We start from the raw sequence: 282,640 nt of genomic DNA, 5'->3' as shown, positions 1-282,640 counted from the left end.
GGCAGCATAGGGATCCACAATAAATACAAATAGAAACCTTCATGTTTTATCCCTATCCCAAACCGTAACCCTTACCGTAACCCTTACCGTAACCATTTGGAATGAGTGCCTATGTCACGTTCTGACCATCGTTCGTGTGTGTTTTCCTTGTTTTAGTGTTGGTCAGGACGTGAGCTGGGTGGGCATTCTATGTTGTGTGTCTGGTTTGTCTATTTCTATGTTTGGCCTGATATGGTTCTCAATCAGAGGCAGGTGTTAGTCATTGTCTCTGATTGGGAACCATATTTAGGTAGCCTGTTTGGTGTTCGGTTTTGTGGGTGATTGTTCCTGTCTCTGTGTTTTGTTGTCACCAGATAGGCTGTTAGGTTTGCTCACGTTTATTGTTTTGTTAGTTTGTTCATGTTCAGTTTCTTCATTAAAAAACATGAATAACAACCACGCTGCATTTTGGTCCGACTCTACTTCTACCGAAGAAAGCCGTTACAGCCTAAAACATAACCCTTAAATTTGACATTTCATGTTTGCAGAACTGGAACGATACAGAGCAGCAGAAGTAACAAAAACATTTTGAAATGTCACAGTTGGACCAACTTTGAAATTTGACGTGGAGAACGTGTATGAATGTCTAATACTGCAGTGAGACTGTGAGAGCTTGTTGAGGAGGGAATGATAGAAAGAGGGAAGAAGGGAATTATGGAGGAGGGAAGGATGACCATCTCAGTAATAGAAGTGATGAATTACAGGTGAACAATCCTCTCCCCAGCTGCCTGGGGAGACAGAGCCTGAGCCTTGCCTGCCTGCCTGCTAATCAATTCACAGAAGCACCAGACTGCTAATACATTCTGCAAATTACAACTAATCCTAAACCCAGCTCTCTGGAGCTGGGCTGGGCTGAGGCTGGGTTTTGGGGGCTGGGCTGGCTTTTCTCTGGTTGGTAGCCCATGGCTCCTGTAAAGCCAGGATAGTGGGTTCGATTCCTGGGACCCCCCCCCCAATACAAAAATAACGTATGCATGCATGACTGGAAGGTGCTTTGGATAATAGCATCTGCTAAATGGCGTATACAGTATTATACTCTATGCAATCACTCTGCTGATTTTGTGAGAAAGCCTAAGTGAGCAGCACTGATATTAGACAGTGAAGTGGTGAATTAGCCATGGCCTTGAGAGAACCCATGCCTTTATAAGTGCACTTTGCTACTCCGACATTCTAAGGCAGGGGTATATCTGTATTAATGCCTCAGCTCTCTGAAACAGATAGATGGTAAGCCGAGACACTCCGGCTGAGCATCTTGTTTGCACCTCTGCGTGTCTGAGTACACCACACCACCACATTTCCCTCTAGAAAACCTGTGTCCTTACATTACATTTCTATTTCAGTCATTTAGCACAAGGTTTTCCCAAACCCGGTCCTGCCTCCCCTCCCCAAAGTTATGTTCTCCTTCTCTCCCCTTTCCTGTTGAAGCACCATGACAGCAAGCTTGGTCTCAAGATGAAATTGTAAAGGCCAGGCATAGTCATCTCTCTTGATGACTTTTTTCCTGGTGTTAAAAAGGCTTATAAAGAAGCATAGGCTGTTGAGGGAGGCCTGTAATATCTTTCTCACCAGAGGGGCAATTCCCAATTCCCTTTATAAAACAGATGATTGCTTTTACCACCACCATTTCAGACAGCCCACCTGAGGGTGGTAAAACATCATCATGGGGAGCATCTGTTCCAGTGTACTTCAAACCAACTATTCCTTTATGTCATTATTCTCCATGATGTAATGGTTTGAAGTGTCCGCACAATCAGGATCAATGCACACTTTTAATTTAATTATTCTCCATGTTAAAATAATACAAACGTTTGTTAAATAGTTCAATATTAGAGAGAATCGCTCAAAGGTGAGTCTTCAACTTCAGGTTGATGCAGCTTTTAACTGTGTTGGAAGTGATCAGGGGATTTCAAGGAGAATGTTTCCACCAGGGCTGCAGGTGGCCTAGTGGTTAGAGAGTTTGGCCAGTAACCGGAAGGTTGTTAGATCGAATCCCAGAGCTGACAAGGCAAAAATATGTCATTCTGCCCCTGAACAAGGCAGTTAACCCACTGTTCCTAGCCTGTCATTGTAAATAAGAATGTGTTATTAACTGACTTGCCTAGTTAAATAAAAGATATCAGGTATGGAATCCATATTTGGGAGTCAACAGTTGTCTGACAACTCAGACAGTTGTCAGTTCAACAGGACTACCAGGCTTGGTTTCACTAACTTGGTACTCCATCATTCTAATCCCTTTAGAGAAGGCTGAAAAATCAGCCTTTTCGCTCGCAGTGGGGAGGGCTGTTGCCAGTGCAGTAACATGCCAGCTTAGAAGAAACTAGCTGGAATGTAGAATGCCCGGTAGAATGTTAAAAACTGTAATCTATTTCCTACAACAATTGGAAGTGTGTATTGCTTACAAAGCGAACTGAGACTAGTACACTTGAAAATTACCAAAGTAAACTCACAAAGGAATGACATAATGGCACTCTGAGCTAACTGCTGTATGGAGCTTTGTGCCCATTCAAGTCACTGTTTCAATAAGCTGATGCATGCAGGGGTCTCCAGCCTTTTCTAGCATGAGAGCTACTTTAAAAAAATTAAACCTGTCGCAAGCTAGTCTGTTTTTTTTAATAGGCACATTCTTCTCTTCTCCTCTACCATGCAACTCTTCCCTGGGTCCTTAGTGTACAATGAATTGGCAGATATTGTGATACGTTTGGCTGTTTAAGCCAATAGGGGCTAACCAGGGGTGGGATAATGTCAATGTGGCTTGGATTGGATAGTAGCCGGGAGCAATATGTTTCTGACAGTTTGCAATGGAACACATGAATTCTTTTTTTAGAAATGGTTGGTGATCTGTTTGTTAACTTAGCTTTCGAAGACTTTAGAAAGGCCAGGTAGGATAGATATAGGTCTGTAGCAGTTTGGGTCTAGAGTGACCGCAGAAGCTTTCCAATCTTTGGGGATCTCAGATGATACGAAAGTGAGGTTGAACAGGCTGGTAATAGGGCTTGCAACAATTTTGGCTGATCATTTTAGAAAGAGAGGTTGTCTAGCCCTAGATTGTCTAGCCCTGCTGATTTGTAGGGGTCCAGATTTTGCAGCTCTTTCAGAACATCAGCTATCTGGATTTGGGTGAAGGAAAAACGGGGGAGGCTTGGGCAAGTTGCTGTCGAGGGTGCAGGGCTGTTGACCAGGGTAGGGGTGACCAGTTGGAAAACATGGCCAGCCATAGAAAAATGCTTATTGAAATTCTCAATTATTGTGGATTTATCGATGATGACAGTGTTTCCTAGTCTCAGTGCAGTGGGCAGCTGGGAGGAGGTGCTCTTATTCTCAATGGACTTTACAGTGTCCCATAACTTTTTGGAGTTTGTGCTGCAGGATGCAAATTTCAGTTTGAAAAAGCTAGCCTTTGCTTTCCTAAATGCCAGTGTATATTTGTTCCTAACTTCCCTGAAAAGTTGCATATCGCGGGGGCTATTTGATGCTAATGCCGTACGCCACAGGATGTTTTTGTGCTGGTCAAGGGCAGTCAGATCTGGAGTGAACCAAGGCTATATCTGTTCCTGGTTCTACATTTTTTGAACGGGGCATGCTTATTTAAGATTGTGAGGAAAGCACTTTTAAAGAATAACCAGGGATCTTCAACTGACGGAATGAGGTCAATAGCCTTCCAGGATACCCAGGCCAGGTCGATTAGAAAGGCCTGCTCGCTGAAGTGTTTTAGGGAGCGTTTGACAGTGATGAGGGGTGGTCGTTTGACCACAGACCCATTACGGACTCAAGCAATGAGGCAGTGATCGTTGAGATCCTGGTTGAAGACAGCAGACGTGTATTTGGAGGGCAGGTTGGTTAGGATGATATCTATGAGGGTGCCTGTGTTTACGGATTTGGGGTTGTACCTGGTAGGTTCATTGATCATTTGTATGAGACTGAGGGCATCAAGCTTAGATTATAGGATGGCCGGGGTGTTAAGCATGTCCCAGTTTAGGTTACCTAACAGCACGAGCTCTAAAGATAGATGGGGGCAATCAATTCACATATGGTGTCCAGGAACAAGGCACCACGGCTGGCCCTTAAATGTACATGTAGAGCTAACATTAATAACATGCATGTCAGTCTCTCATGGCTCAAAGTGGAGGAGAGATCAACTTCATCACTACTTGTTTTTGTAAGTATTGACATGTTGAAAGCACTGAGCTGTCTGTTTAAACTACTGGCACACAGCTCGGACACCCATGCTTACCCCACAAGACATGGCACCAGAGGTCTCTTCACAGTCCCCAAGTCCTGAACAGACTATGGGAGGAGCACAGTACTACATAGAGCCATGGCTACATTTCACATCAGGTAACATCAGATTTAAAAAACAGATAAAAATACACCTTATGGAACAGCGAGGGCTGTGAAGAGTCACACACACATGTACAAACACACGCATACAAATAAATACACATAACATGCATACTATACACACACATACATCTGGATTGTGTGTTGTAGCAGAGTATTGGCCAGAGGTCACACACTTAATGTATTGTGAAATCTGTTGTAAAATGTCTGTTCATGTTTAAAAATGTATTATAATGTATATTACTGCCTTAATTTCTGCTGGATCTCAGGAAAAGTAGCTTCTGCCTTGCAGGAACTAATGGGGATCCATAATAAACCCCAGGAAGAGTAGCTGCTGCCTTGGCAGGAACTAATGGTGATCCATAATAAACCCCAGGAAGAGTAGCTCCTGCCTTGGCAGGAACTAACGATGATCCATAATAAACTCCAGGAATAGTAGCCGCTGCCGTGGCAGGAACTAACGGTGATCCATAATAAACCCCAGGAAGAATAGCTGATGCCTTGGCAGGAACTAATGGGGATCCATAATACATCCCAGGAAGGGTAGCTGTTGCCTTGGCAGGAACTAATGGTGATCCATAATAAACCAGAGGAAGAGTAGCCGCTGCCGTGGCAGGAACTAACGGTGATCCATAATAAACCCCAGGAAGAATAGCTGATGCCTTGGCAGGTGTAAGGGCGTTCGTCTGTAGGATGAAGAGAAGCGGACCAAAGCGCAGCGTGGTGGTTATTCATGTTTTAATAAATCACTACACATGAACAAACTAACAAAAACAAGAAATGTGAAAACGCAAAACAGTCCTATCCTGTGACAACAAACACAGTGACAGGAACAATCACCCACAAACAAACAGTGAAACCCAGGCTACCTAAGTATGATTCTCAATCAGAGACAACTAATGACACCTGCCTCTGATTGAGAACCATACTAGGCCGAAAACATAGAACTGCCCAAAAACATAGAAAAACAAACATAGACCGCCCACCCAACTCACGCCCTGACCATACTAAATAAATACAAAAACAAAGGAAATAGAGGTCAGAACGTGACAGTACCCCCCCCCCCCCAAAGGTGCGGACTCCGGCCGCAAAACCTTGACCTATAGGGGAGGGTCTGGGTGGGCGTCTGTCCGCGGTGGCGGCTCTGGCGCGGGACGCGGACCCCACTTCGCCATTGTCTCAGTCCGCCTTATTGTCCGCCTCTGTGGCTTACTCACCATGCCCACCCCTCTCAATGACCCCACTGGACAGAGGGGCTGCTTGGGACAGAGGGGCAGCTCGGGACAGAGGTGAAGCAGCTGCTCGGGACAGAGGGACAGCTGCTCGGGACAGAGGGACAGCTGCTCGGGACAGAGGGACAGCTGCTCGGGACAGAGGGACAGCTGCTCGGGACAGAGGGACAGCTGCTCGGGACAGAGGGGCAGCTGCTCCGGGCGGAGGGGCTCTAGCGGCCCCTGGCTGACTGGCGGCACTGGCGGCCCCTGGCTGACGGGCGGCACTGGCGGCCCCTGGCTGACGGGCGGCACTGGCGGCCCCTGGTTGACTGGCGGCACTGGCGGCCCCTGGCTGACTGGCGGCACTGGCGGCCCCTGGCTGACTGGCGGCACTGGCGGCCCCTGGCTGACGGGCGGCACTGGCGGCCCCTGGCTGACGGGCGGCACTGGCGGCTCCTGGCTGACGGGCGGCACTGGCGGCTCCTGGCAGACGGGCGGCATTGGCGGCTCCTGGCAGACGGGCGGCACTGGCGGCGCTGGGCAGACGGGCGGCGCTGGCGGCGCTGGGCAGACGGGCGGCGCTGGGCAGACGGGAGGCTCCGGCAGAGGCGCCGGACAGGCGGGAGGCTCCGGCAGAGGCGCCGGACAGGCGGGAGGCTCCGGCAGAGGCGCCGGACAGGCGGGAGGCTCCGGCAGAGGCGCCGGACAGGCGGGAGGCTCCGGCAGAGGCGCCGGACAGGCGGGAGGCTCCGGCAGAGGCGCCGGACAGGCGGGAGGCTCCGGCAGCGGCGCCGGACAGGCGGGAGGCTCCGGCAGCGGCGCCGGACAGGCGGGAGGCTCCGGCAGAGGCGCCGGACAGGCGGGAGGCTCCGGCAGCGGCGCCGGACAGACGGGAGACTCCGGCAGAGGCGCCGGACAGGCGGGAGGCTCCGGCAGAGGCGCCGGACAGACGGGAGACTCCGGCAGCGCTGGAGAGGAGGAAGGCTCTGGTAGCGCCGGAGAGGCGGGAGACTCCGGCAGCGCTGGAGAGGAAGGCTCTGGTAGCGCCGGAGAGGCGGGAGACTCCGGCAGCGCTGGAGAGGAGGAAGGCTCTGGACGGATGGGCCGGAGAGACAGCCTGGTACGGGGAGCTGCCACCGGAGGGCTGGGGTGTGGAGGTGGTGACGGATAGACCGGGCCGTGCAGGCGCACTGGAGCTCTTGAGCACCGAGCCTGCCCAACCTTACCCGGTTGAATGGTCCCGGTCGCCCTGCCAGTGCGGCGAGGTGGAATAGCCCGCACTGGGCTATGCAGGCGAACCGGGGACACCGTGCGCAAGGCTGGTGCCATGTAAGCCGGCCCAAGGAGACGCACTGGAGACCAGATGCGTAGAGCCGGCTTCATGGCACTTGGCTCGATGCCCACTCTAGCCCGGCCGATACGCGGAGCTGGAATGTACCGCACCGGGCTGTGCACCCGCACTGGGGACACCGTGCGCTCCACAGCATAACACGGTGCCTGCCCGGTCTCTCTAGCCCCCCGGTAACCACAGGAAGTTGGCTCAGGTCTCCTACCTGGCGTAGCCATACTCCCTGTTAGCCCCCCCCCAATAAATTTTTGGGGCTGACTCCCGGGCTTCCATCCACGACGCCGCGCTGCCTCCTCATACCAGCGCCTCTCCGCTTTCGCCGCCTCCCGTTCTTCCTTGGGGCGGCGATATTCTCCTGGCTGAGCCCAAGGTCCTTTACCGTCTAATTCGTCCTCCCATGTCCATACCTCCTCGCGCTGCTCCTGCTGCTGCTTTCTCCTTTGCCCATTACCACACCGCTTGGTCCTGTTGTGGTGGGTGATTCTGTAAGGGCGTTCGTCTGTAGGATGAAGAGAAGCGGACCAAAGCGCAGCGTGGTGGTTATTCATGTTTTAATAAATCACTACACATGAACAAACTAACAAAAACAAGAAATGTGAAAACGCAAAACAGTCCTATCCTGTGACAACAAACACAGTGACAGGAACAATCACCCACAAACAAACAGTGAAACCCAGGCTACCTAAGTATGATTCTCAATCAGAGACAACTAATGACACCTGCCTCTGATTGAGAACCATACTAGGCCGAAAACATAGAACTGCCCAAAAACATAGAAAAACAAACATAGACTGCCCACCCAACTCACGCCCTGACCATACTAAATAAATACAAAAACAAAGGAAATAGAGGTCAGAACGTGACAGCAGGAACTAATGGGGATCCATAATACATCCCAGGAAGGGTAGCGGTTGCCTTGGCAGGAACTAATGGGGATCCATAATACATCCCAGGAAGAGTAGCTGATGCCTTGGCAGGAACTAACGGTGATCCATAATAAACCCCAGGAAGGGTAGCTGTTGCCTTGGCAGGAACTAATGGGGATCCATAATACATCCCAGGAAGGGTAGCTGTTGCCTTGGCAGGAACTAATGGGGATCCATAATACATCCCAGGAAGAGTAGCTGATGCCTTGGCAGGAACTAACGGTGATCCATAATAAACCCCAGGAAGGGTAGCTGTTGCCTTGGCAGGAACTAATGGGGATCCATAATACATCCCAGGAAGGGTAGCTGTTGCCTTGGCAAGAACTAATGGGGATCCATAATACATCCCAGGAAGAATAGCTGATGCCTTGGCAGGAACTAATGGGGATCCATAATACATCCCACGAAGGGTAGCGGTTGCCTTGGCAGGAACTAATGGGGATGCATAATAAACCCCAGGAAGAGTAGCCGCTGCCTTGGCAGGAACTAATGGGGATGCATAATAAATACACATACAAAATAAAAAGATGAACTAGGTCCACACTCCAGTCCAGTTGGTGATGGTAATGCACCTTAAAGTTGGTTGCCAACCGCCAACAAATGGAGGAAGACGAAGCGTTGTGTGATTCTGTTGGCACAAGTACAGTTGGTGAGAATGAGTGGACGATGGTGACAAAGAGTGGAGTAAACAAAGGCTAAAGTTGGAAAAGAACAGCAGTTTATGGTTGAAATGAGATTCACAAGCAATGATGTTTTTTTGGGTGACCCGTTTGCGATCTCGAAGATGGTGAAAAACGAATTGGGGAAAAGTGGAATCGGTCAGAGTGACTCGGAGCGGTATGATTTAGATGTTGCGTGTCAAAAGCGCAAAAGGAGAAAGCTCTGTGTCTCTACAAGATGATATGGAAAGTATGACACTTGTTAAAGTTGTCATCTCCGGTGTCTTGTTGAATATAGAATCTGTGTGGTTTAGAGTACAGGCGGGAGGCTCCGGCAGAGGCGCCGGACAGGCGGGAGGCTCCGGCAGAGGCGCCGGACAGGCGGGAGGCTCCGGCAGAGGCGCCGGACAGGCGGGAGGCTCCGGCAGAGGCGCCGGACAGGCGGGAGGCTCCGGCAGAGGCGCCGGACAGGCGGGAGGCTCCGGCAGCGGCGCCGGACAGGCGGGAGGCTCCGGCAGCGGCGCCGGACAGGCGGGAGGCTCCGGCAGATATGTACATTAGTTCCTGCCACAAATATGTACAGAAACCGCTGCCGTGTTACAATTGTAAAAAGTTTCCACACGTGGCAAATGTTTGTCAAAGGAATAAATATGTCGTAGTTGAAGAGTCAGATGAAGCATGTTGTTGTGATTAGCGATGGGAATCACATTCATAAATTCCCAGAGTGCCATGTAAGGATGAAGGAGGTTGGAGTAGCTAGGATCAGGGCCATCCAACAGGTGTCCTATGTGGAGGAGGTGAAAATAGCTGAAGGAGTATGTAGGGATGTCCCACAGTCTGTAGTGAATGCCGTTCACGAGAAGGATTCCAACACACTAACAGTGAAGAAGGGGGACTTTGTTGTATTTATAGTGCAAGTGATAAATTGCTGTAGTCAAACTAATAAAAGAATCGAAGAAGCTAGACATCATTGTGAAGGCGGCAAAAGAAGAAGAATGAACAGGGAAAGATTAATCAAAGAAAACTAACTAAAAACAAAATGGCATATACATTACTCTTACAGAATTTCCATGTGGGCGAGGATATTGGAAATTTTATCAAAGCCTATTGGATGATAACTTGTTTTTAACAAGGACAGAAGAATTTATACCTGACTTTTTCAGACATGATATGGGTACAGCCTATCCCCTTATTGTATGGAACACTTAGAGACCTTGCAATGCAATATTCATCTTTAAAACAAGCTCATATTAACAAAGGATATAGAAGGACTAACAGTACAGATAGATATAAATAAAAACTGTACCATAGAGGCACAGAATAAATGGAGGAACTTATTCAAGAAAGATCAAGTGAAATATATTATCACAAATATAGCAAACTGGATGGTTTTTTATCTTCAACATAGAAATACTACCAGGTCACCCATGATTCACCGAACAATATTTTGAAAGAGGAAGTAAAGTACTTTAAGCCTATGTTTTCATTTCAGTCTCCTCCATCTCCACTAACCAAAGTTAATTGTGTGGATTTCATTTTAAATAATAATGTAAAATTAGCAGCTGTACAGAGACTCATGTGAAGGCCAAATTCCAGAGAAGGGACTTCTTGATGCAATTAAATCCTTTAAGTCTGGGGAAACTCCAGGGCTGGATGGCATACCAGTTGAGGTATACCAAACCTTTATTGATGTACTCAGAGGACTGTTCTTAGCATGTTATAACCACTCCCATTTGTATGTATTATGCATCCCCATTAGCTGCTGCCAAGGCATCAGCTACTCTTCCTGGGGTTTATTATGGATCCCCATTAGCTGCTACCAAGGCATCAGCTACTCTTCCTGGGGTTTATTATGGATCCCCATTAGCTGCTGCCAAGGCATCAGCTACTCTTCCTGGGGTTTATTATGGATCCCCATTAGCTGCTACCAAGGCATCAGCTACTCTTCCTGGGGTTTATTATGGATCCCCATTAGCTGCTGCCAAGGCATCAGCTACTCTTCCTGTGGTCCGGCAAAATTAAGGAAGTTATACAATTTTAAAAACGTTACAATACATTCATGACAGATTTCACAACACACTAAGTGTGTACCCTCAGGCCCCTACTCCACTACCACATATCTACAACACAAAATCCATGTGTACGTGTGTGTATGTTATTGTGTGTGTGTATGCATGTGCCTGTGCCTATGTTTATGTTGCTTCACAGTCCCTGCTGTTCCATAAAGTGTATTTGATTCTATTTTTAAAATCTGATTCTACTGCTTGCATCAGTTACCTAATGTGGAATAGAGTTCCATGTAGTCATGGCTCTATGTAGGACTGTGCGCCTCCCATAGTCTCTTCTGGACTTGGGGACTGTGAAGAGACCTCTGGTGGCATGTCTTGTGGGGTATGCATGGGTGTCTGAGCTGTGTACTAGCATTTTAAACGGACAGCTCGATGCTTTCAACATGTCAATAGCTCTCATAAATTCAAGTAGTGATGACGTCAATCTCTCCTCCACTTCGAGCCAGGAGAGATTGACATGCATATCATTAATGCTAGCTCTACATGTACATCCAAGGGCCAATCGGGCGGCCCTACTCTGAGCCAATTGCAATTTTCCTAAATCCCTCTTTGTGGCACCTGACCACATGACTGAACCGTAGTCCAGATGCAACAAAACTAGAGCCTGTAGTACCTGCCTTGTTGATAGTGCTGTTAAGAAGGTAGAGCAGCTCCTTATGATGGACAGACTTCTCCCCATTTTAGCAACTGTTGTATCAATATGTTTTGACCATGACACCATGACTTCACCATGACCTCAACGTGCTCAATTTACACATTCTTTATTACGAGATTAAGTTGAGGTTTAGGGTTTAGTGAATGATTTGTCCCAAATACAATGCCTTTTGAAATATTTAGGACTAACCTATTCCTTGCCACCCATTCTGAAACTAACTGCAGCTTTTTGTTAAGTGTTGCAGTCATTTCAGTCACTGTAGTAGCTGACGTGTATAGTCTTGAGTCATCCGCATACATAGACACACTGGCTTTACTCAAAGCCAGTAAAGATGGCGTTAGTAAAGATTGAAAAGGGTAAGGGGCCTAGACAGCTGCCATGGGGGATTCCTGAATCTACCTGGATTATGTTGGAGAGGCATCCATTAAAGAACACCCTCTGTGTTCTGTTAGACAGGTAACTCTTTATCCACAATATAAACTCAGCAAAAAAACGTCCTCTCACTGTCAACTGCGTTTATTTTCAGCAAACTTAACACCCTTCTCATTTGGGTGAAGAAGAAATCAGGGAGGCTTGGGCGAGTTGCTGTGGGGAGTGCAGGGCAGATGACCGGGGTAGAGGTAGCCAGGTGGAAATCATGGCAAGCCGTAGAAAAATGCTTATCGAAATTCTAAATTATAGTGGATTTATCGGTGGTGACAGTGTTTCCTATCCTCAGTGAAGTGGGCATCTGGGAGGAGGTGCTCTTATTTTCCGTGGACTTTACAGTGTCCCAGAACTTTTTTGAGTGTGTGCTACAGAATGCAAAATTCTGCTTGAAAAAGCTAGCCTTAGCTTTCCTAACTGCCTATGTATATTGGTTCCTAACTTCCCTGAAAAGTTGCATGGATGAGTCAACAGGCGTGGCGGACCTGGCACAACTCCTGCTATATGTCCATTACGTTTATGGGGAGTCAATAAAGAAAGACATCCTCTTCTGCAAACCAATGGAAACCAGGACAACATGAGAGGATATTTTTAAAGTACTGGACAGCTTTGTGACATCAAATGGACTTTGGTGGTCAAGATGTGTTGGTATCTGTACTAATGGTGCAAAATCCATGACAGGGAGACACACTGATGCCCTTTGCAACCACGTAACGCGCGTGCAAGCAGTTGCTCCCAAGCAGTTGCTCCCAAGCAGTTGCTCCCAAGCAGTTGCTCCCAAGCAGTTGCTCCCAAGCAGTTGCTCCCAAGCAGTTCCAGACGCCATTTGGGTACACTGCAGCCTCCACCGAGAGGCCCTTGCTGCCAAGGGAATGCCTGACAGCTTGAAGTACGTTTTGGACACTACAGTGAAAATGGTTAACTTTTTTAAAGCAAGGCCCCTGAATTATCGTGTATTTTCTGCATTATGCAATGATATGGGCAGCGACCATGTAACGCTTTTACAACATACGCTGGTTATCAAGGGGCAAAGTATTGACAAATTTTTTTAAATTGAGAGACGAGCTTAATGTTTCTTTACTGACCATAATTTTCACTTGTCTGACTGCTTGCATGATGACGAGTTTCTCACACGACTGGCCTATCTGGGTGATGTTTTTTCTAGCCTGAATGATCTGAATCTAGGATTACAGGGACTCTCTGCAACTATATTCAATGTGCGGGACAAAATTGAGGCTATGATTAAGAAGTTTCAGCTCTTTTCTGTCTGCATTAACAAGGTCTTTCCATCTTTGTATGATTTTTGTGTGCAAAGGAACTCAAGCTTACAGACAATGTCAAATGTGATATAGCGAAGCACCTGAGTGAGCTGGGTGTGCAATTACGCAGGTACTTTCCTGGACCGGACGACACAAACAACTGGATTCATTATCCCTATCATGCCCTGCCTCCAGTCCACTTACCAATATCTGAACAAGAGAGCCTCATCGAAATTGCAACAAGTGGTTCTATGAAAATTTTATTTAATCAGAAGCCACTGACAGATTTCTGGATAGGGCTGCACTCAGAGTTTCTTGCCTTGGCAAATCACGCTGTTAAGACACTGATGCCCTTTGCAACCATGTACCTATGTGAGAGTGAATTCTCGGTCCTCACTAGTATGAAAACTAAATACAGACACAGACTGTGTGTGGAAAATGATTTAAGACTGAAACTCTCTCCAATACAACCCAACACCGCAGAGTTATGTGCATCCCTTCAAGGACACCCATCTCATTAACCTGTGGTGCATTATTCACAATTTTTGATGATCAACTAAGGTTTTATATGTAAATATAAATAAAGAGCTAAATGATTGATTATTATTATATTATTATTTGTCCCCTGGTTCTATAAGAGCTCTTTGTCAGTTACCACGACCCGGGTTGTGGTAAGGAAACAGCAGAGGGAACACCCCCTATCCACATCGATGGAACAGCAGTGGAGAGGGTAGTAAGTTTTAAGTTCCTCAGCGTACACATCACAGACAAACTGAATTGGTCCACCCACACAGACAGCATCGTGAAGAAGGCGCAGCAGCGCCTCTTCAACCTCAGGAGGCTGAAGAAATTCGGCTTGTCACCAAAAGCACTCACAAACTTCTACAGATGCACAATCGAGAGCATCCTGTCGGGCTGTATCACCGCCTGGTACGGCAACTGCTCCGCCCACAACCGTAAGGCTCTCCAGAGGGTAGTGAGGACCGCACAGCGTATCACCGGGGGCAAACTACCTGCCCTCCAGGACACCTGCACCACCCGATGTCACAGGAAGGCCATAAAGATCATCAAGGACAACAACCACCCGAGCCACTGCCTGTTCACCCCGCTATCATCCAGAAGGCGAGGTCAGTACAGGTGCATCAAAGCTGGGACCGAGAGACTGAAAAACAGCTTCTATCTCAAGGCCATCAGACTGTTAAACAGCCACCACTAACATTGAGTGGTTGCTGCCAACACACTGACTCAACTCCAGCCACTTTAATAATGGGAATTGATGTAAAATATATCACTAGCCGCTTTAAACAATGCTACTTAATATAATGTTTACATACCCTACATTATTCATCTCATATGTCTACGTATATACTGTACTCTATATCATCTACTGCATCTTTATGTAATACATGTATCACTAGCCACTTTAAACTATGCCACTTTGTTTACATACTCATCTCATATGTATATACTGTACTCGATACCATCTACTGTATCTTGCCTATGCCGTTCTGTACCATCACTCATTCACATATCTTTATGTACATATTCTTTATCCCTTTACACTTGTGTGTATAAGGTAGTAGTTTTGGAATTGTTAGTTAGATTACTCGTTGGTTATTACTGCATTGTCGGAACTAGAAGCACAAGCATTTCGCTACACTCGCATTAACATCTGCTAACCATGTGTATGTGACAAATACAAATTTGATTTGATTTGAGACAAAAACTTACACTCATTCTTATGTTTAATACATGTATCGTATAGTGTGTGTGTGGCAGCCTTACAATGATGACAAAAAAACAAATTTGAGAGTGCGCTAACCCTGGTGCTATAGAGGGGGTACACAACTGGAGGTTGAATGTTTGAAGGGGTACGGGACTATAAAAATTTGGGGAACCACTGCTCTAGCAGATTAGTAAGAATGTCTCATCCCATGTTCAAGAATGTCCTTTTTCCCTTTATTACGATTACAAACTCTCACTTTCAGTTATTTGAACATAATATAATCTAAAACATATCGCTATTTTTTATAACAAGCCATAGAAAGTTGGTTTCAATTTCATTTTAATCCACCAGAAAAGACCGAACAAATATTACAACAAATATTATGGTTAAACTCAAATATACAAAAATTGAAATGCTCCTAATTTTTTTTTCTAAAAGGTATAATCTTTGTAAATTATATCATAAATAGGACTGGTGGAGTTATGTCACACATGCAGCTAACAAAAATATATGGAAATGTCTGCTCTACCCAAAATTACATCCAACTAATCCAGTATGGATCGAACAGAATATGCCGGGGCCCCCTCGGTGTCCAGAGGGGGCTGAGGAATCTCCCGCACCTCAGATTCCTGGAGCGGGCCAGCCACCACCGGCCTGAGGAGAGACACATGGAACGAGGGGTTAATACGGTAATCGGGGGGAAGCTGTAACCTGTAACTAACGTCGTTCAGTCTCATCAGGACTTTAAATGGCCCCACAAACCACGGCCCCAGCTTCCGGCAGGGCAGGTGGAGGGGCAGGTGGAGGGTCGAGAGCCAGACCCGGGTTCGGACAGACACCCAGCGGGACACTGGAGGGAGCGGGCTCTGCACGTAATGCCTGCTCAATGCCCACGTCCAGCTCCCACACTACCGGCGCCACCAGGCAGGAGGTTGGGAGTATGGGGGTAGGATCCATGGGCCGCTCCTCTGTGTCATACAGCCTGGGAACCTGGTCTGTAGGAAAGGGTGAAAACAAAACGGGTGAAAAACATGGCCTGATGAGGATTCAGTCTCTTCGCTGCCTGGATGTGAAGTAGAGGACCGAATGTATCCCTGACGCAGGGATTCAGAGATATATGCGCAACTGGTCGATGGAAGTCCGATGCAGGAGAGCAGAGAAGAGTGAACAGGCACACTTTATTCAGGCAGAGGAAAACAGCCTGACGCAACTGCGTCACAACACTCTGGCCCAAGGAAAAAGCGAGCGCACAAATTACACAAACAGGTACAAGTAACAAAACCACGGGTTACAAACAATACCCGGCGCAAAACCAGCCTGTAGCATCACACACGTAATGAAACAAACAATACCACACACAGACATGGGGGGAACAGAGGATAATATTCACGTAGAGTAATGAGGGGATGTAAACCAGGTGTGCGGAAAAACAAGACAAAACAAATGGAAAATGAAAGGTGGAGTGGCGATGGCTAGAAGACCGGTGACGTCGACCGCCGAATGCCGCCCGAACAAGGAGAGGGCCCGACTTCGGCGGGAGTTATGACAGCACGCTGCAAAGCAACTTCCAAAGCAACATAATAAAAAATATTGCATAATGAAATTACACATGGGGAAAAAAACTAGAAGCAGCGTGTAAGTATAAGGCAGAATGATTTGCACGGCTTGGTTATTAGCCAAAGTTCATATTCAACATGCATACTCCCTGAATACTTCATAGCACACTGCCTGCTCTGAGCAAGATTTACTCATTCTAATTCTGCAAATTGTGAATTCCAATAGTGCATTCTAGAATCCCAGCCAGTCTTTTGTTCTGATGCCTTAATCGTTGATCTGCTGTGCAGAGGCTTTAATACCTCAGTATGACCACATACAGTGCCTTGCGAAAGTATTCGGCCCCCTTGAACTTTGCGACCTTTTGCCACATTTCAGGCTTCAAACATAAAGATATAAAACTGTATTTTTTTGTGAAGAATCAACAACAAGTGGGACACAATCATGAAGTGGAACGACATTTATTGGATATTTCAAACTTTTGGCGTGCAAAATTATTCAGCCCCTTTACTTTCAGTGCAGCAAACTCTCTCCAGAAGTTCAGTGAGGATCTCTGAATGATCCAATGTTGACCTAAATGACTAATGATGATAAATACAATCAACCTGTGTGTAATCAAGTCTCCGTATAAATGCACCTGCACTGTGATAGTCTCCGAGTGTCATGTATTGTCATGTTGTGTGTTTCTGTCCTTTCCCTTCACCCTGTCTCCCTCTGCTGGTCGTTGTTAGGTTACCTTTTCTCCCCCTCTTTCCCCCAGCTGTGCCTTGTCTCCTCCTAACTACCCATTCACCCCGTTTCCCACCTGTTCCCTTTTTCCCTCTGATTAGGTCCCTATATCTCTCTCTGTTTCTGTTCCTATCCTTGTCGGATTCTTGTTTGTTGTGTTTCATGCCTGAACCAGACTGTCGTCATGTTTGCTGTAACCTTGTCTTGTCCTGTCGGAATCTGCCGGTCCGTCTGAGCCTACCTATGTTTGGTAATTAAAGAAGCTCTGTTTAAGTTAATTCGCTTTTGGGTCCTCATTCACGCACCGTAACAGAAGAATCCGACCAAGAATGGACCCAGCGACTTCGGATCCTCTCCACTCAGCCGTCGGGATCCAGGGAGCGATGCTAGGCAGACACGAGCAGGAAGTGTCTGCTGCTCGACATGCCGTTGAGACCCTGGCCACCCAAGTCTCCAACCTCACAGAACAGGTTCACCATCTCCGCCTCGATCCACCGGCCACTTCCAGGGCTTTCGAATCTCCGGAGCCCAGAATCAATAACCCGCCGTGTTACTCTGGGGAGCCCACTGAATGCCGCTCGTTCCTCACCCAGTGTGATATTGTGTTTTCTCTCCAGCCCAACACTTACTCCAGGAGCACTGCTCGTGTCGCCTACGTCATATCTCTCCTTATTGGACGGGCTCGTGAGTGGGGCACGGCAATCTGGGAGGCAAGGGCTGAGTGTACTAACCAGTATCAGGACTTTAAGGAGGAGATGATACGGGTTTTTGATCGATCTGTTTTTGGGGAGGAGGCTTCCAGGGCCCTGTCTTCCCTATGTCAAGGCAATCGATCCATAACAGACTACTCTATTGAGTTTCGCACTCTTGCTGTCTCCAGTGGCTGGAACGAGCCGGCCTTGCTCGCTCGTCTTCTGGAGGGTCTCCGCGCAGAGGTAAAGGATGAGATTCTCTCCCGGGAGGTTCCTTCCAGCGTGGATTCCTTGATTGAACTCGCTATTCGCATTGAGCGACGGGTTGATCTTCGTCACCGAGCTCGTGGAAAGGAGCTCGCGCTCTCCGTCGCCCCCCTCTCCGCGTCACTACCATCTTCCTCTGCCGGCTCGGGTGCTGAGCCCATGCAGCTGGGAGGTATCCGCATCTCGACTAAGGAGAGGGAACGGAGAATCACCAACCGCCTCTGTCTCTATTGCGGTTCCGCTGGTCATTTTGTCACTTCATGTCCAGTAAAAGGCCAGAGCTCGTCAGTAAGCGGAGGGCTACTGGTGAGCGCTACTACTCCTGTCTCTCCTTCAAGATCCTGCACTACCTTGTCGGTCCATCTACGCTGGACCGGTTCGTCAGCTTCCTGCAGTGCCTTAATAGACTCTGGGGCGGAGGGCTGTTTTATGGACGAGACCTGGGCTCGGGAACATGACATTCCTCTCAGACAGTTAAAGGAGCCCACGGCCTTGTTCGCCCTGGATGGTAGTCCTCTCCCCAGGATTCAGCGTGAGACGCTACCTTTAACCCTCACTGTTTCTGGTAATCATAGTGAAACCATTTCTTTTTTAATTTTTCGTTCACCTTTTACACCTGTTGTTTTGGGCCATCCCTGGCTAGTTTGTCATAATCCTTCCATTAATTGGTCTAGTAATTCTATCCTCTCCTGGAACGTCTCTTGTCATGTGAAATGTTTAATGTCTGCTATCCCTCCTGTTTCCTCTGTCTCTTCTTCACAGGAGGAGCCTGGTGATTTGACAGGGGTGCCGGAGGAATATCACGATCTGCGCACGGTGTTCAGTCGGTCCAGGGCCACCTCTCTTCCTCCACACCGGTCGTATGATTGTAGTATTGATCTCCTTCCGGGAACCACCCCCCCCCGGGGTAGACTATACTCTCTGTCGGCTCCCGAACGTAAGGCTCTCGAAGATTATTTGTCTGTAGCTCTTGACGCCGGTACCATAGTCCCCTCCTCCTCTCCCGCCGGAGCGGGGGTTTTTTTTGTCAAGAAGAAGGACGGGTCTCTGCGCCCCTGCATAGATTATCGAGGGCTGAATGACATAACAGTGAAGAATCGTTATCCGCTTCCTCTTATGTCTTCAGCCTTCGAGATCCTGCAGGGAGCCAGGTTTTTCACTAAGTTGGACCTTCGTAACGCTTACCATCTCGTGCGCATCAGGGAGGGGGACGAGTGGAAGACGGCGTTTAACACTCCGTTAGGGCACTTTGAATACCGGGTTCTTCCTTTCGGCCTCGCTAACGCTCCAGCTGTCTTTCAGGCATTAGTCAATGATGTCCTGAGAGACATGCTGAACATCTTTGTTTTCGTTTACCTTGACGATATCCTGATTTTTTCACCGTCACTCCAGATTCATGTTCAGCACGTTCGACGTGTCCTCCAGCGCCTTTTAGAGAATTGTCTTTTTGTGAAGGCTGAGAAGTGCACTTTTCATGCCTCCTCCGTCACATTTCTCGGTTCTGTTATTTCCGCTGAAGGCATTAAGATGGATCCCGCTAAGGTCCAAGCTGTCATTGATTGGCCCGTCCCTAAGTCACGCGTCGAGCTGCAGCGCTTTCTCGGCTTCGCGAACTTCTATCGTCGTTTCATCCGTAATTTCGGTCAGGTGGCAGCTCCTCTCACAGCCCTTACTTCTGTCAAGACGTGCTTTAAGTGGTCCGTTTCCGCCCAGGGAGCTTTTGATCTCCTCAAGAATCGTTTTACATCCGCTCCTATCCTTGTTACACCTGACGTCTCTAGACAGTTCGTTGTCGAGGTTGACGCGTCAGAGGTGGGCGTGGGAGCCATTCTTTCTCAGCGCTCCCTCTCTGACGACAAGGTCCACCCATGCGCGTATTTTTCTCATCGCCTGTCGCCGTCGGAACGTAACTATGATGTGGGTAACCGCGAACTGCTCGCCATCCGGTTAGCCCTAGGCGAATGGCGACAGTGGTTGGAGGGGGCGACCGTTCCTTTTGTCGTTTGGACTGACCATAGGAACCTTGAGTACATCCGTTCTGCCAAACGACTTAATGCGCGTCAGGCGCGTTGGGCGCTGTTTTTCGCTCGTTTCGAGTTCGTGATTTCTTATCGTCCGGGCTCTAAGAACACCAAGCCTGATGCTTTGTCTCGTCTCTTCAGTTCTTCAGTAGCCTCCACTGACCCCGAGGGGATTCTCCCTGAGGGGCGTGTTGTCGGGTTGACTGTCTGGGGAATTGAGAGGCAGGTAAAACAAGCGCTCACTCACACTCCGTCGCCGCGCGCTTGTCCTAGGAACCTTCTTTTCGTTCCCGTTCCTACTCGTCTGGCCGTTCTTCAGTGGGCTCACTCTGCCAAGTTAGCCGGCCACCCTGGCGTTCGGGGTACGCTTGCTTCCATTCGCCAGCGTTTTTGGTGGCCCACCCGGGAGCATGACACGCGTCGTTTCGTGGCTGCTTGTTCGGTCTGCGCGCAGACTAAGTCCGGTAACTCTCCTCCTGCCGGCCGTCTCAGGCCGCTTCCTATTCCCTCTCGACCGTGGTCTCACATCGCCTTAGATTTTGTCACCGGACTGCCTTCGTCAGCGGGGAAGACTGTTATTCTTACGGTTGTCGATAGGTTCTCTAAGGCGGCTCATTTCATTCCCCTTGCTAAGCTTCCTTCTGCTAAAGAGACGGCACAAATCATCATCGAGAATGTTTTCAGAATTCATGGCCTTCCGTCAGACGTCGTTTCGGACAGAGGTCCGCAATTCACGTCTCAATTTTGGAGGGAGTTTTGCCGTTTGATTGGGGCTTCCGTCAGTCTCTCTTCCGGCTTTCACCCCCAGTCTAACGGTCAAGCAGAACGGGCCAATCAGACTATTGGTCGCATCTTACGCAGTCTTTCTTTTCGCAACCCTGCGTCTTGGTCAGAACAGCTTCCCTGGGCAGAATACGCCCACAACTCGCTTCCTTCGTCTGCGACCGGGCTATCTCCTTTTCAGAGTAGCCTCGGGTACCAGCCTCCGCTGTTCTCATCTCAGTTCGCCGAGTCCAGCGTCCCCTCCGCTCAGGCTTTTGTCCAACGTTGCGAGCGCACCTGGAAGAGGGTCAGGTCTGCACTTTGCCGTTATAGGACGCAGACTGTGAGGGCTGCTAATAAGCGTAGAACTAAGAGTCCTAGATATTGTCGCGGTCAGAGAGTTTGGCTCTCCACTCAGAACCTTCCCCTTAAGACGGCTTCTCGCAAGTTGACCCCGCGGTTCATTGGTCCGTTCCGTATTTCTCGGGTCATTAATCCTGTCGCAGTTCGACTTCTTCTTCCGCGATACCTTCGTCGCGTCCACCCGGTCTTCCATGTCTCCTGCATCAAGCCCGTCCTTCGCGCCCCCGCTCGTCTTCCCCCCCCCCCCCCCCCCATCCTTGTCGAGGGCGCACCCATCTACAGGGTCCGTAGAATTTTGGACATGCGTCCTCGGGGCCGTGGTCACCAGTACCTCGTAGATTGGGAGGGGTACGGTCCTGAGGAGAGGAGTTGGGTTCCCTCTCGGGACGTGCTGGACCGTGCGCTGATCGAGGATTTCCTCCGTTGCCGCCAGGTTTCCTCCTCGAGTGCGCCAGGAGGCGCTCGGTGAGTGGGGGGGTACTGTCATGTATTGTCATGTTGTGTGTTTCTGTCCTTTCCCTTCACCCTGTCTCCCTCTGCTGGTCGTTGTTAGGTTACCTTTTCTCCCCCTCTTTCCCCCAGCTGTGCCTTGTCTCCTCCTAACTACCCATTCACCCCGTTTCCCACCTGTTCCCTTTTTCCCTCTGATTAGGTCCCTATATCTCTCTCTGTTTCTGTTCCTATCCTTGTCGGATTCTTGTTTGTTGTGTTTCATGCCTGAACCAGACTGTCGTCATGTTTGCTGTAACCTTGTCTTGTCCTGTCGGAATCTGCCGGTCCGTCTGAGCCTACCTATGTTTGGTAATTAAAGAAGCTCTGTTTAAGTTAATTCGCTTTTGGGTCCTCATTCACGCACCGTAACACCGAGGTCCGTTAAAAGCGCAGAGAGCATCATGAAGAACAAGGAACACACCAGGCATGTCCGAGATACTGTTGTGAAGAAGTTGAAAGACGAAGTTGAAAGTCCCTCTAAACTTTCAGCTCATACAAGGAGAAGACTGATCAGAGATGCAGCCAAGAGGCCCATGATCACTCTGGATGAACTGCAGAGATCTACAGCTGAGGTGGGAGACTCTGTCCATAGGACAACAATCAGTTGTATATTGCACAAATCTGGCCTTTATGGAAGAGTGGCAAGAAGAAAGCCATTTCTTAAAGATATCCATAAAAAGTGTTGTTTAAAGTTTGCCACAAGCCACCTGGGAGACACACCAAACATGTGGAAGAAGGTGCTCTGGTCAGATGAAACCAAAATTGAACTTTTTGGCAACAATGCAAGACGTTATGTTTGGCGTAAAAGCAACACAGCTCATCACCTTGAACACACCATCCCCACTGTCAAACATGGTGGTGGCAGCATCATGGTTTGGGCCTGCTTTTCTTCAGCAGGGACAGGGAAGATGGTTAAAATTGATGGGAAGATGGATGGAGCCAAATACAGGACCATTCTGGAAGAAAACCTGATGGAGTCTGCAAAAGACCTGAGACTGGGGCGGAGATTTGTCTTCCAACAAGACAATGATCCAAAACATAAAGCAAAATCTACAATGGAATGGTTCAAAAATAAACATATCCAGGTGTTAGAATGGCCAAGTCAAAGTCCAGACCTGAATCCAATCGAGAATCTGTGGAAAGAACTGAAAACTGCTGTTCACAAATGCTCTCCATCCAACCTCACTGAGCTCGAACTGTTTTGCAAGGAGGAATGGGAAAAAATGTCAGTCTCTCGATGTGCAAAACTGATAGAGACATACCCCAAGCGACTTACAGCTGTAATCGCAGCAAAAGGTGGCGCTACAAAGTATTAACTTAAGGGGGCTGAATAATTTTGCACGCCCAATTGTTCAGTTTTTGATTTGTTAAAAAAGTTTGAAATATCCAATAAATGTCGTTCCACTTCATGATTGTGTCCCACTTGTTGTTGATTCTTCACAAAAAAATACAGTTGTATATCTTTATGTTTGAAGCCTGAAATGTGGCAAAAGGTCGCAAAGTTCAAGGGGGCCGAATACTTTCGCAAGGCACTGTAATATAAAGACTTGGAGAGAAACATCTAATGAACTGGGCCTCCCCAAACACTCATTTCCCTTAAAACATACAGTATAAGTGAGAAGTATTGTAACACGTTCAAAGTCTATTGTTATTTGGCTGGTTTTAAACCTCGGACTGTATTTTATTTGTATTTTTTTATTTCACCTTTATTTAATTAACCAGGTAGACCAGTTGAGAACAAGTTCTTATTTACAACTGTGACCTGGCCAAGATAAAGCAAACCAGTGTGACAAAAACAACACAGCAACACAGCAATAAACAAAGTACAGTCAATAACACAATATAAAATCTGTATACAGTGTGTGCAAATGAAGTAAGGAGGTAAGGTAATAAATAGGACAATAGTGGCAAAGGAATCTCAGGAATCTCAGGATCTCAATCTTAGGAATCTCAGACGATACGAAAGAGGTTGAACAGACTAGTAATAGGGGTTGCAACAATGGCGACAGATAATTTTAGGAAGAGAAGGTCCAGATTGTCTAGCCCAGCTGATTTGTAGGGTTCCAGATTTAGCAGCTCTTTCGGGGGAGGGGGGGTTTGGACCAGTTGCTGCGGGGGGTGTAGAGCTGTTGGCCGGGGTTGGGGTAGCCAGGTGGAAAGCATGGACAGCAGTAGAGAGATGCTTATTGAAATTCTCGATTATCGTGGATTTATCAGTGAGTGCTTCCTAGTCTCAGTGCAGTGAGCAGCTGGGAGGAAGTACTCTTATTCAAAATGGACTTTACAGTGTTGGCGGAGTGTGCTAAAGCAGTGTATACAGCAAACTTAGGGAGGAGGCTTCTGATGTTAACATGCATGAAGCCAAGGTTTTTACGGTTGCAGAAGTCAACAAATGAGAGCGCCTGGGGGGACAGAGGGCCTGGGATAACCTTTACATCACCAGAGGAACAAAGGAGGAGTAGGATAAGGGCATGGCTAAAGGTTAAAATAACTGGTTGTCTAGTGCGTTGGGAACAGAGAATAAAAGGAGCAGATTTCTGGGCGTGGTAGGATAGATTTTTTTTTTTACAAATTCATTTTATTTCACCTTTATTTAACCAGGTAGGCAAGTTGAGAACAAGTTCTCATTTACAATTGCGACCTGGCCAAGATAAAGCAAAGCAGTTCGACACATACAACGACACAGTTACACATGGAGTAAAACAAACATACAGTCAATAATACAGTATAAACAAGTCTATATACGATGTGAGCAAATGAGCTGAGATAAGGGAGGTAAAGGCAAAAAAAAGGCCATGGTGGCAAAGTAAATACAATATAGCAACTAGAACACTGGAATGGTAGATTTGCAGTGGAAGAATGTGCAAAATATAAATAAAAATAATGGGGTGCAAAGGAGCAAAATAAATAAATAAAATAAATAAATACAGTAGGGAAAGAGGTAGTTGTTTGGGCTAAATTATAGGTGGGCTATGTACAGGTGCAGTAATCTGTGAGCTGCTCTGACAGTTGGTGCTTAAAGCTAGTGAGGGAGATAAGTGTTTCTAGTTTCAGAGATTTTTGTAGTTCGTTCCAGTCATTGGCAGCAGAGAACTGGAAGGAGAGGCGGCCAAATAAAGAATTGGTTTTGGGGGTGACTAGAGAGATATACCTGCTGGAGCGCGTGCTACAGGTGGGAGATGCTATGGTGACTAGCGAGCTGAGATAAGGGGGACTTTACCTAGCAGGGTCTTGTAGATGACATGGAGCCAGTGGGCTTGGCGACGAGTATGAAGCGAGGGCCAGCCAACGAGAGCGTACAGGTCGCAATGGTGGGTATATATGGGGAATAGTGTATGGTAGGGTGTGAGTACAGTGGGGTAAACCTAGGCATTGAGTGACAATGAGAGAGGTTGCATCTCTGGAGGCGCCAGTTAAGCTATGTGCGGTCTCCGCATGTGTGGGGGGTGAGACAAGGGGGCTATCTGTGGCATGTTGAGCAGGACTAGGGGCTCCGCAGTAAAATAAAACAATGAGAGCTGCCCTAAACAACAGTAAACAATGCATATTGACATTAGAGAAATGCATAAAGCAATCACAGGTGTTGATTGGGAGAGCTAAGACAACAACAGGTAAACAGCTAGGACAACAACAACGGTTAAATGGCGATGAATGGGCAGAGAGGGTCAGTTAACTACATACAGGGCCTGAGTTTGAGGCTGGGGCCGACAGATAAACAAAAGGAAGAACCGTGTTAATGAACAGTCCAGCAGGCATTGCCTGTGTAGCCGAGTGATCACATAGATAGTGGTCCGGTAGTCGATTACTACGCTAGGCGAGCGGGAGACACAGCGTTCAGGAAGCTAGCAGGCCGGGGATAGCAGATGGATCATCACCAACATCCACGACGCTGAGGCCGGTTGAGAGCACATTGGCCAAATTACGTCAGCAGACCAGTCGTGATGAATCAGCGAGGCTCCGTGTCGACAAAGGGTCCAGGCCAACTTGCAAGAGAGGTATTGTAGTTGGTGTACTTCGTTTGCTAGCCGGGAGATGGGCCTAGCTCGAGGCTAACTGGTGCAAGCTTCTGGACAAGGGCGTTAGCCACAATAGCCACTGGGTAGCAACTAGCTAGCTGGGAAGATCTGGTCCAGAGCTTGCGGCAGGAATCCGAAGATGTAGTGGGAAAAAAAGCAGTCTGATATTCTCAGGGCTGATAGTGCAGACTGGCAGGTATTATCTGGGCTACCCGGGATAAAGGGGCTGGAGTCCGAGCTAAAGGTAAAGACCGCTAGCAGTGGCTAACAATGACTAAATAGCAAGTAGCTAATTATCTGGCTAGCTTCTGATGGAGGTTCCAGTTATAAGGTCTAAAAAATAGCAGATCCGTACCACATTGGGTGAGGCGGGTTGCATGATTTTGGGGATGAATATCTGACTGTCCTGTGCCTCAGGGTGTTAAGCTTTGTTTTCATTGTTCTGGACATAAAATAATTGTCCTCTTCAAAATGCAAACCCTCAACCTCAGCTACTGTATGTGAGAGATGTCTATGCACAGCATCCTTGTCCTCTGTTCACAAGGTGGGTCCTCTTGCTTGCCAGACTCATGGAGACACGGCAGCTATGGGAAGAGACTACAAGGATGGCTAGCAGCCTAAAGCCAGTGAGGGAACAAGGAAAAGAGGGGGAAACCCAGAGGCCTTGAGTTTTTAGAGCAAGTCAACAGAGATAAAGATGGTACAGAGAAATCCAGAGGAAGGAGACCAATACCAGATGGTAGTTTAGCAAGCCCTGGGACCAGGGTAAAACTACATTCAGCCCTGGGACCAGGGTAAAACTACATTCAGCCCTGGGACCAGGGTAAAAGTACATTCAGCCCTGGGACCAGGGTAAAACTACATTCAGCCCTGGGACCAGGGTAAAACTACATTCAGCCCTGGGACCAGTGTAAAAGTACATTCAGCCCTGGGACCAGGGTAAAACTACATTCAGCCCTGGGACCAGTGTAAAAGTACATTCAGCCCTGGGACCAGTGTAAAAGTACATTCAGCCCTGGGACCAGTGTAAAAGTACATTCAGCCCTGGGACCAGGGTAAAACTACATTCAGCCCTGGGACCAGGGTAAAACTACATTCAGCCCTGGGACCAGGGTAAAACTACATTAATCACTAGAACATTTTCTGTGTCATAGTCAGATATGGCCTGTCCACGTGAGCATACACACACACACCAATGCACGAGCACACAAAACCCCATGTATGTGCACACACACAGAGAGAGAGACAGACAGCAGCCAGACAAATCTCCAGAGTCGGCTTTGTACCATCTGCTCCAGAGCTCCAGATTCACACCTGATGCCTCTCTCTCTCTCTCTCTCTCTCTCTCTCTCTCTCTCTCTCTCTCTCTCTCTCTCTCTCTCTCTCTCTCTCTCTCTCTCTCTCTCTCTCTCTCTCTCTCTCTCTCTCTCTCTCTCTCTCTCTCTCTCTCTCTCTCTCTCTCTCTCTCTCTCTCTCTCTCTCTCTCTCTCTCTCTCTCTCTCTCTCTCTCTCTCTCTCTCTCTCTCTCTCCATCCCTCTCTCCCTCCTGGAGAATCTGGGAACAAGAAGAATGATTGGACACAGACGTCTTTCTGGCTCTACATATCAGCCATAACACAAAAGAGTCTAACACGTTTAGGAAAAACAACATAATTGAAAGGCAATGGTCCATTATCCAGCGACAGTGAAATGTTCCTCAGTGTCAGTGAAATGCTCCTCCGTGTCAGTGAAATGCTCCTCAGTGTCAATGAAATGCTCCTCCGTGTCAGTGAAATGCTCCTCAGTGTCAGTGAAATGCTCCTCAGTGTCAGTGAAATGCTCCTCAGTGTCAGTGAAATGTTCCTCAGTGTCAGTGAAATGTTCCTCAGTGTCAGTGAAATGCTCCTCAGTGTCAGTGAAATGTTCCTCAGTGTCAGTGAAATGCTCCTGTGTCAGTGAAATGTTCCTGTGTCAGTGAAATGTTCCTCAGTGTCAGTGAAATGCTCCTCAGTGTCAGTGAAATGTTCCTCAGTGTCAGTGAAATGCTCCTGTGTCAGTGAAATGTTCCTCAGTGTCAGTGAAATGCTCCTGTGTCAGTGAAATGTTCCTCAGTGTCATTGAAATGCTCCTCAGTGTCAGTGAAATGTTCCTCAGTGTCAGTGAAATGTTCCTCAGTGTCAGTGAAATGTTCCTCAGTGTCAGTGAAATGCTCCTCAGTGTCAGTGAAATGCTCCTCAGTGTCAGTGAAATGTTCCTCAGTGTCAGTGAAATACTCCTGTGTCAGTGAAATGTTCCTCAGTGTCAGTGAAATGCTCCTGTGTCAGTGAAATGTTCCTCATTGTCAGTGAAATGCTCCTGTGTCAGTGAAATGGTCCTCAGTGTCAGTGAAATGTTCCTGTGTCAGTGAAATGCTCCTCAGTGTCAGTGAAATGCTCCTCAGTGTCAGTGAAATGTTCCTCAGTGTCTGTGAAATGTTCCTCAGTGTCAGTGAAATGCTCCTCAGTGTCAGTGAAATGCTCCTCAGTGTCAGTGAAATGCTCCTCAGTGTCAGTGAAATGCTCCTCAGTGTCAGTGAAATGCTCCTCAGTGTCAGTGAAATGTTCCCCAGTGTCTGTGAAATGCTCCTCAGTGTCAGTGAAATGCTCCTCAGTGTCAGTGAAATGTTCCTCAGTGTCAGTGAAATGCTCCTGTGTCAGTGAAATGCTCATGTGTCAGTGAAATGTTCCTCAGTGTCAGTGAAATGCTCCTGTGTCAGTGAAATGTTCCTCAGTGTCAGTGAAATACTCCTGTGTCAGTGAAATGCTCCTCAGTGTCAGTGAAATGCTCCTCAGTGTCAGTGAAATGCTCCTCAGTGTCAGTGAAATGCTCCTGTGTCAGTGAAATGGTCCTCAGTGTCAGTGAAATGCTCCTGTGTCAGTGAAATGCTCCTCGGTGTCAGTGAAATGCTCCTCAGTGTCAGTGAAATGCTCCTCAGTGTCAGTGAAATGCTCCTCAGTGTCAGTGAAATGTTCCTCAGTGTCTGTGAAATGCTCCTCAGTGTCAGTGAAATGCTCCTCAGTGTCAGTGAAATGTTCCTCAGTGTCAGTGAAATGCTCCTGTGTCAGTGAAATGTTCCTGTGTCAGTGAAATGTTCCTCAGTGTCAGTGAAATGCTCCTCAGTGTCAGTGAAATGTTCCTCAGTGTCAGTGAAATGCTCCTGTGTCAGTGAAATGTTCCTCAGTGTCAGTGAAATGCTCCTGTGTCAGTGAAATGTTCCTCAGTGTCAGTGAAATGCTCCTCCGTGTCAGTGAAATGCTCCTCAGTGTCAATGAAATGCTCCTCCGTGTCAGTGAAATGCTCCTCAGTGTCAGTGAAATGCTCCTCAGTGTCAGTGAAATGCTCCTCAGTGTCAGTGAAATGTTCCTCAGTGTCAGTGAAATGTTCCTCAGTGTCAGTGAAATGCTCCTCAGTGTCAGTGAAATGTTCCTCAGTGTCAGTGAAATGCTCCTGTGTCAGTGAAATGTTCCTGTGTCAGTGAAATGTTCCTCAGTGTCAGTGAAATGCTCCTCAGTGTCAGTGAAATGTTCCTCAGTGTCAGTGAAATGCTCCTGTGTCAGTGAAATGTTCCTCAGTGTCAGTGAAATGCTCCTGTGTCAGTGAAATGTTCCTCAGTGTCAGTGAAATGCTCCTGTGTCAGTGAAATGTTCCTCAGTGTCAGTGAAATGCTCCTCAGTGTCAGTGAAATGTTCCTCAGTGTCAGTGAAATGCTCCTGTGTCAGTGAAATGTTCCTCAGTGTCAGTGAAATGCTCCTGTGTCAGTGAAATGTTCCTCAGTGTCAGTGAAATGCTCCTGTGTCAGTGAAATGTTCCTCAGTGTCATTGAAATGCTCCTCAGTGTCAGTGAAATGTTCCTCAGTGTCAGTGAAATGCTCCTCAGTGTCAGTGAAATGCTCCTCAGTGTCAGTGAAATGTTCCTCAGTGTCAGTGAAATACTCCTGTGTCAGTGAAATGTTCCTCAGTGTCAGTGAAATGCTCCTGTGTCAGTGAAATGTTCCTCATTGTCAGTGAAATGCTCCTGTGTCAGTGAAATGGTCCTCAGTGTCAGTGAAATGTTCCTGTGTCAGTGAAATGCTCCTCAGTGTCAGTGAAATGCTCCTCAGTGTCAGTGAAATGTTCCTCAGTGTCTGTGAAATGTTCCTCAGTGTCAGTGAAATGCTCCTCAGTGTCAGTGAAATGCTCCTCAGTGTCAGTGAAATGCTCCTCAGTGTCAGTGAAATGCTCCTCAGTGTCAGTGAAATGCTCCTCAGTGTCAGTGAAATGTTCCCCAGTGTCTGTGAAATGCTCCTCAGTGTCAGTGAAATGCTCCTCAGTGTCAGTGAAATGTTCCTCAGTGTCAGTGAAATGCTCCTGTGTCAGTGAAATGCTCATGTGTCAGTGAAATGTTCCTCAGTGTCAGTGAAATGCTCCTGTGTCAGTGAAATGTTCCTCAGTGTCAGTGAAATACTCCTGTGTCAGTGAAATGCTCCTCAGTGTCAGTGAAATGCTCCTCAGTGTCAGTGAAATGCTCCTCAGTGTCAGTGAAATGCTCCTGTGTCAGTGAAATGGTCCTCAGTGTCAGTGAAATGCTCCTGTGTCAGTGAAATGCTCCTCGGTGTCAGTGAAATGCTCCTCAGTGTCAGTGAAATGCTCCTCAGTGTCAGTGAAATGCTCCTCAGTGTCAGTGAAATGTTCCTCAGTGTCTGTGAAATGCTCCTCAGTGTCAGTGAAATGCTCCTCAGTGTCAGTGAAATGTTCCTCAGTGTCAGTGAAATGCTCCTGTGTCAGTGAAATGCTCATGTGTCAGTGAAATGTTCCTCAGTGTCAGTGAAATGCTCCTGTGTCAGTGAAATGTTCCTCAGTGTCAGTGAAATACTCCTGTGTCAGTGAAATGCTCCTCAGTGTCAGTGAAATGCTCCTCAGTGTCAGTGAAATGCTCCTCAGTGTCAGTGAAATGCTCCTGTGTCAGTGAAATGGTCCTCAGTGTCAGTGAAATGCTCCTGCGTCAGTGAAATGCTCCTCGGTGTCAGTGAAATGCTCCTCAGTGTCAGTGAAATGCTCCTCAGTGTCAGTGAAATGCTCCTCAGTGTCAGTGAAATGTTCCTCAGTGTCTGTGAAATGCTCCTCAGTGTCAGTGAAATGCTCCTCAGTGTCAGTGAAATGTTCCTCAGTGTCAGTGAAATGCTCCTGTGTCAGTGAAATGCTCATGTGTCAGTGAAATGTTCCTCAGTGTCAGTGAAATGCTCCTGTGTCAGTGAAATGTTCCTCAGTGTCAGTGAAATGCTCCTGTGTAAGTGAAATGTTCCTCAGTGTCAGTGAAATGCTCCTCAGTGTCAGTGAAATGCTCCTCAGTGTCAGTGAAATGCTCCTGTGTCAGTGAAATGTTCCTCAGTGTCAGTGAAATGCTCCTGTGTCAGTGAAATGTTCCTCAGTGTCAGTGAAATGCTCCTCAGTGTCAGTGAAATGTTCCTCAGTGTCAGTGAAATGTTCCTCAGTGTCAGTGAAATGTTCCTCAGTGTCAGTGAAATGCTCCTCAGTGTCAGTGAAATGCTCCTCAGTGTCAGTGAAATGTTCCTCAGTGTCAGTGAAATACTCCTGTGTCAGTGAAATGTTCCTCAGTGTCAGTGAAATGCTCCTTTGTCAGTGAAATGTTCCTCATTGTCAGTGAAATGCTCCTGTGTCAGTGAAATGGTCCTCAGTGTCAGTGAAATGTTCCTCAGTGTCAGTGAAATGCTCCTGTGTCAGTGAAATGCTCCTCAGTGTCAGTGAAATGCTCCTCAGTGTCAGTGAAATGTTCCTCAGTGTCTGTGAAATGTTCCTCAGTGTCAGTGAAATGCTCCTCAGTGTCAGTGAAATGTTCCTCAGTGTCAGTGAAATGCTCCTCAGTGTCAGTGAAATGCTCCTCAGTGTCAGTGAAATGCTCCTCAGTGTCAGTGAAATGTTCCTCAGTGTCTGTGAAATGCTCCTCAGTGTCAGTGAAATGCTCCTCAGTGTCAGTGAAATGTTCCTCAGTGTCAGTGAAATGCTCCTGTGTCAGTGAAATGCTCATGTGTCAGTGAAATGTTCCTCAGTGTCAGTGAAATGCTCCTGTGTCAGTGAAATGTTCCTCAGTGTCAGTGAAATACTCCTGTGTCAGTGAAATGCTCCTCAGTGTCAGTGAAATGCTCCTCAGTGTCAGTGAAATGCTCCTCAGTGTCAGTGAAATGCTCCTGTGTCAGTGAAATGGTCCTCAGTGTCAGTGAAATGCTCCTGTGTCAGTGAAATGCTCCTCGGTGTCAGTGAAATGCTCCTCAGTGTCAGTGAAATGCTCCTCAGTGTCAGTGAAATGCTCCTCAGTGTCAGTGAAATGTTCCTCAGTGTCTGTGAAATGCTCCTCAGTGTCAGTGAAATGCTCCTCAGTGTCAGTGAAATGTTCCTCAGTGTCAGTGAAATGCTCCTGTGTCAGTGAAATGCTCATGTGTCAGTGAAATGTTCCTCAGTGTCAGTGAAATGCTCCTGTGTCAGTGAAATGTTCCTCAGTGTCAGTGAAATACTCCTGTGTCAGTGAAATGCTCCTCAGTGTCAGTGAAATGTTCCTCAGTGTCAGTGAAATGCTCCTCAGTGTCAGTGAAATGCTCCTGTGTCAGTGAAATGGTCCTCAGTGTCAGTGAAATGATCCTGTGTCAGTGAAATGCTCCTCGGTGTCAGTGAAATGCTCCTCAGTGTCAGTGAAATGCTCCTCAGTGTCAGTGAAATGCTCCTCAGTGTCAGTGAAATGTTCCTCAGTGTCTGTGAAATGCTCCTCAGTGTCAGTGAAATGCTCCTCAGTGTCAGTGAAATGTTCCTCAGTGTCAGTGAAATGCTCCTGTGTCAGTGAAATGCTCATGTGTCAGTGAAATGTTCCTCAGTGTCAGTGAAATGCTCCTGTGTCAGTGAAATGTTCCTCAGTGTCAGTGAAATACTCCTGTGTCAGTGAAATGCTCCTCAGTGTCAGTGAAATGCTCCTCAGTGTCAGTGAAATGCTCCTCAGTGTCAGTGAAATGCTCCTGTGTCAGTGAAATGGTCCTCAGTGTCAGTGAAATGCTCCTGTGTCAGTGAAATGCTCCTCGGTGTCAGTGAAATGCTCCTCAGTGTCAGTGAAATGCTCCTCAGTGTCAGTGAAATGCTCCTCAGTGTCAGTGAAATGTTCCTCAGTGTCTGTGAAATGCTCCTCAGTGTCAGTGAAATGCTCCTCAGTGTCAGTGAAATGTTCCTCAGTGTCAGTGAAATGCTCCTGTGTCAGTGAAATGCTCATGTGTCAGTGAAATTTTCCTCAGTGTCAGTGAAATGCTCCTGTGTCAGTGAAATGTTCCTCAGTGTCAGTGAAATACTCCTGTGTCAGTGAAATGCTCCTCAGTGTCAGTGAAATGCTCCTCAGTGTCAGTGAAATGCTCCTGTGTCAGTGAAATGGTCCTCAGTGTCAGTGAAATGCTCCTGTGTCAGTGAAATGCTCCTCGGTGTCAGTGAAATGCTCCTCAGTGTCAGTGAAATGCTCCTCAGTGTCAGTGAAATGCTCCTCAGTGTCAGTGAAATGCTCCTGTGTCAGTGAAATGTTCCTCAGTGTCAGTGAAATGCTCCTGTGTCAGTGAAATGCTCCTCAGTGTCAGTGAAATGCTCCTCAGTGTCAGTGAAATGCTCCTCACAAGGCGTTAGAATAATTTGTTGCACATTGTCCCACATGTAAACATTGACACATCTTCCTACTTGTATTATTCCATTTAATTAATGTATTATTCCGTTCAATAGATGCTGCTGTAAAAATGGATGCATAGAAGAATGGCAACACTATCAACATTATGTCTAGCTATCACCATACTTATTTTTGTTATCTGCATTGAAACAACTGGCAGAAAAATACAATAAATGGCAGTGGTCTTTGTATAACAGCAGACTATCCCGGCATTTTTCTAACAGGACATTATCTATGGTCTTACATCAAGCCCTTTGTCTGTTTCCAATGCAATGTTTCGTCCCAATATTTATATATTTCTTTCTTCCATTTTTGCACTTTTAGATTTGTATTTATTGTTGTGAATTGTGAGATACTACTGCACTGTTGGAGCTAGGAACACAAGCATTTCGCACCCGCAATAACATCTGCTAAATATGTGTATGTGACCAAAAAAAAATATTTGGTTCGACATGCTATTCTACCAATTCAAAGACTTGCTTTGGGGGGGGGGTTTACTTTTGACCTTTTCCCACCGTGTTAAAAGGAGCAAGTGGGGTATTTTCTTGGACAGCATTCTGTGACCAATATGTTGTCATTTGTTACTGCCAGAAAGGTAAAAGTAATCATATTGCCAAGGTGTAACGAATGTCATCGGGAGAAGGAGAGGAGGACCAAAGCGCAGTGTGGTACGTATCCATAATACTTTTAATCCAGAATGAACACAAACAAGATAAACGAACAGTTCTGACAGGTGCAACAAACACTAACCAGAAAATAACTACCCATAGTGGGAAAACAGGCTGCCTAAGTATGGTTCTCAATCAGAGACTATGATTGCCAGCTGCCTCTGATTGGGGACCATACCAGGCCAAACACATAGAAATGGAAAACATAGAACACAAAACATAGAATGCCCACCCCAACTCACGCCCTGACCAAACTAAAACAGAGACATAAAAAAGGAACTAAGGTCAGGACGTGACACAAGGCACCTAACATAATGACTTTCTCTGTTGTCTTGGTTCCTCACCTCACTCTAGCCCACTAATATCTGCTTAAAAGTATGCTGGTTGGTACTCACAGAGGACCTTATCACCTTAAACTGTCCCTCTTTACTCTACTGGAGAAAAAACATGGTAATAAGACTGTTACTTGATCTTTACTATGTCTTCATATCCACATCCTGGTTCAACTCTAACCTTAGCCTCAACCACAACCCTTAACCCTAGCTTCATATCCACATCCTGGTTCAACTCTAACCCTAGTCTCAACCACAACCCTTAACCCTAGCTTCATATCCACATCCCAGTTCAACCCTAGTCTCAACCACAACCCTAAACCTAGCTTCATATACACATCCCAGTTCAACCCTAGTCTCAACCACAACCCTAAACCTAGCTTCATATCCACATTCCGATTCAACTCTAACCTTAGCCTCAACCACAACCCTTAACCCTAGCTTCATATCCACATCCCAGTTCAACCCTAGTCTCAACCACAACCCTAAACCTAGCTTCATATCCACATCCCTGTTCAACCCTAGTCTCAACCACAACCACAACCCTAAACCTAGCTTCATATCCACATCCCAGTTCAACCCTAGTCTCAACCACAACCCTAAACCTAGCTTCATATCCACATCCCTGTTCAACCCTAGTCTCAACCACAACCACAACCCTAAACCTAGCTTCATGTCCACATCCCAAATCAACCCTAATTTTCAACGAAAACCCTAATATTAGCCTCAACCACAACCCTAACCCTAGCTTCATATCCACATTTCGATTCAACTATAACCTTAGCCCCAACCACAACCCTTAACCCTAGCTTCATATCCACATCCATGTTCAACCCTAGTCTCAACCACAACCCTAACCTTAGCTTCAAATCCACATCCCAATTCAACCCTTATTCTCAACGGCAATCCTAATCTTAGCCTCAACCACAACCCTAACCTTAGCTTCAAATCCACATCCCAATTCAACCCTTATTCTCAACGGCAATCCTAATCTTAGCCTCAACCACAACCCTAACCCTAGCTTCATATCCACATCCCAGTTCAACCCTAACCCTCAACCATAACCCTAACCCTAGCTTAATGTACACACTAACACCTGTTCTCCCACAAGGAGGTGGTCCTGGGAGGAGGTGAATTGGAGGCAACTTAAAGTAAACTTTAGGTAGTTCTGGAAGTATTCATAAGATTCTGAAAACTTAAAGTGTACTTCAAGTAGATCTGGAACTATTCATAGGATTCTTTAAGGTGTGAAATTCAAGGTCGATCTTCTATCATAGTGTTCTTTAATGAATCACAAAACTGTATCTTGTTATTAAATAACATTATACATAATTGAATTAAGCAATAAGGACTGGGGGGGTGTGGTATATGACCAATATACCACGGCAAAGGGCTGTTCTTACGCACAATGCAATGTGGAGTGCCTGGATACAGCCCTTAGCCATGGTATATTGACCATATACCACAAACCACTGAGGTTCCTTATTGCTATTATAAACTGCTTGCCAACTAAATTAAAAGAGTAAAGATACATATTTTGTCATACCCATGGTATACAGCCAATCAGTATTATGGGCTCGAACCACCCAGTTTATAATATATAATATGTGATTTTAATCAGTGATTTTCCTGCAGAGATCCTACTCTTTAATCTACAGTAGTGTCACGACTTCTACCGAAGTCGATGCCTCTCCTTGTTCGGGCGGTGCTCGCCGGTCTTCTAGCCATCATTGATCTATGTTTCATTTTCCATTGGTTTTGTCTGGTCTTCTTACACACCTGGTTCCAATCCCATTCATTAAGTGTTGTATATTTAACCCTCTGTTTCCCCTCCTGTCCTTGTCAGAGATTGTTTATTGTTATGTTCATGTTTTATGGATTGGTGTGCGACGGGTTCTTGTACCCACATTTATTTGATTATGGACTTTGGTTTTGGAGTTTATGTTTTAAGTTATTAAAATACTCCAATTATACCAAGTTTGATTCTCCTGCTCTTGACTTCCCTGGCACCTGCATACACGACGTGACAAGTAGATTGTCTCACAAAAGCAACAATCAAAACATGCTTAATGCACGCAAAGGCTTGCAATATTCCACCCATACAGATTTTTTACATTAAAAAAGACTACCCAAATGCTCCATTTGCTGAATGTTACTGAATTCTTAGACACACATTTTATCTAACAAACATGATTATCTTGTCATACCAGCAGCCCAAAGGTGACCCCAAGGGTACCATAAACTGTGCCTTTCATTGAGGCGTTCAGAGGTGTTCAATTTACCATTAGATAATGTTATCACGTCTCAGATAAAACTCCAAATGTCATCAGCTCCAGCTTCTGTGAAATCAAGTTTAAATCACAGAGCGTTTAGCTGCTCTGATTAAAATAACTGTTAGAGAAATAAGAAGACTGCCTGATCTCCTATCTTTATAAGACAAGCTATTTATCATATTCCACTGTGGAATGTATTATTAGTTCAAGTAGGAGGAATAGGTGGGAGGAATATAACGACAAACTATGATCAATATCCCTTAAATGTCTCCCAGTTAGAAGTGTAGGAAAATGGCACAGTCAAAATTCTGTAACATCCTACGGTTCAAGATGTGATTTTTAGAAATTATTTTTGGGTATTAAAAAGAGATTTACATAGCAGAGACTGAGGTTGTTACTGTATACAATTCGTTCTCCACTTGGCCAATTTTAGAGAGATTAGAGGACTAATAGTGTTAGCATGCATTGAGAGATACTGTACTTTCTGTTCACTCTTGATGTGGCCCCAATGCATTAAAAAAGGATTACCGAAATTGAAGGATTAACACAATTATTGAAGAGATGTCATCATCTCAGAGAGTTGAAATAGTTAGAAGAAAAAAAGAAAGTGGTAAAGTTTCAAATACAAGACAAGGTCATCTGAAATCTTCCTGCATGCACAGAGACCTGAGGTCATCCTGCAGTTCATAAAAATACAAATGCAATGTACTTCAAAGATAAACTCAAATTCAAACCTAAACTCAACTCAATGCCTAATACATTTGATTGATAGTTTGAAGCATCCTTTTCACCATCAAGCTGCTGATTTAAACAGTGATGATAACCAGCATGCTCTGGTTTCATTGTTCATAATACAATGTATTCCTCAGGGACTATACTCCAATGAGGCTCCGATAAGGGGGCCTAGGGGGGGCCATCATAATAAATGGTTATAGCACCACCTAAAGGATGTGTTAGACCTACAGTACTTTACTGAATATAAATGGGGAGAATGATTGGTCGATTTCAGCTCCAGACCAGTAAAAAACAACTTTTCTACAGATTCCTATTTGTGATAGATGTGTGTGTTCGTACATTAGTAGATCATGAATGCACATGTTTCATATGGGGCTAAAATAAGCCAGTATTTGTCATTCTTTCAATCCTGATGATAAATCATAAGCCATATCTTTCCCTTGCATTGGCATGCTGCAGAGAAACAGAATGAGAAGTTAGACCAGCACCTCAATGCTGCTACATCTGTTAGATCTTTCTGTGTGAAGCTCTGCCCAACCATCACACAGAGAGAGAGAGAGAGAGAGAGAGAGAGAGAGAATATTTTCCCATAATATGACATTTGAAACATCTTTATTATTTTGGAACTTATGTCAGTGTAATGTTTACTGTTAATTTTTATTGTTTATTTCACTTTTGTTTATTATCTACTTCATTTGCTTTGGAAATGTTAACATGTGTTTCCCAGGCCAATAAAGCTCTTGAATTGAATTGAGAGAACTTATCAACAAGCTGTTCTCTTCCATAACTTGGATACACACACCACCTGGTGGTTAAAGCACCTCACACCTGAAATCAAAATACTGTATTTGTAAATGTCTCCATCATACTCTCTCTTGATGTGATCTGAATAATATCTCAAATTGTATTTTCTAATTTTGGTCATGGATGAGGGTAGTTATTTTGTTGGGTTCCATTCTCCACATTATTACATACTTTGTGCCATATAGGAGGACAGATTGATATGAAAAAATTATATTTTCCCAAGGCTGAGAAGAAAACTCCCATTAGTTTGTGAGGTCAGAAATAAGAAATGAATGCACTAGTTCATTTTGAGATTAAATCGTTCTGTATTGAAACCTTCTGCAATTAATAAAACTCACCACTAGAAGGTAATATTGACTTCATATTGAAAACTTTTGTGCTGCGTTCATGCAGGACAGGTTTAGACTATCCGCTAGGTTCAGGCCGTCCTTCTCTGGTTCAGTTCATTTTTGGTCTAAATACTCAACGTAATGTAGGTCAATGCATAGATCACTAAGCAGACACATGAATCGTAACCTTTAAGAGTACATCGGTGGATACTTCAGTCGCTTCCATTGCTAATTGTTCATCTTTAACCCTGCAATGTTCCCACCGGACTGTGATCAATTGACAAAATATGAGTACTGTAAATCGTTTTCACAATAAATTGCCGGGATGTCATGTGTCCTACTTATATCAGTACAATCGTAACAACGTAAGCATTGCATTCTATTGAACAAATAAACCATCATGGTGTTTGTTAACCAAATTGGACACGCTCATTGACCTCTATACAAAAACTCATCACTTTCTGTGTAAAAAAAATGCCACCTGCTGGAGAAGACAGGTGTTGGGCCCAGTTATCCCTCTCGCTTCACGTCTTCCTCTGTGTTATATTCAATTCAAATGGGCTTTATCGCCATGGGAAACATGTGATTACATTGCCAAAGCAAGTGAAATAAACAAAAGTAAGAAGACCAAAAACAACATCAACAAAAAACAATTAGAATTGAACATTTATAACTAACGATCATTCTATCTGTGTTCCACGCATTGAGCTTTAATAAGAAGGGTTCAACTTTCAGAAAACGTGGCGTTCTGATATAACACGTGCGAAGCAACCAATTGACGCTGAGCTAAACGGTCACTCTCTGACCAATGGGGGACGAGAGAAGAAGAAAGTGGTTACGTAGTAGTGCTTTGGATCCGTCTGTTCCACGTTTCTTGGTGTTGTTGACAGGACTGAAAGCGTGTCTGTTACATCGTAAAATGAAGACATTTTAGGATTTATCTTGATTCAATTTGTTATTTTTGGTATTACTATGGACTAGCTTGGAATCATGGTTGTGAATTCAGTGCATTGGTTTCGTAAGGGACTGCGGTTACACGATAATCCGGCTTTACAGGAAGCTCTAAATAGCGCGGACACTGTGCGATGTGTTTATATTTTGGATCCGTGGTTTGCTGGTTCCGCCAACGTCGGCATCAACAGATGGAGGTCAGTGTCAATGCACACATTACTAAAACGACTAACTATAATTTAATGAAATTATTAGCTGTATAATCAGCGTGGCCCCGAGGTCTAAGGCACTGCAACTCAGTGCAAGAGGCGTCACACTACAGTCCCTGGTTCGATTCCAGGCTGTATCACATCCGGCCGTAAATTGGGGATCGGGGTAGGCCGTCATTGTAAATAAGAATTTGAGGAAGTATACACTAACTAGCTAGTGGAAAAGCGAAGCATCACTGAAAATGCTGGCAAGACTCCGCATCACAACAAAAAAATAATCACGCTACAAATTAGCAACTTTTTCGGTAGTTTACTACTTGTACTACAAAACGACGCACAAATTGACGAGAAAAAAAAGCCAACACTGCCACGCACCGCAACCTAGTCCAGCAGAAGAGTTGCAGCGGTGTAGATTGCTTCCCAATTAAACGAATGGACTTCTTCCGGAACACATACAGTGTAAAGCAACCGGTGTGCACGAGGCCCGTTTATATCGTGACAAATTTCATTACACTATAAATCTTATTCATGCAATTACGTTATAGGTCATCTTCATGCAATCTCGTTCCGCTACTGGACTACATAATTTCTAACGCTTCGAACACACTGCGCAAAATAATACGCAGTATCATCTGGAACTGTATGTAACAAAAGTATAACATCACCTTCTGCTACCATTTCTGTCAAGCCATCTACCATATAGTTTGACGTACGCCTCGGCAATGCAATTCCACTGCATCTCAGTGCTAGAGGCGTCACTACAGTTCGAATACAGGCTGTATCACAACTGGCTGTGATTGGGACTCCCATAGGACATTGCCCAGTTGGTTTAGTGTCGTCTGGATTTGGCCGGTGTAGGCCGTCATTGTAAATACGAATTTGTTCTTAACTGACTTGTCTAGTTAAATAAAGGTTCAATTACAAAGGTATGTAATTCTGGTGTACCGAAATGCAATAACCCCGTCAGTGTGTTTGAAGCTAAATCCAGAGACTTCCAGGAATGCTTGCGAAACAGACCAAACGACCAGGTCAGGGTTTGAGAAGAAAAATCTAAAGGCCCGAGCCAATGACTTAAGTAGTTGAACATGTTATTACTCCAACCTCGTGGAAGTGACAAACTGATACATTTTCCTATATTTTTTTTCAAAATCAAATTTAACTATTTGCAACTGTCCCTTTTGATTTCAAATCAACTTTTATTCGTCACATACACATGGTTAGCAGATGTTAATGCCAGTGAAATGCTTGTATTTCTAGTTCCGACTGCCTAATACAAATGTGTATAAGGATTTGACGGCTCTGCACATGCGCGAGATGACCGTTAGCCCGTACGACGTGTTCCTACGCATGAGTTTAGTTCGCCAACATCGCCTACAAGTGTAATCGGGGATTTCTGCTGGAGAAGCTGTTTTAGCCTATCCTTCGTACTGTCTGACTGGATGGAGAACATAGGGAGGGTTTCACAACACGAAAGTTTGAGAGCCTAGTCTCCAGTCAGAAATCTCCTTTATTTTGGGAGATAGCAAAATAGGACATCCATTCAAGACAGGAGACACATTGTTTCAGTTGGTAATACATTGATAAACAAAGGGAAAACAATTCACTCAACTAATATGCCCGACTTGGTGGGAGCCAGTGCGCGCTATTGGAGAAAGACCGCTACCGACACAAAACACATGAAACACATGAAGTCCATGTGGTAGCTAGTAGTCAATCTCGCCATTTGAGATGTTGAAGAGTTATTGAGAGGTTACTGTATCCTGTTTTAAAATGAGAAAGCAAGCAACCATTAACCGGGTTCCCTTTTGTAATGGAACACTTTGTATGGAAAACCAAGTTGAAGCAATTATTCAATGTTGTCTTGTTCATGATAACCTCAACAAACGCAACAGACTAGCGCAACACCCTACAATTGAAATGGCGTTAAACAAACGAAAGAGCATAAATTGAAATAATTTGCAAATGTGCTTTTCTTATTTTACTGGACCGATGTTACCTGCATCTGATGGGCATGGTGCTTTCAGGACAACTGGGAACTCAGGGGAAAAGGAGGTCAGATCGTGACATCAGTGAACTTCAGGTCGGAAAGTCGGAGCTCTAGAAAGATGCCCGTTTTTTTAAATTGGAATTCCGAGTTTGACCATTCAACTCCTTTCCCAGTCGGATCTCAGCGAATGAATGGAGAAAGCAGCAGACGGTCCACCTCTCACGGTCCCTGCTCTCTCCTTCCTTTCCTCTGTTGAGACTGACCAGAGAGGGGACAGTCTTCCACCTGATGGCGAAATTCGAGTCGCACAAATTCCATGTTGCTCCTATGACCAGAGAAATAACCATTCCTCAATATAGACGTGACGAGCTGCTATTAATAGTAAAAACGCAAGACTATCGATACACTTGGCTACTCATTTATTGCAGCGCAAGTGGAAATAGGGAAAAGCACATTTTATGTTTCATAATAGTGTTGAATTAAACCACTCAGAAAAACCAGCAGCTCTTTGTTGTATTCTTTGTGAGTCTCTCTCTGGTCATGGTTTTAAAAGTGATAAAATCTTACGTAGGCTAGTTTCAAACTTGGCTGTGGCCGGGGTGGTGGAAGCTGTAGGAACGGTGATTTGAGATATCTGATTGGCCAGCGCAGTAGACAAACTCGATTTAGCCACAGATCTACAGGTCCGCCAGGCAGACTGACTTTGTCTTTTCCGACATTAAATGGTTCCAAACTGTTACACTTTGCCTACGCAGGGCTTCTGAATCAAGTGCAGCTATAGCCAACAGCGCAACACAAATAACAAAACAAGTAGAGCAAGCCTTTTTCTTTGGCTTTTCTAAAGAAATGTTTGAGCGACTAGGAATGCCTTGAAGATCGACCTGTTGGTGACCACCGATCTATAGGCTATATGTGTGCAGCGTGCGTGTGATATATAATCGACATAACGAACAGCTTCAGAAAGCCATCTGTTATGACAAAATCAATGATGGCCCCATGCCGTGACACTTTTTGAATTTTAGATTCTCCCTGACTCCCAGTTTTTATTTAGGTTATTTGTTTGTTCTCAAAGATTACCTTATTTTAAAAATATATATAGCTCCATTATCTTTTCTACATATATGTTAGTTGTTTTAAGTTTACAGTGAAAACATTTTACCATCCCAAATACAGATGGTACCAGTCAAACATTTGGGCACACCTAGGGTTTTTCTTTATTTTTACTATTTTCTACATTGTAGAATAATATACCAGGTCATCTGATGCAGCACTGTCACTCTCCTTGGTCAAATAGCCCTTAAACAACCTGGAGGTGTGGTTTGTTTTCAGTCATTGTCCTGTTGAAAAACAAATGATAGTCCCACTAAACTCAAACCAGATGGGAATGATGTATTGCTGCAGAATGCTGTGGTAGCCATGCTGGTTAAGTGTGCCTAGAATTCAAAATAAATCACAGACAGTGTCACCAGCAAAGCACCACCTCCATGCTTCACAGTGGGAACCACACACGCGGAGATCATCTTTTCACCTACTCTGCGTCTCACAAAGACACGGCGATTGGAACAAAAAATCTCAGATGAGATTTGGACTGCTCAAACCAAAGGACAGATTTCCATGTTTCTTGGCCCAAGCAAGTCTCTTCTTATTATTGGTGTCCTTTAGTGGTGGTTTCTTTGCAGCTTTTCGACCATGAGGGCCTAATTCCTCCGAACAGTTGATGTTGAGATGTATCTCTTACTTGAACCCTGAAGTATTTATTTGGGCTGCAATTTTTTAGGCTGGTAACTCTAATGAGAGCCAGTTTCATCATAGCGCTTGATGGTTTTAGCGACGGCACTTGAAGAAACGTTAAAAGTTCTTGACTTTTTTGTCTTGAAGTAATGATGGACTACTTCTCTTTGCTTATTTGAGCTGTTCTTGCCGTAATATGAACTTGGTCTTTTACCAAATTGGGCTATCTTCTATATGCCACCCCTAGTTTGTCACAACACAACTGATTGGCTCAAACGCATTAGGAAGGAAAGAAATTACACAAATTAACTTTTAACAAGGCACACCTGTTAGTTGAAATGCATTCCAGGTGACTACCTCATGAAGCTGGTTGAGAGGTTCAGCTGTCAAGGCAAAGGCTGGCTACTTTGAAGAATCTCAAATATATAATACTTTTTTGGTTACTACATGATTCCATATGTGTTTCATAGTTTTGATGTCCTCACTATTCTACAACTGATTAAATGGTTTTCAATCTTCACACAATATCCCATAACGACAAAGCAAAAAACATTTATTTGAAATTGTTTCTAATTTCTTAAAAATATAGAACTTAAGTATTACATTTACATAAGTATATGGACCCTTTAATCAGTACTTTGTTTGGCAGCAATTATGGAATCGAGTCTTCTTGGGTATGGCACAACAAGCTTGGCACACCTGTATTTGGGGAGTTTCTCCCATTCTTCTCTGCAGATCCTCTCAAGCTCTGTCAGGTTGGATGGGGAGCGTTGCTGCACAGCTATTTCCTGTTCGATCATGTTCATCAAGTCCAGGCTCTGGCTGGACATTGAGACTTGTCCCGAAACCAGTCCTGCATTGTCTTGGCTGTGTGCTTAGGGTTGTTGTCCTGTTGGAAGGTGAACATTTGCCCCAGTCTGAGGTCCTGAGCACTCTGGAGCAGGTTTTCATCAAGGATCTCTCTACTCTGCTCCGTTCATCTTTCCCTCGATCCTGCCGCTGAAAAACATCCCCACAGCATGATGCTTGCTACACTGGCGGGATGGTGCCAGGTTTCCTCCAGACGTGACGCTTGGCATTCAGGCCATTGAGTTCAATCTTGGTTTCATCAGACCAGAGAATCTTGTTTCTCATGATCTGGGAGTCTTTAGGTGCCTTTTGGCAAACTCCATGCGGGTGCCTTTTTTACGGAGGAGTGGCTTCAGTCTGGCCACTACCATAAAGAGCTCTGTCAGTGATCATCGGGTACTTGGTCACCTGACCAAGGCCCTTCTCCCCTGATTGCTCAGTTTAGCTGGGCGGCCAGTTCTAGAAAAAGTATTGGTGGTTCCAAACTTCTTCTATTTAAGAAGGATGGAGACCACAGTGTTCTTGGAGAAATTGTTTGGTACTCTTCCCCACATCTGTGCCTTGACAAAATTATGGCTTGGTTTTTGCTCAGACATGTCAACTGTGGGACCTCATATAGACCGGTGTGTGTGTGCCTTTCCAAATCATGTCCAATCAATGGAATTTACCACAGGTGGACTCCAATCAAGTTGTAAAAACATCTCAAGGATGATCAGTGGAAACACGATGCACCAGAGCTCAAATTCGAGTGTCATAGCGAAGGGGCTGAATACTTATCTAAATAAGGTATTTCTATTTTGAATACATTTGCTAAAATTTCAGTATGGGGTTTGTCAGTATGTGGTATTGTGTGTGGCAGAGAAAATGTTTTTATTAAATCAATTTAGAATATGGCTGTAATGTAACAAAAAGTGAAGGGGTCTGAATACTTTCCGAAGGCACTGTGGAAACACTGAAGTTGAACTGTATGTGGGTGGGCTAAGCCGTTATGGCTCTCCTATTCTCCCATCTATGTATCCTGTTGTGGCTGACTACCAGATGATAATGGGGATCCTTCTATATGGGCTCAGCGAGTTCCTCGTAAGGTTTCTTTATTCTATATGGTTGCCACTGTCAACCGCTGTCCACAAAGTTACCACATCCAAGGCCAAATCTGATGTTAAGGAAAGACTGCGCTGGCAACACATATTGTGTTAGTCTAAAAAAGCGTGTAAGTTTAGGGTCAGGACGATACCAGTATCGCTATTATTTTTTTCCATGGCCAAAATGAAAAAATGAAGCAGATCAAACTCCTTGTTCCTTTAAAATATTTTGTTTGTGTGTTTTAGCCTGGAAAATAAATACATGTGACTCTGGATGACAACATAATGATATTTCTTCCCAACATTAGGGTTGTTTTCCTAAAGAAGTGAAATCCAATTTGTGTTTTGTTTCCTTGCCACAATACTGTTATAGTCCCGGCCCTATCTAAGTTTCGACTTTGTCACAGAGCTCTTAAAAAAAACAATGACAAATTTCCTTGTTAAAAGAAATGTTCACATTTGTTGATTGGTTGAGATATTCTTTTCACAGGTTTCTGCTGGAGTCTTTGGAGGACCTGGACAGCAGTTTGAAGAAGCTCAATTCTAGGCTGTTTGTGGTGCGAGGCCAACCTGCTAACGTGTTTCCCAGTCTCTTTAAGGTACTGTAGTCAAGTCACGGTTAGCCCTACAGCTTTGATTTTGGGTTATACTACTTTATGTAATGAGCATTTTCATTGAATTGGGTCCAGCAAAAGCTCATAAGCCTACAGTTGCGAGCAGTTACTTCAAAAAACATGTAGGCCTAAACTTATGCACTTACTGTACTTTAGCACAAGACAATTGAGCTATCTCATTCTCACATTGCCAGCTTTGTCAATATGCAAGTATTTTCCTACCTGGATGTGAGGTAGACTAGGCTACTACTCTGTTATGACTGGAATCAGTGGGTGTATTAATTGTACACTACACCTTGAATCATGGGTAATTGCAGTGAACATCTTCCGTGGTATGGCTTCATTCCGATTATCACAATAGTATTCTACAGAACCATGCATTTGAGTAATACTGCAATGTGAGAATTGTCTCCCTAACTGTCTGACAAAAGGTTTGCATTGTTTTGGAAGGGTCATCTTTGAGCTCCACTCACAAAATATATGACCATGAGTAACATAATATTATCCTCATTATTGCATAGTTAAGCTGCAGATTTATTTTTTAATACTAGTGAGTATCGCGATACTGGTACGTCCCGGCCCTACTAGACGTTCCATAACCCAAATTGTAAAACTCAATCCCTGTTTTGTTTTTAATAGTGATGGCACATGAATTTGGGCATTTTATAGGCCTATTTGGGTCCATCAATAGGTTTAGTTTCTCAGAAGACAACTATAGCCCTAATACTACACAGCCTACCACCCACCCACCTCAATGTTCGTCCCAAAGAAATAAAAATGGGTTCTGAGAATATGCATTCTTACAGAGAACATAAACCTGCTTACTTACTATGGATGTGCATCGTTCCCTTTCAAGACAATTCGATTAGGATCTGTGGTACGATACAGCAGCGATACGTTTTAGTTTGGAACTATGTGGTTTGATTAGATGAACCAATCAATTCGATGCACTAAACACATTAATTTTCCATTCTAAAGTCACAATCTGCTGCTGATGGAGCTCATGGGCTGGATTTGTCTGAGCTGACTCATGTCGTGTGTGTATATCCTGACAAGGTAGTAAAACAATACTAGATTTTTAATGTCCTGAATTTGTTCAAATGCAATTTTAGGCTTAAGGGTTAGGCTTAAGGGTTAGGCTTAAGGGTTAGGCTTAAGGGTTAGGCTTAAGGGTTAGGCAGTGGAAGTTAACTTAATAGAAAATGACTCCAGTGAAAATCACCCAGTAAAATACTACTTGTGTTAGTCTAAAACAATTTGGTTTTAAATATTCTAAAGTATCAAAAGTAAAGGTAGAAATCATTTCAAGTTCCTTATATTCAGCAAACCGAGGCACCATTTTTATTTATTTTTAATTTACGGATAGCCAGGGGCACACGCCAACACTCAGACATAATTTACAAACGAAGAGTGCACTGAAGCATGCATTGCTGCTAGAATACGTGTAGTGGGTGACGCACTGACCAGCAGGTTGGAGAAAGGGTTGTTTATGTAAGAGACCATCAGGTCTGAGGAGAGGCGGAGAGGGCACTCGGTACGTTTCACTTTCAGCACTAAGCTCTCATTATCGTGTGTTCAGCAGCAGGGCCTACTGTAGATGGAGGAAACGCTATAGAGGTCAGACGTCGATAAACTCCAATAACTGCATTGCAGATACAGTGCCCTCTGGTGTCTGTAGACCTAGTGAATGTGGCTATAGTGATCCAATTGTTCTGCAGATCACTATAGGAACGGTGCACTGAAGCATGCATTGCTGCATTTATTCAGCCGCTGCTTCAACAAGTAGGCTGTTTTAGAAGGTTCTATAACCTACGCTGACCACTTGTTTCAGCAAGCACTGACGGATCATTTTTTACCTTTCCCCTTTGTGTAGCCTAGACTCTAGCCACCTGCCATGTAGACTAGATTGTAATGATAAAGTGTACTGTTCACAGATCTTTAGGCCTGTAACGGTTTTCTGTATGTGAAGGAGAGTCGGACCAAAATGCAGCGTGTAGATTTCGATCCATGTTTTAATAAACAAACGTAAAACACGAATCAATACAAACACTACAAAAATAAAGAACGTAACGAAAACCTAAACAGCCTATCTGGTGAAAACACATAGACAGGAACAATCACCCAAAAACACACAGTGAAACCCAGGCTACCTAAATATGGTTCCCAATCAGAGACAATGACGAACACCTGCCTCTGATTGAGAACCATATCAGGCCGAACATAGAACTGGACAAACTAGACATGTAACATAGAATGCCCACTCAGATCACACCCTGACCAACCAAAACATAGAAATATACAAAGTAAACTATGGTCAGGGTGTGACAGTACCCCCCCCCCCCCCCCCCCCCCCAAGGTGCGGACTCCGGCCGCAAAACCTGAACCTATAGGGGAGGGTCTGGGTGGGCATCTGTCCGCGGTGGCGGCTCTGGCGCTGGATGTGGACCCCACTCCATAATAGTCTTAGTCCACCTCCTTAGCGTCCCTAGATAGGTTACCCTCCTAAATGACAGCTCGGGACAGAGGGGCAGCTCGGAACAGAAGGACAGCTCGGGACAGAGGTAGCTCGGGACTGATGGGTAGCTCGGGACTGATGGGTAGCTCGGGACTGATGGGTAGCTCGGGACTGATGGGTAGCTCGGGACTGATGGGTAGCTCAGCACTGAGAGGAAGCTCAGCACTGAGAGGAAGCTCAGCACTGAGAGGAAGCTCAGGCAGGTAGTTGGATCCGGCAGATCCTGGCCGGCTGGCGGTTCTGGCAGATCCTGGCCGACTGGCAGATCTGGCAGATCCTGGCCGACTGGCAGATCTGGCAGATCCTGGCCGACTGGCAGATCTGGCAGATCCTGGCCGACTGGCAGATCTGGCAGATCCTGGCCGACTGGCAGATCCTGGCCGACTGGCAGATCTGGAAGAGTCTGGTCGACTGGCAGATCTGGAAGAGTCTGGTCGACTGGCAGATCTGGAAGAGTCTGGTCGACTGGCAGATCTGGAAGAGTCTGGTCGACTGGCAGATCTGGAAGAGTCTGGTCGACTGGCAGATCTGGAAGAGTCTGGTCGACTGGCAGATCTGGAAGAGTCTGGTCGACTGGCAGATCTGGAAGAGTCTGGTCGACTGGCAGATCTGGAAGAGTCTGGTCGACTGGCAGATCTGGAAGAGTCTGGTCGACTGGCAGATCTGGAAGAGTCTGGTCGACTGGCAGCTCTGGCTGCTCCATGCTGACTGGCAGCTCTGGCTGCTCCATGCTGACTGGCTGCTCTGGCTGCTCCATGCTGACTGGCTGCTCCATGCTGACTGGCTGCTCCATGCTGACTGGCTGCTCTGGCTGCTCCATGCTGCCTGGCTGCTCCATGCTGACTGGCGGCCCTGGCTGCTCCATGCTGACTGGCGGCCCTGGCTGCTCCATGCTGACTGGCGGCCCTGGCTGCTCCATGCTGACTGGCGGCCCTGGCTGCTCCATGCTGACTGGCGGCCCTGGCTGCTCCATGCTGACTGGCGGCCCTGGCTGCTCCATGCTGACTGGCGGCCCTGGCTGCTCCATGCTGACTGGCGGCCCTGGCTGCTCCATGCTGACTGGCGGCTCTGGCTGCTCCATGCTAACTGGCGGCTCTGGCTGCTCCATGCTAACTGGCGGCTCTGGCTGCTCCATGCTAACTGGCGGCTCTGGCTGCTCCTTGCAGACTGGCGGCTCTGGCGGCTCCTTGCAGACTGGCGGCTCTGGCGGCATCCTGCAGACTGGCGGCTCTGGCGGCATCCTGCAGACTGGCGGCTTTGGCGGCATCCTGCAGACTGGCAGCTTTGGCGGCATCCTGCAGACTGGCAGCTTTGGCGGCATCCTGCAGACTGGCAGCTTTGGCGGCATCCTGCAGACTGGCAGCTTTGGCGGCATCCTGCAGACTGGCAGCTTTGGCGGCATCCTGCAGACTGGCAGCTTTGGCGGCAGACTGGCAGCTCCTTGCAGACTGGCAGGTTTATGCAGACTGGCAGCTCTATGCAGACTGGCAGCTCTATGCAGACTGGCAGCTCCATGCAGACTGGCAGCTCCATGCAGACTGGCAGCTCCTTGCAGACTGGCAGCTCCTTGCAGACTGGCAGCTCCTTGCAGACTGGCAGCTCCTTGCAGACTGGCAGCTCCTTGCAAACTGGCAGCTCCTTGCAAACTGGCAGCTCCTTGCAAACTGGCAGTTCTGAACAGGCGGGAGACTCCGGCAGCGCTGTAGAGAAGGAAGGCTCTAACAGCGCTAAACAGGCGGGAGACTCCGACAGCGCTGAAGAGGAGGGAGGCTCTGGCAGCGCTGGACAGGCGAGGCGCACTGTAGGCCTGATGCGTGGTGCTGGCACTGGTGGTACTGGGCCGAGGACACGCACAGGAAGCCTGGTGCGGGGAGCTGCTACCGGAGGGCTGGGGTGTGGAGGTGGTACTGGAAAAACCGGACCGTGCAGGCGCACTGGAGCTCTTGAGCACCGAGCCTGCCCAACCTTACCTGGTTGAATGCTCACGGTCGCCCTGCCAGTGCGGCGAGGTGGAATAGGCCGCACTAGGCTATGCAGGCGAACCGGAGACACCGAGCGCAAGGCTGGTGCCATGTAAGCCGGCCCAAGGAGACGCACTGGGGACCAGCTGCGTAGAGCCGGCTTCATGGCATTAGGCTCGACGCTCAATCTAGCCCGGCCGACACGCGGAGCCGGAATATACCGCACCGGGCTATGCACCCGCACTGGAGACACCGTGCGCACCACTGCATAACACGGTGCCTGTCCGGTCTCTCTAGCCCCCCGGTAAGCACAGGGAGTCTGCCCAGGTCTCCTACCTGGCGTAGCCATACTCCCTGTTAGCCCCCACCCAAGAAATTTTTGGGGCTGCCTCTCGGGCTTCCATCCGCGTCGCCGTGCTGCCTTCTCATACCAGCGCCTCTCTGCTTTCACCGCCTCCATTCTACGATAACCTTCCTCGCACTGCTCCAGCGAATCCCAGGCGGGCTCCGGCACTCTCCCTGGGTCGGCCGCCCACCTGTCGATCTCCTCCCAAGTAGTATAGTCCATACTCCTGCTGTCCATAACGTCCTCCCATGTCCATTCCTCTTTACGCTGCTGTTGCTGCCTGTTGACACGCTGCTTGGTCCGTTGGTGGTGGGTGATTCTGTAACGGTTTTCTGTATGAGAAGGAGAGTCGGACCAAAATGCAGCGTGTAGATTTCGATCCATGTTTTAATAAACAAACGTAAAACACGAATCAATACAAACACTACAAAAATAAAGAACGTAACGAAAACCTAAACAGCCTATCTGGTGAAAACACATAGACAGGAACAATCACCCAAAAACACACAGTGAAACCCAGGCTACCTAAATATGGTTCCCAATCAGAGACAATGACGAACACCTGCCTCTGATTGAGAACCATATCAGGCCGAACATAGAACTGGACAAACTAGACATGTAACATAGAATGCCCACTCAGATCACACCCTGACCAACCAAAACATAGAAATATACAAAGTAAACTATGGTCAGCGTGTGACAAGGCCCATGTCTGGGAGATAAGGTGTTGTCCCAGTAACATCAGAGAAATGGATCTCAACCCCAGTTAGCTTTCCATTGTGACTTAACATGTATTATCTTTCATCCTCTCTCTCCCCATCTCTCTCTGCTCCTGTCGGTAGGAGTGGAACGTCACCCGGTTGACCTTTGAGTATGACTCTGAGCCCTATGGGAAGGAGAGAGATGGAGCCATCATTAAAATGGCCGAGGAGTTTGGAGTGGAGACCATAGTGAGGAATTCTCACACACTCTACAACTTGGACAGGTTAGTCACTGACTGTCACACTCAGTAGGAAGGGTCCAATAAGTAAAATATTTATTTCCCCATTATACTGCTTATCTAACCTAGTCCCAAATTGTTTTGCCTCAGGACAATGACCATAGGAGTTGACAAGACGTCACAAACAGATCTGGGATCAGGCTAGTGCTTACCTAGTCATTTGAATGTTGAGCTCACACTGTTCCCAGTGCTATTAAAAATCTGTCATTCTGCCCCTGAGCAAGGCAGTTAACCTACTGTACCCCGGGTGCCGAAGACGTGGATGTCGATTAAGGCAGCCCTCTGCACCTCTAATTCAAAGAGGTTGGGTTAAATGCAGAAGACACATTTCGGTTGAAGGCCTTCAATTGTACAACTGACTAGGTATCACCCTTTCCCTATTCAACACCTTATTGGATAAACCAGAGCAAAGTGTGTCCCAGGGGAAACCTTACTGCTGTGGTGCTGTAACACATCTGAGATGATGCTACGTGTTATGTCATGGAGACAGCCAGCTGACAGTCTGGTGTCGTCACAACCACAACAGAACAGTGTGGGAAATAAACTTACCCCAGCAATACTGTAAAATGCTGAATTAACAGATTATTTGACCAGAGAGAAGTCCATAAGATTTTGACAGTCTATTGTGTCTGTCTATCCAGTAGGCTAAGTGATGTCAGTATACCACTGGAAGTCAAACTAGAGAACAATGCAGTGGGTAACATAATGGTGATTTCATGCTGTAAAGACATGCTGTAAGCAGTGCTTCAGAGCTCAAAGGGGAAAAACACTGATGTAGAATGAGCTAAAAGAGTTTTGATGTTCTACTTCCCACAAACACACAGTCCCATAGAATCCCATAGCTCTGTGATGCTTCCTAGTGGTGGGTTAATGTAACTAACTGTCACACCACACAACATGTGCAGGCTCCAGGCAGTGGGAGGAGGAAATGGCTGAGCAGGGAGGCAGTCACTGTGGCAGACATGTGCGTGGCGGACAGGTGGGGTGGCAGTGCTCAGCCATCGCAACCACATTGCTGCTGGAGACACATGGGGGCTCCTGACGCCTACTCGGCCCGGCCCACAATATGAGTTGATCCAATAAGAATACCTAAAAGGGCCCAAACAGCGCCAATAAGATGGGACCTATTTTATAAGATTCACGCTGTAACATAATCAGGCCATGATTAGGGGATGACTACAGTACCAGTCCAAAGTTTGGAGAACCTACTCATTCAAGGGTTTTTCTTTGTTTACTACGTTGTAGAATAATAGTGAAGACCTCAACAATGAAATAACACATATAGAATCATGTGGTAACCAAAAAAGTGTCAAACAAATCAAAATATATTTTCTTGAAAATTGCCACCCTTTGTCTTGATGACAGTTTTGCACACTCTTGGCATTCTCGCAACCAGCTTCATGAGGTAGTCCCCTGGAATGCATTTCAATTAACAGGTGTGCCTTGTTAAAAATTAATTTGTGTAATTTCTTTCCTTGATGTGTTTGAGCCAATCTCACCAACAATGCTTTGCTCTGTTATGACTCAAGATGTTGCCAGATTATATATTTTTTTAAATACGTTTAATTACTTTATGTATATGAGGTAATAGAAAAGATGAATACAATAACTATGATCAAATCCTGTACCATTATTATGTTGACTATCAATAATTTATACTGTATAGGTTTTTATTAGATGGTACAGAATGTCAAAATAACATCATGTCGACTGAAAAGTAGAACTGTATTGATTGTTTTGATTTGTGCTGAGAAATTAGTTACCGGCCAGTTAATTTCCCCACCAGTTTGCTGACATGCAAAGATCACCACATCAGTATCAATTGGCCTTTCAACAAGTAATGCTCTGTTTTAATCCTGAAATGACATTTTCATAATTTCTACCTCTACATTTACACCATCATCTTCAGGATCATTGAGATGAACAACTGCCCTCCACTCGCGGTCAAGAATCACCCGTGCGTTTTCTTCAACAGCATCACTTCACCACAGCAGTATTATTATGGACATTTCAACAAAGTTACCTCGGGCCTGGTATTCACAAAACGTCTGATTTAGAAGTGCTGATCTACGATCAGTTTAGCCTTTTACATCGTAATGAATAAGATAACAGGGGCAGGGTGAGGACCTAATCCTAGATCAGCATTCCTACTCTGAGACGCTTTATGAATACGGTCCCGTATCTCAATGTGTTTTAATCTCACGATCCTTCATGTTTCTACTGTTATCAGGATCGTTGAGATGAACAACGGCAGTCCTCCGCTGACCTTCAAGAGGTTCCAGGCCTTAGTGAACAGGCTTGAGCTGCCTATGAAACCCCTGCCCACCATCACACAAGAACAGATGGGCAGTTGTCGGACGAAGATCGCTGATAACCACGACGAACACTACAGTGTCCCCTCTCTGGAAGAGCTTGGTAATCAATCAATCAGATGTATTTTAATACTCCTTTGATATCAGCAATCACTGCATTTACAGTAACCCAGCATAGACTCCATCCAGACCATGTAAGAGAATGACATTCAATTATGGATTGTCATTTTGACTTGGGTGTACCATATACACTACCTGTCAAACGTTTTAGAACACATACTTATTCAAGGGTTTTTCTTTATTTTTACTATTTTCTACATTGTAGAATAATAGTTAAGACCTCAACTATGAAATGGCACAAATGGAATCATGTGTTGGAATGAAAAGATGGAGAAAAATGGGGCATAGGTCGGGCTGCCTTCTGAGAATTCGTAGGCAAGTGAGTAAACTCCCAATGCCATCTGTTCTATTGGCCAACGTGCAATCATTGGGAAATTAAATGGATGACCTATGATCAAGATTATACTCCCAACGGGACATTAAAAACTGTAATATCTTATGTTTCACTGAGTCACCGCTGAACGAAGACACGGATAATATAGAGCTGGCGGGATTTTCCATGGTACCGGCAGGACAGAGAAACTACATCTGGTAAGACGAGAGGCGGGGGTGTGTGTCTATTTGTCAATAGCAGCTGGTGCGTGATGTCTAATATTGAAGAAGTCTCGAGGTATTGCTTGCCTGAGGTAGATTACCCTATGATAAGCTGTAGACCACACTATCTACCTAGAGTTCTCATCTATATTATTCGTAACGGTCTATTTACCACCACTAACCGATGCTGGCACTAAGACCGCACTCAACCAGCTGTATAAGGCCATAAGCAAACAAGAAAATGCTTATCCAGAAGCAGCGCTCCTAGTGGTCAAGGACTTTAATGCAGGGACATTTAAATCCGTTTTAGCAATTTTTTTACCAGCATGTCACATGAGATGAGATGCATACAAAATGTCACACACAGAGATGCGTAGAAAGCTCTCCCCCCGCCCTCCATTTGGCAAATCGGACCATAATTCTATCCTGATTCCTGCTTACAAGCAAAAACTAAAGCAGGAAGTACCAGTGACTCGCTTAATACAGAATAATACTTATTAAATAAAAATCAAATAAATTCATTAAAAATCCTACAATGTGATTTTCTGGATTTTTTTTCTCATTTTGTCTGTCATAGTTGAAGTAGACCTATGATAAAAATTACAGGCCTCTCTCATCTTTTTAAGTGGGAGAACTTGCACAATTGGTGGCTGACTAAACACTTTTTTGCCCCACTGTATACATAATTTAGTCATTATTCATAAAAATCCCTTAACAGTAATACCTACATGTTTCAAGCAGACCACTATAGTCCCTGTGTCAAAGGAAGCGAAGGTAACCTGCCTAAATGATTACCGCCCCATAGCATTCACGTCGGTAGCCATGAAGTGCTTTGAATCGCTGGTCATGGCTCACATCTACAGCATCCTCCCAGATACCCTAGACCCACTCCAATTCGCATATCGCCCAACAGATCCACAGATGATGAAATCTCACTCGTACTCCACACCGCCCTTTCCCACCTGGACAAAAGGAACACCTATGTGAGAATGCTGTTAATTGACTACAGCTCAGCATTCAACACCATAGTGCCCTCAAAGTGTTTTACCAAGCTAAGGACCCTGGGACTAAACACCTCCCTTTGGAACTGGATCCTGGACTTCCTAACGGGCCGCAACCAGGTGGTAAGGGTAGGCAACAACACATCTGCTATGCTGATCCTCAGCACTGGGGCCCCTCAGGGGTGTGTGCTTAGTACCCTCCTGTCCTCCCTGTTCACCCACGACTGCATGACCAAACACGTCTCCAACACCATCATTAAGTTTGCTGACAACACAACAGTGGTAGGCCAGATCACCGACAACGATGAGACAGCCTATAGGGAGGAGGTCAGAGACCTGGCAGTGTGGTACCAGGACAACAACCTCTCCCTCAATGTGATCAAAATAAGAGATGATCGTGGACTATCGGAAAAGGCGGGCCGAACAGGCCCCCATTAACATCGATTGGGCTGTAGTGGAGCCGGTCGAGAGTTTCAAGTTCCTTGGTGTCCACATCACCAATGAACTGTCATGGTCCAAACACACCAAGACAGTCGTGAAGAGGGCACAACAACACCTTTTCCCCCTCCGGAGACTGATAAGATTTAGCATGGGTCCCCAGATCCTCAAAGTTCTACAGCTGCACCATCGAGAGCATCCTGACCGGTTGCATCGCCTGGTATGGTAACTACTCTGCATTTGCATGTAAGGCGCTACAGAGGGTAGTGCGTACGGCCCAGTACATCACTAGGGCCAAGCTTACTGCCATCCAGGACCTATATCCTAGCAGGTGTCAGAGGAAAGCATAAAACATTGTCAAATACTCTAGTCACCCCATCATAGACTTCTCTCAGAAGATAGCCATATTTGGTAAAGGACCACATCCATATTATCGAAAGAACAGCTAAAATAAGCAAAGTGGAACAACCGTCCATCATTACTCTAAGACAGGAAGGTCAGTCAATACGGAACATTTCAAGTACTTTGAAAGATTCTTCAAGTGCAGTCGCAAAAACCATCAAGCACTATGATGAAACTGGCTCTGAAGAGTACTGCCACAGGAATAGATGACCCAGAGTTACCTCTGCTGCAGAGCACAAGTCCATTAGAGTTAACAGCCTCAGAAATTGCAGCCCAAATAAATGCTTCTCAGAGTTCAAGTAACGGACACATCTCAACATCAACTGTTCAGAGGAGACTGTGAATCAGGCCTTCATGGTCAAATTGCTGCAAGGAAGCAACTACCAAAGGACACCAATAAGAAGAAGAGACTTGCTTAGGCCAAGAAACGAGAGCAATGGACATTAGATCGGTGGAAATTAGTCCTTTTGACCTGGAGACCAAATGTGAGATTTCTGGTTCCAACCGCCTTATCTTTGTGAGACTGAGTGTGGGTGAATGGATGATCTCTGCATGTGTATTTTCCCATCATAAAGCATGGAGGAGGTGTTATGGTGTGGGGTTGCTTTGCTGGTGACGCGATCTGTGATTTCATTTGGAATTCAAGGCACACTTAACCAGCATGGCTACCACAGCATTCTGCAATGATACGCCATCCCATGTGGTTTGCGCTTAGTCCCACTATCATTTGTTTTTCAAGAGGACAATGACCCAACACACCTCCCAGGCTTTATAAGGGCTATTTGACCAAGGTGGGTGATGGAGTGCTGCATCAGATGACCTGGCCTCCACAATCCCCTGACCTCAACCAAAATGAGATGGTTTGGGATGAGTCGGATCGCAGAGTGAAAGAAAAGCAGCCAACTCAGCATATGTGGGAACTCCTTCAAGACTGTTGGAAAAGCATTCCAGGTGAAGTGGGTTGAGAGAATGCCAAGAGTGTGCAAAGTTGTCATCAAGGCAAAGGGTGGCTACCTTGAAGAATCTCATATAAAATGTATTTGAATTGGGGGAGGGTTTTAAGCATTTTGTTTTATTGCTACATGATTCCATATGTGTTATTTCATAGTGTTGATGTCTTCGCTATTATTCTACAATGTAGAAAATAGTAAAAATAAAGAAAAACCCTTGAATGAGTAATGTTCTAAAACTTTTGACCGGGTGTGTATATATGTTCTTTCACATGTTAAAACAATTGTGTGTTTGTACAGTATAATAGTTCTTGTTGCTAATGTATTTACACCATTGGGTTCTCCAGAACTGTAACATCCTGTTAATCACCATGTACTGTGTGTGAGGCTAAATGTAGTCACAATGCACATGGTATCTGACTGTTCTGTGCTTTCTGTTCTGTCCTCTCTGTTCTGTTCTCCAGGATTCAAGACTCAAGGCCTGGACCCTGCGGTGTGGAAGGGGGGGGAGTCTGAAGCACTAGAGAGACTCAACAAACACTTAGACAGAAAAGCCTGGGTAGCTAGCTTTGAGCGAGCCAGAATCAACATGTGTTCGCTGATCGCCAGTCCCACGGGCCTCAGCCCCTATCTACGCTTTGGATGCTTATCATGTCGAGTCTTCTACTACAACCTGAGGGAACTCTACATGAAGGTACCGAGACCTTTGATCACCACAATAGAGATCTTTAAAAAAAACAGTTTTTTTACAAGAATACATGTTGCTGTTTGGAATGGGATAAAGAAGCTGTTTGATCATGTAATTGTAAAATAACATTTTGTTTCTGCATGCTCTCTGTGGTACAGGCTGGGTTACTGTAAAGCACAACTGCTGATGTAAGAAGTGATTTTGATAGGTATTTCTCTATCCATCCTTCCCACTCAGTTGCGGAAGAATTGCAGTCCTCCGCTCTCTTTATTCGGCCAGCTCCTGTGGAGAGAATTCTTCTATGCAGCGGGAACCAACAACCCTAACTTTGACCGGATGGAGGGCAACCCCATCTGTGTTCAGATCCCCTGGGACCATAACCCTGAGGCCCTGGCCAAGTGGGCAGAGGGGAGCACAGGCTTCCCCTGGATAGATGCTATCATGACCCAGCTGAGGCAGGAGGGCTGGATCCACCACCTGGCCAGACACGCGGTGGCCTGCTTCCTGACTCGGGGAGACCTGTGGATAAGCTGGGAGAGTGGCATGAGGGTAGGTTAGATTCCCTTCCCGCTCCAGTCATTTACATTCACTTTTTCTCGATTCATCTTTCCTCAGTTGCTCGCGTCTTTAGTCCCTTTTCTTTCTCAAATGCATTGGAGGGGAAAATAATCAAAGGTCTCCCCTCTGACCTTCTCCTGCAATGGGCTTTGAGAGGGAATGCAAGGAATCAAAAAAAGTAATTGAGAAAGAACCAGTGTCACCCAGCATGCACTACCATACCACAACAAGGGTTGTGGAGAAGCTTTAGTATATTAGGAGGACATGTAGCAGTAACCTACAGAGCTTGTCATCAGCGTCGGTAGATCTGGGCAGGGGTGTCCAACCCTGTTCCTGGAGAGCTTACCTTCCTGTATGTTTTCGCTCCAACCCCAGTTGTAACTAACCTGGTTCAGTTTATCAACCAGCTAATTATTCTAATCAGGTGTGACAGATTAGGATTGGAGTGAACCTACAGGATGGTAGCTCTACAGGAACAGCGTTGGAGAGCCCTGGCGTAGGTAGTTCTGGGATTACATTTTTAATGTATTTTAACCGTTATTTAACTAGGCAAGTAAGTTAAGAACAAATTCTTATTTTCAATGACAGCCTAGGAACAGTGGGTTAATTGCCTTGTTCAGGGGCAGAACAATTTTTACCTTGTCAGCTCAAGGATTCAATCTTGCAACCTTTCGGTTACTAGTCCAACTCTCTAACCACTAGGCTACCTGCCAGGCTGTGGATAAGCCACAGCCTGTCAGTGTCTTAACCATGTAACGCTGGGGCTTGTCTCTAGTCCTTTATCCAGGTGTTAGAGCTTTTACTGAATACAGACTGTCAACACACACAGTGTTTACTTTACCTTAGTACTTCCATAAAGCAGGCCAATAACAGAAATACATGGACATTTACACACACAAAGGCATTGGGGGTTTACATTGACAAGGAAAATGTGGGTATTTACTGTATATCCAAAGCATCAAGACGTACGTGAGACAGTGGTGGTGCCGCTTCACTGGTATCTAACTGTATTCTGTGCTGCTTGGTTCTGCCTGTCAGGTGTTTGAGGAGCTGCTCCTGGATGCAGACTGGAGTGTGAACGCAGGCAGCTGGATGTGGCTCTCCTGCAGTGCCTTCTTCCAGCAGTTCTTCCACTGTTACTGCCCTGTGGGCTTCGGAAGGAGGACAGACCCCAGCGGAGACTACATCAGGTACACACACACACTACGTCTCACACACACACACACACACACTACGTCTCACACACACACACACACACTACGTCAGACACACACTAACCTGTGGGCATTGGACAGAGGACAGTGATTGGTCCGTGGTTACCACGTTGTTTGTGCTTTGGCTGAATAATTAAATCAACTCTATTGATCCATAGAGGCTCATACAGGCACAATAAAGACACAGGCATATATCAGAACGCATTTGATATGAGCACTAATGGCTGACGGCAGGTTTGAGCGTCAGTGCTGGTTGTGGGTCTGGCTGTGCTAGGTGTCTGTCTTTTGGACCCAGGACTGGAACCTGGTCAGCCGGTGGGTCCTGGACAGTGCCGGGCATTGGATTCAGGGCTGGGTCTGGCGATTGGCCCAGGTCAAGCATATCTGCAAGGCAGCAGATGTAGTAGGTGTTAAGTTAATGTTTTAAGTGTATATTATATAAGAAAAAGCTAACACTTGCGGTGGTATTATCGCTCGAGGGAAGAGTGAGAGATACAGCACTGGAAATATACATGGAGGATTTGAACAAGGAAACGGAATGGGAACTTTGATCAAAGCATTTGCCCAGCACAAATCCACTGGACAGGCATGGAAGGAGATCAGAATGTGGTATTTGTCAAAGCACTTATCTTTTGGGTTAAAGACTGTCCTCATAAAAATGAACAAGTTAAACTAACAGAGGAACATGTAAAAACAGAGAGAGAGAGCCAATCTGCTTCTGATACTGAGATATTTATAGTTGAATCCTTAGGATCTGCTGTGATTGATACTGCATGTGCACGCACAGTGTGTGGTGCAACATGTCTTAATAGTTATGTCAGTGAAATAAATATAAAATAAGTACAAAATATGATTGACACACCAAGCAACAGTGATTTCAAATTTGGAGATGGGTGAGTTATCCATTCTACCAAGAGAGTTAAGATACCAGCAAAAATTGGTCAGACTAAGAGTCACATTGAAACAGAGGTGTTCCCTACAGATATCCCCTTACTATTAAGCAAAGCTTCCCTCAAGAAGGCAGGGGCTGTACTAGACAAAAAAATGACATAGCAGTGATGTTTTAAACAACCAGTGACCCTTGAACTTACTCCCTCAGGCCACTATTGTGTAAACATTTTAGACAAAGACATCACACAGTCCATGTAAAAATGTGATTCTGACTGACACAGAGCACATAGAGATTCTGAACACAGCGAACATGAACAAGAGGAAAAACTTCACAAACAGTTTGGTCATGCTACAGTTGACAGACTTCAGAAATGACTCAGCAGTTCTGGGAATAATAATGATGAGTATTTCCATTCTATGGCAGATGGTTAACAGTTGTGAGACATGTCAGAAATACGGCAAACCTAAGCCCAGACCAGCTGTTGGTTTGCCACTGGCGTCCAAGTACAATGAAACAGTGGCTGTAGATCTATATGAGCTAGAACTAAGTGTGTGGTACCTTCACATAATCCACCACTTCACATTCTTCAGTGCTGGAAGCATTGTGAATACAAAGAAACCCAGTGACATCATCAAGCACTTAATTCATTCCTGGATAAGTGTGCATGGCCCGACCCAGAAATTGTACATTGACAATGGAGGAGAATTCAATAATAATGAAATAAGAGAAATGGCTGAGAAATTCAACATGGAAGTAAAGACAACTGCTGCATACAGTCCATGAAGCAATGGACTTCTGGAGGGACATAAACAAACACTCAGAGATCATGCTGAAAGTGAAGCAAGACAATGGATGTGACTGGAAAACAGCCCTAGATTGGGCTTTGATGGCAAAAAACTCAATGCACAATGTTCATAGTTACAGCCCATAGCAACTAGTGTTGGGGCAGAACCCTAATCTTCCCTCTGTACTGGTTGACAAGCCACCAGCACTAGAAGGGACCAGTGTGAGTGCATGGGTGGGACAGCACCTTTCAGCACGACATGCAGAGAGAAGTGTTCAGAGAGAATTCTCAGGGCTCTGCGTAAACAACCCACCGATGAGCTGTACGAGACTGGAGACAAAGTGTACTACAAACGAGTTGACTGTCAAGAGTGGAAAGGACCGAGAGTAGTCATTGGCCAAGATGGTGTGGTGATATTTGTGAGGCACAGAGGCACCATTGTTAGGGTCCATCGCTCCAGACGGCAGAAAGTAAATTTATCAACAAGATGGAGGGGCTGTTGCTGAGAATCGGCCTCCTACTGAAAATAACAAAGGACACATTAACAGACACAAAACCTACCAAAACATTTTTAACCTTTATTTAACTAGGCAAATCAGTTAAGAACAAATGTTTATTTACAATGACGGCCTCCCCTAACCCGGACGACACTGGGACACTTGTGCGTCGCCCTGTGGGACTCCAGATCACGTCCGGGTGTGATACAGCCCAGGATCAAACCAGGGTCTGCAGTGACTCCTCTAGCACTGAGATGCAGTGCCTTAGACCGCTGCGCCACTAAGGCGCGACTTTGTCACACAACCCATTTTGTAATGGAGAACTTATATAATAACTTGTGACATTTAATTATTTTGTTGTTTTATTTGTCTTTAAAGAAAAGTGGGAGATTATTAAGTTCATGGTTTAAGTATCCTTATATTTCTGTTTATTGCGGTGCTATCACTCTGTTATTAGTACGCCTGTGCAGTAGTCTCACTGGAGATGAACCTGACCTGAGGGTGATGGCAACTGTGTACTGTGGAAATACGGGGAAGTAAATGTTGTTAAACTGGTAATTTTGTGTTAACAGTAGAGACCTGAACCAGAGTTGAGTCCGGTGACAACTGGTCCAGGTGACACTCTGGCTGGGGTTTCTGTTGGGGTGCCAGCTCAGGCACCGGTGGCAGGCGGAGGTGGAGCATGCCAGAGCGCCGGCAGCTGCTGGTCAGGCTTCAGCACTGGCAACAGCTCGTCTGTCTCCGGTGCTGCTCGTGGTGTCACCGGCTGGAGTGTGGAATGGAGCTTGGCCAGATGCTGAAACGGCTTGAGCCTCTGAGACAGTCGCTGGTCTGGCTGCACCACTGGCGTCGGGTTGGCTGGCCGGAGAGCGTTGGACAGCAAGACTGGGTGCACCACTGGCGTCGGGTTGGCTGGCCGGAGAGCGTTGGACAGCAAGACTGGGTGCAGCTCTAGCATCTGGTTGGCTGGCCGGAGCACGTTGGACAGCAAGACTGGGTGCAGCTCTGGCAACTGCTCGGCTGGCTCTAGGGCTGGAGCCGTGGAGGCTGGGTTGGTTCCGGCTGCTGGACACGAACCTGAGGTAAAACCTCTCCATGGCCCCAGTCTGCTGGACTTCCCAGTCCTCCTCTTGCCAGCGTGTGTGCCTCGTCTAGGGCATGGCATGCTGCATGAACTGCATCCTGTTTCTACTGGTCATGTCCCAGGCCAATTGCACCTATCCGGCTCGAAAGACCAGTTTGTGGTGCTCTTTTTCAAGTACAAAATACATAAATCAATAGAATAAACAACCAATTGAATAAACTGCATAGAGACCATATGAATCAGTTCTATATGTAATTCAGTGGCATAAATAATAACAATGAATGTCTCGAACATCTGTGATTGTCTATCTTCTAGGCGCTACATTCCTAAGTTGAAGGACTATCCTAACCGATACATCTATGAGCCGTGGAGAGCCCCAGAGTCTGTCCAGAAGGCAGCCAACTGCATCGTGGGAGTAGACTACCCCAAGCCCATGATCAACCACGCAGAGGGCAGCAGGCTCAACATAGAGAGAATGAAGCAGGTCTACCAGCAACTCTCCCACTACAGAGGCCTTAGTGAGTCTTTAACTTTTATATTATTTAACCTTGATTTATACAGGTGAACAAGGTAAGTTATTTACACTAAAAACCTAGGATCAAGATCTGAAGACAGCAGCGATAGAAAAAGTCCACCTCACCTGTCCTCATTAAAGGCCCCATGTGGCTGAGACATCTGAGGTTGGTTACAGTGGTCGTGTTCAGCGGGGAGAGTTTTATTTATTTTTTCAATAACGCCACAGATTATTGTTCTCCGTTGCGAACCGTTTTGCTGTGGTTTGCCCTATTGAACACGAGTCACGACCATGGTTTGGTTTCATTTCATATAGTCTGAAAGGAGCTCTCTCGTCTAAAACCACATCCTGGTTCTCTCACAGTTCCTGCTGAGATAACGGCAGCAATTTGCCTCTTATGGGTCATCGTTTAATGGCCCCCAGCTCCACCATACTCCTTGTCATTTCTCTAAGAGCTGTTATGTTGGGCTCTGATGGACAGTCTGAATGGTTCCTACTGCCAACAACGCACTCCTCCTGTCATGAGCTGCATGACTGTCATGATGACCTGTTGTTACGAGCTGCTGTTGTCTGTCCATTCTGTCATCTCACTGATCATGTAGTAGAAGTATTATGGTTGCCACGGTACCGTACATCCACGTTGTCCCCGTTACAGGGAATAGATATCTGTATGTATGCAGGTCAGGGGTAGGCACTTCATGTTTTTACCGACCTGGAAGACCAGGTGTGCTAAATTGAGGCAATCATTGAACTGATCAATTAGCTTAGTAGGTCAGTGTGGTGCCTTGCTGGGACAATATCCTGCAATCCCTGCGTCACTCGAGGAACAGGGTCGTCTACCACAGATGTAGGTATTGTACTGCAGTAGATGACTGTTGTTGACTGCTGTCTTATGGATGGGGCTGTCTGTCTGAGTTCTAACAGCACAGAATAGCATCCTGTTTCCTGAAGCACAGCTCCTGGTTTATTCTATGGCTCTAGAGAGCCTCCTAGTGGTGAAAGAAAAATTGTTGTTTTTCAGTTTACATTGGATGACTTGCCCTTGTGTTTTCATTCTGCGTCAGTCCTTATGTAGGCTATTTCCAGTCAGTGTTGCCATGGTAACATTGACGTAATGTCGGTCTGTGTGTGTCTGTCAGGTCTCCTGGCATCTGTGCCCACCATTCAGGAAGAGGCAGAGCCTCCCCCGACAGACGACTCTCAGGCCAGTAGCAGCACCTGTGGTATGTTCGGAGGTGTAGTTCTTATTTTGTAGTATTTTTTTCAAATGTTTATTCGTCCTTTAATTAACCAGGGAAGTCCTGGTCAAGAAAGCAGCATTTTTCACGTTTTAGTTGCTGCTTAGTTGGCTCAATAAAAAAACAAGCAAATTATTTTGTAATTGAATCACTTGAAGCTTCTAACACATTGGCTTTTCTTTTCTGAAAGTTTCAATGCATCAGCTAGATGCTAGATGCTGTCTATAACAGAAAGTGAATGATTTAAATGTACAGGAATAGACATTACTAATCTAAACTACTGAATGCAGAGTCACCCCCACACACTTCGTCTGCCCAGTCCAACACTCTGAAGAGAGGCAGGTCTTCCGAACCACAAAGCACCCAGATGTGCACCCACACAAAACACCAGCACACCAGCACTGCCAAAGGAGACCAGGTGCAGCAACAGGAGCAATGGGAGGAACAGTCAGAGCGTCAGCCAGTGGATCTGCAGTGACACACGGTAATTAGCTAAACTATCTGATGACAATGGGTTGTTCTTTTAATTATTTTTTTAAATGATGAGATTCATTTTTCAGAAGTCATCAAATAAATTAAAATCAAATCATTCAGTGCTCTTTTTTTTGGGCTGTTGGTAAAAAGTTAGACGCACCCCAGCTATTTTGGAAGATTTCCTTTTGGAAAACAAAATGTATTTTTATATGGTAATGTACACACTCTTAAGGGTATAACAACAATATTTTGAGCAAAATATATTTTTTTGGACATAACTGAAAACGTCAAGGAGTAGGCCATTCAAGGAGTTGATCTGATGTGAGGTCATTGGCCTCCCCGCTTGCTTCAGGAACACTAGAGGTGCAATAGTGAACAAAAGAGGAAAGGTTCACCCCTCACTTGTGCCGCGTCATGAGGATACCTGGACCACTTATTAGGGATGTGACAAATGGAAAAAATATCACTGTTTAAACGGCCCTTTTTAATTATTTTATTTACTGTTAACGACGATGACGTAGTTGTGCAGTCTCCCAGTGCAGTCTCCCAGTGCAGACTCCCTGTTGAGTGTCAAGATTTGATTCTGCAAGAAATCGACTCCTAATATATATACTTTTTTTTTGGAAGGGAGGAGACTGATTTTTTTTTTGCCTTACTTCTGAGAACACAAACACTTGCATCTTTCATAGCGCGCTAGTGAGGGACAGAGAGGGGAGGGGCACGGTATAGGTAGATCGGCCATCAGGCAGACCGTCAGAACCATGCACTAGGCCCGTCTATCGGCAGTTAAATGCTGTATCCCACAATTTCTTGGCTTGCAATGTCTCCCGACTTCAGCAAAGCAGGGCCTGTCATCAATGAATAGGCTAGGATATTGAGATGCGTGAGATGTAACAGTTTGCTCTCCACAGTCACACACAGTATGTGCACGCGTTCGCTTCGTGCTTCAACACTCTTAGTTGTTGTGGAAATATACCCATTATGCTGTTTACTTTCTGCATCTACGTCAAAAAAACGTCACACCTCTACCACCTATTGAGATGAGCTGCATCCTATCTACTGGTGATTTAATGAGGTGAGAGGAGTGTGATTTTAACTGAAGCTTTGGTATGTTGCCTGTGTCTTTAGGATCTTGCCATGTGGGATGGTGTATAACAGAAGTACATGGCAGAAGACCTCTGATGTCCTGCGCTCACCCCCTATCCTTGTGGCAAGACGAGTCACTTACACACACGCATACATACACACACACACACACACACACACACACACACACACAGAGCGTTTTACAAACCATAACCACTTTCTAAAATCTAAGAATAACAGCAACTCCAGATCAGTGTTAAAAACAGTACCATACTGGCTAATAATGTATGTGTATACAGCAAGGTTACAATGAAGTTTGTTATAAGAAGGTTAGTTCTTACACCTTTCAGCTTTCCTAATCTAGCATTTAAAAAAAAAATCAAAACATTTACCACAACATTTTATTAGTGTGTGAATAACCTCTTTAAGACTGCAATAGACCCTCAAAGATATTAACCTTAGCGTTAAGAACTCACCGGGCAATCTCAAACTGGGGGAAATGTTTTAAATCCCCCAAAAACTGAACACATAATAACAAAACACATGCGTGTAAATACACAGGCCATATGGTCTATAAAGATTTGATACGATTTTTATGTGCATTTCAAAGATGTGGATATGTGTTGCGAACAACCTCCATTCTCAGCATGTTCGTGTCTCTGATTCCACTGTCCATATATCTGTTTGCTATTTTGCTGTATGTTATTTTGACTTCTATCACAATGACGTGATTGGTCTGTAAACTAATATTTTGCCTGTGGCAGAGAATATATATTATCAATCAGTGAAATAACCAACAATTGTTGGTGCCCTTCATTAATTAAAGCTATAGAGAATCATATTCTATCAAACCTTACTGGAAAAAGAACGGCACCCACCTGTTTCTCCCCATCATGGGTAGTGAGGCGGCGGTCACACACGGATGAAAAATGCATATGCATCCGTCACTGTCCATTCACCTCATTTAAACTTCTCACATATAAGTTGCTTATGTAAAAAAACAATGTACGGACAAAACTGCTGATAGACATTTCTCATTTCTGTAGCACATCAACCTATAGAAAATCCTTTTGGCTCAATATGTTTTAGATTTTGTGAATCCATCGATCAGGCTACAACACTACAGTTAATGATAATGCTGTCTACTAATACAATAATGACCTGTTTCAATTAAATACCATATGTGTAAAGGATTTATATTAGTTCCTGCTATATTCTGTGTAAATCAGCCTTGTGTGTGTGTGTCTCTCTTTCTTTTTTATATATATATTATTGTTAAATATATCTTTGTCAAAACAAACATTACTTTCCCTTAAACCTTGGTAGCGTTAAGATCATTTTAAGTCCATTGGTAGGCAATTTGAGGAACAATGATCTTGGTGCCACACACATTTTGGGAACCCCCCCCCCCCCCCCCCCCCCCCAGTGTTGGGGAACAAGTTGAGTAGGAAATACTAACCGAGACGAACTCCATTTATATTTTCCATTAACACAGTCGCCATCTTCTAATCGTTGTGTCAGTCACCAACTATTGTACATCCCACGCAAAAGTGTACGTTCACTATAATTGAAGTTGCCATGATGAGCTTTTGTTGAGTAGTTGTATTTATTTGTTTTGAATTGTACAAAGGAGTTTATTTTCATTACAGCCCTGATAGAATTGTGACCCATTTCACTATTCTTGGTTGTAATTGTTTTATGGACCTGACTATCACGTTCTGGAATTCACTGTTGTAATGATGACAATAACTGTAGAAGATATAGTTTGTAATAAATGTCATTGCGTTGTATATTTACTGATGGATGGCTACAGCTCTTTTTCTTGAGGTGATGTCATTTAGTCACTGGAGGGCCACATGCAGTAGGTTGACACAGGAATATACTGGAAGTTAGGCATCTGGTAGACAAGATCGTATTGAATCTAAGGTCTAGGACTGAGCTAGAACTATTGTCGGCTGATCATATCTGTTAATTGATGCAACAAATAAAAATGCACTCCAACAACCTTTGTCTTGTGAAAATAGGATTGACTTACCGATTTGTAATGACTTATTTTGATTAATCAACATTTAACACTTTTAAGGCCTTAGGTTTGTTTATTTAATGGCTAGGCTAGGCTCAGATCAGTTATAGCTATAGAGGTAAATGGTGTCTTACTGTGCAGGCTAGTTGTAGTCTGTGAGGAGGAGGAGGTTTAACAGTGCTTTGTTGACCAGCAGTAACACTGACGTGATCTCCTCAGAGATCACTACTAATGGCCAGAGTCCTCTCTCTCTGTCTTTGTCTCCTGTTATCCACTCTGATAGAAACAAATGTATGGTTGTGTAACATCCTCTTACAGTAAAAGATAAATGGATGATTGACAAATGAGCTAAAGGCAGTCTTTTAAGTACCATTTTGATATCTGGTAAAGACATGTCCCAGTGAAACTGAAACTTGAGCTTCCCTGTACAGTATAATTATCCTAATCTGTAACTTGATAAACTAAAGACTGAGTGTATTGTTAGAGGGATGAACACAGACCCAGTTTAATTTACATGGCACAACAGTAAAGTAAATGTCACACTTTCATATTGGGATTTTACCCGCTGTTTCTTGTGAGGTTCAACGCTTGAGTTGATAGGAGTTAGTGTAAGTGTATTCACTTTTATAGGAGCTGTATTTTACAAGCCCTGCATGTGTTAGTGGCTAGCCAGTGTTGTAGTGTGTGTGCATGTCATGACTTGCCAATAGGGACAGCAAATCACATTATTTTAAACAGGATAGACTAGACGTATGTAAGCTGAAAAGTATCTCTGCTGCACCGTTACACATATCACAGTTTGTTCAGGGCATGAACCATACTACACAACCATACTACACAACAACACAGTGGAAGCCATGCTGTTCTAAGGGCCAGGGACCTTCCATGTCCTCCTCCCTCCGATCAAGATGATGAGAAGAAGACTCTTTCAGCAGCAGCTCCATTGATCCTGGCAGTCACCACTTCTCTTCCTTTAGCCTGCCCCGGTCACCACTTCCCTTCCTTTAGCCTGCCCCGGTCACCACTTCTCTTCCTTTAGCCTGCCCCGGTCACCACTTCTCTTCCTTTAGCCTGCCCCGGTCACCACTTCCCTTCCTTTAGCCTGCCCCGGTCACCACTTCTCTTCCTTTAGCCTGCCCTGGTCACCACTTCCCTTCCTTTAGCCTGCCCCGGTCACCACTTCTCTTCCTTTAGCCTGCCCCGGTCACCACTTCCCTTCCTTTAGCCTGCTCCGGTCACCACTTCCCTTCCTTTAGCCTGCCCCGGTCACCACTTCCCTTCCTTTAGCCTGCCCCGGTCACCACTTCCCTTCCTTTAGCCTGCCCCGGTCACCACTTCTCTTCCTTTAGCCTGCCCCGGTCACCACTTCCCTTCCTTTAGCCTGCCCCGGTCACCACTTCTCTTCCTTTAGCCTGCCCCGGTCACCACTTCTCTTCCTTTAGCCTGCCCCGGTCACCACTTCCCTTCCTTTAGCCTGCCCCGGTCACCACTTCCCTTCCTTTAGCCTGCCCCGGTCACCACTTCCCTTCCTTTAGCCTGCCCCGGTCACCACTTCTCTTCCTTTAGCCTGCCCCGGTCACCACTTCCCTTCCTTTAGCCTGCCCCGGTCACCACTTCTCTTCCTTTAGCCTGTCCCGGTCACCACTTCTCTTCCTTTAGCCTGCCCCGGTCACCACTTCCCTTCCTTTAGCCTGCCCCTGTCACCACTTCCCTTCCTTTAGCCTGCCCCGGTCACCACTTCCCTTCCTTTAGCCTGCCCCGGTCACCACTTCTCTTCCTTTAGCCTGCCCCGGTCACCACTTCCCTTCCTTTAGCCTGCCCCGGTCACCACTTCCCTTCCTTTAGCCTGCCCCGGTCACCACTTCCCTTCCTTTAGCCTGCCCCGGTCACCACTTCTCTTCCTTTAGCCTGCCCCGGTCACCACTTCCCTTCCTTTAGCCTGCCCCGGTCACCACTTCCCTTCCTTTAGCCTGCCCCGGTCACCACTTCCCTTCCTTTAGCCTGCCCCGGTCACCACTTCCCTTCCTTTAGCCTGCCCCGGTCACCACTTCCCTTCCTTTAGCCTGCCCCGGTCACCACTTCCCTTCCTTTAGCCTGCCCCGGTCACCACTTCTCTTCCTTTAGCCTGCCCCGGTCACCACTTCTCTTCCTTTAGCCTGCCCCGGTCACCACTTCCCTTCCTTTAGCCTGCCCCGGTCACCACTTCCCTTCCTTTAGCCTGCCCCGGTCACCACTTCCCTTCCTTTAGCCTGCCCCGGTCACCACTTCCCTTCCTTTAGCCTGCCCCGGTCACCACTTCCCTTCCTTTAGCCTGCCCCGGTCACCACTTCCCTTCCTTTAGCCTGCCCCGGTCACCACTTCTCTTCCTTTAGCCTGCCCCGGTCACCACTTCTCTTCCTTTAGCCTGCCCCGGTCACCACTTCTCTTCCTTTAGCCTGCCCCGGTCACCACTTCTCTTCCTTTAGCCTGCCCCGATCACCACTTCTCTTCCTTTAGCCTGCCCCGGTCACCACTTCCCTTCCTTTAGCCTGTGTATGGCTGGCTGTCCTGGGGAGGAGGAGGCAGGCAACCTGAGTAGAGCTGCATCGATCCAAGCCCTCCATCATACAGGAGGCAGGGCCTTACAGGAGGAGACCCTACCCAGCCAGGGTTGATGGGCTGGGGCTAAGAGGGTGAGTCTCTTCCCCCTCCCCAGTCTCACTACTCTCCATCAGGCAGGGCTGCACCTCCCCCATCCCATCATCCCCCAGTCATTATTGGGGCGGCAGGGTAGCCTAGTGGTTAGAGCGTTGGACTAGTAACCGGAAGGTTGCGAGTTCAAACCCCCGAGCTGACAAGGTACAAATCTGTCGTTCTGCCCCTGAACAGGCAGTTAACCCACTGTTCCCAGGCCGTCATTGAAAATAAGAATTTGTTCTTAACTGACTTGCCTGGCTAAATAAAGGTAAAATAAAAAAATAAATAAATACCAGACCAGAGGGGGAACACAAATACAGAGACCAAACAAGTGCCTTGGTGGAGCCAGTGGTGAAGACGAGATCTATGCTGTGTGGGAAATCAGCTGGTCTATCTTTTGACTGGATCCCTCGGTGTTTGTTTTATTAAGATACCCCTTCTTCCTGGGGTCCACACAAAATAGAGAACATGACAACTAACAAAACACTGATACACTGACAGACAAGGAAAGTCAAGCACATTTTAAATACAATGATATGCAAATTATACAAACAAAAGTACTAATAAAATGTGTGCATGTCCTCTGTCTTGTGGTGCTGATGCTGTAGTTGATGTGTGGGCCAGAGTGGATGGCGAGTGAAGAGGCTGGGAGGAAGTGTTTTAATTGCCTGTTGAATCGATCACTTCCTTGTCCCTCTGCCGGCCCTGCCCTGCTGATGTTACTCTGCCTCAGTCTGGCCATGGAGTACAACGAGGATGGAGTACAGTGGTTGGGGGAGGAGCATAGAGAGAAGTGGATGGAAGACCAGTGGGAGAAATGGTACAGAAGGGCTGCACTTCTAGAGTTAAACCAGGGTTGTATTCATTAGGGCAAAACGTAACAAAATGTTTTGCAATGGGAAAGCAAAAACAAGTGTTTTATTTTTGGACTACTTCAAGTGCTTCCATCCAGGTTTCAGTCTGTATTTTCCGTTTGGTGCCTAATTAATGTCTCAGGCAGAGTTATAGACCTTTACCTGTGGTAAAGATACTGTGCATAGTATCATCAGATGGTTATTTTCGAACAGGGTAACAACACAACCCAGGATGCCTTATTTGGGGACTCCCGAGTGGTGCAGTGGTCTAAGACACTCAGTGCAAGATGCGTCACTGTAGAGCCTGTTTTGAATCCAGGCTGCATCCGGCCGTGATTGGGAGTCCCATAGGGCAGTGTACAATTGGCCCAGCGTTGTCATTGTAAATAATAATTTCTTCTTAACTGACTTTCCTAGTTAAATATAAAAAATAAAGCATGATGGTGTGAAATCTGAGATATTAGCGGTTGTAGGATATTATGTCCAATGATGGACTGCTTCCTGGAAAACCTCTACTATGCCAAAAGTAGGACGCTTTAAAAAGTTGTACTAGGAAATGTCCACATTATGTAAACAAAGTATGTGCCGTAAATTCATGTATTTATCTGTAGAATTACAGATAACTGTGCTGCTAGTTTTACATAGTCGGTTTTATATTTGTTGTCAAGCTTTTCTGCACAATGCATATGAGAAATTAAGATAAACTATGTTTATGCTGCGCAGCTCTTTTTGAACATTAGTATTTATTCTGGGGTGTATTCATTACATCTCGCAACAGAAACCGATTTACTGTTTAAAAACCAAACGGAAGCAAACAAAACGGAGAGGTACCTATCTGAATTTGCCCAGTAGAAACTCTCGTTTACGTTGCAAACCGTTTTCCGTTTGCACCATAAGAAATGTTGTGCAACAAAATCGGCGTAATAAATACACACCTGGTAAGCAGAGGTGGGTAGTGAAACTCTGACTGGTGTAGTAATTGAAGAACCTCTTAAGCAGGACATGCAGCTGCCTTGTGTTCACCGGATTAGCAAACCAGCACATTTGCCATAAGTCCCAACTGCTTGGCAGTAATGCTCTATGATAATATACATGGAGGTCATACTAGTCTGTCTCTCTCGCTCTCTTTCTCTGTCTATCTCTCTTTCTTTGTCTCTGTCTCTTTCTCTCTTCTTTGTCTCTGTCTCTCTTTCTCTCTCTCTCTCTCTCTCTTTCTTTCTTTACAACAATTTGAATGTGTTCTAGGGTTTATTAGAGCATTTTGATATCGTCACAGATGGTAGTTCTCCTGGTAGTCCACCTGGTAGTCCTCCTGGTAGTTCACCTGGTAGTCCACCTGGTAGTTCTCCTGGTAGTCCACCTGGTAGTTCACCTGGTAGTCCACCTGGTAGTTCTCCTGGTAGTTCTCCTGGTAGTCCACCCGGCATGTAGACTAGAAGTATAATCTAGCAGTACCTTAGTATGACTGCCATTATAAAATGAAAGTATAACTAATCTGCAGACAGACACGCCTGTGATTACCCTTTGATTGATGTGTGTGACGTGTTGTGTGTTCTCCCCTCGCATTGATTTGTGACACAATGTGTGTGTGTGTCCAGGCTGACTCATGACATCAGCCTGGAGGAGTTTGAAGACGAGGATCTCTCCCAGGCCACAGAGATCACTGACGAGGCTGGAGCAAGCCTCAACTATGACAACCTTGACTCACAAGTAAGATAAACTACATGTACACACACCAGACCTGGGTTCAAATACTGTTTCAAGTTGTCAATTGGGCTGGGTTTGCAGTTTTTCGACTTATATTGGTCTATTATGCCAGGCAAGCTCATTCAAACACAGATAATATTTGAACTCAGTTCTGGTACACGCAGCCTCAAGCTCCTCTGCACCTGCTTCCCTCCATTAACTCCCACCGTCCTCCATTCTACCACAATGCACTCTGTTTGACTTGACTCTGCTGCAGTCTACTTTTCATAATATGAATATTCGTTATAGAGCGTTGAGATAAATGTTGCTCCCATCGTGTGATTTTATTTTGTGACTGTGAGAATGAGAGTAGCTGCAGCGATAGAAGAAACGGAGCAAAGTCCAGAGTAGGCCAAAGTCACTTATCAGATGAATGATTGCAGCCGGGGATAGTCCTGATACACATGTAGTCCAGAGCTAAGTCGATCTAACATATGACACGTCATTACAGCCTGGCCTTCAGCCTTTTAGCCATGCAGAGATTCTACAACACTAGCTGCTAGGGAGAACTGTCATTTTAATATCAGTCAAATGGAGTCCTCAGACCAGGCATTCGCTTTGGGGGGGTTGTAGGAGTTTTAGGATGGCATTGATGTAGCCTCAGTTAGGTTTGTGTACATCTTAATATTGTGTGGTTAATGAAATGATTCAGAATTATCATTAGATTTGACATCAGTGTAAAGACAGTCAGGGTGTTACACAGTGCTGTTGTATTCCTCACAGAACAAAACAATAGCCCAGCCCTGCCCTGCCTGTGTTTGTTTTCAGGGAGGTTTATCCTGCTACAGTATGATTGGATTAGAATAACATTACAGTGAGCATGAGAGAGAAAGAGCCACAGACTCTGCTGATGTCATTGCCGAGCCCCGATTGGCTGGCTCCGTCTCTGCTCTCTCCCCCTCCCTCTGCTCTCCTCCTCACTGAATCATTCTCTCTCTCTCTCTGCTGCAACGCTGCTGCAACGCTGCTGCTGTCTGGATCTTCCCAGGACCATGTGACGTGGCCAGCCAGTAGCGAGGCGGGGAAGACAGACGGGCGGGGGTTTAGGGAATTGCAGGCGGAGATGATCCACTTGGAGCTGATCGATGCTGAGGAGGATATCCAAGAGGAACAGGAGCACTGGGGCCTGATCCATGGTTTCCAAGACGACCACAGGCTCAACCAGGAAGAGAGAAGGGCCATTGTTTTAACGCCTGTCAGACAGAAACAGCCTAATGTCATAGAATCAGAATCTGCGGAACATCGGGTCACTATGGATACGTACAGGCCCAAGAGACCAACCACCCTAGCACTGTTTCCACAGCCTCAGCCTCCCAGGACTCAGGTGGGGGCTGTTTATTTCTACCCTGTGAGGACACAGATCATCAGATCGTCTGTTTGGTTAAAATAATGTTGGATTAGATACAGAATATGTTAAGATGTGTATCCAAACAGTAGAGGGCAGATCATAGATCATATTATGTCTGTTTGAACGATGAGATTTGACAGGATAGGATCTGTATAGGGGAATTGTAGAAGCTGGTAGCGTCCGAGCATCAATATACAGTAGAGATTCTGCTAATTTTCTCCTCTGTGAGTCCAGATCATCTGTTTGGTTTAAATCCTTCATGGGAGATCAGATAGAATGGGATCTGTATCGAAGGCAGTTCCCCAGGCACCGATATACAGACCTGTCATGTAAATGTCTGCATTGTAACTTAATGTCCTTGAATTAAAAGGATGATAAATTCTCATGCTTTGCCACCGTGTATTTGGATATCATAATGCTGCAACTCTTGTGGTTCTCAATCAAGGCGTTGTTACAGTAGAGGGAACGTTCAATCATGTGATACTGAATGGGCTTTTTCGCCCTCCATTTGACAGAGCCAGGGTTTACCACTGTGTATGTAGCATACGCTCCTGTCCTTGGTCTTTGCTGTCTGAAAATAGAACTGTCCTTCTGTGAGTCTGTCAGCTGAATGGCGACAGACAGGGAAGTAAGGGTGTGCTCACCAGTGATAACGATAGAAAAGGACAGGTCAGAGTCCGTCAGTGTCAGTCCAAGGATAGGGCCGTTTACAATGATAGTCCTATGTAGAAGGGGTAAAGGAATGATGATCAGCTTTCATCCCTTGCATCTTGTTGATCTGTTGAAGATCTTTGATCTTCCCCTCAGAATACACCTCTTGCCAGAGTGCTATCCTGTAGGCTACCAGTTATAAACCAGTATAAACCAGAAACCAGTTATCACCAGTTGTTAAAATGGTAAAGAAAAAGTTCAGAAAATATATTTCACAAGGACATCCATGATGAGCACAATGTCTTTCTGAGTATGTGTTGAAATTCACAGAAGATCAGGAAAGAGCAGGATAAGGTGTATGACCAGATGTAGGATAATAACCTGCTCCAGTATTCACTGTCAGGGTTCCTTCAGATAACCTAACATCACTTCCACCTCTAGGGAGGATGGAGAGAGGTCGTGTGTGTGTGTGTGTGTGTGTGTGTGTGTGTGTGTGTGTGTGTGTGTGTGTGTGTGTGTGTGTGTGTGTGTGTGTGTGTGTGTGTGTGTGTGTGTGTGTGTGTGTGTGTGTGTGTGTGTGTGGCAGAACTGGGTTCAAATAGCACTTGAAATCCTTAAAATACTTCAGCTGTGCTTGTTTACCCTTGCCTGGTTTAATGGACCAATAGCATAGTCCCAAAACATGAAACACCGCTCCTATGGCACTCTAGGCAGACTAAAGCAAATGCTAAACATATTTGAAAGATTTCAAATTGTATTTGAACCCATGGCAACATGGTCCATGAGGAAGATAGAGGGATGCCTGTGTGGATGCTGTTCCTCAGGCAGTGTAATCCTTAATTCTGTCCCTGTCAGTCCTGGTCACGTCTCTGTGTGTGGCACGTCCTGAACTCTACTCCTGAGTCCTGCTGCTGCTGGTGAGTCGTGATCTCACCCTGTGTTGGGGTTAGGAGGAGGATTAGGATTAGGTTTACCATGTTTTAAGTCTCACTCTTACTCTGTCAGAGTGATAGCCTGGTACAGACAGAGACACTTCATTAAGGAGCTAATCTCAAGAACTGTGGAATAGACAGTGAAAGCTTGATTCAGACTGCTTGCTCTGGTCCCAGATATGTTTCTGCTGTAGCAAGGCTGCACTTAGCCTGGTCCCAGATCTGTTATCTGAATGTTGGTACTGCCTGTTTTCAGATCCCCCTCCAGATTAAGTGTCTATATGCCACACCCAGTCAGGTTTATAATGTGTTCAAGTACATTGGAGGATTTAGCGTTTGTTTAGACTAGAGAGAGGGACTCCCAGCCAATATGTCACCCAGTCCCTTGAGATAGGGCTGCTATCAGACTCTTATTATGCTAAATACTGCACAAATTAAACACCTCCCCTTCCCTAAAACATGTGTACATTTTGGGCTATAAATTGTGTCTTTCTGTTTTATGTTAATGCTAAAATATGTATTCTATTCTACTGAGGCATTTACTTTATGTTCGTATTCTTATCTTGTATTATTTCTTATTGATTTCGCATTGTCGTGAAGGAACCTGCGAATAAGCATATTGTTGGACGTTGTATCCCACATGTATCCCGTACATACGACTAATTCAACTTGAAACTATAGAGATTCCACTCTTAACTGTGCCAGGTGATTTGTTCAAGATCTCAAAAGACCTGTATCTCTCAGAGGAAATATGTCTAGGTTGTAGCGTGGGCTAACCTGTCGGTGCCATGACTCAGATTACACAGTGGATGGTTATCAGCTGCTGGGGTTGCTGTGGACAGGAGGAAGGAGGGCGAAGTCTTCCGGGGGTGGTTTGTAAAGCTAGGCTCAAATGATGCGTAACCTTACTGGAGACGTGAAGACTTGTTAGCTACCAGAGGGCCCACACAGTAAGTATTGAGTTTGATACCCGGTGGATTTCATAAACTCTAAAATGACTCTCCTTTATTTCATAAATATAACCAATTCGTCACGACGAACATTTCAACATCAAACTGTTCTATCAGCACACACACACACACCAAAGAAACACATACACACTCTCTCTTTCCTCCGGTTCTGGGGCAGGGTAACCATGGTAACCGTGCCAGTGCCCGTCAGCAGCAGCTGCATTACCACAGTGAGTCAGCACCATCACTGTGAATGGTCTCTATGACAGACAGTGAGCTGTGTTAGTGTAGGAGCCTTGACTTCCTCCTCTTCACTGGTTCATTCCTGATTCATCTTCCTGGCAGACGGATCTGATTGTGTTGGCGTGTGTGATGTCATCAGGGCTTGGTTAGTCTCGCCAGAGCCATATATTTAGATGGGTTTAGATTTAGGTGGATCTGGTTCTTCATTTGGCTGCAGGAAGCTGTAACTGAGGCTAGGGCTGGGTATATGTGATTGGAAACTGAGACAGTCATTGATCGTAGTGCTGCTTGGCTTAAATAGCTGTGGACTGGGCTGGATGGGGCTGGCTCTCTGGTAATAATACAAAACAAAACAACACTCGGGCGTTCTAACAACCACTCCTTTTGTGTGTGTGTGCACTGTACACACATTCCCCTTGCTAACGTGCAGAACAGAGACGCTACCTCTGGTAAACCGAGGGGTGTGGGTGTGTGTCTTTTTGTCAATAACAGCCGGTGCGCAATGTCTAATATTAAAGAAGTCTTGAGGTAATGCTCGCCTGAGGTAGAGTACCTTATGATAAGCTGTCGACGACACTATCTACCAAGAGAGTCCTCATCTGTATTATTAGTAGCTGTCTATTTACCACCACAAAGCGAAGCTGGCACTAAGACCTCTCTCAACTAACTCTATAAGGCCATAAGCAAAGAAGAAAATGCTCACCCAGAAGCGGCGCTCCTAGTGGCCAGGGACTTTAATGCAGGCAAACTTAAATCAGTGCAACCAGGTGAAAAAAAATCTGAGACCACCTTTACTCCACACACAGAGATGTATACAAAGCTCTCCCCCGCCCTCCATTTGGCAAATCTAACCACAATTCTATCACTGGATTATGTCCCGGGATTCATCCAATGGCATTGAGGAATATACCACCTCAGTCATCGGATTCATAAATAAGTGCATCGATGACTTCGTCCCCACAGTGACTGTACGTACATATCCCAACCAGAAGCCATGGATTACAGGCAACATCCGCATCGAGCTAAAGGCTAGAGCTGATGCTTTCAAGGAGCGGGAGACTAATCCGGATGCTTATAAGAAATCCCGCTATGCCCTCAGACGAACCATCAAACAAGCAAAGCATCAATACAGGATTAAGATTGAATCCTACTACACCGGCTCTGACACTCATCGGATGTGGCAGGGCTTGAAAACTATTATGGACTACAAAGGGAAACCCAGACGAGATGCCCAGTGACGCAAGCCTACCAGACGAGCTAAATGCCTTTTATGCTCGCTTCGAGGCAAGCAACACTGAAGAGCATTACCGAGAGCATTATCACACAGTCATCCAGAACAGCACCAGCTGTTCTGGATGACTGTGTGATAATGCTCTCGGTAGTCAATGTGAACAAAACCTTTAAACAGGTCAATATTCACCAAGCTGCGGGGCCAGACGGATTACCAGGACGTGCACTCAAAGCATGCGCGGACCAACTGTCAAGTGTCTTCACTGACATTTTCAACCTCTCCCTGACAAGTCTGTAATACCGACATGTTTCAAGCAGACTACCATAGTTCCCTGTGCCCAAGGAAGCAAAGGTAACCTGCCTAAATTATTACTGCCCCGTGGCACTCACATCGGTAGCCATGAAGTGCTTTGAAAGGCTGGTCATGGCTCACATCAACAGCATCCTCCCACACTCCACACCCCCCCTTCTCACCTGCACAAAAGCTCTAGCTATGTGAGAATGCTGTTCAGCCACTACAGCTCAGCGTTCAACACCAAAGTGCCATGAAGCTCATCAATAAGCTAAGGACTCTGATCCTTAACACTGGGGCCCCTCAGGGGTGTGTACTTAGTCCCCTCCTGTATTCCCTGTTCACCCACGACTGCGTGGCCAAACACGACCCCAACACCATCATTAAGTTTGCTGACTACACAACAGTGGTAGGCCTGATCACCGACAATGATGAGATGGCATATAGGGAGGAGGTCAGAAACTGGCAGTGTGGTGCCAGGACAACACCCTCTGCCTCAATGTGATCAAGACAAAGGAGCTGTTTGTGAACTACGGGAAAAGACGGGCCGAACAGGCCCCCATTAACATCGACGGGGCTGTAGTGGAGTGGGTCGAGAGTTTCAAGTTCCTTGATGTCCACATCACCAATGAACTATCATGGTCCAAACACACCAAGACTGTCGTAAAGAGGGCACGACAAAACCTTTTCTCCCTCAGGAGACTGAGAAGATTTTGCATGGGCCCCCAGATCTTCAAAAGGTTCTACAGCTGCACCATCGAGAACATCCTGACCGGTTGCATCACCGCCTGGTATGACAACTGCTCGGCATCTGACCATAAGGCGCTACAGAGGGTAGTGCGAACGGCCCAGTACATCACTGGGGCCAAGCTTCCCGCCATCCAGGACCTATATAATAGGCGGTGTCAGAGGAAAGCTCATAAAATTGTCTGAGACTCGAGTCACCCAAGTTATAGACTGTTTTCTCTGCTACCGCATGGCAAGCAGTACCGGTGCACCAAGTCTAGGACCAAAAGGCTCCTCGACAGCTTCTACCCCCAAGCCATTAGACTGCTGAACAATTCATAAAAATCATCACCGGACAATTTACATTTACCCCCCCCCCCCTCCCTCTTGTACACTGCTGCTACTCGCTGTTTGTTTGTTACCTATGCATATTCACTTCGCCCCCACCTACATGTACAGATTCCCTCAACTGGCCTATACCTCCGCACACTGACTCGGTACCGGTGACCCCTGTATATAGCCTCGTTATTCTTATTGTTACTTTTTATTATAACTTTTTTTTTGCCTACTTGGTAAATATTTTCTTCTTCTTGAACTGCACTGTTGGTTAAGGGCTTGTAAGTGAGAATTTCACGGTAAAGTCTGCACTTGTTATATTCGGCGCATGTGGAAAATCAAGTTTGATTTTTATGTAATGTTTATCAAATTAAAATGTATCTCTCTCCCCCTTCTCTCTTTCTCTTCCTCTTCTCTCTCTCCCCCTTCTCTCTCTCTCTCCCCCTTCTCTCTCCCTCTCTCCCCCCCTTCTCTCTCCCTCTCTCTCTCTCTGTCTGTAATATCATTGTAGGACAAGGACACTATTAACAACAATTCGTTTGGAAAGAAGGACACGTGGAAGGAGAATGTATCAAACTCAAACTCCTCCTCCCCCCATATAACAGGTGAGAATGGGATATCCACCGGTTTAAAGCATAACCATGTACTGGTAGACAGTACCTGTTTTTAGAATAATACCAACATCAACTTTAAACAAAGCAACAAAGTTTGATTTTGCAGAAGTGAAAGTATTAAGTATGATATTTGTCTAGACATGTTTTATTTCATGTCAATGAGCACAGAGTAATTGCACATATTGTAGCCAATGCGGCAGTATTTCATTATACTCTAATCCGCTCATTCCTTCATAAGATGACTGGGCCTAGACCATGACTTGAACACTCATCACAGTCATAATCCTTAAAATGCGCAAGAAATAGAACATGTAAGCCCAGCGGCTTCTCAATATTCTCATATTTCTGTATGACAGATTCAAAACCCACCAATGGCTCTCATTATGAAACTCTATACAGTATGCAGAATGGATCTTATTATTACTGTAGCCCTTAATAATCCTTCACTGTAAAGTTTGGTGACAAATGAATAATATTTTGTTTGTGTTGTTGTTGTTGCGTGCCTCGTTTGTGTTAAAGGGGATCCCACTAATGAGCAGGTGAATGACGAGGCTGTCCAGCAGCACAACGGTGACGGCTCTGTGGCCAAACCACCACCAAACAGAGGGAAAGAGCAGGCAGTCAAGGCACACAACAAGGACTACTCCACGTTCATCTCACACGGAGTTACAGAAACACGAGGCCGACAGCGAGACGCCAAACAGCGGAATAAGAAGCCCTCTGCTGCTCCACACAACCAGGTTACAGCAGCAAAACCCAAAGCTGGCAGCATGAGAGACACGGCTGTGGAGGGGGATAAGAATAGGGATGGTAGCAGTGGGCGAGGAGGAGGACCTGGGCGAGGTCAGGTTCGGGGGTGCAGCCAGGAGGAGGAGCGCCAGCCAGAGGCCACCGAGGAGATCTACCTGACCCCGGTACACCAGAAGAACCCTGACACTGACTGTGACACTGACCGTCCCTTCCTGTCTCAGAGCAGTGAGGGCAATCGCATGTCTATCAGCTCTGATGCAGAGGGACCCCCAGCATACACAAACACCACCCTCCCTGACCGAACAAACCCCTCCATCAGCGAGGAGGACGAGGTCTACCTGCACCCCTCTGCACCTCCTCCACGCTCCTCCTCCTCGTGCCTTAGGCCATCCGTCAGTGAGGGAGGGGACCGGGACAGGGGGATGTGGGACAGGGGCTCTAAGTCTAGATCTAAGGGGGGGTCGGGGGCTCTGCGAACTGCACACACTCAGAGCTCCGAGGCTGATGGCCTGTCTTATGACTCTGTCAAGTACACCCTAGTGGTGGACGAGCACGCCCAGCTAGAACTGGTGAGCTTGAAGCAGTGCTACCATAGCTACAGTGAGGACAGCGACACAGAGACGGTGTATGAGTCAGCCAACGAGGAGGACTATGAGGTGGATCACAGCGAGCTGAAAAGAGAAAGGAGAAAGTCATCCCGCCTGTCCAGGGCTTCTTCATCCTCTGAGGCAGGTGTTGGCGGGGGACCTCGAACACGCAAGTTCCTCAATGTGTTTGTGAACGGACGTTTACACTCTTCCGGTGAGTTCTGTGACCGGCTGCTGCCATCCTTTTTTAACATTTTATTTTTAAACCTTTATTGAACCAGGAAGTCTCTTGGGATGAATAACCTTTTTTCGAAGGAGACCTGGCTTAAGGTTATGCTGTTTCTCAGTTGTATTGCAATTACATTGAAACCATATTTGTGAAGGAAGAGTGCTAAGATTACCACTACCACACAGGAACTACAAAGGTTAAAGAATGACCAGAGTCAACATGATAAAAAGACCAAAGTCACTCCTGTATCAAGATGTTTGGACACTACTAATGTGATAGTGCCGTGAAGCTCCTCTCCTGCCTTGTGTCCTCCAGGTGCAGAGTCCTTTGGCCTGTTCTCCTGTGTGTTAGACGGGATAGAGCAAGAGCAGAGCCACAGAGCTGTGTTCAGGTGAGACATTGTTTGGGGTTACTCTGTACAATACCTTCATGAATAAGCCATTATACAGTGCATTCTGGAAAGTATTCAGACCCCTTGACTTTTTCCACATTTAGTTGCTTTCCATTTTATTCTAAAATTGATTAAATTGTTTTTTCCCCCTCGTCAATCTACACACAATACCCCATAATGACAAAGCAAAAACAGGTTTTAAACATTTTTACAAATGTTAAAAATGTAAAAATTCATATCATATTTACATATACTATCGTTCAAAAGTTTGGGGTCACTTAGAAATGTCCTTGTTTTTCATGAAAACATACATGAAATGAGTTGCAAAATGAATAGGAAATATAGTCAAGTTGTTGACAAGGTTATAAATAATGATTTTTAACTGAAATAATAATTGTGTCCTTCAAACTTTGCTTTCGTCAAAGAATCCTCCATGTGCAGCAATTACAGCCTTGCAGAACTTTGGTATTGTAGTTGTCAATTTGTTGAGGTAATCTGAAGAGATTTCACCTCACGCTTCCTGAAGCACCTCCCACAAGTTGATTTGGCTTGGGCTTAATGGGAACTTCTTACCATACGATCAAGCTGCTCCCACAACAGCTCAATAGGGTTGAGATCCGGTGACTGTGCTGGCCACTCCATTATAGACAGAATACCAGCAGACTGCCTCTTCCCTAAATAGTTCTTGCAGAGTTTCGAGCTGCGCTTTGGGTCATTGTCCTGTTGTAGGAGGAAATTGGCTACAATTAAGCACCGTCCACAGGGTATGGCATGGCGTTGCAAAATGGAGTGATAGCCTTCCTTCTTCAAGATCCCTTTTACCCTGTACAAATCTCTCTATTTACCATCACCAATGCACCCCCAGACCATCACGTTGTCTCCACCATGCTGACAGATGGCGTCAAGCACTCCTCCAGCATCTTTTCATTTTTCTGCGTCTCACGAATGTTCTTCTTTGTGATCCGAAACCTCAAACTTTTATTTGTCTGTACATAACACTGTTTTCCAATGTTCCTCTGTCCAGTGTCTGTGTTATTTTGTCCATCTTTATATTTTATTTTTATTGGCCAGTCTGAGATATGGCTTTTTCTTTGCAACTCTGGCGAGAAGGCCAGCATCCCGGAGTCGCCTCTTCACTGCTGACGTTGAGACTGGTGTTTTGCGGGTACTAATTAATGAAGCTGCCAGTTGAGGACTTGTGAGGCGTCTGTTTCTCAAACTAGAAACTCTAATGTACTTGTCCTCTGCTCAGTTGTGCACCGGGGCCTCCCACTTCTCTTTCTATTCTGGTTAGAGCCAGTTTGCGCTGTTCTGTGACGGAAGTAGTACACAGCGTTGTACGAGATATTCAGTTTCTTGGCAATTTCTCGCATGGAATAGCCTTCATTTCTCAGAACAATAATAGACTGACGGGTTTCAGAAGAAAGGTCTTTGTTTCTGTCCATTTTGAGTCTGTAATCGAACCCACAAATGCTGATGCTCCAGATACTCAACGAGTCTAAAGAAGGACAGTTTTATTGCTTCTTTAATCAGGACAACAGTTTTCAGCTGTGCTAACATAATTGCAAAAGGGTTTTATAATTATCAATTAGCCTTTTAAAATGCTAAACTTGGATGAGCTAGCACAACATGCCATTAGAACACAGGAGTGATGGTTGCTGATTATGGCCTCTGTAAACGTGGGTAGATATTCCATTAAAAATCAGCCGTTTCCAGCTACAATAGTAATTTACAACATTAACAATGTCTACATTGTATTTCTGATCAGTTTGATGTTATTTTAATGGACAACATTTTTAGCTTTTCTTTCAAAAACGAGGACATTTATAAGTGACCCCAAACTTTTGAACGGTAGTGTATGTATTCAGACCCTTTACTCAGTACTTTGTTGCAGCAACTTTGGCAGCGATTACAGCCTTGAGTCTTGTATTTGGGGAGTTTCTCCCATTCTTCTCTGCAGATCCTCTCAAGCTATTTTCTGGTCTCTCCAGAAATGTTTGATCAGGTTCAAGTCCGGGCTCTGGCTGGGCCATTCAAGGACATTGAGACTTGTCCTGAAGCCACTCCTGCGTTGTCTTGGCTGTGTGCTTAGGGTCGTTGTCCTGTTGGAAGGTGAACCTTTGCCCCAGTCTGAGGTCCTGCGCACTCTAGAGCAGGTTTTCATCAAGGATCTCTCTGTACTTTGCTCCATTCATCTTTCCCTCGAACCTGACCAATCTCCCAGTCCCTGCCACTGAAAAACATCAGTTTTTGCTCTGACATGCACTGTCAACTTTGGGACCTTATATAGACAGGTGTGTGCCTTTCCAAATCATGTCCAATCATTTTAATTTACCACATGTGGACTCCATTCAAGTTGTAGAACAGGATGATCAATGGAAACAGGATGAGCTCAATTTCGAGTCTCTTAGCAAAGGGTCTGAATACTTGTGTAAATAAAGTATTTTTTATTTTATTTCTAAAAACCTGTTTTCACTTTGGCATTATGGGGAATTGTGTGTAGATTGATGTGGAACATGTTTTCTTTAATCCATTTTAGAATAAGGTTGTAACGTAACAAAATGTGGGGGAAAAGGAAGGGGTCTGAAAACTTTCCAAATGCTCTGTACATGGGTTCTACATATATATGAATGCATAAAGCAATCTTACACAGGGTCCTCCTTCACGAGCTGACAAACGCATTAAAGATTCATTACATGGATAAACATCAAACACAACATCATAATGGTCTCACATTTAGCTAGTGTCCTCATGTAATCACTACCTCGTTAGCAAGATATTCCATGCTCGCAGTGTTTAATTTGCATCCACTATGGAGTGGGTTTCCTTCCCACTGTGCTCCTGCTTGCTCTTTGGGTGTAGGCTGGGTTACTGTAAAGAACTTTGTGACAACTGGTAAAACTGACTTTCTAAATACATTTGATTGATTTATTGATTAACCATGCTGTCTGTGTGATTGACAGGTTTGTCCCTCGCCATGACGATGAGCTGGAGCTAGAGGTGGATGACCCCCTACTGATGGAGGCTCAGGCTGATGACCTGTGGTGTAAGGCCTACAACATGAGGACTGGGGCCAGCGGCATCTTCCCTGCCTACTACGCTGCCAAGGTCACACAGGAACAAAGCAAAGGTATCAAATATGGTTTATTTCATCCATTATACTGGCTCTGAACATAGCAAAGGTAATGCCATCAATACACTTTGGGCATCAATGTTTGGTTATAGGATCAGTAAGGGCATTCTAAAAAATGCCTGAAATAAATTAGCCTGGGTGCCAGTCTGTTCATGCTCTCTTGCCAACTCCTTGCCACTCACTGTCATGCCAAACATGTTTGCCAGTTGGAGTTGGCGTTTTGGCACAAGAGCACGAACAGGATAGGATCTTTAAATAGTATTACTTGGCTTTGAATGAACCTCTACTGTATACTGTGCTGATGAAATTAAATCTGTGTGGACCACCATTGAATGTTATTGAACTTTGTCTTTGCCCTTGTCTTACCCAAATAATTCAGCTTTTCACTGCTATTAATATCAGTATGTAATGCTCCTAACTGTAAATCAAACCGTTCTCTCCTCTTATATCAATTAGATGACAAAGATGACTGGGTTGACAGATTCCGTGTGAAGTTCCTAGGCTCTGTTAACGTACCGTACCACAAAGGCAACGATGTGCTTTGTGCTGCTATGCAAAAGGTAGAGTATCTAAACCCTCCTTTCACAGTCCTTATTTGGAATAATACAGGAGGAATGTGATCTGGAAGCTAAGTGTACTTACAGCCAAGTAAACACCGTATTTGAATCTGACTATGTTGGTCCTGTTTCTGTCAACAGATTGCTACCAACCGGCGGATGACCATGCAGCCTCCCTCTACATGTGTTCTGGAGATCAACATGAAGGGGGTGAAGATCATAGTGCAAGATGAATGCAGGACCTCGGAAAGAGTATGTCTTCTCTTAAACCCTAAAATGCCCTTATTCCATGACTGCTAACATCAATGCGTGTTCACAGTGCTTCATTGTTATTGGTTTATGCATCAGTGTTCAAGACGCATGTTTCATTTGGATTAGCTAGATATTTATTTATTTATTTAACCTTTATTTAACTAGGCAAGTGAGTTAAGAACAAATTCTTATTTACAATGACTGCCTAGGAACAGTGGGTTTAGCTCGGGGATTTGATCTTGTAACCTTTTGGTTACTGACCCAACACTCTACCACTAGGTTACCTGCCACCCCTACATGTTGTGGGATGGAATTTTGTAGTCAGACTTTTGTAGTTAATCAATCCCACGAGTCATACATATATTAGTCATGTTGCAAAGTACAATTCTGGAGTGTTTCTGTGGAAGCTACGGTGTAACTGGGCACTGCCAGTCTGTTAGCAGGATGGGCACTGCCAGTCTGTTAGCAGGGTGGGCACTGCCAGTCTGTTAGCAGGGTGGACACTGCCAGTCTGTTAGCAGGGTGAAGACGTCCAGTCTGGTAGCAGGGTGGGCACTGCCAGTCTGTTAGCATGGTGAATACGTCCAGTCTGTTAGCAGGGTGGGCACTGCCAGTCTGTTAGCATGGTGAAGACTTCCAGTCTGTTAGCAGGGTGGCCACTGCCAGTCTGTTAGCATGGTGAAGACTTCCAGCCTGTTAGCAGGGTGGCCACTGCCAGTCTGTTAGCATGGTGAAGACTTCCAGTCTGTTAGTGGGGTGGACACTGTCGGTCTTTAGTGGAAGCAGCAGTCTGTTAGCAGGGTGGGACACTGCCAGTGTACACCCTGCTAACAGACTGGCAGTGTCCCACCCTGCTAACAGACTGCTGCTTCCACTAAAGACCGACAGTGTCTAGTCTTTAGTGGAAGCAGCAGTATGTTTGCAAGATGGAAACTGCCAGTCTGTTAGCAGGGTGGACACTGCCAATCTTTAGTGGAAGCAGCAGTCTGTTAGTAGGGTGGACACTGCCAATCTTTAGTGGAAGCAGCAGTATGTTACCAGGGTGGACACTGCCAGTCTTTAGTGGAAGCAGCAGTATGTTAGCAGGGTGGACACTGCCAGTCTGTTAGTTGGGTGGACACTGCCAGTCTTTAGTGGAAGCAGCAGTATGTTAGTAAGGTGGACACTGCCAATCTTTAGTGGAAGCAGCAGTCTGTTAGTAAGGTGGACACTGCCAATCTTTTGTGGAAGCAGCAGTCTGTTAGTAAGGTGGACACTGCCAGTCTGTTAGTAGGGTGTACACTGCCAATCTTTAGTGGAATCAGCAGTATGTTAGTAAGGTGGACACTGCCAATCTTTAGTGGAAGCAGCAGTATGTTAGTAAGGTGGACACTGCCAGTCTGTTAGTAGGGTGGACACTGCCAATCTTTAGTGGAAGCAGCAGTATGTTAGTAAGGTGGACACTGCCAATCTTTAGTGGAAGCAGCAGTATGTTAGTAAGGTGGACACTGCCAATCTTTAGTGGAAGCAGCAGTCTGTTAATAAGGTGGACACTGCCAATCTTTAGTGGAAGCAGCAGTCTGTTAGTGGGGTGGACACTGCCAATCTTTAATGGAAACAGCAGTCTGTTAGTGGGGTGGACACTGCCAGTCTTTAGTGGAAGCAGCAGTCTGTTAGCAGGGTGGACACTGCCCTCGTGAGGATGTTTGGGATACTGTGGTAGCCAGTTACATACCACACTCTTGCATAAAGACCACTCAGTTTTAAGACTTTTTAATCCTCCTCACTCGTGGTGCACCGGCAGTGTGCCCTTTTGGACAGGTTTACTGTATGAACAAGCTCTCAGACACAGACCATAGAGTCTCAGCCTAATATTAGGTTGTGTTTTTACTAGTATGGCCTGCGTGTCAGTCTGTTTCTGATGATTGAATTGCCATGTCAAACATGAGCAGAAACAGATGGGCTTCCATGCTAGTATGATGCATTCACTCAGGCCCATAGCCACTGTGCCCATAAAAATAGAATGAGTAGGCTACATTCTATGAGTACTTGTTCTAATTCTAGAACTGTACCGTCTCTGACATCACACTCTAGTGCAGGAACTGACGGTAACTATCTCTAATCTCTATGTATATTTTCACAGGGGGATAAGTGCTTTCACTTTTTTCAGCTTAAGAACATCTCCTTTTGCGGCTGTCACCCAAAACATAACAAGTGAGTAAATGAACTATCATGACACATGCTAAACTAAGGAAGTAATTCAACTTAAAGATTTTTGAATACTGTATGAAAGCAGATTCATTGCATAAAGAAATATGGGTGTTTAAAAAGCTGTAACTCAAGGATACAAAGACGAGCAATTGAGAGTTGCTTCTCAACTCTAGACACTGTATCTGGAGCATATTGCATCGTGTCTCTCCCATTGCTCTCTCCCATCCAGGTATTTTGGATTCATCACTAAACATCCTGATCATCAGCGGTTTGCTTGTCATGTATTCATGTCAGACGACTCCATGATGCCCCTAGCTGAGTCTGTCGGGTAATCTCTCATCCTTTCTCTCTGCCACCCCTTCTTACTATCCACATATGCTAATGAACATGTACATCACACTGTTTATATTACACATTTTTCTATTAACAAATTACTACTGACTATTTTTACCTAACTCCTCTTTGTTGTTCCTATACATATAGGAAAGCCTTCCAACTGTACTACAAGGAAACTGTGGGCTACTCCTGCCCAACAGAGGACATCTTCATTGAATAGCGTTCTCTCAATAGTATATTTCTCCAATATTGTGTTATGATGAAACAACTTGCATGGTGGATTTTAAACTGCATTGAATGGTAACGCTTTGGCCGACTCCTAAAATAAATCTTTACAATATGCCAGTAAATAACCATTTAGTAATACTGATCTGCAACACAATCTACTTGGTGCAGCTTTCTACTCACTGCCATGTTTCTACAGAACAAACATGTCTACAGAAATACCCAAGCTAAAGCATTACCGGTCCCATCCAAAAGAGCCTACATGTATCTTCCTCACAAAGGTTATTGGCCAAAAGTACAGTACTGTTAACTGTAAAGTGTGCAGCCAAATGTGAGAACAGGTACTACAGTGCAGAGAAACCAACAAGTAGTTACAGATCACACTCAATATCAAGATAGAATATGTTTGTGGCTTTATGAGCTATTCCAAATGATATGAGATCACTATCAAGTCACCTGGAAACCTCGTCTCTGTACGGAGGAAGACAGTGACAGTGATTTCAATCTGTCTACGTGTCCCTGGACTGTTTTTAGTGTCACACTGTTTGATTTCAGATTCAGTTAGTATATATGTTGGAAAGTTTATTTATGGACTAATAGTCCATCACATCATAACAGGCTTTAAATTAAATGCAGTCCGTCAGTGCATTCTCACCAATTAACTATGTGAAAATGAACTCTGACTAGGGCTTGTCATCTATCTGCCAATACCAAAAAGGTGAATTAACTCTTATTTTTTTACTGTATTGAAAGGAATGTAATTTCAATTAAGAAATATAAAAATAGTAGTCTGTTATTGAAGAATCAATGTATATCGGTGGGTAAGCAGGTGTAAGTTAAGGATGGTATCCTAATAACATTGTTTCCTACCTAATTCAATCACGCTCTATCACATTCTATGTGTGGAATTCTATCCGGGTGACCCTTGAAAATGACAATCTACAGACAAAAAAGCCCTATGTATTAACACTTACTCCTACTGTAACTTGGAAACAATGTTTGGCCAAAATTGTATGGTGGAATTACTGTATAAGGAAAATATTTCAACAAGTATGATCTTGGCATCACTGTGGTCTTACCACTTTAAAAGTCATCCAGAAGGCACTTTTTCTAAAAATCTAAACCACAAGTAGTGCCTATTTTCTAATTATTGTGATTACTGTTTACAGTATGTATTTCCTTTTTATTTGAGATGGTTCTGGCACTGTGGGACAGATGTATTACCTGTACAATAGAAATATGCTGTTTGTAAATGAAATGTCCTACAGTAGGTTTGATCAAACCCTGTGTGTATTGCATGATATCAATGTCAAACAAAACAATGTAGAGAAAGACTCAGGAGGTCAATTCTTGTCATTAAATCTGAAGGTGTTTACATCTTCTCTGAAACTCAGTCGGGGTCTCAATTACTGTTGAAAGTTAGACTAGTAGAATACAAAAGGTGCCGTTTTGAATTTTGGTTGTCCATTAGCAGTTTTCCTCTTGTTATGTCAGTCACTCAATTAGCTCATGTCAGCTAAATATATTTTGATTGGTAAATAATAATCTAGCGACCAACTATCTAAACTTGTAGTAATCATGGTCGAAATACCGACCGGGGTGCCCCCATTGATTTTCTTAGTCACTCTCACTCGGATATCATATTAAAAACTGCAATCATTTCTCTCCGCCCCATGGAAAAATAAGTAGAATTGCATGAAATTAGTTCTAAAACTGCTAAATCTTCTCTACGCCCCATGGAAAAATGGGTAGAAATGCAGGAATATAGCTCAAACTTTTTTCTTCGCTGTGAAGGGGTGGGGGTTATAGATGTAACAAGGTCAATAATAGATTTAGTCTGTCAGTGGGAGGATTTTAAAACAATTAACTAGGCATGTCAGTTAAGAACAAATTCTTATTTGTGGGTTAACTGCCTTGTTCAGGGGCAGAGCAACACATTTTTACCTTGTCAGCTCAGGGATTCGATCTTGCAACCTTTCAGTTAGTAGTCCAACACTCTAACCACTAGGCCACCCGCTACACGGGGTTATAAATGGATATAACAAGGTCAATAAGAGATTTAGTCGTCAGTGGGAGGATGTGTGTTAATAGGAGGGAGGGGCGATTAGAAACATGTCTTCCTCGGGGGTCTTTGTGTCCCGGTGCGATGCTGCTGCTGTTGGACTGATAGCAATCTGGGCAATGCTGTGGAGAGCATAGAGATACAATATAATACTATTTGATGCTGGGGGTGACAACACTGAAGGGTAATATTGGATTGATTTCAAGGCATTCAATGTGAGTTTAAAATATGTGATTCTATAACCTACTCCAGAACAACAGCACATTGAAGTTAGTTGCTATTAGCTATACCTAAAGCTTTGTTTATAAGTGTATATTAAATATTGAATCTGCATTAGGGGAAACAGCGCCACTGTTCGGCCCAGTAACATTATAATGAAAACAGAGGAGAGGAGGATTCGGCAACGTGGCAAAAAAAAAAAAAAACTATAATCATATTCTTCGGTCGCGCGCAATGATGTCCGAATGGCGAAAAAACAGTGTTAGTTGTTTGCAGTAACTTCTTTGTTGTAATATCCGAAACGGACGTGACAGTTTCACCAATTAAGGATTCTAGCTATCAATATTTTCAACAGTATTAGAAACATAGATGAATGTAAGGTTTCAATATTGGTCAGAATGAAACTAAATGAAGTAGGTTCTGTGCCTCAGTTTACCTAGTTTATCCACCTCCTGGTCCATATCAGGGTCAATGAGCAGCTCAGACTTGTTTGGCAGGCCACCTAGCAGCGACAACACTCAGTTATTAACACTAGATGAGCAGCCCACACCCATTGCAATGGTAACATGTTCAAATGAAAAGCCTGCCAGTGTTAATTGTAGTAATGCATGGCTTGCATTTGTATTGCATTATGGGAACAATAGTCTTTGTTATGAACAGAAAACAACACTTGTGTTCTCACCAATGTCCTGGTGGATGTCCTCGTGGATGTCCTGGTTGATGTCCTCGTGGATGTCCTTGTGGATGTCCTCGTGGATGTCCTGGTTGATGTCCTCGTGTCTAACCAGAGCCATCGCAAACCCATAGGTCATGGCAGGTGCAGAAGGATGGCTATGGAGAGTCACACAATATCAATAAATCACTCGAACTTAATCAAGCATTATGCATCCTAGTACAATTCAATACAACTCTATTTGTCCCCTTAATGTGAGGAAGAGCCTCACAAATAAGTATCATCTTGTGAGTACTACTGTTGACTGAAAAATCATTAATTATTTGTATTGTCATTGTAATCTTCAGATTTATTTAGAGCAATGTATTGTAATGAAACTGTTCCTTACTTGCATTTGAACCTCTCACAAAGCCCCTCAAAGCATTCTCCAAACACTGATGAACCCACCCCTTCCTGAGCCTCAGTTTCCTATGTGGCCACCAGAGGCAGAGGTGGGGATGATTACAGTGTTGGGACTCTTCCCTGACAGCAGGCCCTAGTAGATCACATCACAGCAATGATCTCCAGGAACTCAGTGAGTGAAAAGGAAACAGGATTTCAGGTGACACTGTGCAGTCTAGAGTCTCCCAAGTCAGAGGCTGGGCTATTTATTTAAACAGGTACGTTTTCAATAGAGACCTGGATCATGTCAGGTATGCAGTAGTAAATCAAGTTCTCTGGACGTTGTGAGAGGACTCAAGGCAGTCCATGGCATCGTTCATCAGCACTATCCTATGTTGAAAGAGATTTGAATTGGGTATGGCCATAGTGTGTACTAAAATGTTCACAATAATGTCTTGATAATCCATTTCAGAGACGAAAACACCCTGAACTTGATGTTACATAGTGTAATGTAATACTGTACAATATCAATGAATAATGCCAAATCACAGACCTTGCTGCGTGTTGTACCAACTCCACTAAACTGTCTGGACCGAGGAGCTGCAGAAGAGAGTTGTACTCCAACATGGCCAGGAAGTCTGTAGCAAGCAGAGCACATAACCTATAACAGTGGCAAACACCAGGGATATTCACTGTATCTACTGAATATAACTCAACGGCACACACAGGAGGTCCTTGTTATAAAACAGTAGAATTCCATAACCTTTTTACTAAATTTTATTCACATTTCTCATATGGTCAAAGACAGTGTTACCATCACACAGACGCATTAGGCCTACCTAAGTTCTTTCCAATATGTCTGAAGCACCTCCAGAGAATGTGGATAAAGGAGGCCCTTTTATGAGCTCTGACCTTGATGTAGCTAAACTCTCTGAACAGAACATGGTTGCCATTCTTCACACTGCTGAAGCTGTCAACCAATCACAAAGGAAATCAAATACAACATGAGTGAGGACCAAATATAGGTTTTCATTAGTTACCCCAGCCACAAAGTAAAAATTGGCTATATATCGTAAACATTCATGAATACGAATTTAAGTTTAGGCATAAAGTTAGCAGTGTGGTTAGGGTTAGGAGAGAGAGAGGGAATGCGAGAGAAAAGGGTTAGGGTTAGGGTTAGGGTTAGGGTTAGTGAATGAATGAGTTCTAGACAGATTAGGAGGGGATGTTGAGTCATTATTGTTCCTTGTTTGCAATTATAGCTAAGATTCAATGGTGGTTATTGGTGAGAGTGGAAATGGGTTCTATCCGAGAGATTGGGACGGGGTGGCTGGGAGGACATCAGACACTTCTTTGAAGTACCTAAATTATACTTAAATCCAAAATGGTTCTCCAGTAGATTATAAACTTTGATTTGATTTGATTTGAGGTAGGTCTGCCATCTTTGGAGCTTCAGGTTTGGGCCGCCATCTTTGGCATTTCAAACAGGTGTGCTGAAACTTCCAGATGTCCAGTAACTGCAACGCAGTTCTGCCAGAACCCTCTCTGGGCTGGAATGGATGAGAGTGGATTATGTGGATCCAAGACGATGGGGTGCATATCATCCATCTTCAGGTGCTCTGCTCTTCGCAGTCTACCGCCAACTCTAAGGAGTACTGCATCCTTATCAACCTCAGGAAACAAGGGACCCAGATGATTGTTAGAAGGTATAGACCGGTTTGACATGACGGCCTTCACCTCTTCAGGAAACAATTCCATTTGAGCTTGCTTCAGGAGAAGGTTCTCTGCAGCTATGCAGTCTGCTGTTTCACTAGGTGAACTGGATAGTAGATCGGCCTCCCTGTGTAGGGATTTAGTTCTTGCCTTCTTGAGGTCTTTCCATGTATCACACTTGCTGATACCTGGGAGTTGAGATATTTTGGCATATTAAGTTGAAATTCAACATTTTAACACTGTAATGGAGTATCCTTATTCTGAATTATGTCTGTTAGTGTGAAAGAGGACAATTAATAGTCCATTTGTAATTTAGTTATGGTTTATTGATCAAATTGTGAAATGTATCAATGAGTAAAACGGACTCCTTGCAAGCCTGATAATTATGCCAGGCATGACGCTCTCTAGATAAGGTACTCTGTTTATTTTAGACAAGCCTTCTCCACAGAAAAGTTAATATTTCAAATAGATCCTTTAGATCATTATAATTCAATAATATAATAATTCCAATAAATGTTTACCCAGTGGCATCCTGAGGCATTGACAGATCACAAGAGAAGAAAAACAACTCTCAATACACACAGTCACTAATCACTAACCTTAATTCTACCACCTGTGAGTATATCAGAGGGTTGGATACCGTGGCAGAAAAAATACACATTTCTGTTGCATAACATAAATAAATACATAAATAAACATCTATTTGAGTGGTCTTTTATTTTGAAAACTCCTTATGAAAACCCACAGTTAACTGCTAAAATGAAGGAAACACTTCAGTAAATGAGGGATACAAAGTATATTGAAACCAGGTGCTTCCACACAGGTGTGGTTCCTAAGTTAATTTAGTAATTAACATCCCATCATGCTTAGGCTCATGTATAAAAATGCCCAGTTGCCCATTATTTTGACTACCATGGCTAGAAGAGATATCAGTGACTATGAAAGAAGGGTCTGAAAGGAGCATAGTGGGTTTAAAGGGTGTTTGTGTGAATCTCAGTCCCCCGATCTCAACCAAATTGAGCTCTTATGGGAGATTCTAGAGCGGGTCATGAGACAGCGTTTTCCACCCCCATCAACAAAACACCAAATTCTGGAATTTCTTGTGGAAGAATTGTGTTGCATCCCTCTAATAGAGTTCTAGAAACTTGTAGAATCTACACCAAGGCGTATTGAAACCGTTTTGGCGGTTCATGGTGGCCCAACGCCCTATTAAGATGCTTTAAGTTGTTGTTTCATTGATTTTGGTAGTTACCTGTAAATGTGTGATGAAAGTGTTATGAAGGGGAAGGGGGAACATAGTCAGTTGCACAACTGAATGCATTCTACCGAAATGTCTCTTCTGCATTTAACCCAACCCTTCTGGTTTAATCAGGTGTTATTGATGCCTAATGTACGAAGTGTTACCCATTGTTTAAAAAAAAAAAAAAAAACGTTTTTAAGTTATTGATTCTATTTACATTGCCGAAAATGTGTCATCAAAGTAATTTCCTCAATGGGTTACGTCAGGGTTGAGCATGTCGGAGAACTCGGGAACAGAGATGGTTCACTCATTCTGCATTCAAACAAACAGGTAAAGGTTGATCTGGTGAATTTGGCCATCAGTTGGCCAGGCAATAACGGGACGGGGGCCTCAGTAAAAAAATGGGACAGTGTGTTACAAATGCCGGGGTTGATTTCTGGCCGAGGGCAAAAGGGCAGGTGCTCAGCCATCCCTAGACCTCTAGATGTGCACATGTCTGCTTTTAAACAACATTCTTCCCATTGCTGTAAGAAAGTATATTGGCATATAAAGTTAAAATTCAATATTTTAACACTGTAACGGAGTATCCTTATTCTGAATTATGTCTGTTTGTGTTACAGAAGACCCTTAATAGTCAATTTATCATTAAGTTCCTTTGATTTCAGTTTATTAATCATATTATGAAATGAATCAAATGTACAATGAGTAAAACTGGCTGCTTGCAAGCGTGATAATTATGCCAGGCAGGACTTGCTTTAGGTCAAGTACTCTGTTTACTTCAGACACGCCTTCTCCCGGATATCATCACAGAAAAGTTGTTTATTCAATAAGATAATTCACTTAATAATAATTCCAGGGAATGTTTACCCAGTGGCATCCTGAGGCATTGACATTGACATTGACATTTTTTTTTTATCAAATGGGGTTGCGGGCCAAAAAAGACTTGGGAACCCCTAATGTAGCTGTCCCCTATAAGGTACGTTCATTGTACCATTATTTATAGTTGAATATTTGTACCCTACAATTTGGGCCCTACAAGGTCTATAGTACCATTAGTTATTGGTGAATATTTGTACCCTTGCAGGTTTGTCAAACCAGCACCTTAATCATTACCCCAAGAGGCCTGTATTAGTGATGGGTTGTTTGCGAATTAACTGCTCCTTTTGTATATATATTTTGGTGAATGTCAGGAACTGAATCGAATGAATGAAAGAGATGTTCATTTGGCTCCCTGATTTGCATACCTCTACTATTGCTTTTTGAGCCGCAAACAACGATTCTCTGCAGTTCAGTTCAGAATCATTCTCTGAAGATGTTGAATTCTCACCACAGAAACAATCAATATTGGGGAGAGTGCTTCATTCTGGGCCACGCTCATTTTTGCAGTGCGTAAAAAACATTTCACGACTTTCAAACATTCAAAGTAGGCTACTTTTTTAAACTTTACATCGGAGATTTGCAATTTTTTCATGATTCTCTGTCAGTTTTTAAACATTTTGAGCAAAGAGCCATGTGGGAGCCAAATGAACAGCTCTTTTACGCGAATGGAGCTAAATTATACGGCTCACCGAGAATCCTTTTTGCTCAGCACTTTAATGTCAAATGCTATTATGTAAGCCTTTTTAAAGACTTCAGAACAGTTAGCAGACATGCTCACACTTGAATTAACATATCCATAGATAACTTAAACTGGTACAACACTTCCTTTTGCGGGTTGCCAAAAATAACTAACTGAAAGCCACGGCCCCACTTGGCCACACCGCCAATGATTCTACCTTCACATAAAACATAATAGGTACAAACATGTAGCATAATACTAGATTATTTGCACATGTACCCTAAAAGATACCGAACCTCTAAAGGTACATTATGTGTAATTTGACATTTTTATACCTCAGGGAACAATACTGTACCCTAACCGTACCCATTTTCTGAGAGTGTAGGAAAACTTGTGGTACAGAGAGGGTTCTTATTCTGCATTCAAACAAACAGGTCAAGGATCATCTGGTGAATTTGGCCATCGTCTGTGGTGGTTCTTGTTAAAAGGCCTGGAGGGCTGATCACCATGCAGTGGCCTTAAGGCCTTAAGTGACACGTTTTCCTTCACAGCTGTTTCAGGGAAGCAAACAGAGTTAATACAAACCAACCCTCCTCCACTCTTGAAGAAGGTGTCTCTGAAAAACCTATTTAAAGGAGAGGAGGGATAGGTAGAATTTAGGACACAGAGAGAACCCAGTGAAGTTCTTTGAAGATCTCTGAAGAAGTGAAGCTACAACTGAAGATTTCAGAAGGTGAGATTTCAACAGTTATTAATTTAAAACTGCACCTGTCTGCATTCCAATTGGTACCCTAATCCCTATGTAGTGTGCTACTTTTGAACAGGGCCCATAGGGCCTACAGTATGTGTTCCTGGTCAAAGTAGTGCACTATATAGGGAGTAGGGTGCCATTTGGAAAGCAAATGGTACCCTAAAAAGTTGGGAGCCTCCTGAATTCAAGAGCATAGACTTCTCCTTATCATTGAAGTAAATAGACAAGGTATGGGAAGCATCCAAATGGCATCCTATTCCCTATTTAGTGCACTGTGGGCTATGGTCAAAAGGAGTGCACTACAGAGGGAATATGGTGCCATTTAGGAAGCATACATATTCCTGTGTGCTAGGCTATTCTCTTGTATGTGGTTGAAGGAATGATACCTGGTATTCCTTAGCATAGCGTTTCCCAAACTCGTTCCAAAATGTGCACCTCAGGACCGAGTTGGGGAAATGTTGCCTAAGGAGTTCCATACACACCCAACACAGTTTTTCCATTACCTCTCCTCCAGTTCCCCCAGTTCCATTTATTGGATTTATTCCAGTACAAGCACAGCTGACAAATGGTCAACTAATCACCAAGCCCTTCATTAATTGAATCTGATGTGATAGCAGTGGAATACATCAGCTAAGTGGAATGGCTGGGAGTAATCGAGGAGAGGCTAGGGAAACTGCATTCACCTACTCTGAAGTACTCACTGAATTTGTCTTAACGGCTTCTCTCTCTCACTGTATTTGTCTGTCTCTCTGTCTGTCTGTGTGACGCTCTCTCGCTCACTCTCTCTCTCTCTCAGAAGACTATATCAATGGCGATGTTGACCATCCTTCTGCTTCTCAGCGCTGCCATTGTTCTGGGCGAGGCCTTTGATCCACGTGCCTCAAGTAAGAGGGAATCCATTTTACACTTTACATTATGTATTCATTAATTCTGTATTTTTTATGTTTTAGCAGAGGTGTGTGTGTGTGTGTGTGTGTGTGTGTGTGTGTGTGTGTGTGTGTGTGTGTGTGTGTGTGTGTGTGTGTGTGTGTGTGTGCGTGCGTGCGTGCGTGTGTGTGACTGACTGACCTTCAAGTAATGTTGAATAGTTATTTATTATGCAAGGTGATTTGTAGATCAGTCAGTATCCTCTCACCTTTAAAGTCAACTGCAATGTGGAACGTGCACTGTGTCTCCTCCTTACAGAGGCTGGGGTGGAGGAGGACCAGCAGGAGGCAGGAGCAGCAGAGAGTGATTATCCATGCCCAAGAGGTTGGACCAAATACGAATCACATTGCTTTATGTTTGTCAACACTGCAATGACATGGCCCCAAGCTGAGGTATATCATTCTTACCCACTACTGTGAATTAAAGTAGAAGTTCAATTGAAATCAACTTGCTTATTTGTTTTGACGTTATTGTGAGTCCAGAAGACAAATTCTCACAGACTGGCCTACTGACTAATGCCTACATTATGAAATGTCTTTGTCCTTGTCCGCCACTTTCTCTAGCGCTACTGTCTGTCCCATCAAGCAAACCTGGCCTCTGTGCACAACTGTGGGGACAACTATAATTTACAGCAATTGGTGTTGAAAAACACTGGCCAACATCAAACTATCTGGATTGGAGGAGTTGATGCTGTTCAGGTAGAGTATACTCACAGATGAATAGGATATTTGCTCATCAATATCTCAAGGGTCACTTGTGAAGTCAGATCTAGGTTTGAACGATCTTATAGATGTACTCCCCCCAAAAATGCCCACTTCAGTATTCACTGGCACACTATTATTATAATAATAATAACAATGACGAAAGTAACAATAATACAAAACTCAGTAAAGTATTTATGGTTGTGAAATAGTAGTATTAGGGGAAGTGATGGCAGTAGTAATAGTAGTAGTAGTAATAGTAGTAGTGGTGGTAAGGGTAGTGATGTCAGTAGCAAGGGTAGAGGTAGTAATAGTTGCGGTAGGGGTAGTGACGGCAGTAGTAGTGGTAGTGGTAGTAATAGTAGTGGTAGTAGTAGTAATAGTAGTAGTAGTGGTAGGGGTAGTGACGGCAGTAGTAGTGGTGGTAGTAGTAATAGTAGTGGTAGTAGTAGTAATAGTAGTGGTAGTGGTAGGTAGTGACGGCAGTAGTAGTGGTAGTAGTAGTAATAGTAGTGGTAGTAGTAGTAATAGTAGTGGTAGTAGTAGTAATAGTAGTGGTAGTAGTAGTAATAGTAATAGTAGTAGTAGTGGTAGTAGTAGTAATAGTAATAGTAGTAGTAGTGGTAGTAGTAGTAATAGTAATAGTAGTGGTAGTAGTAGTAGTAATAGTAGTGGTAGTAGTAATAGTAGTAGTAGTAGTAGTAATAGTAGTAGTAATAGTAGTAGTAGTGGTAGGTAGTGACGGCAGTAGTAGTGGTAGTAGTAGTAACAGTAGTGGTAGTAGTAGTAATAGTAGTAGTAGTAGTAGTGGTAGTAGTAGTAATAGTAATAGTAGTAGTAGTGGTAGTAGTAGTAATAGTAATAGTAGTGGTAGTAGTAGTAATAGTAGTGGTAGTAGTAATAGTAGTAGTAGTAGTAGTAATAGTAGTAGTAATAGTAGTAGTAGTGGTAGGTAGTGACGGCAGTAGTAGTGGTAGTAGTAGTAATAGTAGTGGTAGTAGTAGTAATAGTAGTGGTAGTAGTAATAGTAGTAGTAGTAGTAGTAATAGTAGTAGTAATAGTAGTAGTAGTGGTAGGTAGTGACGGCAGTAGTAGTGGTAGTAGTAGTAATAGTAGTAGTAGTAGTAATAGTAGTGGTAGTAGTAGTAATAGTAATAGTAGTGGTAATAGTAGTGGTAGTAGTAGTAATAGTAATAGTAGTGGTAGTAGTAGTAATAGTAATAGTAGTGGTAGTAGTAGTAATAGTAATAGTAGTGGTAGTAGTAGTAATAGTAATAGTAGTGGTAGTAGTAGTAATAGTAATAGTAGTGGTAGTAGTAGTGGTAGGTAGTGACGGCAGTAGTAGTGGTAGTAGTAGTAATAGTAGTGGTAGTAGTAGTAATAGTAATAGTAGTGGTAGGTAGTGACGGCAGTAGTAGTGGTAGTAGTAGTAATAGTAGTGGTAGTAGTAGTAGTAGTAATAGTAGTGGTAGGTAGTGACGGCAGTAGTAGTGGTAGTAGTAGTAATAGTAGTGGTAGTAGTAGTAATAGTAGTAGTAGTGGTAGGTAGTGACGGCAGTAGTAGTGGTAGTAGTAGTAATAGTAGTGGTAGTAGTAGTAATAGTAATAGTAGTGGTAGTAGTAGTAATAGTAGTGGTAGTAGTAATAGTAATAGTAGTGGTAGTAGTAGTAATAGTAGTGGTAGTAGTAGTAATAGTAGTGGTAGTAGTAGTAATAGTAATAGTAGTGGTAGTAGTAGTAATAGTAATAGTAGTGGTAGTAGTAGTAATAGTAGTAGTAGTAGTAATAGTAATAGTAGTGGTAGTAGTAGTAATAGTAGTGGTAGTAGTAATAGCAGTAGTAGTAGTAGTAATAGTAATAGTAGTGGTAGTAGTAGTAATAGTAGTGGTAGTAGTAGTAATAGTAGTAGTAGTGGTAGTAGTAGTAATAGTAGTAGTAGTGGTAGTAGTAGTAATAGTAGTAGTAGTAGTAGTAATAGTAATAGTAGTAGTAGTGGTAGTAGTAGTAATAGTAATAGTAGTGGTAGTAGTAGTAATAGTAATAGTAGTGGTAGTAGTAGTAATAGTAGTAGTAATAGTGGTAGGTAGTGACGGCAGTAGTAGTGGTAGTAGTAGTAATAGTAGTGGTAGTAATAGTAGTAGTAGTGGTAGGGGTAGTGACGGCAGTAGTAGTGGTGGTAGTAGTAATAGTAGTGGTAGTAGTAATAGTAGTGGTAGTAGTAGTAATAGTAATAGTAGTGGTAGTAGTAGTAATAGTAATAGTAGTGGTAGTAGTAGTAATAGTAGTGGTAGTAGTAGTAATAGTAGTAGTAGTGGTAGTAGTAGTAATAGTAGTAGTAGTGGTAGTAGTAGTAATAGTAGTAGTAGTAGTAGTAATAGTAATAGTAGTAGTAGTGGTAGTAGTAGTAATAGTAATAGTAGTGGTAGTAGTAGTAATAGTAATAGTAGTGGTAGTAATAGTAGTAGTAGTGGTAGGTAGTGACGGCAGTAGTAGTGGTAGTAGTAGTAATAGTAGTGGTAGTAGTAGTAATAGTAGTAGTAGTGGTAGGTAGTGACGGCAGTAGTAGTGGTAGTAGTATTAATAGTAGTGGTAGTAGTAGTAATAGTAGTAGTAGTGGTAGGGGTAGTGACGGCAGTAGTAGTGGTGGTAGTAGTAATAGTAGTGGTAGTAGTAGTAATAGTAGTGGTAGTAGTAGTAATAGTAATAGTAATAGTAGTGGTAGGTAGTGACGGCAGTAGTAATGGTAGTAGTAGTAATAGTAGTGGTAGTAGTAATAGTAGTAGTAGTGGTAGTAGTAGTAATAGTAATAGTAGTGGTAGTAGTAGTAGTAGTAATAGTAGTGGTAGGTAGTGACGGCAGTAGTAGTGGTAGTAGTAGTAATAGTAGTGGTAGTAGTAGTAATAGTAGTAGTAGTGGTAGGTAGTGACGGCAGTAGTAGTGGTAGTAGTAGTAATAGTAGTGGTAGTAGTAGTAATAGTAGTAGTAGTGGTAGGGGTAGTGACGGCAGTAGTAATGGTAGTAGTAGTAATAGTAGTAGTGGGGTAGTGACGGCAGTAGTAATAGTAGTAGTAGTAATAGTAGTGGTGGGGTAGTGACGGCAGTAGTAATAGTAGTAGTAGTAATAGTAGTAGTAGTGGTAGTAGTAGTAATAGTAGTAGTGGTAGTAGTAGTAATAGTAGTGGTAGTAGTAGTAATAGTAGTAGTAGTGGTAGGGGTAGTGACGGCAGTAGTAGTGGTGGTAGTAGTAATAGTAGTAGTGGGGTAGTGACGGCAGTAGTAATAGTAGTAGTAGTAATAGTAGTGGTGGGGTAGTGACGGCAGTAGTAATAGTAGTAGTAGTAATAGTAGTAGTGGTAGGTAGTAATGGTAGTAGTAGTAATAGTAGTGGTAGTGGTAGGGATAGTGACAGCAGTAGTAATGGTAGTAGTAGTAGTAGTAGTGGTAGTGGTGGGGTAGTGACGGCAGTAGTAATAGTAGTAGTAGTAATAGTAGTAGTAGTGGTACATAGTGTAGTTAACATGGGCTAGCATCCCTGTGGAACGTTATCGACACCTTGTAGAGTAATGCCCTGACGAATTGAGGCTGATCAGAGGCCAAAAGGGGGCGCAACTCAAAATTAGGAAGGTATAAGTATCAACACGTTTTTTTCAAGCAACAGTACCAGTGCCAGTCTATACATTTTAAAGTTGTTTTGTGTTGGTAGCTTTTGCGGTTTGGCACTACAGGTGGTGCAGGAAAGAAAATAAGTATGTTTCAGCAAGCACACTTACTACAATAATACCAATAATAATCATACAAATATTTATAATGATAATATGGGATTTCTTTGAACCTGAGACCTTACTTCTTCCCCACAGAACAAACATTGGTTCTGGAGTGACGGCTCCAAATTTGATTACGAGAACTGGGAGCAAGGAGAGCCCAATTGTTATGGTGGCAGGGAGCACTGTCTTCAAATGAACTATGGAGGTACAGTTAGCCCACTATCATTCACTGATCCATTCATCAAATGTAACTTTTAAATTGTACATTTAACAAAGAAATCTGGCACACATAGACAATGATATTGTTGTGTCTATATCTGAGTTGATTTAAGAGTTCATTTCTGTTCTGTGTTTGCTCTGAAGGTGACAAAAAGTGGAACGATTTAAACTGTGAAGAGAAATTGCCCTTGGTGTGCGCACTGAAAACCTGTTAAATCAAGCAAAACATCAACTCAACTGAAAAAGAAACGTTTTTCCATAGTGTCAGCATCCTAACTGAACACACAAGTCAAATACTTTTAAAATGATTTGTTTCTGTAAAATTAACATTTTAGTTACTTGTTGTGCATAAATGTTGAGTAATGATTCTGTGGTTTGTTGTCAATAAAACTGGTGTACACATTATTTTCTCTCATGAGTCATTATTAACCATGAATGATACTGCCATAATTGTCAAATCCTTTGAAAGGTTTCCAAAAGGTACAGTCTAAGATCTGGGAGTCTGTTCAATGGTCATTTCAATTATTGATTCTTGAAGAATATAATTCATAAATTCTTCTCTTTTAAGACCACAAATTTGCATTACTCCACAAACAACATGAACGTAAACAAACAGTGTATGTACCTTTAAAAATAAGTTCCAAACTATCATGTGGATGTCACAGACTGTCAGAGCACTGTCTATGCATTTGAGAGATGTTATATTTCCCTACCACATCCCTTCCCTGTATAAAAAGTAGTGGTTCAGCCATTTTGTTTTTTGTCGAATCCCAGAATGTAGCTTTACACTTCCAAACTCTCACTGGGTATAGGCATGTGTGAGTACAATATGTGCTTGTTATAGCCACATGTATTAGTCTTGTATGGTGTGGTACTCCCAGTGAGACAGGGCCATGCAGCTTTGGTGCCACAGGTTGTCAAAGTGAAAAAAGGGCAAACCACAACCAAAAATAAATACATCAAACTTAATGAACTGCTCCTGTAGAAAAATTCTTTATTTTTAACATTGGCCAACATTTTCTGCAAAAAAACACTTAATCATCACACATTGCAGGCTAAGCAAGCTAGTTTCACAGATGAAAGCGAGTTTGTTAAAAGTATAATTTACTCGAACCACTACTGGGGTGGGCTTTGTCAGCTGATCATGGTGAATGTAGGCTAGATCAATAAGCTAGTAAACTAGGCTAAGCCACAGGCAACAGGGAAAACCTAGACATTTCCGTTTAGAACGTCTTCACACCACCATTATGAAGCATCCGTTTAGAACGTCTTCACACCACCATTATGAAGCATCCATTTAGAACGTCTTCACACCACCATTATGAAGCATCCGTTTAGAACGTCTTCACACCACCATTATGAAGCATCCGTTTAGAACGTCTTCACACCACCATTATGAAGCATCCGTTCAGAACGTCTTCACACCACCATTATGAAGCATCCGTTTAGAACGTCTTTACACCACCATTATGAAGCATCCGTTCAGAACGTCTTCACACCACCATTATGAAGCATCCGTTTAGAACGTCTTCACACCACCATTATGAAGCATCCGTTCAGAACGTCTTCACACCACCATTATGAAGCATCCGTTTAGAACGTCTTCACACCACCATTATGAAGCATCCGTTCAGAACGTCTTCACACCACCATTATGAAGCATCCGTTTAGAACGTCTTCACACCACCATTATGAAGCATCCGTTCAGAACGTCTTCACACCACCATTATGAAGCATCCGTTTAGAACGTCTTCACACCACCATTATGAAGCATCCGTTTAGAACGTCTTCACACCACCATTATGAAGCATCCGTTTAGAACGTCTTCACACCACCATTATGAAGCATCCGGTTAGAACGTCTTCACACCACCATTATGAAGCATCCGTTTAGAACGTCTTCACACCACCATTATGAAGCATCCGTTTAGAACGTCTTCACACCACCATTATGAAGCATCCGTTCAGAACGTCTTCACACCACCATTATGAAGCATCCGTTCAGAACGTCTTCACACCACCATTATGAAGCATCCGTTTAGAACGTCTTCACACCACCGTTATGACAAAGGATGTAAAAGGAATAATAGCACCATCTTTTGGGCACTTATCAACGGGGATGGTAGAGTTGAAACGATCAGGATTCATTTTCATGCTAATTGCAGGGTCTGTAATTCTAAGGTTAAATATAGATATTTTAATGTATTTACTACTTACATTTTACAGCTGACATTGCATTTTCATGTTAATGTGGTGAGTTAGCCTTGGTAGGTTCGCATAGGAAACAGCACCGGAGGTTTTGGGTTTCATTAATTAAACCCTTATGGAACATTGGTATTGTAAGGTTGAATTAGAGGGTGATGCTTATGAAATGCATTCACTGATTTAGTAAGTGAAGTTATGGAGATTGTACTGCTATTAGAGAGACAGTGAGAGGCTGTTAAAGCAGCAAAGGTGGGACCAACTCCATATTAATGCCCATGATTTTGGAATGAGATGTGCAGGTGTTCACATACTTTTCATCATGTAGTGTATCTGTGACCAACAGATGCATATCTGTATTCCCAGGCATGTGAAATCCACAGATTAGGTCCTAATGAATTTATTTAAATTGACTGATTTCCTTATAGGAACTGTAACTCAGCAACATCTTTGAAATTGTTGCATGTTTGTTCAGAATATAAATGAATGGGTGCAATTAACAAAACAGTTCCAACAGGATTCTGATAGAGGTGATTACAAAATCCTATAGAATTGCTAGAATCCTATAGGGTCCAACAGTATTACTTTTTATTTCCAATAGGAAAAAAATGGGTCTAATAGGATTCCAATAGGATTCTGATACAGGTGACACAAAATTGTATAGGACTGCGAGAATCCTACAGGATCCAATATGAAACTTTTTAATTTCAATCAAATCAAATCAAATGTTATTTGTCACATGCGCCAAATACAACTTACTGTTAAATGCTTACTTACAAGCACTTAACCAATAGGAAAAAGTAGTCCCATAGGATTTCAATAGGATTCTGATTGAGGTGTTGCAAAATCCTATAGGATTGTGAGAATCCTGTGGGATTCTATTTGAAAAATCACAAATGCTATAGGATTTTTTGACTAAGGATAGGCCAACATTGCTGTTCTCCAGAATGAACGAGTAGTACGTTCCACCTAGCCACCACATTCAGCAGCGTTTTTTGGGAATCACACAACCCATCACCTGCACTTTAGGAGTGGAAGCCTTTTCTGTTAGTTGAAGTTGTTTGGGATGGCTGTGTGGATTCCGTCTATTACTCTGTTCGTATTTGGGAACCCATTGATGGAAAAGAAACCCCTCTTGAATTTAACCTGTTGTACGATGGTATATGGAAATTGAATGTTACAGTTCATCTTACTGATGATTGCACCCAACACATTGGCTTATTGAGGGATGTGAGATGGTGATCGCCAAGCTCCCACCGAAAAGTACCCGTTGCCAAAAACATTATGGTGGATAGCACTTTGATGTGCAGCGGCAAGTGTTTGCTTTTCTAAAGTAGATCTTAAATCCTCGCAAAGATCCTACGTGATTGGTTTTTGGAAACTACAGTATATCTGATGAGCCAATCTGTACTTTCTGCAAAAAAGTCCCACCTGTCTCTAAAAACACACTCTCTGCGGAATGCAGCCTGTGCTAAATCTTCCAACAGGGCAAGATCAGCCATCTCTCATTCGAATTTTCCCATTATATTAGTATTTTATAGTATTTCAACAATGGTTTCACTTTCACACATGCCTCTAATTTAACACATTACTGTACTTTATGTGGATTATCTGAGGACGTGGAAACCGGCCAGTATATTTTACAATAGTTATCTTTTGTTTATTTTTAGTCCCATCCAGCTCCACTTAACCCCTCCAATCTATCTGTCACGTTCGTTGTACGGAGGAGACCTAGGCGCAGCGTGATATGTTACTTTTAATAAAGACTGACACTACACAAACTATACAAAATTAACATGCCGCTATAACATAAATGTGTATACACAGGCAACTAGACATAAACAATAACCCACAAAATACCCAGAAGAAGATGGCTGCCTAAATATGGTTCCCAATCAGAGACAACGATAAACAGCTGCCTCTAATTGAGAACCAATCTAGGCAACCATAGACCTACATAAACACCTAGATGGTAAACAACCCCATAAACCTACAAAACCCCTAGACAGTACAAAAACACATACATCACCCATGTCACACCCTGACCTAACCAAAACAATAAAGAAAACAAAAAATACTAAGGTCAGGGCGTGACACTATCTCTGAACACCATCCATATATTTTTCAAATGTGGTGTGTTGTTTCACTAATGTTCTGAACCTTTCTATTTACATCGATTCTACATATTGTACTTTTTTTTTTAATTGCTGAGAGTATTATTATAATATTGATCGATTGACTATGACTTTTTAAATCACCCAGCAGTGCTATTTGCAGAAAGGGACATAACTTGGCAGGGTGTCTGGGGGTCCTCCCATTTTGGGGGGCATCTAAAGCACATTTCCTACATTTCTACACAATCTAATATGACCCTTGGCCCTTCTAGCCTTCTCTATTTAGAACAACAAAAATGGCAGCAAAAATACCAGCAAAAATGCCCACAGTCATCAAGCTAGGTAAGAGATGATTAAATATGTTGAAGTGATTGATAAGAATTAACTTGATCCATGATCATTCAATAATCAATATTGTGTTGGACCTTTAACCAATAGCCTGACAAATTAACAACTCTTACAAATAAAGTACAAGGACATCCTCTATATCAAATTTCAGGAAGACAACCCAGCCAACCCAAGCCGCCTACACACAGTCTAGTCATTAACTTAACTCTCTCCCCAACACAACTGCCTTCCCATCTTTTTTTTGTCTCAAGAGAAAGAAAACACACATACACCTACACATTAACACACAGAAACAGTACACCTTCCATATAATTTATACCATAAGCCTATTAGTACTGTAGAGCTCTTTTTACTTGCACACAATATAGCTGGGTCTCCCTGTCCTGCCCCTAGGGGTCCACTGCCCTGCAGAACCTCAACCCAATGCACACCACTCAGCTTTAGGATCTTAGTGAAACATTTATTATTGGTTTCAGGTGTGTTAGGCCAAGGCCAGAGTGACAACAGTACAGCAGAGCCCCAGGGACAGGACTGAGCAACCCAGCAGCTAGTGATTGCCTAAATAGGTATCTCCCCTGACGTGGGCATGTTTTCAATAGGGTCTCCTTTTGTCGTACAGTGTTCCATATAAGGCATCCAGACCTTATGAAAGTTGCACAGTTTACCCTTAATCTTAAAACAAATCTAGTGATACTGCACATAACTTGACATTTCTTCCATACATTGTGGAAGGATAACCAACCTTCCAGTTAATGGCAATGCCTTTATTAGCCATTATACATTCTAGGTTACACAGTTTCTTCTGATAACAATCTCCAGTATCAACATTTCCAAGCAAACAAAAACAGGGAGAAGGGAGAATATGTAGACATGCTGAGATAAAATAACATACTCTTTGCCGGAATTCAGCCAGCCTTCACAAGATCACAACATATGCAAATATGTTCTCTTTTACACCTCCAGCAGAATAATACCATTTCGGAGTGCATGATATTCAGTTGCATTGGCATATACAGTGGTGTGTTCTCTGGATGGTCTTAAACTGTCTTAATTTATGTCTAAGATGATATGAACACGACTGGGCAGTCTAACATATCTGTATCCATTCATCATCATCAATAGCGTCTCCCAGGTCTTCCTCACATTTTTGTTTTATATGTTTTGTGTCATCGGGAAAAGCCTCTATCAACTCTTGATACAGTTTTGAAATCAACTTTAGAGGTTTGTCAGACTGCCTTAAAATAGCATCTGGCTTGTCCAGTGTTTGCAGGACAGAGAGAATAAAGTGTTGTATGTGCAAAAATTCACCTCACCTCTGTCACAGACCGGTCTTCCCTGGCTATTTTTGTCATCCCACAGATTCTTTTGAATCTATCTTTGTTCTGCTTTGTATGCGTTAGCCTACTTTTTGTATTAATAACACATATTTGTCCCATTATTCACACACTCAGAATTCGCTGCTTCAACTTCCGTAGCCTACCTCTTCTAGTTTGGCGTGAGAGTTCTGGTGTGCCTAGTATGTGTGGTCTCATTGATATAGAGTAGGCTGCCGACATGGCCGGAGAATCACGTGGCAGTTAACTTGAATATGAAATTAACTTAAATATGATTAGACTCTAGTGTACTACTAATATTGCCACAGGTTGTGGTGCTGGCGGGAGCAGAATGAAGCAATTGGTCCCGCGCAGACCTCTACTGTGCATCATGACAGTGAAGCCTGTAATGTTATAGCTGTTTATTACTGTGTCAGTGTGAAAAGTAGGGAATTAGCCAGGGAAACTGACAGATCAATAACATTACATTGACGTACTGACTAATACAACTCACAAGTAGAAAGAAACAAATAAATAATTAAATATTATAATTAATATTTCTCTCCATTGTCTGAGCATCCAGAACTTGATGGGTATGCTGTTTCCAGGAGTCCATCCATCCATTTGGTTCCTGCTGTTCTGACAACTACATGCATGTGTGCATTCCTTGTCTTTAGAAATCATACAATGAGGCAAAATCAGAACATGGAGGCAAGAAAAGCCATAGTCCTCTCAGTATTATCATAGATGTGCCAACATGCAAGTACGCAAACTAAAACGTGCATGTACAAGCTTACAGCATACTGTTACAGTATACCATATAAATAGTTTATGTCTATGCTGTATACATCAGTCAATTAGTGAAATATATGCACTGTAGGCAGAGATCAAGGCCAGGGCAAGCAGCAGAAGGCAGACAAGGCAGAGAAAGGAAAGGACAGGGGTGGACTGAAGACAATAGAGAGAGCACCAAGCTCACCTCGGGGCAGACAATGGTATTAGTTTGAGGACTGATTCATTAACCCTCAAGCACGGGATGAAATAGAATAGACCGTGATCATGCTGTCTGTCTGTACCTTTACAGTTTCAGGGCTCACATTATGTTAATGCATATGCCTTGTGCTATATGCAGATATGCAATTTGCTCTATGAGCAGGAATTGGCATCAGAATACTTGTGATTGAATGTTGCCATGTTTAAATGTTTAACTGGCAATGACGTAGGGTGACTGCTTGAGGCGGTGCCCCTCTCTGTGGAGCTCCCTCTGACTCTCCGCCCTTGGAGGCGTTTCAAATATCGCAGAGAGTAATGATCAAATATCGTCTCTATCTATATAACGTTAGCTAGCTAACGTTATTTTGCCTACCAGAAAGACCCCCAGGTAACCAAAAGGCCTTTATTCATTGTTTTGCGTGTTAGCTATTACATACTGAGAGGCGAGCCCGCGTTTTCCATCAGACTTCGACATTATTGTTCTGCGATTTCTGGGCCCTGTGGTGCGCGGATGGATTAGCTTTGTGGCAGACAATACCGAGTCTTATTATGTGCATATGCCAGCTTAATACAATGTCATCATGCCTTATATTTTACTCCACGTTATACTGGTTGGTGAGAAAGTATCGTTGTAAATAGTCCAGATGGTTGGTTGGGTTTTGGGCGTGTTGACAGGCGCATCTAGCTAAGTTGCTAGCTACTGTTGCTAACCATTATTAGCTAGCTTCAGTTGTTGTCAGCTGACGTTTGCTAGAACAGTCTTAGCTTAGCATCGTTAGTTAGCTAACTATCTGTGCATTGATGCTTAACTGTGCTCCTTGATTCTGAAGTATATATATATATATAGAGAGAGATGTGTATATATATCGTTATTTGTTACCCGAACATAGCTAGACTAGATGCGGGCGAGGTTTTGTCAGGAATGTTTATCATTAGCCTAACGTTAGTTAACCTATTGAGATTGTGTTGAAGATGGAGCCTTTTCCAACATGCCATGCATGTGTTTATTGTATTATCATTGAACACACTATGTTTGGCATTACTTTGCTAACTAGTTCAATCGATGTTTGCTAGTGTCGCAGACTCGCAGTTAACTAATGTAGCTAACTTAACTAGTTAGTGAGTGTAGCTAAGCCATCTAACCGTACCCAGCCAAAATATTGAACTCACCCCAGCCAGCCAGTCTGCCATATCATAGCTTGCCAGATTCTGTTGCCATGTTTTTTGGCAAATCTTTACATATCGCTCAGCTATTTGCAAATAAAACCATATAGGTTATGTTTGCAAGTAACTAATTTGGCTAGCTAACGTTAGTTAGATAACTAACGTTAGATGACTAACATATTGTTGACGAAATATGCACTTCATGTGTTAAAGCTGTTTACCCCAAACTGCATGGATCAATATGAAATCTGACAAGGCAGCCTCTCTCCTGAGAATGCATTAGGGGAGAATCGCATGGTTTGTCCTTTCAAATAGAGCTGTAGCACAGCCATTTTAACCACAACTAGCGGGGTATTGTAATGGCTACGTTTTGTATTTAGATCTCTTCTCAGACATTGCGTTAGGCAAGCTAATGGTTCTACTGAATTATGTCTGCCTTTGTACACAAGTGCTATTGGTGTAGGCCAGAGTATCATACTGATGCTTTCATGAATACATTGCATCATGTTTTCTAATTTCACATTGGTATGATAACTATGGAAATGACTGCACTATTGACATACCAGCACTCATTCCTACTTAAAATAGATGTCACATAAAAAATGGTGACTCACTTTGTTTTCATATTTCCATTACAGTTGAATTTGTAAGGCCTAAGGCAAACACACAGAGGTCATCATGGGTGACGACAGTGAGTGGATGAAGTTGCCCATCGACCAGAAGTGTGAACACAAGGTGATTACCCCTTAAACACACACACACACACACACACTATAAAACAAACCTGACTTTCCTCAGTGTTGAATCCTTACTGGATGCATTTCAGCAGCTGTGGTTTTGTTTCATAAAATGGTATCCAATAGCACACTCAGTATTCTTATTGTAAAATCATTTATAGAGCAGCTTTTATTGAACATATTTTTTTTCCCCCACAAAACATCTAATCTAATTTAGACTGGATTTCCAGCAGCATAGAGCTAGTCTGGAGAAGACTTATTGGCTTCTTCCAAAAGGATAACTTAAAACCCAGTAACGCTTATGATTTATAGTTTCTAATCCCTCTTCAGAGTTTCTCTCAATTGATCGAAACCCCTTACTGACTGCTTCAATCACAATGGATTGATTATATGCTAGCCCAATCAACAGCCTATTTTAAATTTGTTTCTCTACCCTGCCATTCCAACTAGAATCTGGATCACATCACCCTATCCCTTAGTTATAAACTCGAAATGACCTTGACTCCCTCTCCTCACAATGCTCACTATTCTCCTGCTTCATCCCAACCAAGGTATGGAAGGCCAGACTAAATGGCTATGAAGAAGCCCTGAAGCTCTTCCAGCGTATAGAGGACGAAAAGAGCCCAGAATGGGGCAAATACCTGGGCCTGCTTAAGAAGTTTGTGACAGACTCAAATGCTGTGGCCCAGCTCAAGGGTCTCGAGGCAGCACTTGCTTATGTTGAGAATGCTCATTTGGCTGGCAAGTAAGTATTTAACATTCATCTGTCATCTGACTACACAGACTGTAATGTGTAAAAATAAGTAATACCTAACTTGTTTTCAGTCTTCAGGCTACTTGAATATCTCCTGATGTAAACACTGTTAAAGAATGAATTAGTAGGCCTAACGTATAACCTGGGTCTACAGGTTAGGTGATTTCATAGAATTATAATACATGACTCATCGTAATTATTTGGGTGAATATAACAACAGTCTCCCAGTGAAAGCTTTCTGTTTGTGTTATAGGTACTGCTCTCTGTGTGAATATGGGCTTGTTGTGGAAAGCTCCAGTAAGCTGCAACACAGTCAGGAGAAATGTGATGCCTGTCTGATATTTATTTATGGGGTTAGTCAGTCTGACATCATAGCCGTCTATTGTGTGCAGCCTATTGGGCAAGGATTACACTATTGAATGACTGGTAGATACTGAGTTTAGCTAAAAGGTGGTATTTCCAGATGACCTCTTACACCCCCTGGACAGCTTCTGGTTATGAACAACATGGTATTATATTATACAAAAACAATCACTTGCATTCTACAATGGTATCTAATATCAAATATTGTTTCCACAAACCCTTGTTATATGATGTACACTCCACAGTATGTATCCCACCTTTTACATAATTTCAATGGCTTGTATTTGAATGGTTGGCTAAGTATTCTTCTCTGTATTGTGCTTGTGTTCCAGAACATCAGGAGAGGTGGTGTCGGGAGTGGTCAGTAAAGTGTTTAACCAGCCTAAAGCCAGGGCCAAAGAGCTGGGCTCCGACATCTGCCTCATGTACATAGAGATCGAGAGGGCTGAGGTGGTTCAGGACGAGCTCATCAAAGGCCTTGATAACAAAAACCCTAAGATTGTTGTCACCTGTATTGAAACTTTAAGGAAGGCACTTAGGTGAGTTGTTCAATTTCTTAGTTTTCCTAGAGATTTCTCCAACCAATTAATTCTCTTTTTTTACCATTGCTATTTTCATTACATACATAGGCCTAAATTCTGAAATGTGACATTATTTATTTTATTTTATTTCCAGTGAATTTGGCTCCAAGATTATTACCCTGAAGCCAGTGGTGAAAGTTTTGCCCAAACAGTTTGAGTCGAGAGAAAAGGCAGTCCGAGATGAGGCCAAACTACTCTCAGTAGAGATCTATAAATGGATCCGGGATGCTCTGCGACCTCCTCTCCAGGGCATCAACTCTGTTCAGGTGTGATGACACTTTTGAACACTTTCATACACATCCTCTCTGCCTTCTCAAAACTTATAGGAGAATAAGTTCTGAGGGGAGGGACGTTGGACCTTCTCCAATAATAGGATTATAGCATGGAATTGTGGAAAGACAAATTGAGATGCAGCCAGAGTTTCCGTATGCTCATGTGCAGTATGGGTCTCCCTAAATGCCGGATCAACCGATGAATGGGATGTCTAACAGTTGGGTATCTTCCTCTTTCTTCCACAGTTGAAAGAGCTGGAAGAGGAGTGGGTGAAGCTGCCAACAACGGCCCCTAAACAGAGTCGCTTCCTACGCTCCCAGCAGGCCCTCAAGGCCAAGTTTGAACAGCAGCAGGCGGCTGGAGGAGACGAGGCAGACGGTAGGCTTTCTCATAAATAGTTTTGATGTTCGCATTTAAGCTTTTTATTCCCCCCCCCCCCCCCCCCCCCCTTTTCCTAGCCTGGGTGGCGGTGTGTTTGTGCTATCTTGCCCACTCTTTATGGAAATGTTGGCTAGATGGCACAGTCAGATCTGTGACTAGGCTGCTTTTTACCCCCTGCAGCTTAATTCCATTTGTGGAACAATTGTTCTTCATCAATGGCGTTTGAGAGTGAATTTGTGCAATTTAAAGTGAACTTTAAATGCCCAGGTGTTGTTGACAGATAAGAAGATTGACGTTTGATGGAAACTGGTCTTGAGAAAGGCCTTTGTGCTGACGCGTCGACATCAAACCGTCTCCAATATATCCCCTCGTCTTTTTTTCTTCCTCACTACTCTTACTAATGAGATGGGTCTAGGACTACAATATCAGATGGTCTCAGTCTGTAAACTCTTTCAGGAGATGACGATGACGAACCTGCACCTCAAGTTGATCCTTATGAGCTGCTGGAACCAGTGGAGATCCTCTCAAAACTACCTAAAGACTTCTATGACAAAATTGTAAGTTTGGGCCCCTGTGTTTTAGGAAAGGCCCTATTGGATCTTTGGATGTGATGTAATGCTGAATGTGTCTAAATTATTTTATATAATGAGTTTCACTGCAATTTTGTTTCTTGTAACAACTAACTGATTTTTATCTGACCATAGGAGGCCAAAAAATGGCAGGAGAGGAAAGAGGCCTTAGAAGCATTGGAGACCTTGGCTAAAAACCCTAAATTGGAGAACGGTGACTATGGGGACTTGGTCAGAGCACTAAAAAAGGTACAGTAACATGCATATCTGCTTAATGGAGTTGCCAGGGATCCTGGGAAATGGAATGTCTCAAGGAAGGAAGTAGGTCGGTCGACAATGAAAAATCTACTGAACAACTCTGTCTTGTTTTCCAGGTTATTGGGAAAGATGCAAATGTTATGTTGGTGACCTTGGCAGCCAAATGTTTGGCTGGACTAGCTGCTGGGCTCCGGAAGAAGTTTGGAACATATGCAGGACATGTAAGTTAACTAGCTAGCTATCCTCATGGCAGAGGGAACGTCTCTTTATACATCTTGATTTCTGACTAAACATAAGTACTTATATGTTATGCGCAATGTTTTCAAGGTGGTGCCAACAATTTTAGAAAAGTTTAAAGAGAAGAAACCTCAAGTGGTCCAGGCCTTGCAAGAGGCTATTGATGCAGTCTTCCTTACTGTGAGTATACTGTTTCATCCAGTGTAGATGTGTATAGATTGCATTTGGATTACTGTTAGTGTTATTTGGGTTGTTAATTCGATTAGTTCCTCAATTTCTTGATTAACCCAGAAGCCAGCCGCACCAATGTGTTGGAGGAAACACCGTACAACTGACGACCGTGTCAGTGCATGCTCCCAGCCCGCAATGGGATATCCCGGACAGCCAAACCCTTCCCTAACCCTGACGATGCTGGGCCAATTATACGCAGCCTCATGGGTCTCCCGGCTGCGACACAGCTCGGGATTGAAGCCAAATCTGTAGTGACTCCAGTAGCACTGCCTTAGATTGCTGCGCCACTCGGGAGGCCCTCAATGTCTTGTTTTTGACACAATGCTATCCATGTTTTTCAGACAACTCTCCAGAATATCAGTGAGGATGTATTGGGGGTGATGGACAATAAGAACCCTTCCATCAAACAACAGGCCTCTCTGTTCCTGGCCAGAAGCTTCCGCCACTGTACCCAAGCCACATTGCCAAAGAGCATGCTCAAAGCTTTTTGCCCTGCATTTCTCAAGGTATCTGAACATTTCCTATTTCTAAGCAGGCAAATTCCGGGCTGGTTTCCCAGACACAGATTAAGCGTTGTCCTGGACTAAAATGCATGCTTAGTCAAGACTCTAACATTGTAAATGCTTTTTAGTCTAGGACTAGCCTTTATCTGTGTCTGGGAAAATGGCCCTCTGTTCAAATTATGCTCTGTCCACCAATTTGTGATTGAGTGTGTGGAGTAATGCTCCTACTCCTGATCTCTTGATTAACCCTCTCAGCAAGTGAATGATTCGGCCCCAGAGGTGAGAGATGCTGCGTATGAAGCTTTGGGTACAGCCATGAAGGTGGTGGGTGAGAAGGCTGTCAACCCATTCCTGGCTGATCTGGATAAACTCAAGCTTGACAAGGTGAGGCTAGGGCTGTTGCGATGACGTATTACCGCCACACCGGCGGTCACGAGTCATGAAGGCAGTCAAATTCCTCGTCATCGTTTAGTCACGGTAATGATGATTCTCCAAGTAGTAATGCTGCTGATGGTCATTAGTAGCCAACCAAACTTGCTAACTGCCTGGTACTCAGCACTCTATTGTCCCTCTAATCACACTGACATCAATGCAAATGTGTTCGAAAATCTAATCTAACACTTCATGAGAGCCCATGAGCTCATGTTGTGCAACATTTCTATAGGCTATGCAATTGTGCGAGAAAACAGAGTGATGGCCTCTTAAAAAGAGGAGGATCCCAACAGCTTTCTATAGGCTAGCCCTACTATATTTATTTCTCAACTTTCCCAATATTAAGCACATTGCTTATCTTTACAACAGGAGTATAGCCTACCTGGCTGGCATGAAAATTAACCACACGAAAAGTGTCCTCCATTCACTATTTAAGTGCATAGATGACATGATTTTATCTTGCTACCCCTGTTTGGAGACTGGACCATTGTCATGCACCCGTCTAAATCCAAACTTCACACTTATATGTTGATGGATTCTGGGTGCTAAACTCCTAAACTTGGGATAAGGTTAATTATCAGGTATCCTATTGAAATATTGAGTGCTATGGTTTAGAGGGTCTACACCAGAAGTTAATGGTTATCTGTTGTAGGAAGGTATATAGTGTGTGCAACTAAGCTTGGAATGTACTGCAGGGAAACCGATCACATGTGGCAGGCATAAGGGGGGACAGCCATGGATTAATGATGAAGGGGGTCTAGGTCAGGTCACGTTAAGGGAGAAATAAAAGTTTATGGCCCGTATCACTTAGTGTCCTGCCTTGCAGTAAAGATACAATGTTTGTACAGATGTGTAGGAGGAGACTCGGCCTAGGAGGAAGGGTTAAATATATGTGCTTGTGTGAAAAGGTTTTTGTCTAATGCAGCTGTATTGATCCTCTGGGAAGAATAAACTTGGTTAAGCTTTCATAGTGTCACTATGAAATTAGAACCTGACAAGATTAAATCAAGAATAGTCTGATGGGTGACAGAATTAGCCGATCACTTGTGAATTATATATTATCACTTGTGAATGATGCCCAGTATAAGAAACAATGCCCTTTTTTGTGCGACTTTTTCGAATCAGTCGCACACCTCATGTAGCTTAGTCCATAGTCCTTTAGTTGTGATTACAAACCTTATCAAAACACAAAGTGGCCAAATATAACATCTTATAATTAAGTACATTAATCCTCTTTACAAGGAGAGCCTAACTGGCATATAAGCAGCCCATGAGTTTCAAGTTTGGGGAAGATAATTTTCCCCATTAAAAATGCACCTTTTATAATAAAAGCATTATATGTATAATCGCATTTTGCAGTCACTTTTGATAATGGTGTTTCCCCGCTAATGGAACATTCACCCTTTATAGCTTCCTGCCGTGTGCGCATTGCTGCGCTTATAATGTGATGAAATAACCTAATAGTTTAAAAATATATATTTTACTTTTCTCCACAATTTCGTGGTATCCAATTGTTAGTAGTTACTATCTTGTCTCATCACTACAACTCCCGTACGGGCTCGGGAGAGACAAAGGTTGAAAGTCATGCGTCCTCCGATACACAACCCAACCAAGCCGCACTGCTTCTTAACACAGCGCGCATCCAACCCGGAAGCCAGCCGCACCAATGTGTCAGAGGAAACACTGTGCACCTGGCGACCTGGTTAGCGTGCACTGTGCCCGGTCCGCCACAGGGGTCGCTAGTGCTCGATGAGACAAGGATATCCCTACCATCAAGTTTTTTTAGGGTGCATTATGGCATTATCAAGTGCTTGTCAAATTGTGAAGAGACTGATGAAGTGCGGCTTTTCAAGTCCTCATTACAAATGTATTAAATCAAAACATATAGCCCAACGTTTGTAGAACTAAAGTTAAATTACTAACTCTAAGCATATAGGAGTACACCTTTTTTTGTTAACCGCTCAACACAGAATAGCCACGTGTTACTCCCTCAAATCATTAGGAGAAAATATCCTTTCTATTTTAATTCAGCTTTGTTCAGTTGTATTCTTCAAATTATAAAATAATGCCACGGAATTCTAAGCAAATGTTGTCTGCTAAATGAACTAGTGCAGCTCACAGCCATTTGTCATAGCCAGATCAGGACCTAACATAAGGACAAGAGTATGCTCAGAGTATGCTATTCTGTTCTTCTGAAATGGACTACATTTTCATCATATCATGTTTCTTTAGACCTAAAATAAATCATGGATTTGTGATGGTGTAGGCTATATTAAATGGATTTAAAATGTAGATGTTCCAAAGGTCTGCATCAGTGGCTTGTATGGAAGCCAGGAGATGCTAAATGTGTTTGTCAATTACCGTGAGACCGACAGTTATTTGCTTGACAGTCACCGGCTGACAATTTTGTGACCGCCACAGGCCTAGGCAAGTCTATATAAAAGATGTATCAGTCTATCATTTTCTCTCATATATATATATATATATATATATATATTCCTTATCAGTATCCTTATTATTGTTATCTTGTGTTGCTTATCCTGTGAAAAACTAGTTCACCCCTTCAGACTAGTTGAGGTCAATGTAGATGAGTTCTTTATTGGATAAGGGTTATATTATGAGTGAGTGAGGTTGTACCCTTTTTAAGTTTAGCCGTTAAAGAGTTGACGACAAATGAAATGACCTGACCTCCATCTCTAAATGAACAGATTAAAGAAAGTGCTGATAAAGTGGAGCTGCTGGGAAAGAAAGGAGGTGGAGGGGCGGAGAAGAAGGCACCTGCTGCAAAGGTAACACCGCCTGCAAAGGTAGCACCGCCTGCTGAGAATCCAGCTAGATCCTCTGGACCACCCAAGAAGGCCTCAGCAGCTAAGGTGTGATTGGGTGATTGATTATACAATTATAATGCATATAAAGCCACTCTGGCCTGAGACAACATTACAAAGTGAATCCCAGGTTACCAGTTTTGTTAACCAGGCTCACTACACTGCCCCTAATGAGACACAGGAACCATAGTAGTAGTAATAATAATGCATCTATATAGCGCCTTTCCAGCTAAAGTAGGTGCTCAAAGCGCTTTGCATAGTAAAGTGGGGAAAGTCACCACTTCCACCACCAATGTGTAGCAACCAGTTGGGTGATGCACAGCAATCAATTTGTGCCAGAACTCTCACCATACATCAGCTATCATGGTGGAGAGGTGAGGAGTGATGAATGCCAATTGGGGATTCGGGCAATGATTAGGTGGCCAACTACTATTTAATAAAAAGTTATATTTTGTGTTTTTCATTATTTTTGCAGTCTGGTGGACCTCCTAAGAAAGGGAAATCTGCCTCTGCTCTGAGTGCCAAAGGAAAGAAAGTTCCTGAAACAAAGGAATTCATAGAGACAGAGCTATCGGTAAGTTGGCTCATAACGTTTCACGGCTGTTTCGCAGATTGTAATGTGCAGCCATTTCACCATGTTTTGATGCTTTAGTGATCTGTTTCAACATGAGTGAAGCAGTCGTCTCTATGGTTGGCTCTGGCCACGGTTCCTCTCTAGGTTTCTTCTTTCTAGGGAGTTTTTACTATTTTAATTAACTTGAGTGCGTTCTTCTGTCTGTGTCCTCTAGATTGAGGTATGTGAGGAGAAGTCGGCCGCGGTTCTCCCTGCCTCCTGCATGCAGCTGCTGGACTCTGCTAACTGGAAGGAGAGACTGGCCAGCATGGAGGAGTTTCAGAAGGTAACTAGTTTTGACCTTGTATAGTTTGACTTCTTTTTTGCTCATACAGTGCATTCAGAAAGTATTCAGAAACCTCTTCCCCTTTTCCACATTTTGTTACGTTACAGCCTTATTCTAAAATGGATTAAATTGATTTATTTCACCTTTATTTAACCAGGTAGGCAAGTTAATTTACAATTGCGACCTGGCCAAGATAAAGCAAAGCAGTTCGACACATACATCACACAGTTACATATGGAGTAAAACAAACATACAGTAGGAAAATAAGTCTATATACGATGTGAGCAAATGAGGTGAGATAAGGGAGGTAAAGGCAAAAAAAGGCCATGGTGGCGAAGTAAATACAATATAGCAAGTAAAACACTGGAATGGTAGATTTGCAGTGAACGAATGTGCAAAGTAGAAATATAAATAATGTGGTGCAAAGGAGCAAAATAAATAAATGCAGTAGGGGAAGAGGTAGTTGTTTGGGCTAAATTATAGATGGGCTATGTACAGTAGTTACAGTAGTTATGTACAAATAGTTTTGGCTTTGTCATTATGGGGTATTGTGTGTAGATTGGGGGAACGATTTGGTCCATTTTAGAATAAGGCTGTAACGTAACAAAATGTGGGTAAAGTCATACCTTCCAAATGGACTGTACCTCATAATAAGATACATTTGTGTTCTATTTAATTTGGTGCTTTTGCTCATATCATGAACATGCTCCATACAACATAATGGTATTGTCATCTGAATTCCAAAGTATTTTTAGCCTCAACAACTGGCATATAAACCTCGTTTTTTTTTTTTATAGCTCTAACCTGACTGGAGATTACATGTGTAAATGGGTTAGAGACATATTTTAAGTGGGGGCGTCATTTACTGTTCTTTCATGTGATTGTCATCAGGCTGTGGAGCAGATGGACAAGAATGAGATGCCATGTCAGGCTCTGGTCAGGATGCTGGCCAAGAAACCAGGCTGGAAAGAGACTAACTTCCAGGTACAGTATACCAACTTTAAACACTTACCGATAAAATGGAAGTATCACAAACAAGTATATATTTTAGTGGACAGTCCCTTTTTTTGGTATTGGACCTTGTTTTTGTCCAGCTCCTGTCATTATTTTGGATGCATGTAGAAAGAAAAGGTATTCACTAGATGGATCCACCCACATGGTTTTCATAACTGACTTTTGGCTCTTGGGTTTGTTCAGGTGATGCAGATGAAGCTCCACATTGTGGGTCTGATAGCCCAGAAGGGCTCCTTCTCCAAGACGTCTGCCTTCGTGGTGCTGGACGGCTTGGTTGATAAAATAGGAGATGTGAAGTGTGGGGGTAAAGCTAAGGAGGGCCTGACTGCTACTGCCGAGGCCTGTTCCCTCCCCTGGACTGCTGAACAGGTTTGTTGTCACTGTTTGTTTATGACACTGCTGTTCTGTTAGTCTGTTTTTGAATGAAAAGAACAAGACTAAGAACACAAGTAAGATAAATATCACAGGGGTCCCAGGACTGGTTTGGAGATTAGTATGTCATGTCTGTTCTACAAAATATATATTCCCAAATATTTCATTTTTCTGTTAACTGACATGCAGGATTGTTGATGACGTTCTGATATATATCATTAAATGGTCTATAATGGACATCAAGTGGCGCTCAACTCAGACAGCAGTGTCTAGCCTACTGTAGTTGCTGGCAAAGTCATTCAAAGCCGATTCTTTAGAACTTTCCAGTGCTACTATCTTTGCCATGTAACGGTGTTAATGAAACTAAATCAGACAGCCCCATAGTTGACCTATGACCTAGTCTGCTAGTTGCGGTGTGTTCTATGCAAGGTAAATATTCCTCAAGGTTCAAGTCGCGAGAGCCATAAGAGGGGAAACGTGTATTCTGACAAGCAGTCAGTGCACAACAATTCTTAATGCAATTGTGAGAACACTTTTGAAAGAGGTTTTGGCAAATATTTTGAAAGCAGTTTTGGCTTTAGATGTTTGTTTTTTTTAAAGAGGGGGGAACCCTGCTTTTCCCTAAAAGCATGATGATGGTCATTACTTTCTTACATGAAAGGGAGTTTAACTTGGCCCCAACCAATCAAACTGAGATCCTCTTAAGTTTCAGTCATGGGTCTTTTTTATTTTTTTCAACCGGTCCCTGGCCTGGTCTGTAATGATTTGACTGGGATAGGGTCCAAGGCAGACAACATGAAAGAGGATTACTGGTTTATAGATATGATTCCACGTTCTCTAAGAACGTCGCCTGATGGTCCTAAGGGAACATTCTCTGTGGGACCTTTATCTAGTTCCCTGTATGTTCCCAGGACTTCACCGAGGACCATGTCAGGACCTTTTTAGGACGTTCCCAGGACTTTCAAGGACATCTTGTAGTTGTTCACTAATGTGCTTCATCCCTCAGGTGGTCTCCATGGTTTTTGCACAGAAGAATCCAAAAAATCAAGCTGAAACCCTCAACTGGTTGTCTAACGCCATGAAGGAATTTGGATTTACTGGGTTAGTCTTGCTTTCCATTATTGGAGGTGTATTCATCTACCAATAACAGTATCAAAGCCTTCGCTGTCCTATGATTTAGGTATTTTAATTCACCAAATCATTGTGGTAACACAAGTCTGCGGGTAAAATGCTCTGTGTTATATACATTTATGATAATGTGTATCCCCTGCAGCATCAATGTGAAGGGTTTCATCAACAACGTAAAGACGGCGTTGGGAGCGACCAACCCTGCGGTGCGGACCGCAGCCATCACCCTCCTAGGAGTCATGTACCTGTACATGGGAGCTCCTCTACGCATGTTCTTTGAGGATGAGAAACCTGCCCTGCTGAAACAGATAGATGATGAGTTTGAAAAGGTAGGAAAAAACATGTGAGCAGCATGTTGAGTGAAGTAAACAATATAGTATTTGATGTATGTCTTTTTTTCCTTCTTCCTAATGACTGCCCTCTTTTTGAAATTGGTAGCTAGAGGTTTATTTCAACTTTGATCTGTTCGGTCTACATAAGATGAATCTCTTGTGAACAGACTATTTAAACATTCTGGTACCGTCGATCTGTCATCAGGCTTTAGGCTGCATGAGATAACGAGCAGAATTAGTTCAGTGTTTGTGTTTTCGTCACTGGTTATTTTTGACGAATCGGGTTTGGGCGAAGGCAGTGGTTCAACTGGGGGTGGGGATATCCTGCCTGGTTAAAAACAGACAGAATTATCAGGGGGGTGGGGCTGTTTTATTTTGCAAGGGTGATGTTAATCGGTTAGCTGCCCGAAAATACATGCTTAATGGTCTACAGGTTATTTTCATCATTTTGTGGAATTAAATTGGTGCGTATGTATTTTTGTTAGTCGTCAGGCATTTCATTTATCACAGCATACAGACCCTAGTTTGAGGAGCTGAATAGCCTACCACCTGTCAGTCAGCACGAGAGTAGCTCCTTAAAAAGCCTGTAGGTTACTGGAGTGAAACCTGCTTTTATAAGCCCAGTCATTGGCAACAAATAACAATTCTAAATGCATTCTCGTGTTAACTTTGGTGTCCACGATACCCCCTTTTTTTTCTTTTGGTGAAGCGCACCCATTTGCCTTAAGGGTTCATAGGCTATAGACTGCTTACTCTTGACTATCAGCACATCACCCACTTTTCAATGCGAGCTGGAGGCAGGGTAGTGTAATGCGAGCTGGAGGCAGGGTAGTGTAATGCGAGCTGGAGGCAGGGTAGTGTAATGCGAGCTGGAGGCAGGGTAGTGTAATGCGAGCTGGAGGCAGGGTAGTGTAATGCGAGCTGGAGGCAGGGTAGTGTAATGCGAGCTGGACGTCTTACTTTGAAGTAAAATAGCCTTGTGAAAATCCATCCATAGAAGCTTTCAGGCAGTTATTTTCTAAAGACTTCCTTATGCCATTAAAACCTCTTTGGGCTGGGTGGGATGCTAGAGCCCCACCTCGACAACATCCGGTGAAATTGCAGAGTGCGAAATTCAAAATACAAAAATCGTAATATTAAACATTCATGAAAATACAAGTGTTGTACATCGTTTAAAAGCTTAACTTCTTGTTAATCCAGCCGTTTTGTCAGATTTCAAAAAGGCTTTACGGCGTAAGCATACCATGCGATTATCTGAGGACAGCGCTCTGCATACACCAGCATTAAAAACATTTTCCAAACCAGCAGAGGCGTCACAAAAATCAGAAATAGCGATAAAATAAATCACTTACCTTTGAAGATCTTCCTCTGTTTGCAATCCCAAGGGTCCCAGCTACACAACAAATGGTTGTTTTGTTCAATGAAGTCCTTTATATCCCAAAAAAGTCAGTTTAGTTGGCGCGTTTGATTCAGTGTTCCACTCGTTCAACATGCAGACAAAGGAATCCCAAAAGTTACCGGTAAACTTCGTCCAAACAAGTCAAACAACGTTTCTAATCAATCCTCAGGTACCCTAATATGTAAATAAAAATACTACATTCTATGTTCAATACCGGTGGTAAATAACGAAGTGCGCGCCCTCATCCACACGCGCCACAAGACCACAGTCCAAATGAGAGCCATCTTGAAAAACTACAACTACTAATTTTTCAAAAAACGAGCCTGAAACCCTTTCTAAAGACTGTTGACATCTAGTGGAAGCCATAGGAACTGCAATAGACAAGCATTGGAATGGCCTCAAATTGGAGTGACTTCAAAAACAAGAAATCTGGGTTTTCGCCTGCCATATCAGTTCTGTTATACTCACAGACATTATTTTAATAGTTTTAGAAAATTCAGAGTTTTCTACCCAATGCTACCAATTCTATTCATATCCTAGCCCTGAGTAACAGGCAGTTTACTTTGGGCACGTCAGTCATCCGAACTTCCGAATACTGCCCCCTAGCCTTAAGTTTTTAACCAGCATTACTCTCCTGTTCTATTGGATTTCATATTCACTTACTTTTGTTGTCCATAAGCCAAAGGCACAATCCTAGTCTTATTAGCAACCCATTATACTAGTTGCTATTAGATCCCCCCCTTTTTTACGTTTCTAACGGAGATTTCCGTCTCTCACATGAAACTGCCCGCCGTTAGGTGTGTAATTTAGAACTGTGTTTTCCGTGAAATAACTGTTTTCCGTGAATTCTATTCATTAGCTGCTTCATTACAGCAGTTGCTTGTTCAGTAATAGGCTATAGCTTTTTTGACTGTAAGACGATAGACTTGCTATTCATGAAAAATATCCAGTCCTTGTATGCATGCATAGCATCAGGGAGGAAAAAGCGAAGCGAGAGGTTTCGTTCTTGCCAAAATAAGCCCAGTGCGATTTCTATGGGCTTATTTTGGGCATAAGCTTGTCACCTGCTATCCCGCCTTGCCATTGTTAGGGTGGAAACATCTCTGTTAGTATTTTCTGTTGGTCACGTCATTTTACTTATTTTTTTAAATGTAACTGTTTGTTGAGGGTCAGTTAGTCGGCAGCAACATTGACTGAAATTTGCACCCCTAGTGGAGACTTTGCAAGACCAGGAATCTAAATTTCTAATCCCCCCCCCCAAACCTAATTGAGGATCGCACCAAATTACGCAATAATTTCTTTATGGTTTAACTGAGATTAACATAAGATTGATGTCAGGAAGGCATATAAGATATGTTTATATGCACAGGTATATATTTTCCAATGTGACTGAGATTGCTGCTTTTGCCTCTTCAGATGCAAGGCCAGTCTCCTCCGGCTGCGTTCAGAGGAACCAAGAAAGGAGGAGCAGAGGAGGACGGTGAGGAGGCAGACGAACAAGAGGAGGATGGAGGAGGAGCACCTGACATCATGGATCTGCTGCCTAGATCTGACGTCAGGTTTGAATTCACACACTACCTCACCGCTCCTTCTCAGCACTTCCACATTTTCAACAAGTATGGTGGTCCTGCTTGGATTGGTTTGGCTCATCTGGCTCAGTGTGAAAAGCCCTATAGTACTTGGACTATTTTGGTTTTGATGTTAAAACCTCTTCATCCTACCCCCTCCTTTTTCGAACATTCTGTTAAAAATCGCGCAACTTTTCAGCGTCCTGCTACTCATGCCAGGAATATAGTATATGCATATGATTAGTATGTGTGGATAGAAAACACTCTGAAGTTTATAAAACTGGTTAAATCACGGCTGTGACTATAACAGAGCGTGTGTTTCATTGAAAAACGCAAGAAAAACTGCTCTCTGAAAGCAAAAAATAATTTCCATAAGTCACTTCCACCAGTTGTTAAAGGAGAACAGAATTTAATGGGAATTTGCCTGCACCGTCTACAAATTCCGCACGATGGCGCCATTGTACTAATTTTCAATCGAATTAATTGTTGGAAAATCCATCTGTCTGACCCCAAGTTTTCCAGTCTTCACCCGGAAGCAGTTTAGGGAGAGATCAGATTGCATTGTTTTTGAAGTGAGGACCTATTGAAGAGACATCGCCCTGTAATCATTTAGATAGATTATAAACGTTTACTAATACCTAAAGTTGGATTACAAAAGGATTTCGAAGTGTTTTGTGAAAGTTTATCGTCGACTTTTTTAATTTTAAAAAATTACGCAGCGTTTAAAAACGATGAATTTTTCTGAATGACACTACTTCTATACAAAGCTATTTTGGGTATATATGGACCGATTTAAACGAAAAAAAGACCCAATAGTGATGTTTATGGGGCATATAGGAGTGCCAAGAAAGAAGCTCGTCTAAGGTAATGAATGTTTTATATTTTATTTCTGCGTTTTGGGTAGCGCCGTCTATCGCAAAATCTGTTGTTTACGTGTCGAGCTGGCATTTTGGGGGGTGCATGCTATCAGATAATAGCTTCTGATGCTTTCGCCGAAAAGCATTTTAAAAATCTGACTTGCTGGCTAGGTTCACAACGAGTGTAGCTTTAATTTAATACCCTGCTTGTGAATTTTGATCAAGGTTTGAGTTTTAACGAGTACATTTAGCATTTAGCGTAGCGCATTTGCATTTCCAGGTGCCTACTTGGCACATATGCGTCTCAAGTAGGAGCAAGAAGTTAAATGGTTTAGCCATTTCACCTTATGAATCTATTTTCTTCATCTCCTGTCAGTGATAAGATCACACAAGACATGGTGGATAAGATGGCTGATAAGAACTGGAAGATCCGTAAGGAAGGTCTGGATGAGGTGGCAGCGGTCATCTCTGAGGCCAAGTTCATCCAGCCCAGTATAGGAGAGCTGCCCATGGCACTGAAGGGCCGACTCAACGACTCCAACAAGATCCTGGTAAGAAATGGACTCTGCTCTGACAGATACCATGACATAAAATAAAATCTACGTTTTAGAGATCTTAAGCGATCTGTTTTTCTCCAGGATATTGGGAGTATCAGTGCAAACATCATTTATAGATGTCCTGCCATATTGTAGGTACTTCTAACACTGAATTATGTCTCTCCCCAGTGCCAGCAAACCCTGACTATTCTTCAACAAATAGCCGTAGCGATGGGCCCAGCTCTGAAACAACATGTTAAGAGCCTGGGCATGCCCATCATCACTGTACTGGGAGACAGTAAGGTAAAGACTATCATACTCTAAAATACCTGCACAAAGGCATAGGTAGACATTAGGATTAATGTGATAGAGAGTATTATATAGTGCATACATATTACACGCATAATAATCTCATACCATTGATAGACTAGTGTAGAGTTGTCAGAATCACTTGTCACACTGAATTGGATTGAGGGAATAATGGCGTTGGCGCTCTGTGTCCCCTCCTCCCCTGTAGACCAATGTGCGTGCTGCTGCCATGACAACCCTGCAGGCCTGGGTAGAACAGACCGGCATGAAGGACTGGCTGGAGGGAGAGGACCTTTCTGAAGAGCTCAAGAGGGAGAACCCTTTCCTCAGGCAGGAGGTACAAACACAGCCCTTCAGGTCAACTCTTAGAATCTCTGTTAAAGCCTACCTCTTGTAGCTGGCGTAATGTGCACTGACAATGTGGTTAGTTGGCTGTGTCATGGGTATTGTGTGGATTCATTGGGGGCATTTGGACTGTTGAAAAAGGGGGAAGCATAATACCTCCAACCATGTTTGAGAAAAACCCATGTAACCCCCCCTCTCCCCAGGTGCTGGGCTGGCTGGCAGAGAAGCTCCCCACCATGCGTACGGTGCCCTCCGACCTGATGCTGTGTGTGCCCTACCTGTTCATTTGTCTGGAGGACCGCAACGGAGATGTGAGGAAGAAGGCCCAGGAAGCCCTGCCCACCTTCATGATGCACCTGGGCTATGAGAAGATGTTGAAGGCCACTGGCAAACTGAAGGTATATTATGCCATGGAGGAGATGACTTAGACACGTTAACTCAAGGTGGGTTATGGATGGAAGTGATGACTAGGACAGGCTAAATTAAAGAGAACTTGGCTAAAATATATCTACCAGAGATGGTGAGGTGCAAGTTCATTGGATAGCTTTTGAAAACAGTTGAATTACAGTAGATGGTAGAGTACAATTTGAATTACTAATACATAGAGGAAAACCGAGCTGAATTCAGTCTGGATTTTGAGGCTAGAGTACATTGTCTTAGTGCAGTGGTTCATGGCAACACTCGCGTTAGAATGACGCCATCTGTGTGAACACAATGGGGTATTGTTATTGGGTAGTGACTCGGAAGACAATGGGCTGGGGTATTGTTATCGGGTAGTGACTCGGAAGACAATGGGCTGGGGTATTGTTATTGGGTAGGGACTCGGAACACAATGGGCTGGGGTATTGTTATTGGGTAGGGACTCGGAACACAATGGGCTGGGGTATTGTTATTGGGTAGTGACTTGGAAGACAATGGGCTGGGGTATTGTTATTGGGTAGTGACTCGGAAGACAATGTGCTTGGGGTATTGTTGTTCTGTCATCTGACTGTGTGTCCATGTCTTCCTCTCCCTGCAGCCGGCCTCCAAGGAGCCAGTGTCTGTCCTGCTGGAGAAGGCCCGGGCAGTGATGCCAGCCAAGCCTGCTCCACCACCTGGCAAAGCTGGCGCAGCCAAGTCTAGCAGCGGCGGCGCCCCCGCTTCAAAGTCAGGTTGGCTTGCCTCTCCGTTACTGTCTGAATGATGGATGAGAGTTCATCCCAAATTGCACCCTATTAAGTGCACTACTTTTGACCAGGGTCCATAGAGCTCTGATCAAAAGTAGTGCACTGTGTAGGGAATAAGATGTCACTTGCGACACAATGTCAACCACCAGTACATTCTTTATCATGTGCTACACCAACTAAGTAATGTCAGCCAGGGGGGGGAAATCGATCTTTCCAATGTTCTAATCTTGAGCAATAATCCTATCAAATCCTATCAAATTTGTAACATGCGTGAGGACTGTACCGTGAAATGCTTACTTACAAGCCCTTTCCCAACCATGCAGAATTAAAACGTAAGAAAATAAACATTTTTGGCAAATAAGAAGGAGAAAAAGGAAATGGTCACGCAATAAAATAATAAGACTATATACAAGGAGTACTGAGTCAATAAAATAATAAGGCTACATACAAGGAGTACTGAGTCAATGTGCAGGGTTACGAGGTAATTGAGGTAACATGTAGGTAGGGGTAAAAGTGACTAGGCAATCAGGGTAGATAAACAGAGTAGCAGTGTGTGTGTGTGTACTACCGTTCAAAAGTTTGGGGTCACTTAGAAATGTCCTTGTTTTGAAAGAAAAGCACAAAAAAATGTCAATTTAAAATAACATCAAATTGATCAGAAATACAGTGTAGACCTTGTTAATGTTGTAAATGACTATTGTAGCTGGAAGCGGCTGATTGTACGCCTATGTAGATATTCCATTAAAACAGAGGCCCATTATCAGCAACCATCACTCCTGTGTTCCAATGGCACGTTGTGTTAGCTAATCCAAGTTTATCATTTTTCAAAGGCTAATTGATCATTAGAAAACCCTTTTGCAATTATGTTAGCACAGCTGAAAACTGTTGTGCTGACTGATTTAAAGAAGCAATAAATCTGTCCTTTAGACTAGTTGAGTATCTGGAGCATCAGCATTTGTGGGTTCGATTACAGGCTCAAAATGGCCAGAAACAAATAACTTTCTTCTGAAACTCGTCAGTCTATTCTTGTTCTGAGAAATGAAGGCTATTCCATGTGAGAAATTGCCAAGAAACTGAATACAACGCTGTGTACTACTCCCTTCACAGAACAACTCAAACTGGCTCTAACCAGAATAGAAAGAGAAGTGGGAGGCCCCGGTGCACAACTGAGCAAGAGGACAAGTACATTAGTGTCTAGTTTGAGAAACAGACGCCTCACAAGTCCTCAATTGGCAGCTTCATTAAATAGTACCTGCAAAACATCAGTCTCAACAGTGAAGAGGCGACTGGGATGCTGGCCTTCTAGGCAGAGTTGCTAAGATAAAAGCCACATCTCAGACTGGCCAATAAAAATAAAAGATTAAGATGGGCAAAAGAACACAGACACTGGACAGAGGAACTCTGCCTAGAAGGCCAACATCCCGGAGTCGCCTCTTCACTGTTGACGTTGATATCGGTGTTTTGGTGGTACTATTTAATGAAGCTACAAGTTGAGGACTTGTGAGGCTGTGCTAACATAATTGCAAAAGGGTTTTCTAATGATCAATTAACCTTTTAAAATTATAAACTTGGATTAGCTAACACAAAGTGCCATTGGAACATAGGAGTGATGGTTGCTGATAATGGGCCTCTGTACACCTATGTAGATATTCCATTAAAATAAAAAGTTGAATCTGCCGTTTCCAGCTATGATAGTCATTTAGTACTTTAACAATATCTATACTGTATTTCTGATCAATTTGATGTTATTTTAATGAACAAAAAAATGTGCTTTTCTTTCAAAAACAAGGACATTTTGAACGTGTGTGTGCGTGTTGTAGTGTGTGTGTTAGAGTCCAGTTAGTGTGCATAGAGCCAGTGCCAAACAAAGGTGGGGTGGAGGAGCAATGCAAATAGTCTGGGTGGCCATTTGATAAACTTTTCAACAGTCTTATGGCTTGGGGGTGGAAGCTGTTCAGGAGCTTTTTAGTCCCAGACTTGGCGCTCCTGTACAGCTTGCCGTGCTGTGGCAGAGAGGACAGTGTATGACTTGGGTGGCTGTAGTCGTTGACAATTTCTTGGGGCTTTCCTCTGACACCGCCTAGCTCCCTTGGACTCATAACCTGTCTTTGTAAGATGTCTGTTTTATTTATGTATATATATTAGTGTGGAGAGAGGGAGAGAGAACTTCCTGACCATTGTTGTTTTTTGTGCAGGTCCGTCTAAACCTAAACCTGTCATTGATGACTATGATGATGACGATCCTGAGCCTGAGACTAAGTCTAAGAAAGTGGTCAAGCCTGGAGCAGCCAAAAAGGTGTGCGTTTATTCAGCTATTCTTTTGTATTAAATGTATTTGACAGGGACCATGTAGTTACATTTGATGTATTGTTCCACATATAGTTGGACTGATAATGTTCATCTCCAGTCCCTGGGAATTTTACTTGCCAATGTCATGAAAATCTCATTTCAGTCCCGTCTCATTTCAGTCCCGTCTCATTTCAGTCCCGTCTCATTTCAGTCCCATCTCATTTCAGTACCGTCTCTTTCAGCTCTCGGGGAAACCAAACTCCTACAATGTGCCAGCTTTTCTCTCTGTGAAGTTGATATTTCATTTTGCATTTAATAGAACGGCCCCCAGGAATCTGTTGCGAGCTCGTATAAAGATAGAGTCAGTAGTCCTAAAAGACTTACAAAGGGGAAGCCTAGCAGCCAGCAGGTACATGTTCGGATTCAAGCACCTCTGTGCTACTAATGTGTGACTCAGGAATGACTAACTGGGTGGAGCCTTGCGTCGGGTGTTGAGGCACTGCGCTCTGTCCAAGGCGTTGCACAATATCTAAGACTTTTAAATCTAGCTTTATATTCATCTTTGTATTTTTGGTGAAAAATATAGTTAATGTGTAGCGCTTTTTCATTTACAGGCTGAAATCACAAAGCTCTTTACATTATGAAGAGGATGGTGTTGTCTTAACCTTTGTCTTGGTCTGACCACGCTATACATGAGTTTTACAGCTTTTATATATAGCTTTACATGTTGTAGTCATGTTTCTGTCTTTTAAACCTCTACCACATATTCTGAGCACAACCCTTTAGCTTTTATCTACCTTTGGATCTTGTAATGATGATATTTCTGTGCTTTGTCTTATAAACCTCCCCATCTCTCTCCCCTGTCCCGTCTTCAGGGTGTGCTTGGGAAGAAGGCCCCGGTCACAAAGGCCAAGGATGAGGAGGACCGGTCTGGTGTCATCTTCATCCTGGTCCCCAATGGCAAGGAGCAGAGGATAAAGGAAGAGAAAGGGCTGAAGGCACGTCACCTTTGACCTTTTCACTTTTGATAAAAGGAGTGTGGGGGATGTCTCTTTGTAATCACTTGAAAAAGATATGTACATCTCAATGTGACTTCTATGGTTAAATAAAGAGTAAATAAAACATCTAAATAAATTGTGCAGTGGAGATGGAAGCTAGAGGTTGCTATGAAGGACAGTCATGTTTCATCTGCTCCCTGACAGTGTTTTCTGGATGCCCAGGATAAGACTGTTTTCTGAGCAAGACATTTTAACTCTTTATTTGAGCTTGAAGTCCCATTGAGAGCAAAGTCTCTTTTGCAAGGGAGCCCTGCAAAAGTGTAAAGGAAAATATCATTTTATTTAACCCGGCAAATAATTTAACATTCTTATTTACTTTGAAAACCTTTCTTGCTGAACAAGAAATAACTTGTAATGTGAATAAGAATGCTGATTTTATAGTTCTTGACAAATGATAATTATCTAACTTGTGATGCAGGTGTTGAAGTGGAACTTCCAGACCCCGCGAGATGAGTACGTGGATCAGCTAAAGACTCAGATGTCCACCTGCTTCGCCAGATGGCTCCAGGACGAGCTCTTCCATGCTTCTGACTTCCAACGCCAGGTCAAGGCTATCGGGGTCATGGGAGAGGTGAGAACCTGTCGGAGACAGTGAAACGCACTAATGATAAGATGGAGCCCTTGATTGAGTGTTTTCTTTTTTTCTTGAACTTTTATTTATACAGGTGTGTGTTACTGAGATGACATCTCTTTATAGCAATAGGGACCTGCACTCTGTACATACTTCTGTTGTTTGAGTCTGAAGAGTGAAATGGCTTCAAAAATCAAATCTTGTTTTTTTGTTTCTCTTAGACCAAAACCATTAGTGTTTCTTAGAAACCTAAGGGAGTTGCTTGTTTACTTGACTGACTACAATCTTATGTTTCCACTCTGTAGCGAATGGAGGATGAGCTTGAGGGCACAGTCAGCTGCTTGGACCTGATCCTGAAGTGGTTCACGCTGCGTTTCTTTGAGACCAACAGCACTGTGCTGATGAAGGTGCTGGAGTACCTCAAGCAGCTCTTCCCCACACTGAGCAGAGAGAACTACCACCTCAATGAATACGAGGCCTCCTCCTTCATTCCCTACCTCATCCTCAAAGTAAGTCATTCCCCTACCTCAGTGGTCACCAACTGGTCGATCTCCAAGGCATTCGTAGTCGGTCACTAAACATTTATGTAAAAAAAAAAATTGAAAACGATAAAGCCTTGCGTTCCTTTTTTTGGGGGGGGGGGTTGCGCTGTTGGCGGTTGGTGCACTTGATTCAGCAGCCCTAGTGCCTGGAAAGAAAGGTATTCCCATTATGAACCATTTCATGTGCCTGAAAGTAGAACTCTGCAAACCCGGCAGGCCTAGGAAGCAAATCAAGTGCTCAGGTCACCGTGTCTGTAGTTTCCTCAAGCCGTAGGCTATGAAAGAAGCCTCAACACACAGCAGTTGATACTGTGAGTTTTCTAAACTTTTAAAACCATGACTAGCGACTCAATGAATACAGCAAATAGCTGCTGTTTTTATGAGTAAGTTCATGTTTAAGTTGTTATTCAGCATTGTCAACACATAACATGTGCATTCTCCCTACTTCCACTCGCGCTAAAACCAGCAGTGCAGCTGTAAAGTATGAGAATAGGAAAGTGTTCCCATAAGCTTTGTTATTATTAGCAGCTTGTTTCTTTTTTAATATCAAGGAATGTTTCACTTTCTCTGGTCATAGGAGTAACTTTGTAAGTTGGTGCATGAGGCAGAAATAATTCAGTTCGACTTCAGTTTCGTCATCAGCTGGAAGACTGTGTCCCCTTTTCTCAGCGGAGGGAGGGCGAGAGATGGTGAGAGACAGCCTCACCCCTGCTCCCTCCCCTCAGACTGACCATCAGATGCAGGCCATCAGTCCAGTAAAATGAAATAAAAGCTAATTATTATGCTCTCTCTGCTGTGCCTCAAAAGTAATACAACACATATATTACCAGTGTGATCATATACCTACCATTGTTAAATATAATTTCATAATGGTCTGTGAAGAACAATGTCAGGGTAATTCAAGCATAGCCAATATGCAGTGATAATGTATTGGGCCTATAGCTTACTGTACAAACCTCATTGCTACAGAACTGTTAGGTTAATGTAGAATAAGCTTATGTTTTTAATAGGTTAATGTGTAGGCTTAAGTTTTTAAGCCATGTTTTCAACAACAAAAAATAATAGTAATAAATCTGAGAGGTAGATCTTTGCTGGCTTTTGGACTCCGTGATCTTGACCCAAAAGGTCGTCCTCCAAGTAGGGTGTCCCCCTACCTCGTCGTCCATGTAGGGTGTCCCCCCTACCTCGTCGTCCAAGTAGGGTGTCCCCCCTACCTCGTCGTCCAAGTAGGGTGTCCCCCCTACCTCGTCGTCCAAGTAGGGCGTTCCCCTACCTCGCCCTCCAAGTAGGTCACCCACTGTGAATTGTGCCGTAAAATTAGTTTTCATGTATGATTTTGGGTGGCAGGTAGCCTAGTGGTTAGAGCTATGGGCCAGTAACCGAAAGGTTGCTAGCTCGAATCCCCGAGCTGACAAGGTAAAAATCTGTAGTTCTGCCCCTGAAGAAGGCAGTTAACTTAACACACTGTTCCTCGATTAGGCCATCATTGTAAATAAGAATTTGTTCTTAACGGACTTGCCTAGTTAAATAAAGGTTAAATAAAATAAACAAGTCTTAAACTTCTTAGGGCTCAAATCCCTTTAACGGGATCGATTTGACAACAGCCAGTGAAAGTGCAGGGCGCCAAATTCAAACAGAAATCTCATAATTAAAATTCCTCAAACATACAAGTATTATACACCATTTTAAAGATAAACTTGTTGTTAATCCCACCACAGTGTCCGATTTCAAAAAGACTTTACGACGAAAGCATACCATGCGATTATGTTAGGTCAGCGCCTAGTCACAAAAAACAGCCATTTTCCAGCCGAAGAGAGGAGTCACAAAAATCAGAAATGGAAATAAAATGAATCACTAACCTTTGATCTTCATCAGATGGTACTCAGGACTTCATGTTACACAATACATGTATGTTTTGTTCGATAAAGCTCATATTTATATCCAAAAATCTCAGTTTACATTGGCGCGTTATGTTCAGTAATGTTTTGCCTCCAAAACTTCCGGTGATTTTGCAGAGAGCCACATCAATTTACAGAAATACTCATCATAAATGTTGATGAAAATACAAGTGTTATACACGGTTTTAAAGATAAACTTCTCCTTATTTCAACCGCTGTCAGATTTCAAAAAAGCTTTACGCTGAAAGCACACCATGCGATAATCTGAGTACAGCGCTCAGCAACCAAAACAAGCCATACAGATACCCGCCATGTTGTGGAGTCAACAAAAGTCAGAAATAGCATATTCACTGACCTTTGATCTTCATCGGAATGCACTCCCAGGAATCCCAGTTCCACAATAAATGTTAATTTTGTTCGATAAAGTCCACTTATGTCCAAATACCTCCTTTTTGTTCACATGTTTAGTTCACTAATCCAAATGCACAAACCACAGGCACTAAGTCCAGACAAAGTCAAAGTTCCATTACAGTTCATAGAAACATGTCAAACGATGTGTATGTAATCAATCTTTAGGATGTTTTTATCATGAATCTTCAATAATGTTCCAACCGGACAATTCCTTTCAGAAAGGAAAGGAAAGGGAACGGAGCTCGTGCTTACTGCCGCGCGCGTGACTAAACTAAAGGCTTTCAGCCAGACCACTGGTTAAAACGGCTCTTATTCGCTCCCCTTTCACAATAGAAGCCTGAAACAACATTCTAAAGACTGTTGACATCTAGTGGAAGCCTTAGGAAGTGCAATCTAACCCCATTTACACTGGATATTGGATAGGCAATCACTTGAAAAACTCCAAACCTCAGATTTCCCACTTCCTGGTTGGATTTTTCTCATGTTTTTGCCTGCCATATGAGTTCTGTTATACTCACAGACATTATCTTAACAGTTTTGGAAACTTTTAAGTGTTTTCTATCCAAATCTACTAATTATATGCATATTCTAGCTTCTGGGCCTGAATAACAGGCAGTTTAATTTGGGCACGCTTTTCATCCGGGCGTGAAAATACTGCCCCCTTGCATAAGAGGTTAACAAAAAAGGAAAGGTTTAGTTTAAAATTTGATACACGGTGAAGATACAAATGCTAATATGACTATTGACTAGCCATCTGTAACCCTCTTTCACCTGACAGGTTGGCGAGTCGAAGGATGTGGTGCGTAAAGATGTGCGTGCCATCCTCACCATGCTGTGTAAGGTCTACCCTGCCAGCAAAGTCTTCCCATTCCTCATGGACGGGACCAAGTCCAAGAACTCCAAACAAAGAGCTGGTAAGAAAGAGATTTTAGTTGTGACTGAGGTTGACCAATCCTATAAGGACTAAAACAGGTTATAGAATTAATTACAGTAAGTGATTGTGTCAGAAATGTTGTAATTCCTAGTAAGAACGTTCAGGTTCTTAACCTCGCTAGCGTCCCATCTGGCCAACATCCAGTGAGATTGCAGAGCGCCAAATTCAATTACAGAAATGCTCATTTATAAACATTCAGAAAACAAAACATATTTTACATAGGTTTAAAGATTAACTTCTTGTTAAACCAACCACAGTGTCATATTTATAAAATGCTTTTCGGCGAAAGCATACCTAGCCCAGAACATACCTAGCCCAGAACATAGCCCAGTTGACAAATTATTACAAACGGTAACCAGCCAAGCAGAAGCGTTACATAACTCAGAAATAGAGATAAAATGAAACCCTTACCTTTGATGATCTTCATATGGTGGCAATCAGAAGACATTCATTTACTCAATAAATGTTCCTTTTGTTCGATGAAGTCTCTTTATATCCAAAAACCTCAGTTTTGTTAGCGTGTTTTCTTCAGTAATCCACAGGCTCAAATGCAGTCAAAACAATCTGACAAAAAATCCAAATTGTATCCGTAAAGTTCATAGAAACATGTCAAACGATGTTTATATTCAATCCTCAGGTTGTTGTTTAGCCTAAATGATCTATAACATTTCAACCGGACAATAACGTTGTCAATATAAAAGGTAAACAAGAAATGCGCAATCTAAAAGCTCTGCGACATGGTAGGGTCCACTCGTTCAGACTGGTCTTACTCTCTCATTTATAAGAATTACAAGCCTGAAACGATTTTTAAAGACTGACATCTAGTGGAAGGCATAGGAACTGCAAATGGAGTCCTAAGTCAATGGATACTGTAATGGCATTGAATAGAAAACTATTTCCTGAATCGATTTTTCTCAGGTTTTTGCCTGCTAAATCAGTTCTGTTATACTCACAGACACTATTTTACAGTTTTTGAAACTTTAGAGTGTTTTCTATCCAAATCTACCAGTTATATGCTTATCATATCTTCTGGGCCCGAGTAGCAGGCCGTTTAATTTGGGCATGCTTTTCATCCAAAATTCCGAATGCTGCCCCCTACCCTAGAGAAGTTAATAAACACTCTATGGGTCTAGTTTCCCAGACACAGATTATGCTTAGCCCTGGATAAAAGCTATTACATTTTATGGGGGGAATATTAAAATTTGTTTTAGTCTAAGACTAAGCTTAATCTGTGTTTGGGGAAACTGTCTGAATACCTGAAGTGTGACGTTCCTGTCTGAAAAGTTCCAGATCTTACCATCTCTCCCTGTATTTCCCCAGAATGTCTTGAGGAGCTGGGCTGTCTGATAGAAAACTATGGAATGAATGTGTGTCAGCCAACACCGGCCAAGTCCCTGAAAGAGATCGCTGTTCACATCGGAGACAGGGACAACTCAGTACGCAACGCTGCCCTCAACACAGTGGTGGCTGTGTACAACGTCTGTGGCGACCAAGTCTACAAACTCATTGGCAATGTAAGCTACTCACTAGTACAATGTACAAAACATTAGGAACACCTGCACTTTCCATGACACAGACTGACCAGGTGAATCCAGGTGAAAACTATGATCCCTTATTGATGCCACTTGTTAAATCCACTTCAATCAGTATAGATGAAGGGGAGAAGACATGTTAAATAAGGATGTTTAAACCTTGAGACAATTGAGAATGTGTGCACTTCAGAGGGTGAATGGGCAAAACAAAAAATGTAAGTGCCTTTGAATGGGGTATTGAGGTGCCAAGTGCACACCGGTTTGAGTGTGTCAAGAACTGCAACACGCAACTCAATATTAGGAAGGTGTTCATAATGTTTTGTACACAGTGTAAACTTCAGTACAATAGAGGGTATGTCACAACGCAGGATCAATGAGTTAACCAGCTAACTTGCTTAAATCTTCTGGAATTAATACATTTTAAAAGATATGCTTGAAATGGGCATGGACTGTTTCAACCAACAACCATTTCATTTATTAATGAACCATTAAAATCTGAATGTTTATCAAAGTTGGCCAATTTACTATCCTGCTTTGGACTAGACCCCTCTGGATATATCATCTCCGGTGTTAATCTCAAACATCCTGTCTTTCTCCTGCAGTTGTCTGAGAAGGAGATGAGTATGTTAGAGGAGAGGGTCAAGCGCTCGGCTAAGAAGACCCCGGCAGCTGCTCCACCACCCAACAGACAGGCTGCAGAGAGGGAGAGGCTCCAGAGAGAGCACCCCTCCAACCCCAATGCTACCTTCATGAGGAAGCCTGCTCAGCAACCTCAGGAAGAAGTGCCCAACAAGCTCAAGTATGGGAAGGATCAAGTCCCTGGCCTAGTGCCTCCTCAACTACCTGCCACAGCATGGCTCTCTCTCCTAACAAACCTACCTATGGGGTTTTTACTATACTTATGTCTGGTGATCTACTAGATAGTACCACTTTTTTACCATTACTAACATTCATGGTAAAGAAATTCTGTCCATGTCTTAAGACCTATCTACAAACCCTCGTAAAAAAAATATCTTAATGCTCCTTCTCAATGTCTCTTGAATGTCTTTCCTCCTGCTCTAACCTGTGTTTCATTGGGTACAACTAAAGGCATGTGACTGGCCTGCAACTCATTGACAGTCCAATGTCGGCAACCCTAAACTGACCCTAACCTTGAACAAACCCCTAACGCAAACCTCAACCTAAATTGAACCAATTCTAAAATTCCATGTGTTTGCGGGTCAGTCACCCTTCAGTTTTCCCAGTATCGTTGCATGGTGTGGTCTCTTAATCCAGAGCCTCTCTTCTCCTTTATAATTGCTCTTTTCTTATCGCTGCTCTGCTCTCCATGGACAGAATAATGTATCGCACATATAGGATGTGAGTACCGCCGAGCCTCTCCCAGTGCCCTCTGCTCTCCTCCAGAAGCACTCCGAATGGGGCTGTAATGTAACACTCACCAGTCTAAACTAAGTAGTTCATCTACTGTGTCCTCCCCTCCTCGTTTGTTGCAACTGTCTTAATGTGTCCATGGTAACCTTCCAGTGTCCATACTAGCCAACCACACTGTATTGGGCATGCATTCTAAGTAGTAGGCTAGTGGGGGATATTGGAACAGAGCTATTGTGTGCTGCCTGCCTGCCTCTGTAAGTGTTGGTTTCCATGACATGGTTCTGATTCTGAATGATCCTCTTCTGTCCTCCCTCCACCAGCCAAGCGCGGGCTCAGAATGCAGAACGGGAACACTCACACCCCTCTATCCCCAAGGAGTTTCAGCTGGATCTAGACATGATTGAGAACGACCACACACGGGTCAGTGAGCTGCCTGACCTGGTCCAACACAAACTGGAGGAACTGCTGGAGCCCATCATGATGCCAGAGCCCAAGTAAGTGTCCAGCTGCCCTGAGCAGCCCTGATACTCTGTCCGGCTGCCCTGAGCAGCCCTGATACTCTGTCCGGCTGCCCTGAGCAGCCCTGATACTCTGTACGACTGCCCTGAGCAGCCCTGATACTCTGTACGGCTGCCCTGAGCAGCCCTGATACTCTGTACGGCTGCCCTGAGCAGCCCTGATACTCTGTACGGCTGCCCTGAGCAGCCCTGATACTCTGTCCGGCTGCCCTGAGCAGCCCTGATACTCTGTCCGGCTGCCCTGAGCAGCCCTGATACTCTACCCGGCAGCCCTGATACTCTACTCTATACTCTACCCAGCAGCCCTGATACTCTACTCTATACTCTACCCAGCAGCCCTGAGCAGCTCTGGTACTCTACCCGGCTGCCCTGAGCAGCCCTGGTACTCTACCCGGCTGCCCTGAGCAGCCCTGGTACTCTACCCGGCTGCCCTGAGCAGCCCTGGTACTCTACCCGGCTGCCCTGAGCAGCCCTGGTACTCTACCCGGCTGCCCTGGTACTCTACCCGGCTGCCCTGAGCAGCCCTGGTACTCTACCCGGCTGCCCTGAGCAGCCCTGGTACTCTACCCGGCTGCCCTGAGCAGCCCTGGTACTCTACCCGGCTGCCCTGAGCCCTAATACGCTACCAACACAGGTTGGGAGATCTGCCTGCCAACTGTATTACTTTGTTCTGAAATGGCTGTGTTCTTAGCTGGCTGGGAGAGATGTGTGTTGATGGATCTTAAGTGCAAGAGACTTAAGGACCCTGTCATCATAAGACCAATCATCACGAGAGATCTCATAAGACCCATGGTTAAATAAGGTGTGAGTTGCTTGTCTTCCCTCAGGATCCGCTCTGTGTCGCCCCACTTTGACGACCTCCACAACAGTACTGCGTCCACCATCAACTTTGTCATCTCCCAGGTGGCCAGTGGCGACATCAACACCAGCATCCAGGCTCTGGCCCAGGTACATCATTGACTCTAGTGTAGGCACAGCACAGGAGGTTGGTGGCACCTTAGTTGGGGAGAATCAGTGGAATGGTATCAAACGCATGGTGTCCAGGTGTTTGATGCCATTCCATTTGCTCCGTTCTAGACATTATGAGCCGTTCTGCCCTCAGCAGCCTCCACTGAGGCATAGCAACATCACTCACTGGGGAAATACCAGGCTTTGCTGTTCAACTTTAAACCTCAGCTCGTTTTTATTTTTGTTGTTGCAATGTGTAATGAATACATTAGAAATCCTATTCAACCAAGTTCTCACAATAATAACCACAAGAAATGGAAGTAAGGTAATCTCTTAACACCCATCTATTTACCTGAGGTACTCTGCTCTGGTTAGGAGAGAGTAAACGGTTGATAACGACAGTACCAAAGTGTGTGTGGTGTGGGCTTCTCTTGTCTCTCTGTCTGTAACCCTTGTGCCTCCCCCTCCCCCAGATTGACGAGGTGTTGAGGCAGGAGGACAAAGCCGAGGCCATGTCAGGTCACATTGACCAGTTCCTCATCGCTACCTTCATGCAGCTGCGCCTCATCTACAACACACACATGGCTGACGACCGCCTCGACAAGAAGGACATCTTCAAGCTCTACAGCTGCATCATCGGCAATATGCTCTCAGTGAGTGTGACTACACATGAACACCACTAGGGGGTTCCGCTTGACCATTTAAGGCCTGAAGATTGGCAAAGGAATTGTTCTTTGTCATTGGTAAAATGTTGTAATAAATACAAATGTTTTTAGCCAAGCACACCTGAGTAGGCTTAGTAGACTGGTGTTGACTGGTGTTGACATCTGTGTCCCTGTCCTGGGTCTGCCTCCTGTAGCTGTTCTCTATGGAGAGCCTTGCACGGGAGGCATCGATGGGCGTGCTGAAGGACCTGATGCACGGTCTGATCACCCTGATGCTGGATGCCCGGGTGGAGGACATCGAGGACGGTCAGCAGCTCATCCGTTCTGTCAACCTACTGGTGGTCAGAGTACTGGAGAAGTCTGACCAGACCAATATCCTCAGGTCAGATTCCACTCACTCTCATTTTTCTTCTTGGTTTAATAAGGAATTTCTACTTTTCTCATCTTCTATTCATATTGAAATGTACCTACCCCCAAACAAACATCCCATGTTTCCTGATTGTATATGTTTGAGTTTCCAGTGAGTTCCAGTATCTAGTGTTTATACAGAGTCTCTGTTCTATGTCTCTGCAGCGCTCTTCTAGTGCTGCTACAGGACAGTCTTACCACTTCATCAGGGTCACCTATGTTCGCTGAACTGGTCATGAAGGTAATATCACTGTTTCACTATTTTCTTGTGGGAGAGTTTACTTTTGTTTTACATACTATTAGGGCTGAGAATTGTTAGGGACCTCACAATATATTATCACGGTACGATATGTATTGTGGTTCTCATGATTCTATGTATTGCGATTCGTTACTGCGATTTTATTGCGATTTGATGTTACAAACATTGCTCACTATGTGTCTGCTGCAGAGAGACAAGCCAGCATGAGAAAATGAGTGCTGTAAACACGTTGGCTCATTATTTAAAAAAGAAAATGGAGAACAACCTATAGAATGAAAAATACCTGAGTTTTGGCACAGGTACAGCCGACTAGTAATTATTATTTATATTTTTACAAATGAATACTTGCCATCAAAGTATCGGTATAATATTGCAATTTGAACTGTCTATTTCCCCCCCATCACTACATACTATGTACATTGTCACGTGATTTTCTCAGACATAAACTTCCTATTCTTTGTATTCCCAACGAACACACAAATGGAGGATACTGAATTTGACTTTAAAAAGTGGTGAATTTCTCCCTTTACACTGCCTGTACAATCTCAAACTGATGATTGGAATTAAATGGAATTTATTTTGTTCTGTGTCTGCAGTGCCTGTGGCGTATGATCCGGTTCCTGCCAGAGACCATCAACAGCATCAATCTGGACCGCATCCTACTGGATGTTCACAACTTCATGAAGGTGTTCCCCAAAGAGAAGCTCAAGCAGCTGAAGAGTGATGTACCCCACAGGACCCTCAAGACCCTACTGCACACACTGTGTAAACTCACTGGAGCCAAGGTACTGCGTGCGCGCGCACACACACACACACTGTGTAAACTCACTGGAGCCAAGGTACTACGCACGCGCGCACACACACACACTGTGTAAACTCACTGGAGCCAAGGTACTATACCGTAATTTCCGGACTATAAGCCGCTACTTTATTCCCACGCTTTGAACCTCGCGGTTTATACATGACGCGGCTAATTTATGGATTTTTCCCGCTTTCACAAGATTCATGCCGCCAAAAAACTGAGCACTGTCACATAATGTGACGTAAATCGAGTGCGCTCAAACCTCCCATCATTCTGATTACGGTAGTAATTTTGTCACCCTCATCATGGCAAAGACACGGAGAAATGCATATGATGCAGCTTTCAAGTTGAAGGCGATCGATCTGGCTGTTGGAAAAGGAAATAGAGCTGCTGCACGATTGCTTGGCCTTAATGAGTCGATGATAAGACGTTGGAAACAGCAGCGTGAGGAACTGACTCAGTGCAAAAAGACAACAAAGGCTTTCAGAGGGAAGAAAAGCAGATGGCCTAAAGTATTTGCAGCCACTCGACATCAGTGTAAATCGTGCATTTAAGGTGGCGCTCCTTGTTCAGTGGAGGCTTGGATGACAAGTGGGGAGAAATCCTTCACTAAAACGGGCCGCATGCGAAGAGCAACTTATGGTCAAGTCTGCCAGTGGGTCCTGACAGCGTGGAGCATTGTCAAAAAATCCACTATCATCAACGGGTTTGGAAAGGCTGGACTGCTGCGTGTTGAAGAGGGCAGCATGAGCTCAGCGGGGTATTTGCCTCCGGATGAAAGTGACGAGAGCGACAATGAAAACGATCCAACATCGGATGAAGCAATTCTGAGGCTATTCAACTCCGACACCGAAGGAGATGACTTCAGTGGTTTCAGTGCACAGGAGGAGGAAGATAGTGACCAAGTTCATTTGTTTCAATGTACCGGTAGGCACCTGCGGCTTATAGACATGTGCGGCTTATTTATGTACAAAATGCATATTTTTTTAATAATTCAGTGGGTGCGGTTTTATATTCAGGTGCGCTTAATAGTCCAGTAATTACAGTACCTACACGTTATTCACAGCCAATGGTTTAGTGATTTATGTTTTATGTACACAAATGAATTTCCCCCTTGAGGAACAATTAAGTTGTATTGAATTGAACCACCTTACTATTTATTAGTGCATTATTCAGGGGTACTGCTGTCTATTTTCTCTGTTTTTTGTTAAGTAGACCATAGGTAGGCTGTTGTGGTTGTTTTGACCATGTTGTTTTGCCGCGGCTAGATCCTAGACCACATGTCCATGATCGAGAACAGGAATGAGTCTGAGCTGGAGGCCCACCTGAGACGTGTGGTTAAACACTCTGGAAACTTCTCTGGCATGAAGTCTGACAGGGGCACAGAGAAAGGACAGGTATGTTCACTTAACCCAACCTCTATTAGATTTATTGAACACCAAGTGAATACACTGAATTAAAGAGAATTGTCAAGCTTCCATGAAGCCTAATCTCTTCTTCCTGCTTCCAGGATGACAGGATGTCAAAAGCTAAAGTGAGCGACATCCTCTCTGAGATCTTCAAGAAGATTGGTTCCAAGGAAAACACAAAAGAGGTGATTTTATTTTCTTTATTATTCCTGTTCATGTATTCATACCTTCGTTTTACTGTTTTCATCCCCCTGCTCAGTTCCTAATTGTAAAAGATGTGTTCTCAATAACTGGTTAAATGAATTTCCAGTCCCACTCCAGAATTGTTTTAAGTTGGCTGTGTGTGTTGTGATGTTCTCTCCAGGGTCTGACGGAGCTGTATGAGTACAAACAGAAGTACTCGGACGCTGACCTGGAGCCCTTCCTGAGGAACACGTCTCAGTTCTTTCAGAGTTACGTGGAGAGAGGCCTGCGCATGATTGAGTCTGAGAGAGAGGGCAAAGGCAGGATCCAGCCTTCTAGCACAGGTAATAACCCTGCAGGATTAAAAGGGAATTATTGGTCTTTACCTTTTTGATACTTTATCTGATGTGTCTACCATGGCCAACCCACACACTTTAGTCCCAACCCTTTACCTGAGCAGTAGGGAATGTAATCCTATAACATTGTCTCCAGTGCTCTGGTATAAGGAGTGTTATTACTGTTGTGGTTTACTCGTAGCTAGCTACTGTATGTCAATTCGTTGATAATATATGCATCTGCTGTACTGGTTAAAAAGCAGCTCAGTAGCTGTGAAGAGTTGAAGTGTGATGTTTCTCTCTCTGTTCCAGTGATTCCCCAACATGGCCTAGACTCTGGCTCAGTGCCTCTGAACGGAGAGGAGATGAAACCTGCTGTGTACTACGAGAGACTGAAGATACTGAGACAGAGACAGGGACTGGAGAACAACTCCAGGGTTAGTTTCATATCGATCCCATTGATGCCACTTGGCTTACCAATTTCACATTTAGATTTATATTACGATGTAGATTTGTAATACTTGCTGTATTGATGAGTGTCCCCATTATATTATAGCTAGTGTCACACAATTGTAAACCTTATCACCTGTTCTCTCATTCTACCTTTTTTTCTATATATTCTCTCCCCTCCTCTCTCTCCCTCCTTCTCTCTGTCATTACAGCAGGCTCAGCTATTGCAGCAGGTGGAGGGGGACAGTGGACCAACGCGTCCCATCACGTCCCTGCTGTCCAAGCCCTCGGTGGCCTCCTCCACAGACATGCTCCAAAGCAAACTGTCTCAGCTCAAGGAGTCCCGTGAGTCCCACTTCCAGCAGGAGCAGTCCCACTCCCACAGCCCCACACGCTCCTCGTCCCCTGCCGCCAACCTCGACGACCTCAAGAAGAGGCTGGAGCGGATAAAGAGCAACCGCCAATGAGTGACCCCTGACCCCACCTCTATACCCAGTCTATCCAATGAGTGACCCCTAACCCACCTCTATACCCAGTCTATCCAATGTGTTAGCCAGCCTCCACCCTGAAACCCACCAAGCATTGGCTTTACCCACCCCCAAACCCATCTCTTATCCTGGCCTTATTTTTCAGGGCAATCCCCTCTTCTGTGTATAAATTGAAAAAAAGAACCTGTCATTGTATAATATTCTATAAGTGGACTAGTTTCTGTTTAGTATCGTGGCACAATTGTTTGTATATACTCATGTGTGCTAACCACTCAATGCTTTTAAGTGTCAAGTTAGGGTTATAGTGTACAGTTTCCATGTGCAAAATGCTGTAATATGTGTAACTTAACCTGTCCTTTTTTAGGTTTTAGAATTCCATGGTCAAACCATAACATTTCTCTGAGCCTCCAGCAGGGTTGGAGTGTGTTCCATTTCAATTCATGAAGTAAACTGACATTCCAATTTTTTTTTAAATTGTCATACAGAAGTATTGAGGAAAATCAGAATTGGAATGTCAGTTTACTTCTGAAATTGAAATGGAATTGACCCCAAACCTGCTTCCAGGCCTTGTTAGTTTATACCACTGTTTGCTGCACTTGCTAATGAGCTTTTTCATCTATGAAGTTAAGACTCATAAAACCTGAAGGATTCTGTTCTCAAAGTGAAGGAAGGAGCATGGCATGAAGGAATTCATGTTTTGTAAATAAAGTTTGCATTACTAAAATCTGCTGGTTTAATGATGCGCCCATCTTGCGTACTGTAGCAGAATGTTGCTCATTCTGACTCATTGTTTTTATTTAATTCAAATGGAAGTAGTCTTAAATTGTTGCTCTTATGAGTGTTTAATCTGTAGTGAAAATGGCAATAAAGCAAGTTTGTTTTTGAACAAACTATGTTTTGCATTTTATTCTTGATCATGACGCAGGTGCACCTTGTGCTGGAGACAAAAGGACACTAAAATGTGCAGTTTTGTCTCAACACAATGCCACAGATACCTCAAGTTGAGGGCATGTGCAATTGGCATGCTGACTTCAGGCATGTCCGCCAGATAATTAAATGTTAATTTCTCTACCATAAGCCTCCTTCAACGTCATTTTGAAGAATTTGCCAGTACTGACCACACGTAACCACGCCAGCCCAGGACCTCCACATCCGGCTTCTTCACATGTGGGATCATCTAAGCCACCCCGACAGCTGATGAAACTGAGGAGTATTTCTGTCTGTAATAAATCCCCTTTGTGGGGAAAAACTCTTTCTGGTTGGCTCGGCCTGGCTCCCCAGTGGGCGGGCCTATGCCAACCCAAGGCTGTGCCCTTTTTGAAAGAATCTGCCAAAAACAATCAGATTCTGACAGAAATATGGCTGAGACACAAAGAAAATTCGAGGGGATAAATTATCAGATTAATACTGCCATTGAGAAAATCTAAAACAAATCGAAACATGATATCTTTCAAGGACAGTCTCGCAAAAATAAGCATTCTTGCGTTTTTACTATCGCTATTCAAAATGCTCTGAACAAATTAAGGGAATCGTTTACAAACATTGGCATATTCTAAGTACGATGACAGAATCGGCAATGTGTTTTTGGACCGTCCCTTGGTCGTATTCTCATGGGGCAGAAATCTCAGAGATCAATTAGTAAACTGATTTACCACCCCAAAATACCCCTGCACAACGTCTATTTGCGCCTCTGCCGGATGGAAACTACAAGTGTAATGGCTGCGCGTAATGCAATGGCACTTACAAATGTAGCTCCTTCAAACACCCCCAAACAGGGAAACAAATCCTAATCAAATGTGTTATCACGTGCTCCAATAAGGCAGTTATTTACCTTATAACTTGTCCTTGTGGTAAAAAAAAATCTACGTATCCAGTTACGGACCACTTTTTGGAAGCGAACCACTCGATTTGTCCCTACGTTCTATCGACATCGAACACTTCACTCTCCCTAGGAGAGGGGTTGACCTCGAGAGGCTGCCTGGGTCTTTAATTAAAATAACCTTGTTCCCTTCGGTCTCAACGTAGACTTTGATCTGAAGCCATTCTTGTGGTTATTGTAATTGTGCTATTCATTGAAAATGTTTGTAGGTCTATGTAGCCAAATTGTATCTATGATCGTGTGCTATTCATTTGTGTTTGTTATATGTTCTATTTATAGCTGTAAATTAACCAATGATATCAACTGTAAATTAACCAATGATATCAAACCAAACCCGGCCATAATTACAGACACGTGTGTGTTCTTTGACACTATATTAACTAGTGACCCGCAGTGTTCGTCATTATATGAAGACAGTTTGTCAGTCGAAACGTTGGTTATGAGGTTATTAAATTATTGCATCTGAGCTATCTCCTAGAGTGTGCGGAAGTGTTTAACTCCTCTAGCCAGCACCTCGCTTTAACAGGTGTGCGTTTCTCTCGCCTCTCTGCAGTCATGTGGAATCCGTAGATTAAGGTCTAATGAATTTATTTCAACTGACTAATTTCCTTATATGAACTGTAACTCAGTAAAATCATTGAAATTGTTGCATGTTGCGTTTATATTTTTGTTCAGTATACACAAAAGGTATATTAATAAAGGTATTTCAGGATTTCAACAGGTTTAGGCCAAGATTTAATCCGAACATGGTTTATAATGCTACTGCGCTAGACAGCTGACAATGTGCCTGTTAAAGGCTACTTCCCAGCCGTTTGCGGAGTTCACATTCATGGTTAACGCTTTGAATGTCGGCTCAAGTGTAAATGACCTTTTCAAAGGCAAAATGTCCCCTAATACGGCAGCTGCGCTATAGCATGCGTCGGATTGAATCCAAGTCCTAAAGTTGTATTTTCAACATTTACAATAAAGGCTAATATCGCAATTGTGTAGATAAATACAAAATCTGGGGTATTGCCTCAAATATCCATAAAGTGCTGAAAAAGCACACTATTTAAAACAATCTAATAACTTAATTATTTTTCAATCCATACAATCTTTTAAAATTCGAGTACATCTCAAAGGCCAAAGGTTACCTGAAGATGTGGCATAAACATGCTGGAAAACATTTGTGATCAAATTGAAATTGACTGGCAGTATATTCAACTTCCCGTAGATGTTTCTGTCTCCAAATCTTTCACTAAGCACTCTATCTTTGGTTTTGTATGTCCTAAATTGATGTAAAAGAATGGAAAACACAGAGTCAACAGTACAGCCTCCAAGCATGCTCTGTGACTACATGCAAGGGAAGAGGAGAGCTGTATTCAAACAAGTGCAAGCATACAATACATTTAGAAACACTCTCAGCAGGCCAAAGACAAATAGAAGCATGACATACAAGAACGGCATGATCAACATTGTGTGTAACGTGCCAAATTCTTGACAAATTACAATGTTTTCTGATTCAGTTGTAGGCACATGCAACACAAATGATTTGACATACAAGTTACACGTTGCTTATACAAAAGGCAGTGACATTTTAGAACAGGGGAAGTTTGAGGTTGATTGTAGCCACAGTTTTTCTCTGTTGGGATGTGCTTATTAGTTCATTGAGCAGCTGACATGGCATGTTTACCTATAACTATGCTATAGTACACGCAAACAGATAGGGGTGGCAATATATCTTTCATCAACGTGTTTCCTATTGCAGATTTCTTGACAATGACATGCATCACAACAAACCTCATCCTTTTTTCAAATCTATTTAGTAACAGTGTTGAGTGCTGGGAGGACATGTCTATAACCATTCTCCTAATCAGTGGGCTCAGAATAGTTAAATATAAATAAAATAAACAGCATTGTGGAAGACTGGAGATTAAGCACAGTAGGCACCAAATCAGCCCTGTTCACTGTAAAATCGATCATAGGCCTACTGCTGTATTAATGGGACGGTCTTTGTCAGAAGACAACATGCATAATCTTGGACTTTGACTTTCAATTTCCCTTTGTGTAATCTATAGAAAAGTGTGCAAACGGTGAATAGAGTGAACAACAGATGACAACTGCAGAGTTGGTGAACTTTGTCACTTGTCCAGGAACAGACATTAGCACTGGGTCTGGCCCAGGCCTTTAGGAGGGAGTATGAGCCCCAGGGAGTTGGTTCCTAGCGGGTCGATCATGTTCTTGTAGCGTTCTCCTCTGTGCTTCATCAGGAAGGGGCCCCAGTCTGGCTGAGGGGAGCACACTAGCTTCAGACGCTGAAACATAGTTAAATTCATTACCATAACACGTTGTAATACCAGGGCACACATCAGGACAACATTAGAACACTGTTGTATAAAAACCATTGTCCCTTGAGCCAGATGTCCTGGAACAAGTGTAGTAACATAGCATTAGAAGAATATTCCAATTATTACCAAGCATCTCAATTTCACTATCAAGCTACATTAGGCATTATTATGCTACATTAGGCTACATTAACCATTATTAGGATACATTATTGGACCACTACATAACATGGAAGATGAGAGAGACAGTAAATGTCTTTAACAGGGGGAGGGGGGAGCTACAGTAAATGTATTTAGCAAGGGAGGGGGGAGCTACATTAAATGTCTTAAGCAGAGGGAGGGGGGAGCTACATTAAATGTCTTAAGCAGGGGAGGGGGAGCTACATTAAATGTCTTAAGCAGGGGAGCTACATTAAATGTCTTAAGCAGTACATTAAATGTCTTTAGCAGGGGGGGGAGCCAAATTAAATGTCTTTAGCAGGGGGAGGGGGAGCTACATGAAATGTCTTAAGCAGGGGAAGGGGAAGCTATATTAAATGTCTTTAGCAGGGGGAGGGGGGAGCTACAGTAAATGTCTTTAACAGGGGAGGGTGGAGCTACAGGAAATGTCTTTAGCAGGGGGAGGGGAGAGCTACAGGAAATGTCTTTAGCAGGGGGAGGGGAGAGCTACAGGAAATGTCTTTAGTAAGGAGGGTGGCTACAGGAAATGTCTTTAGTGGCGGGAGGGGGGCTACAGTAAATGTCTTTAGCAGGGGGAGGGGAGCTACAGTAAATGTCTTTAGTGGCGGGAGGGGAGCTACAGTAAATGTCTTTAGCAGGGGGAGGGGAGCTACAGGAAATGTCTTTAGCAGGGGAGGGGGGAGCTACAGTAAATGTCTTTAGCAGGGGGAGGGGGGATCTACAGTAAATGTCTTTAGCAGGGAGGGTGGCTACTGTAAATGTCTTTAGCAGGGTATGTGGGGAGCTACATTAAATGTCTTTAGCAGGGGAGGGTGGAGCTACAGTAAATCTCTTAAGCAGGGGGAGGGGGGAGCTACAGTAAATGTCTTTAGTAGGGAGGGTGGCTACAGGAAATGTCTTTAGTGGCGGGAGGGGAGCTACAGTAAATGTCTTTAGCGGGGGAGGGGGGAGCTGCATTAAATGTCTTTAGCTGGGAGGGGGCTACAGTAAATGTCTTTAGTGGGGGGAGCGGGATACAGTAAATGTCTTTAGTGGGGGGAGGGGGAGCTACAGTAAATGTCTTGTTATGGTGAGTGAATGAGGACCCAAAAGCGAACTAACTTAAACAGAGCTTCTTTAATAACCAAACATAGGTAGGCTCAGATAGACCGGCAGATTCCGACAGGACAGGACAAGGTTACAGCAAACATGACGATAGTCTGGCTCAGGCATGAAACACAACAAACAAGAATCCGACAAGGACAGGAACAGAAACAGAGAGAGATATAGGGACCTAATCAGAGGGAAAAAGGGAACAGGTGGGAAACGGGGTGAATGGGTAGTTAGAGGAGACAAGGAACAGCTGGGGGAAAGCGGGGGAGAAAAGGTAACCTAACAACGACCAGCAGAGGGAGACAGGGTGAAGGGAAAGGACAGAGACAAGACACAACATGACAGTACATGACAGTACCCCCCCACTCACCGAGCGCCTCCTGGCGCACTCGAGGAGGGAACCTGGCGGCAACGGAGGAAATCCTCGATCAGCGCACGGTCCAGCACGTCCCGAGAGGGAACCCAACTCCTCTCCTCAGGACCGTACCCCTCCCAATCTACGAGGTACTGGTGACCACGGCCCCGAGGACGCATGTCCAAAATTCTACGGACCCTGTAGATGGGTGCGCCCTCGACAAGGATGGGGGGGGGGGGGGGGGAAGACGAGCGGGGGCGCGAAGGACGGGCTTGATGCAGGAGACATGGAAGACCGGGTGGACGCGACGAAGGTATCGCGGAAGAAGAAGTCGAACTGCGACAGGATTAATGACCCGAGAAATACGGAACGGACCAATGAACCGTGGGGTCAACTTGCGAGAAGCCGTCTTAAGGGGAAGGTTCTGAGTGGAGAGCCAAACTCTCTGACCGCGACAATATCTAGGACTCTTAGTTCTACGCTTATTAGCAGCCCTCACAGTCTGCGTCCTATAACGGCAAAGTGCAGACCTGACCCTCTTCCAGGTGCGCTCGCAACGTTGGACAAAAGCCTGAGCGGAGGGGACGCTGGACTCGGCGAACTGAGATGAGAACAGCGGAGGCTGGTACCCGAGGCTACTCTGAAAAGGAGATAGCCCGGTCGCAGACGAAGGAAGCGAGTTGTGGGCGTATTCTGCCCAGGGGAGCTGTTCTGACCAAGACGCAGGGTTACGAAAAGAAAGACTGCGTAAGATGCGACCAATAGTCTGATTGGCCCGTTCTGCTTGACCGTTAGACTGGGGGTGAAAGCCGGAAGAGAGACTGACGGAAGCCCCAATCAAACGGCAAAACTCCCTCCAAAATTGAGACGTGAATTGCGGACCTCTGTCCGAAACGACGTCTGACGGAAGGCCATGAATTCTGAAAACATTCTCGATGATGATTTGTGCCGTCTCTTTAGCAGAAGGAAGCTTAGCAAGGGGAATGAAATGAGCCGCCTTAGAGAACCTATCGACAACCGTAAGAATAACAGTCTTCCCCGCTGACGAAGGCAGTCCGGTGACAAAATCTAAGGCGATGTGAGACCACGGTCGAGAGGGAATAGGAAGCGGCCTGAGACGGCCGGCAGGAGGAGAGTTACCGGACTTAGTCTGCGCGCAGACCGAACAAGCAGCCACGAAACGACGCGTGTCATGCTCCCGGGTGGGCCACCAAAAACGCTGGCGAATGGAAGCAAGCGTACCCCGAACGCCAGGGTGGCCGGCTAACTTGGCAGAGTGAGCCCACTGAAGAACGGCCAGACGAGTAGGAACGGGAACGAAAAGAAGGTTCCTAGGACAAGCGCGCGGCGACGGAGTGTGAGTGAGCGCTTGTTTTACCTGCCTCTCAATTCCCCAGACAGTCAACCCGACAACACGCCCCTCAGGGAGAATCCCCTCGGGGTCAGTGGAGGCTACTGAAGAACTGAAGAGACGAGACAAAGCATCAGGCTTGGTGTTCTTAGAGCCCGGACGATAAGAAATCACGAACTCGAAACGAGCGAAAAACAGCGCCCAACGCGCCTGACGCGCATTAAGTCGTTTGGCAGAACGGATGTACTCAAGGTTCCTATGGTCAGTCCAAACGACAAAAGGAACGGTCGCCCCCTCCAACCACTGTCGCCATTCGCCTAGGGCTAACCGGATGGCGAGCAGTTCGCGGTTACCCACATCATAGTTACGTTCCGACGGCGACAGGCGATGAGAAAAATACGCGCATGGGTGGACCTTGTCGTCAGAGAGGGAGCGCTGAGAAAGGATGGCTCCCACGCCCACCTCTGACGCGTCAACCTCGACAACGAACTGTCTAGAGACGTCAGGTGTAACAAGGATAGGAGCGGATGTAAAACGATTCTTGAGGAGATCAAAAGCTCCCTGGGCGGAAACGGACCACTTAAAGCACGTCTTGACAGAAGTAAGGGCTGTGAGAGGAGCTGCCACCTGACCGAAATTACGGATGAAACGACGATAGAAGTTCGCGAAGCCGAGAAAGCGCTGCAGCTCGACGCGTGACTTAGGGACGGGCCAATCAATGACAGCTTGGACCTTAGCGGGATCCATCTTAATGCCTTCAGCGGAAATAACAGAACCGAGAAATGTGACGGAGGAGGCATGAAAAGTGCACTTCTCAGCCTTCACAAAAAGACAATTCTCTAAAAGGCGCTGGAGGACACGTCGAACGTGCTGAACATGAATCTGGAGTGACGGTGAAAAAATCAGGATATCGTCAAGGTAAACGAAAACAAAGATGTTCAGCATGTCTCTCAGGACATCATTGACTAATGCCTGAAAGACAGCTGGAGCGTTAGCGAGGCCGAAAGGAAGAACCCGGTATTCAAAGTGCCCTAACGGAGTGTTAAACGCCGTCTTCCACTCGTCCCCCTCCCTGATGCGCACGAGATGGTAAGCGTTACGAAGGTCCAACTTAGTGAAAAACCTGGCTCCCTGCAGGATCTCGAAGGCTGAAGACATAAGAGGAAGCGGATAACGATTCTTCACTGTTATGTCATTCAGCCCTCGATAATCTATGCAGGGGCGCAGAGACCCGTCCTTCTTCTTGACAAAAAAAAACCCCGCTCCGGCGGGAGAGGAGGAGGGGACTATGGTACCGGCGTCAAGAGCTACAGACAAATAATCTTCGAGAGCCTTACGTTCGGGAGCCGACAGAGAGTATAGTCTACCCCGGGGGGGGGTGGTTCCCGGAAGGAGATCAATACTACAATCATACGACCGGTTTGGAGGAAGAGAGGTGGCCCTGGACCGACTGAACACCGTGCGCAGATCGTGATATTCCTCCGGCACCCCTGTCAAATCACCAGGCTCCTCCTGTGAAGAAGAGACAGAGGAAACAGGAGGGATAGCAGACATTAAACATTTCACATGACAAGAGACGTTCCAGGAGAGGATAGAATTACTAGACCAATTAATGGAAGGATTATGACAAACTAGCCAGGGATGGCCCAAAACAACAGGTGTAAAAGGTGAACGAAAAATTAAAAAAGAAATGGTTTCACTATGATTACCAGAAACAGTGAGGGTTAAAGGTAGCGTCTCACGCTGAATCCTGGGGAGAGGACTACCATCCAGGGCGAACAAGGCCGTGGGCTCCTTTAACTGTCTGAGAGGAATGTCATGTTCCCGAGCCCAGGTCTCGTCCATAAAACAGCCCTCCGCCCCAGAGTCTATTAAGGCACTGCAGGAAGCTGACGAACCGGTCCAGCGTAGATGGACCGACAAGGTAGTGCAGGATCTTGAAGGAGAGACAGGAGTAGTAGCGCTCACCAGTAGCCCTCCGCTTACTGACGAGCTCTGGCCTTTTACTGGACATGAAATGACAAAATGACCAGCGGAACCGCAATAGAGACAGAGGCGGTTGGTGATTCTCCGTTCCCTCTCCTTAGTCGAGATGCGGATACCTCCCAGCTGCATGGGCTCAGCACCCGAGCCGGCAGAGGAAGATGGTAGTGATGCGGAGAGGGAGGCGACGGAGAGCGCGAGCTCCTCTCCACGAGCTCGGTGACGAAGATCAACCCGTCGCTCAATGCGAATAGCGAGTTCAATCAAGGAATCCACGCTGGAAGGAACCTCCCGGGAGAGAATCTCATCCTTTACCTCTGCGCGGAAACCCTCCAGAAGACGAGCGAGCAAGGCCGGCTCGTTCCAGCCACTGGAGACAGCAAGAGTGCGAAACTCAATAGAGTAGTCTGTTATGGATCGATTGCCTTGACGTAGGGAAGACAGGGCCCTGGAAGCCTCCTCCCCAAAAACAGATCGATCAAAAACCCGTATCATCTCCTCCTTAAAGTCTTGATACTGGTTAGTACACTCAGCCCTTGCCTCCCAGATTGCCGTGCCCCACTCACGAGCCCGTCCAATAAGGAGAGATATGACGTAGGCGACACGAGCAGTGCTCCTGGAGTAAGTGTTGGGCTGGAGAGAAAACACAATATCACACTGGGTGAGGAACGAGCGGCATTCAGTGGGCTCCCCAGAGTAACACGGCGGGTTATTGATTCTGGGCTCCGGAGATTCGAAAGCCCTGGAAGTGGCCGGTGGATCGAGGCGGAGATGGTGAACCTGTTCTGTGAGGTTGGAGACTTGGGTGGCCAGGGTCTCAACGGCATGTCGAGCAGCAGACACTTCCTGCTCGTGTCTGCCTAGCATCGCTCCCTGGATCCCGACGGCTGAGTGGAGAGGATCCGAAGTCGCTGGGTCCATTCTTGGTCGGATTCTTCTGTTATGGTGAGTGAATGAGGACCCAAAAGCGAACTAACTTAAACAGAGCTTCTTTAATAACCAAACATAGGTAGGCTCAGATAGACCGGCAGATTCCGACAGGACAGGACAAGGTTACAGCAAACATGACGATAGTCTGGCTCAGGCATGAAACACAACAAACAAGAATCCGACAAGGACAGGAACAGAAACAGAGAGAGATATAGGGACCTAATCAGAGGGAAAAAGGGAACAGGTGGGAAACGGGGTGAATGGGTAGTTAGAGGAGACAAGGAACAGCTGGGGGAAAGCGGGGGAGAAAAGGTAACCTAACAACGACCAGCAGAGGGAGACAGGGTGAAGGGAAAGGACAGAGACAAGACACAACATGACAGTACATGACATGTCTTTAGTGGGGGAGGGGGGAGTTACAGTAAATGTCTTTAGTGGGGAAGGGGGGAGCTACAGTAAATGTCTTTAGTAGGGTAAAGCTACAGTAAATGTCTTTAGCAGAGAGGGTGTCTACAGTAAATGTCTTCAGAAGAGTGAAGGGGAGCTACATTAAATGTCTTTAGCAGGGGAGGGTGGAGCAACAGTAAATGTCTTTAGTAGGGAGGGTGGCTACAGGAAATGTCTTTAGTGGCGGGAGGGGAGCTACAGTAAATGTCTTTAGCAGGGGGAGGGGGGAGCTACATTAAATGTCTTTATCAGGGGGAGGAGGAGCTACAGTAAATGTCTTTAGCAGGGGGATAACTACAGTAAATAATTTCATACCTGGATGAAGGTGCCGGGGGCCAGGTGCATCTTGATGCCAAACATGATGGGGATCCAGATAACAGAACACACCACCATGAGCCAGCCCATCACCATGGACCAGGTGGGGTAGGTGTAGGTCTCATAGGTCATCACCTTCCAGTGGTACAGACTCAGACCCAGGATAAACTGTAGTACAGGCAGAAGACAGGGACAACCAAGACATTAAAGGCTACTGAGCATTAGGTGAACTATAGAAATATCATTATTAGAAGGGATAAAGCCCCTGCATTTGTCTAGAACAGGGTGCATTATCAGTCCTGGGGCCCATCCTGGGTGCACGTTTTGGTTTTTACCCTAGCACTACACAGATGATTCAATAATCAAAGCTTGATGATTAGTTGGTTATTTCAATCAGCTGTGTAGTGCTAGGGCAAAAACCAAAATGTGCACCCAGGGTGGGCCCCAGGACCAAGTTTGGGAAACCCTGGACTAGAACACTCATGGAAACATTATGACTGACATGGTATAGTGATGCACAATGCCCATGTAATTAGATTTTTATGCAGTTAACACCGTTTCTTATGCTGAAAGCAACATGTTCTATATAAAATCACACAGAGCAACATGAGAATACAGAATATATTTAATCTTGGCCTGGGGATGGTAGCACCTACTGTGAGAATGGTGGGGGTCACAAAGGCCCAGCAGACCCTCCAGAATATGTTTGGCTGGAACCCGATCATCATTTCAATGTCTTCACAGAACCTCGTCAGACCTAGAACACAACAACCAGTTAGTTTGAGTCCTTTCACACACAGTACCAAGGTTGATAATGTTACTCAACTACAATTAGTAAAGCATATCTTGAAAACATTTACAGGAAGGCTTATACCATTTAAGGTCTTTGTCGAATACGGTATCTTTCGAATACAGTCTGAAAAAAACTGTACAAACACTGGACCAGTGGCTGTCAAGACTATACATGACTCACCATAAATGTATGATACTCCCACAAGTTCAAAGATGGCGATGATGATCAGAGAGTATGAGCCTGCATATGTGTCCAGCAGCTGAAGCATATACATTCCATTCTGCCAAGATGGGATACAAGACCCATCAGAGCACTGAAAACATAGCAGTCCTCTACACAGCCTCACTGACTCTCAATGTCATTCTATTAGTTTGACTGTGTATCCTTAGTGTTTGAGATGTGCCACTCAGACACCTAAACTGTTTAATACATTTGCGATATTGACAAAAATGACTAGGGCCGGGATCTAGTTGTTGCAGAGCAGCGCACGACACAGCGCCTTATCAAGGCATACGTCATTTATGGTAAACGCTACAGATGAATGAATGCTGATGATCAGATTAGGCCTTACCTCTGTGATCAAGGGGTACCCCAGGATGTAGAAAGAGGTGCAGCACCCCAGGGTGAAGAGGGCCTTGTACTTCCTCAGATATCTGGGGAACTCATCTGACACAGACGTCACTATGGTCTCAACGGTGGCAAACTGAGACAGGGACAGTAGATGCTTAGTTAATACAATAGATTCCGTCGAGCAACAGAAAGCAAAATGACATAATCTTGGTACTACACATACTTACAATGAACCACTAAGACCCTGTGGAGGTCTCATCAACCACTAAGACCTTGTGGAGGTCTTATCGACTACGAAGACCCTGCGGAGGTCTCATCAACCACTAAGACCTTGTGGAGGTCTTATCAACCACTAAGACCTTGTGGAGGTCTTATCAACCACTAAGACCTTGTGGAGGTCTAATCAACCACTAAGACCTTGTGGAGGTCTTATCAACCACTAAGACCCTGCCGACCACGAAGACCCTGCGGAGGTCTCATCAACCACTAAGACCTTGTGGAGGTCTTATCGACCACTAAGACCCTGTGGAGGTCTTATCGACCACGAAGACCCTGCGGAGGTCTTATCAACCATGAAGACCTTGCGGAGGTCTTATCAACCCAATGAACCATTAGGGCGACGCACAATTGACCCAGCATCGTCCGGGTTAGGGGAGGGTTTGGTAGGACGTCATTTTAAAATAAAAATGTGTTCTTAACTGACTTGCCTAGTTAAATAAAGATTAATTTTAAATAAAAGACCACCAAGTTATTAAATACAAACACTTACATCCACAGAAAACAGAAAGCAGAACAATAGTTACCATGGTATCCAGTCCCAGGGTGAGTAGCATGAGGAAGAAGATGATGGCCCAGAAAGGAGAGAAAGGAAGTCTGGTGAGGGCCTCTGGATACACTACGAAGGCTATGCCTGGACCTGCAGAATCACAACAAGACAACAGAACTGTCTAGTTACACTAATATTACCTCAAAAAGTTATTTTAATAGACTAGAATAACGGTTTTCTTTACCCCCATCAGCCACCTGTTCGATGGGCACTTTCAGCTCATGAGCCATAAACCCGATGACAGAGAAGATGACAAACCCTGCAAAGATGCTGGTGGCACTGTTGGTGCAGGCCACAATGATGGTGTCCCTAAAAGATCAAAGACAGTCTGAAATTGCATCTACAGTATAGTTTGCATGTAGGGCATGTTTCCTGGACCCTTAAGACTAGTTCTGGAGTAAGAAGCATACCCAATAGAGAATCTGTGTCCGGGAAACCGTCCCATAAGGTTTAACCCTGCTCACCTGTAGCAGTTGTTATGGAACTTGTTGTAGGAGGACAGCGTGATGAGTCCACCCCAGGCTGCTGACAAGGAGAAGAAGATCTGGGTTGCAGCATCCTTCCACACCTTGGCATCGTAGAGTTTCTCCCACTTGGGAGTGATGAAGTAGAGGATGCCATCCCCAGCTCCAGGCAGAGTAACTCCTCTGACCAGCAGAATCACCAGCACCACGTAGGGGAACGTAGCCGTGAAATACACCACCTATAGAATAGAACAGAATCCAACAGAATCCAATCCAATAAAATAGAATAGAAAAACTTGAATAATCCTATAATCCTATTGTCAATCAGTGCAGCAACGTAGGCACAAAGACAACAATCCAAAAACAGACACCAATGACCACAACATATATCTCTTAAGAAAAGCCTCAAAAGAATAATATAAGTATGTTGGCTGGAAAGTGACAATGATTACCTTCCCAGATGATTTGATTCCTTTAGCCAGTGAGGCGTAGACAATAACCCATGCCAAGAGAAGACAGAGGGCCAGAGGCCAGCGGATTTCCCCTGGGTATTCTATTCCTCTGGAGATGTTCAGTACATTATATCTGCATGGAGAGAGGGAGTGGGAGACATCAGGCTACAACGCAATGCCTTCAAATCAATAAGATATTATTTTCACTGAAAAATTTAACTTCAGTCACACACACACACAGCAGACATATTTTTTAAAATTGTATTACATAGCCTAACATAATAAACAATACGTACTTAAAATACTCTTCACTTGGGCTGACATAGGTTTTGTTGATCTCAGATGTGATGTTAGTGAGTTTGCTCAGATTCCCAATGACATCAGCAGACAAACATAGTGTAGTATTCCTTATAGAGGTGGCGTTCCCATCCCGCAGAATGCATGAATCTGACAGGAGAACAAAAGCGAAGAAAGTGGGTGGTAGCATGTGTGAGTAGTTAAAGTTCTGTGGTGGCTAAAATTGAGGTGGTATGAATAAATCAATGTATTTGGATTTTATAGCCCTGAATAAATTAAATGCACAGTATTTTCTCACAATAAACATTTCTAACAACAATGAATCCTTGCATTCCAAATTGGAAGGTGTTCTGTCTTCTGAATACTTACCAAGAAGAAGCATGTCTTTGTCCATGCAGTGTTGAGTGTTCCATTTGTTCTTGCAGTTCGCCCAGGGGAGTGAGCCCTTCAACGAAGCGAACAGGTAGTACAATGTCCAGCACATTATTATGTTATAGTATATGGCTATCAAGACTGATATTATCAACATGGCAATCCCGCAACCTAAAATAATGAATGAGACGAAATATAGAAATTACTCTTTTGCACCTGAAATGTATAGGTTATAATAAAAAATAGACTATGCTTGCGTACTGTTCAAGTATGATCGCTGTTGTTTGGTTTACCTTGAAGAGCAGGGATTGCTTTCCATACGGACACGGGTCCTTGGCTTGCAAACTGCCCCAAGGACACCTCCAATAAGAATATGGGGATTCCAGCAAGACCCAACATGATTAGATAAGGAATCAAGAAAGCACCTTCAGGAATGAAATGGAAACGGAGTTGAATGTCAGGCAGCTCAATCCGATTACACTTTTGCATGAAACAGGCTGAATGGTGAAATTATTGGACAAGAAATATGTAATTTCACAGCATATAAATGTAAATTGTAGTTGAATCACAATTATTATTCGTTTTATTTAATAATATAAACTGCATTAGTATCAATATTAAACGAATCACATAATTATTATTGTAATTATTAAGATTATTATTATTTTATGTAAATTGTTCATTTATTATTATTTAATTTATTAAAATAGGATATTGAAATAATAGTCAAACGCTAAAACGAATAAAGTCTTCAAAATAAATAAACAGATAGGGATTTAATTATTTTATATATTCTGTTTTCTTTGCTGAGAATAGCAGATGCTGTTGAGGAAGGGTGCAAACGAATCAAATTGTTTTGCAACATAGGTGTCCTTTACCTCCTCCATTTTGGAAGGCTAGGTATGGGAATCTCCAGACGTTTCCCAAACCAACAGCATATCCAACCATTGAGAGAATGAAGTCCATTTTATTGGACCAGTTTCCCCTCGCTTTATTCTCATCTCCTCCTTCGTCATCATCATCCTGAAGGAAACAATTAACGTTTAACGGTTATTTAAAAACACAAATATATGATTGATGTCGAAAAGTCTTTAATTATCACCGATCAATTTGATCTGTTCCTGCACATTTCACCATTTTTGTAATTATAAATGTAGGACTATTCATTCTAATGATTCTGTTTCGATTAGGCTACAATCATGATGCGTTCCATCACTTCCACACAAAGGCCGCTATTTGGTTTGATATGTCCCCAGGGAATAGAACAATGGAGAGGGCCTGCAGCGCTACAAACTACTCCGCAACACCCTGCTCTGCAGTAAGTAATGCATTGGGACGGAACACCAGCAAAATGCTCTCAGGAAAGTGAAATTCGTTTAGGCAGCACACCAGTTTACACTTGACAGATGAAATCAGCCACTGGCTATGTTCTGGGCATGCTTTTTACTCGCGTCATGCCTGAGTAATAAAATAACGGACTCTTACCCCGTCCCCGGTCACTGTGCCAGGTAGAACCGAAATGTTTCCATCTGTCTCCAATATCACAGTGGTGGGACTAATCTCCGTCCCCGTGCCATTTTGCTCTACTGGGCTCGTTGTAACACTTTCATTGGGACAGGAATCTGTGCCATGACTGTGTGTCGTAAAATGATCCACAGTGGCACATTCGGCTCCATCAACGTCGGTATTATGCATTGCAGGTGCGTCGGTTTTAAACGTTCCATTTCTTGTGTTAGGCCTATCCACCGGTTGAGAAAAAGTTTGTTCCTCGGTTTTTGAGGGATTCTGCCAATTTGAAGAGGGTAGATCTGGGACATTATCTTGTTTGTTTATTGCTACTCCTACCGCTCCATTATCTGATTGTGGTAACGACTCCTGAGTGGAAGGATCAGATACCTGCCGGTTGTTCATCTCTTCAGAACAATCCTACAAAAGGTGAAATTAAAATTTGTTAGAATATAGGCATATACATACAACTGTACAAAGTAAATGGTAAAATAGACTGGAAAATCAAGTGGCTTAATTGGTGGCAATTCACATATTGGATAACATATATACAGTTAGGCCTAGTGCATGTGTTGTTTTAGTTCAATACTATTATTGCATATTTGTGGCAATTCCTTGGTGGGGCATTGGTCGACTCTGGATTGGTTATTTATTCATTATTGCAGAGATTCTTTAATTTTACGGCTCATTTGCTCTCGGTCATTCCGTGCAGCAGCAGCAGCAGCGGCCCCTCTCTCTGATTGAACAGACAATAGACAAGCTGTTGAGCCCCCTCTCCCCCAGTCCCAGCCCAGCAAGCATTCTCCACGGCAGTAAAACGTAAACACACCAAACAGATAAAATGATTACCTGCGTAGAACCAAAAATCGTTATTGTTTTAAAATTGAGATACATAAAATCACTTTGCCAAAGTAAAAACACACAAACACAGGCACATATGTTATAAAAATGACTAAGCTACTGACAATAGAAGAGAATCTTGCAAAAATGCAAAAATATATGCTAGAATAAGATTAGCCAATAAAATGACTGAACAATTACACTGAACAGAAGAAGTCGAGTAAGGAATGTTTCGCTGCCTGGAGTAGAGGGAATGAGCTGTAAATAGAAGCATCATAGTTTTAGCACAATGCATTTCAGCACCATGGACGGCGACAGTGGTTCGACTACTGTACAGTCTACAGTAGTCCACTCAGTGTTGATTGAATAAGTGCCACTTGTGATTTTTCATCAATTTTAGTCTAAAATAACTGTACGTGGCCACAATCATTGTTTAGGCTAGGAATTGAGGATCAATGAACGCATCTCACCATGTTCGTAGTAAATTCCAGGACAGCCGGAAGCTGAGAAGAGAAGTCAGGACTGCAGCGAGATTGAATGAAACTGCAAATGCAAAGCTCTGTCGGTGGGAGTTTATTTAGCCTACGTCAGAGTATTGCAAGGTGCCCTTCGAGGAACGTTTTACTGCTAATATATATTCAATGCATCTTCAGTTGGAGATTCACAATTCTTACAGGAACAACTATTCATGCCTAATGCCGTGTGCACGCTTTGTCACTCGCCGTTCGCTGCCAGCTCTGGTGTTTGGCTGGACAAATTAATGGACAAAGTTTAATGGACAAAGTATACACGAGGAAATACACAAAACAATAAAAACCGACATGAATCTCGTCACATAAAGAGAAATGCGACTTAACTATGGACTTCACAGGTTCGTTTCAGGGCAATGTCCTGAATAATTGAAATACAATTATAATTATTTTATAGTTTCCATATTATGATCAGTAAACCTACAATGTTAGAGTGCATCCAGATCTGACAATTTTCTGTTTTCATCATCACCTATGCCTGGTAGCGATACAGCACATTTTAGCCTTTCAGCAGGAATGAACGCCTCAGAAGCGCGAGGCGAGCTAAACATCTGTGCTTGGCAGTGATAAGCTCTTCCACATTTAACTGGCCAGTGCCCAATACCAGTTTAATTACTTTCTCAACCAAGATTAATTGTAATTGATTTATTTCTACACCTCTTTTCGTCTCCCCTTTACACCATACTTTGTTTCTCAGACCAAGACCATTCTGAGAAGAAATACATTGTTGTAAAAAATAATTATCACATTTTTATTGAGTGGATTGGAAATATTTTCTATTGGATATGTGCTCATCATATTTGCTAAAAACAAACAGGAAAACATGTTCAGTGAAAAATAACTACTATTTATTGCATTTAATTAATCAATATAGGCCTATTTAAAACAAATCTGACTTAAGGAAAGATAAACAAATTATGGCTGAAATAAAATCAACACCATAATAACCTCATACTCATTACTAATAATTTATTATTTCACCAAATATATTTGAATGTGTATCTGGAGGAGGTGAGAGTTTCTGTGTGTTATTTCCTAACAGCTTCTGTTGAGCTATGTGTTGAGTGTGCTTGTAGGGGCCAATGATGCAGAACTAATAGCTTTTAGTCCTGAAACAGCTCCCTGCTTCCAACAGCAGAGAAAAACCCAAAGCTCTGGGTCCAGTTCGTTGTGTGTGTGTGTGTGTGTGTGTGTGTGTGTGTGTGTGTGTGTGTGTGTGTGTGTGTGCACGTGCGTGCGTGCGTGTGTCAGGGGATAGTCCTTTAATGAACACTGGCATCCCACTAAAGGACTCCTCAAGATGCCATCTCCTAAACAAACTGTTTGCAGCCAGGCAGAAGAGCTCCCGAGTGGCACAGGCAGAAAAGCTCCCGAGTGGCGCAGTGGTCTAAGGCACTACATCTCAGTGCTAGAGGCGTAACTACAGACCCTGGTTAGATGCCAGGCTGTATCACAACTGGTCGTGTTTGAGAGTCCCAATTGGCCCAGCGCCGTCTGGGTTTAGCCAGAGTAGGCTGTCATTGTAAATAAGAATTTGTTTCTTAACTGACTTGCCTGTTAAAATAAAGAAGAGGGGGGGGGAGAGAGACAGAACACTGTTATCTCTCCCTAGGCAGGGTGAAATAGATACTTATCAGGATCAACCTCAAAAGGTACAGAGAGTAATTCATCATTTTTCCTTTAGTGGTATCATGTGGGAACAGCGTGTGTCTGATGCACGTCAGTAGCATGTCTTAGGAATAGCCAGATAATGGGGTTGTATGGGGTTCAGTGAAGCGTGAGCTCCTCACACTCACCAGAATAAGGCACAGGGATGGTTGGCTTACTAAACTTCTCTAGAATGGCGGCGCATGCATAAGGCCCTAACCGTAACCCTAGCTTTATGTCCACACCCCGGCTCAACCATAACGCTAACCGTAACCCTAGCCATGTCCACACCCCGGCTCAACCATAACGCTAACCGTAACCCTAGCCATGTCCACACCCCGGCTCAACCATAACACTAACCGTAACCCTAGCCATGTCCACACCCCGGCTCAACCATAACGCTAACCATAACCCTAGCCATAACGCTAACCGTAACCCTAGCTTTATGTCCACACCCCGGCTCAACCATAACGCTAACCGTAACCCTAGCCATGTCCACAGCCCGGCTCAACCATAACGCTAACCGTAACCCTAGCTTTATGTCCACACCCCGGCTCAACCATAACGCTAACCGTAACCCTAGCCATGTCCACACCCCGGCTCAACCATAACGCTAACCGTAACCCTAGCCATGTCCACACCCCGGCTCAACCATAACGCTAACCATAACCCTAGCCATAACGCTAACCGTAACCCTAGCTTTATGTCCACACCCCAGCTCAACCATAACGCTAACCGTAACCCTAGCCATGTCCACAGCCCGGCTCAACCATAACGCTAACCGTAACCCTAGCTTTATGTCCACACCCCGGCTCAACCATAACGCTAACCGTAACCCTAGCCATGTCCACACCCCGGCTCAACCATAACGCTAACCGTAACCCTAGCCATGTCCACACCCCGGCTCAACCATAACGCTAACCGCAACCCTAGCCATGTCCACACCCCGGCTCAACCATAACGCTAACCGTAACCCTAGCCATGTCCACACCCCGGCTCAACCATAACACTAACCGTAACCCTAGCCATGTCCACAGCCCGGCTCAACCATAACGCTAACCGTAACCCTAGCCATGTCCACACCCCGGCGCAACCATAACGCTAACCGTAGCCCTAGCCATGTCCACACCCCGGCTCAATCATAACGCTAACCGTAACCCTAGATTTATGTCCACACCCCGGCTCAACCACAACGCTAACCGTAACCCTAGATTTATGTCCACACCCCGGCTCAACCATAACGCTACCCGTAACCCTAGCCATGTCCACACCCTGGCTCAACCATAACGCTAACCGTAACCCTAGATTTATGTCCACACCCCGGCTCAACCATAACGCTAACCGTAACCCTAGACTTATGTCCACACCCCGGCTCAACCATAACGCTAACCATAACCCTAGATTTATATCCACACCCCGGCTCAACAATAACCCTAGCCATAACGCTAACCGTAACCCTAGATTTATGTCCACACCCCGGCTCAACCATAACCCTAACCGTAACCCTAGATTCATGTCCACACCCCGGCTCAACCATAACGCTAACCATAACCCTAGATTTATGTCCACACCCCGGCTCAACCATAACGCTAACCATAACCCTTGATTTATGTCCACACCCCGGCTCAACCAGGACACCTACACCACCCGATGTCACAGGAAGACCATAAAGATAATCAAGGACAACACCCACCCGAGCCACTGCCTGTTCACAGGTGCATCAAAGCTGGGACCGAGAGACTGAAAAACAGCTTCTATCTCAATGCCATCAGACTGTTAAACAGCCACCACTAACATTGAGTGGCTGCTGCCAACACACTGACTCAACTCCAGCCACTTTAATAATGGGAATTGATGGAAATTGATGGAAAATATATCACTAGCCACTTTAAACAATGCTACTTAATATAATGTTTACATACCCTACATTATTCATCTCATATGTATATATATATATATATACTGTACTCTATCATCTACTGCATATTTATGTAATACATGTATCACTAGCCACTTTAAACTATGCCACTTTGTTTACATACTCATCTCATATGTATATACTGTACTCAATACCATCTACTGCATCTTGCCTATGCCGTTCTGTACCATCACTCATTCATATATCTTTATCTACATATTCTTTATCCCTTTACACTTGTGTGTATAAGGTAGTAGTTTTGGAATTGTTAGGTTAGATTACTCGTTGGTTATTACTGCATTGTCGGAACTAGAAGCACAAGCATTTCGCTACACTCGCATTAACATCTGCTAACCATGTGTATGTGACAAATACATTTGATTAGATTTTTTTATTTGATTTGAACCCTAGCTTTATGTCCGCACCCTTTGTTTTTCATAAACATTTATGTTTTTCAAGGCAATTAAATACAAAATATTTGACAAATAGGAACATGAATATTCCAGATCCCTTCATCTCTCTGAGCCATTTTCAAATGTTTGTCCCCCCATGATGTGGCTCAGTTGCTGTATTAGGCAGGACATCAAGTCCCCCATCACTTCCACTCATTCATCAACAGACTAAAAGGCCAATCTCAGCCTGTCTTCTATGCATCTGTCTCTCTATGTCTAGGCACCTGTAATGAATTTTCTCCCCTGACAGTCCTGATTAGGTGAACCAGCTTGTTTAATGTCCGTGGACTGGGTGCTGACTGTCTATCAGTGCCATTTAATACGCATTCTGCCACACACTCAAACCCTGCAGATGCTAACCAGAAGAAGAAGTGAACACAAATACAGACAGGCCAATTGATATTCTGGGGATTGTCAGTTATTAATGTGTGGTATCAACAAAGAACACGATTCAATTCAATCAATTCAATCAATTCAGTCATCTGTAAGAAGTGAACCCAACTACAGAGCCAATGGATATTACAGGCTGTGTCAATTCACTTTTAATGTGTGGTATCAACAAAAAACATTATTTTCCTCTTTCGGTGATTAACACCTACTGGTCAGTATTCAGTAGAGATGACGCAACAAATAACTCTCTCATACACCTAGAGACATTTAAGACTGAAGGGAGGTTCATGATGTGAGAGGACACTGTCATGATTTCCACAGCAGTCAGGCATACGTTCGTAATGGACAGGAGGTGGCTGGTGTGGTGTTTCCAGTCTATAGGGCACCTCCACAACATCATGGAGTTCTCCTCAGAATGCTATTGACCCCTGTGTGACCACATGTTCTGCTTCAGTGGGCGCCATATTAATCCTGATAGCATTCCATCACTGCCAGTAGCAGATGTAAGGTTTTGTCAACCTTATAAGACAAGCTCTAGACAACACGCTTTATTACTGAGAGCTCAGATTGTGGTGTTCAATTCACAAAACTAGAATAAGATTATATTTCTATGGTCCACCCCCCCCCCCCCCCCCCCCTCACTCAGAAACACATTTAGTTGCAATCTTCTCCAAATCTCTCCTTTCCCTTCACCAATGGCTGACCTCCACTGTGGAATCTCCTGTATCCACTCAGCCACAGCGAATACACCCATAAACATACATGTTTATATACATCATTGGAATACACCCTGGAGGTCTATCTGCCCTTGGGCCAGGCAATGGTTTCCTTTATTACCCCCATCAGAGCAATATGGCCTCTGTGCATTGACTGCACGGCCCAGCAGAGTACAGCCCTCATCTGTAATTTAAAATGTAATTTCACAGTCCGCTGCTGCCTCACTTCACCTGTAGCAGAGACATCTGTAGGGAGAATTACATCTGACATCACCTCCCACCATGTAGTCTCCTCGCTACAATGCTGCAGCCACAGCTCAACTCAAGGACCATTTCCTCCTGTTTTGTTAGTTATTTTTACTCGATGGTTGAACGACTGAAGGAGTAGCTGTGTGGCTGTGATAAGTGACTGCGATAGTGATGGTGTAGCCATGTGACTGTGAAGGTGTAGCTGTGATAGTGATGGTGTGTGACTGTGAGCTTCAGACCCACTGACAGGATGAGTGATTACTGTGTATGTCCTCAGAGTCTCTAAAGCTCCCAGAAGAGATAGAGACAATGAGACTTCATTTATCTTCTATTTCCCCCTCTCCTCACACACAAACCAACCAAACGGTCTTGCTGAAAACTGGGAGACAGACACACACACGACTAGACTTATTGAGGTCAGTAATCATTGGATAAAAGGCAGCAGATTTGACTTTGTCAAACTAATTTGGGCCACTCCCATTGTAGTAAAAGAGAGCAAATACATTAGGGTACTCCTAAAGCAAAAAATATAAATAAATGGTCAATGTATATGTTAACTTCATATTCAAGCATGTAATACAAACGGGAGTTCTTATAACACGTTTTTTTTTAAACAGATCTGCATACATTTCTATTGAGCTTATAAAACCGGTAATTTCCTCTCGATCAAATTCTGGCTTCGAGGTGCCGCCCATTTGTCATTTTTTTAGTTTCACACTGTAGCACGGCTCATTTACAGATGCCTGTATGATGCATTGCCACACTTTCAGCTAGTCAAAGACTGAGGCTGTGGTCATTCAACCAACGTGGTACTATTCATTTCATTGAAATTTAGGCAGAAATACTGTACCTGAGATGGAAATTGTAAAGTAATATCAAGTTTTATGAAAGCTTTGGATTTAAAGTCAAGTGCCTCGTTAGAGAGCTGCGAGTCCTCCAGACCAGCAGTATGGATGGGAAAAGACACCAGAAGAGCCTTACCTCCAGCTATAGAAAAATAACTTGCACACCCATTAGATTACCAGGTTCATGGAGAGAACTGATATTTTCCTAGACATACAATAACAGAATGGGGTTATAGGTCAAGCTAAAAAAGGGCTTAAACATGGGTCCATTCACACGGTATAGAACGTGCCAGTGGCGCCCTGGGGTTGCTTTTAACTGAATCTCCCAAATGGCCTTTAACATATGACCTCTCACTGGGTACTGGCTGGGGGATGAAGTGTGTGCTTTGGTTGGGCTCGGGGTCTGAATAAAATAAAATCTCTTTCAATGAGCATCGCATTCACTTCATAGCCTCCATTATTCTGTTATCGCGACAGCCAGACCGGTGTTACCAGACAGTAGAATTACTCAGTGTATTTATTACAGTCCCAGCCATGCTTTACAATGTATTAAGAGTTATCCTTATCTTCCTGTCAGTGTCCCGGTCTGTGTAACAAATCCATTCACTATAGACAGCACTCCTTTTGACCAGGGCTATGGCCATCTCAGATACACCCTCGGCAGTCATGCAGTTCCCAGACAAAAACGGTCACCCCATGACAGGAATCATTTGCAGGACTGAGGATAATGATAGTCCCAGTGGACCACAGAACAACACTGACATCAGCTGGAACAAGGGTGGTAAGACATGGAATTTCACCCACTACTTCATTCATAACCTTAATTGATACTTGCCACTCTTTTCCATAAATCAATTTGGCATCATCCTGTGAAGCACCCAATGCCATATTTATTTCAAAACAGTTGCAAAAGGAACACATAAAGAATAAGCGTTGTAGAGGATGTTTCATGCAGGCTGTATAAAAAGGTATGTTGAAAAGAGAAAAAAAAGGAGAAAGGAAACCAAAGACAAAGTACATTTATAAAATCTATTTAAAGAAACGCAAGAAATAATCTCACACAGTAGAGGGCGCCCTTGAATTGTTCTGGGGCTGAATGTAAATTCAAATGAGACTAGTCTATAGTCCTTTGGTTGTCCCAGCTTAACAGATCCATCTATATCTGCGAGTGAAACTAAAATTGTGGATGAAGGTTGTCCGGGTAAGTAAAAAAGAAAGAAAGTGAAACCCCTGAAAGTTGGAAACTCCCAATCAGCAGGGTAAGAGTCAGTCCTCCACCCAGGTAGAAGGCAGGCTGGAACGTACTGGGTGGTGTTCAATTATTTATAGACATGAATATTAAATTACCTATAAACATATGAATATGTAGGTCTATGGTGGTTTAGGGGTTTCTTGTCAGTGTAGACAGGCTGGAACATTGGACAGTTAGGGTTTCTTGGGAGCAAAGACGACAGGTAGGACCCGTCGGGAGTTGCTTTTCACCCAGGGGTGGTTGATGACGCTCTGCAGGGGGAGCCGCATAGAGGGACTGTGGCGGAGCAGCTTAGAGACCAGGTCCCGAGCACCATCAGACACCACCTTGGGGAACTGCAGGTCAACCTGAGAGATGGGAGGTCATTTATCACCGTTTAAAAGCTGTGCCTTGGGTGAATATCTAACTACTACATGTATGCCTATTCTATTTAAACAGATGTTAGTCAGAAATCACAATGGAACTACTCGAGCAATTACACTTGAATTAGGGATAATATTACTACTGGATATACAAGTAATTTACGATAAAAAAGAATGCAAACCTTTGTGATGCGTTTGTACGTGTCGGAGTGGCTGGCAGTTTCAAACGGGGGGTTTCCAACAAGGCACTCGTAGCAGAGCACCCCGATGGACCAGAGGTCCACCTTCTCGTCGTGGATCTTCCCCTCAATCATCTCTGGGGGCAGGTAGTCCAGCGTTCCACACATTGTGCGGCGCCTAGAGGGGGTAAGACAGCAGCTAGATAAGTGACAAGGTTTTTCTAACGGCAACATGTCTACAAATAGACAGTCAAGATGAAGAAAAACCCAGTGAATTCATGACATTCAGTGTATTTGAGGAGATCAGTTTGAGCTAGGCAGGGTACAGAATCTCCAAATAACTACATAAACAAGTAGTTATTTGGGATGCAACAAGGTGATTTGTAGATCAGTGATTCTGTACAATCTGATGGTAATGTAGTCTCAAACATACAAATGGACAGTATTTAGTTGTGAACATATGAGGCTATAGAGGGTTCAGTTCAGGGTTCGCTCACCTTAAGGATGGGGCATGGACAGACCAGCCGAAGTCTGCTATCTTCAGCTCCCCACGGAGACCCAGTAACAGGTTCTCAGGCTTGATGTCACGGTGTATCACCTTCCTCTCATGGCAGTACTGCAGCGCATCAGCCAACTCCTCCATGTACTAAAAAAGGACACGACTTACTTCCACGTTGCAATTCAAATGCAAATAAAGTAATGCCAACTTAAATCAATGCCAAAACGTAGCTACCATTATCAGACCAAATGATTACTTTATTATTACAAATATACTATCTAACAACCAAATGCTATGATTGGAGGTCTTGGGTGAAAGAAGCAACAGATACTGATTATTCAGAATAGATTAATTAGCTTGTCTATGCAACAATAAAATGCCAACTTCTCTTACCGTAGCAGTGCGCTGGTCATCGAAGCGACCACATTTCTGCAGCTCTTTGTACATCTCACCCCGTGGGGCGTATTCCAGGATCAGAAAGACCCTTGAGTGGTCATGGAAGTAGTTGTAGAAGCGCAGGATGTTGGGGTGTCTAAAGGAACAGGAGGAAGGAATGATTTAAATCTACCTTCCCCAACCTGAGAAAATAATACACCCTGAATTATAAAGGGAATACTGGTCAGTTTCTAAACGCCAGCTGAAATCCGCTTACTGAAGTATATTTCATGATGGTGGTGTTAACCAGCAAGTCAAAACATTTCCTGCAGAGAAATCACTATATTAAACCTATACCCCCACTAGGCTAGATCCAAAAAGTTGAGAAATTCCAAAATCAGGGTACTAGTGACCTAAGATGGGACTGAATCTCAATCTCTCTTCGGAGCTGGTGCTCCACGCCTTCCTTCTCCATCTGAGACTTGAAGAGCACTTTCAGTGCCACAATGAAATTCAGCTTCTTATCCCGCGCAACGTACACGTTCCCAAACTTGCCCTTGCCCAGGGGCCGCCCGATGTCAAAGTCATGGATGGTGAATTTCCTGATGAGGAGAGACGTAGCGGTTGTAAAACCACACCTTCATGACACATCTAGTTTATAAAACCTAAAAATGCTAAGGCGAATTGACCATTCTTAAACAAATTCCAAATGCACAACATCAGGGTGAGGTGACGATATTACTGGACAGAAGACTTACTTTGCCGGAGCGGCACCGGAGGAAGAGGTGACAGGTTCTCTCCTAGGACCTGTTGTGACATCATGAGGATTCAGAATAGAGCAAAAAACATATTTGGTACATTGTTAGCACCATTAAAAGTGGTGTGATGTGTTTCTATACAGTTTCAGATGGCACAACAGACAGAATGGTAGCTATAGAAATGTACCTGTAATTGCGTTTTTGTCTGTAGTCTCTGGGGCAGAGGGTATTTGAACTCTCTGTGGACCCACAGAAACCATTGAAGTTGCCATCTATCAGGTAGAAAAACATCCTGGATTAAACCTAATTTCCTCCAGCTCACCATTACTGATTCAAAGTTATGAATTCAAAATGGTAGCCAGCCAAATGGGCAACTTTATTTTATGGCAACTAGCTAGCCAGGAATGGAGTAGATGGGGTTCCCAGCTCCACGATGTACATCACGGTGGAGTTGGGTTGCGACGACTGTTGGCAGAGTACCTCCGACTAGATCAAGTCGCTCACAGTCGATACGAGGAAACAGTTGGTGGTTGTATTTGATTAACGTTTTAATAAAAAGGATGGATTTAAAAAAAAATTAAACAAAAAAAGCTACAGAGGACAAACATTATGTACACAGTAAGGGTTTCCGAAATTACATTTTATAAGTATCGACCGACAGCGACACGATGTAGTCAGAGCTACAGGGTTGTCACTAGTTACCACAAAGTCATAATTATGGATAAACCTCAGCCTTCTTCTACAATGTTTCTTCTTTAAAGGGAAATGGAAATGTTTGAACTCCATATTCATCATCTCCAGCACCACCCCAACACACAAACTAGGTGGACACCACTTCAAAATTAGTGGATTTGGCTATTTCAACCACACACGTGGCTGACCGGTGCATAAAAACGAACACACCGCCATGCAATCTCCATAGACAAACATTGACAATAGGAGGGCCTGTACTGAAGAGTTCACTGGCGTTCAACGTGGCACCGTCATAGAATGCCACCTTTCCAACAAGTCAGTTCAATTTTTTTTTGCTAGAGCTGCCCTGGTCAACTGTAAGTGCTGTTATTGTAAGTCGAAACGTCTAGGAGCAACAACGGCTCAGCAGTGAAGTGGTAGGCCACACAAGCAAACGGAACAGGACCGCCGAGTACTGAAGCGTGTAAAACTCGTCAGTCCTTGGTTGCAACACTCAATACAGAGATCCAAATTGCCTCCAGGAAACAACGTCAGCACAAGAACTGTTCGGCGGGAAATGGGTTTCCATGGCCGAGATACGGCACACACTAGGATCAGCATGCGCAATGCCAAGCGCCGGCTGGAGTGGTGTAAAGCTTGGACTCTGGAGGAGTGGAAACTGATTCTCTAGAGTAATGAATGAAGTTTCGCAATCAGGCAGTCCATCAGACAAATTTCTGTTTAGCGTTCTCCTGAGATCCGCCACTTGCCACAATGCGTAGTGCAAACTTGTTAAGTTTGGTGGAGGAGGAATAGTGGTCTGGAGCTGTTTTCATGGTTCGGACTAGGCCCTTTAGTTCCAGTGAAGGGAAATCTTAATGCTACAGAGCACAATGACATTCTAGACAATTCTATGCTTCCAACTTCATGGCAACAGTTTGGGGAAGGCCCTTTCCTGTTTCAGCATGTGCACAAAGCGAGGTCCATACAGAAATGGATGGTTGAGATCGGTGTGGAAGAACTTGACTCGCCTGCAGAGAGCCCTGACCTCGACCCCATCTAACACCTTTGGGATGAATTGGAATGCCGACTGCGAGCCAGGCCCAATCGCCCAACCTCACTAATGCGCTTGTAGCTGAATGGGAGCAAGTCCCTGCAGCAATGTTCCAACATCTAGTGGTAACCCTTCCCAGAAGAGTAGAGGCAGTTAAAGCAGCAAGGAGGGGGGGGGGGGCAACTCCAGATTACCCATGATTTTGTTCGACGAGCAGGTGTCTACACGCTACATGACCAAAAGTATGTTGATGTTGGGGTGGTGTTAGAGATTATGAATATCACGCAAAAACATTTGGAATTTAAACCTAACCACACTGCTAGCCTTATGCCTAACCCTGCCCTAGCTTGTGGGTTAGAGATCTAACGCCAAGGAAGCTCCGATTCCAACATACAGCTCTGCAAGCGTATTAATGTCAAAATACATTTGTTACTCACAAAAATAATAAGTCTGTGGTAAGCAGAGGCTTAGGAGATCTTATACATTTTGTTCTATGAAAATCTTTAACAGAAGAATTTATATAAAACATTTTTTAAATAAGCACATAAATGCTTTAAAATTCAGAGGTTACCTGACTGATATCTCAGAACAAAACATATAATATCTCATAAGCCTGTGTTAATCTCAGACTTGATTCTCTGCGTTTAGTCATCCGTCGCCATCATCTCATGTTTCAGCATGATAATATGTCGTAAGGATCTGTACACAATTCCTGGAAGCTAAAAATGTCCCAGTTCTTCCATGGCCTGCATACTCAGATATGTCATCCACTGAGCATGTTTGGGATGCACTGGATCAACATGTACAACATGGTGCTCCAGTTCCTGCCAATATCCAGCAACTTCATACAGCCATTTGAAGAGTGGGATAACATTCTACTGGCCACAATCAGTGTGATCAACTGTTATGCTACATGAGGCAAATGGTCATCAGACCAGATACTGACTGGTTTTCTGAACTATGCCCCTACTTTAAAAAATAAAATAAAAATTATGGTATGTTACCAACAGAGGCATATCTGTATTCCCAGTCATGTGAAATCCATAGATTAGGCCTAATGAACTTATTTTTATATGAACACTAACTCGGTAAAATCTTTGAAATTCTTACATTTATATTTTTGTTCAGTATACATATCGGCCATAAAGGGAGTAAATGAATATAGTTGCTCAGCAAAACCCCATATTTGGTGAGTAACGTAAGTATTTTGACATAACGATTGCTGCGCTGTCTAATGGGATTTTGGTTTGTTGCTTCCAGCGCGTTAGTTAGGAGAACCGTAATACCCATCATATCTAACACACAGATACTGGGGCAGTATATTAAGACCAACAAGTTAGTTCACACGATATTGCCATTTTAACTGATTGTGGTAACTAGTGACACTCAATTCCATTGATGTAGCTACATCGTGGAGTTGGGAAAACTCGGCTAGGAAAGGAGGGAATCATAAAGGTAAACAGGACCAGTGTGGCTAAACTTACCGGTCTTTGTAGGCCTTTAGGATCACAATTCTCCTTATTCTGCAAAGATATTGAATAGTTTAACAAGCTAAGTTGGCTAACGTCATCATTGGCACTGCCCAGAAGTTGACGTTGGCCATAGATAATGTTTTAGCTAACTAGCTAGTACCCTGGCTAATGTTAGCTAGCCAAAGCCATTTTTCAAACAAAGCTAACGCAAGCTATTAGCTAGAGACAACAGTAATGTAGGAAGAAACGTTAGTAATTTAATTAACAATTAAACTCTTACCTGCATCATACTGACGCGTTTAGCTATATGTGAAGTACAATAACTTTAAAACCAAACGGCACCCTATTCTTTGCGCTTCGACCGCCAATCTTTCAAAGCCACTGCCGTTGTGTGTGATTGGTTAGATCAAATGTACAACTCCTCGTCGATTGGTCAGCCCAGCAGTGACGCGCTTCCGTTTTACTTCCTGTTTTTTTCTGTTGTTGATGTTTGTGGTGTCGTGGTAGCTAGCTAGTTGTGGTGAGTTCCACACAAAAAAAGGCGAATATGATGACCGGCCAAATGGACCACAGATACACCCATGTCCATAATGCTGAAACTGACCTAGAAGAGAGGAAAGGGGAGAAAGGATAAAAATACAATCAATTGTGTGTATGAAAGTGTCTCCCCCTGCACAGTTGTGAACTATAATTTTAATGAAGTTTTTTATTTTAATTGTATTATTTTCTATTTTATTTTTTAAAGTAAACACCACAAACTCATGTCGGGAAAAGAAAAAGGCAAAACTAATCTACGCCTGTTCTGATAAAAACCTTAGAGCATCTAGCCTCGGGGGATGCCTTGCTTGACCACACCCTTCCTTGTTCCTGGCCTGCCCCGTCTCTTCCACCAATCCATTTGTTTCTTATGGACAGAAAAGAGCAGAAGCTCTGAGCTGTCCGATCAGGTCCATTGCTTACTGAGTGGCATTGAGGTGACTCCATGCAGACACACTGTTAGATTTTGGTTGTGGCCGTTTGTTTGCTTTGGCACCTTAACACCCCTCATTATCACATTTATGCATGCAACCACTCACTTACACTACAGATTACACACACCATTGTTAATTGTATTTAGTTTACTTCAGTTAATAAATATATTTAGTTATTCCTTATCTCCAAGTTGTCTGCCTTTTTGTTATGAACTTTGAGACGTTTTGTGAGAAGTTGCAAAACCCCCTACAGAGTTTCAAACTTCCTCTGGAAGCAATGTCAGCACAATAACTGTTTGTCGGGAGCAACATGAAATTGGTTTCCATGGCTGAGCTGCTGTACACAAGCCTAAGATCACCATGTGTAATGCAAAGCACCGGCTGGAGTGGTGTAAAGCTCGCCGCCATTGGACTCTCACGTTCTCTGGCGTGATGAATCACGCTTCACCATCTGGCAGTCTGACGGATGAATCTGGGTTTGTTGGATTCCCGAGAACGCTACCTGCCCCAATGCATTGTGCCAACTATAAAGTTTGGTGGGAGGAATAATGGTCTGGAGCTGTTTTTCATGGCTCTGTCTAGGCCTCTTAGTTCCAGTGAAGGGACATCTTAAAGCTACAGCATACAATGACATTCTCTGGACGATTCTGTGCTTCCAACATTGTGGCAACAGTTTGGGGAAGGCCCGTTCCTGTTTCAGCATTTCAATGCTCCCGTGCACAAAGCGAGGTCCATACAGAAATGGTTTGTTGAGATCGGCCTGGAAGAACTTGACTGGCTTGCACAGAGCCCTGACCTCAACTCCATCGAACACCTTTGGGATGAATTGGAACACTGACTGAGAGCCAGGCGCAATCGCCCAACATCAGTGCCCGACCTCACTAATGCTCTTTTGGCTGAATGGAAGCAAGTACCCGCAGCAATGTTCCAACATCTACAAATTAGTGGAGTCAGCTATTTCAGCAACTCCATATTAATGCCCATGATTTTGGAAATGATGTTCGACGAGCAGGTGTCCACATACTTTTGGTGTGGCTGAAATAGCCGAATCCACTAATTTGTAGTATCCACATACTTTTGTGTATATATGGTGTAATTTAAAAGTATGCATCAAGGTGTCTGTAATATAATTAATTTGTCAAAAACAAATGTAGGCATAAAAAAATGAATCACTATTGCTTCGAAAATATTTTTTTTACAACTGAGGAGAAGTGCCAAGATGACTGTGAGGTGGCTTCAATACAGTGCCCCCTATCAGTCATCCAGGGTTTATGCACATCATTGGTACAACTCCACTGTTCGTTTTCACACTTCCTGTGGATGAAGTCAGGAAAATATGCCTCGTAAAAATAAAAGTTCATTAAACACCATAAAGTATGCAGCACTCATTGTTGAGAGCAACTTTGCAGAGGTGACCGCAGTAGAAGGATGCAGACGCCTCAAGAAAGGCTTCCTACCTTGTTCCATTGGAATGATATCATCTCGGCCAAACAGAGACCTGTGTGAGAAAGGGTAGACCTACTTCCCCTCCCCTTGCAGTCGATGTGAAGCAGGAGGATACTCACATTCAGCACCACGACTAATGCGCAGTCACTGAGCCTGCAGCCCTGGATATGGTCCCGATGAAGATCGAGGACCAATTTCTTAGAGATAGAGGAACTGCAGTAGAAGTTGAAGAATCTGGCAGCACAACACTGCTTTGGTCTGTAGAGATTTGCTGGGTCCGTTGAGAACATACGGTTGGGCTCCCAACTGGCGCAGCGGTCTAAGGCACTGCATCTCAGTGCAAGAGACATCACTACAGAGCCTGGTTTGAGTCCAGGCTGTATCACAACCGGCCGTGATTGGGAGTCCCTTAGGGCGGTGCACAATTGGCCAGGTTTGGCCGGGGTAGGCCGTCATTGTATATAATAATTTGTTCTTAACTGACTTGCCTAGTTAAATTATTATTTTTTTGTTTAAAAAATTGCAAGGTATCGGAAAAACCTCTCTCGTCATTGTGGTTGAATCGGTGTTTGAAATTAACTATTTGACTGAGGGACCCTAATTGTATGTGTTGTGTACAGAGGTGAGGTAGTCATTCAAAAATCATGTTAAACACTATTATTGAACACAGAGTGACCCCATGCAACTTATTATGTGACTTGTTAAGCACATTTTTACTCCTGAACTTATTTAGGCTTGCCATAACAAAGGGGTGGAATTCTTATTGACTCAAGATATTTCAGCTTTTCATTTTTTTATAACTTTGTAAACATTTATAAAAACATAATTATTATTCCACTTTGACAATTTAATCAATTTTAAATTCAGGCTGTAACACAACAAAATGTTTTTTTTAAATGTTTTTGTCTAGATGACATGATTTTCATCCAAGGACCCTTGGGGCATTCCAAAGAGTTTTCAGTGTCCCTGAACATGCTGGGATAAAACTGACATTGAAAAGCACTTTTTAGTATATCTTAACTACCGTATCCAACTATGTTTAACTAGACAGACACAATTGTACATATCTGCCTTTATATCAGTCATAATCTGAAGATTTGCAAGCCACAAGCACCTGATTACCTTCTGGCATTTGACTGAACCGGCGGCAGCAACAACAAAGATGGTCCGAGTCAACAAAGCTAAAACAGCTACGGCTAGCCTTCTTGGAAGAAAATCTGTAAGTGACTACTTACTTAAGTATAGTACAGTATTGTAAGATGATCCAGTCTGGTTCCTGATCTGTTTGGGCTCTTGCCAACTCCATTGCTGTCATTGTCAAGCCAAACATTCTTTGTCACGATAATGAGTGACAAGGAGTTGGCATGATAGTACACACACACAATGGTACTACTAATGAGGCAAGTGCTTTCAGGCTTTTAATGATCCAGGAGATCATAGAGCCTAATCAGGAAGTCTTGAGGAAGTAATGCTGCCCTTTAACCTATTTTCCCAACAATGAAGCAATATTTCTGCTTATGATAAACATGTTTATTACTATTGATTTCAAGAGTTATGTAAATGAAGGACAATCTATTTGACGACCAATATGTTTTGCTTTGTGTTCAATAGGCCCTGCCACAGATGGATGAGTGTTTCCTGTTCATGACTCGTCTTGCACTGGGCCTGAAGCAGAGGGACCTGGCCAATCGGTACAGCGTCTGCCAGTCCACCGTGAGCCGCATCATCACTTCTTGGGCCAACATCTTGTACTGCCTGCTTGGCTCCACCTCCATCTGGATGTCACCAGGGAGCGTCAGGGCCCACCTGCCCCTGGAGTTCAAGGACTATGCAGACATAACGGTTCTGGTAGACTTTACAGAGCTCTGCTGCCACTCACCATCCTCCTATCAGCTGTCGTGTCTTTACTATCATTAAATTGAAGACTTATAGTTTTTATCAAAGATTCTCTGTAATTAGTATTACTGATTAATAATGTAAATGTAATTAACTAGGAAGTCGGGGCATCAAGGAAAAATATTCAGATCACATAGTTATCATTTCCTAAAATAACTTTTCAGATATTTTATCTGATCAATTAGTCTTCAAATTAATGAATTATTTACTTTACCTCACGTTAGTCTCATTCCAAACGTCGTAAATTGTTGGTTATCTGCACGAACCCAGTCTTCACTATGAGTCATCCATACATCAATTGTCTTAAATCATTTATTTATTACTAACTAAGTAATTCACAGAAATGCATAAAAAAACAGTAAATATGGTTACAAGAAATGATAGGAGAATGTGCCCTAGTGGGCTAAACCGGCATGGCGGCTTGTTAGACAAAAGGGAAGTGGGGGTCGACTAAGAAGTCACTACAGAGTTAATAATTATAACAATTGAAATGCTAATCCTTTGCACATGAACGCTCACTCATTCGGGAACAATTGCAATCAATATATATATTTACGCTCAGTGTGTCGTCTTGATCGCTGGTGAAAAGTTTGTTTCTGTTGGAGAGTTTCATCCTCTCTCTCTTTCTCTCTCTCTCTCTCTGTCTTGGTTAGAGGGGATTGTTCAGAGACATTCACTCATTTGTTATAGAATGAATGTTTTGGCGGTTGTCGTTCTTCATGTTCAATGATACCGAATTCCTAGCTGCAGACTAGTAATTAATATCCAAGACTTGTTCTTATTCTGTCGGTATCGGTAGTCTAAAAGTTTAACCACGTGGTATGGTTAAAAGATTCAGCAATGGTCTACAGCCTTTGTCCCCTCCTAATGGAGAAAAACATGGTCTGGTGCTAATTTCTCAAAGTTGGGTTTTATTTGGAATTATTCAGCAGAAAGGGGCTGTCCCAGGACGCCTGACCCTAACTGGGCTCAGGGGCGGTCCTCTGATTTAGTTAACTCCAATTCCCTTTTTGAGTTTTCCTTCATTAAACAGTCCAAAATCACATTGTAAAATTGTGTAAACAGTATCATACTCACTCATTCATCTTATACAACAATTAGATGTAAATCTCATATCTGAGGCTATTATATAAACAGCGTTATGGTAATGTGGCCACACCGTCTCCCATGAGCTTCCCCAAGTTGTAACAACCGGACCAGTTTGTAGCTGGAATCTTCACCGATCTTTTCTACTTTCTCCGGAACATGACATTTGTTCCTACATCAAGTTCTGTGAGGTGGAAGGAATTCCTTTGTTCTCTATGAAAATGTACTCTCTATACTGTGTGTCCATGAGGAGATCCTCAGGAATTTACAATGTCTCTCTGGCCACAGCAGCCTAGTTGAAGGAGGAAAGGGGGAGGTAGGGAGAGGGTAATGGGGCTCGCCACACCCAAAGAGGCAACGTCATGACACAGCTGTACAGTCTGTCTCCACCTTCAAGGTAATGGTGGGGATGGCACTACATGGCGCAGTCACGTCTGTATCTGCACTCTATCCTGGAGCTGTAAGTGTTTAGGAGATATTCCTGCAGTGTGGCATCGTTCCCCTACTCACTACAGACACAGCCATTATGGTGGATAAGGGCCCCAGTGTGGACGACCTTGTAAGGTCCACCGGCCAACTTCCTGGTCAAAGGGCACACAGATGCCAGCAGGGCGCAATGTGATGGATGATGAAAGGGTAAGGGGATACCTAGTCAGTTGTCCAACTGAATGTATTCAACTGAAATGTGTCTTCCGCATTTAACCCAACCCCTCTGAATCAGGGAGGCTGCCTTAATCGACATCCATGTCTTCGGAGCCCGGGAACTGCCTTGCTCAGAGGCAGAACTACAGATTTTTACCTTGTCAGCTCAGGGACTCGGTCTAGCAACCTTCCGGTTACTGGCTACCTGCCGGATGAGACACAGATCATTGCAAAACTGAGGGGACCGGTAGAGAGGACAATGCGTAGTCAAAGACCACAAGCTCTTTGAGACAGTGATGTACCTGTCAGATATAATCATTCAACTGTTCACAGTGGCATGCCTGCTGGTCAACTACCAACATGAACAACTACCAGCAATTAAAGTACCAAGGCACAGGCGGAAAGGAAGTGAGGGGGGAGTTGGGCCTCTTGCTCCATCTACTCCTCTCTGACCAAATACGGTACTGCTAGAAGGGGTTTTGAAGAACCAGTAGGGGGCACTACTCTCCTCTCTTGGTCTAAGTAGAACACAATACCCCACAAATGATGCAGTTCTTCAAAGAGATGTTCAACCAGTGGAGGCTGGTGGGAGGAGCTATAGGAGGACAGGCTCATTGTAATGGCTGGAATGGAATAAATTAAATGGTATCAAATACATCAAATATATGGAAACCACACATTTGACTCTGTTCCGTTTATTCCATTCCAGCCATTCCACTGTTCTCAACCAATGCTCAAGAGCTTCACTAAGTTGCTGTTGTTGGTTGTTGTTTTTTTAGAGAAAATGTTTATTGTAATTCCAGGAAAAGAGGGCCACACATCACCCAATTCACCGAAGTCAATACTGTATGTGTAGAAAGCTCTACCTCATTCCTCAGAGTGATTTGGACTGTATCACAGCTCCTCTGAAGATGGGAAAAAACAAGTGTTTTGTTCTCCACTTGACAATGAAATAACACAGGAATCTTAAAACACACTTGTGTCAGTATAATTGCTGCAACATTAAATACATGGCTGCTATACATCTGCTATTGAGAAAACATATGAAGAAAAGGCAATCACAGGTCATTTCTCTGCAAATTAGATATTGACTGGTTTATGAACGGTTTGTTATGATAGGGATGGTATTTTCTGTAAAACTGTGAAAATCACTAACTTTGTTAAGTGCTCTTTTAGAAACGGAAACACATTTGTCTGCATTTTATTTTATAACAAAAATACAACGTTGAACCCAATTAATGTCCAAATCCTCAAATATTTACTGTATGTCAAATATAATGGATAATAAAAGAAACCATAGAGCCTCCAACATATAATCAATATAAATGAATAGGCCCGTGAATATAAAACTTTAGTCTAAACGGTATGGTCCCTCCGTGTACCATTGACTGGGAGGTTGTGTCGTCCACAGACTTATAGTCCTAATGATCAGCCATTCTTTCTGACTGGCAGTCGCCACAATACGAACACACTCAATGTCAAAGGCAATCTTGCGGTCCACGTCTTGAACCTCAATGTTACCATATTTAAACTCCCCTAACGTGATGTAGGAAGAACACTGCCTTCCTCTCTTTGTCCCCACCAGCTTCTCCCCTACTTCCAGAGCTCCATGGTGCAGGATATCGTTCTGACGATCGTCCGTTCCTGTCACGATTTTTATCTTGCTTATTTTAGTTGATTTGTTAAAGACTATAACAAAGAAGTCTCCGGTTGAAGGGGGTTTCCCCCAAAAGTATTCGTCCACACTGCTATAAGCCTTGGTGGCGTCATAGTTTTCAAATACATGAATGTTTGTGTACAGGCTAGCAGGAGGGTTGTCAGGGATATCAATGGAGTCTTCTTCAAAGTCATCATCCTTCAACTTGTTCTCTGCCCCTTTATATGAGGAGTAGTAGCCCATGTGCTGGAATAAGGAGGGCTTGAAGCGGATCACGTCTTTCTGGGCAAGCAGGTCCCGGAAGTGAATGAGGAGCCAGTCACAGGGCATCTCCTGGTAGAACATGAGCAAGAAGTGGGCCAGGCGTGGCAGGTCTCTTGAGTGGTAGAGTTTCCCTATGTAGCCAAGCTTGGAGAACTCCAGCATCACCCAGTAGGAGCCTTCCCTGGAGGTGACCACCTTCTTCAGGGATGTCAGAAAGTTCCGTGAGCAGCGCACATCATCCTCCAGCATCATGTAGAAATCAGAGAGGTTGGTGCAGAAGTTGAGGAGAAAGGCATAGTCCACGTTCTGCTTGGAGCGGAAACGTACCCTGTCCTCTGGGTCATTGTAGTTCCTTTTTAGCCCATCCAGTGATGGATAGTACTCCTCAGGGGCATGGATCACCAGGAGATGCCCAGCGATGATGTGGTGGGCAAACTTCCTGGAGATGTCCTGCACCAGGTTTTCACACCAGACCAGGTCAAAGTCTGCCAGGTGGACCACCACCACAATCTCTTTCAGCTCCTCATAACTGGACTGGTCAAAAATAGATTTGATCGTCTCCATGAGGTAATTTCCTCTTTTTCTTTTCACGGATGACAATCCAATGGTTAGATATTCTGTAAACACAAACATTGATATGACTATATAAATAATAATAATAAAAAAGACAAATCAATGACTTTCAGGATGAAATACCTGTGTATCTACAGGTATATTAAAAGGTATACTTACTCTTTCGGGGCAGTGGGGTCCCAGCGAGGTAACGATATGTGACGTTTATGGTTCCAGAGAAATTAGTGAGGTCTCTGAAGGTGTGAACATATCTCTCAGTGTTTGAAGGATGCATTGATGTCTCTCTCAGAGGTCTTTTACCCGCCTCCTAAAAAACGACGACAGCATTGTTACTCAAAATGTAAAATACAAATATGACATCATAGGAAGGAAGATCCAGAGACAGACTACCATCATGTATCCATCCTCCATGTAGAGATTGAAGAAGAGGAGACAGGTGATCAGGACCCCCAGAAAGGGGATGGTGGAGCGTTTACGGAAACACCTCATCTTGTCCAGGGACTTCCACACCAGCCTCATGATGGTGACAGTCACTGGTGGAAGAGAAATAACAGCATTAAAACAGAGCCTAATCAGTTAAAGGATATCATTGATGCGCACAGATTTTCTGTAGAGCTCACTGGAAGATTTTTATTTAATCCCCTAAAGCAAGTTGTTTGAACAAATTGGTAGTTTTCATTCGCAAAAGATTGTCTGTAGACTGTCTGGTAGGTGATATTGATCTACACCCCCCAAAGTCAATACAGTTTTGTTGAATGTACAGTATGTCTATGTGAGTGCGTACACAGAACTGCCTGTACAGTGTGTTTTTTGTGCTTGTTTGAATTCAGCAGTGCATGTATGCATATGTAAAGTATGTACAGCTCTGGAAAAAAATTAAGAGACCACTGCAAAATGATCAGTTTCTCTGGTTTTACTGTTTATAGGTATGTGTTTGGGTAAAATGAACAGATTTATTTATTTGTTATTTTACCAGGTAAGTTGACTGAGAACACATTCTCATTTTCAGCAACGACCTGGGGAATAGTTACAGGGGAGAGGAGGGGGATGAATTAGCTAATTGTAAACTGGGGATTATTAGGTGACCGTGATGGTTTGAGGACCAGATTGGGAATTTAGCCAGGACACCAGGGTTAACACCCCTACTCTTACGATAAGTGCCATAGGATCTATAATGACCTCAGGCCCTCCAACACCACTTCCAGCAGCATCTGGTCTCCCATACAGGAACTGACCAGGACCAACTCTGCTTAGCTTCAGAAGCAAGCCAGCAGTGGTATGCAGGGTGGTATGCTGCTGGCATTGTTTTATTCTATAAACTACTGACAACATTTCTTCCAAATTCCAAATAAAAATATTGTCATTTAGAGCATTTATTTGCAGAAAATGACAACTGGTCAAAATAATAAAACAAATATGCAGTGATGTCAGAACTCGAATAATGCAAAGAAAATAAGTTCATATTTATTTTTAAACAACAAAATACTAATGTTTTAACTTAAGAAGAGTTCAGAAATCAACATTTGGTGGAATAACCCTGATTGTCAGTCACAGCTTTCATGCGTCTTGGCATGCTCTCCACCAGTCTTTCACATTGATGTTGGGGGACTTTATGCCACTCCTGGTGCAAAAATTCAAGCAGCTCGGCTTTGTTTGACGGCTTGTGACGATACATCTTCCTCTTGATCACATTCCAGAGGTTTTCAATGGGGTTCAGGTCTGGAGATTGGGCTGGCCATGACAGGGTCTTGATCTGGTGGTCCTCCATCCACACCTTGATTGACCTGGTTATGTGGCATGGAGCATTGTCCTGCTGGAGAAACCAATCCTCAGAGTTGGGGAACATTGTCAGAGCAGAAGGAAGTACGTTTTCTTCCAGGACAACCTTGTACGTGGCTTGATTCATGCGTCCTTCACAAAGACAAATCTGCCCGATTCCAGCCTTGCTGAAGCACCCCCAGATCATCACCGATCCTCCACCAAATGTCACAGTGGTTACGAGACACTGTGGCTTGTAGGCCTCTCCAGGTCTCGCACGCTCTGTGAAACTTGGCAGAGGATCGGTGATATGCATATGTATACATGTAATGTACTGTGTGTGTGTGCGAGTGTGTGTATGTATGTGTGGTGTGCATGTGTGCATGTGTGTACGCTGAGACATACACACACTTGTACAGTATGTTGTACGGCCCTCCATCTCCAGCCATTCCCAGTGGGCTTCTGGCAGAGAGCTAATCTGGGTCAAAGTGCAAACTTCTGAGAAGGGCCTGGGAGAGGCTCGTTTACACATGAATCATTCCTCCCGTCCTTGTTACGCTCGCCACTGATGGAACCACAAAGCCTTTCATGTTTCCTTCTGATCTTAAAGGTAAATACTCAGAGAGCTTTCACTCTGGAAGCAGCTTGGATCAAAAGCCTTATTCAATAGGAGCATATTGTTCCCCAATATAGGACAGAAGTGGGAGAGAGTTTGGTGTACCTGGAAGTGTTGCTGACAGACCTGCAGTATATTGGTAGAAATATGAGCTGTGCTATTGCAGGGTTGTCTGACTTACAAATGAACATTTTCTGTAATGTACAGTATAAACAGCCTCTGAGATGAATGTATGCTGACAGGAACAAATTGATCGTACTCTTCCCATAAAGAAAAACATATTATTGAAGAGGTGAATATAGTCTTTACAGACAACTAACTGCGAGCACACCAGCCGAGGTCCACCTTTGGCTCATTTCCTAACAATTTCCAAACTTCCTGTAAAATGAATATGAATATACATAGCTGTTCGAGTCAATTCATTTGCAACACAGAAGGATAATGAAGAAAAAGTGCATTAAAAAAAGCCAATTAATCTTTTGTAAAACGGCTGCTCAACGCGGCTAATGAGATGCCATTTTAATAAGCGGGTGTGTTGTACAACAAAGCCATTTTGGTAAACACTATTGTTCATTTGTTTGCTGTCAACATTCAGGTAACATGCAGCCTAGGAGCCAGTCTGTTTCTGCATCAGCCAACTTGTTGTTGCCTTGTCAAACATGGGGACCAGTGAGTCGAGTTTAAAGTTCTCCAAGCTTTGCACCGGCCTCTTCAAATATTCATGCCCAACACTGTGTGTAGTCTTCAGCACAGTAATGTGATGTTACAGTGTGGGCTGAAGAACTGCAACCAGCCAGCCACAGAAGAGCTTCATTGGTCTTAAACCTACAATTTCATCAAATTCACCACTAAAAATATTAAATTATACTACAAATTACAGTCACATGTATCCTGTAAAAATGACAAGTAGCCACCATGTGACACCAATCTCTTCAACCAACCCAGTCAGCTACTTGATCTATGAGGCCCTTATTGAATGGATGATGACTGTTATTAACCATAGCCTTAAAATATGATATTCAACATATGATCATGGTGTACATAAAGCTATGCCATTTATTCACTCAGCTATAGCAGTCCATAAACAATGGCCGTCTCTCTCCTTCCAAATAGCAGTGACGCTGAATATGGTTATGGTGTCATTGAGTGTCCTCTCACCCCCCACCCCACCCTGCACAGTGCTGCTGGGCTGTGACGAACTGTGGAGTCCATTTTGTCACCTTGTTTCATTCTGTCTCAGATTGGAAATGCATGGAGGATTATTGCCTGGTGTTTAGAATGAGTGATGATGGGCACTGAGCCTGGCCTGCTCTTTCTCTCCTCTTGTGTGTGTGGGGATGTCAGAGCTCAGCTGGAGGAAAGAGAAATCGATTATCTTGGTCATGGGTGTTAGTGGACATTTCAGTTTGTTTTATTGTGTCTCGGGGAAAACATTCATAACGTCACTAATAACAATAGCAATGACTATTGAAACAACAAGGAAGAGGAAATAGGAAGATGGGGTACTTCTTCCAAATGATATGGATATATCCATCAGACATGCACACAGCTATGAGGAGCTGGAAATGCAGCTGAGATTTGCTGGCCAATATGTATGTAGCCACAGGATTCCTTTAATTAAAACCTCTTAAATATAAGGTGTCCTTTCTGGTACCAGTTCCGACCATCATTTTTGCTTAACAATCGACATGTAGATCGAAATGGCTTGCATTGAGCAAAAGCCCTGGTTCCCACAGACAGTCATTTTTTTTGTACCTGTGTGAAGTAGTATGTGAAATCTGAAACCACTTGAAGCTGGGATGTCCCACCTACCATTTCATTCGCTCTTCCGACTGTCCATCAACTCTTGGCTCCTACAGCTCAGCCACTGACAAAGAATACCATCGTTACATTGTAGCACATTCAGAGATTTATAGCCATTCATCTAAAATAATTCATAGATTTTAAACAAAAAAACACTTTCTGTTTGTCATACACTGATGTGGAAGGCGAGTTCCTAACGAGTTCAGGAAGCCAAGCTAGAGCTCTGTGAAACATTTTGACCTAAAGAGACTTAAATAATATCCACATTTTCTCTAACACTAAACATTCCAGTGGAGGCTCCTCTGAGGAGGAATGGGAGGACCATCCTCCTCAGTGAATTTCATAAAAATAAAAATTGTAAACAATAAAAAAGTTTTGGATAAAACTATAAAAATATATTGACATTTCGCCAAATAATTTACTAAAACACATTGTTTTGCAATGAAGGTCTACAGTAGCCTCAACAGCACTCTGTAGGGTAGAACCATGGTGTAGCCGGAAGACAGCTAGCTTCCATCCTCCTCTTGGTACATTGACTTCAATACAAAACCTAGGAGGCTCTTGGTTCTAACCCCCTTCCATAGACTTACACAGTAATTATGACAAATTACGGAGGACGTCCTTCAACCTATCGAAGCTGTTGCAGCTTGAACTGACATGTTGTCCACCCAATCAAAGGACCAGAGAATGAATCTAGTACTGAAAGCATAGACTACAGCTAGCTAGCATTGCAGTGCAAAAAATGTGGTGAGTAGTTGACTCATAGAGAGAGAAAGACAATAGTTGAACAGTTTTAAGCAAATTGATTTAGTCAAGAATGAAGTAGACGCAAGAGAAAGAGGGAGAGGGAGAGATTATTATGTTTTTTTCACTTTCAGTTTAACTTAACTTACAAACACCCGGCTCAAACCGAGGGAGGCCATGTTAGCTAGTTGGCTATGACTATCCAATACAACACTGGAACTCTTCCAAGTCAAGGTAAGCTTTTGGTTTTATTAACGTATTGCCACCGGGGCCCACCGGTGTAACTGCTAAACTGCTTATTGACTTTACACTAACGTTACTGCACGATTGTAGCAGGTTTACTAACGCATCAGTTCTATTAGCTATGTTGACTAGGACATTACTTGAGCTAATATGGGGACAACGATGTACCCTGTGTGTAACGGTTAGGACATGGTTTGGCTTGGAAAGGTCATTTGCCTGGTTACGTACAGCTGATGTATTGTGCATTGAAGTCCACAAAAGAAGGAAAAAGGTGAGAGGAGGAGAATACATAGAGGCGAGAAGGAATACAACGTGGCTGCTATGAAAATGATCTGTGTTTACGTGTGATCAGGGGTGTATTCATTCCACCAATTCTGTTGAAAAACATTTCTTAAACATGGGGCAAACAAAACAGGGATAAAAATACCTGACTTTGTCCAATAGAAACTCTTGTTTGCAACAGCTGTCTGTCACCTCCAATGTGTCCTCAGCAGTTTATATATTTTTTAATAATTTCTTTGAGTATGCAGCATTACTAGTTATTGTTTATGGCCACCTCATAATAAATTATGACTCTTTATTTATTTATTTTACCTTTATTTTAACTAGGGAAGTCAGTTAAGAACAAATTCTTATTTACAATGACGGTCTACCGGGGAACAATGGGTTAACTGCCTTGTTCAGGGACATCTTTTTTTTTTTTTACCTTGTCAGCTCGGGGATCTCCAACTAAACCAAAAATAAAAGTAAAAAAATAGGATTAAGCCAGTGGCTCAGATGAAACTATCCAAGCATTAGATACAGTGCATTCGGAAAGTATTCAGACCCCTTGACTTTTTCCACATTTTGTTACATTACAACCTTATTCTAAAATTGATAAAAATAAAAAAAAATATCCTCATCAATCTACACACAATACTCCATCATTACAAAGCAAAAACAAGTTCTTCACATTTTTTGAAAATGTATATAAAAAAAACCCTGGAAATATCACATTTACATAAGTATTCAGACCCTTTACTCAGTACTTTGTTGAAGCAACTTTGGCATAGATTACAGCCTTGAGTCTTCTTGGATATGACACTACAAGCTTGGCACACCTGTCTTTGTTGAGTTTCTCCCATTCTTATCTGCAGATCCTCTCAAGCTCTGTCAGGTTGCATGGGGAGTGTTGCTGCAGAGCTATTTTTAGGTCTCTCCAGAGATGTTTGATCGGGTTCAAGTCCGGGCTCTGGCTGGGCCACTCGAGGACCTTCAGAGACTAGTCCCGAAGACACTCCTGCGTTATCTTGGGTGTGTGCTTAGGGTTGTTGTCCTGTTGGAAGGTGAAACTTTGTCCTAGTCTGAGGTCCTGAGCATTCTGGAGCGGGTTTTCATCAAGGATCTCTCTGTACTTTGCTCCGTTCAGCTTCCCCCCGATCCTAACTAGTCTCCCAATCCCTGCTGCTGAAAAACATCCCCACAGCATGACGCTGCCACCACCATGCTTCACCATAGGGATGGTACCAGGTTTCCTCCAGGCGTTATGCTTGGCATTAAGGCTAAATAGTTCAATATTGGTTTCATCAGACCAGAGAATCTTGTTTCTCATGGTCTGTGTCCTTTAGTTGCCTTTTGGCAAACTCCAAGCGGGCTGTCATGTACCTTTTACTGAGGAGTGGCTTCCATCTGGCCACTCTACCATAAAGGCCCGATTGGTCGAGTGCTGCAGAGATGGTTGTCCTTTTGGAAGGTTCTCACATCTCCACAGAGAAACTCTGGAGCTCTGTCAGAGTGACCATTGGTTTCTTGGTCACCTTCCTAACCAAGGCCCTTCTCCCCCGATTGCTCAGTTTGGCTAGGTGGCCAAGCTCTAGGAAAAATCTAGGTGGTTCCAAACTTCTTCCATTTAAGAATGATGGAGGCCACTGTGTTCTTGGGGACCTTCATTGCTGCAGAAATGTTTTGGTACCCTTCCCCAGATCTGTGCCTCGACACAATCCTGTCTCGGAGCTCTATGGACAATTCTTTCGACCTCATGGCTTGGTTTTTGCTCTGACATGCACTGTAAACTGTGGATACTTATATAAACTGGTATGTGCCTTTCCAAATCATGTCCAATCAATTGAATTTACCACAGGTGGACTCCAATCAAGTTTTTGAAACACCTCAAGGATGATCAATGGAAACAGGATGCACCTGAGCTCAATTTTGAGACTCATAGCAAAGGGTCTGAATACTTATGTAAATAAGGTATTTCTGGTTTTTATTTGTAATAAATTTGCAAACATTTAAAAAAACCTGTTCTCACTTTTTCATTATGGTGTGGAGTGAGTGGCGCACTATAGTGCCTGGTTCAAATTCAGGCTGTATCACATCCAGCTGTGATTGGGAGTCCCATGTGATGTGGGAGTCCCACATCCGGCTGTGATTGGGAGTTCCCGGACGACGCTTGGCGCACAATTGGCCAAGCGTCGTCCGGATTTGGCCGGAGTAGGCCATCATTGTAAATAAGAATTTGTTCTTAACTGACTTGCCTAGTTACATTTTTTAAAATAAAGAAGATGGGGGATGGAGAGAGAAAACTCTGCTCTCTCTCCCCCTCCGGGTGAAATAGATACTTCTCAGGACCAACCTCAAAAGGTAAAGGGAGTAATTCATCAGCTTTCCTGTAGTGGTATCATGTCAGTAGCATGCCTTAGGAACAGCCAGACAATGGGGTTTAGTGAAGCGTAAGCTCCTCACACTTTGGAATAAAGCTGTAACGTAACAAAATGTGGAAAAAGTCAAGAGGTCTGAATACTTTCAGAATGACCTGTACATCTCCTTTAAATGTTGATATTTGGTTGCATAGTCAATGTATCACAATTCAATATGACTTTTGTAAGTACAGTAGATAGCCTTAACTTTAGACTATCTTACAAACTAATGTAACAACCTTAAAATGAGTGGCCATATCTTGAGGTTACTGTAACTGTAAAAGTCTTATTATGTAATCATAGAACGCATGCATGGTCAAGATAGCATGCAAAGGTCGCAGGTCTGTGGAGATCTTCACAATATAAATATGTCAGAATCTCAAACAGCATTGATCACTTGCACTATGTACTTGTAATGTAATCTCAACTGCCATCCAGGTCATTTAATTCTGCTGGATGAAGCACAGTGAAAACACATTAAGTTGCTGTATAAATACAAAACATCTGATATTGTATTCCCATGTGAATTTGGTTGAGCTTTTAGATGGTTGAAAAGATAGTGATAACACATAGGGAATTGAACAAACTTCTGGCGGCCTTTTTGACTGGGTGAATAACGGTAGACATCTGACTGTGTCAACCAAAAATGGCCCACATTTCTACAGTACGTTGAAATGATGTTTAAAAAAAAAAAGTTTACTCAATCGTTAATCTCGGCACCCAGAACAAAATTGCTCAATTGTTGATGCATGTGTCTCATGAATCATCCATTGGCCCAATAAGCATCAATGGGAGGTGATTCGTATCTTGGCATGTGGGTGGGTACACTACTCACAACACATTTGACTGAGGTCATTGCTCAGTCTGGTCTCCAGCGTAGATATAATCAATTCCCTATTATTACATTATTCCAGTTGCTTGAGGCCCTGGGCCATCAGGCTGTGGAATATGATATTGTTGGAGACTTTCCCAGCGTGATGACTGTCTGTCAGTGTTGCACCAGGAGGAGGATTGGGAACTATCCAGCTAGTCTGAGTCCCATTTCCAATGACGAATAGCCCTCTTGTCAATAATGCCCTGAGGGACCATACTTGCCATGGATCATTCAGGAGACATGTCAGTGTGTGTTGTTGCACAAATGCCAAGAAGAGAATAGGGGTGATATCAGACTGTGGGGATAATCTGTTATTTAGATTTGATTTCAAATGATTTTACATGTGAGAGAATGGCTGTAGATACAATAGGGAATAACATTATTAGGTAAGATATTATTACAGATGAAAATGACAACTTTTGCTAAGTCCATCACATTTACATTGATGTGAACACTGAAACGTTGTGTAATGTGCCCTGCCCATGTCAAATAAAACCTGTATTCACAAGCCTATTGTCTTGTAAACACGTCACTTCCCTCCCTTATAATACCTTGTAGTAAAATTCACTGGGCATGTTTTGTTAGTGTTTACAACCTCAAAAATACCAATAAAAATCACTACAGTCTTGAAGTTAACATTTCAGGAGATAGTAGGAGAAGATTCAGGGGTGCTGTTTCCAGGTCTTGATTAGATGTTGGTCTCCATAGTGACCACCAGAGTAATTGTAAGGTAGCATCAATAAGTGGGTCCTGCAGGGTTGATCTCAGTGGTACAGGTAAAGGGGAAAAAACGATGTAATGACTGATGAACATCGTTATATACAATTGTTTCCAACAGGCAGTGTTGATTAATCACACAGGGGGTTGGTGACACCAGACCCAACCCCCTCTATTGGAGCTGGGTAGTGAGGCTGCAGGGAGGCGCTGCTCTAGAACACAGTGACACAGTGACTCAGCTGACAGGAGGGGTGAACATGTAGTATCAGAAGTATCTGAGTTGGGTTCAGGATCAGGGACAGGATCAGGTTCAGTTTCAGGATCAGGTTCAGGGACAGGATCAGGTTCAGTTTCAGGATCAGGTTCAGGATCAGGGACAGGATCAGGTTCAGTTTCAGGATCAGGTTCAGAATCAGGGACAGGATCAGTGACAGGATCAGGTTCAGGGATAGGATCAGGACCAGGATCAGGGACAGGGATAGGATTGTGTTCAGGGACAGGATTAGGTTCAGGATCAGGTTCAGGATCAGGGACAGGATCAGGTTCAGGGATAGGATCAGGACCAGGATCAGGGACAGGATTGTGTTCAGGGACAGGATCAGGTTCAGGATCAGGATCAGGATCAGGTTCAGGATTAGAGAGAGGATCAGGATCAGGGACAGGATCAGCATCAGGGACAGGATCAGGATCAGGTTCAGGGACAGGATCAGGATGTGTCAGGCAGCAGCAGTTATTGGTAGATTACTGATGAAGGGGTGATATTCCTCATAATTATTGACTTGTTAATTGTTTACTCCATGTGTAACTCTGTGTTGTCTGTTCACACTGCTATGCCTTATCTTGGCCAGGTCGCAGTTGCAAATGAGAACTTGTTCTCAACTAGCCTACCTGGTTAAATAAAGGTGAAATAAAAAAAATAAAAAAAAATAAAAAAATAATACCCGTCCTGTATCCACAGAACTCGCACTGTCTGCTTTGCCATCACACAAACAGTTTGGGTGGAACTAAGTGTGGAAAACCCAATCACCTTTTATCCTACTAGGATTACTTGCAGGAAAGGCTGCCAAGTAGTTCTGTAGAGAATGATAAGGCAACCTAACGGCCAACTCTGCCAAAACGATACCAACAACTAATTGGCACTGAACAGCCAGACTCAATTAACCTGAGGCATTCTATCATGCCTAGCCTGTCTGTTCTGCTCCTCTGCTCCTCTGTAGGCCTGTCTGTCTAGTTCCCAATCTGCTTCTCTGTCGGCCTGTCTGTCTAGTTCCCAATCTGCTCCTCTGTAGGCCTGTCTGTCTAGTTCCCAATCTGCTCCTCTGTAGGCCTGTCTGTCTAGTTCCCAATCTGCTCCTCTGTCGGCCTGTCTGTCTAGTTCCCAATCTGCTCCTCTGTAGGCCTGTCTGTCTAGTTCCCAATCTGCTCCTCTGTAGGCCTGTCTGTCTAGTTCCCAATCTGCTCCTCTGTAGGCCTGTCTGTCTAGTTCCCAATCTGCTCCTCTGTAGGCCTGTCTGTCTAGTTCCCAATCTGCTCCTCTGTAGGCCTGTCTGTCTAGTTCCCAATCTGCTCCTCTGTAGGCCTGTCTGTCTAGTTCCCAATCTGCTCCTCTGTAGGTCTGTCTGCCTGACAGAGTAATGAAAGACCAGTACTACCACACAGATTTCCTCCAAGAACACTGGATTACTACTTCACTGCAGGCGGTTGAAAAGTCTACCCATGTTCTCACCAAATCAATTGTAATTGGTTTAATTCGGGCGATAATTTGCTCATTGCTCTGCTATTTCAGTCTAAATGCAGCTCAATGCATCAATCTACAGGTTATGTGTTTAAATACAAGTTCTAACAGTCGTATAACCTTGTAACAATGTGTGGCAAGTGTAAGGTGTTGTAAGTGAACAGGGCTGTGGTTGCCTATGTATGCCTCTTAAAAGGTTCACCACTGGGTTCACCACCGGGTTCACCCACAGGTTCATCCATTGGTTCACCCACTGGCTCACCCACAAGTTCACCCACGGGTTCACCCACATGTTCACCCACATGTTCACCCCTGGGTTCCACCACAGGTTCATGCACTGGTTCACACACTGGTTCACCCACAAGTTCACCACCGAGTTCCACCACAGGTTCACCACCGAGTTCCACCACAGGTTCACCACCGAGTTCCACCACATGTTCACCACCGGGTTCCACCCCAGGTTCACCACCGGGTTCCACCCACTGGTTCATCCATTGGTTCACCTAAAGGTTCACCCACAGGTTCACGCACAGGTTCACGCACAGGTTCACGCACAGGTTCACGCACAGACTGTTAAACAGCCACCACTAACATTGAGTGGCTGCTGCCAACACACTGACTCAACTCCAGCCACTTTAATAATGGGAATTGATGTAAAATATATCACTAGCCACTTTAAACAATGCTACTTAATATAATGTTTACATACCCTACATTATTCATCTCATTTGTATATGTATATACTGTACTCTATATCATCTACTGCATCTTTATGTAATACATGTATCACTAGCCACTTTAACTATGCCACTTTGTTTACATACCCTACATTACTCATCTCATATGTATATACTGTACTCTATACCATCTACTGCATCTTGCCTATGCCGTTCTGTACCATCACTCATTCATATCTTTATGTACATATTCTTTATCCCTTTCCACTTGTGTGTATAAGGTAGTAGTTTTGGAATTGTTAGGTTAGATTACTCGTTGGTTATTACTGCATTGTCGGAACTAGAAGCACAAGCATTTCGCTACACTCGCATTAACATAAGCTAACCATGTGTATGTGACAAATAAATTTGATTTGATTTGAGGTTCACACACAGGTTCACCACCGGGTAAAAACAGCATCACTCAAATTAATAAGAGCAACACTGAAGGTTCAGCTCTGGTACACCTGAGGCCAGATGGGAGTCCACAGACAGACAACAGGTAGACTGTCTTGGACATATCCTTTTTCTCATTTAGACATCAATTCGGTACTGTGTGGTTCCCCAGACCTGGCATATACGTATGAGATGCAGCCTGTCTTGCACTCAAAAAGTTCAGTCAGTGATGATTTCAAAGAATGTGTGAATGAATGCTACGAGTCAGACGTATATACCTCCAGCTAATACAAAGGTGTGATGTAGGAGATTGTCCACATAAGCAGAAAAGAGAAAGGTGCCATGCATGTACTCGCTCCCAGTGATGTTGTGACAAGAGAATGTGTCATTTATGTGATAACGACTGTTTATGAGAGTGCTAAGCCAAGGCATTGATGGGCTTTGCGATGCTGGAGAGAGGCCAGACAATAAAGAGCAGCGGTCAGGATCAGTAGAGCTGGTCTCCACTGACTCTCTGCAGTCAGGATCAGTAGAGCTGGTCTCCACTGACTCTCTGCATTGTTGATGCTTCGCTCCTTGGGAGTCTCGCTACGTTATCAGTGATCATCAAAGGCACTGTCAAGAAAATTTGAAACTGAGGCTTCCAGAGGCTGAAACTGGGGCTTCCAGACGCTGCCTGCGACGCTAGACACATCTAAATGAGACAGGCTTATTAATTCTTCAAAAGCCACCAAGCTTCCTTTTCCCCAAGACTGATTTTGGTACATTTAAAAAGTGTAGAAACTCAGTTTGTGTACATTTTACTTGAGGTAAACCTGCGAGACTGTTTTATGCTTATGGGGTCAAAAAAATAACCTTGCACAATGCACATTTATGTACAGTGTGAAATGTGAAATCTAAAGTGTGAAATCTACATCCCAACTGTCTGAAACATCAACGCTTTAGTTATCTTTATGATTGCAAAGTAGATAGACTCTTTAAACAAGAGAGAAGAAGCCAGTACTTCAAAATGCACATAATTTAATACCACCCAATATTTAATTGGTGAATTAATTTGAACACGAGAGGCTTTAATAATCGTCATGCTTGTACTTAGAGTAGTTCGTTCTCTCTGCGGTGTGCTTCTCTTCCCAGTAGTAGCATTTCAGCACAAGCTCAGGCCCAGTTTCAGCAGTGTCACTTTCAGAAATGAGTCCATCAAGACTGTAGGCATAAACTATTCTCTAATTCAGCTAGAAGAGCACTTTGGAAGGGATGATGAAGATGCAGATAAGCTCTGGACCTCCCTCTCCACAGGAAGATATAATGGTCTTCTCCTAACCTGGAGAGATGAGTGTATTTCTACCAGGGGCTGTCCCCTCTTACAAAGCCCATTAAGTCAGAGTGGTTTTTGAAAATGTCACCAAAAAAAAGGGAACTGTTAATCTCAATAACTTGAAAATAATAATAATTTAATTTGGTGGGTGCTGGTATTTGTCCAATTTCACACATGCACAAGTGTGTATTAATTAACACGTGTGAATTGGAGAATTGGAATGACTCAACCTGACAAAGGAACTGAAACAGAGCTCATTCCAAACCGACAGGTCATTTATTCTACATTCCAATTCCCGACGCATGCAAAGTAACTCAATTTTCCCATTTTTGGTAAGTTAGTCTAGTCAGCTATCTAAACTTGTTGTAATCATGGTCGAATTACTGACCGGACACACCAGGCACGTGCCCATGTGCCCTGACCTCCAGGGGGCCCCCATTGATTTAGTTAGTCTCACACAGATACAGTGCCTTGCGAAAGTATTCGGCCCCCTTGAACTTTGCGACCTTTTGCCACATTTCAGGCTTCAAACATAAAGATATAAAACTGTATTTTTTTTGTGAAGAATCAACAACAAGTGGGACACAATCATGAAGTGGAACGACATTTATTGGATATTTCAAACTTTTTTAACAAATCAAAAACTGAAAAATTGGGCGTGCAAAATTATTCAGCCCCTTTACTTTCAGTGCAGCAAACTCTCTCCAGAAGTTCAGTGAGGATCTCTGAATGATCCAATGTTGACCTAAATGACTAATGATGATAAATACAATCCACCTGTGTGTAATCAAGTCTCCGTATAAATGCACCTGCACTGTGATAGTCTCAGAGGTCCGTTAAAAGCGCAGAGAGCATCATGAAGAACAAGGAACACACCAGGCAGGTCCGAGATACTGTTGTGAAGAAGTTTAAAGCCGGATTTGGATACAAAAAGATTTCCCAAGCTTTAAACCTTTAAACAAAGTTCAAGGGGGCCGAATACTTTCGCAAGGCACTGTATCATATTAACATGGCAGAAGTCCTGGCAAAATGTGTAGAATTGCGGGAAATTATCTTAAAAACTGCAAAAATATTTCTCCACCCGATGGCAAAATGTGTAGAATTGCAGTAAACTTGCTGTGAAATTAGTTATAAAATTGCAAACTCTCTAAAAATCTGCCTAGGGCCCCAAAAATGCTAGGACACACACTCCCTCCCTCCTGACCTCCTCACACCGCCTCTCTACTCCATGCCTGGAGCCAGACTCTTGTGTTGTCTCAGAGAAGCTGGTACTTGGCATAAAGAAGAGGCTCCAGTGGATTCTGTGCTCCGCCTGCCAATGGGCTCTTTTGACCAGCCGCCAGGTGATGACAGACAGGTGATAATCTCTCAGTCCCTTTCTATCTTATTCCCTTTCTATTTGTTTTTGTATTCTGTATTCTCTCTCTTTTATACTCTCTCTCCTATTCAATTCAATTCAAAGGGCTTTATTGGCATGGGAAACATATGTTTAAAGGAATAGACATTTCAAATGTCATATTATGGCTATATACAGTGTTATAATGATGTGCAAACATCCCCCCACTTCCTCTCTCCTTCTCCCTGATCTGGAATGTGAGCACACAGGCTTTGGTTCCTGTTGTATGTCCTGTAGGAAGAACAGCTGTTTGCATGAATCTTTAATGAACATTGTTCATTCGCCCACATCAGTGTATCTCCATTCTAGCAGATGTATATCTGTATCCCCTCATTCTCACTTTAAACAACTTCAAGAGCTGGTTATTCATAGTGCTCAAATCTGTATTCACTCATCGTTTTTCTAATCTATGGGGATTGCTCAAATTGAACTTGACTTGATCATTAAAATGTTTTAAAAGCTTTTCAACAACTTGCAAGTGGTAGTGAGACAAAGTAAGATTACGAATAACAATCTCTTCAAAATATAACAATCACATCTGCATTTACCTAAAGTGTTAGTGGCTTTTGTTTGTCCATAAATATAATAGGGAAAGGGGACACCTAGTCAGTTGTATAGGGAAAGGGGACACCTAGTCAGTTGTATAGGGAAAGGGGGATACCTAGTCAGTTGTATAGGGAAAGGGGACACCTAGTCAGTTGTATAGGGAAAGGGGGATACCTAGTCAGTTGTATAGGGAAAGGGGACACCTAGTCAGTTGTATAGGGAAAGGGGACACCTAGTCAGTTGTATAGGGAAAGGGGACACCTAGTCAGTTGTATAGGGAAAGGGGACACCTAGTCAGTTGTATAGGGAAAGCGGACACCTAGTCAGTTGTATAGGGAAAGCGGTATACCTAGTCAGTTGCACAGGGAAAGGGGACACCTAGTCAGTTGTATAAGGAAAGGGGTATACCTAGTCAGTTGCATAGGGAAAGGGGACACCTAGTCAGTTGTATAGGGAAAGGGGACACCTAGTCAGTTGTATAGGGAAAGGGGACACCTAGTCAGTTGTATAGGGAAAGGGGACACCTAGTCAGTTTTATAGGGAAAGGGGACACCTAGTCAGTTGTATAGGGAAAGGGGATACCTAGTCAGTTGTATAGGGAAAGGGGACACCTAGTCAGTTGTATAGGGAAAGGGGGATACCTAGTCAGTTGTATAGGGAAAGGGGGAGGGGATACCTAGTCAGTTGTATAGGGAAAGGGGGATACCTAGTCAGTTGTATAGGGAAAGGGGGAGGGGATACCTAGTCAGTTGTATAGGGAAAGGGGGATACCTAGTCAGTTGTACAACTGAATGCATTCAACTGAAATGTGTCTTCCACATTTAACCAAACGCCTCTGAATTAAAGAGTTGCGGTGGGCTGCCTTAATCCACAGCCGCGTGGGTTAACTGCAGTGGGTTAACTGCAGTGGGTTAACTGCCTTGCTCAGGGGCAGAACGACAGATTTTTCCCCTTGTCAGCTCGCCCAACGCTCTAACCACTAGGCTACCAGTCAAACATATTTATTTTGCCACATGATGGGGCAAAACCCTGTGTTGTTGCCCGCAGCAAGTCAACATACAAGCCTGATGGTATAGGGATGCCTCACTGCACTGAGATGCTCTCGTACAAAGAGCAAATTAGTTGACTTTCCTTTGGGATGTAGTTCAGTGGATTTTTCAAAGGCTACTTGGTATAGTCTTATTACTACTGTATACGTGTGTGTCTGGTGTTGAAAGGACTTTTCTGCTAACCGGCCAGTTATCCTTCCAGGTAAAAGGACTCAAGCCGTCCCAGGCTCATTATGGCAAATCTCCAAAAGCATAGATGGAAATAAAACATTTCTTATGATTGTAGAAGAGGCTTATTACTGAAGAAATCAATCCAAAATGCATTCATGGCATTTAGGCATGTATCAGAAGACATACCTGCTTGCTAAAGTCAATTTACTTTGTGGGTTGTAGGAGAGCCTAGGCTGGCGTCATAGATGGATACATTAATGGCTCTGTCATTAGTTGTGGCGGATTGTGAAAACAAGAGCAATGATCAACAACATAACCTCATTACCTTGGTGTTTTCAAAAATCACAAGTTTCGCATGCCTCTTTTCAGAGATTCTGGGATCTTCACAGGGAAGTGAATGGGCTGAGGGTGAAGGAGAAAGAGGGTGGTCCACAAGGCCCATCTCCTTATTCAGAGAGACACTCGAGGCCACCGGAAAAAGAGCACTTCATTGTTTTTGTCAAACTCGGTCCGGCTTTATGGCGTGTTCAGTTGTTAGGGCCTCAGCTAGTGGAGAGATAATGGTAGTGGTGTGGCTGGGCCAGACGTAAAGAGAGAGAGACAATCTGATCACCTCACCATGTTTCATACACAGTGCGGCCTGACCTCAACACAGTATTCTGATATTAACTCACAGCCATATACATACCATTGATATATTGTCTTTCCTCACAGTATAAATGTTACTACAGGAAAAAACACTCTAAAGTTTCCAAAACTGTCAAAATATTGTCTGTGAGTATAACATAACTGATATTGCAGGCGAAAACCCGGGAGTGCTGTTTTTCCTGAAAGCTCTCTGTACCATTGCTTGCCTTCGCTCCATCTAAAGGGATATCAACCAGATTTCTTTTCCTATGGCTTCCACATGTTGTGAACAGTCTTTAGACATAGTTTCAGGCTTTTATTTTGAAAAAATGAGCGAGAAAGAGCACATCGCGTCATTGTATGGCTGGTTGCCAGCAGCGTTTTGCATGCGCAACAGTTTGGAGCAGACATTTTCTCTCTCTCTCCTATTGAAGAAGCTACAGTCCGGTTGAAATATTATTGATTATATATTGTAAAAACAACCTGAGGATTGACTATTAAAAAACGTTTGACATGTTTCTACGAACTTTACGGATACTATTTGGAATTTTCGTCTGCCCGATCGTGACCGCTCGAGCCTGTGAACATAACGCGCCAAACAAATGGAGGTATTTTGGATATAAAATAATCTTTATGGAACAAAAGGAACATTTGTTGTGTAACTGGGAGTCTCGTGAGTGCAAACATCCGAAGATCATCAAAGGTAAGCGATTCATTTTATTGCTTTTCTGACTTTCATGACCAATCTGTTTGTAATGTTTTGTCTGCTGAGAGAGATGTCCTTACATAAATGCTTGGTATGCTTTCACCAAAAGCTTTTTTGAAATCTGACACGCCAGGTGGATTAACAACAAGCTAAGCTGTGTTTTGCTATATTGTACTTGTGATTTCATGAAAATTAAATATTTTTAATAATTTAATTTAAATTTTGCGCTGTGCAATTCAGCGGATGTTGATGAAAATGATCCCGCTAACAAGATGGGTGTATCAAGAAGTTAACCACACGTCTGATACATACAGTAGAACATTTCAAACCCACACATATGACGGTAATATCACACGCTTAAAAATGCAGTGACGCTCAGGCTAATCCTTAAGCTGTTGTTTGTTTCCACAAAGTGAAAGGCCACTACAGATTTCTTGAACACACTCTGCCACCCCTTAGTGAAATATATTGGCTTGTAACTCTGGATGCTACTTCTCTCATCACACTTCTAGAGCTCACAAAGGATTTTTTTGTATTTTACCCCCAATTTCGTGATATCCAATTAGGATCTTGTCTCATCGCTGCAACTCCCCAACGGGCTCAGGAGAGGTGAAGGTCGAGTCATTCTTCCTCCGAAACATGACCTGCCAAACCGCACTTGTTAACACCTGCCCGCTTAACCCGGAAGCCAGCCGCCCCAATGTGTCGGAGGACCTGACGACCAAAATCAGCCGCAGGCGACAAGGAGACGCTAGAGCACCATGTGCCAAGTAAAGGCCCCCCCCCCCCCCGGCCAAATCCTCCCCTAACCCGGACAACACTGGGCCAATTGTGCGCCGCCCTGTAGGACTCCCGGTCACGGCCAGTTGTGACACAGCCTGGGATTGAACCGGGTCTGTAGATAAAAACCTCAAGCTGCGCCATTCGGAAGGCCCTCGTTAATAGGATCTGTGTCTTCAGAGCTTACAGAGTGAAGCACAAAGTCAGATCCTATTGAAATAGAATGAGTGAAGAATCCACCAAGAGGCTCTTACTTTGTCAGCTTCTCCTTTGTGCCAATATGTGTGACCCGCTGGCCGCTTTTTCACAGATCAAACAGTCACGCATCTGAAAAACAAAAAAACAAACATAGACGTTAGCCTTAATGCCATAGACACATACCAGACACATTTTCAGCTGGTATCTATCAAATCAGATTGGTTAGCAGATGTTAATGTGAGGGTAGTGAAATGCTTGTGCTTCTAAGTTCCAACAGTGCAGTAATATTTAACAAGTAATCTAACAATTCCCCAACAACTACCGAATACACACAAATCTTAAGGGATGGAATAAGAATATGTACATATAAATATATGTATATATACATATATATGAGCATATCTATATACTGTATATTGGTGGGGAAGGAGGAATGTGTTATTTTTCCATTAGACTAACTGGGTGATACACAGATACTGGGCACCTGTTCAACTTGTTCAACCTGAGGCCTTCCAGCCCTTCTCCCCAGTTGAAGGTTTTTAGAATGTAATTTGTGCCTAATGGCCACACTCATTAGTGGCATCTCAAAAACATTGTGGTCATTACCGAAACACATTTACAGTGTGACTTCAACCATCAATCACCCTTCATTCCATGGCAGTTGGTTGGCAAAATATAATTAATGCAATGCCGGAATGTTCTAATAAATCTGTAAAGCGCTATCATTACACGATCCTTGCTATCCTTACACGATCCTTGCTATCCTTACACGATCCTTGCTATCCTTACACGATCCTTGCTATCCTTGTTCGGGAGTTGAACGTGCAGGAATAACCAAAATGGACCAAATAAGAAGGTAACAGGTGAGTGAGTCCCATAAGGCACCTTTCATAACACCTTTCTGACACTATTCATGACATCTTTTTGAGTGTTGCAGTATCATTCACAACAACCTTCATAACAACTATCTCCATCAGTATTCCATTTTCCAGTGAGCTTGTTTTGACTAGGTATAATTGTAGTCAATGTAGCAAGAAACCTGGTTTGAAGGAAACATCCATCATTGACTCCTACACGCTGACCACAACGCCCGCGTCGCATGCGCGAGCATTGCAAAATACATTTACACATATGTTATTCAACCATTGCACCCACACTACTCGCACACAGCAATGAGCGTCTGCGTAGCCACACGCTAAAATATAACTTAGTTTTATTTGTGATGCTTGACGTGCTGCTCTCCCATCTCCTCATTGGTTTTTAGTATCATATACCCATGTGGGTGATTGAAAGATGAACTGAGGTCCACACTCCAGTCCGGTCGGTGGTGGTAATGCACCTTAAAGTTGGTTGTCAACCACCATATAAATCCAAAGAAGAACAAGAATCCTGAAGGAGGAGAGATTACTAGAAACAAACTCGGTTTACCCTTTAATCTGTGGATTATTTTTATAAATGTATTTTATTTCACCGTTATTTAATCAGGTAGGCTAGTTGAGACAAGTTCTCATTTACAACTGCAACCTGGCCAAGATAAAGCAAAGCAGTGCGACACAAACAACAACACAGAGTTACACATGGAATAAACAAACATACAGTCAATAACATAATATAATTTATTTTGTTGGAGTAGAGGACCTTGTGCATTTCAGGTAAATATGTTGTTATACCAGGACAAATTAGATAGCAACAGCAAGCTAGCTAACTAAATTACCATAAATGTTTAATGCTTTTTTGACTGCGTGTCCTGATCACGTCTGGTGTGGGTGGACAAAATCAACATGCGTGCGAGCGGTGTGGTCAGCATGTTAGAAAAAAGGGTTTCAAAAGGGGTTCTTCGGCTGTCCCCATAGGAGAACCCTTTTGGTTCGAGGTACAACCCTTTTTGGTTCAAGGTAGACAGCCGAAGAACCCTTTAATTCATAAAGGCCTAAGCTGTTAGGGGGGGTGCTCTCAAACGGCTAGATGTTCTTTACCATTTGGCCATTAAGATTTGCCACCAATGCTCCTCATAGAACACGTTACTGCACTCTATACTCCTCTGTAAACTGGTCATCTCTGTATACCCGTCGCAAGACCCACTGGTTGATGCTTATTTATAAAACCCTCTATCTGAGATATCTACTGCAGTCCTCATCCTCCACATACAATGCCCGTTCAGCCAGTCACATTCTGTTAAAGGTCCCCAAAGCACACACATCCCTGGGTTGCTCCACTTATCAATTCGCTTTAGCTAGCGACTGGAACGAGCTGCAAAAACACTCAAACTGGACAGTCTCTTCATTCAATGACTCATTCATGGACACTTACTGACAGTTGTGTATGCTTTGCGCAATGTATTGTTGTCTTTACTTTCTTGACCTTTGTGCTGTTGTCTGTGCCCAATAATGTTTGTACCATGTTTTGTGCTGCTACCATGTTGTGTTGCTACCATGTTGTTGTTATGTTGTGTTGCTACCATGCTGTGTTGTCATGTGTTGCTGCCTTGCTATGTTGTTGTTTTAGATCTCTCTTTATGTAGTGTTGTGTTGTCTCTCTTGTTGTGATGTGTGTTTTTGTCCTAATATATTTATTTAATTTTTCTTATTTTTAATCCCAGTCCCCTGTCCCCGCAGGAGGCCTTTTGCCTTTTGGTAGACCGTCATTGTAAATAAGAATTTGTTCTTAACTGACTTGCCTAGTTAAATAAATGTTAAATACAAATAAATAAATAGACACACAATGAATAACACATTCATGAATGTCAAAAAAAGTGTCAAAAAAATAAATCATAAGGTTTGGAAGTGTCTGTCTTAAATCTAGGAGATATAAGAAAGCTAGGGAAATATATATCTTTACACATCTTTACCGCTACGGCACAAGTCGGCCATGGACCATAGCTGCCAAGAGATTGAACCCACCAGGCAAGAAGAGAAGAAAGGTGTTCATTGAGCCCATAGCTTATGAGGACTGTTTTCAAAGGGGACACAGTTGAGATTCTCTCTGGGAAAGACAAAGGAAAGCCCTTATTTTTGTTAGCACAAAACAACCTCCATACTTCCACTAATTTGCATGGGTTACCTTCAGATGAAGGTTTATATACTGTATATATATAAATACCTCCATACCTCCATTCATTTTATGGGCTTTGGGTGATGAATTTGATGGGGATTTTTTCATTATGTTACTTCGATCGATGCACCGGTGCGTCAATAGACTCTAGGGGGTTCTGGATTTGGTTGGCACTTTTAAAACATCACGTAAAAACAAAATCGCTCAAGTATAGAATAAAGTTCTGTTATACTATACTCCATTCCATTCTATTCTACAGCTTTTCCACGTCACCTAGCATTCATTTGTCTCTGTACCGGTACGCCCTGTATACAGCCTCCCTATTGTTATTTTACTGCTGCTCTTTAATTAATTTTTATTATTTATACTTTTAAAGGTATTTTCTTAAAACTGCATTGCTGGTTGAGGGCTTGTAAGTAAGCTGTTCACTGTAAGGTAATACCTGTTGTATTCAGCGCATGTGACAAATAAACTTTGATTTTATGTCTTTAAGGAAGAAGCATGGAACACTATGGGGTCCACAGTTACTGCTGATCATGAATATATCTGTGAAAGATAACATCAGCAATGGCAGCTTTGATATAGATACAGTTTGACCATGGGAAGTCACACATCTTCTGGTGTGTTTGGGAGAGTTTAACGTGTGAACCAATTAGGACCCAATCTTAACGTAACATCTGCAATCACAGCAAATTTGCGGATTTAAAAAAATCTTGATGTTGAGGCACCCACACACTCACTTGGTGAAGGCTACAGGACGACAAGCCATCTGTCACTAGCAAAAACAGTCATGGGTGGTACTGCTTCCTCTAAAATTAACTCTATGTGGGGAGCTCTTCTAGCACTGAGGTGGACCTGTCAGATCCTCTGAGAAAGTGACGCTGAAAGGCACCCTCGGAAATAAATGTGCAAATTAGGCTTTACGCCCTACAGTGTTAAAACAACCACTAAAAATGAGTTACTGTAAAATCACAGGTGTTTATTCCTTAACACTGAGAAAGTACAATATCCTCAGCTCTAATAAAGTGTTCATTTAAGTTGGAATTTGCAACACCCATGGTGTAGGGACCCAACACACTTGAGGTGTTAGATTATCAACACTGAATAGTGTTATTTTAATTTATTCTGGGGGTTCACAGACACACACTAAGAAAGTGTTACATTTAACACTGTGGGTCTTAAAATTCTGATCTCAAATTTGTTGTGCACCTAACTATAACTTTTGCGAAATCTTCAATTGACATCAAAGCATTTCCATCTCCTCTACAGATAACTGCCTCTCAGGTATGATATTTGTCAGCGTCACTTTCTCAGATGATCAGTGCTAGAAGAGCTCCCCACATAGCGCCCTTCCAGCCTGGTCACCATCTCATTACACCCCACACAGATCAGCAAAGAAAAAGGTGGCATAACTATTGAATTTTAAAGTCAATATTTCAGTCAATACACTCCTGTTACGATGCAACTCCAGCCCAGCTTTCGTGGTGAGACTGATAGAAGGGGAACAATAAAAGAGATAAGTTACTTTTGCAATAAGAGCCACAGTTGATAAGTATCCAGTGGCCAGGCCAAACGACATGAAAACAGCCCCAGGTACATCCTTTACCCAAACAAGTTTGCGTCTCAAATGGCACCATATTTCCTACTTAGTGTGCTACTGTTTATTGTTTATTTAACCAGGCAAGTCAGTTAAGAACAAATTCTTATTTACAATGACGGCCAAACCTTAACACGGACGACACTGGGCCAATTGTACACTGCCCTATGGGACTCCCATAGGCCGGATGTGATACAGCCTGGAATCGAATTAGGGCCTGTAGTGATGCCTCTAGCACTGAGATGCAGTGTCTTAGACCGCTGTGCCACTCAGGAGCCCCCAGAACTGATAGGCCTCTGTTCAAAAGTAATGCACTAAATAGAGAATAGTTTGGCATTTGGGGACACACACCAAAAATGTATGGACAGCGGTCTGACTGACTGTATATCCAATCTGTGATTAAAGTACTTTTTAATTTAAAAAGTGATGCTACAGAACTTTTGTATAATTTCAGCCAGTAGTTTTGAAAGTAACGCTTACGAGACAAAATGTATCCCCAAAAATAGTGCCCAATTGTGTACAACGTCATCCATTTCGTTTGATACATCCTGTCAAATGTTGTATTTATTTTGTATCCTGAAACGTGGATGTGGATGTTATGAATTTCAATTTGCACAATATGTTATGAATTTGTAAGTGCTTACGATCCTGTTCAATCTCTTAAGGGATCCCTAAATTATTGTCGAGCACCAGAAAGAGAATATATACTGTGTTCTATTCTACTGTATCTTAGTCTATGCCGCTTTGACATTGCTCGTCCAAATATTTATATATTCTTAATTCCATTCCTTTACTTTAAATTTGTGTGTATTGTTGTGAAATTGTTAGATATTACTTCTTAGATATTACTGCACTGTTGGAGCTAGAAACACAAGCATTTCACTACACCTGCAATAACATCTGCTAAACATGTGTATGTGACCAATACAATTTGATTTGATATAGATTTGGCTGTAAGTGAAGCCCAAATTCCCCCCTATTTCCTACATAATGCACTACTTTAGACCAGAGCCAATTCTTCCCTTTTGGTCAAAAGTAGTGCACTATATAAAGAATAGGGTGCCATTTGTCTAACACCTCGGTTAGTCCCGGGAGATGTAGGGGGTCACCAACATATAAGTATCTGGTTTGGCACGTTCTAACACGATATGCTTAGTGGAAGCCGCTCAAATCTGTGCAGTCTGACAGAGAGGAGAACACACCATCTAGGACACAACATAGGATACCATTAGATGATGCTATTATAGGTCGAGCCAGCCACAAACACCCTGGCTGACAGAGGTGAGAGCAGTAGTGCATCATCTCAGTGTAATCTGGCGGGGAGATGAGAGCAGGTTATTCCCACATCGCTGAGAGGAAGGGGATTTGTGTCACCAGCAAAGCCATGATAAAACCCGGGACACAGCGTCATCACTCAGGATAAAGCTGTTTCAGTTAGAGGAAAGTGGGTTTTACAATGGAACAGTAGTTCAATGGGACCAACACATACCCATGGTAGCATTTTTACATTACAGCACAAAATGAAGAGGTAATAACATGGTAATAGTAGGGTAAAAGTTATAGTTACCCACAAAGAAAGAGCGAGAGAGCGAGAGCGAGAGAGAAAGAGCAGCATTACAGCACAGAATAGAAGAGCAGAATCTGCTTCAATAGCCCATGCAGCTACATGCATACTTACCTGCCTGCTGTACGTCTCCTGTTGTCAGTGTGAGGAGCGTGAGGGAGTTCTGCCGATGTTCTGTGCTGCACGCTGTCACCAGTCTAAATAATCTCCATGACTCACACAAGAGCAGATCATTGGCTCTCAGAACAGTGCAGTAAACACTCATCATAACGCCGGCTACTAGCCTCTCTCTCTGTCTCTCTGTGTCCATTCCTCTCTCTCTCTCTCTGATCTCCACCTCTCTTTTTCAGCCCTCTCCCTCTCTCTCCACCTCCCTGCCCCTCTCCCTGACTCCCCTCACCAAGGTGTCACTGACTGTGTCTGCACACCCTACTTCTCATTGGTTGTCCATTTTTCCTTCTCCTAACCCTCCTCCCCTTTCCAATTTTCTGTCTTAAAGTCGCAACATATTGAAATGCACTCCTCAGCCTCAACTCCCCGTGGCTTGAGATAAGCCTATCACTCTCAGTCAGACAGATATTTAAATCAATCAAAATTCAGCCAAAGAGCATATTTTAAGGTTGTTAAGGGACAGATTTCAGTGATTGTAAAGAGAGTACTGGTGCATGATTGAAAGTAAAGAGCCAAGAGTTACACAGTCCCTGTACTTATTTAGAATTAAAATGTGTCTTTCTACACCTTAAAATGTAGATATATACACTACATATTTTACTGTGCCATCCATGGTGTGCTCTCTCTCATGCAATATTTATAATGCCTAGATATGAATCCTAGATTAATGTGTGAATATTGAATAATAACAATGGCAGTGGTGAGGCTTTGTGGTGTAAAGTGCTCCGCTCTGCGTACTCATGGTGTTACTAAGGCATTTCAAATGAGCTGCTGCAGTTTAAATGGAACAGTCTCGTCTAAATCATTCAACACACACCATGTAACAGGCACAGCTAGAACACAACGCCTAGGATATTACATTACTCGTCTTGAACACAATGACACAAGTGAAGTTCACTGCTGTGCTTTATTTGAAGTGAGGAAACCATGTTATCCTACATACAACAGGAACATCCCCTAAGATATTGTAATAATATAATATAATGCAATGTTCAAAAGAAGCACGAGGTAAAACAGTAACTCTGATTTTAACAGTCTAGGTTGAAACTTCAGGTTGAGCCCAGGGGTAAATCACCCTGGGGTGAAATTGCCAGCAGTGTGAAAACGCCTCAAGTATACTTTGTCTGCACTCTACAGCAATGTCACCCTCAGCGAGAATAGACAACAAGCTCCGAACAATTACCATGCCTGATTATGAGCGACAGACAGTCTGCTCCGTAGTCTGTTGGTTAAACTGGGGCTCTTTGTGTACTTAGGATATTCTTCATGTGTACTTTGGAAATGAGCTTGACTAAGTTAATGAATAGATGAATAAATACATAAAAAATTAATGTTGTGATATCATGTTCTCTCAAGGGCATCCGTGGATGACTAACTCACCTTGCAACTTAAATCCAGCACTCGGTAAAAACTGGTTGAATCAACTTAGTTTCCACATAATTTCTACCCACCAAAGATCTATTGTGATGATGTAGAATCAATGTGTAAAACTGATTGGATAAGTCTTCAACTTAAGGCCTTTTTTTTTTTACCCAACTTTTGACCTAAATCCAATGACATGGTGAAATTTGTTGTTGATTTCACGTTGAATGCACATTAGTTGACAACTCAACCAAATGTAAATCAAAACTAGACGTTGAACTGACGTCTGTGCCCAGTGGGAGGGAGTTTAAAGCAATGGCTGCCTCCCCCTCAAATTTCACCAATAAAATCAAATGGTAAAATGAGGACAGAGGACGGGAGGAAAGCTTTGACAAAAAATGATGGCTTGGTCAACGAACATACGACTATTAACAAACCTGTACTTTACTGACACGCAAAGTGCCATATTATAAAGGAGGTCATGTATGATTTTGACCGTTCTTACAACGCATTTATAGCTGCATCACAATGCATTACACCTGCAGGCTAATCAAAGCCTAACCGACACATTGTATTGATTGCTTTACAACACTCAGTGAGCCATAGCCTTCTTGACAGACAGGTATGTGAGAGGAGAGGTTAGGAACATCTCTTCTTCTCCAATACACCTTCCTCTGTTGTTCCTGCAATGCATTAGTAATTCCATAGTCAGACTCAAGCCGTCTGACAACCTACAGTCCGTCCAATCACTCTCACAGTAACCTCCAGTCAGTCCAATTACTCTCACAGTTATCTCCAGTCAGTCCAATCACTCTCACAGTAACCTACAGTCAGTCTAATCACTCTCACAGTATCCTACAGTCAGTCTAATCACTCTCACAGTTATCTCCAGTCAGTCTAATCACTCTCAGAGTAACCTCCAGTCCTTCCAATGACTCTCACAGTAACCTCCAGTCCGTCCAATCACTCTCACAGTAACCTCCAGTCCGTCCAATCACTCTCACAGTGTGGAACTAATTTACATGCCATTCTGTCTGCCTGAAAGTCTTCTATATCAGCCTGTCAAGTGATAAAATAGACACTTGTTGGTTAAGAGTCACTCCAAAAATAAATTGTAAATGTAGAGAATCAGAGAAAAGCTTCATTCAGGTTGACAGGACATGTATGTCAATTTTATATTGGCACAACCATGCAGCATTGTAGGGCCATTCCGATTTTCAGAAAAGCCATTTTTGACAGAACATTTTCAAAATGTTGAAAAAATGTTTTTATCCTTTATCCACAGAACAAGTGAATTGTCACTACTGCCATTGTTGGCCGTGGTTATGCCAATGAGCCACCATGACGACCATGTGTATTGGCAGGAATAATAGTGGTCAGATCTGTGTCTGGGTCCCTCTACAAAATGAACAAAACTACTACTTCATTTACTATTCTGATCATGAAAGAGGACTGTTTCCATTGGGTCTTTGAGGCCAAGATAAGAGCAATACAATTTTTTTTCAATCACTTTGGTTACATTTTCAGATGTAAGTGGTATATTTTCAAAACTCTAAGTGCGTGGGTGTGTTGTGAGTGTGGGAAATGTGAGTGTTATTGAGGGTTCATTCAAGTGAAAGATTGTTCGCATCACATCCATCACAACCCCATGCTAGGCATGCAGGACAATTCAATTTTACAGCCCGCCCATTTCCTCAGGCTTTCAGAGGCCTGGGAATATTCAGGGTGTATAGGATGTTCCCGTGGCTTCTTCACATACTAATGTGAGACAACCAGGGTGAAAGTGAATATGTCCTTTCCACAGACCTTGGAGCAAGTGAATATGATATCTTATGATGCTTACCTATCCATTGAATAGCATAATGGAGGAGTGCCCTCAAATTGTGTCAAACTCTACTGTCATGGTTTTAACAGAATTGATTATATACTTTATCTATAGGAATGTAGGACAGGGTGCTGTGCATAATAGGTCCTTGTGTTTTATAAACATGTTATGCAACAAGGAATCGTTGTAACACAGACTGGAGATGGCAGGGGGTAAAGCGCAGAGGTGCGCTTTTTGGTACCTATGCCATCACACAATCCTGAGTCAGACGATGAAGGACATTATGAGTGAACAAAAAGAAATAGCCCATTAATGTGGGGGGCCTTTATGAATCTATGTCAAGCAGAGCGTGCGCTGAAATGGGTTGTACTAGGTCCCTGGAGTTCACACCTCAATTGAGCCAATCACAACTATCCTCAAAACCACTCATTAATTTCAAAATGTTTTATCCAGTGATATTTTCTTAAAGTGTAAGGGGGATTGGGTTTGGGCGTGGTCATAAAGAAATGGACTGGTCAGTCACTGTAGGCGATTGTGTTACAATTATTATTATAAAACCAAAGACACTGTGTAATCATTAAACACCCGTATGCTTGTATGAGACATTACCTATGCTCCTCTCACAACGCAGCAGGTGGCTTCACTTATGATAATGTATCATTAAATCAGCTATAGGTGTTTGATTATTACACAGTGTCTTTGGTTTTATAATAATAATTGTAATAATCCTAATATTGTTTGTATTTATTTATTCAGTAGTTGACTGTGTTGAAGCAGAATGTGTAGTGTTCCTGCCGGGGTTAAGCTCAACACATAGATCCAGCACCCCTAGGAAGGTTGGGAAAAGGAGACATTTCACTGAGTATGTAGACCTATTATAATAATATACTGATGATAGGTGTTTTAAAATCTATTCTGGTAAAACATGTATAAGATCTTGTTTTGGACATCTCAACCATTTGGGTCATTTGCGGTACGACAATGAACTAAAAGACCTGCAACCCTGGCCAGAACATTTTTACATTTCTTACATTTTAGTAATTTAGCAGATGCTCGATCCAGAGCGACTTACAGTAGTGAGTGCATACATTTTCATAGTTGTTCGTACTGGTCCCCCATGGCGTTGCAAATGCCATGCTCTAGCATCTGAGCCAGACAGGACCAGTGCAACCTATAAGACCGGTCGTGGTAATGTGGCCAGTGAGTGCAGGACCATTCAGTGCATCAGATGGATTCCTTGGAAGAGGCTTCAGTGAACTGTATCGTCGGCGAACAGAACATTGGCATGGCTCACATTCCCCTAGTACCACAACACAACAGCAAACCAACAGGTTCTCATTGACTCGTAAGCAGAGATCTAAAAGACCTGTTAAGCCTAGTGAGAACTCTGACAAACTTGGAGGAATTCAACACCAACCTCAACCATAACACCAACCCCGTCATGGCTAATCTGATCACAACAAACCCCATGCCATTCATTACAGCCACACCTGTTGGCACACACAGTCACTCTACGGACCCTCTGTCTTCAGGTTTAATACTACCCCATTATGAGGCATCGCTTTCTCAAACTAGACACACCTCTTGCTCAGTGCATCAGGGCCTACCACTCCTCTTTCTATTCTGGTTAGAGACAGTTTGCTCTGTTCTGTGAAGGGAGTAGTACCAAGCGTTTTACGAGATCTTCAGTTTCTTGGAAATTTCTTGCATGGAATAGCCTTCATTTCTCAGAACAAGAATAGACTGACGGGTTTCAGAAGAAAGTGCTTTGTTTATGGCCATTTTGAGCCTGTAATTGAACCCACAAACGTTGATGCTCCAGATACTCAACTACTCTAAAGAAGGCCAGTTTTATTGCTTCTTTAATCAGGACAACAGTTTTCAGCTGTGCTAACATATTTGCAAAAAGGTTTTCCAATGATAAATGAGCCTTTTAAAATGATAAACTTGGATTAGCTAACACAACTTGCCATTGGAACACAGGTGGGATGGTTGCTGATAATGGGCCTCTGTATGCCTATGAAGATATTTCATTAAAAAAATTAAGAAATCAGTGGTTTCCTGCTACAGTAGTCATTTACAATATTAACAATGTCTACGCTGTATTTCTGATCAATTTGATGTTATTTTAATGGACAAAAAAATGGCTTTTCTTTCAAAAACAAGGACATTTCTAAGTGACCCCAAACCTTTGAACGGTAGTGTATATATATATATATACACATATATATATATATATACACATATATATATATATATATATATATATATATATATATATATATATATATATATATATATATATATACATATATATATATATATATATATATATATATACATATATATATATATATATATACATATATTTGCAAAATAATATATGGGGGATTGGAAGTGATTACATTCATGGAAGCTACAATCAATAATAAAGCTGATCTACCCCTAAAAATAAATAAACAAACAAAATACAAATTGTCATCATATTAGCACATTCGATTAAACCATATTTCATACTTTCTGTTTCTACAGAAATACATTTTCATTATGTAGTTCTCAAAATCTGCAGTAGACAGACCAGTTGACATGTATATTATATAGGTTTACCAAAGTGATCATCAATAAAGAGTAGTTGGATTAAGAAATAGTCAAATGTATTTTAACAAAAAAAGAAGAGTAGTGTGAGCATTGCATTGTGGAAGGCAATTACTATATATGAACATGCATTGCAATGTCAAACATGTATTTCTAGATGAAACACTGATTAAAGTTTGTTGTACTCAGTCAATTGAAAATGTGCTTAGAGTTGTTTTGAAACATTTTGATGATCTGTTTTGTTTTTTGGGCTTAGAGTTGTGAAAATTGCACACAAGTGATTGAAAAAAAAACTGTAAATAGATAACTTATGTATTTTATAAACATAACTGCATTTGGGTTTCCCTTAAATTGTTTTTATTTTGAAACATTAAATAGGGAAATCACTACATAAAAACTGGATTGACATTATGCTGCTCTTATTGTAGGAAGTTTTAACCAGGGCAAAGTCAATGTTACGCTTCCCTGATGCTAATTACTGTCTCTTTACATACTCTGATTACACGCTTGGATTGACAAGCATCAAGGTTATCCTTTAGTGTCAGGTTAGTGTTACTCAAAGGTGAATGCATAGTTGAATGCGTGTGCAATGCTTTGAGAGCAAAGGACTTCTTACAAAGGTCGTCACTCTAATCAGCCTGCCAACCTGCCATGTAGGTTCGGGCTGGCTATCCCTGTGGAGTTGGAAGAGTCAGAATTTTTCATATCCTCTATTTTGAGGTGTTGTGGGAAATCCTAATTTCACTGAATATTTAATGAATCAGAGTGGCACCCAGATTCAGATTCCACGTAAATGGAACAGGAAAATAACCTCTTTCTACTGTACAAATATTTTCCATCTGTTTTCTTTCTTTCAGCAGTGGTGGCAGAGACTTCCAGTATTATAAGATAGCTAGCTAGTTACCCTGGAGGCTTCTCAGATGATCTGATGAGAAGAGAGAGATACAGAGGCTGTTCTGAGGGCAAAAGGGGGTGCAACTCAATATTAGAAAGGTGTTCTTAATGTTTTGTACGCTCAGTGTATATATTTTCTGTTTTTTGGGAGTGGAGGCAACAATTTAACAGCGGTGGTACGCCACTAATAAATGAATATAGGAGAAACACTGACTGCACAGATCAGATGCCGCCAGTGTGTATCTCTGGTTGTGAGATTCACAGAAATGTTTAATACAATTATTTATATGTGTTATAAGTACATTAGCACTGAAAAACAGGGGGAGTGAATGGGGCACCATCAGCATGCTCAAAATTACCTACTGCCAAAATCACCTTAAAGTAACTGGCAGCAAACCACGTCATTAAGAGACAGACACAAAGCACCCTGGGAACTGATTTGTAATTGAAGAGAATAAAGTTTGCTTTTCTTGAGGTTGAAATGATTTGGGTAGAGAGTCGGAGGGTGAACTATCTTGTCGAAGACAGCTCAAGTTCAGCTCACAAAGGTTATTTAGGGCCTATTCAATCAAACCCACAAATTCGGTTTTCTGACATTTTGATTCAAAGAAGTGTATTTCTTCAATTATGCAAATATACAGTACCAGTCAAAAGTTTGGACACAACTACTGATTCAAGGGTTTTTCGTTATTTTTTACTATTTTCTACATTGTAGAATAATAGTGAAGACATCAAATCTATGAAATAACACATATGGAACCACCAAAAAAACTGGTTAAAAAAAATACAAATATATTTAAAATTCTTCAAAGTAGCCAACCTTTGCCTTGACAGCTTTGCACACTCTTGGCATTCTCTCAACTAGTTTGACCTGGAACGCTTTCTCAACTAGTTTGACCTGGAACTAGTTTGACCTGGAACAGTCTTGAAGGAGTTCCCACATATTTTATTTTATTTTTTTATTTTACCTTTATTTAACCAGGCAAGTCAGTTAAGAACAAATTCTTATTTTCAATGACGGCCTGGGAACAGTGGGTTAACTGCCTGTTCAGGGGCAGAACGACAGATTTGTACCTTGTCAGCTCGGGGGTTTGAACTCGCAACCTTCCGGTTACTAGTCCAACGCTCTAACCACTAGGCTACCCTGCCGCCCTGAGGACTTCTTGGTGGCTTTTCCTTCACTCTGCGGTCCAACTCATCCCACATAATCTCAATTTGGTTGAGGTCAGGTGGTTTTAAAGGCCAGGTCATCTGATGCAGCACTCCATCACTCTCCGTCTTGGTCAAATAGCCCTTACACAGCCTGGAGGTGTGTTGGGTCATTGTCCTGTTGACAAATTAAATGATAGTCCCACTAAGCCTAAACCATATGGGATGGCGTATCGCTGCAGAATGCTGTGGTAGCCATGCTGGTTAGCTGTGCTTTGAATTCTAAATAAATCACAGACAGTGTAACCAGCAAAGCAACCCCACACAATCACACCTCCTCCTCCATGTTTCACAGTGGAAACCACACATGCAGAGATCATCCGTTCACCTACTCTGCGTCTCACAAAGACACGTCGGTTGGAAACAAAAATCTCAAATTTGGACTCATCAGACCAAAGGACAGATATCCACTGGTCTAATGTTCATTGCTCGTGTTTCTTTGCCCAAGCAAGTCTTCTTATTGGTGTCCTTTATTAGTGGTTTCTTTGCAGCAATTCGACCATGAAGGCCTGATTCACGCAGTCTCTTAATAGTTGATGTTGAGATGTGTCTGTTACTTTTACAGTTAACTCTAATGAACTTATCCTCTGCAGCAGAGGTAACTCTGAGTCTTCCTTTCCTGTGGCGGTCCTCATGAGAGCCAGTTTCATCATAGCGCTTTATGGTTTTTGCGGCTGCACTTGAAGATTCTTAAAAAAATATTTTTATGTTCCGCATTTACTGACCTTCAGGTCTTAAAGTAATGATGGACTGTGGTTTCTCTTTGCTTATTTGAGCTGTTCTTGCCATAATATGGACTTGGTCTTTTACCAAATAGGCCTATCTTCTGTATACCACCCCTACCTTGTCACAACACAACTGATTGACTCAAATGCATTCCACAGATTGTTTTACAAGGCACACCTGTTAATTGAAATGCATTCCATTCCTCATGAAGCTGGTTGAGAGAATGCAGTGTGCAAAGCTTAACACTTTAGTTACTACTTGATTCTATATGTGCTATTTCATAGTTTTGATGTCTTAACTATCATTCTACAATGTAAAAAAATAGTAAAAATAAAGAAAAACCCTTGAATGAGTAGGTGTGTCCAAACTTGACTGGTACTGCATGTCTATTGATCTCTCATTTCCACCCAATTATAGCAATTTAGTAATTTGATTTGAACACTTAATAAAAATTATTATCAAGGATATACTCTGCATAATTAATGATATGCATTGTGATGGGAAAAACCCTGCCTTTTGTTTTCCTTTCAATGTGAACTTCAAAAGGAAAAAGCATCAACCACAAGTGCCTGTTTAAGAGAAGAGTTGTCCTAAAACAAAGTAATAATCTGCATTTGAAGGGAATAAATAATGGATTTCCAATCAGGCATTGTTCAATAGAGCACGCTCCAACAGTAAGTGCTCCAACGTAATTATGATTGCATTACATTAGGTGGTTCCTCCTACCCAATATTGGGGGTTGTTGTCACTGATGTATTCAAGTCCATCTAAATCCAAATATTGTGTTAACGATTAATATTAAAGGCAGAGCCCAGTGACAGGTTAATGTGGAAGCGGGGGTCAATGACTGTTTAAGGTTAGAATACATAACAGGGAGACCACAATTCATACGTTTATGACAGGATAGCACATTATTAACAACAATGGATTTATAGAACATGTCTTGATAGTAAGTAACAGCTCCTAACAAAGTCATTAACAAGAAGTAGATTCAAGTGCCATTTTATCAAGAGCAAATGGAACAACTGATCTGGCTCATTGTATTTTCAATCTGATTAAATATTGCACTGCATAAGAACATAGATAAACTTTCATCAGGAATGTACATTTTAAATGTGGTTTCTGATCACAGGAAGTGACATGGACTCCTTCACTGCAGGCTACCAGACTAGGGACTTGACTGGCTCAGTTGTCTCTGTGAATAACACACAGAGACTTTGACAGACATGAGTCCTGTCATGTGGGTTTTCATCAACTCTCCTCCAACAGCATAATCATGGGTGATGTGGGCAACAAAATACTGTTTCCTTTAACAGAAGAAGCAAAGAAAAGAAAAACGGACTAACTACAAAACCAGACTGCAGAGCAGTAATATATTTCAGGATGAATCATCTAATGTAGGCCTGCTACGTGTAGGGTTGTCTTGACCTGCTGTCCACTTGAAATGTATTTCAAGGAATTTTAGCTGAATTCTGGTGAGCGGTAATAAATGAAACGTAAGATGACAAAGTCATTATTTTCCATGCGTTTCATTAATGTGACCCAATGTCACCTTGTTCTCGGACAGAAAAAAAACACACAGAAAGCAGAGCAGAGCCATAATGAGATGTTTGGCCACAGGCCTTTAAAAGGAGAAATGATGCTGTCACTCTGCCGTCATGACAACTGCCCCTGTGGCACTGAATCACTGACACCCTCAATGTCCTGTATGTTTCGTAGAGGGCAAGGAGGAACTAGTTGATCTGAGCATTTACCTTACCAAGTCTATTCTCTACACCAGTGGATTGAGTTCTGATGGATTTTTGGAATAGCCAGTACTTTATGTAGTATATCATATTGTCGTCTCTACCTTCTGTCCCTTTGTGCTGTTGTCTGTGCCCAATAACATTTGTACAATTTTTTGTGCTGCTACCATGTTGTGTTGCTACCATGTTGTTGACATGTTGTGTTGCTACCATGCTGTGTTGTCATGTGTTGCTGCCTTGCTATGTTGTTGTCTTAGGTCTACCTTTATGTAATGTTGTCTCTCGTCGTGATGTGTTTTGTCCTATATTTATATATTTTTAATCCCAGCCCCCATCCCCGCAGGAGGCCTTTTGGTAGGTCGTCATTGTACATAAGAATTTGTTCTTAACTGACTTGCCTAGTTAAATAAAGGTAAAAAAAAACCAAATAAACAAACCAACTTATAAATGTGGTGGCATTTCAATAAAAAGGGAAATGTAATGTGTTGTCTGGCTGTGAATTTTGTTGTTGATATCTATGAGCAGAACGTTCCCTGCTGTGTGTGATTGTAACGTAGGAGCCAGGAAGAAGGTGCAGAAGGTGTTAAATAATAAGAAATATAAGTTAATACAAACCAGGAGAAGCGTACTGGGGGCCCCTCAGGGGTAGTGTGCTCAGTCCCCTCCTGTACTCCCTGTTCACTCATGACTGCACAGCCAGGCACGACTCCAACACCATCATTAAGTTTGCTGATGTCACAAGTGGTAGGCCTGATCACCGACAACGATGAGATATAGGCTATATGGGGAGGTCAAAGACCTGGCCGTGTGGTGCCAGGACAACAACCTCTCCCTCAACGTGATCAAGACAATGGAGATGATTGTGGACTACAGGAAAAGGAGGACCGAGCACGCCCCCATTTGCCGGGGCTGTAGTGGGGCAGGTTGAGAGCTTCAAGTTCCTTAGTGTCCACTTCACCAACAAACTAACATGGTCCAAGTACACCAAGACAGTCATGAAGAGGGCGCGACAAAACCTATTCCCCCTCAGGAGACTGAAAAGATTTGGCATGGGTCCTCAGATCCTCAATAGGTTCTACAGCTGCACCATCGAGATCATCCTGACTGGTTGCATCACTGCCTGGTATGGAAAATTCTCAGCCTCCGACCACAAGGCACTACAGAGGGTAGTGCGTACATCTCAGTACATCACTGGGGCTAAGCTTCCTGCTATACAGGAACTCTATCAGGCAGTGTCAGAGGAAGGCCCTAAAAACTCTTAAAGACTCCAGCCAGCCAAGTCATAGACGGTTCTCTCTGCTACCGTATGGCAAGTGGTACCGGAGCGCCATGTCTAGGTCCAAAAGGCTTTGCATTGCCCCCTCTTTTATGCCGCTGCTACTGTTTGCAGTCACTTTAATAACTCTTACCTACATGTACATATTACCTCGACTAACCGGTGCCCCCGCACATTGACTCTGTACCGGTACCCCCTTTATATAGTCTTTTTTTTTTTTACCCCTTTTTCTCCCCAATTTCGTGGTATCCAATTGTTTAGTAGCTACTATCTTGTCTCATCGCTACAACTCCCGTATGGGCTTTGGAGAGACAAAGGTTGAAAGTCATGCGTCCTCCGATACACAACCCAACCAAGCCGCACTGCTTCTTAACACAGCGCGCATCCAACCCGGAAGCCAGCCGCACCAATGTGTCGGAGGAAACGCCGTGCACCTGGCAACCTTGGTTAGCGCGCACTGCGCCCGGCCCGCCACAGGAGTCGCTGGTGCGTGATGAGACAAGGATATCCCTAACCCAGACGACGCTAGGCCAATTGTGCGTCGCTCCACGGACCTCCCGGTCGTGGCCGGTTACGACAGAGCCTGGGCGCGAACCCAGAGTCTCTGGTGGCCACTGCGCCACCCGGGAGGCCCTCCTTTTATTTCTTACTCGTATCTTTTAAACTGCATTGTTGGTTAAGTAAGCATTTCACTGTTGTATTCTGCGCATGTGACTAATACAATTTGATTTGAATATAATACTGCCTGAAGACTCAATCAAGGTCAATTATGAACTCCAGGAGTGCATAATGATGGGGAGCAGGTGTGCGAAATGATGGTTGCCTGGTGTGTGTAATGTGGGTTGCCAGGACCGGTGGTTAGTAGGCCGGCGATGTTGAGCGCCGGAGAGAGGGAACGGGAGTAGGCGTGACAGTGATGATGTCATATTCCTGAGTCTCTTGGCTGCTTCCTAGTGGGTTGTGTCGCAGCTGTATCAAACACTCCAGGATGAAGTTTCCCCTCGGTACAGAGCTAGAATCAGCTTCCTCTCCCCCAATCCTAACTCTAACCATTTGTCCCAAAATATACTAAACTGGCGCAAGATCAGCATGTAGGGGCAACTTTACCCTATAACATATCAAACAATTGAGGTGACTATGTCAAATAGCAGAGAGTGCTGAATCATATTCCAACTGAAACCCTGACCGTCAATACATGCAATTCGGCTGATCTCCATTCCTCTTCTGGCAATATATTAAAAGTTACAACCCAATAAATAATTCAAACAAAGGTATAATAGCCTGTTCAGAGAAACATTGAATATTTATCCAATTTGAAATTATAATCATATAACTACAAGGTACTTGACGTAAAAGGGTTCTCTACAACAGCAGAGTATTCAGGCAGCTAATAGCGCTGCTCATTAGTATGCACCCAGTCCAGCCTCAGACAAAGAGAGAACCATTGTTCTGTACACTTTACAGCAGGCCATTTCAATCTTCTCTCACTCATATTCCTAGCTGTGGATCGATTCGGAATACAGAAACAAAAAAGTAGAAAAACTGTCCCTTTTATATTCAAATGAGAAGTAAGCCTATATGGGGAAATTGGATTTCTCAGAAATGAAGTTCTTGATGGCAAATTGTTTTGGATTATCTTGGTGTATTAATATTCAGGCTATGAAGATCAGTTGGCTAGGCCCATTCTTCACTTCACAGCACAAAGGCAGGTAGAGTAGAACACTCAGTCCACAAAGGAACTGCACTAAAATGATGTTCTCTGTTCAGACTGACTCGCATTTCCATTCCAGTTTCAATGTTCAAACAATTCCCCTTTAAGCACGTTAAGGGATATCCTCCTTGTTAATTTACATATGAAAAGGCGCTGACGGATCACTAGAATTAGATGGTGATTTTGGACATTAGAAAAGGTCCCAAGAACATTGATATGCCTTCCTCTGCCAGACAGACAGACAGAGGCAATCATAATTCAAATGAGGATACATTGAACATTACAGAGAAGAGAGAGAGAACTTTGCGTGACAATTTTAAGTATTTCAGCTCCTACCAAAATTCAATGGCCACATTCTCACAGAACAAGGGGAACACAGAACAAGGGGAACACAGAACAAGGGGAACACAGAACAAGGGGAACCTACACAAAGTGTACAAAACGTTAGGAACACCTTAATATTGATCTGCACCCACTTTGCCCCCAGAACAGCCACACTTTTTTGGGCATGGTATCTATAAAGGTGTCAAAAGCGTTCCACAGGGATGCTGGTCCATGTTGACTCCAATGCTTCCCATAGTTGTGTCAAGTTGGCTGGATGTCCATTGGGTGGTTGACCATTACTGATACATACTGGAAACTATTGAGAGTGAAAAACCCAGCAGCGTTGCAGTTATTGACTCAAACCGGTGCGCCTGGCACCTATTACAATACCCCATCAAAGGCACTTTTTTGTCTTGCCCATTCACCCTCTGAATGACAAATACACAATCCATGTCTCAATTGTCTCAACGCTTAAAAATCCTTCTTTAACCTGTCTCCTCTCCTTCATCTATACTGATTGAAGTGGATTTAACAAGTGACAATCAATAAGGGATCATAGCTTTAACCTCGATTCACCTGGTCAGTCTAGGTCACAGAAAAAGCAGGTGTTCATTATGTTTTGTACACTAAATGTATATACTATGTTATAACACCAAATGGCAATATCCTATAACCAATCATCATATCCAAGGTGAGAGGGTCAGTATCTGAATATTTAACTGATTCTTTAAACGGAACATTATAAGAACCTTTATACAGTTCGCAAGAAATTGAAACGATTCAAAAATTTCTCAAGTATTAATTTATTTCCCAAATAAACATTTGCATTTGTTGTTATGTAAGCCATTTAAAATACTCAGAGAATCCAACATATTCAGTCACCTAACACTCAAAATAATTTAGCGTAATAAAAATGCCCCCCCCCCCCCCCCCCCCCCCCCCCCCCCAAAACAAAAATACTGCCAGTTGAAGCTCCAGGGGTTTATCTTCGGAGCTCATCTTTGACTAATATTACTTCTGGAGATTCAGTCATTTTTGGAAGTCATTTTGTCACCACACTCCTTGTGGTGTCTACAAAGTACCAGTAATCAAAGATCCAAGCAGGTTCCCTTCAGTGAATCATCATGTAAACTTCCTGTTTTACAGTCTTCCAATTCACTCAGCGACATGCAAACCCCTGATGTAGCTGTCCCAGAAACCCACTACATCTGGTGCATGGGGACGGGACTGCTTATGCTGAGTGGCTGAACTAAATGTCCAGGGCCGGTAAGTTGTGGATGTGAAGGGTTTAGGATGGATTGGGGAGCAAGCTGGGCAGAGTCTTCCCCCCCCCCCCTCTTCTGTTCAACATGAATGGTTCAATAAAGAGCTTTTAAAATGGCGGAGACAGTGAAGGCTAAACTAGAGGGCCATGACAGTAATTGTATCAGCATACCCAGGCAGAGCTATTTCTACATGGCTGCAACTTCCCCGTCCGGCCTCATGCTGAAGGGCTCCAGGCGTTCGCACTCCGGCAGCAGGTTGTTGAGCCTCTCCATCAGGGGGACGGTCTGGTCAATGCCCATCTGGATACGTCTCAGGATCATGGACATCTCGTTCACCTTCTGGATCTGCTCAGCGTACTTAGCATAGCGCTTCTGACGCTGCTGCATGATGCTGAACAACGTCTCCACAGACAGGTCCATCTGGGAGGGAGGGAGAGAAAGTGTGAGATCATTCTAACAACTTCACATTGTCTTTATTTCAATCGACGTAGCGTGGCTTCTTCCCCTCCCTTATCTATGCGCATATGAAACCCAAAGACAAATGAAAGAAGATGGAGGCCTATTGGGGAAGCTGTTTTCACCAGACTCCGGTCTGTCAGACTAGTGCAGATGAAGGAAAGGAGAGGTGCCTGCATGCACAGACAGGGGAGGTGATTTTAACCTCTTTGATCCTCTTGACCAGGGCGTTCTGGTCGAAGGCCACGGCCTCTGCACACTGGTGCAGGTGGTCCTGGTAGCGGATGCAGAGCTGCAGCACCTGGGCAGAGTCCAGCCTCTCTAGACACAAACTGCTGGGGGACATCTGTCCGCTCAGCACACCTAGAGACATGGACAGACTGACCCTCAAAGCATAATCTATGATCACTCTTTCTGTCAACTTCATGGTCATATAGGAATGTCTAGGCCTATCCATAATTGTACACATTCTCATATGGAACATTATTACAATACTGTAGAGACAGAGGACAGGTCTAGATCTTGATTAGAGGCCCTTAGCTTACCTTTCAACAAGGGCTGAAAAGTGGGGATTTCCTGAAGCTTGATGACATCAGGGTCATTTTGGATGTTGCGCAATGACTGTGTCCCCTGAGCCACCACCACAATGTCGTCCATTTTAGCCTTCTGCTTCGCTGGAGAGGGCACCACTGCGACGACAAAGCATTTCAATACATTTTTCCATCAATTAGTAATTGTTTTTGTGTTGAAAGATAGCTAACCGCTAGAGAGGCTCCTAAAAAAATGACATGAGACTATGGGCCCTGGTCGGCAATTATAAAAGGTGGCCAAGAAGGCTACTGTGCCTATTTGATCATAATGTAGGCTTACCAGAGAGGACTACCATCAAAAATAATTGTGAAAACATTTTAACATGGAAATAGTTGTTCTATCATTCAAATCAAATGTTTCACCTTACAGTGAAATGCTTACTTACGGGCCCCTAACCAACAATGCAGTTTAAAAAGTATGGATAAGAATTAGAAATAAAAGTAACAAGTAATTAAAGAACAGCAGTAAAATAACATTAGCGAGACTATATACAGGGGGGGTACCGGTACAGAGTCAATGTGCGGGGGTACCGGTTAGTTGAGGTAATATGTACATGTATGTAGAATTATTAAAGTGACTATGCATAGATGACAACAACAGAGAGTAGCAGCGGTGTAAAAGAGAGGGGGCAATGCAAATAGTCTGGGTAGTCATTTGATTAGATGTCCAGGAGTCTTATGGCTTTGGGGTAGAAGCTGTTTAGAAGCCTCTTGGACCTAAACTTGGCGCTCTGGTACCGCTTGCCGTGCGGTAGCAGAGAAAACAGTCTATGACTAGGGTGGCTGGAGTCTTTGACAATTTTTAGGGCCTTCCTCTGACACTGCCTGGTATAGAGTTCCTGGATGGCAGGAAGCTTGGTCCCAGTGATGTATTGCCAAGCAGTTGCCATACCAGGCAGTGATGCAACCAGTCAGGATGCTCTCGATGGTGCAGCTATAGAACCTTTTGAGGATCTGAGGACCCATTCAGCCTACAGTAGCAACCAATGTGTGGTGTTTAATGTAGGCCTACATTCTATAGCACTTTTGGAGAAGAACAAAACATGCAGGGCTTGACATTAACCTGTTTATCCACGTGTCCTTCAGATAAGGAGGTGACTGAAAATGTTGTGTTTGACGCAAGAAACCACTTTACAAAATAAAATGCATTATTATCCCGATACCATTATTACTGGTAATCTGACAAATTATGCTACCCTCTGTCTATCTGCTACTTAGCTTATTATAGCCGGGCTCAAAATACAACACTGCCCCTTTAAGACAAAGAGATGTAGCTCTAGCTTTGATCTCAAAACAAGTGCATCTACTAACAACAACGGCTGTTGTGGTGCCCGTATTACCGCCACACTGGCGGTCACGAGACATGAAGGCAGTCAAATTCCACATGACCGTTTAGTACGGTAACGGTAACTAGGCTTCTGCAAGCGCTGATGCTGCTGATCATTAGTAGCCTACTAAACTTGCTAACTGCCTGGTACTCAGCACTAGCACTCAGTAGCCTAGGGGTTAAAGCATTGGGCCAGTAACCAAAAGGTTGCTGGATCAAGTCCCCAAGTTGACAAGGTAAAAATATGTTGCCTGCCCCTGAGCAAGGCAGTTAACCCACTCTTCCCCGGGCGCCAAAGACGTGGATGTCGATTAAGGCAGCCCTCCGCAACTCTCTTGATTCAGAGGGGTTGGGTTAAATGCAGAAGACACATTTCAGTTGAATGCATTCAGTTGTACAACTGACTAGGTATCCCCTTTCCCTATACAACTGACTAGGTATCCCCCCTTCCCTATACAACTGACTAGGTATCCCCCTTTCCCTATACAACTGACTAGGTATCCCCCTTTCCCTATACAACTGACTAGGTATCCCCCTTTCCCTATACAACTGACTAGGTATCCCCCTTTCCCTATACAACTGACTAGGTGTCCCCCTTTCCCTATGCAACTGACTAGGTATCCCCCTTTCCCTATACAACTGACTAGGTATCCCCCTTTCCCACTCTTGTCCCTTTAAATCACTCTGACATAAAATGATAAAAAGACGATTTATTATCACTTGTGAATGATGCCCAGCATAAGAAACAATGCCTTTTTGTTTGCAACTTTTTAGAATCATAGTCGCACACCTCATGTGGCCTAGCCCATAGGCCTATATTTGTTAATCAAGTTTGTATCACAACTAAAAGTGGCCAAATAACTTCTTAAAATTAAGCACATTAATCCGCTTTACAAGGGGTGTAGAGCCTAACTGGCATATAAGGAGCACGTGAGTTTCACGTTTGGAGAAGATCATTTTCACCCTAAAAATGCACCTTTTATAATAAAAGCATTACATGCACAATTGCATTTGCGGTCACTTTTGATAATGGTGTTTTCCACTAATGGAACATTCGGGCTTATAGCCTACCACCATGAGTGCATTGCTGAGCTTATAATGTGAATAAATAGCCTAACAGTTTATCAACATTTTAAGTTAAATATTCTGATCTGTTGCGTCAGCCACATTGGGAAAAAACGTTTTTTTGATGCTAGTGGTTGTATTAATTTGGGATCTATCGCATCCCACAACTGTCCCAGACTATGTTTGGAATATTTATTTCTCGCACAGAATAGGTGGACTTTTGTACTATGGGGGATAGTAGATTGACATAGGCTAGTGCTTTTGCTGTTCGTTAGGCCTACTCATCTTGTAGGCTGACGAAAAGTAAATGTGGACAGTTCTTCCAATATCTTCAAGATGCGCCTCGGAATTGGATAAGGACGAGCGCAGTTGCGTCCCTGATGTGCCCGTCTTCACTTATAGCCTGTGAGAAAGACCTGATCAGGTGACGGAGAGTCATGTGAGTGAGAGCAGCTTTGGATTGCGCAGTACACTCAGGGAGAAGGGCACAACGCAGCACTCAGGGCCGCAAAAAGCATGTATTTTTTAGGGTGCATTAAGGCCCCAAAGGGGATGCTGCTGTGAAATTCGAGCCATTATCAAGTACTTGTCAAATTGTGAATGAGAGACTATTGAAGTGTGTACAGCCTGCGCAAAAAACAAAGCAGAGCTCATGCCTTTCAAGCAACTTTTTTCAAATCATCATTAGTCACATCATGCAACCTTACAATGTATTAAATTAAAGCATATAGCCCAACATTTGTAGAACAACTAAAGTTAAATTAATAACTCTAAAATGAATAACTATTTTCTGCTAAATGAACTAGTGTAGCCCACATCCACTTGGGCATCAGGACAACTCAGAATATGCTATTGTAACGGATGTGAAACGGCTAGCTTAGTTAGCGGTGGTGCGCGCTAAATAGCGTTTCAATCGGTGACGTCACTTGCTCTGAGACCTTGAAGTAGTGGTTCCCCTTGCTCTGCAAGGGCCGTGGCTTTTGTGGAGCGATGGACAACGATGCTTCGTGGGTGACTGTTGTTGATGTGTGCAGAGGGTCCCTGGTTCCCCCCGGGTATGGGCGAGGGGACGGTCTAAAGTTATTCTGTTACACTATTATTTTCTTCCGAAATAGACTACATTTTCTTCATACCGTGCTTCTTTAGACCTGTCTAAAATAAATAATGGATTTATTGTGATGGTATAGACTATATTACATGGATTTATTCAACTTTTTAAAATGGCTTGTAGGCTGTGTGTGGAAGCCTGGAGATACTAAATGTGTTTATGTTAATTAACGGTCAATTACCGTGAGAATGACAGTTATTTTCTTGACAATCACCAGCTGACGAAATTGTGACCACCACAGCCCTACTCACAACCACAGCTGTAAACACAATCCAGTTCAAAGTGAATGGCACAGATCCATATATTGTAATTGTCTATTTGCATATAGGCCTACTGCAGCTCTGATTTGTTATGCCACACCGGTCTGTGTAGAGTACAGGCTGAGTTGTGGGCACAATAGAATCCTTCTCTGATGTGTTCTGCCTACAACAAAATATCTTGCATAGTTCGTTTTGATTCAGTATGTTGCATTGAAAGTGGCTAATATTGGATTGATTCAATCACAATTCCGACAATAAAAGGAAACATTGACAGTGTTAACAGGGAAAACTCTAGAAAATTGAGTGAAGTTCAATCTTGTGCTTCTCTCAGTGGGCTGATAGAAAAAAAGAATGTCAAGTACACATTTGAGTATCCTATGTGCAAGAGTTGAGGGAATAATATAGCGTTAGAACTTTGTGTGTCAACATCTCCTTCCTCCCAAAGTATGCACTTGTTCACCTCCTTTCACTGACTTGAAAGGAAATGGCTGGTATAAGGAATATGTTTTTGAGTTGTGGAAAGTAGGGAACGTGTACACTTCAGGAGAAATAACATTACTGTGACGCACACACAGACAACCAGTGGTGTAAAGTACTCAAGTAAAAATACTTCAAAGTAACGTTACTACTTAAGTCGTTTTTTAGCGATTGCATTTACTTTTGATTCTTAAGTATATTTCAAGTCAAATACTTTAAAACTTTTACTTAGGTAGTATTTTACTGGGTGACTTCCACTCGAGTCATTTTCTATTAAGGTATCTTTCCCAACACTGCAGACAACCTGCCGGTCCTCCCTTCTTACCCGAGGAACTGTAGTCGGTGTGTTTGTGCTCAGAATCACCGCTCTGCTCGGCCCCCATGGTGTCAGTTATGTTATGGCTTCAATTCACCACCTCAGGAGACCTACATCCAAACATAGATAAGTTCGTTTTCAAGCGAACGTTAGCTGTACCACGCAGACATTGGACTGATAAACAAGCCACGTTAGCTAAGTTGCTGTTAGCTAGCTTAGCACATCTCTTACCTTCGTTGTGTTTATCTTGTTCTGTTAGACCACGCCTGTTTTGATTTCTATTATATTTTTACCATCATGATAGTTTCATGATGTAGCAAACTATAATTAATGTAAGTAAATATGTTAACAAGCTGAAAGATATCGAACTAGCTAGCTACTTCCGTAAACACACAACCACCCCTCTTCTTCTTCTATGCTATCATTGCGGTCAGCAAACAATCGTTTAAGTGCATGCTGCCATCTACTGTGCTGGAATGTACGATCAATCATGATCAATTTTGTACTACCATGAAAATAAAATTAATATAAATCCCCACTACTACTAATGTAGTGATCACAATATAGTAGCCATATCTAGGAAAACCAAAGTTCCAAAGGCTGGGCCTATTATAGTGTATTCTGACTGAAATTATTGCAACACTTAACAAAGAGCTGCAGTTAGTTTCATCAATTTACACACAATACCCCATAACGACAAAGTGGAAACAGGTTTTTCGAATTTTTGGCGAAATATATATATATATATTATATATTATTCAGACCCTTTGCTATGAGACTCGAAATTGAGCTCAGGTGCATCCCGTTTCCATTGATCATCCTTGAGATGTTTCTTCAACTTGATTGGATTCCACCTGTGATAAATTAAATTGATTAGACATGATTTGGAAAGGCACACACCTATCTATATAAAGGTCCCACAGTTGACAGTGCATGTCAGAATAAAAACCAAGCCATGAAGTTGATGGAATTGTCCATAGAGACCTGAGACAGGATTGTGTTGAGGCACAGATCTGGGGAAGGGTACCAACAACTGCAGTATTGAAGGTCCCCAAGAACACAGTGGCCTCCATAATTCTTAAATGGAAGAAGATTGGAACCATCAAGACTCTTCCTAGAGCTGGATGCCCAGCCAAACTGAGCAATCGTGGGAGGAGGGCCTTGGTCAGGGAGGCGATGCTCCCCATCCAACCTGACAAAGCTTGAGAGGATCTGCAGAGAAGAATGGGAGGGAGAAACTTCCCAAATACAGGTGTGCCAAGCTTTTAGTGTTATACCCAAGAAGACTCAAGACTGTAATTGCTACCAAAGGTGCTTCAACAAAGTACTGAGTAAAGGGTCTGACTACTTATGTTAATGTGATATTTCAGTTTTACATTTTTAATACATTTGAAAAAAAATGATTTAATAAAGTTAGAATAAGGCTGTAATGTAACAAAATGTGGGAAAAAAATCAAGGGGTCTAAATACTTGCCGAATGCACTGTTATGCACTGTATGTAAATGTATGTGGGTTTTTAGTGGGAGTGTCAATGTAGTGTGAGTGTGTATATCACAGGAGGCTGCTGAGGGGTGGACAGCTAATAATAATAATGTTTGGAATGGAGTGCCATTACTATGAGCCCGTCCTCCCAAATGAAGTGCCACCAGCCGCCGTCTAGTGAGTGTGCGTAGGGTCAGTGCAAGATAGTTTGGGTACCATTAATTTACTATTTAGCAGTGTAATGGCTTGGGGGTGGAAGCTGACTTGGATCCTGGTGGTCCGAGAGCCAATGCTCCGGTACTGTTTGCCGGACAGTAGCAGAGTGGACAGTCTATGGCTTGGGTGGCTGGAGTCTGGCATTTTTCTGGCCCTTCCTCTGACACCACCTGATATAGAGGTCCTGGATGGCAGGGAGATTGGCCCCAGTGATGTACTGAGCTGTCCGCAAGGGCGGTCAAGGGCGATGCATTTTCCATACCAAGCTGTGATGCAGCCAGTCAAGATACTCGTTGGTGCAGCTGTAGAACGTTTTGAAGATCCGAGGGCCCATGCCAAATCTTTTCAGCCTGAAGGGGAAGAGGCAGAGGCAATGGTGCATTGGAACACTGGGACGTGTTCAACGTGATCATTTTGTGGTCCATCTTATGGCTCAGCAACGGTTTCAGATGGAAGACCGACCACAATAAGCAACTCAGTAGATTTACTGAGTGAGAATGTTTCTGTTTTATTCTCACAAATACTAATCTGTGTTCATTAAATATTTAGTGTTAAATTAGCTATGAGACAATGAAATGAGAACAACAGTGACAATAACAACAATCTTTGAGAATCTTAAATTATAGGCCAGGCTATATAAATGTTTTCTGCAACATGTTATGCATACAATTTATGTACTAGATATTGTTCTTGTGATTATAATGAATATAAATAATTCAATATGATTGACAGCACAGGGGAGGGCCCTCCATCCATATTAAGATGAGGTAGAATGTGATCTGTAATGGAGTGAAGCTGGAGACTTCAATAACGGGTATACCTGCCTCTTCAAATTCATCACTGAAGGGGTAGTCTTTGTGCTTCAGCCCCCTATGGGAAACAAACAGGGGAGGACAGTCACACAGAGATACCAAAGATCAGTTGAGGCTTTAAAAACGGATGTATGATCACGTTTGACAGAGGTGATTGGCACTATAATTACATATGAGAGCAGAGGAAAGACTCTGAAGACTGTAGTTCCTGTTCAGTGATAACATGGTCCTTATGTCCTCTTTGCTCAGTTCAAAGTCAAACACCTGGAATGAAAACCAACATCTACAGTCTTTGAAAACAGAGGGAAAACTGCATCCACATTGAAAAAAAGTTCCAGAACATTACTGTAAACATCATCTTTCATGTCTTTGCATCCTCTCACAATGGGCGAGTTCCTTTTGCATCATCCTGTGCCGTGGGTAGGTGGAGATTTCACTTCAGGACCAATGGAATGGTCTTAAATGCACAAACTCCACCCAACCGGGCACCAGGCGACGCAAAACGAACTCGCCCAATCATTCTAATGTACCTGGAGGTTGGGTCTTGAAATAAACAGGGGTTGTCTGGTTTGACCCTAATATAAGAACATCAGATCAGACAGTTACCGTAGAAACTTACGAATATTGTGTGTGTGTGTGTGTGTGTGCAACATTTCCCTCCATGTGTCTGTACTGTGTCTATCCGTGTGTTGTTTACCATGGCCTGGTAGGTAACCCCAGGGGGCTGTATGCTGTGACAGTGATGCCTTGGGAGTGACAATAGTTGATCAGCTTTTGCTGGGACAGATATGGGTGGCACTCAATCTGGTCAGAGCAGACAGGGTGTAACGATGTGCACTGAGAGTCGGGAAGCAAGTTCAGGGAGTGAGTGATGTAATCAAAAAACGAAACAACAACTCACAACCATGAAACTGAAACAGAAACAATGACGCCTCAGGAAGGAACCAAAGTGGGTGACATATATAGGGCAGGTAATCAAGAAGGTGATGGAGTCCAGGTGAGTGTCATAATGCGCTGATGCGCGTAACGATGGTGACAGGTGTAACTCCCATATTAACCTGGGAGAGGCGAAGGTCGAGAGCCATGCGTCCTTACGAAACACAACCCTGCCAAACCGCACTGCTTCTTGAAACACTGCTCGCTTAAGCCGGAAGCCAGCGCTTCCGCAATGGCCAAACCCTCCCCTAACCTGGACGACGCTGGGCCAATTGTGCGCCGCCTCATGGGGTTCTCGAATTTCAGGCGACAGAGCCAGAGATCGAACCCGGGTCTGTAGTGACGCTGCGCCACTCGGGAGGCAGCCTACTACATAAGTTATAGTATGGTTACATGCACACACTAATGCGATTATTGTGGATAATCAGATTAATATAATAGATGGATTGAAAAGTTTACATTCTTTGCAAGGAGACATATTTCCCTAATAATCCTGAAACATCTGAAAATTAGGCTACTCTGATAAATGCAGAAAATCGCCAATCAAAATATAATTGTTCTACCACAGCAACCCTGTTATTTTTGGGAAGAATATTGGATTCTAAGTTTGTATGTGAAAACTAATTCTAAGGTGCATACATTCAGTTGTTCCGAACCCTCACTTCACTCCTGCTAAAGAGGGAGGCTTGCTTGGGTTGTTGCTAGCACATGCGTAGATCAAATACACAGCTGAAACGCTGATGGTGTTTACATGTCCTAGTAATTCGAAAGATTGCTCAGAAAACCAGGTGTTTTAATCGGTGTATGCTTACTTCGGTTTTGACCTTTCTGACAAGATAAGCAGCAGTGTTTACATGACTTTTGATTAATCTGCATACTGCCATAATCAGTTTAATATTGAATTATTGCTGTGCATGTAAACATACTCAATGACACTGTGATTAACTCTGAATACCTGTTATGCTCTAAAGATCACAAATGCAAAGTGCTATTTTGGGCTGGGAGAGAGGGCAAAGAGCACCTGGTTGTCGGCAGGTTTGTTCTTGAGGCCTGGCGTGTTCAGAATGGATTCAGTTCGATGGCTGTTGAAATTGGAGATTCCAATGGCTTTTACCAACCCTGCATCCACAAGCTCTTCCATGCCCCGAGAGGCGCTGAACAGACCGAACACCCAAATGGAAAAGGGTGTGAGTGATGATGTAAAAAATTTACCCAGAAAATGTCTTAATTTAACTTCCTGTCATTCTCACCTCCCAGGTATCCAGGAATCTGGTTTCCACGGCAACAGTGAATCCCTCGCTGTCCACGAGCTCATCCCTAATCTACAACAAAACAAGTAATGATTGAGTGATGATCCGTGCATATCACGCCCCCAACATTTCATCAAAGTGTGAAAATGTTTTTCTAAATTATGCATGACAAAAAGGGCTGAAGAAATTAAATAAAAATGAAATAAGTGTGAGCAAAATGCATTTGTAAAGGCAAGCCATGCACTATAAGCTTTAAATACAAGCATTTCATCAGAACAAAAATAATAAATAATTTATTCAGTTCAAGTGTTTATTACAATATTTTACGAGACAAGTGGTGAGGATATTTCAAATACATGTTGAAACAGTATGCATGTTAAGAAAACAGGGAGAGTTCACCTTCATTCCCATTGGTTTTCGTGGGTGAGGTCGAGGTCTAGATAGTCCACTTTAAGCTTACTCAAGGTATTCTGACAGGCTGCTCTAGCCAGAGACTTCTTATGGAAGGTACACCACAGCTGGTGGAGAGAGAAGCACAGGAATGGCAATCTGGATTGATTGGGGCTGCATCCACAACGGCCCAGGCCCCCCATATAAGCCACTACTTGTGGCCAGATCAGACAGTAGTGCACTATGGGTTATAGGGAATAGAGTGCCATTCGGTGACATAGCCTGGGAAACACTCTCAAGTAGGCTACATCACCTGAAAGATTCTATGGAATAACAGTATTCACAATTTGACAATCACTTCTATCAATTCTCACACACACAGTATGCTATGAATGAGTGTGACATTTGAGGCAGCACCTTGCTGACGACAAACAGCTCCTCTCTCTTTACAGTACCCTCCTGGATCATAGCCTGGATGCCCTTTCCCACCTCATTCTGGTAGAGGAAAGCCCCGTCAATGAGTCTGTAGCCAGCAGATGGAAGCCTTTACTCCCTCTCCTACTTTAGCTGGAGGAGACTAAGACACAGAAGGACTGGTAAAAAGCTCAGTTTGGGTGAAGTACATTTTTGATTCAATGCATAATTAAGGAGATTATCATCCATTACTTCCTATGATGACTGAGTTTACTGATGGAATTTGACCCCTATTTAACCTGCCAGTAAATATGTAAGCAAGTAAGTCCAAGGGGGTTTACACTGAAAAAGGAATGTATTCAAGCACAATGATTCATGATATTTAATTGCATGGTACACATACATCATTTTCATTGTATTAAAGTACATTAATAAGATCTCAATGTTGTTGAGAGATTCTGCATGTCATTGCATTTCCCATGTGGAAAGGTGAGTGGGCAAGGAAGCGCACAATGCTTTTTAGAGCGTTTAAAACATTGTATCAAGTATTTACATACTTGCAAACCTGTACATATCAAGGCACATTGTCATTGACATTACCGAGGTAAAGACAGATTCAGGTTGGATATTCAATGGATATTCATTCACCTGTAGTTTTCCTTACATCCACCAACAGCAGTTAGGGACCGTCAACATAGTGACAATCAAATGTTTCACATTTCAATAGCTCTTTAACCATTACTCCTAACACTTTCAAAATTGCGTCTATGTCACACCCTGACCATAGTTTGCTTTGTATGTTCTATGTTTTGTTTGGTCAGGGTGTGATCTGAGTGGGCATTCTATGTTGGATGTCTTGTTTGTCTGTTTCTGTGTTTGGGCCTGATATGGTTCTCAATCAGAGGCAGGTGTTAGTCATTGTCTCTGATTGGGAGCCATATTTAGGTAGCCTGTTTTGTGTTGGGTTTTGTGGGTGATTGTTCCTGTCTTTGTGTTGGTTACACAAGAAAGGGCTGTTTTCGTTTTTTCACGTTTCTTGTTTTTGTATATTGTTCATTTTATCATCTTCATTAAAGATGTATCCAAATAACCACGCTGCGTTTTGGTCCGCCTCTCCTTCAACAGAAGAAAGCCGTGACAGTCTAGCTAAGCCGATGGCATAGACACACTTTGCACACACTTTTCTTTTGTCGGTTTACATCTCACACTATTTTAAATTACTTATTTAAATTTCTGAAATTCAAAAGCACCTTGGTCATGTGACCCACACACCTCAAAAACGTTTAATAATGTACACTCAGTGGGCCTACACATTGTACACCCTTTTGTTTGTCCATTTGCATCTTATGAGATTTTACGATCATTTAAAAAAAAATGTAAATGTCAAAATCTCCTTAGTCTTACGACCTACAACCCTCAAACTGTTGTCAGAATATCCACTGAGTAGCCTTATATGTAGCACAACCTTTTGTTTGGCCATTTTAATCTCACACGATTTTACATTCATTTTCAATGTTTCTAATTTCAATAGCTCCTTGGACATGTGACCTACTGGACTCAAACAAGGTTCAGAATGTACACTCAGCGGGCCTACACATTGCACACCCTTTAGTTTGTCAATTTTCATCTCACATATTTTCACATACATTTTTCTAACTTTCTAATTTCAATAGTTCCTTAGCCATGTGACCTAATGACATTTGAAAGGTTTAGAATGTCCACCGAGTACCCTTCTATATTGCACATCCTTTAGTTTGTCTATTTTCATCTCACACGGTTTTCATTTCAATAGTTCCCTGGTCATGTGACCTACAACCCTCAAACTACTTTCAGAATATCCACTGACTAGCCTTATACATGGCACACCCTTTTGTTTGTCCATTTTCATCTCACACGATTTTACATTAATTGCCTGCTCTGCTCCCCTGAAGGACAGTGTCACTCACACACCTATTCACTTGGGCCTTCTCCCTGGGGCCTACCTGACCTCCAGACAGCCCCCCATTGACCTGGAGACCTCTGACTCCAGGCCTCCATGCCTACACTCCCTGCCCGCCTGCTTGCCCTCTCCCTGGGCTTGAGTGTATAGCTTACTCCCTGGAACTACAAACCTCCAGGCCTCCACACCTACTCTCCCTACCTGGTCAACACTCCTCTCAGTGGGCATCATTGCGTCTCGGCAGGGGCTCAGCCATCTCCATAACTTTGCCCACCAGGCAAACCTGGGGTACCCACACTTAAGCAATCCTCCTCGGACACGAAGACGTCTATATTCAAGCTGTCAGGGACCACGTGCATCTGGTAACCCAAAACAGGCTCTGTGCACCTGGTGACCCGCCCGCTTTTTTTCCACTCAGAGACTAAGTCCCCACTCAAACCTCCATGGCCCCGTGTCCGGACCCCCTGCTTGGACTTTGAGTTTCCCCCGCCTTGATAGAGGCCTCCTCGTGCACCTCGTGACCCTTTGACTTCCACAGCGAATCCCAACCTGACTCGCAGTCCCACCAGAGGATGAGCCCCGGCAGATGGCGACCACCACCTAGCCTCCTACCTGGTGGAGGAAGAGGAAGACGCCTTCCGTCCCCAACAAAAGCTTGGATCGAGGGCTGACTTTCAATAGATTGCAGCGAGTGAGCTGCTCTGCTACGTACGAAACCCTGACCCAGAATCTGGTCGTCTACAAGTGATTTAGCACCAGGTTCCCCACAAAATGCAGTGTGCATCAGGAGAGGGGCTGCAACTCATCCAGGTGCACCCCAACCCCGTCACAAACGGCTCTACTCATCTGCCAAAAGAGGCAGGTCATCTCAGGCCAACCGAAGATCCGTGGTGCTACGGTATTGTTACGTTTAGGGGGGATTCTGACATAGGCATTCAGTCATAATCCCACAGATGGTAGCTTCGCACCATTGGCTCCTCAGCCATGCACATACACCAAATGTGCTTGGGTGATTTGACTGCGACCACGACAGGTGGGTACGCTCCTTTGAATTTCATCAAGTTGATATTCAGTGATCCGTGCCCAGGACCTAGGCCTCTTCTGTCCGTTTTATGGGTCCGCAGCAAATCAATGGGCATGGACAGTACTACCCACATCAGATGTAGGCCTCCCTCCCCAGACAAGCTGGAGATACCTCTCCCCACTTTGTAGGGCATGATCCAGATCCATGCAATGCCCTATCAAAATGGGTTTAGTCTCCGCCTCGAGTCTAGTGAGCGTAGAGGATACCTCCCCACCTACAATGTGTGATGTCCCGCACTCAGGCAAGCCTGAGGCCTGGTAGTGTCAGCTAATGGTAAGTCATATGCCATCTCCACTACATGTTCCAAGGAGCGTGGAGGAGAGCTCCCACATAAAAGGGGTAGAGTCCCGCAACCAGGCGGACCTGAGACCTGGCAGTGTCCATAACCGCTAAGCATATTCCATCTCCATTTAGTGCTCCACTGTTAGCGGGTCCAGTCGAAGCCAGCGTTCGATTCAAACCTTTGCGGTTTAGAGTTAGCTAAATATACGGGAGACGCGTCTTTAAACGTTTCACCACAGCCGCTCTGTAGTACACTTTCATCAGCTATCTCCCAGGACTAAACTCCCCACTCCCAGCCAAAGCTGGGATGCGTTCGAGCCATCATTCTCTGATTGGCTTCTTGTCAAGGTCAGGATTCGTTTACAAGAGCCCCGCAGCAAATCATTGAGTCTGGTGGAACCGGCCTCACATTTTCATGTTTGACCAAACCCCATATTCCAGGACCGACTGCCGCCTTCCATTAATGATCAACAGCCGTCACCATCTGCAGGACTCTCTTTATCTGCTAGGTGCCGTCCGATGCGACCTGCCGGAGACCCAGCATGAACAGGGCCGGTGAGACCCTTAGGAGGGGAGATCCATGAGAAGGGGGCTAGCGCGCGTCCAGAGTCACCGCCAACTGACCCAACCACCCACCAGTCCGCCTTCGGCCCGCCGATGGACACCACCTCGACGAACTCCCACACGCAGGCCCTTGCGAGACCATGCAAGAGAGACCGCGAGATGGGCCGCACAGCGAACTTCCAATGGTGGCGAGAGGAGGGCGACGGAGCGACTGCTCCCCCAGACGCGGCTTGAGCCCCACTTCACACCCCAGCCCTTAGAGCCAATCCTTTTCCCGAAGTTACGGATCTGACTTTCCTTTACATACCTCTTACATACATAAGTTTACCTACATTGTTCTAACATGCCAGAGGCCGTTTACCATGGAGACCTGCTGCGCGAGATTTACACCCTATCCCAGGATTTTTACCCCGTTTTCTCCCCAATTTCGTGGTATCCAATTGTTTTAGTAGCTACTATCTTGTCTCATCGCTACAACTCCCGTTCGGCCCCGGGAGAGATGAAGGTTGAAAGTCATGCGTCCTCCGATACACAACCCAACCAAGCCACACTGCTTCTTAACACAGCGCGCATCCAACCCGGAAGCCAGCCACACCAATGTGTCGGAGGAAACACTGTGCACCTGGCAACCTTGGTTAGCGCGCATTGCGCCCGGCCCGCCACAGGAGTCGCTGGTGCACGATGAGACAAGGATATCCCTACCGGCCAACCCCTCCCTAACCCGGACGACGCTAGGCCAATTGTGCGTCGCCCCACGGACCTCCCGGTCGCGGCCGGTTACGACAGAGCCTGTGCGCGAACCCAGAGTCTTTGGTGGCACAGCTGGCGCTGCAGTACAGCGCCCTTAACCACTGCGCCACCCGGGAGGCTATCCCAGGATTTTCAAGGGCCAGCAAGAGCTCACAGGAAGCCGCTGGAACGAAGACGCTTTCCAGGGCTTGTGCGCCCTGCCCTTCACAAGGAAAAGAGAACTCTCCCCGGAAGCTTCCCTCAAGTCCTTAGGAAACTGTGCAGTACTTCGTTTTTTATGTATTATTTCTTACATTGTTAATAATTCAGAAAACCTTAAGTGTTATTACATACAGCCGCGAAGAACTATTGGATATCAGAGAGACATCAACTTACCAGGATAACCAGCACTACGACCAAGAATACGACTTTCCCAAAGTCAATCCTTCGGAGAGGGTGCCGGAGCGGTTTTCTAGTGGGGCTAGTCCCTAGTTAACAGAGTCGACAAAATTAGGGCAAGAGTTTCCAAAGAGATATTTGGGATTGTAACATACTCTGTTTCACAGAGACATGGCTAGCTGGGGACATGCTGTCGGAATCTGTACAGCCAACGGGATTTTCAGTGCATCGCGCCAACAGTAACAAACATCTCTCTAGTAAGAAGAACATACAAGAACTCAAGTCCTTTTGTTCACCTGACCTAGAATTCCACACAATCAAATGCCGACCGTATTATCTCCCAAGAGAACTCTCCTCGGCTTTTGTCACAGCCATGTATATTCCCCCGCAAGCGGATACCAAGACAGCCATCGAGGAACTTCACTGCAATCTGGAAACCATATATCATGAGGCTGAATTTATTGTAGCTGGGGATTTTAACAAAGCTAATCTGAGGACAAGGCTACCTTCTATCAGTATATTGATTGCAGGATCGTCAAAGACGGTACAGTATGAAACTCTCTGGGATGACTTCACTAGTTACCACCACCACAAAGTGATAAACACGCCTATTTATACAATTTATCTTCTCAGCGATATGACGTAGATGCAGAAAGTAAACAGCATAGTGGGTACAATTTTCACAACAACTAAGAGCGTTGAAGTGTGAGCCTCACACTTCATCTGCTGTTTTGGTGCTCTGGCTACCACGTTGTGAACAGGTTGAAGCGAACCCATGCACATGCGCAGATATTGTGTGTGATTGTGTGAGAGCAAAAGTCTTGCATCTTGCTCATCTCAATATCTCCAGTGCTGCTTGGGGCAACCTGATTTTGCTAAGTCCATGGCAGCAGCCCAAACGCAAAGTAGACAGCCCTCGGCCCTAAACCCTCAGTACTCAAATTATGTTAGACATCATCTCATCCAAGTGTACCTTAAATGTCCTTTGCCCAAGCGAGGGAGAGTGATGATCGGATGCAACGTCCTTGATGGAAATCTTGAAGTTGAGCTTAAAAAACACCAACCTAAAGCTATTAATGTAGCAAGCTAACGTAGCTAGCTAGCATTTTGTCAGGTAGATAGCTAGAGTTACAATACTTAGCTGGCTAGCTAATTTTATAGCTATTTTATTCCAATACATTTCAGAATTCCCCAAAATATGTTTATGAAGCTAGCTACGTTTTATAGGCTCCTCACTACGAGACTAAGCCAATTTGAGAAGCACTCCAATTTGCCAACGCTAAAATAAATGTCATCTATATATTTGTTTTGCAAGCCAGTATCATAATTGTGTCTCACATGCCGAATATGCTGCCATGTTGATAAAATTTGACAATTCGCGGCAACCGGAGTTTGACACGTGACTACAGTTTGCATTGAATTGTGGGTCATATCAGCCCCACAAGTAATCAAAGTTCTTCACTCGCTCCCTCGAGCTAAATTGAGGGCCGGGGGGATAATGTTTGTGAATTGGACCTACACTTAAGATGGCAATCATACTGCATCCTGTTTCAAGAGAGAGGTATTGAGCTCATGGGTTCCGGAGTTCTTCTGCAAAAAGATAGAATTAGAGTTGGATAAATGTAGATCAACTTGAATATTTTTGCAAGGACTTATAGAGGATACTAACCTCAACATCAAAACCTTCAATCCAAATCAAAATTCCATAGCTAAAAGCGTGATTTTGGACAAAAATACCTAAATGTACTAATACTAGTAAGGACTATCAAGAAAAAACTTCTAACAAACCTGCAGAAGAAACACAGTGGAACCTGTAAATACTATCCAACACAAAACTGAGTGAGTAATGTTAAGTCTGAACCTACACTACTTCTGAAGCCAAAAAGTAAAATACAGTCATCTCTAGGTAATTTTGTTATATAAAGCTTAATAAATAAGGCTACTAAGCTACCAAACTGCTAGGACAGAACTGACCTGGCTGCAACGTCAATTAGCACTGAAGTGTGAAGTGAGAAGTGTGAAAACTCTTGAGCCTAACAATGGCAGGAGAGTTTCATAGCCCCACCCAAATGCAGAGGCCTTTGAAGCCCCAATGGCTTATCCCTGTGCAGAGGTCATTACAATACAGTACCCCATGGATATTGAAAATAACATTGCACGGAATAAGTACAAAAATAAGCTCCTCAAGGACAATCCAGCTATTTGCTGATGGCAACAAAGAGGGGAACATAAGCAACTTCATTTTCCACACAGACCATCCCCTGGCATAGCACAGTGCTATGAGAGCACACTACACCTATGTCAAGAGAGAGGATTTTGGCCCAGGGCGGAAACTCAGAATACTAGACATTGAGGAAATTGAAACATCCTCTATAAATGTGTACAAATCTGGGACAGTAATGGTGCAGGGAATCCTCATGCAGTTCCAGCGGAACTTCTACTGGATCAAAGAGAGAGCACAGCAGGAGAAGCTCTCTCTCTGTGACGACTCCCCATCCTGAGTGAGTCTGATCACACCTCTTCAAACTGTCCTGCAGACGAGGATAGTCTGATCACACCTCTTCAAACTGTCCTGCAGACGAGGATAGTCTGATCACACCTCTTCAAACTGTCCTGCAGACGAGGATAGTCTGATCACACCTCTTCAAACTGTCCTGCAGACGAGGATAGTCTGATCACACCTCTTCAAACTGTCCTGCAGACGAAGGATAGTCTGATCACACCTCTTCAAACTGTTCTGCAGACGAGGATAGTCACCCCCCCCCCAGCACTGAACACATCCAGCTTCCACAACTGCACTGCTCCTCCATCATTGAGAGGGATAAATTCACAGAGCTGGAGAGAGACATGGTGGAGCTCAGAGAACAAGTCCACACAATCCAGACAGGACAAACCCATAAAACAGACCAGCACAACGGGGGGGGGCTGGAGGGGGCTGGAGATGGACGGCTGTCTGAGAGAACTCAAATCAAATCAGTATATTTGTCACGTGAGCCGAATACAACAGTGAAATGTTTACTTACAAGCCCTAACCAACAGTGATATTTTTTTAAGGGTATTAGGTAAACAATAGATAAGTAAAGAAAGAAAAAAAAACAGTGAAAATAACAGTAGCGAGGCTATATACAGGTGGTACCAGTATAGAGTCAATGTGCGGGGGCACCGGTTAGTCTGGCTAATTGAGGTAATAAGTACATGAATGTATGGTTGAAGTGACTATGCATAAATGATAAACAGAGAGTAGCAGCAGCATAAAAGAGGGGGTTGTTGGGTGGTGGGACACAATGCAAATAGTTTGGGTAGCCATTTGATTACCTGTTCAGGAGTCTTATGGCTTCGGGGTAAAAGCTGTTGAGAAGCGTTTTGGTCCTAGACTTGGCGCTCTGGTACTGCTTGCCGTGCGGTAGCAGAGAGAACAGCCTATGACTGGGGTGGCTGGGGTCTTTGACAATTTTAGGGCCTTTCTCTGACACCACCTGGTGTAGAGGTCCTGGATGGCAGGAAGCTTAGCCCCAGTGATGTACTGGGCCGTACGCACTACCCTCTGTAGTGCCTTGGGGTCAGAGGCCGAGCAGTTTCCGGCAGTGATGCAAAATTCAGAAAAGAGAAGTTAAATTCTACAACCACATAACAGGAAATGATTCTCAAACCTTCCATAACACAATCCTTACCTACAGAGAAATTACCAAGCTGGTCCTGGGGCTCTGTTCACAAACACAAACAGACCCCACAGAGCCCCAGGACAGCAACACAATTAGACCCAACCAAATGATAAAAAAAGTTACAATATACAAAAAAACAGAGCTAACTACAATGCTATTTGGCATTGTCTCCCTCAATACGTGTGATGGCTACTACTATAGATTTCAGGAGTTTCAGGCTGCTTACCATTCTCTCCCAAAATATATCATCCAGGAGGATCCTCTTGATGGGGCTGTCCATAACGGCAGACTGTGATATGGCCATTTCTTGGAGAGACTCCTTCCTCTCCAGGAGACTGTCAAACATGATGACACCACCCCAATGGGTGTTGCTGGGCTCAATGTGGTGCACTTATTCTTCTCACTTTGCTTGGTGAGGTAGTTTGCTGCAATAACTTGATGGCCCATCACATACCTAACCATGTATTTGACTCTCTTGTAGAGTGTATCCATTGTTTTCAGTGCCATGATGTCCTTGAGGAGCAAATGATTCAATGCATGAGCAGCACAGTCAATGGGCGTGAGGGTAGGACTCCTGTACTTTAGACCAAGCAGCCTTCATGTTCGCAGCATTGTCACCAGTGCAAATACCTTCTGTGTTCCAAGGTCATTGATGACTGCCTTCAGCTCATCTGCAATGTAGAGACTGATGTGTCTGTTGTCCCTTGTGTCTTTGCTCTTGTAGAATACTGGTGGAGGGGTGGAGATGATGTAGTTAATTATTACTTGCCCACAAATATTCGACCAGCCACCAGAGATGATTGCAATACAGTCCGCATTCTCTATGATTTGCTTGACCTTCCCTTGAACTCTGTTGAACTCTGCATCCAGCAAATTAGTATATAAAGCATGCCTGGTTGGAGGGGTGTATGCTGGGCAAAGAACATTCAGAAATCTCTTCCAATACACATTGCCTGTGAAAATCAGAGGTGAACCAGTTGGATACACAGCTCGAGCAAGACATTAATCAGCATCTCTGACTACGTTCCTCCATTGAGTCAAACAAACTTCAGATTCCAGGAGGACCATGAGCTGTTGCTATCGATAAGGTGCCTGATTCATAATTTTCACCTTGAACAGAAGTAGAGGGACTTTTGTCAGAGGTTGCTTGTTGTGAGCACTGAGGGAACTTTCTGCACTTGGCAGATGATTCTGCATCTTTGTTGCATTCTTCACATATGATTTTGCCCAGTATTTGCAAATGTACACAGCGTTTCCTTCTACATTAGCTGCAGTGAGATGTCTCCACACATCAGATAGTGCCCATTTTCCTGTAAAGATTAGGAAAAAATAGTTTTTAAAAAACAAATACAATTCCATGTACAGATAAATAATAAAGCAGTTAGATTAATTAAACAACTCCTTTGTAACATAAATGTTTTAAAATGAAACATGTATGGAAACAGATGAATTAACACTCTTCAGTTAGCAGGCTCAAGCAAGCTAAAACCCACATGGTAGCAAAAGAAGTTATAACTGATTTAAAACACACTTGGCTGTAAGCTACTATTTACTTGCTAACAAAAAAACATGTACGGCATATAAAATATATTCACCCCACCCAGTATTGTAATCAAAACTTACCAGAAAGCATGCCGTCCTTGGCTCAGACAGTGTAGTAGTATGGGCTCAATAGCATCTCATTAGTGTGCAAGATCTTGAGAATCAGTTGTACATGTGATGGAAGAATGCACTGTGCAAGCAGAGGGTTGCAATTCCATTGTATTGGGGATTAGTTATATCAAAATAGGCCACAAGACCTAGAATTTCCTTATGTGTATCCCACAAAAAAGGTTCACTGTTATAAGCTAACATTTGATGAATTTAAGCAAAATTCCCAAAATTCCCAGGCTTAACTTCCCATGGAAAAATTCTGGAAATTTACTGGAAAGTTTCCAACCCTATTAGAGACACATATTTCCCTCAGATTACACACCCACAAAGAATTCGAAAACAGTTGAATATTTACTGTACATTTTATTAACATTTCACTTTTGTTTATTATCTATTTCACTTGCTTTGGCAACGTAAACATATGTTTCCCATGCCAACTGTAATGGTCGTCGGTGGAAGGTGAGGACCAAAGCGCAGCGTGGTACTTGTTCATGTCATTTATTTTAACTGAACAACATCAAACAAAGACACAAAAACCACAACCGAACAAATCATAGAAATCATAGAAAAAAGAACATAGACTGCCCACCCAACTCACGCCCTGACCATACTAAAACAAAGACATCACAAAGGAACTAAGGTCAGAACGTGACACCAATAAAGCACCTTAAATTGAGATTGATTCCCCCAAGAGAAAGGCTGCATTGCAAACACTTAAAAGTCACACCCTCTCCCCTCAAATTAAGTGGACACTTCTGATGATGTATCATGGTGTCTGACAAGTTGACACTTGCAGGGCAAGGGCCAAGGGAAGAATACATTCATTTTAAATGGACCGCTTTTGCGTTTTTTTGTGTTTTCAGTCATCGTGGAACCACAGGTAGCTGTTGTGTGTGTTTATATGCGCTAGTCAATTATGATTGCATTTCATATCTTGGCTAGAAGACAACGCCTCTGCAGACATCGAATGTTAGCCAATCCGAATATATCAGGTAAATCGAAAATTGCAATGCATAAGTGTGATGTCAGGGTATATGTGCAAGATAACGTTTCCAAAAGCTAACCAAACAAAAACATAATTACTTTTACAATTTCTAACTTATTTACATTTGTTTTTACTTACACTTGTATGTTGACTTCTCCATATTAATGTTGGTTTTGAGTTTTGTCTGACTTTTCTTAGCGGATGTACAATCATCGCAAATTGAATTATGGGGCATTTCAGGACCCGGATTGAACATAATTGTACACTCACTGCTTGTTAGCAAGATGGCTGCGCGGTGGCTTAATTACAGTTAGTCATCCTGGGTTTATACACATCAATGGTTTAAAATCACATTTTAAAGGGAGGCTGCATTCCAAACACGTTTTTTAAACTCCTAAAAGACACACCCTCCTCCATTTACCCTCGCCTTATGCCCATGGGGAATCTCTGCGGCCATCTTTGTCGTCGGTCCAAATTATGAGCCAAGGGAAGTTAGCAACCATGCTCCTCCATTGTAAAAAATATGTTGGACGGTATAAAAATGCATACATTCATGTCTAGATTATATTTTGACATGTTTGATTTATTACAGACACCTTAATGTATACTTTTAAATTATTATGTGAGCTAAACATAAAAATAAATGAAAAAATATATAAATATATTCACCTTCAAGTATTTTTTAAAAAGAGTACTGTTACTTTCCCCACTACAACAAAAAAAATACTTTTAAATACAAGTAATTTTGTCCTTTGAACATTCCTATGGAGGACTGCTTCTACTGGGGATTGCCAGTATGGGTGAACGTTGGCTTCAGATTCTCAGTGGCCTATACATTGCATCAGCAATCCAGGGTTAGTATACATAACTGTTTTAAAAGTATACATAATTGTTTTAAACCTAACCTTAGCCACACTGCTAACCTTATGCCTAACCCTAAATTAAGACCAAAAAGCACATTTTTGTTTTCATGAATTATTACCATCTAGCCAATTTCGACTGTGGATGTGGTATATAGTGGAAACCCAAATGCAGCTGAAAACAGCAGTCAGTCGGGGCATGGGAAGGTTCAGCCAAACCACTTCTGCATATTTAAAGTAGGCTGGTTTTTACATTTAAAAAATGGTTGTAATTAGAAGTCCTCATTGACCTGTTGACATGGTATATTTGAAAAGCCTTGTTACAGCTCATAAACTGGCACACTGCTGCCACCTGTTATCCACTATTCACATTGCACAATGCCATTTGATCTGTGTGATTACAGGGATTTTGGGTTGTAATGATGAATAGATAATTCAGTCCAAAAGAACACAAAGACAATATAAAGAGGAAACGATTTATATTAAATATAAAGTAAAACAGTGAAATCCAACCCTGGTATATTAAAATGCTTCAAGCTAAACAATGATAGAAAAGTATTGAGAGGGAGTACAACATCCTCAAACCTCCGGAATAAAAATCAACGTAACAATAAGCAATATATTAACATTAATAAACAAACATTTTAGGTGAATGCTTTTGGCAATCAATTGAAGATTGGTTTAGTACTATCCCAAGAGAAACAGGAAATCAGCTGTCAGGGTCTATCACATCAGGCCAATAAAGTATATCTTTGATTGTTTGTTCTTTCTTTCTTTACATCTCCTTCTCTCTCTCTGTTCCGTTCTCTTCGTTCAGGGGATAGGGACTTAGGTCCAGCGTCAGCATGCGGCTGAACATGCACTCGTTAAACTGAGAGAAAAAGAAAGACAGTTAAGTCACAGGGACTGATATCCTCGCCTCCTTCTCAAGACACATTGGAGGAAAGCAACCTAGGTTCTTCTTTGGTGTTTTGGGAAGAAGGCAAGGAGAGACGAGAGAGGCAGCAGAACCAGGCCGCGAGAGAAAGATGGTCTGGAATAAAGGCGTTTTGGTACTGTACCTCAGGGTAGACCCCCAGCAGAGCGTCAGCTCTAGAGTAGAACTCCTCCTTCAGAGAGATGACGATGATCTGGAGGCTCTCTCTCGACTGCTCCCTGATAAAGCTGGTCACCTGCATCCACACAGACAGACAGGTCAGCTATATTGCCATATTCGTAGCTACAGCCCATATTTAATCACAATTAAAATGTCAACTTGCTTTGCCAATATTGGTGTTGTCCAGGGCTGCATCAACCTCATCCAGGACAAAGAACGGAGCTGGACGGAAGCTGATTGAGAAAACACAAACATCAGACAGTGGTTCAGTGCTGTAGGGTACCCTAGTGGTTAGAGCGTTGGACTGGTAACCGAAAGCTTGCAAGTTCATATCCACGAGCTGACAAATTACAAATTTGTCGTTCTGCACCTGAACAGGCAGTTAACCCACTGTTCCTAGGCCGTCATTGAAAATAAGAATTTGTTCTTAACTGACTTAAAGTTAAAATAAAAAATAAATAAAAATAATGATGGGCATATCTCATGTCTGCTGTGTGTGTTAGCTGTGTAAAGCCAACACGAGAGCAGCGATTGCCTTCTCTCCTCCAGACAGGTTGTCCACGGCCATGAACTTCTCTCTCTCTCTCACCTGTGTATGGCAAAACCAAAGCCAAGGCAGCGATGGCCTTCTCCCCTCCACAGGCTGTCCATGGCCATGAACCTTTTCTCTCTCACCTGTGTATTGCGAACACCAGAGCCAGGGCAGCGATGGCCTTCTCTCCTCCAGACAGGTTGTCCATGGCCATGAAGCGTTTCCCAGGAGCAATACAGTTGTAATTGATGCCATCCAGGTAGGGCTCATCTGGGTTCTCAGCACTCAGAAAGGCCTGGAGGGAGCAGCACACATTCAGGCATATACACACCCGTACATTACACCAGGGTTCGTACAGACAAAGTAAGTCAAATTCAAGGACTTTTTCAAGCACTAATATTTATTTTCAAGGACCATCAATTTGTAATACTTCCTATTATGCAATTGTTTCTAGTCACCACCAGATGGCTGTATATCGCCACAACCTCATGAAAAAAACAAACTAACTTACTAGTCATCACTACCTTAGAAGTTCCACTCAATAATACGTGTTTCGCTCATTTTTATTACATACAGGAGTCAGTAATGATGGTGTTGTAATTTGAGTAGTGATGAGCAGGACACGCCTACTGGTGAACACATGTCCTATTCACATTACTACACAATTCCAACTTAATGACTGTATTTATTGGCCATTTGGGAATCTACTACCTAATAGCTACAAAAAAGCATCTTGCTTTCAACTGGCAGCTTTAGTGTCGCCAGTCCGAGTGGGGCGAGTGGGCAGTGAGGAAAACGGCATGTGATCAGCCACCAGAATGGCAGGAGCATGGCTGCCGCTTGAATATCGCAGGCACACTGTGAATGAGGCAATTGCCAAAAAACCTCCATAATGTAGAAGTGGCGCCAGCGCAGGAAGCAGTGTTGTCTTTCCCCATTCATGTGGCGCTTCAGGGCCGATTCACCCATGCTCACAACGTCAAACTTGGACGCATTGTTTGCACATTACACGGTGCGGATTGGTTGGTTTCAGTGATGTAGTGGTAAATAAAGGTGGGTAAGCTACAGGACCTGTCAACATTTTGGACACACTTACTCAGGTTTTTCTTTATTTGTATTATTTTCTACATTGTAGAATAATAGGGACGACGTCAAAACTATGAAATAACACATATGGAATCATGTAGTAACCAAAAAAGTGTTAAACAAATACAAATATATTTAAAATTCTTCAAAGTAGCCACCCTTTGGCATGATGACAGCTTTGCACACGATTGGCATTCTCTCAACCAGCTTCACCTGGAATGTTTTTTCAACCGTATTTAAGGAGTTCCCACATATGCTGAGCACTTGTTGGCTGCTTTTCCTTCACTCTCCGGTCCAACTCATCGAAACCATCTCAGTTGGGTTGAGGTCGGGTGATTGTGGAGGCCAGGTCATCTGATGCAGCACTCCATCACTCTCCTTCTTGGTCAAATAGCCCTTACACAGCCTGGAGGTGTGTTGGGTCATTGTCCTCTTGAAAAACAAATGATAGTCCCACTCAGCGCAAACCGGATGGGATGGCGTATCGCTGCAGAATGCTGTAGTAGCCATGCTGGTTAGCTGTGCCTTGAATTCTAAATAAATAATTGACAGTGTCACCAGCAAAGCACCCCCACACCATCACACCTCCTTCTCCATGCTTCACAGTGGGAACCATACATGCAGAGATCATCCGTTCACCTACTCTACTCTACTCCTACGCGTCTCACAAAGACACAGCGGTTGGAAACAAAATGTTCAAATTTGGACTCATCAGACCAAAGGACAGATTTCCACTGGTCTAATGTCCATTGCTTGTGTTTCTTGGCCAAAGCAAGTTTCTTCTTATTGTTGGTGTGATAAATAAAATATCCCAGAAATGTTCCATTAGCACAAAGGGCAGGATTGTATCTACAACTGCCCGGCATTTTAGCTATCAATGTGACGTTTGGCTGTGCCTAATCAGTCAGTTCTGTCACTGCCTGGCTCAGTGGCATTGTGGGTTGAATTAGTGAGCTCACCTGGCAACCACAGAGCGAAACACGTGAAGAAATAAAACTTCTTAGTCTACCTGGAAATTAATTTGCAAGACCAATACATTTTTCTGATATTTTTCAGAAATGTATTTGCTCATGTTCTCCTCTCATTTGAAGTACTTTTGAAGTACCTACTTGAGAAAATATCAGATTTTCAAGGTACTCCAAATAGAAGTACTTTAAGCACCTCAAGCACCTTTTGCAGACCCTGTTACACACACACATTACAAACACGACACATACTACACACCACAAACCTGATAAGTGCGTCTATTACACAGTAGTATGAAGATTGCTTTCAGGTGTGTGTGTGTGTGTGTGTGTACAAGTGTTTCTGTATGAGTAAAGCCTTCACACCTGAGCGCTGGTGTTCCTGCACAGTTGTTTGTAGATCTGGTCGATGACGACAGAGACGTGTTCAAAGCACTGACTGAAGAGTCTGAAGCGTTTGGCTTTAACCTGCTCAAACTCCTGGTTACTCCTTCTGGCTGCCTTGCTGCTGGCATCAAACGCTGGAGCACACAGAGGGAGACAGAGGCAATCAGATGAACATCATTGAGCCATACACACACACAGATATGTATTGCACCATGAACTTTAAGGGACCACAACAGAAAAAAGTTATTAACTTTATTGTGTTATCCCTGTCAAGTTTTTTAAATGTATGTATGGCTTTTTTTAACTGGCTATTTAAAATGTAAGTCGATCAAAGATATGTAGGCACTAAAAAGTTAGGTCCCGCCGTGGTATTGGGAGAACACATGCTGCAATGCATTTGAAATATGCCACTCTAGCATCTTAAAAGTTTGTCACTAAAACCAGTTTCCTCCGGGTTTTAACTTTTTAGGGCCCTCAATGGGTTCCCACAATACACTCGCCAAGACAAGTAAAGCGATAGCGTTTGTGTATTGAGGTGTGTGTCGCCACTATACAGTTGGTGTATTGAGGTGTGTGTCGCCACTATACAGTTGGTGTATTGAGGTGTGTGTCGCCACTATACAGTTGGTGTATTGAGGTGTGTTTCTGCACTTTGTACCGTCCACCACCCCCTGGAATTTGTCCTTGACCACCCTCATTTTCTCCAGGGCTTTAAGGTTGGGGGCTGTGGAGCGCTGTAGGACCCCCTCTAGAGAGGACACTGTCTCCTTAAGACGCTCTACCTGGGGGTCCACCTCCTCCCCTGCAAGATCCTGTTGGACATAAAGACACACACACGTTTGGACAGCATAACGTTAGATGCATAACTGTCTTCTGGGGTGAATATAGTACATTAACTGTATGATATTGATCAGTTCTTAAAGCTAAGAGACTGAGAAGGGATACTGTATTGATTGATGATTGATTAATGAGGTCTACCTTCAGCTCAGCTCCCAGGCCAGAGTAGTCGATGACCATCAGCGCCTCTCTCTCGTAGATGTCCATAGTGGTGCAGGTGCTCTCTGTGAGTGACTCTGAGTCCAGCTGACAAGGCCAGATCAGTCAATCAGACATAAGAGAGAGAGAACTTTATTCTCCCCCGATAGTGAATTTGAATTACACATATGAGAGGTAAACAACTGTACATCCAAGTACACAATACACATTCAGTACAAGGAGAACGTGAACACAGCCTGTCATCTGAGCAGGTCCTGGATTTTACAGCTCTACTGTACACTACCCTGGTCTATGCCCCCCCCCACTCTGTCTCTGATAGTGGAGGCTACTGATGGGAGGAAAGCTCATAATAATGGCTGGAACGGAGCAAATGGAACTGCATCAAACATATAAAAAACATTTATTTCGCTCCAGCCATTACGACGAGCCCGTATTCCCCAATTAACATGCTACCAACCTCCTGTGGTCTCTAGTCTGTCCTACCTGCACCTCACTGATCTCGTCCAAGCTGCCAGACAGCAGCGTGATGGGCAGGCCCTGGATCTTACAACCTAGCAGTAGGTTGTGTTTCCAGATCCTCAACTGCTCCAGGGCTGTCTCAGCTGAGATAACCTCCCTTTGCAGCTTCACCTGCTCTCTGGTGGGGAGAAGGGTTAGACACGGAGAGGGGACAGAGAAAGGAAGAAGAGAAGGGGGAGGGAGATAAACAGAAAACGAAGAGGGATAGGGCGGAGAGAGGAGAAGATCAGCTTTTAGAGAGGGCGATGAGACCAGTGAAGTGACCTGCAATCGATTTGATACACTGGACAAAAATAACTTGACAGCAGAACAGCCACAGTCAGTAGTACCTGGAGCTCTCCTGAAGGCTCTTCATCGTTTGGTCCACCTGGGCCTTAGAGTCAGAAGCCTGGGTCTTCTTCTCCAGCAGATGATTCTTCAGATCCAACACTTTAGATTGACTCTCTTCCATCACCACCAGCAGCTTCTCCTCCTCCTAGCGGAGACACAAGAGAACAACACAACACTGGGATTACATTCTGTGTGATTTTAGAGGAGGATTTGAGAAGCTGATGGGAAAAGGGAAGGAAGGGAGGTATGAAGGGACAAGAAAGGAGGATGAAAGGAGATAACATGAGAGGGAAGTTGAGAAAAGGAGAGAACGGAGGAGAGGAGGTATGTTTTGCCTGCTTCTGTTCTTCCACTCTGCACTGCTCCAAGACGATGGTCTCCTCTAGTTTCTTCATCTTCTTCCTCTGCTGCTCCAGCTGACCCTGTTCATACTCCAACTGGGCCTTCAGACAGGTCCGCTGAGACTCAAACTCCAACCTGGGAGAGGGGTGGGAAAAGAGAGGGGGGTTGATTCCACTTAGGCAGTGACAGAAAAGAGATGTGGGAGAGGAGATGGCCAGAAAAATATATAATAATATTTGCGAACAATACAGTGCATTCGGAAAGTATTCAGACCCCTTGACTTTTGCCACATTTAGTTACGAGGCACAGAACTGGAGAAGGGTACCAAAACATTTAAGAACGAAGTGTCCTCCGTTCTTAAATGGAAGAAGTTTGGAACCACCAAGACTCTTCCTAGAGCTGGCCGCCTGGCCAAACTGAGCAATTGGGGCAAAAGTGCCTTGGTCAGGGAGGTGACCAAGAAGCCGATGGTCACTCTGACAGAGCTCCAGAGTTCCTCTGTGGAGATGGAAGAACCTTCCAGAAGAACAACCATCTCTGCAGCACTCCACCATCAGGCCATTATGGCCAGACAGAAGTCACTCCTCAGTAAAAGGCACAGGACGGCCCGCTTAGAGTTTGCCAAAAGGCATCTGAAGGACTCTCAGACCATGAGAAACAAGATTCTCTGATCTGATAAAACCAAGATTGAACTCTTTGGCCTGAATGCCAAGTGTCACATATGGAAGAAACCTGGCTACATCCATACGGTGAAGCATGGTGGTGGTACTATCATGCCCTGGAGCTGTTTTTCAGCGACAGTGACTGGGCGACTAGTCAAGACTGAAAGATGAACGGGGTACAGTACAGAGATATCCTTGATGAAAACCTGCTCCAGAGTGCCAGGGACCTCAAACTGGGTTGAAGGTTCACCTTCCAACAGGACAATGACCCTAAGCACACAGCTAACACGGAACCCAAACCGGCTGCGCGCGTGCTCCATCGTACATTTATTTTGTCCCCCTACAGAGACCTGAAAATAGCTGTGCAGCGACACTCCCCGTGCAACCTGACAGAGCTTGAGAGGATCTGCAGAGAATAATGGGAGAAACTCCCCAAATATAGGTGTGCCAAGCTTGTAGCATCATACCCAAGAAGACTCGAGGCTGTAATTGCTGCTAAAGGTGCTTTAACAAAGTACTGAGTAAAGGGTCTGAATACTTATGTAAATGTGATTTTTCCATTTTTTAAATCTTTAATACATTTGCTAAAATTTCTAAAAACCTGTTTTTGTTTTGTCATTATGAGGTTTTGTGTGTAGATTGATGAGGGGAATTGTTAAAAAAAAAAAAAAATTTTAGAATAAGGTTGTAATGTAACAAAATGTGGAAAAAGTCAAGGGGTCTGAACACTTTCCGAATGCACCGTACACCGTATAAGAACAAGCATACTGTACAATCAGTCCATATAAACTTGTTAGCATCATCGTTCCATAGACCATATATACTGTATGTAATGTGGCGAGGTCCAGTCCAATACCGTTTCCTGTCTACATCCTGCTGCTGTTTGAGATGCTCCTGTTCATACTCCCTGATGTTGGCCACTCCTATCTCAGCACAGAAGTCTGAGAACACCACGTCCTCCATCTGAACACAGAACAATAACAACAACATGACCACGAACCTGGTCCCCCTAGACATAGCAGGCAGAACGTTCCTACTCTATGGCAGTGACATACTACAAATATTTGGTAGTGCGGTAGGTAGCCTAGCGGTTAGAGCGTTTGGCCGGGAATCAAAAGGTCACTGGTTTTTGAATCCCCAAGCCGACAACGTTTAAAATCTGTTAATGTGATCTTGATCCAGGGCACGCTGTTCATGTAAATCTCTCTGGATAAGAGTGTCTGCTAAATTATGTGAAAGTATAGTCCCATGTGGCTGAGTTGGTAGAGCATGGCATTTCCCACTTTGAAGTGTTGGGTTCAATTCCCACTTGACTTCAACATGTGTCTACTTTCTTCTTTTCCAACGAGAGGCCATCAACAGTTTTTCAGCTTATTATGTCTTGGGCGATGTTTTCGAGTTTTGAAAATGTATGCACTCACGACTGTAAGTCTCTCTGGATAAGAGCGTCTGCTAATTGATGTAAAACCTTTGGTGTTGTTTGTGTTAGCTATGACACGCCACTAATAACAGGTGTCTGCTATTTAGCGGATGCTGTTATCCAAAGCGACTTACGATAGAAATTGTGCCTTGCTCAAGGGCATATCGACAGTTTTTTCTCCCTTAGCCGTCTCAGGGATTCAAACCAACAACCTTTTGGTTACCAGCCCAATGCTTTTAACCGCTAGGCTACCTGCCAATTTAGACATTATTCTAAATAGTCTTGGTAGCAGTGCGTCCTGACCTGGTTGATCCTGTCTTGGAGCTTCTTCATCTCCAGCTCCTTGATCTCCATGTTCTCTTTCTGCATCTCCAGCTGAGACTCCACGTTGGCCAGCTCAGCCTCCAGGCGAGACATCTCCTGAAGGGAGAGACATGCAAGTTGTCAAGACATGAGATGTGCGCGACATGGGCCACAGATTGAGAAAACTCTTACAGTATTGAGAGACTTACAGTAGAGTGCATGCATACATTTTCAAAACTCAAAAACATCACCCAAGCTGAAAAACTGTTGATGGCTTACTATGCTCTTTTTGGAGTAAAAATAAGTAAACACATGTTGAATTCAAGTAGAAGTGGTGGTTTGCAGATGGTGTAGTCAGAGTAAGTTACAGTAACAGTGTTAGTGTAGTTTACCGCGTGGCAGTTGGGAATGCTCTTCTTGCGGAGGGTGTCCAGTTCAGTGTGGGAGTACTTCAGACGGGTCTGAACCCCCTGAGCCTGAGACTGGATCTGTTTCAGCTCAGGCTCCTTACGCTTCAGCTTCACCAGACCCTGTCACATGACACAGGAAGTTGAAATAAAGAACTGTCTCAGATAATTGGTCAGAAAAACTATACTCCTTGAGCCAGAGAGAATAAGTTAGCGGTTTTGCAGTGCATATTATAGAATCAAGACTTACAATAATAAAAAATGTATTAGATTCCCAGACTTTCAAAATCTAGATTCTGAAAGTGTGCAAAGACCAAGACTCACACGTAGCTCTGCAGTCAGCTGTTCTTTGAGCTCCTTCAGCTTGGTCATGTCCTTCTCGTCCCAGCGCCGGGCCTTGCTCCGCAGGTAGCTGGAGCCCCCAGAGATCACCCCTGACTTGGAGAACATGGTACCGTCCAGAGCCACCGTCTGGGGGAAAATATTGAGGTGGGTGCTACCACAGTAAAGTGGATGGGGGGGGGGAACTCAGACTGGCTGGCTGGTTGACTGACTAATTGTGCATGTTTGAGATTGTCTACTGTACATTGCAGTCGGACTGCGCAGAATTACTGATCTATATATCTCATTGAATCCCATAGCCCTCAAACAAGCTGAATGACTGACTAACTCACCTTGAGTCGCTCAGGCCCGTCGAAGGCGATGGCTCTGGCCTCTTTGAGCGTCTCACAGACCAGAGCGTTGCCACACACAAACTGGATGACTTTCTTCAGCTGAGGAGCGGTAGGGGAACACTGCACCACGTCCACCATCATCTTAGCTCCACGCACCCCACGCAGCCGCTCATTCAGAGGGCTCACCTGGGAAGGGACAGGGAGGTGGGACAGCCTCAGTGAGGTTTGTGTGTTGGGTGTGTTAATCAAAGCCTCTGTTGTTAGTTTTAGGTAGTTCTGGTTGTGTTTCTCAATCCCCCATCCCTCAGCTTTATAGCAAATGTAGCGGAGCTACCGTTTTGTTGCTTTTTAAATTAAGGAGTAGGCCTACAAACAATCTCAACTTCTTTGTCCACTGACTCACGTCCAGGTAATCTATGGGTAAGAAGGTTTCTGGTTCGGCCCTCTCCTCTTTGACAAAGCGGATGCAGTCCCGAGCCACCTTCTCTGACGACACTACTATGGCGTTCATGTAGCGTCCAAACACCTTGGTGACGGCCAGCTGGTACTTCTTATGGATGGGGCTGCACAGGTCCACCAGACGACCAAACTGGGAAATAGAGGAACAAATACACCCTGGCAGAAATCTTCCTCTGGATGCTGACAAAGATCTTGGAAGATCCTACAAGACCTTTAGATAGATCTTACTGGATACTAGTAACAGGATCTTAAAATATCTCAAGATTCTACGAGATCCGAAGCAAGATTGCTACCAAGGCAATCCCTACAAGCTCACATTCAAATGACTGCAATAAGGGATGAGGGGGAGGAGGGGGTGCACTATGGAAGATTATATTTTCCCAGTTTGATCTAATGAGGTGTTGGTGGCAGTGAGACAGGGATGTCTCACCAGTGTGTCAGGGTAGAGTCTGAGGAGGTTTTCCAGGACCTCGTTGCGTTGCTGCTGCCTCTTACTCTCCTGGCTGTCCAGCCTGGCGTTCTGCAGCTCTCCCAGTACCTCCCCTAACTCCTGGTTCACCTCCTCCCCCCTCACCCTCCCTCTCTGCAGTTCCGCAGACAGCACCTCCTCCTGCTGACGAGACTCCTCCAGAGAGCTCCTGAACAGAAGAAAAACAAATAGTTTGTCACTCTTTTTCCTTCTTTCTCCCTCTTTCCTTTTCTCTCTCTCCTTCACACTCCTTCTCTCTCTAATTTTCTATCTTTCTCTCCTTCACTCTCTCTCTCCTTCACACTCTCCTTCTCTCTCTAATTTTCTATCTTTCTCTCCTTCACTCTCTCTCTCCTTCACACTCTCCTTCTCTCTCTAATTTTCTATCTTTCTCTCCTTCACTCTCTCTCTTCTTCACACTCTCCTTCTCTCTCTAATTTTATATCTTTCTCTCCTTCACTCTTTCTCTCCTTCACACTCTCCTTCTCTCTCTAATGTTATATCTCTCTCTCCTTCACTCTCTCTCTCCTTCACTCGCTCTCTCCTTCACTCGCTCTCTCATTCTCTCTTTCTCTCCTTCTCTCTCTCAGTAGTTTAGTATGTCAGCACAGCCAAGAGAAGCTTTATAAAGAATGGGGTGCTTAACACTGACAAATGTATTTAAGTAGTGTTCTCCTTCAAAAAATAACTGCAACACATACATACAATAGGGGCCGGAATTGCCAGGGGCCTCCCAATACGACATTATCACGATACTTAGATGCCGATACGATATGTATCGTGGTTCTCATGATTCTATGTATTGCGATTCGTTACTGAGTTTTTATTGCAATTTGATGTTCCAATCATATTGCTCACTATATGTCTGCTGCAGATAGACTTATAAAATGAGTTTGGTCAGTCATGGAAATAAGTGCTGAAAACATGTTGATTCAATATTTAAAAAGAAGATGGAGAACACACTATAGGATACAAAATAGCTGAGTTTTGGCAGCCGACTAGCGCTACCGAGCAAAAATGTATAAAAAATTGTCCAAAAGACTTTGAAGTCAAAGTATCTATATATCGTCCAAAATAATATTGTGATATGTAACTACAGTTGAAGTCGGAAGTTTACATACAATTAGGTTGGAATCATTAAAACTCGTTTTTCAACCACTACACAAATTTCTTGTTAACAAACTATAATTTTGGCAAGTCGGTTAGGACATCTACTTGGTGCATGACACAAGTAATTTTTCCAACAATTGTTTACAGACAGAATATTTCACTTATAATTCACTGTATCACAACTCCAGTGGGTCAGAAGTTTACTTACACTAAGTTGACTGGGCCTTTAAACAGCTTGGAAAATTCCAGAAAATTATGTCATGACTTTAGAAGCTTCTGATAGGCTAATTGACATAATTTGAGTCAATTAGAGGTGTACCTGTGGATGTATTTCAAGGCCTACCTTTAAACTCAGTGCCTCTTTGCTTGACATCATGGGAAAATCAAAAGAAATCAGCCAAGACCTCAGAAAATAAATTGCAGACCTCCACAAGTCTGGTTCATCCTTGGGAGCAATTTCCAAACGCCTGAAGGTACCACGTTCATCTGTACAAACAATAGTACGCAAGTTAAACACCAAGGGACCACGCAGCCGTCATACCGCTCAGGAAGGAGACACGTTCTGTCTCCTAGAGATGAACGTACTTTGGTGCGAAAAGTATAAATCAATCCCAGAACAACCGCAAAGGACCTTGTGAAGATGCTGGAGGAAACAGGTACAAAAGTATATATATCCACAGTAAAACAAGTCCTATATCGACATAACCTGAAAGGCCGCTCAGCAACGAAGAAGCCACTGCTCCAAAACCGCCATAAAAAAGCCAGACTACGGTTTTCAACTGCACATGGGTACAAAGATCGTACTTTTGGGAGAAATGTTCTCTGGTCTGATGAAACAAAAATAGAACTGTTTGGCCATAATGACTATTGTTATGTTTGGAGGAAAAAGGGGGAGGCTTGCAAGCAGAAGAACACCATCCCAACTGTGAAACACGGGGGTGATAGCATCATGTTGTGGGGTTGCTTTGCTGCAGGAGGGACTGGTGCACTTCACAAAATAGATGGCAGTATGAGGAAGACCAATTATGTGGATATATTGAAGCAACCTCTCAAGACATCCGTCAGGAAGTTAAAACTTGGTCGCAAATGGGTCTTCCAAATGGACAATGACTCCAAGCATACTTCCAAAGTTGTGGCAAAATGACTTAAGAACAACAAAGTCAAGGTATTGGAGTGGCCATCACAAAACCCTGACCTCAATCCTATAGAAAATGTGTGGGCAGAACTGAAAAAGCATGTGCGAGCAAGGAGGCCTACAAACCTGACTCAGTTACATCAGCTCTGTCAGGAGGAATGGGCAAAAAGTCACCCAACTTATTGTGGGAAGCTTGTGGAAGGCTACCCGAAACGTTTGACCCAAGTTAAACAATTTAAAGGCAATCCTACCAAATACTAATTGAGTGCATGTAAACTTCTGACCCACTGGGAATGTGATGAATGTGAATCTGAAATAAATCATTCTCTCTACTATTATTCTGACATTTCACATTCTTAAAATAAAGTGGTGATCCTAACTGACCTAAGACGGAGAATTTTTACGAGGATTAATTGTCAGGAATTGTGAAAAACTGAGTTTAAATGTATTTGGCTAAGGTGTATGTAAACTACCGACTTCAACTGTATCTATTTTTTCACTCATCAGTAACCAATAACATACACCACAACACATGACTTACTTGCAGGTGTTGGTGTACTCTTCCAGTTTATCTGCTCTCCTGGTGAAGTCCCCCAGCTGAGTCTGGCTGTGCTTAATGCTTACCTATATACACAGAGAAAGTCAACACCAATTTCTGTTTTCACACAAACACGCACACACACACACTCTCTAGTACCTACCTCCACTTCTTTCTTCCTCCGCTGGTCAAACTCGATTTTCTGGTGGTCAGCCTTGACCTCCCAGTGCATCTTCTTAGCCTGCTGGGACAGGAGGGCCCCCTGCTTCCTGGCCAGCTCCTTCAGCTCCTTATAGCGCTCCAACTAGACACACAGAATATACACACACACCAACTTTAAACATCTGCTATCTGAGCAGCTAACCGATCGCTGCAGCTGTACATAGTCCATCGGTAAATAGCCCACCCAATTTACCTACCTCATCCCCATACTGTTTTTATTCATTTACTTTTCTGCTCTTTTGCACACCAGTATCTCTACCTGCACATGACCATCTGATCATTTATCACTCCAGTGTTAATCTGCTAAAATTGTAATTATTCGCCTACCTCCTCATGCCTTTCGCACACAATGTCTATAGACTCCTTTTTTTTTTTTTTTTACTGTGTTATTAACTTGTTTATTGTTTACTCCATGTGTAACTTTGTGTTGCTGTCTGTTCACACTGCTATGCTTTATCTTGGCCAGGTCGCAGTTGTAAATGAGAACTTGTTCTCAACTAGCCTACCTGGTTAAATAAAGGTGAAAAAAAAAATATCACACACACACACACATAGCACATGGACCTAAACTACACTGAACAAAAATATAAATGTAACATGTAAAGTGTTGGTCCCATATTTCATAAGCTGAAATCCCTGGGTCGCTCCTCTTTTCAGTTCGCTGCAGCTAGCGACTGGAATGAGCTGCAAAAAACACTCAAACTGGACAGTTTCTTCATTCAAAGACTCAATCATTGACACTCTTACTGACAGTTGTGGCTACTTCGCGTGATGTATGGTTGTCTCTACCTTCTTGCCTTTGAGCTGTTGTCTGTGCCCAATAATGTTTGTACCATGTTTTGTTGCTACCATGTTGTTGTCATGTTGTGTTGCTACCATGCTGTGTTGTCATGTGTTGCTGCCATGTGTTGCTGCCATGCTATGTTGTTGTCTTAGGTCTCTCTTTATGTTGTGTTGTGGTGTCTCTCTTATTACCTGTTCCTCCTCCAGCTGTATGTCAGCCTTCCGGTTGGTCAACTCCTCCTGGGCATGTCTCTCATAGTCCCTCCAGGCCCTCTCCAGCTCCTGGAGCTCCTGATGGAACTCAGCCAGCTCCTCCTCTTTCTTGGCACCCATCCTCTGGCTCTTCTCCAGGGCCCCACGGGTATCATCTACCTTCTTTAGGTGGTGGGATGTATTCACCTTGGCCTTGATGTACTGGGACCGACGCAGGGACAGGGTCTGCTCCTGCCCACTGGGGGAGAGGGAGAGTTTAGTTAGTAATAAACACACACACCTCTCTCTACATACACTTCTCCCTCCTGACTCCTACCCACCGGATCTCCTTCTCAATCTGCTGCAGCTCTCTGGTAAAGCGTCCATGTTCTTTCTTCTGGGCCTTGACGCTCTGCTCCCACCCATTCAGTCCTGTCTTCTGACCGGCCACAGCTTCCTGTCTCTTCCTCAGGGTCTTTGACAGGGCACTCAGGCCCTGCTGGTTGTGGTACAGCTGGAACAGGTTTAGCTGCAGCCTCCCCTGGTTCAGGTCGTCCACCAACTCCTGGTACTTCTGGGCCTGAGGATGAAGAGAGGGACAGGGTTCATTTTTTAAATGTATTTAACCTTTATTTAACTAGGCAAGTCAGTTAATAAGAACTAATTCTTATTTACAATGGCGGCCTACACCGACCACACCCGGACGACGCTGGGCCAATTGTGCGCCGCCTTACGGGACTCCCAATCACGGCCGGTTGTGATACAGCCTGGATTTGAACTAGGGTGTTTGTAGTGACACCTCTAGCACTGCGATGCAGTGCCTTAGACCATTGCACCACTCGGGAGCCTAAGAGCATATACATGAATTGAACAATAAACATTGTGAATTGAAATTCCAAAACTTTTCCATGACTTTTAACCACATTTCCAGATTGTCGTAATGATTTAATGTGACTGGGTAAAAAGCAAGTTGTCATTTACTAACTGTTACGACAGTGTTATGTTAAGTCTTATGACAGATAAATGGAGAATATCCCCTCTCTGTGTTCTTATCCTACCTCCACTTTCTCTGAGGAGACCTGCTTCTTCTCTGCGGTGGCTGTCCTCTTCTTGTTGAAGTGGAACTGCGTGTCTTCTTTAGCCTTCTGCAAAGCCTCCTTCTTCCTGTCATAGTCATCAGACAGCTCCAGAGACTGGCTGATGCGCTCAAACATCTTGGTCCGCTCCTTGGGGTTCTTCATGGCGATGGACTCCACCGCCCCCTGTATGGAGTCACAGGAAATATAAAACAGAGGTCACTATTAAACTGTCTCAGAATTGATTATGTACTTTAATGAATGGCACTGTAATTAGCTACATTATGAATTATGATAAAATACTAGCAGTTGTGTGTGTGTTTGCTTACCTGGAATACCAGACAGTTTCTAGCTTTAGTCACAATGCCTATCTTCTCCAGTTCCTCTGTGTACTTGGCAAGGGTAATTTGTCTGCCATTGATGCGATACTCAGAGGAGTCCCCTGGAAGACACACAACATTAGTGCATACAGTACAGTAAAGTAGCACAATCATTAGTTGAGCTACTATAGTTACATACACTACTGGATAAACATTTAGCTAAATATTTGCTGAATAAGACAGACCAGGACAGAATATTTGCTGAATAAGACAGACCAGGTCAGAAGGTAAAACAACGTTGAAAAGACATTCCAGACGTTGAAGTTAGGTTCTATTTAGGTTCTAAATTAAAGGTGAACATTTGTATTTTCGGGATGTTTAAAATACATATTTTATAGGAAGTTGCAAAGGTATCTTTTCCGGACATTGAAATCAGACTAATTTTTGCTTCTGACTGAAAGTTGAAAAGATGTAATTTATAGATAGATGTCTATGTTTGGGCCAAATCAAGGCGGGTCAAAATCAATGTCCGTGAACGTTGAAGTCAAGGCCCGTCTGGACCGCCCAAAATCTGAACCAAACATAGATTTATATGATTGGTTCAGATTTGGTTTGGACCAGACCAAAGACCAATCTCCGTGGATGTTGAAATCAAGGAGGGTCCGGACTGCACCAAAAATAATCCGGTCCGGACCAAAAACAGACGCCCGAAACTGGGGTGTAGCCTACCATGTCAGCCTGCAATGGAATTTTATGAATGCCTATCCAGGTAGTAGGCCCACAGTTTTTAAAACAGGCTGTTACATTGGCTTTGTTAGTCCTTATTCCTGTGACTAATCAATTTGGCTATTTAAGCTCTGAATATCAGCTACCCAACTTTATCAGGAGTTATTGTGAGCTTATTTGCAATGTGTTTACTCAACAGGAAATGCAGAAGTATTTTATTTTAGGCTATGATCAGCTTGTCAAAAAATGGACGGAGACAAACTTGAAATCACTGATCATGACAATGGGGTGAAATCACTGATCATGACAATGGGGTGAAACCACTGATCATGACAATGGGGTGAAATCACTGATCATGACAATGGGGTGAAATCACTGATCATGACAATGGGGTGAAATCACTGATCATGACAATGGGGTGAAACTCTTGGACAACATTTGTGATTGTCCATTCCATATGGCCCATTTTACTTTGACCTGTCCTGTTTTTAGGATATGTTGTTTGTTAACATGACAGCACATTTTTTATTTGATTGGGTGCCATTTAGGTTAAGCTATTTGATCGGGGAGAAACCGGTATGATGTAGAAAGTGTCCATCTCATTACACTGTCATACATTTGATCTCCAGCCTGTAGGCTACAGAAAAGTCCAAATACTACTTATGTTATATCCTATTTATGCTATATGATTTATGTTATTAAGATACATTTTTTTGACGGAATGTTGGTGGAGTGCTGCAGCAAAGGGCGGCATCAGCGATCACATTAAAACCCATATGCCACTGGTTGAGAGAAATTGTCATTGTTTTTGGGCAAAATTAGGTGAGGTGTTTTATGTGTTGTTTTTGGGAGATGCGTCATCAACCCTGCCTAATGAGCGGGCCGGCCGTGGCATGAGTCCACTAGATAACATTGTTTTCTCATATGAAATAAGTCTATAGTTACTAGCCCTTGGATGCAATCCAACTCACCCGATATGCTCCTACAGAAGTTGAGCTCCTCTCCGTTGTCGTCGCAGTAGCGCATGGTGACGCTGGCGGTGGTGGACACCGGCTTGCCAATGTGGGCTCCGTGGATGAGGTCCCTGGTGTGCTTCACGCGGAGAGTCGCTGCCCGTTCCCCCATCACGAAGCTCAGGGCATCCATCACGTTCGACTTACCTATGGAAAGATGTTGCAAAGTGAAATGCCAGCAAGGTATGTATGAAACGTATTATCAGAACTATCCACTACCTGTCTGTTAATGCCAGTGAGTACACACCATGCTAAAACGCAGACAGTTTAGCAAGCCCATATTGGGTTCATTGCAAAGCTAACGTTAGCTAGCAAGCACGTTGATCAAGATAAAACAAAAGTTCAAGATAACTTACCGGATCCATTTGTGCCAATAATACAGTTAAACCTTTTAAAAGGTCCAATTACTTGCTTCCCTCGCCAAGACTTAAAATTATCCACATCCAACTGCTTTAGAAAACCCATTTTGGGCAGCTAGATCTTCAAAAACTGTTTTTGTCAAGTTTTTCCTCAGAAGAGCGCCGCGGAGTGGAAGCCTTCTCCTTTGGCGGGAAACACTCAAATAAGACCATTGGTAAAGGTTGCTAAATCTACATTAGAATATATCTAGGTTATAATATGTAAAACTTTATTTTTTTTACATTATATTAATTTAAATGTTCTATATTTAATTTACTTTAATTTCTTGGCTATGCTGTAACTGTTGCCCCTTTGCCTTGGGGCATCACTGTTGCAAGCAGTGACTAAGGCAAATCAGAAAATCTTGGTTGCAAGACAATGGCCGTTGGCCACTTGGTAATTTGAAATGGCCAGGTTGAGTTGCAGATTTCCCTTCCCTGCTTTGAACATTTGTATATTTTATTTTATTCTGTTGTATTACTTTCCTCTTGACCATAAGGCCTATATATTCTGGAGGCCTTTCAATTGAGCTGAGTAGACCCACTTTTCCTGCACTGGCATGTCTGGGAGAAGGACTGTTACTATCTACAGCTGATACTGAGTGAGGGGGGCAATGGCACCACCAACCATGCTATGGAAAAACAAATAGAGCTAAGACATCATGTCCATTCCCCAAAATAACTATTGGGCCTAGACCTATTGAATTGCACCACATTCATTGGAAAAAGGCAGTACCCCATAGATTGTGAAGCAAAAGTAGATTGTGAAGCAATACTGTCATGGGAACAATGCACCTGTTGTTGAGTATAAAGGCAGGTGCTTTGAGAGCTGGCAGTAGTGGACAGGACACAGGAAGGATGAAGGTGCTGGTACTCTTTGCGCTGCTTGCAGCCGCCAATTGTGAGAAGGTCTTCATTGGGTAAATTCATCTGTTTTAAACTTTGTAAATAAATATACCTACATAAATTATGTTTCAGTTTGCAGATTAGTAGATTAAATCCGAGAGATTCTACAGTTAGTTGTACACTACAGAACACAATGCATCAATGGGCCATCACATTTTTGTATCAGGATTTTTTTTTTTAAGATGACTTGCAATGACATGGAATTATTTAGTCACTCTAGCCTCTAACCTCTGAGAAACTTGAGTGTTTACTAGCAATTCACCATAACCACCATGTGACTTCAAATATATTGTTTCCCTGATGAACTGAAAGATTGATATCGTTTTGTCATGCCTTCCTTCCTTCCTACACAGAGACCAGGTCATCAGGGTCAATGTGGAGTCTGAGGAGCAGATTCTGCTTCTGCGTGCTCTGGAGCAGGACACATACTGGGATGTAAGTATATTAAAAACAAGAGTATAATATACTTGGTTTAGACCCATTCACAGTCATGTTTCCTGCTGCTAACCATGGTGTCCCTCCCTATTCACTACGTCATTTAACACTCCCTTCTCCTCTTCCAGCTGGACTTTTGGCTCCACCCTGTGAACACTGAGGTCCCTGTGGACATCCGCGTGCCCTCCTCCAGCCTGTACGCTGTCAAGGACTACCTCCGTGCCCATAACATCCAGTTCTCTGTCATGATTAGCAACCTGCAGGTCAGTCACTGCAAAGCACAGGAGACTGCTGAGGGGAGAATGGCTCATAATTATGACCGGAACGGAGTAAATGGAATGGCATCAAACACCTGGAGACCATGCGTTTGATGTATTTGATACCATTCCACTAATTCCGATCCAATCATTACCACAAGCCCTTTCAACCCAATTAAGGTGCCACCAACCTCCTGTGCTGCAAAGTCTCTTTCCACAGCCATTGGTGGCCATGTGTCTGGCAAGTGAGACTCCTCACTCCTCAGCTCACTTCCGCCATCTACTGGGAGTTCTGAGAAATGACATTTTATTTGAATAAGGTAATATTGTAATATTCAAGTTCTTCGGTGTCCACCTCATTAAGGCCCTATCATGGCCCACAAACACCAACATAATCATGAAGAGGACACAACAATGCCTCTTTTCCCTCGGCCCCCTGGCTGAAAAGATGTGTTATGGACCCTCAGATCCTCAATAAGTTACAACTGAGCCATTGAGAGCATCTTGACTGGCTGCATCACCACTTGGTATGGCAACTGCTTGGCATCCGACCACAAGGACACTACAGAGGGTAGTGCGTACGGCCCAGTACATCACTGGGGCCAAGCTTCCTGCCATCCAGGACCTATATATCAGGCAGTGTCAGAGAAAGGTCCTAAAACTGTCAAAGACTCCAGCCACCCAAGTCATAGACTGTTCTCTCTGTTACCACACAGCAAGCGGTACCGATGCACCAAGTCTGAAACCAATAGGACCCTGAACAGCTCTACCCCCAAGCCATAAGACTGCTAAATAGTTAGTTAAATAGTTAACCAAATAGCTACCCGGACTATCTGCATTGACCCTTTTTGCACTAACATTTTTTGACTCATCACATTCGCTGCTGTTACTGTTTATTATCTGTCACTTTATTCCTAGTTATATGTACATATCTACCTCGATGACCTCGGACCCCTGCACATCGACATACTGGAACTACACACTACTTTTTGTAGCAAAAATAAAAATGTGTGAAGTGGACAAGAATTTCCTGTCTTTTTCAGAATCAGACCTGCCAAATTCTCTCTTGAAACAGTTTTTGGTGTTTAATAAATGACATATTGTTAACATCTGACTCCAGAGGGATCTTTTCTTGCAATTTGTAGTCTATGATATTTCAGATTTAGATATGCTACTTTTTCACAAAGTAGTTTGGATGTAGTGAAGTACTTTTTTAAAGTAACTTTAGTTAAGTAAACTATATTTTTCTTAAGGGTCGCTTAACTTCTTCCAGTGTGAAGTGTTTGGTAGCTTGGTAAACTATACTTTCAGAATAGCTTCCCCAACACTGGTTGGTTACAATACCTGACAGTAATAACTGTTAGTAATAACTGTTAGTAATAACTGACAGTAATAACTGTTAGTAATAATTTGATTGGTATTGTCATTGTTTCAGGAACTCCTGGATGAGGAGAAGGCAGAGATGGAGGAGAACAATATGAGCGAGCGCAGCTCCAAGAGCTTCAACTTTGGAGCCTATCACTCTCTGGAGACGGTGTGTTACACACACAAACACGCACACACACACAAACACACACGCATGCACACACGCACACACACACGCACACACACGGACGCACACACAAATGCACACACACACACAAACACACACGCATGCACACACATGGACATGCACACACACAAACACACGCATGCACACACATGGACACGCACACACACAAACACGCACACACACACACACACACACACAAACACTCACTCTTGTGAACATGCAAACGTGAACACCCTCTCACTCACATATTGTAGCTTCAAACTTGCATGGATTTCAAATTGCACCCTCATCAATTTGGCATATGCATTATTCTCATTGCAGAGTTGATATTGTACTGAGGATATAAAATACAGTAATAATGTGTTGCGTAACATATAATCTATACTTTAAACATCATACAACATACATTATGTTGACACTATCCTGATGTGCTTTTCTCTTTCCAGATCTACAGCTGGATGGATGGCCTGGTGGCTGCTCACCCTAACCTAGTTACCAAGGAACAGATCGGAACCTCCTATGAAGGCAGGCCCATGTATGTCCTGAAGGTATGTAGAGGGTTACTGCTGTTTGTGTACAGTTAATGGAAATACAGTCTTCTTTTTTTAGAGAGAGAGCTGTAACGTTATATACTTGTGTGTGTATGTGTGCATGTGCGTGCTCATGTGTGTGTGCGTGTGTGTATGCGAATGCGTGTATGTGTGCATGCATGTGTGTGCATATGTGTGTGTGTGTGTACCATCACGTGTCAGTGCTCCCTAAGAGCTGAATGAAACAAGACCATAACATATCTGTCCTCTGTTGTAGTTCAGCACGGGTGGTGACAAGCGTCCTGCCATCTGGGTTGACTCTGGTATCCACTCCAGAGAGTGGGTGTCTCAGGCCACTGGAGTTTGGACCGCCAACCAGGTGAGAGAACACCTGCTCTCATTCCAAGAGAAAAACCAGACTGCTGTTGTATTCAGAATTAACACCAACACATTATACAGAAAAACAACATTACAACACTGTGTGTGTGTCTCACAAATACATGTTATTGTTCTTCAGATTGCCAGTGACTATGGTACTGATGCTTCCCTGACCTCCCTCCTGAAAACCATGGACATCTACCTGCTGATTCTAGCCAACCCTGATGGATACGTCCACAGCCACACCAGTGTAGGTGTCATACCATATGCAGTGCTATAATGCATCTATACTGTGGGCTACGTCAAGTCCCACACTAGTGTAGGTACCTCCTATAGATGTAACATATAGGCCTATACATACCTAAATGCTGTACTACATTACAGCTATACAGCTAAGTGTAAAGTGTGACCTTTCATCTGTTCACCTCAGTTTGGCTCAATGTAGAGTAATATGAGGACAATCCTGGTTGTGCTTCATGGTATACCAGTATAGTGTTTACTGAGTTAGAGTCTTCATGGTATACCAGTATAGTGTTTCCTGAGTTAGAGTCTTCATGGTATACCAGTATAATGTTTACTGAGTTAGAGTCTTCATGGTATACCAGTATAGTGTTTACTGAGTTAGAGTCTTCATGGTATACCAGTATAGTGTTTACTGAGTTAGAGTCTTCATGGTATACCAGTATAGTGTTTACTGAGTTAGAGTCTTCATGGTATACCAGTATAATGTTTACTGAGTTAGAGTCTTCATGGTATACCAGTATAGTGTTTACTGAGTTAGAGTATTGTGTCCTCATGGTATACCAGTATACCAGTATACTATTTTCTGAGTTAGAGTCTTCATGGTATACCAGTATAGTATTTACTGAGTTAGAGTCTTCATGGTATACCAGTATAATATTTACTGAGTTAGTCTTCATGGTATACCAGTATAGTGTTTACTGACTTAGTCTTCATGGTATACCAGTATAGTGTTTACTGAGTTAGAGTCTTCATGGTACACCAGTATATTATTTACTGAGTTAGAGTCTTCATGGTATACCAGTATAGTATTTACTGAGTTAGAGTCTTCATGGTATACCAGTATAATATTTACTGAGTTAGTCTTCATGGTATACCAGTATAGTGTTTACTGACTTAGTCTTCATGGTATACCAGTATAGTGTTTACTGAGTTAGAGTATTGTGTCCTCATGGTATACCAGTATATTATTTACTGAGTTAGAGTCTTCATGGTATACCAGTATAGTATTTACTGAGTTAGAGTCTTCATGGTATACCAGTATAATATTTACTGAGTTAGTCTTCATGGTATACCAGTATAGTGTTTACTGACTTAGTCTTCATGGTATACCAGTATAGTGTTTACTGAGTTAGAGTCTTCATGGTACACCAGTATATTATTTACTGAGTTAGAGTCTTCATGGTATACCAGTATAGTATTTACTGAGTTAGAGTCTTCATGGTATACCAGTATAATATTTACTGAGTTAGTCTTCATGGTATACCAGTATAGTGTTTACTGACTTAGTCTTCATGGTATACCAGTATAGTGTTTACTGAGTTAGAGTATTGTGTCCTCATGGTATACCAGTATATTATTTACTGAGTTAGAGTCTTCATGGTATACCAGTATAGTGTTTACTGAGTTAGAGTCTTCATGGTACACCAGTATATTATTTACTGAGTTAGAGTCTTCATGGTATACCAGTATAATGTTTACTGAGTTAGAGTCTTCATGGTATACCAGTATAATATTTACTGAGTTAGTCTTCATGGTATACCAGTATAGTATTTACTGAGTTAGAGTCTTCATGGTATACCAGTATAGTGTTTACTGAGTTAGAGTCTTCATGGTATACCAGTATAGTGTTTACTGAGTTAGAGTATTGTGTCCTCATGGTATACCAGTATAGTGTTTGCTGAGTTAGAGTCTTCATGGTATACCAGTATAATGTTTACTGAGTTAGAGTCTTCATGGTATACCAGTATAATGTTTACTGAGTTAGAGTCTTCATGGTATACCAGTATAATGTTTACTGAGTTAGAGTCTTCATGGTATACCAGTATAGTGTTTACTGAGTTAGAGTCTTCATGGTATACCAGTATAGTGTTTACTGAGTTAGAGTCTTCATGGTATACCAGTATAGTGTTTACTGAGTTAGAGTCTTCATGGTATACCAGTATAGTGTTTACTGAGTTAGAGTCTTCATGGTATACCAGTATAGTGTTTACTGAGTTAGAGTCTTCATGGTATACCAGTATAGTGTTTACTGAGTTAGAGTCTTCATGGTATACCAGTATAGTGTTTACTGAGTTAGAGTCTTCATGGTATACCAGTATACTGTTTACTGAGTTAGAGTCTTCATGGTATACCAGTATAGTGTTTACTGAGTTAGTCTTCATGGTATACCAGTATAGTGTTTACTGAGTTAGAGTATTGTGTCCTCATGGTTCACAGGACCGTATGTGGCGCAAGACTCGCTCCAAGAACCCTGGCTCCATGTGCCGTGGTGTCGACCCCAACAGGAACTGGGATGCCGGTTTTGGAGGTGGGGTATCACGCCTCATTTAGAAAATCTGTAAATCATGTAATGTTACATTCCCGTACCAGCTTTGGTGGTGGGTGTCACAGGTTGACTATGGCATACATTTCCACAGCTGATAGTTTCCTTTCCCAGAGATGAAGTTAGTGAAGAGTATAATGTTATGAGAAACACTGTATGGTGGGAAGACAAAGCTTTCCTTGCCATACTTGTTTGTTGTATGCAGAATGACCTGTGTCCATCCAGGTGTCTTTATGTGTGTGTACGTGTACGTGCTTGTGTGTGTTTCTCCAGGCCCCGGTGCTAGTACCAACCCCTGCTCTGACTCGTACCACGGCCCATCTCCCCATTCTGAGATAGAGGTGAAGAACGTTGTGAACCTGGTGAAGAACCACGGCAACTTCAAGTCCTTCATCTCCATCCACGCCTACTCCCAGCTGCTCATGTACCCCTACGGATACACCTGCACAGATGCGCTCCACGCGGCTGAACTGGTAAAATAACACACCACACACTCACACGTACATACGCACACACACTCATGCAAACACATGTACACACACACTAATCCACTGACTCCCCTGTCTCTGCTGCTTTTTGGTAGGACTCTGTGGGCAGGTCTGCAGTCCAGAAGCTCAGCTCTCTCCATGGAACCACATATAAGGTTGGCAGCATCTGCAAGATCATCTGTAAGTATTCAATACTCATACTATAAGTGGCTCCAAGTGTTTCAATGAAGTTGGTTTGTCATTAGATGCGACCCACCAGCCAGAACTGGAAAGCACAGCATGGTAGTTCAATCCAATACTTTCATGAATATGTGATTTCTCCCCCCTCCAGATCAGGCCAGCGGAGGCAGCATCGATTGGACCTATAACCTGGGCATCAAGTACTCCTTTGCCTTCGAGCTGAGGGACACCGGTCGCTATGGTTTCATCCTGCCAGCCAATCAGATCATCCCCACTGCCTCTGAGACCTGGCTGGCCCTGAAGGACATCATGGAGTATGTCCGTGACCACTCCTATTAAGTCTCAAACCCACCCAACACACAACCTTTCCTTCCAACCTTTCCTTCCAAGGCAGTTAAATAAAGAATTCTAGGTCTGGAAAAAGTGTCTGTGTTCATTGAACTTTTTGTTAAATTGATAGAATAGACTATTGATAGAATAGCCTATTGATATAATAGACTATTGATAGACTAGGCTATTGATAGAATAGACTATTGATAGAATATAGACTATTGATATAGAATAGACTACTGATAGAATAGACTATTGATATAGAATAGACTACTGATAGAATAGACTACTGATATAATAGACTATTGATATAATATAGACTTAATAGAATAGACTACTGATAGAATAGACTATTGATAGAATAGACTATTGATAGACTAGACTACTGATAGACTAGACTATTGATATAATAGACTATTGATAGACTAGGCTATTGATAGAATAGACTATTGATAGAATATAGACTTGATATAATATAGACTATTGATAGAATAGACTACTGATATAATAGACTACTGATAGAATAGAATATTGGTAGAATAGACTATTGATAGAATATAGACTATTGTTAGAATAGACAAGTATCTTAATCATCGTTCACAGGCGCTGGGCCCCGTCCATGGCGCTGGGCCCCGTCCATGGTGCTGGGCCCCGTCCATGGTGCTGGGTGGCGTGCATGGCGCTGGGCCCCGTCCATGGTGCTGGGTGGCGTGCATGGCGCTGGGCCCCGTCCATGGCGCTGGGCCCCGTCCATGGCGCTGGGCCCCGTCCATGGCGCTGGGCCCCGTCCATGGCGCTGGCCCCCGTCCATGGCGCTGGGTGGCGTCCATGGCGCTGGGCCCCGACCATGGCGCTGGGCCCCGTCCATGGCGCTGGGCCCCGTCCATGGCGCTGGGCCCCGTCCATGGCGCTGGGCCCCGTCCATGGCGCTGGGCCCCGTCCATGGTGCTGGGCCCCGTCCATGGTGCTGGGTGGCGTGCATGGCGCTGGGCCCCGTCCATGGTGCTGGGTGGCGTGCATGGCGCTGGGCCCCATCCATGGCGCTGGGCCCCGTCCATGGCGCTGGGCCCCGTCCATGGCGCTGGGTGGCGTCCATGGCGCTGGGCCCCGTCCATGGTGCTGGGCCCCGTCCATGGTGCTGGGTGGCGTGCATGGCGCTGGTCAGTACAGAGGAGCAGTAGGAGCTGTACAAGGCAGTGGATCAATAGGCAACACTAGATGGCACTGTAATACAATATGGCAAATACATTATTATTACAGTACATCCATACTCTCCATATTAAGTCTTTACTCCTTGATTACTACATCCACTTTTGGACTTATAAATTAATGATATGTACCCATTGATTCTTGAAGAATATAACTTATAAATGCCACATGATCTTTGTTCATCAGTTGTACCCAATCAAAACCCATAATACAAGCTTTTTCTTTACGCCAATCTTTGTAAACAACGTAAATATAAACAAACACTGTATCGCCTCAAAACATGGTTAAGGCCAAGATTCAATCGGATTGAGCGTTAACGGACGATAGCCGACACCCGCATAGCTGATGTTTAATGGCGTCGGAGGTGGAACTGTGATCATTGTCATGAGGCCACACCCTTCCCATTCACGTTAGAAGTTCATAATGAGAAAGTGTAGGCTATATAGAAATAATTACACTCAAATTGTAAATCATGAATCAAAATATTGAAGCCTAATCGACGTGTAGATTATGTCTCGCATTCCAGTGAGATTTCTCTTATTGCGACTCGGTGTAGCCAATGGTAATGTCCGCTTTAGGTATAATGCCAGGAACCACTTGTGGATTTTGCAGCTCTAAAGCAGTTTTATCTCCTACATCATCAAAAACAACCGCTATGAGGATGTCGGCTAAAGTGGATCTGATTGAACAGAGCCCTAGGTCCCTAGGTAGAGACCCGAGAAAGGAAATGTGAGAAGTTAGGACTAGTCTTGTAATGCTTTTTTGTGTGCTCAATAGAATATTAACATCCATAGAACAGGGAATTGGAACATATTCAAGCCGCATAGTAGATTGCTGGATTATTTCTCAAAAACCTTCCAGGAAAAGAGGCAGATGGCGGATCTGTCATCTCCCTTCAGGTGTTCATCTGACCAACAGAGTGGACAGAGGTTAGGAGCACTGGAGCGAAACGCTCAAACACACACTCACTTGGGTGACCCACATGTGAGACTGTGTTAGCAACACACAGGATATATGTCCCAAATGGTACCCTATTCCCTATTTAGTGCACCAGTTTTGACTAGGGCCCATTGGGATCTGATCAAAAGTAGTGCACTATATAGGGAAAAGGCTGACATTTGGAACCAAAGCACAGGCAAGCTCGTGTTTATTAAGGCACACATTTTTGCAAAGACAACATTTCACATTGGACAAGTCCTGTTTCAGTTAGTTTCCTTCCAGTTGGTGCCAATGAACACCTTTATCACATACCTCACTGAAGTCCAATCATTTGTATAAGGTTTTTCATATAACGAAACCTGTCCCATCTGATCTACCGGTACACAAGGTGAAGCAAACAGTATGAATCATTTGTCCGACTTTAAAGATCGAAGAGAAAAACATTGAGTCCATATATGGAGTCCCAGTATAGAATGTGTATGCTCTGTATCCTTGTGCAAAATGAAATGAACAAGTCAAGTTTATAAATGATTAATAGTCAATTTACTAGTGGGTCCCTGAAATATTGAGAGAGAGCTCAGCCATGAAATGCAATGTAAATGGATCTATTTATAGGCTAGCAGGGCAGAGTTAAGCCATGTGGAACAAGCTACTCCAGGGCGCCTAGTTTGTATAGCTTTTAGAGGAAAATGACAGGGGAGAAGAAGAAGAAAAAGAGGAAGAAGAGGAAGCACCAAACCCACATTTGCATGTAAAGCCACTTTGGTGGGTGACATTAAACATTTAGAGAATGCAGTAGGACTGCAATAAATAATTTCCGCATTGAAAAGTGAAAAGCCCCATGCTTGACATGAAAACTCCCACCACTATTTTAAAATAATGCTTTGTCTGACGGAATTGTTTTGGAGAGCAAGAAGAATAACTGACATCTGAAGCTTACAGTAAAGCCCTTTATTATGAATTCTTAAAACCAGAAGGGGGGGGGGGGGGGGGCTGTTGGGGTTGCAGTTGGTATGAGTGTCTCATGTGCTATATATTCCTATGGGGTTACACTTCAGTCAGGTATTGGTATGATCAGCTAATTATTCTTAACATCTATTCTGGGCGTTAACAAAGTCTAGTTGTACCTCATATGTTCTTCTGATGAAAGGTTTTGCAAGACCTGCATGTAATATTATTATTATTTGTATTTTTATTTTATTTCACCTTTATTTAACCAGGTAGGCTAGTTGAGAACAAGTTCTCATTTACAACTGTGACCTGGCCAAAATAAAGCATAGCAATTTGACACATACAACAACACAGAGTTACACATAAACAAAACATAGTCAATAATACAGTAGAACAAAAGAAAACAAAAAGTCTATATACAGTGAGTGCAAATGAGGTAAGATAAGGGAGTTAAAGGCAATAAATAGGCCATGGTGGCGAAGTAATTACAATATAGCAATTAAAACACTGGAATGGTAGATGTGCAGAAGATGAATGTGCAAGTAGAGATATTGGGGTGCAAAGGAGCAAGACAAATAAATAAATACAGTATGGGGATGAGGTAGTTGGATGGGCTATTTACAGATGGGCTATGTACAGGTGCAGTGATCTGTGAGCTGCTCTGACGGCTGGTGCTTAAAGCTAGTGAGGGAGATATGAGTCTCCAGCTTCAGAGATTTTTGCAGTTTGTTCCAGTCATTGGCAGCAGAGAACTGGAAGGAAAGACGACCAAAGGAGGAATTGGCTTTGGGGGTGACCAGTGAGATATACTTGCTGGAGCGCGTGCTACGAGTGGGTGCTGCTATGGTGACCAGTGAGCTGAGATAAGGTGGGGCTTTACCTAGCAGAGACTTGTAGATAAAGTTATTATACAAATTATTATTAATACCTTTGGATATCTGCATATCATGAAACAGTAGCATACCATGAAACAGTAGCATACCTTGAAACAGTAACTTACCTTATAACAGTAGCATACCTTGACACAGTAGCATACCTTGACACAGTAGCATACCTTGAAACAGTAGCATACCTTGAAACAATAACTTACCTTATAACAGTAGTATACCATGAAACAATAGCACACCATGAAACAATGGCATACCTTGAAACAGTAGCATACCTTGAAACAATAACTTACCTTAAAACAGTAGCATACCATGAAACAATAACTTACCTTGAAACAGTAGCATACCTTGAAACAATAACTTACCTTATAACAGTAGCATACCATGAAACAATAGCACACCATGAAACAATGGCATATCATGAAACAATAGCATACCATGAAACAATAACTTACCTTGAAACAGTAGCATACCATGAAATAATACCATACCTTGAGTCAGTAACCTTGAAACAGTAGCATACCTTGAAACAGTAGCATACCTTGAAACAATAGCCTACCTTGAAACAATAGCATACCTTAGAACACTGCCTAAAAAGTTGAGGGATGAGCCTGGAGAAATGCAACCACTCTCAAATAATAGAGCTATGGATGCAAGGACTGACCATCCAAGATATTAAATTAGTTTTAGGGCCCGATTCAATCAGATCCACTTGAACCAAAATCCGCAATACATTACATTTTAGCAGACGTTCTTATCCAAAACGACTTACATAGAGCAATTAGTGTTAAGTGCCTTGCTCAATGGCACCTCAACAGATCTTTCACCTAGTCGGCTGAGGGTTTCGAACCAGCATCCTTTAGGTTACAGGCCCAACGCTCTTAACAGGTGAGCTAGTGCTCAATTCAATCTGTGATTTTGCGATAGAAACTTAAAGGTAATTTCAGAATGAGCCGACATAAGCAGCATTTATCATGAATGCAGTCTTCACTAAAGCATGAACATTGCCTTTACATTTCAATCACGCTGTAAACCTGAATTTCTGCGATATGGATTGAATAGAGCCCCTAAACCTGAACATATGTTGTTGATTGTCCAGTGAATTAGGCTATACCATGCCAAGTCTAAGTTATTTCAGAATATTTAGGACAGCTGGCTAACTCATTGATCCTGCTTTCAGGAACAACCTCATGGACACTTTACTTCAACATACATACACATTTATCAAATAGCTAGCCAAGCTTATCAAACAGTCAGCCATGCTTGAGAAATGTATAGCAGCATGTTGATTTTATATACTATAGCTTTTTGTTCTTAGCTATGGATTGTAAGCAGATAGGCTATGCGTTAACAGTACATTGTAAAGAATAAGGCCTCCACTGGCACTCACTTGGAACATAAGTGAGTTGGGCCATCATAACCTACACATGTAGCTAGCACAGTTAAAGTGAGAACGACCTAACTCACAAAAACCAAACATCTTAGATCCACCCAAACATGTAATACATGTGTTTGCAGCATTTTCCCAGGGTTGCCATAAAGCATTCTTTCTTGACCAAAAAGGAGCTTTTTGTATTCAACAGTAAGAAAACCCACGCTCTATGACGCAACTCTGATAAGATGAATTTTTTATGTAACACAGTTTAAGAAAAGACATCTACATGCCAGAATTGTACAGCCGGGGTCTAAAAATAGAAAAAGACAAAGCGAGCACAAAAGCCCTGTTTATAGCTGGTGCTAACATGGTTCCTTTGTCCTGATCTTATTGTCACACCCTGATCTGTTTCACCTGTCCTTGTGCTTGTCTCCACCCCCCTCCAGATGTCACCCATCTTCCCCACTTATCCCCTGGGTATTTATACCTGTGTTTTCTGTCTGTTGCCAGTTCGTCTTGTTAGTCAAGCTTACCAGCGTTTGTGCCTGTCAGCGCCTGTCTTTTCCCAGCCTCTCTTTTTCTCACCCTCCTGGTTTGTGACCCTTGCCTGTCCACCCAGCCCACTTGACCATTCTGCCCGTCCCTGAGCATGTCTGCCTCCCTGTACCTTTGCTCCACCTCTGGATTATCGACCCCTTATTGCGTTAACCTGTCGTTTGCCTGTCCCGGTGGTTACAATATACATTGTTACTTCATACAGTCTGCACTTGGGTCTTACCTTGATTCCTGAAACGTATCTAAATTCTGATTGTGCCCACATTTCCAGAAATGTGTCTACACATGGTATTCAGATTTTATTTTGATTTTACTAGGCAAGTCAGTTAAGAAAAAATCGTATTTACAAAGACAGCCTACCCCGGATGACACTGGGCAAATTGTGCTCCGCCCTACGTGACTCCCAATCACTGCCGGATGTGATACAGCCTGGAATCGAACCAGGGACTGTAGTGATGCCTTATGCAGTGCCTTAGACCGCTGTGCCACTCGGGAGCCCATGTGTCTATTATCCGTCCACTGTGTCTGTTATCCGTCCACTGTGTCTGTTATCCGTCCACTGTGTCTGTTATCCGTCCACTGTGTCTGTTATCCGTCCACTGTGTCTGTTATCCGTCCACTGTGTCTGTTATCCGTCCACTGTGTCTGTTATCTGTCCACTGTGTCTGTTATCCGTCCACTGTGTCTGCTATCCATTCACTGTGTCTGCATTGTGACCAGATATCCTGGTCCCTTCCTTTCTGCAAATTATTTCACAGCTATTCTTTCAAAATAATATTTATTTATTGTAAGATGTTTATTGATGTAATCAGTTCAAGGTGCCACCTGTCAATGATTTTAGAGGGTGGAATAATAACGATTTAAATGGTTTCTCTGTCCAGATCTGTTTACACTTGCAAGATATCCAGACACAATGTGTGTCTGACTACATCTGGAGTTGGACAGGATGATCTGATCACGATCGGATCACAATGTGTCTTTTGATTGTCTACAACAGTCTAAAAATGTGGCCACAATCAGAATGTGGACAAGAACAAGACAAAGGACGCAAGTTAGAACCAGGTATAAATGGGGCTAGAGAGACCATGCTAAATTTAGCACCATCACATTGTTCCCTTTCTAATAGCAACAGGAATGTTTCATTCTCAATCAAAGATGGCCACTGTGCTTTGCTGAATGTGAATATGCTTCTTCCTGACTGTTCTGAGTAACGGGGACAGCGACGGGCATACAGGGACTTA

The 282,640-nt window shown here is 43.5% G+C and overlaps 11 protein-coding genes and 1 pseudogene across 19 annotated transcripts; 5 read left to right on the top strand and 7 right to left on the bottom strand.

Annotated features, from left to right (window-relative positions):
* Window positions 1-39,208: 39,208 nt before the first annotated feature.
* On the top strand, window positions 39,209-68,433 carry LOC139375337 (cryptochrome circadian regulator 2). Of its 4 annotated transcripts, XM_071117058.1 has the most exons (14): window positions 39,261-39,546; window positions 44,799-44,911; window positions 45,698-45,806; window positions 51,486-51,628; window positions 51,734-52,006; window positions 53,553-53,600; window positions 53,874-54,058; window positions 57,865-58,094; window positions 58,326-58,637; window positions 59,685-59,836; window positions 63,433-63,635; window positions 64,771-64,854; window positions 65,160-65,353; window positions 66,472-68,433. In XM_071117058.1, the coding sequence occupies exons 6-13, from the start codon at window positions 53,563-53,565 to the stop codon at window positions 65,345-65,347; spliced, it is 1,392 nt and encodes a 463-aa protein (XP_070973159.1). In that variant the 5' UTR covers window positions 39,261-39,546; window positions 44,799-44,911; window positions 45,698-45,806; window positions 51,486-51,628; window positions 51,734-52,006; window positions 53,553-53,562; the 3' UTR covers window positions 65,348-65,353; window positions 66,472-68,433. The 4 variants fall into 4 exon arrangements, with proteins under 4 accessions (XP_070973134.1, XP_070973142.1, XP_070973159.1 ...); XM_071117049.1 differs by lacking the exon at window positions 51,734-52,006 and having other exon boundaries at window positions 39,427-39,546; XM_071117033.1 differs by lacking the exons at window positions 44,799-44,911; window positions 51,734-52,006 and having other exon boundaries at window positions 39,209-39,546.
* Window positions 68,434-73,587: 5,154 nt separating this feature from the next.
* Window positions 73,588-91,093, top strand: LOC139383002 (C-Jun-amino-terminal kinase-interacting protein 1-like). The gene is made up of 11 exons (XM_071127295.1): window positions 73,588-73,692; window positions 74,717-75,052; window positions 80,948-81,041; window positions 81,570-82,601; window positions 82,932-83,007; window positions 85,971-86,137; window positions 86,597-86,700; window positions 86,839-86,949; window positions 89,072-89,142; window positions 89,369-89,467; window positions 89,623-91,093. Exons 2-11 carry the CDS (start codon window positions 74,792-74,794, stop codon window positions 89,693-89,695), a joined length of 2,088 nt encoding a protein of 695 aa, XP_070983396.1. The 5' UTR covers window positions 73,588-73,692; window positions 74,717-74,791; the 3' UTR covers window positions 89,696-91,093.
* A 711-nt stretch (window positions 91,094-91,804) lies between these two features.
* Window positions 91,805-97,639, bottom strand: LOC139378468 (centriolar satellite-associated tubulin polyglutamylase complex regulator 1-like; annotated as a pseudogene).
* A 576-nt stretch (window positions 97,640-98,215) lies between these two features.
* LOC139382993 (ladderlectin-like) lies at window positions 98,216-104,293 on the top strand. Its single transcript, XM_071127283.1, has 6 exons — window positions 98,216-98,279; window positions 99,094-99,181; window positions 99,483-99,616; window positions 99,788-99,922; window positions 103,783-103,894; window positions 104,053-104,293. Exons 2-6 carry the CDS (start codon window positions 99,106-99,108, stop codon window positions 104,121-104,123), a joined length of 528 nt encoding a protein of 175 aa, XP_070983384.1. The 5' UTR covers window positions 98,216-98,279; window positions 99,094-99,105; the 3' UTR covers window positions 104,124-104,293.
* A 6,817-nt stretch (window positions 104,294-111,110) lies between these two features.
* LOC139375317 (cytoskeleton-associated protein 5-A-like) lies at window positions 111,111-148,071 on the top strand. 5 transcript variants are annotated; one of them, XM_071116983.1, is made up of 45 exons: window positions 111,155-111,265; window positions 112,680-112,776; window positions 113,330-113,523; window positions 114,228-114,434; window positions 114,571-114,742; window positions 114,995-115,127; window positions 115,587-115,687; window positions 115,835-115,948; window positions 116,074-116,178; window positions 116,285-116,374; window positions 116,767-116,931; window positions 117,184-117,312; window positions 120,069-120,233; window positions 120,661-120,759; window positions 120,974-121,084; window positions 121,976-122,068; window positions 122,282-122,467; window positions 123,477-123,571; window positions 123,744-123,927; window positions 126,746-126,888; window positions 128,131-128,305; window positions 128,480-128,593; window positions 128,808-128,936; window positions 129,148-129,342; window positions 129,963-130,095; window positions 132,306-132,406; window positions 132,719-132,808; window positions 133,275-133,397; window positions 133,876-134,028; window positions 134,334-134,537; window positions 137,658-137,793; window positions 139,134-139,327; window positions 139,948-140,144; window positions 140,681-140,704; window positions 141,037-141,210; window positions 142,062-142,182; window positions 142,656-142,835; window positions 143,042-143,229; window positions 143,421-143,496; window positions 144,111-144,299; window positions 145,585-145,713; window positions 145,827-145,910; window positions 146,090-146,252; window positions 146,556-146,680; window positions 146,906-148,071. In XM_071116983.1, the coding sequence occupies exons 2-45, from the start codon at window positions 112,720-112,722 to the stop codon at window positions 147,158-147,160; spliced, it is 6,195 nt and encodes a 2,064-aa protein (XP_070973084.1). In that variant the 5' UTR covers window positions 111,155-111,265; window positions 112,680-112,719; the 3' UTR covers window positions 147,161-148,071. The 5 variants fall into 5 exon arrangements, with proteins under 5 accessions (XP_070973111.1, XP_070973084.1, XP_070973102.1 ...); XM_071117001.1 differs by lacking the exon at window positions 132,719-132,808; XM_071116992.1 differs by lacking the exon at window positions 140,681-140,704.
* A 3,130-nt stretch (window positions 148,072-151,201) lies between these two features.
* On the bottom strand, window positions 151,202-167,455 carry LOC139378463 (sodium- and chloride-dependent glycine transporter 2-like). Its single transcript, XM_071120654.1, has 15 exons — window positions 167,441-167,455; window positions 163,297-163,737; window positions 162,690-162,834; window positions 162,105-162,236; window positions 161,809-161,982; window positions 161,439-161,589; window positions 161,143-161,275; window positions 160,691-160,929; window positions 160,411-160,535; window positions 160,204-160,316; window positions 159,402-159,533; window positions 159,011-159,110; window positions 158,694-158,794; window positions 158,038-158,205; window positions 151,202-151,354 (listed from the first exon to the last, which is right to left on the bottom strand). The coding sequence occupies exons 1-15, from the start codon at window positions 167,453-167,455 to the stop codon at window positions 151,202-151,204; spliced, it is 2,322 nt and encodes a 773-aa protein (XP_070976755.1).
* Window positions 167,456-171,409: 3,954 nt separating this feature from the next.
* On the bottom strand, window positions 171,410-177,907 carry LOC139382980 (aurora kinase B-like). Of its 2 annotated transcripts, none has more exons than XM_071127263.1 (9): window positions 177,808-177,907; window positions 177,540-177,578; window positions 174,517-174,601; window positions 174,330-174,378; window positions 173,985-174,173; window positions 173,590-173,728; window positions 173,195-173,343; window positions 172,701-172,875; window positions 171,410-172,503 (listed from the first exon to the last, which is right to left on the bottom strand). In XM_071127263.1, exons 1-9 carry the CDS (start codon window positions 177,814-177,816, stop codon window positions 172,330-172,332), a joined length of 1,008 nt encoding a protein of 335 aa, XP_070983364.1. In that variant the 5' UTR covers window positions 177,817-177,907; the 3' UTR covers window positions 171,410-172,329. The 2 variants fall into 2 exon arrangements, with proteins under 2 accessions (XP_070983364.1, XP_070983372.1); XM_071127271.1 differs by having other exon boundaries at window positions 172,099-172,503; window positions 174,517-174,568; window positions 177,808-177,902.
* Window positions 177,908-184,853: 6,946 nt separating this feature from the next.
* Window positions 184,854-186,602, bottom strand: LOC139382971 (alpha-1,3-mannosyl-glycoprotein 4-beta-N-acetylglucosaminyltransferase C-like). The gene is made up of 3 exons (XM_071127254.1): window positions 186,453-186,602; window positions 186,222-186,369; window positions 184,854-186,106 (listed from the first exon to the last, which is right to left on the bottom strand). The coding sequence occupies exons 1-3, from the start codon at window positions 186,579-186,581 to the stop codon at window positions 184,920-184,922; spliced, it is 1,464 nt and encodes a 487-aa protein (XP_070983355.1). The 5' UTR covers window positions 186,582-186,602; the 3' UTR covers window positions 184,854-184,919.
* A 9,105-nt stretch (window positions 186,603-195,707) lies between these two features.
* On the bottom strand, window positions 195,708-196,166 carry LOC139378455 (NADH-ubiquinone oxidoreductase chain 6-like). Its single transcript, XM_071120646.1, has one exon. It carries the CDS (start codon window positions 196,164-196,166, stop codon window positions 195,708-195,710), a length of 459 nt encoding a protein of 152 aa, XP_070976747.1.
* Window positions 196,167-225,967: 29,801 nt separating this feature from the next.
* LOC139382961 (BLOC-1-related complex subunit 5-like) lies at window positions 225,968-232,476 on the bottom strand. The gene is made up of 5 exons (XM_071127242.1): window positions 232,276-232,476; window positions 232,054-232,154; window positions 227,447-227,590; window positions 227,107-227,264; window positions 225,968-226,865 (listed from the first exon to the last, which is right to left on the bottom strand). The coding sequence occupies exons 2-5, from the start codon at window positions 232,109-232,111 to the stop codon at window positions 226,632-226,634; spliced, it is 594 nt and encodes a 197-aa protein (XP_070983343.1). The 5' UTR covers window positions 232,112-232,154; window positions 232,276-232,476; the 3' UTR covers window positions 225,968-226,631.
* Window positions 232,477-250,238: 17,762 nt separating this feature from the next.
* LOC139382952 (structural maintenance of chromosomes 1B) lies at window positions 250,239-267,928 on the bottom strand. The gene is made up of 25 exons (XM_071127229.1): window positions 267,820-267,928; window positions 267,422-267,610; window positions 265,734-265,846; window positions 265,387-265,590; window positions 264,670-264,908; window positions 264,329-264,587; window positions 263,295-263,435; window positions 263,135-263,217; window positions 260,310-260,517; window positions 259,824-260,009; window positions 259,421-259,606; window positions 259,071-259,217; window positions 258,732-258,869; window positions 258,340-258,456; window positions 257,473-257,579; window positions 255,948-256,089; window positions 255,612-255,757; window positions 255,247-255,400; window positions 254,746-254,850; window positions 254,426-254,579; window positions 253,747-253,901; window positions 251,473-251,624; window positions 250,961-251,030; window positions 250,763-250,873; window positions 250,239-250,572 (listed from the first exon to the last, which is right to left on the bottom strand). Exons 1-25 carry the CDS (start codon window positions 267,926-267,928, stop codon window positions 250,477-250,479), a joined length of 3,711 nt encoding a protein of 1,236 aa, XP_070983330.1. The 3' UTR covers window positions 250,239-250,476.
* A 776-nt stretch (window positions 267,929-268,704) lies between these two features.
* Window positions 268,705-275,576, top strand: LOC139382943 (carboxypeptidase A2-like). Its single transcript, XM_071127221.1, has 11 exons — window positions 268,705-268,781; window positions 269,121-269,202; window positions 269,331-269,465; window positions 270,895-270,993; window positions 271,458-271,559; window positions 271,819-271,920; window positions 272,059-272,169; window positions 274,380-274,470; window positions 274,759-274,958; window positions 275,069-275,153; window positions 275,305-275,576. The coding sequence occupies exons 1-11, from the start codon at window positions 268,720-268,722 to the stop codon at window positions 275,490-275,492; spliced, it is 1,257 nt and encodes a 418-aa protein (XP_070983322.1). The 5' UTR covers window positions 268,705-268,719; the 3' UTR covers window positions 275,493-275,576.
* The last annotated feature ends 7,064 nt before the right edge of the window (window positions 275,577-282,640 follow it).

The sequence above is a fragment of the Oncorhynchus clarkii genome, chromosome 2 (genome assembly GCF_045791955.1).
Source record: "Oncorhynchus clarkii lewisi isolate Uvic-CL-2024 chromosome 2, UVic_Ocla_1.0, whole genome shotgun sequence".
Lineage (NCBI taxonomy): Eukaryota > Metazoa > Chordata > Actinopteri > Salmoniformes > Salmonidae > Oncorhynchus > Oncorhynchus clarkii.
This window is presented reverse-complemented; position numbering and strand designations above follow the sequence as displayed.

Bases quoted from the DNA above. Each gene is read 5' to 3' on its own strand.
- LOC139375337 (XM_071117033.1), top strand. From the start codon at position 39,389: ATGGTTGTGAATTCAGTGCATTGGTTTCGTAAGGGACTGCGGTTACAC. The intron at 39,547-45,697 runs GTCAGTGTCAAT...TTCTTTTCACAG, and splicing joins GTCGGCATCAACAGATGGAG to GTTTCTGCTGGAGTCTTTGG. The intron at 63,636-64,770 runs GTGAGTCTTTAA...TGTGTCTGTCAG, and splicing joins CTCCCACTACAGAGGCCTTA to GTCTCCTGGCATCTGTGCCC.
- LOC139383002 (XM_071127295.1), top strand. From the start codon at position 74,792: ATGATCCACTTGGAGCTGATCGATGCTGAGGAGGATATCCAAGAGGAA. The intron at 81,042-81,569 runs GTGAGAATGGGA...TTTGTGTTAAAG, and splicing joins CTCCTCCCCCCATATAACAG to GGGATCCCACTAATGAGCAG. The intron at 89,468-89,622 runs GTAATCTCTCAT...CTATACATATAG, and splicing joins CCCCTAGCTGAGTCTGTCGG to GAAAGCCTTCCAACTGTACT.
- LOC139382993 (XM_071127283.1), top strand. From the start codon at position 99,106: ATGGCGATGTTGACCATCCTTCTGCTTCTCAGCGCTGCCATTGTTCTG. The intron at 99,182-99,482 runs GTAAGAGGGAAT...TCCTCCTTACAG, and splicing joins CTTTGATCCACGTGCCTCAA to AGGCTGGGGTGGAGGAGGAC. The intron at 99,923-103,782 runs GTAGAGTATACT...TCTTCCCCACAG, and splicing joins GAGGAGTTGATGCTGTTCAG to AACAAACATTGGTTCTGGAG.
- LOC139375317 (XM_071116983.1), top strand. From the start codon at position 112,720: ATGGGTGACGACAGTGAGTGGATGAAGTTGCCCATCGACCAGAAGTGT. The intron at 123,572-123,743 runs GTTAGTCTTGCT...TATCCCCTGCAG, and splicing joins AAGGAATTTGGATTTACTGG to CATCAATGTGAAGGGTTTCA. The intron at 129,343-129,962 runs GTATATTATGCC...CTCTCCCTGCAG, and splicing joins AGGCCACTGGCAAACTGAAG to CCGGCCTCCAAGGAGCCAGT.
- LOC139378463 (XM_071120654.1), bottom strand. The intron at 161,590-161,808 runs GTAAGTATTCAG...TTCTCCTGTCAG, and splicing joins CAAAGACATGCTTCTTCTTG to ATTCATGCATTCTGCGGGAT. The intron at 160,536-160,690 runs GTGAGCAGGGTT...TTGATCTTTTAG, and splicing joins TTCCATAACAACTGCTACAG to GGACACCATCATTGTGGCCT.
- LOC139382980 (XM_071127263.1), bottom strand. The intron at 173,729-173,984 runs GTCACTAGTACC...CTGTTCCTTTAG, and splicing joins GAGATTCAGTCCCATCTTAG to ACACCCCAACATCCTGCGCT. The intron at 172,876-173,194 runs GTGAGCGAACCC...TACCCCCTCTAG, and splicing joins GTCCATGCCCCATCCTTAAG to GCGCCGCACAATGTGTGGAA.
- LOC139382971 (XM_071127254.1), bottom strand. From the start codon at position 186,581: ATGAGGCTGGTGTGGAAGTCCCTGGACAAGATGAGGTGTTTCCGTAAA. The intron at 186,370-186,452 runs GTAGTCTGTCTC...GTCGTTTTTTAG, and splicing joins TGGAGGATGGATACATGATG to GAGGCGGGTAAAAGACCTCT. The intron at 186,107-186,221 runs GTAAGTATACCT...TTGTGTTTACAG, and splicing joins GACCCCACTGCCCCGAAAGA to AATATCTAACCATTGGATTG.
- LOC139378455 (XM_071120646.1), bottom strand. From the start codon at position 196,166: ATGCTGATCCTGTCCCTGATCCTGATCCTCTCTCTAATCCTGAACCTG.
- LOC139382961 (XM_071127242.1), bottom strand. From the start codon at position 232,111: ATGGGGGCCGAGCAGAGCGGTGATTCTGAGCACAAACACACCGACTAC. The intron at 227,591-232,053 runs GTAAGAAGGGAG...TTGTCGTCGCAG, and splicing joins CACCGACTACAGTTCCTCGG to TGGTGCCCTCTCCAGCGAAG. The intron at 227,265-227,446 runs GTAAGCTAAGGG...CCATGTCTCTAG, and splicing joins TTTTCAGCCCTTGTTGAAAG to GTGTGCTGAGCGGACAGATG.
- LOC139382952 (XM_071127229.1), bottom strand. From the start codon at position 267,928: ATGGGTTTTCTAAAGCAGTTGGATGTGGATAATTTTAAGTCTTGGCGA. The intron at 264,588-264,669 runs GTGGGTAGGAGT...CCTCTCCCCCAG, and splicing joins CAGATTGAGAAGGAGATCCG to TGGGCAGGAGCAGACCCTGT. The intron at 260,010-260,309 runs GTGAGACATCCC...TCTATTTCCCAG, and splicing joins GACTCTACCCTGACACACTG to TTTGGTCGTCTGGTGGACCT.
- LOC139382943 (XM_071127221.1), top strand. From the start codon at position 268,720: ATGAAGGTGCTGGTACTCTTTGCGCTGCTTGCAGCCGCCAATTGTGAG. The intron at 269,203-269,330 runs GTAAGTATATTA...CTCCTCTTCCAG, and splicing joins AGCAGGACACATACTGGGAT to CTGGACTTTTGGCTCCACCC. The intron at 272,170-274,379 runs GTAGGTGTCATA...CATGGTTCACAG, and splicing joins ACGTCCACAGCCACACCAGT to GACCGTATGTGGCGCAAGAC.